The sequence below is a fragment of the Nothobranchius furzeri genome, chromosome 12, assembly GCF_043380555.1.
Source record: "Nothobranchius furzeri strain GRZ-AD chromosome 12, NfurGRZ-RIMD1, whole genome shotgun sequence".
Taxonomy (NCBI): Eukaryota; Metazoa; Chordata; class Actinopteri; order Cyprinodontiformes; family Nothobranchiidae; genus Nothobranchius; species Nothobranchius furzeri.
Window position 1 is genome coordinate 67,006,715 of NC_091752.1, and position 274,654 is coordinate 67,281,368.

General features: G+C 44.2%; 10 protein-coding genes and 2 long non-coding RNA genes across 19 annotated transcripts in view; 4 read left to right on the top strand and 8 right to left on the bottom strand.

The window, feature by feature from the left end:
- fam234b (family with sequence similarity 234 member B) overlaps positions 1-8,805 on the top strand; it is a 17,637-nt gene extending 8,832 nt beyond the window's left edge. Inside the window, exons 3-13 of the mRNA XM_015945287.3 lie at positions 1,253-1,366; positions 2,995-3,162; positions 3,240-3,355; positions 5,222-5,372; positions 5,475-5,616; positions 6,702-6,896; positions 7,389-7,467; positions 7,550-7,717; positions 7,802-7,922; positions 7,999-8,225; positions 8,292-8,805. Of these exons, the coding sequence (XP_015800773.1) occupies positions 1,253-1,366; positions 2,995-3,162; positions 3,240-3,355; positions 5,222-5,372; positions 5,475-5,616; positions 6,702-6,896; positions 7,389-7,467; positions 7,550-7,717; positions 7,802-7,922; positions 7,999-8,225; positions 8,292-8,294 (1,484 nt within the window). The 3' untranslated portion in view covers positions 8,295-8,805. The remainder of the gene's footprint in view (positions 1-1,252; positions 1,367-2,994; positions 3,163-3,239; positions 3,356-5,221; positions 5,373-5,474; positions 5,617-6,701; positions 6,897-7,388; positions 7,468-7,549; positions 7,718-7,801; positions 7,923-7,998; positions 8,226-8,291) is intronic.
- A 4-nt stretch (positions 8,806-8,809) lies between these two features.
- LOC129166990 (essential MCU regulator, mitochondrial) lies at positions 8,810-10,329 on the top strand. The gene is made up of 3 exons (XM_054750852.2): positions 8,810-9,105; positions 9,206-9,356; positions 10,030-10,329. The coding sequence occupies exons 1-2, from the start codon at positions 8,956-8,958 to the stop codon at positions 9,341-9,343; spliced, it is 288 nt and encodes a 95-aa protein (XP_054606827.1). The 5' UTR covers positions 8,810-8,955; the 3' UTR covers positions 9,344-9,356; positions 10,030-10,329.
- A 40-nt stretch (positions 10,330-10,369) lies between these two features.
- Positions 10,370-12,343, bottom strand: ndufa6 (NADH:ubiquinone oxidoreductase subunit A6). Its single transcript, XM_015945291.3, has 3 exons — positions 12,068-12,343; positions 11,183-11,298; positions 10,370-10,595 (listed from the first exon to the last, which is right to left on the bottom strand). Exons 1-3 carry the CDS (start codon positions 12,204-12,206, stop codon positions 10,464-10,466), a joined length of 387 nt encoding a protein of 128 aa, XP_015800777.1. The 5' UTR covers positions 12,207-12,343; the 3' UTR covers positions 10,370-10,463.
- An 846-nt stretch (positions 12,344-13,189) lies between these two features.
- triobpb (TRIO and F-actin binding protein b) lies at positions 13,190-31,202 on the bottom strand. Of its 5 annotated transcripts, XM_054750855.2 has the most exons (14): positions 30,759-31,202; positions 30,467-30,584; positions 28,607-28,678; positions 22,525-22,581; positions 22,251-22,319; positions 22,069-22,158; positions 21,858-21,967; positions 19,474-19,915; positions 18,911-19,148; positions 16,689-16,800; positions 16,031-16,190; positions 15,524-15,619; positions 14,301-14,387; positions 13,190-14,192 (listed from the first exon to the last, which is right to left on the bottom strand). In XM_054750855.2, the coding sequence occupies exons 1-14, from the start codon at positions 30,872-30,874 to the stop codon at positions 14,031-14,033; spliced, it is 1,929 nt and encodes a 642-aa protein (XP_054606830.2). In that variant the 5' UTR covers positions 30,875-31,202; the 3' UTR covers positions 13,190-14,030. The 5 variants fall into 5 exon arrangements, with proteins under 5 accessions (XP_054606830.2, XP_015800772.3, XP_015800770.3 ...); XM_015945286.3 differs by lacking the exons at positions 28,607-28,678; positions 30,467-30,584; positions 30,759-31,202 and adding an exon at positions 28,132-28,256; XM_015945284.3 differs by lacking the exons at positions 28,607-28,678; positions 30,467-30,584; positions 30,759-31,202 and adding an exon at positions 27,546-28,105.
- Positions 31,203-36,890: 5,688 nt separating this feature from the next.
- Positions 36,891-41,574, bottom strand: nol12 (nucleolar protein 12). The gene is made up of 6 exons (XM_015945282.3): positions 41,385-41,574; positions 40,932-41,037; positions 39,758-39,806; positions 39,539-39,684; positions 39,363-39,460; positions 36,891-37,348 (listed from the first exon to the last, which is right to left on the bottom strand). Exons 1-6 carry the CDS (start codon positions 41,492-41,494, stop codon positions 37,159-37,161), a joined length of 699 nt encoding a protein of 232 aa, XP_015800768.3. The 5' UTR covers positions 41,495-41,574; the 3' UTR covers positions 36,891-37,158.
- Positions 41,575-42,867: 1,293 nt separating this feature from the next.
- On the bottom strand, positions 42,868-60,890 carry srebf2 (sterol regulatory element binding transcription factor 2). Its single transcript, XM_015945275.3, has 20 exons — positions 55,724-60,890; positions 50,629-50,936; positions 50,346-50,538; positions 50,089-50,240; positions 49,854-50,006; positions 49,499-49,777; positions 49,311-49,425; positions 49,084-49,235; positions 48,711-48,915; positions 48,467-48,642; positions 47,965-48,214; positions 47,724-47,893; positions 47,468-47,639; positions 47,282-47,393; positions 47,095-47,204; positions 46,741-46,873; positions 45,583-45,754; positions 45,005-45,181; positions 44,758-44,869; positions 42,868-44,607 (listed from the first exon to the last, which is right to left on the bottom strand). Exons 1-20 carry the CDS (start codon positions 55,812-55,814, stop codon positions 44,390-44,392), a joined length of 3,450 nt encoding a protein of 1,149 aa, XP_015800761.1. The 5' UTR covers positions 55,815-60,890; the 3' UTR covers positions 42,868-44,389.
- Positions 60,891-62,191: 1,301 nt separating this feature from the next.
- LOC107376266 (uncharacterized) lies at positions 62,192-66,942 on the bottom strand. The gene is made up of 2 exons (XM_015945277.3): positions 66,804-66,942; positions 62,192-64,110 (listed from the first exon to the last, which is right to left on the bottom strand). Exons 1-2 carry the CDS (start codon positions 66,811-66,813, stop codon positions 62,318-62,320), a joined length of 1,803 nt encoding a protein of 600 aa, XP_015800763.1. The 5' UTR covers positions 66,814-66,942; the 3' UTR covers positions 62,192-62,317.
- A 51-nt stretch (positions 66,943-66,993) lies between these two features.
- Positions 66,994-99,026, bottom strand: ccdc134 (coiled-coil domain containing 134). 3 transcript variants are annotated; one of them, XM_070542862.1, is made up of 9 exons: positions 98,937-99,026; positions 98,533-98,639; positions 90,437-90,568; positions 74,740-74,865; positions 74,195-74,316; positions 73,617-73,701; positions 71,027-71,208; positions 68,069-68,140; positions 66,994-67,970 (listed from the first exon to the last, which is right to left on the bottom strand). In XM_070542862.1, exons 2-9 carry the CDS (start codon positions 98,615-98,617, stop codon positions 67,845-67,847), a joined length of 930 nt encoding a protein of 309 aa, XP_070398963.1. In that variant the 5' UTR covers positions 98,618-98,639; positions 98,937-99,026; the 3' UTR covers positions 66,994-67,844. The 3 variants fall into 3 exon arrangements, with proteins under 3 accessions (XP_070398963.1, XP_015800766.1, XP_015800767.1); XM_015945280.3 differs by lacking the exons at positions 90,437-90,568; positions 98,533-98,639; positions 98,937-99,026 and adding an exon at positions 80,815-81,116; XM_015945281.3 differs by lacking the exons at positions 90,437-90,568; positions 98,533-98,639; positions 98,937-99,026 and adding an exon at positions 74,956-76,099.
- Positions 99,027-101,355: 2,329 nt separating this feature from the next.
- Positions 101,356-102,990, top strand: LOC129166993 (uncharacterized). Its single transcript, XR_008565867.2, has 2 exons — positions 101,356-102,644; positions 102,766-102,990. It is a non-coding gene; the product is annotated as an uncharacterized lncRNA (long non-coding RNA).
- Positions 102,991-108,786: 5,796 nt separating this feature from the next.
- Positions 108,787-243,325, bottom strand: LOC107372781 (meiosis inhibitor protein 1). Its single transcript, XM_070542860.1, is given in 26 exon segments — positions 108,787-108,846; positions 109,723-110,201; positions 119,939-120,049; positions 121,698-121,811; positions 131,417-131,597; positions 135,504-135,887; positions 141,201-141,351; positions 150,292-150,448; positions 178,964-179,058; positions 179,599-179,659; positions 185,853-185,964; positions 187,726-187,873; positions 188,458-188,549; positions 192,733-192,847; positions 194,830-194,964; positions 214,393-214,492; positions 220,061-220,180; positions 220,553-220,667; positions 224,751-224,917; positions 230,384-230,593; positions 238,003-238,108; positions 239,928-240,001; positions 241,683-241,733; positions 242,548-242,671; positions 242,858-243,015; positions 243,258-243,325. Coding segments are annotated over 24 exon segments (3,396 nt in total). The 5' UTR covers positions 242,999-243,015; positions 243,258-243,325; the 3' UTR covers positions 108,787-108,846; positions 109,723-109,869.
- LOC129153225 (uncharacterized) lies at positions 160,727-171,419 on the bottom strand. Its single transcript, XR_011515787.1, has 3 exons — positions 170,326-171,419; positions 167,042-167,185; positions 160,727-165,519 (listed from the first exon to the last, which is right to left on the bottom strand). It is a non-coding gene; the product is annotated as an uncharacterized lncRNA (long non-coding RNA).
- A 4,140-nt stretch (positions 243,326-247,465) lies between the features above and the next one.
- LOC107376263 (ankyrin repeat and fibronectin type-III domain-containing protein 1) overlaps positions 247,466-274,654 on the top strand; it is a 57,098-nt gene continuing 29,909 nt past the window's right edge. The window contains exons 1-7 of one of the 2 annotated variants that reach the window (XM_070542090.1): positions 247,466-247,647; positions 249,184-249,282; positions 249,412-249,533; positions 253,275-253,559; positions 257,080-257,314; positions 257,397-257,597; positions 273,879-273,992. In XM_070542090.1, the coding sequence (XP_070398191.1) occupies positions 253,407-253,559; positions 257,080-257,314; positions 257,397-257,597; positions 273,879-273,992 (703 nt within the window). In that variant the 5' untranslated portion in view covers positions 247,466-247,647; positions 249,184-249,282; positions 249,412-249,533; positions 253,275-253,406. The remainder of the gene's footprint in view (positions 247,648-249,183; positions 249,283-249,411; positions 249,534-253,274; positions 253,560-257,079; positions 257,315-257,396; positions 257,598-273,878; positions 273,993-274,654) is intronic. The other variant, XM_015945274.3, reaches the window with a different exon arrangement.

The window sequence follows — 274,654 nt, forward strand, 5'->3', positions numbered from 1 at the left end:
TTACCCTCTTGCAATTTTACCTTCCCCTCACCCCCGTCCTAATCTTAACCAGTTTGTGCATGCAAAGCTCTGATCGCTGACGCGCTCCAGACATCTGCGTCACCGCCAAATCAGGTGTCACCACCTCAAAAACAAATTAAACACGCGATCGTTCATGTCGGCTCATTTCCTTTAATGTTTTCTGTCTGTTATTTGTGCCTGATGCGTTTCGCTGCTGCGGAGCGAGGCGCATCACCAGTTTTGTTCTGTGGTGACGCACCCCCAAAATTCCACTATCTCCGCTCCGCTCCGGCACGAACTCCGCAGCAAAAACGGTCCCGTTGTAGTCGGCCGGCGAGCAGCGGCACTCCGCTGTTTTTGCGGTCGGTAGATCTTTCAGAACTGCAGTTCAAAGGTAACTCATAAGGTGAATATATATGAACCCAGGTAGCAGTTTTTCTTTAGGATTGAGAGGAGATGCAGGAAGATAATAAACAGAAAGGACAGAAAAATAGTCAAATAAAAACAAGCTAGTTTTTGTACCTGGTGGTTGCAACAAACAGACACCACTGAAGGTAATCAGAAGTGAGGAACAGAAAATGAAATAATTATTTTAATGTTTAGAGCAGCAGGAAAGGCTGCAGGCGCATCAGTGAGTTTGTGGCTGTTGCGCAGGGGGAGGGGGGAGAGGGCTGAAGTAGGATGCAGAAACTACTGTTGTTAAAAGAGATGTGTTAACTTAGAAAATGTGGGCGCAATTTTAATCGTCAAAAACTCCAGCGAAGCTACCCCCCCCCTCCCCCCGGCCGCTTCAGGTGTATGACGTCATCAACGACTAGTCGAAGTCGACTCGATTTTCATTACTTGACTGTCGACTTTTAAAAAAATTAAGTCATGCAACCCCTAGTCCAGGGAGTGGCCTGGGGTAGCTCATGCCACCCTTGGAATCTGATTGGCCACCCCAGGTGTCACCACACTGAATTCCCTTTAAATAGGCTTTTCATTGTCCACAAAATGCTTGAGGTAAGACAAAAAAGCATAACCACTGGTGCCACATATGCACAAAGTAGTGCCTCACATGGGCCACCCCGTTTTAAAAGATCTGGACACGCCACTGGGCGACGGCAGTTCGCCCAATACTCGCTTTTGATTTACTTCATCGTGAAATACCTGCGTTCCTCTGCCTCTGTGTGAAAAAGAAAGGAAAACTAACAAATTACGATAACTCAATAGTGTTGGGTTCATGTTGGATGGGTTCTTCTTTACCGTTCAGATCCGACCCCCCCTGCTTTGGCCCTGTGGGATGTCGATGGGGACGCCATAGAGGACGTGCTGGTGGCTGTTACTGAATGGACCAATGAGACTCACACTGCACAACGGAACAAAAGTACTCCATTTAAAAACTTATCACTGATTTGTTTTTGACCTGTTCTTTCAAAATAAGAGCATTTTAAAACAGGAAGCAAGAGAGGGCACGCCATTTTCCGGTTCTCGTTTTCACACATTTAATAACATTTAAACATTGATGGGATAAAACTAAAATCATAATAATAAAAAGCATGCTTTTGAGGAATGTGATAATCCTGGTAGGATTGCAGGTGTAAGGGCTAATTTCTACTAATAAGTAGTATTTTATGATAATATTTAGCGTTAGATCAGGTTCTGGGCTCAGAATCAGCTGCTTGACTTGTCCCGTCTGCCCTTTTACACAGTCCCAGCCTCACCTTGCAGAGCAGACTAGTTGGCGCAACGGTGCCCTCTAGTGGCTGGTAGATGTAAACATAAACCCAGTGTTGTGCCCGACAAAATTAAAAATTGATTATTTATTTTTTCATATATAGCTTTTAAAGGAAAAACTGTACGTTCATTCTGCACACCTCTAAATGCTCCGTGGTATTATTGCATTAAAATATAGCTTTTTAATAAAATGTTCCATATTCCACCTTTAGCAATGTTCTAACAGCTGTAAATATTTTGTGGGGATAACAAAATATATATATATATATATATATATTAATGAAGTGGTTCTTTCGCATTTGTCTAAAAATCTCCACCAGTAACACGTTTCAAAGCAAAACCAACTATCAGACCATCCGGTTGTTGGTCTCACCAAGACGCCGCACTTCCCCGGGTCACACATTCAGCAACAGAACACCACTGGTGTGAGGGGTTCTCCGCTCAAGTACATCAGAGAAGGAGAAACAGCCAACTGCTACTACTTTAACTTTAGGACAAACTGCCAGATTCCCACAAAGAAACACACCATTTGAAGTCATGGCCAACAAAAGACGTTTGGACCCAGAAAACATTTAGCGCTATCTCGTTTGCTCTGGTAATGTGGGTTTTCGGTTCCGGCAGAAGCATCCCGAGGGGAGGGCGGAGCATCCCATGAGTGTGTTTGCGTTCAAAAGCTAGCTTGTTTGCAGATTTGTTATAACAGCTTTAATGAGAGACAGCTGGTATAGATAAGTAAATCGTTCAGATTGTATTTAGATACACATAATTAGTGTGTTATATTTACTACAATACATTTATATTAAATATATGAACTAGAGCTAGGCAGTTAATAGAAAATGTATCATTATCAAAATTTCTGACTTTTATCGAAATAATTTTTTCCATGTCAGTAAATTTGATAATAAAAAAATGAAAAGATGTGTGTAGGTTGGCAACGTTCATGTCCCTTTAAGAAGCTGTACCACCTTGAGTCACGTAAAAATGTGACTCGACGTAATACCTTGACAGCCCCATCTAGTGGACAAGTTTTGTTTCTGCGCATACCTGTAGTTACCGTCCATTTATCGTTATCGAGTTGAAATCCTCAATAAATCGTGATATTGATTTTAGGCCATATCGCCCAGCCCTAATATGAATATATATTGTAGCTTTATTACTTTTTAGATTTTTTCTCCCTTTATGTCAGGGATGGCGGTACCCTAGTGCCCCCTGTGGACAAGCTGCTACTATTATCATTCTTTTTTTTCCTCAGCTTTGTATTTTAATGTTATATTCCAGATTACAGCATGGTGGCAGTATCTGCTCTCAGTGGTCAGGTGTTGTGGAGGAAAGTCATGCGCGAGTCTGTGACGTACATCCAGTGTGGTTTACGGTACAGCGAGCAGCCCTCGACGGTTTGCCTCCTCATCGCAAAGTCCATCCTCATGGCCATCAACGGCACCACAGGTAACCAACGACCAGAGCGACAATCCACCGGGATTGGATCACAACTCTGAGAGGTTCTCTTTCCCACTCCTTCACAGGAAAGAGACTGTGGATGGTTCAGCTTAAGGACATCGAGTCTCAGGCAGTTTTACTCCCCAACATCGACAGCGACAGAGTCCCAGACCTGCTCATTGCCACTCTGCCTGATGACAAGGTAGAGCGTCGATGTTGAACACACTAATTATAAACGATGCACCGACGTTTCTCAAGTAAAATAAACTGGGCTACATGTTAAGAACTAATCTTTTCATATCTACAGGTCCTTCTAAAAATTTGCATATTGTGATAAAGTTCATTATTGTCTGTAATGTACTGATAAACATTAGACTTTCATATATATTAGATTCATTACACACAACTGACGTAGTTCAAGCCTTTTATTGTTTCTAATATTGATGATTTTGGCGTACAGCTCATGAAAACCCAAAATTCCAATCTCAAAAAATTAGCATATTTCATCTGACCAATAAAAGAAAAGTGTTTTTAATACAAAAAAATCAACCTTCAAATAATTATGTTCAGTTATGCAGTCAATCCTTGGTCGGGAATCCTTTTGCAGAAATGACTGCTTCAATGCGGCGTGGCATGGAGGCAATCAGCCTGTGGCACTGCTGAGGTGTTCTGGAGGCCCAGGATGCTTCGATAGCGGCCTTAAGCTCATCCAGAGTGTTGGGTCTTGCGTCTCTCAACTTTCTCTTCACAATATCCCACAGAGTCTCTCTGGGGTTCAGGTCAGGAGAGTTGGCAGGCTAATTGAGCACAGTAATACCATGGTCAGTAAACCATTTACCAGTGGTTTTGGCACTGTGAGCAGGTGCCAGGTCGTGCTGAAAAATGAAATCTTCATTTCCATAAAGCTTTTCAGCAGATGGAAGCATGAAGTGCTCCAAAATCTCCTGATAGCTAGCTGCGTTGACCCTGCCCTTGATAAAACACAGTGGACCAACACCAGCAGCTGACATGGCACCCCAGACCATCACTGACTGTGGGTACTTGACACTGGACTTCAGGCATTTTGGCATTTCCCTCTGCCCAGTTTTCCTCCAGACTCTGGCACCTTGATTTTCGAATGACATGCAAAATTTGCTTTCATCTGAAAAAAGTACTTTGGACCACTGAGCAACAGTCCAGTGCTGCTTCTCTGTAGCCCAGGTCAGGCGCTTCTGCCGCTGTTTCTGGTTCAAAAGTGGCTTGACCTGGGGAATGCGGCACCTGTAGCCCATTTCCTGCACACGCCTGTACACGGTGGCTCTGGATGTTTCTACTCCAGACTCGGTCCACTGCTTCCGCAGGTCCCCCAAGGTCTGGAATCGGCCCTTCTCCACAATCTTCCTCAGGGCCCGGTCACATCTTCTCGTTGTGCAGCGTTGTCTGCCACACTTTTTCCCACTGAGGTACCTTGATACAGCACTCTGGGAACAGCCTATTGTTCAGAAATTTCTTTCTGGTCTTACCCTCTTGCTTGAGGGTGTCAATGACGGCCTTCTGGACAGCAGTCAGGTCAGCAGTCTTACCCATGATTGCGGTTTTGAGTAATGAACCAGGCTGGGAGTTTTTAAAAGCCTCAGGAATCTTTTGCAGGTGTTTAGAGTTAATTAGTTGATTCAGATGATTAGGTTAATAGCTCGTTTAGAGAACCTTTTCATGATATGCACATTTTTTGAGATAGGAATTTTGGGTTTTCATGAGCTGTACGCCAAAATCATCAATATTAGATACAATAAAAGGCTTGAACTACTTCAGTTGTGTGTAATGAATCTAATATATATGCAAGTCTAACGTTTATCTGTACACTACAGACAATAATGAACTTTATCACAATATGCTAGTTTTTGGAGAAGGACCTGTATATCTGCATTTTCCAGATTAACTCTTGCTTGCTGACCACGTTGCTTTTGCAGCTGCAGGACATACATTTGTTGTTGTTGTTTAACATTTCAGATGCTCTTTACATTTTCTTTCGTTTTCAGGTCTGCGATAAAAGTCGGCAAACCTTTATTTTCCATGTTATGTCCTTTAGTTTATAGATTTGTCGCTGACTTTGATTTCTGGACTGTCTGGCACGGTGCTTGGCCGTCCCGTTCCTTTCAACCTGACAGGACAAGGAAAGCTCATCGGACCTTTGCTGCACGAGACCCAGCAAGGAGCGTTCTACATACTGTTCGGACTAGGTGAAGGCGATCAAATATTACGCCACGCAGAAATCTCAGCTCAAACGTTTGTTTATGAGACGCTACAAAGGTTGAACACGTTATTCGTGTTTTCTCCATCAGGTAACGTCCAGGCCATCTCCCTGCAAGACATCTACTTCCGTGCGTTTGGAGACATGGCCATGACTCAGGCGCTTCGAAGAAAGGACACAATGTGGGAGGGACTCAAGAAAAACAACTTGTCCTCTTTTATACGCATTTACAGGTACGCCTCAGCGAGTCAGGCTCTGGTTTCACAGGACAGAAAGTCTTTATCTGAGAAATACGAAACTAATCCGTCTGTACAAAGGAGATGGAAACCCAGAGGTACGCCAAGGCACGTCTCAGTGGTGATTAAATCTTAAACTAGTTGATTGTCCTATTTGACTCTCTAAAGCTACAATACCTGTTATTTTTGACCAAGGGACTTGAATGCCACTCAAATGAAGAAAAGGAAAAATAATTATGATTTAGGTGTTTTAACAGTTTCATGGTTACCAAAAGTAAAAAAAAAAAAGTGGGGAGTAAAGTTGAAGCAGCAGGAATATATATATATATTTTTGTTTTCCAAAATAAAATCTAAATATTGGGAAAAGAAAGCCTTAACACGGTTTTCTAGGATAAAAGGAAAATCCGGAGAAAAAAAAAGCTGAAATGTAGGAAATAAACAAGGACATGAAAGGAAATGTATGATTCTGCAGGATAACTTTTTTTTTTTTAGAAATTTGTGGGAATTAAACAGAAAAATAGACTTTTTAAGCATTTCTGCTTTAGTCTGAAAATCATATTTCCACTTTATTTGCAAGCATGACTTTAATCTCAAAACTTGAAAATGTTTCCCCATTTTCTTTAAAGAGCAAGTCACCCCCAAATCAACTATTTTTTTCTTATAAACTATATAAATGCGTGTCTAATGGTGCTGCAGACACGTGTAGTCAATAGTTTTGCACTTTAGTGCATTTTAGTTAAAATTTAAATTTTCTGCCTGAAACTGGCAGTGTTGTGCCGTTGTCAGGTAAAAACTCTTCACTGCATTTGAATTTAAATCTGCCACCGCTATTGGCTAAGAGGTATGCTATGATGTAAACTGGTACATTATGATGTCACAATGTCGTGAGTGTGTGTATTTGTTAGTGGCTCCACCCTCTCGGTCTGCTAGGCAACAGCATTTGTTGCATTTTTCAAACATGAAGTGGGAGTGAAGTACGCTTCTTGTAAGGGATGACTTGCTCTTTAACATCAGCAGCTTAATGTGTTGTAGGTATGACTGATGGTCAGAGAGACTGTAGGTAATGCTGCGTTCTCCTTTAGAGGATCTGAGCATGTGGAGTTCTTGCTCCCTCTTGTGGCCAATTGGGGAAACAACCACAACAGCCTGGACACCGTCGCTAACCTGAACTCCACTAGAAGTAACTGGGTGTTGGTTTACGGCGCCAGCACGTTGTCGGTACTCAGACAGAAAGACTTACGGAAGGAATGGACCTTCACCTCGGCCTCCATCCACAGGTACAGCATCAGCTCACTGAGCTAATGAAAGGCTCCAGAGTTACCCCACGTGGCATACTTTATTAAAGGTGCACTATGTAAGAATTTTATAGCGAAACAATCACAAAACTGTCTAATATCTCATGTCAGAAGGAAGGTTATATTGAAATAGATTTGCTTCTCAGCTATCTGGGGTGGTCGTTAATCTTTCTCCTTTCAAAATGGCCAAAGAGGCCCGTGAAATGTATTTATCTACTTACCAACTCACTTTCTATGACTCGTCTTCGCTCGTCATGTAGAACCTTCCGGCGGCAACAGTCTGAAACTCACGGAACGAGAAGGAGAAAGTTTCTCATGTGTTTGAAAAATGGGCTGCAGTACCCAAATTTCACCACAGGATGTCATTATTACATCCCTTTTACATAATGTACCTTTAACAGTTTAAGTAAGAAGTTTAAATAGGTATAAAATAACTTGCATAGTTTTTGTAAATGGAAAATGTTCTTGATGCAGTCAGCCAGCCTTGGGACACTTCAATAAGGACAATGTCCTCGATCTTTTTGTTCAGCATTCAGCAAACGGCATCATGCAGGTATTTCACGCTTCATCAGATTTCTCTTCCTCTGGATTGCTTCTTCATTCGCTGCTACGTAAATGATTGTTTTTTTTCTCAGGCGCAGATAGTCGACGGGTCAAACGGCAGCCTCCTCTGGAGAGCTGATTTTGTTTGTCCCCGTCTGGTTCTGGAAACATCTACGATATTCACCTCAACGGGCCAATCGGCTTTCCTGTTCTGGGCCAGTGAGCCCATTAAAGCCCCGAGGAACGCCACCAAGACGACCGTGAGTTTGCAGTCAAGAGTGTTGGGGCAAAAAAAACGATCTGAGGGGGAAAGTCTCTGACTTTTATGGATGTTGTGTGTTTAGAGGGCGCCCGGCATCGCTGCAGCCAGGCCACTCATCAGAAAGCTCTTCCTGTTGCATCCTGCATTTCCCACGGTTCTCCTGGAGCTCAACAGTACGACAGAGACAGCAGTCACATCTGCAGGTAGTCTGCTCGGTCGAAAACTAATCCGGGTTTAACAAACACAAAATCACACGTAAAAGATGTTTTTTCCTGACAGTGAGTTACCAGGAGCGTCTGAAAGATGCTACCTACATCACCGTGTCATCCCGGCCCACGCCCGACTCTGAGCCTGCCGCCCGGGTGGTCCGGAGCATGAGCCTGAAAGCCGCCGTCAGCCGGGGACAAATCGTCAGGCTGGCGGGGAGCAACAAAGAGGAAGCATCTTCAAAACCCGCAACGTTTGAGCTGAACACCTTCTTCAGACGGCTTTACTTCAAACGCCAGGTATAACAGGTGGAGTCAGCAATTCAAAACCTAACAGTTTGATACTTTTATTATTTTTTTTTTTAGTGAGGAGCACCAACACCACGACCTTCGCACGGGGGGCTGATGGACTAATTGTGAACAAACCTGCACTAAGGAGACACTTCCAGTTCGTTTAAAGCTATTAGAGTCACCGAGCCAGCTTTAATTTCAGTTACATGTGAAAGATTCCTCTTCCTTTCGTTTATTTCTTTGTACTGTGAAATAGCTAATTTAATGACTGAACTGCTGTAGCTAGGATTTATTTCACTGAAGCCGAGTAACTTCTAGTTTGTTTCTGACTGAAAAAGCACAATAATCATGATCAAGTGTATGTGGGTGCTTGCAGTGTTTTATTTCTGCTGGTCACTTGCTGCTAATGGTGTCTCTAATCATCACAAAGATAAATATTGATGGGAGTCTGTATATATTTAATGCTGTACAGTTTTTATGATCTTTCTGTTGAACTTGTTTTTTTAAGCGTACGGTGGATTTTAGTTGTAATATATTCTGAATGTAACGTGGGATTTCACCTAATGCAAGTAAACAGTCCAAAACCGTGCCTAAGTTTTCGGTCTCTGTTTGACCTTTGACACTGGGGGGAGGTGGCGCACTTTTCCCTCGGGACCACCAGATGGCGCTGTTGCTGCTAGCTTAATGCTAACTCTTCACCCCAGTTTTCCGCGTAACTGACGCAGTGGACGCTGCAAGTATGTCTTCGGCCCTCGTCGGTCGTCTGATCCGGCTGTCTGCTGTCAGGAATGGCCCCTCCAGCCCACTGAGCACCTCCGACGTGTCGGGGAGGGCGAACCGGACGGCCGTGACTACGTCCACCGGCGCCATTCTGCCCAGGCCCAAGCAGGTGAGCGCTGAGGCGTTAAATAAGTGATAAAAGAGTGACAAACACGAGAAGTGTGGGTGACGCTGACTGTTGTTTCTGTGGTCGGACGTGTGGGGGGCAGACCCGCTTCGGCCTGGTCCGGATCGCGCTGGTGGTGCTCCCCTTCCTCTATGTGGGGACGCAGATCAGCAAGAATTTCGCTGCGCTGCTGGAGGAACACGACATCTTCGTACCGGAGGACGACGACGACGATGACTGAAGGATCTCGTCAGGTAACTCTGGCACGTCTCCACCCATCTTTCATCTGATTCCCAAAAGCAGCGACACGGGCGGTTACCATGGAGACGGCAGTGGCGTGCCCAGGCTTTTCAAAATGGGGTGGGCCCAGGGTAGCACCTTTTTGGGGGGGAGAAGGAAGGGGTCTCTCCTCACAAAATCATTCTTTTTTTTCCCTTTTAGTAAGATAGCAAACTCTACGTTGTGCTTCTTTACTCACATCCATTGCTGCGTAGGAATTTTAAGGAGAAAAGGCTCAAGTGCTTTTCCTGAAAACATGTATCTTCAAATGAAAGAAAAAACGTGGTCAATGGCCCAATTCCACACACTCGTGTACTACACAATCAAACCCTTACTGCTCACTTCTTCTAAGTGCACTTCACAGTAAACTGTAGGGCACGGTGCAAGTTTTGGAATTGGGCTTTCTTCTAGCTGTTTTGTATAAGGATGTTAGACTAGCTGTTAGCTCATCAGTCATTTAGGACATAAGACTTTTTTTTAACAGATGCTTTCCAGGAAGCTAGTTATTTGTAACCTTTACACATCAAAATGATAAAAAAAAACTGCATAGAGGAGCTGAGCGATGCCATTAGGAGGTATGTTTTTGTGGCTTACAGCTCCTGGTGTAAGATGAAAACACGACCTCTTAATTCTCTATTTTCTCCACAGATGGTCCTGTTTGATCACCACCACCAGCAGGTGTCGATAAACACCTTCCTGGAGGTCCTGCTGCTGCTGCGTTTTGAAATCACGTCTGCTGTTACTGTTTTCGTGGATTCTGTCGTCACTGACAGACGGCGCCGTCACCAGCTCTTCGTGTTGTACTGTAACACAGCTGGTGTGCTTTTGAGTGAGTTGATAGGATTCTCGATGTGACAGTTGTGAAGATTTTTGGCTTTGTTACTAACAGAATACACTAAATGTTTATGTGAGCATCTTTGGAGTTAATAAACAAATATTTGTATGGAACCGGATCTTCAGGCTGAATCTAAAACAAAAGACAACAGTATGAATGTTAAAGTGTGTATTTACATTGTAGAGGAACATCTTTCACACGGGACACAAGCAAAGATGAGTCAGAGGTCAGCTGGCATCTACACAGTTCATGGGTCATGGCCTTTGTAGAATTTGGACAGGAAGTCGTTTGCTCGAGGCTCTTCGGTCTCGTGGAAATAACGCATTAAGTGGGTCCTCTGTTTCCAGACGTGAATGGTTTCCTGAAGATCTATTTTACCCTGCAGTTTGAACAGAAAATGAAATAATGAGTCTAACCCCTTCTTTCCACCGGAGCCGTCGGCAGCACGTTACTGCAGCAGCACGTCTGGCTCGCGTAAGCTGCTGCTTGGCCCTTCCCACGAGACGCGAAGCAGCAGGGGAGCAGCTGTCACCGACAGAGCACGAAGTCACACGAGTTAGTAACTTTTTTTTAAAGTAAAGCAACCGAAGGCAGTACGTTTCTTTATTCTGAAAATCTCGGGAGCTTCGCTCCGATTCCGCATCCGATTTCCTGTCTTTCCTTCCCCCAAAATTTCGAACTTGACCCGTTTCAGAGGCGTCGCGCGTAGAAAATAGAATCGGCGCATAAGGGCCGCGACATGCTGCTCCTGAGACGCGGCCGACTCGCGCTGCTGACGGCTCCAGTGGAAAAGGTTCTGTTGACCACAGCGGTTCCTATCAGCAGCTATGACGTGCTGCTGCAGTAACGTGCTGCTGACGGCTCCGGTGGAAAGAAGGGGTAATGCTGCTGAGAGAGGCTTTAACCACACAAGATCCCTTAAACCCAATCAACCAATCAAACTACAGATCAGTGGCAGGCTCACACCTTAATGACTAGCATGTCAATCACGCGGGGGTCAGTGACGTTCTTGTTTTTGTCGAACATCTCCCGCACCTTGTCTCTGCCCTGGCGTATTGTGATGTCCAGGTGATACATCGTCACTGCAGACACAGAGAGGTACAGAGTCACTGTTTTCAACACTAAAACTCCAAATCTCAACATTTAAGCAAAGAAATAACAGCAACTGTTTAAAGTAGTCAGGTAAACGTTGCGCTGGACGCAGCTGCATATGTAAGTAAGATCAAACCGGTTTTGTCCCTGATCTCTTGTTTGATCTAATGGAAACAAAACTCCACGTGACTGAATAACTGCTTTATCGTTTAATCTAGATTATTGAGGAAAAAGCTTTGCACAAATGTAGTTTAATGAGGTTTATTCAACCAGAGATTGAAATTTTCAGCTCTAAATGGTATTTATACACATTGTTTTTAATAGAGAACAACAAGTCTCTACGTAGCTATTTTAGTCACGGAGTAACTGATCAAATTAAATTAAAATCCTGAGACTAAATATAAACACACTAGCCTGATAGATGCTGGCACGTGCCTTTTATCTGGGGTTGTAAGAACAAACTCTTAACAGTTTGACATGAAATACGTTAAAAGATTTGTTACACAAAACAGCAAAGAGGCGTTCACGCTCCCACCTGAACATCTACCAAATAATTAATGACAAAAGATAACTACTAATACCACGAGCACTTAGTCGTTTCCTGTGCTTATCTTGAATTCTTAAAGGCACCAACACTTGTATTTACACGTCGGTAACTGTTATTGTTGGGGGGGGTTGTTTATTAGCATCGAAGCTAACTTGGACGCGACCTTGACGCTAGTTGCTTCTCGGTCAACCCGCCACGGAGGACCTTAATACCTGTGTTTGGTATCTCCCGGTACCAGGCTCGGTAAAGTTCTCGGACCCTGCGTTTAGCCTCGTCCACATCACGGCTAAAAATCGGTTTGACTATTTTAGCGGCACCAGCTGCCGTACGGGTCGCTGCAGCAGACGCCATCACTGCCTATGCCACTGTTTCCGGTGTTACGTTGAAATGTGACCCCACCCCCGTCAAAAATTGCTTCCCTGCTGGCGCCGCTCCGTTTTTTAATTGAGTGACCTCGTTTAAAAATGTGTACATATTTTAGATTTACATATTACACCCCCTCGTAATTTAAGACTGTAGGGGATTTTTTTCCCGACAGGGGAACATATTTCACCGTAACACTTGTTGATCCATGACTACCGTATTCTGACTCTAGAGGGCGCTCTTGCCATTATGATGGCTTTGGGTTCCCTTAAATGTAATATTTCCCCAAGAATGAATGATAAATGACCATCCTATGGGGAATCAGGCCAGATTTTTCATATAGTCATATATATATATAAATGATTTTGCACTGAAATTTGCTCACTTTTGTGCTTCAATATGGTGACAAACCCTCAAAGGATCATACACAAATTAGCATTGTTCTTGCAGTTTGTTTTCAAATGTGGAATAAATATAATTATGTATGGTAACATCTAAATGACAGATGTGGATGCTAGACTTAAGTGTTTCTGTTGAAGTTGTAACAATTTGTAGGTGGTTACTTTTAATAAAATGTCAATAGAATATTCGATATAATGTAATATTCCATAAAATATGGATTATCAATATTATTGAGCCTTTCATATTCGATTAACTAGGTACTTTGGTACCTAGTCTCTCAGAGCGAGGGAGTGGGTTTCTGATGCATCTGAAGGTCTTAGGCACCCTCAGCATACGCACAACTGGTCAGAAGATACTTCCTAGGTGGCTTCTGGCGGACAGTTTCACGTCTAATGAGTGGGTGGTGGATTAATTCAGAAGGATGGTTCATATGCTGCTAAAATTATTCCACTGGAAAATCTGGCCTGATTCCCCATAGGATGGCCGTTTAATTCAAATCTGAGCTCTGACAGAACCGAGACAAATAGGAAGGACACTGCTGTGAACAAATTAATTAGTAAGCCTTTCACAACATTACAAAGTCATTTTATTGATTGCAAAAACGAGTATCATTTACAAACCGTACAGGCTCTTTAGGACATTAAATATGAAAAAGTAGGTAGTTAAATTATTTTGTCACAATACTTTTTATCAATAAGAAATATATTCATATAAAAATTGGCTCATTGATGCAACACCTGCGTTGTGGTGCTGGCACATGCAGAAGATGCCGACGTGCAGTCAGGAGACGGGAAGTTTGGGGTGAAAACACAAACAGCTGTGATGCGGGTCAACAATCATTAAGCAAATGAAAGATGTCCGAATCCGTTTCTGTACAATCGTAGCTCCGCCCCGCCTTCGCTCTGCTAGGACTTGTGACATCATGCTGTATTTTCATGTTCAAATCCCAACATATTTACCACAAAAGGTTGAACAGAACATAAATACAGGGTTTGAAAAAAGGAAGCAAAAAAAAAAAAAACAAAAACAAAAAAAAAAAAAACCAACAATTACAGTAAATTTTAGGATCCTTTTTCTTAAGTACAAGTCAAAAGAAATTAAACAGAAAAAATAGTTTATCTACAAGAAACTCAACAGACGTTCCAGTTTTAGGACTAAATGTGTTTTTATACAAGCTCGCGCTCCCAAAAGCAAAAGTGCACTCTTAAGATTTGCCCAGTGTAATGACTCCTGGCTTCTGATTGGCAGAACGGTGGAGAGCCAAGTCACTAAGGTTCTGATCCAACTGTACAAGGCTTTCTCTTAGACTCCGTCACCATATCGACTGAAAAACCTAACTTTTTAAAAAATGTTTTATTTTTGCCCGCACAACGCCAGTCGCCGTTCTCCACAGCACCAGCACCGGCACCCTCAGTGGTCCAGGCTGTTCCCTAGTTTTTGTCCCTCCTGTAAAGCAGCCATGGCCAGCCTCAGGTGCTCCTTCAGACTCTGGATCTCTCGCTCAGTTCGGCCCTTCATCCCGTTCAGCTCACCGTGCACCTCGGCATATCGCTCACAAGCCAGCTGCTTTTCCTGCAGAAAAGGTCCAAACCATCAGCAGGGCCTCGGGCTAACGCCTCATCTGCTAGTCAGCATCCAACGTCTGCATCCGAACTTTGAGATTGAAGCAACAGACCGTACCGTGTTTAAAAACTGTAGCTCGCTCCTCAGACAACTGATCTCCTTGTGCAAGTACTCGATCTCATTCTCCTTCACTCGGAGGAGAACCTGGAACAAAGAGAACGGTTTTCCACAAACAAAGATTTTTAGGGAATGAGAAGATCTAAACTGCATTAGAGCCCACAGTGCCGTGGTCTCTAGTATGAATGAATGAATCCCTTATGAGTCCATCTCTGTGGCGCTCCCGTTTCAGGAAGTAGAAGTTGGCTGGAGGAGTGAGGTTTGAAGTCGTACGCCGGGCCGTTTTTGGCTCATTTTGACCCGATTTTCCTCTCATGAGAGAATCTTTGCGGGCGGGACACGTTCTGCGTTGGGGCTAATGAGGTGATTACGTCCTCACAACCAGCTCCCAATCAGCAATCGCACCAACGTCAACCATGTCTGACATTTTGCTCGTCCCTCTGAGGGTATTGCACTGTTGAAGCGGCGCTGCGACCCAAAAGCACGTGCCCAACTCAACGCAGCTCCACGGGTACTTCTATCACACGTCGTTTCCTCCATTTTTACAGTTTTCTTCGCACACAAAGACGAGGATCGGCACAAAAGCGTCTTTTATATAATACAGACCCCCAAACACTGTTTACTTCCTTTGTCTTCCTTCTCCAACACCCACAAACCCCTGCGTGTCCTCCTACAGCAAGCCCGAAGGGCAACAGACACATCAATAACACCACAGCAGCCTCCGGGTCTTCAGACTTGAAGGTCTGACGTGTGAAAACTATGACTTTTAGCACGTTTTTCAGGTTCGAAGCGTCGCTACCACACGTAGTGTGAGAACACGACTCAAGAGCTTTGCTCTGCGATGACGTCGCACCGTTTGAGATGGAGCTGAACGATATGCCGGGCTTTACTCGTGAATATTCATCATATTTGACCATCTCTCCTCTGATTGGCTAACAGCAGCACGACTTCACCGCTGACTGTTTCTCTGCAACGTTGATGTTTTATCTCCACAAATAACACCAGCTCGGAGGAGTTCTGCTATGTGGTGGAGTTGCTAATGCTAATGGTTAGCTTCTACTATCTGAGACGTTCTCTGCCGTTTCCTGGAGGCTAAACCAACAACAGCCTTCCCCGCCGTGAGTCAAGATTAATGTTAAGTGACAGCGTGACGTAGATCTGTCAGGATTTTCTAATCCCACCACGTAATCCCCACGTTCTTTCAGTGTCATAAACATCAGTACCTCCAGTTCACAGGACATCTTGTCTTTGTGGTCCTCCGAGTTCTGATCTGCCGATCGTACTCGAGTCATTTCTTCTGTCAAGCGCATCTTTAAGCCCTGCAGAGGAAAATTCTTTAACCTCATGGACATTTGTTGCTGAGCAGGTGCAGAAGACAGGTGGACAGGCGTTTTTAAATCACGCTGCAGGATACGTCGGGCATCTGAAATGCTCCTGTAGGTAGCTTCTAGAGCGTTTATGTATCACATGACTTATGAGCTAACGGCTAATCCGACCAGTAAACCAGGTGTGGAGTCACCCTAAACAAAAACATTTATAACACAGCAGTTCGAATTTCACCATTTCACCAGAATGCAGCACTTCTGGTACTTTTTTCTGCAACGGTGCGAAATTCCCCTTCAGGCTAGCCGTTAGCTCATCAGTGCCGCAGCAGCTACGCCGTTTATCTGCCCTCCTTTCATCCGTCACATTGCAAACACCATGACTCTAGTTTAGAATGACATCATCACCAGGTTCTCCTTCCTCAGCTGCTCCACGTCCCTCTCCTTCTGGCTGATTTCGCGCTCCCTCTCGGCGTTCCTCTGCTCGGCGCGGTTCAGATCCAGACACTTGTGAGAGTAGCGCTCAGACAGACTGGCCAGCTCTCGCTGCAGCGCCTGAGCTTCTGCCCTGCGGCGACACACACAGGAGAAGAGGCGGTGAACGTGTTGGGCTCACAGAATAAAAACCTCCTCTCTTACTTGACCGTATCTTAGTGCAGGGATAAACTGTAACAGCACCAACATGACGACTCGTGCATTTCCTGCTGTGGTTGTGAAACCTCTTCTGCTCACCAGCAGGGACCGCAGAAATGAGGCAGACCATGCAGAGTAAACGCTGCCGGTCCGCCAGACCGTCCGAGTGTAGGAAATCTAACCCACGACTTAGCTCTTCTACATCTCTTCAGCATTAACAGCAGGAAACTTGGGTGGCGTCACTCACAACATCAGAAAACCCTAAAATGGCCGCCCACGTGAAGCGGCCCACTTTAGGGGTTTTCACCGACGTGGAGGACTTGAGTAAAGACAATAAAAATAAGAAGGTATTTATGAAGCTGTTGAAATGGGTGGCGGAGATGGATCAGTCACATCTGATCAGGTGAGCAGGAGGTCGTGTAAAGTTGCTCACTGTTGGTTGGTTCGTAGAGTCTGGGGGTCGACCCTCCCGCCGCTCAGCCTCGTCACTCTCTCCACCTCTCGTTCCAGCTCCTCCTTGTGTTTCTTCTTCAGAGCGTCCATCACTGGAACACAAACGTCTGGTGTAAACTCCAGCTTTTGTACCTGGGGGGACGTTTTCTGATCTGTGGCTTAAATGTAATACAACACGCCCACAGCCTCAGCCTGCAACAATCGCACCATCTACAGCAGCCGCTCCGCAAGCCTAGACCTGGACAGGAAGTACTAAATGTAGAACGCCATCAGCCCGTCTATTAGGATCCAACCATCTCCTACACCAGTGGTCCGCAAATGGCGGCCCGCGGGCCACGTCCAGCCCGCGAGCCCTCTCTTTGTGGCCCACGAACCCCGCGCGCACCCCCCACCCCCGACGGCCGACCGGGAGGTGTAGGATAGAGCTGAGGAAAATAATCAATGCATGAGATGCGGGCATAAACGATTCTGCATCAAATCAGTTATAGTGGAATGTGGTTTTGTTATTTTAACGGCGGCTCCAGCGTAGCATCCACATCTGTCAGAGCGGAGTTCTCCACATTTACCGGGTAGGAAACTTTGGTCCGCCTTTATGTGATTCTGCAGGGCTGAGCGCTGGAGTTGGAACCTGAGACCGAACCCGAATCGAATCAGCCCGACCGGCTCTGTTGGATTTGGGCCGTAAATTATGTTGATTGAGCGGGTTGTCGCGCGGCGCGCTCCGCTCGCTCGATCAGCGACTGAGACAGAGAGCTAGAGAGAGAGGGAGATTGTCTGCTCACACAAGAGAGAGGATCGGAGGACGCTCCTCCAAACCGATGCTCCAAACGCGCGTTATTATTTTCATAATTTCATTATTGTTTCTCCTGGAAGCGCTCAGTCAGACCGAGTGCTGTGATGTCGGGAGGTCCGGTCTTGGGGAGAGAGCGGGGTCGGTGACGGCGGCTGCAGCGTAATCATCTGTCTCTTTTATTTAGGGACACTGAGACGTTAAAAGGAGAGAGAAATAGAAGATAGAAGTTCTTGTTCCACAATCCAACCCCCCCGGCCCTCTTGCTTCTGGGTCTTTTTTGTGTGTGGCCCTCAGACCATTATAATTGAGGACCCCTGTCCTACACTGATGAAAGTGGTAACATTAGCTCACGTGGTTACAAGGTTGTTATTGACTGTGTAATCCGAATTGTTAGAAATGATTTAGACCTGACTGCCTAAATCAGCCGTATTCACCAGAAAACAAGCGGTTCAGACCGGTGGTTCCAAACCTTTTCTCTTCGAGGACCCCGGTGGAGCTCTGGCGCTCCCGTTTCAGGAAGCAGAATTTAGCCGGAGGAGAGGGGAGCAGGTTTTGGAGTCATACTCATTAGAAATCAGGATATCTAGACATCTGTCCTCTGATTGGCTAACAGCAACACAACTCTAACACTGACTCTGTCTGCTCTGCGACATTGGATGTTTTATCTCCATGAATACCACAAGCCTGGAGGAGTTCTGCTGTGGTGTGGAGTAGCTAATGCTAACGGTTAGCTTCTACTAGCAGAGACGTTCTCTGCGGTTTCCTGGACGCTAAACCAACAACAGCCTTCCCTGTTGCGAGTCAAGATGTGAGTCCATCTGAGCGTTTCCTCGTCTGTTTTCCATCAGCGGCTAATGCAGGAAATAGGGGTAGAAGACTTTTACACGTTCAGCCCGGATGTGAAACTGAGTATTTGATCGTATTTAAAAAAGAAGTGAAAACTTGTTTCTCAGTGAACTTGCTCTTTAACTCATTCACTGCCAGCATTTTTCACCGTTTTCACTGATTTTTTAAGAGTGACAGAACGTTGCGCGCAAAACAACCAAAACAAAGCGGAGACTCGCCTCTTACATCAGGAAGAATCCGCGCGTTTCGCGCGTTATCCGTTCTTTCATAATCCGTTGTTGAATTGTGATCGGCAGAAGCTTTTCCGGCTCGCGCCTCACTTTTTTTACAGCAACGGCCCAAAACGATCTCCTAACACATGGATGTTCTGCTTCCTGATCACGTGACGTGTGCGGATGAAGATCGGCTTCAGAGCTGAGACGTTTGTTCTCACGGCGCGGGGGCTCGTCCGACGCCCACACAGTAAAAAAATGCATTGGCAGTGAACGAGTTAAACTTGTAAAAAGCCTGAATCCGACTGATGACGTGTTCGTTTGCTACTACGAGTCGTCTGATTGGCTGACCTCGTGCCGTGTCCTGGGCTTCCTCCTGCAGCAGCCGGTCCTTCTCCTTCTCCAGTTCCCTCATCTGGCGCTCGTGTTGCTTCTGCAGCACGTCCAGCGCCTGTCTGTGGGCGCGCTCCATGGCTGCCAGGCTGCGGCTGCAGGGAGCTTCAGGCCCACAGACGCCTCGCACACTTCCTCCTCCTCCTCCTCCTCCTCCCTGCTGTAGTTGCTCCAGTTGTGGCCTCAGTGACGCCACCTGAGAAGAAGAAAGAGTAGATAAAGCCCACTGAGCGACACTACGGGGGTGACTCGTTCAGCCTGCAGGTACGGAGGGAGAGCAATCACACCACAGCACACAGAAGCACACGGGCCTTTCTTTCAGAAGCATCTTCCACAAAACCTCAGTACTTCTCAAGTCAGTCGTGTTTCTACTGAGTTTTATTTAGGAAAACACTTGTGAAAAGCAGTTAGAAGTAAAAAGTGTTAAAAGCCAGAAACAGAAATGACTTCATCCAGGAAGATGAAGGGTTAATTTGCATTTTAGATGATTTGCAAATTAGAGAATCATCTCCACGCACTACCTCCCTCTGCAGCGCCTCGTTGGCTGACTGGCTAGAGGACCGCGGTCCCGTCAACGGGAAGGAGCTCATGTCTTTTAACGGCATGCGTTCAAACTCCGCCCACTTCTTCTCGATTTCTTCCTCCACGTGTAGCCTCTGGTTCGAGCCCACGCCGCTGCCCTTCTTGGACAGAATGGCCTCCCACTGCCTGCTGGTGTTCCTCTCCTCCTGCCACTGGCCGTGCTCTCGGCCTTGCCCCTCTCCTGCTTCTCTCTGACCGGCAGGGAGAGAGCCGGAGAAGGCCGGAACAGGAGAGAGCTCAACGTAGTCAAACCTGGTTTTGGTCACAGGAGCCGAGGCGGGAGCATCCGAGAGGGAGTCGCCGTGGCGAGAAGAATGGAGACGGGAAGACGGCAAGAAGCGTGTGTGGGAGTTTTCCTTGTCGCTGTTGTTGTCGGGTAGCCTAAAGGATGGAAGTGACACCGATCAGCTGATGAATGAGTCGCACAATGATGGATTTAGCTTTACACAAGAACACCAAACATGCGTGTAGCACTTTAAATGCAACACGGCCACAGAGCTTCACAACACAGATCTATAAAAGTACAGTAAAAACGTAAAACAGCTGTGGCAGACTGCAATACAAAAGTCGGTTTTCAGTTTGGACTTAAAAACGGCCACCAAGAAGAACGCCTATGTGCAAAACGTACAGGTCGGTCTAGCCACGCCCCTTCGTAGCCTCAGCAGGTCTACCATTGGCTCGGTTGTTTCTACAGCACCTGCAGTTGTGTCTAAAAGGTGAAAATGTCCCCTGCTGGGAGCAAAAGCACTAGATATTACAATGTGTAAAGTATTTGCTTGGTGAGGACACACAATCCGGGGTGCCCCTGGTTAGTGGTAGCAGCGAGCATTGGTGGGGTGGGATGCTGGAGCCAATCAGAACTGCGAAGCGGCGCATCTGGTTGTTTAGTCGTTTTCGTGGTGCTTCTACGGCTGTAATATTATCCGTGTTCTACCTGAGTTTTTGTGAGGAAAATAAATAAAAACACATTCAGGTGATCCAGAGAAGCAATCCGGCAGCCCACCCTGGTAAATGAGAGCAGGGAAACCCTAATAAACACTTTTTAAAACACGCCTCACCTTTAGTTTACCTCCTTTCATTATTAGAGCAACACCTTTTCATGTTTTGATGGTGTGATGTCATTTCCTATCATCTTTACAAACATTACTGCGCGTTAATACAGATTTGTTTACTTAATACTGAGACTTCGACTGTTTCTCAATGCCAAGGAACCTCGCCTTGATGTCTTGGCCCCGCCCTGGTTGCCTAGGAGATACGTCATCGGGAGCCGCCAAGACGTGTTCCAACGTTCACGTTCTACCGAGGCGTGTGTTCTCCGTTTGTTAGCCGTTTAGCTAGCTGAGCGAGGATACACGGGAGGTGTCTTGTAGCCTAGCCTTGGTAAAAAATTACCCACAATACACCGCGGTATTTTCAAAAGGACGGCGGATCAGAAGCCGGCAGCTACTTCAGGGACAAATTTCAAGTTTAAAAGTAAGTCAGCTAATTTAAAATGTTTATTTTAGATCCAAAGAAGTTATCTGTGGTTGGTTAGTTGCTTAGTAGTTGCAGCTTCGGTGGCTAGCGGGTAGTAACTCACTTATATTTTTAATTTAATAAACATATACACAATTTAAAAAGTAAAAGACTCGTTAGATATTTATAGGTATAAAATATAACGTTATCTCCCGTGTCACGTGATGCAAGTATGTTCCATTTAACCGTTTTCTTTGACCAAGGAAGGACAGTGTCCTCGTAAGCAAGGCGCCTGGCCCTCGCAAGACATCGCCTCGCAAGGCTAGGCGCCGTGACACTGAGAAGCACCCATCGTTTCAAACTGTCGGCGTCCATTTTTGGTATTTACCATTCGTTTTGTTATTAAAACCATATGAATAGTTGTAGGAGTGGTTAGCATTCCCTTTACAGACTTTTGAAAATTATTGCATCAGAAGAAAGTTACGGGTACTCTAGTCGACTGAATTAAAACGAATTTAAAACTAACTGGACGACTAAAATAAAAAATAAATCAACATTGCCTTGAAGGAATGCTGTGCTTCTAACTTTAACACGAATCTGACGACAAACTGGAGCCCTGCTGCTCCTCTTTTCTCCTCAAACACGAAGGCTTTAGTCGCGCGCCATTGTTCCACATCTCTTCGTTTTGAATTCAAGCCCTTTCAAGTGTTTTCAATTGGGCTTGCAGGATTTTCCATTAGTGATTCACAGTTACTTCCCTCCTTTAGTTACTTTCACCAGTGAACGCATCAAGTCTAGAGTAAAAAAATAAAGTTAAATGTAGGTATTAGAGTGGCCTTCATCATCCTTTTTCTATGTCGGTACTTACTGTGTGAGGTCTGGAGAGCTGCTGGGCCTGATGCACTTCTTCAGAACCTCTATCCAGTTCCTCCTGATGCCCGCCGTCATGGCCGACAGCGTGAACACAGCCTCCCGCGTCTGAGGTCAATAAGAAACTATTTAACCGAAGCAGGCCGAGACGGAGACCATATGGGCAACCCAAAAGAGTGCCCAGTAGGACTGAAAAGTAAAGCGGTCACCTGTATTTGAAACCCGTAGTTCTTCTCCACATCAAACTCCGACACCTTCACGCAGGACTTCAGGTCGATCTCCCCGTCCGAGTCGTCTTTCTGCACGGAAAACGTGCGACTTTGTTAACACCTGGCCCTGAAAGGTTGCGTTACCGCGGCAGTCGCAACCGATATTTAACAAAAACACACACCTCCTCTGCAGTGGAGTCTCTGTAGTACTTCAGCCCGGCGTCGGTCAGGACAAACCAGTGCTTCTTCCACTAAAGACATCAACACATCAGGTCGCTGAGAGCAAACATGAACTTTATCACCACTGTGATGTCATCAGGCTCAGATGGAGGTGTTGATCTAACAACATGTGGCCTGAGATGCTTGTTTTCTCAGAGAACACACACTTCACTCTTCAAGCATGCTTTCTACAGCAGGGACAGGTGAGGGTAAAGAGCGCCAATTCATCAGGCTTACCTCGCCGCCTTCATCCAGTTTTGACATCCATCCCTTTTTGAAGTTTAAGAGGTCGGGCTGCCGAGCAGAGCAGAGTCATTTTAGTCCCGCTTCACTTGTGCGACTGAGAGAAACAACGCTAACAGGAAGGAGGTGAGTGATGCCTTTGTGCTACGAGGCCGTTTGTGTGTGAAGCCACACCGGGGATCGTAACCCGGTTAGAGCCGACGAAACCAGACAAAAGGTGAAGGACAGAGAGGGAAGAGCCACACCCCCCACAGGTTCACTCCATCACTGTACGAGAAGATGACAGATATTTTACCCCGCGGGAGACGAGCCAGTTTTCACAGCGAGGATATGAGCTTTTGGTCTAGTGGAGCTGGTTAAAGACGACACGTTGTACACACGGACGAGCTTGGTCAGCAGAAACACTTTGAGGTAAACTCAAGAGTTTCCACCACTCGACGCAGCCGGCTCCTTTGCTGCTTTTCACTCAAATACAGGAAGAGAAAACGCGCTGGAGGCGCCTCTAGACGTCACGATCGGAGATCGAGATCAACAAACGAACATTCCTTCTCACTTATCTCTCTGCAACACGTGCTTCATTTCAAATCCGTCTCCATTTTAATATCTTCTTCACTGTAACTCACTCGTGTTGATTTTAGTCCTGCTTTAGTCCCATCCTCCTAAACGGCCTTTTTCCCCTCCATATCAGTCACAGCACCACCACCTCATTCATTCTTTCAGCCAACAAATCTCAGACTAAACAATAGATTATTACAGTCTCAAGATGGATTAGACGAAGGACTTTTATATGGACACGTGATCCGGTGTGTTCGGAGACATTTTACACTTCCCAGTGTCATCTGGCGAACGCAAATCTAGCTGTAACGTTAGCGGCTATAGTTGCAGGGCAGTGAATGCAACAGAAAACCTGATCTTCATGGAAGATGAGAGATAAAATAAATAATATCGGTCTGCTCTTCCAGAGAATTCACCTTCCCGCCTCACCTTACCAGTAAACTACAGGTGCAACTTGTGACGTGTCATCGTAAATGAACGCTGACTTGTTGATGCATGCCCACAAGGCAAGGTCAGGAAGCAGACAGAGGGAGGGAAGTATACCTAAAGAGTCACTGTAACACATTCAGCCGTCACGTGATTTCAGAGCAGCAATGCTGCCTCTGACGGAGAAGAAATGGGTTAAAATGCTAGCTGCAGGAGCGTCAGGCACTCTCCTTAACGCCTGTAAAGCAGCATTGTCCTTTAGGCCTGGTCAGATAGGTTACCTCTCTGCACAATGCACACAGGTGGATACAAAGACACAGCTAATAGGGTTGACAGCTAATATTTCCTCATTACTTTAGAAAACAGGTTCTTAGAGATGTGTTCGATTGTGTACAAACATCAAAGTGATCACTGAGATGCAGCAGAAATGGACAAAACAACCGTCACTTTTCAGAAAATATATTTTAAATGACGAAAGAAAAAGAAAAACGTAAGTGTTAAAAGTCTGCTGTTCACGTCTGCTGAGGAGTGTTTCTGTGAAACGGGTACGAACAGCAAAGGAGATTAGCTCTGACAAGAGCTAACAGCTAATGTTGAGCTAACCGCGGCTGTAAGCTAGGCCAGCACCAAAGTGTTGCTTCCAGGTGAAAACGACTTTAAAGAGCAAGTCAAACCAAATTAACTTCTTTCCCCTGATAAACTAAATAAACGAGTGTCTAATCGTGCTGCAGACACATGTAGTCAGTAATTTGGCACTTCAGTGCATCTTAGTTAAAATTTAAATGTTCTGCCTAAAACTGGCAGTGTTGTGCCGTTGTCAGGTAAAAACTCTGCACTGTATTTGAATTTAAATCTGCCACCGCTATTGGCTAAGAGGTATGCTAAGATGTAAACTGGTACATTATGATGTCACAATGCTGTGGTGAGCCTGTGTGTGTGCGTATTTGTTAGCGGCTCCGCCCTCTCTGTCTGCCAGGCAACAGCATTTGTTGCATTTTTTAAACATGAAGTGGGAGTAGAGTTAGACTCTGGTAGGGGGTGACTTGCTCTTTAAAGAGCAAGTCACCCCCTACCAAATTGGAGGCCTTGGGGTACCTCACAGAATAAATCGTTGGAATTTGGCACGATTTATTTATATAGACACTGAAACTTCTGCCAGACGGGTACGATCTGAACCAGTCAAGACTGTTAACTCAGGTCTCCTCTCCACCAGCATTTCCTGATCGCTAAAGCCCTTCGACCTAAACTGCCAGCGTTTCTCACCGTTTTTACTGTTTTTTTAAGAGTCACAGAACGTTGCGCGCTAGGATGATGTTGATGCCAAAACAACCAAAACAAAGAGGAGACTCACCGCTTACATCAGGAAGAATCCGCGCGTTTCGAGCGTTATCCGTTCTTTCATAATCCGTTGTTGAATTGTGATCGGCAGAAGCTTTTCCGGTTCGCGCCTCACTTTTTTTTACAGCAGCGGCCCAAAACGATCTCCTAACACATGGATGTACTGCTTCCTGATCACGTGACGTGTGACGTACGCGGATGAAGATCGGCTTCAGAGCGGAGATGTTTGTTCTCATGGTGCGGGGGCTCGTTCCGACGCCCACACAGTACAAAAATACAAATGAATTAGTTAAGCAAATACTAATTCCTAAAACTTGGCAACACCATAGATTTCATAAAACTTTGATTACTCGCTGTGAAATTGGGTTAGAGTTATGGGATGGAGATGGAAAAATCCTAGCCAGTTTTTCTGAGCTGGAATTTCTTAATAGTTGTGCCAAAATGCTGAACCAGTGACATTTAAATATTTTGTTCACTTATTTGTTATTTCAACACATTTGGTCTCTATTGTAAATGAATGCCTTGAGTCAATCTCAGTGGGGAAAACGCGCTAGCGCTCCTGTCTGGAAAAGTAGAAGCTAGCCAGGGGAAGAAACCACCAGGATCATTATTAATCATGACATGTCCAGTTGTCCACATCTAATCAATTTCCCTCTGGGATTAATGAAGTATTTTTGAATTGAATTGAATCTAGCCTCTGATTGGCTAACAGAACTGCAACTCTTCCACTGCCTCTCTGCAACATTAAAGAGCAAGTCACCCCCTACCAGAGTCTAACTCCACTTTCATTTCCTGTTTGAAACATGCTCCACAAGGAGACGTTGCCTGGTAGATAGGGAGGGTGGAGCGCTAACAAATACACACACAGGCTTGCAATGGCATTGTGATGTCATAATGTACCAGCTGACATCATAGGGTACCTCTTAGCCAATAGTGATGGCAGATTTAAATTCAAATGTACTGCAGAGTTTTTACTTGAATAGGGCGCAACACTGACAGTTTTCGGCAGAATAATTAAATTTTAACTAAGATGCACTATAGGGCCAAATTATTGACTACTTGTGTCTACAGCATGATTAGACACTCATTTATATAGTTTATCAGCAAAAAAGAAGATTTGGGGGTGACTAGCTCTTTAATGTTTTATCTCCACAAATAACTCTTCTTCGTCTTCGTCTTCCTCCGCTTATCCGGGTCCGGGTCGCGGGGGCAGCATCCCAATTAGGGAGCTCCAGGCCATCCTCTCCCCGGCCTTGTCCACCAGCTCCTCCGGCAGGACCCCAAGGCGTTCCCGGACCAGATTGGAGATGTAACCTCTCCAACGTGTCCTGGGTCGACCCGGGGGCCTTCTGCCGGCAGGACATGCCCGAAACACCTCCCCGGGGAGGCGTCCAGGAGGCATCCTGACCAGATGCCCAAACCACCTCAACTGGCTCCTTTCGATCCGGAGGAGCAGCGGTTCTACTCCGAGTCCCTCCCGAATGTCCGAGCTCCTCACCCTATCTCTAAGGCTGAGCCCGGCCACCCTACGGAGGAAACTCATTTCGGCCGCTTGTATCCGCGATCTCGTTCTTTCGGTCATTACCCAAAGCTCATGACCATAGGTGAGGATTGGGACGTAGATCGACCGGTAAATCGAGAGCCTGGCTTTCTGGCTCAGCTCCCTCTTCCCCCACAAATAACTCAAGCCTGAAATAGTTCTACCATCTTCACTTTATTCAGCGTCTGTTTCTTTTCTAGATTCTTATGCATTTACTCTGCATAGCAAACCTTAAAACCGCCAACAAATAAAATCATGGGAGATAACAAAAATTTAGCTACTCTGTAAATACATAATCAAGAAAAGAGTTCCACTCTATTGTGGAGATGCAAATGCTAGCAGTTAGCTTCTACTAGCAGAGACGTGCTCTGCTCTCTCCTGGCCCCCGAACCAACCAAGATTTCCCCATCATGAGCCAAGATGGGTGAGTCCATCAATGTTTATTTTTAACATGCGGTGGATCTGATTGGCTTTTCTAATCCAACATTCCTTGAGTATTTTCTATAAACAGCTAATGCAGGAGATGGGGTAGAAGACTATTTTGACATTAAGCTTGCATGTGAAACTCAGAGTGACTGTTCGTATTTCAGAAAAAACAAGTAGAAAACGGTTTCTCAGTGAACCTACTAGCAAATACAAAAGACACATAGCCCTATTTTGACCTTGCTGTTTCTCCAAACTGAGGCTCTTCATCAGGTTTAATTTAAAAATTTACTAATTTTTCACCAGGCTCCATTAAAATGTCCCAGTTTGTGCATGTCTGAAGTATTTTCTGCTTTAATGTATCCGAGGAGGTCCTGAAAACACGCTTGTTACTTTTTGGTTGCTGTGTCACAGCTGGCACGAAAACTGTCGCATCGCTGCAGGTAATGACACATCTCACCTCTGTAAACAACTAAACGGGGTAGGAAACTCCCTCACAAAGCAGCAAAACCCTTTAGGACCAAGTTTCATTTGTACGAGAAGTTTTTAAGCTCACCTCGAGCACAACGGTAGCCAGAGACGGCAGCTAGCTACATGCGGCTAACGAAAGTTAGAGGGAATTAAGCTAACTTTAGAGTTCATTTGACACACTTCAGTTCAGGAAGACGTGACAAGAAAAGAAAAACAAAGTGTTTTCAGGACAGAAGCAAAGACTACTGAGCGGGAAGCTTACCGTCATGATAACAGGATCCGGAGAGGTCAAATAAAGACAAAAACACAGTTTAATCCGCGCGCGCGAGCTCTCAAAGAGTTAGCTAAAAAGTGCCTGGAGCAAAAAGCACCTTACTGTCTGCTCACGCACTTCACGCACATTAAGATAACCCCCGCCATTCATACTGGTTTCCAACTTCCGCCAGCGAGACCTTCCTGAGCGGCTTCTGTTTCTACTCTTACACAGAAAAAGGTGCGATTGAACCGCCAAAACGAACTCGAGCGCCGGAGAAGAAACGAGCGTGTAAAGTTTCTGATAAATTGCTCTTCTGCCTCGCTGCTCTTTCTCTGCCCTGTCTGCCACTTCCTGGGCGGATCCGCTCGGATCGTTTTTGAAGAAAACACGCAGATCTCAGCGCTGAAAGGTCCGGAGACCTCCATGAGGAACTGCTGCTCCATTCTAGGTGGAGAAGACCCCCAAACATGCACGCTACTACCGAATTACATCAGATCTGTTCAGGTGGTCCCATTCCTTCACTCTCCATTTCCGTCCCAAAACCCTGTGATCGGTTTCCCCTTTTTATTCAAACATGCAAAAACAAACTTGCCATCTTTTCCTGGCAGAATCAAGTCTTTTGAGCTTGGAAATGAAATGCCACTCCACCCCCTCTCTTCAAAATCCTCCAGCAGCTACTGGTTTCAGTTCAGGAATTTCAACACATGCCTCAGCAGCCCACAACCGACAAAAGCTCAGTCAAGTCTTATGAAATGACTGCAGGCTGTAGGTAAAGTCTAACAGACAGGCAGCAAACAGCTGCTTAAACAGGAATTCAAAACAAGCACAGAGATTTAAATGTAAACAATTTGGGACGTCAGAAAAGAACGGAGAGATCCCTGCAAACAGCTGTTGTTTATCATAATGATAATAATAAAAAGGAAGCAATACACTTCAGGATTACAACATGCATTTCAAATATGAATACTAACAGCAAGCCTAACCCTCCGTTCGGTTCAGAGATTGCTCCACTTAAACAGTAAGGAGGACGCAAATGCTTTCAACATACTGGCTGGGACAGCACCTACCTGCATCTGCTCTGATCTGTGATGATTACTTTTCCAAGAGCCGCCCTCGTCTGCTGTGGGACTGCCAGATCTCTGGATAAGCACAGCGTGAAGATAATCAATATCTGACAAACAGAGAAGACCTCCACACAGTTCCACCTTCATTGATTTTCTTTTTTTTACCAATCAGTGTGTGCAAGATGTGGTTAAGCATTAACACACAAAGCAGGTGGAAAAAACAGGGAGCAATGCATTCCTCTGTAGGGTTTCAACTTTGTTCCTTGCCCCATCTATACTGTAGCCTAATTACAGGATACATTTAATAAAACCATAATAAAACAGCTATCCAAACCAACCTGGACACATGTCAATAACAATCCCCCACTTCATTAGGCCATGAATTAGCTGTGATTAACCACATTATTTGGAATGTTCCACCAGCCACACTCAGACTGAACTAGTGGGCCAGTTTAAGGGCCAAACCACCAGGAAGTAAGTAAAATTTATTTATAGAGCTCCTTTCACAGATAAAGATATCACAAAGCTCTGTACAGCATGAATGAAACATTATACACAAAGAAAAGGCATCCAAATTAAGCTGTAATATAAAAATGGGGCAACAAGGGTCCCTTTATTAACTTTTCCAATATTGTTAAGTGTCTTTAAAGAGCAAGTCACCCGCAAATCAACTTATTTTTTCTGATAAACTATATAAATGCGTGTCTAATCGTGCTGCAGACACGTGAAGTCAATAGTTTTGTACTTTAGTGCATTTTAGTTAAAATTTTAATGTTCTGCATAAAACTGTCAGTGTTGTGCCGTTGTCAGGTAAAAACTCTGCACTGCATTTGAATTTAAATCTGCCATCGTTATTGGCTAAGAGGTACCCTAGAACGTTAGCTGGTACCATATGATGTCATAATGTCGTTGTGAGCCTGTCTGAGTGTATTTGTTAGCGGCTCCGCCCTCTCGGTCTGCTAGGCAACAGCATTTGTTGCATTTTTCAAACAGACGCAGAACAAGGGTGGCCAATTTGTCCAACTGGTGTCGTTTGAAGGACATGCACAGCTGAATATCATCATCATAGAAGTGAAATGTCTGGGGAAAACTGGATAATAGTAGCTAAAGGAAGGATGTAGGAAAATAATGGTCACAGAACTGAGTCTTGTGGGACCCCACAGGTTTTGGGGGTAGTGTCCGAGGAGATGGTTTCTGACTTTCACAGAGAAAGTTCTGTTTGGGGATAATGTTCTAAAGAGTGATCAGACAAAAGAGAAACTGTATGGAAGGTGTGTGTTCCATTCCACCTGGTGTAAAACTAATTCTATATTTCAGAAAAACATAAACACAACAGTCAAGCATGGTGGTGGTAGTGTGATGGTCTGGGGCTGTTTCAGGACCTGGACCACTTGCTGTAATTGATGGAACCATGAATTTTGCTCTCTTGCAGGAAATCCTGAAGGATAATGTCTGACCTAAACTGTAAGCAGGCCGTTCATGCTGGAAAACCCTGCAGTGTGGTTTAATTACAACACTTCCATGGAGTGTGATGTAAAAAAAACTCTTTACTGGTTATCATTATGCTTAACAGAAGTTGTTGCTACCAAGGGTGTTACAACCTATTATTAGGTTTAAGGAGCAATTCATTTTTCACATAGAGCCAGGTTGGTTTGGAAAGCTATATTCCCAAAATTAATAATTATTTTGAATAATAATAAATAAAAAGTTATAATTTCAGAACTGCATTTAGTATTTGCTCAGGTCTCTTTCAGATATTATAATTGAGTTGCTAAAATGAAACCTTTAATGTGGCATAAAAGACATTTGTAGAGAGGACAAATGATTTTTAACAGCACTGAATATTGGTCTCAATCATTCTACCTGTAATGAGGTAGTGGATTGAGCTCGAGACAGGTACCCACTGCCCCCATTGTGCCATTCCTTCTCTGTGTCCCAAGTATCATCCCAGTCCGTTGAGGGATGCCTGCTCAGGGAGTGGCTGAAACGACACAAGTTATCAGAGTATCCAATCAGGCGAAATCTGATGGTGTAGTGAAAGCATAGTTAAATACAGGTTGGTTCAAATACGTAGCAAACAAATAACACAAAAACAACTTGGTGAAGTGCAAGAACCAGCCCACCATTCTTTGTTTTTGTGTTGTGTCAGTCTGACCTGGCAGGTTTAAAGAGTTCCTGCCTCCGCATAGGCTGGTTGGTCAGTGGCCGCCCTGCGTGGCCTGGTTCTTCCACCTGATGGATCATTTTGATCTTCGGCAGGTCGGCCATCATGGCGTACTCCTCCTTGTTTCGTCCTGTTGATCCCACTGAGGTTCGACCCGACTCTGAGGACTCCAAGGAGCTCTGTGAAGAAGTGTGGCTTTGGATTTGAATTTGTGGTGGTGGAGAAGAGCTGCGTGCTCGATGGGAAGGCCTCTTGTCAAACTGAGCCAGTGGAGGACGGTTCTGTGCTTGATGGGAAGGCCTGTTGTCAGATGGAGGCAGAAAAGGGCTCTGTTTCCAGTGGGAAGGCCTCTTATCAAGTTGAGATGAAGGAGAGGGACTTTGTGTACGGTGAGAGGACCTCCTGTCAATCTGAGGTGAAGGAGAGGGACTTTGTGTACGGTGAGGGAACCTCCTGTCAATCTGAGATGAAGGAGAGGGACTTTGTGTACGGTGAGAGGACCTCCTGTCAATCTGAGGCGAAGGAGAAGGGCTTTGTGCACGGACGGAGGGGTTGTTTTTAGGAGCAGGGTGGCAATCCTCTTCTCTGTACATGCCATGTGCAGATCTGATGCTACTAGAATTTCTTGTTGTTTCCAAAGTGACATGAGCAGTTCGGTTGCCAATCGTTGATTGTTTTGAAGTGGACCAAGATAAGGAGGAACAAAGTTGGGAATGAGTAGAGCCTTGACGTGTGTGTGGTGAGCTACTTGAGTTTGATTTGGTTTCAATAGCAGAGTTTTTTCTCTGAAATGAATAACTGGAGTCCCCATTGGTGGCACTTTGGAGCAATGAATACCCTGGTGGGTCATTATTGCCTTTTCGAGAAGGAGAGTAGCTGCTGATGCTTTGGTTCCTGCTGCTTAGGGAGCTACCAGTTTTTATATTAGTAGATGTGCGTTGGTCAGAAGCATCATAGGTTTTCCTTAGACTTGAGGCACTGTAGCTGTCATGGCTTCTGACAGAGCTGTTAACTTTAGACTTGTGAAGCAAAGATTGAGAAGGTGCTTCATAGTTTCTCCTGGAAGGTGAAGAGTTGCGTGTTTTATGCCCATAACCATTTACTGAACCACTACTAAGGTCTCTACTCCTAAGCTGATGCTGTTTGAGGGTCTCATGGCCCCTTCTTCCTGGAGAGGACGAACAGCTGCCCCAATCTCGACTGCTACCAACAGTGTTTGATTCAGTTTTGCGAAGTATGGATGGTCTCTGTCTATCATTGCCTTGTCTAGACAGAGGCATGGTGGGTTCTTCAACTTGTCCATATTCTTGATCATTCAGTCCATTTCTACACAACTGGTTACGCAACTCAGTCTGACCTTCAATACTATATCCTTCTCTAATTGGAGAACCACAGCGTCCATGGTGGCTATGTTCATTTAGAGACATGGCTGATTCAGATTTACGAAGGAGGTTTCTGCTAAAATTCCTACTTGGTAGTGAAGAAAAGTGACTGTCACGCATACGTTCAGAGGTTCTTCTAGATGGAGAGGAAGCCCGACTGCTGCCTCCGTGGCCTTGAGATAAACTAGTGATGCCTTCAGTATTACGAGGAATTTGAAATGAAGAATTATGATCCCTCCTTGGAGGAGATGAGCTTCTAACATCAGAACCCCGTCCACTTGAAGAACTGTTAACTTCGTTTTTCCGCAAAGCACTTCTAAAATCAGAAACTGTGTTGGACTGGGATTTGACTGAACTTGCAAGTGATTTGAAGTTTCTTGGCAGAGTTCCTGACTCAAAACCTTGACCCTGTTTGTTTTGCAAGGGGCTTATTGGCCTTGTCCCCTGAGATCGTCCTGCACCGTCAAAGCTTTGCCCACCGAGAAGGCTACTGGACTCACTCCGTCTCATTAGTAGGTTTCCACGTGATGGGGAAGAGGAGCGAGATGGCAGAGCTGAGCTTTGCCTCGAGGACTCATATCGTCCGGACTGTTGATAAATTTGAGATGATGGATTTCCTCGACTTAAACCCTTACGGCCACCTGAGGCCAGTGACTCTGCTATTTTAAAGGGAGTGGGACTGGGAGATCGTGGTCCAACTTGGGCCTCAACTTCAACTGCAACATCGTAAGGGTCAGGGGGAGGGATTTCTATAAGTAGATCGTCGTTGTAAACCTCTGGTATGAGCCTGTCAGAGGCCACACCAAGATTAGGGTTTCTGAAGGGGATGATGTCTTTAGGCTCAACGTTTCTGTTACTGAAGATGGGATGGCCTCTTTCAAAATGTCGAAAAGGAGAAGGTGGGGTTTTTTCAGTTAGTGAACGAGCACCCGCCGCCCTTCCCAGGGAGTAGTAGCCACTTTCGCGCTTGTCTCTGTCTTCTTTTAACCCTGGAAGAAGAACAATATTTAAAAAGGAAGACCTTTAAGGGATCGTAAAGAAGAAGAAGTAAAGAAGGATGAACACATCAACGTTCAGGTTTCCCGACACAAACAAACTGATATTGTATTACTGATAATTGCTTTTTGACACCTCAGCTGGTGACTTCAAATAGTATTGCCAAGAAAAGGACACCTCTCTCTGTAACTGGATATAGTTTGGTCAAGTGCAGTAAGTCACTGGTTTAACGAGGACCGAGTTAACTCCTGCACAGGATATCTTGTACATTATGTTTGAAAAAGACATCGTCCAGCCACTACTTGTTTTCGAAAGTTTATTTCAAGTCTGTTATATTTTCACGGTTAAGAAATTCCACAGCATATCTCCAAGGTCTGTTTGAATGTACCTGACCGCCCGGTGAAGCTACCGCTGCTCCGAGAATCTTCCATCCAGGTCAGCGAGTTGGGTCGATGAGGTGGAGGGTCGAGCCTTGTCATGCTGGGTTTGGCAGGATGGCGGCGAATTGGCAAATATTCCTCCTCTCCACTAACAGAGGTGTTGAACCCGTCGCTTTGTTCACGACAGCTATGAGGAAGAGGAGACAGAAGAATGACCAGAGTGAAGATGACACAGTGAGAGTAGTAGTGTAGAGAGCCAAAGAGAGAAGAAGTGGCTATGCAACGCTAAAAGCTTTAGCCTTTACCTGTCTGTGCTGTAGTCGTCGTCGCCGTCACAAATGTAGAGCTCACAGTCGGGGCTCAGGATGCAAAAAGAGCTCTCAACGTGACCTCCGTTGACATCACAGTAGCTACTCACCACAGAGAAACCATCAGACTCTTCCTGATTGGGTGACAGTGGGAAGACAGAGGCCAATCACAACGCTGCAGGAAAGCCCATCTCTCTCCAAGTTACCAGGATGTCACTATTGAGAGAAGCTATGCCCCCAAGCAAAGGTCAAACAACCAATGTGATGGAATGGGCAGGCCAGCTTTTCAGCCTTAGTGACCATGGCCGCCTCTGCCCGACTCCATCCTCTAGAGTTGGACGGGTAGCATTCGTCCACTCACATTCTCATTCTGCCGTTCGATTAGGGTTACACCTCTGTAACGCGACCTGCCTTGTGGCTTTCCTTCATTATTATTTCATCACTACATTTTTTGTCTTTCGTCAAACCTTTTTCTCAAACTACGCATTTAAAAAAGATCCCAAACCATTTGCGTTTGTCCGAAGGAGGCATCGGTTGGAATTCTAGCTCTGGAAGACCTCCTGCTCACCTGAATGTTTAGAAACATTAAACACGAGTAATAAAACAGCAGTTATGTTACAAAAGTAGAACGACCAGTAGTCTTTGCTGTATTCATTGTTTTATTTCTTCAAATTGTGTCCTTCTCTAAAGAGACAGGTAATTCCTAGGAAGGCGGTAAGTGATCCAGCTTCATTCATTTATAATAGGAAGCACTACTGCTGCCTTGCTTCGTGCTGTTACCTCACACCTTCTCTTAATTCACCCAAAAGCAGCAAACTCATCAACAATCCCACTACCTGGGCTTTAAACTCGCTTTAATCCTGTCACGTGACGCTCAAGTAAACACTTTGGGGTCACATAAAAGCCATCCTAAATAGATTAGTTAGAAACTCTGAGAACAAATATAAGCAGTCCAACATTATTTCATTTAATCTGGCGTCACCCCTCATCCTGCTGGTTTACTGCTTTCACCTCTGACCGGTACTGGTCTCACCTGCCAGACTTTACTCTAATCCAGCTTATCCCGTCAGTCAGTCCTCGTGGGTTCTCACACGGTCACTCTAATCCTGGTTACCTAAACTCGTCTCGATTTTCTTACCTTGCTGGCACCGGCGTTGCGGTCTTCTGCCTGGGATGGGATTGGCGTTAACAGAACTCCTCTACCTGATCCAAACCCACTTCCAGTCCCTGCGTCAGTCCCAGTTTTAGCTCCGCTTTCTGGCTCAGGTAGAGATTTCTGTGGAGGGACCGTGTCGCTTTCCTCGCCTGAGCTGGTGTGCAGGTGCCTCTGGCGGAGGCAGTCATGGCAGCGGGAGGGGTCAAAGATATTGGGCTGGAACTTGGGACAGACGGGCTCATCGGTGCAGAGGGACATGATGAACCCAGCTCCACTGGGATGTCTGACACCATGGGAGCAAAGCACCAAAACAAAATCGTGAAGATACAAGAAAAATGAAGGATTTGATCAAACTTTCAATGATAAAACATTTCCATGAGTGTGTTCCTAAACAACTTTACACATGCAATGATGTGATGGAGCAAAACTGCAACTTCTAGATGAGTGTGCAGGCGAGAGCTCATGTTTCATGCAGAGATCTACAAAAACACAGCCTGTAAGAGTAAAAAGTGTGGTTTAAAAATAAACAAAGGTAGAAAACACAAGTTACCGGACAAGGGGGGCTCCAGGAGGGATGATGAGCTGCTCTCAGACCCCCATCAGACTCACGCCGCCTCCTCCTCCTGCTCTCTGGCAACAGATGCATTGATCTAATTGGCTGCTGTCAGAGCCACTGAAACTGAAGTGTCTATGACAGCCATGGTGGCTCTTGGTTAACAAAACCCAGAACCAGCATGGAGCCGATTATTGGGCGCTTGTATTAAATATGAGCTTTAGAAAGCGAAGCGAAACGCTCTGGCTGCCGACAGCTGGCACACGCCGGCTCAGGTTGGCGTAAATAAGTAAAGGCGGCTGCTCTGAGGGGAGTTGAAGAAGAAAAGATCTTTTCTATAGCGCCTCTCAAGATAAAAATCACGAGGCTCTTCACAAAAACAAAAAATGTAAAAATATAAAAAAAGAAAGCTGCGCTGTGGCGCAGTGGTTAGAGCTGTTGCCTTGCAGCAAGAAGGTCCTGGGTTCGATTCCCGGCCTGGGATCTTTCTGCATGGAGTTTGCATGTTCTCCCTGTGCATGCGTGGGTTCTCTCTGGGCGCTCCGGCTTCCTCCCACAGTCCAAAAACATGACTGTTAGGTTAACTGGTCTGTCTAAACTGTCCTTAAGTGTGTGTGTGTGATTGTTTGTCCTGTGTGTCTCTGTGTTGCCCTGCCATGGACTGGCTCTCTGTCCAGGGTGTACCCCGCCTGATTGCCCATATAGGCACCAGCCCCCCAGTGACTCTACGTGGACAAGCGGGTTCAGAAAATGGATGAATGGATATAAAAAAGAATTTAGAAAATATTTTAAAATATATTAAAAATGAGCAAAAATAGACAATTGGGATTAAAAAATGTAAAGAAAGCGAGAGAGTGAATAGGAAAGGATCCTGAGGAAGGTGGAACAGGTAGAGAGAGCAGAACAAGGAGAGGGTGATGTTTAAAGGAGACCACTGAGTCCACTGATCTCAGGCTCAGGGGGAGAGAGTTCCAGAGTCTGGGGGCCACAGCAGCAAATGATCTGTCACCTTTGGTCTTTAGCCTGGTGCTGCACAACCAGTAGGCTTTGGTCACTGGACCTCAGGGACCTGCTGGGGGTGTAGGGACTACAAAGATCACCAATGTAAGATGGTGCTTGTCCATGTATGTAAATAAGTAAAGGCGGCTGCTTATAGGGGAGTTTACATGCGTGACAGCCACCGGCTGCACAGGTTGACCCAGCACGCACACACACACACGCGCACACACAGGTAATGCTGAGCTGTAAGGAAACAGAGCTAAAGGGTTTGTTTCCTGATGGGTAGAGGATGTGGACGGCAACAATAGAATGAGAACAAAATTCCAAACAGAAAAACCTCCATCAGAAGTCGTTATTGAACATTTCCTTTTAATCAAAATCTAAATATAAACAGGGATGTTTGTGTAATATTTACAACAAAAACTACTGGAAAACGTCTCCCAAATGTGGTCGTAATAATTGAAACAACTGATTGAAAAACAACAAAAAGGCCCAAAAAAAGATGAAAACATGATTTTACAGACTTGTCAGCATTTAGACTTCCTGCTCAAACACGGGAGCTAAAATGGACACAGAGTCTCTCCGTGAGTCAAACTCGACATCAGATTTGTGCGTTCTCAGTCCTGATGCGGCATCTTCCTCCCCGTCTGCCGGCGTCTCTGACACTTGCCGGTCCTCCCTCTTCGGTGTTTACTCTCTGGTCCCGCTGCCTGCCTGTCTGTCGGACGGCCTCGTTTGCCTTCCTGCTTCCCTTTCCTTTTCCGTTTGCTGGTGAAGGTGCTGAGCGCTGCCGTGAGGGAGCGGATCCTGCAGCAGAGCGGAAATAATACAGCCAGACTGAGAGCGGGCAGGTAGACGGATTGAAAAACAACACTTGAACGTGACCCTGGTGCTGGTTCAGAGCTAGTAAAGGGACCATTTTGAAGCATTCCTATGTGAAGGGTTAAATAATTGCATTCTTTACTTGTTGCAAATAGCTTCCTGAGCAGCCTCTGTTTGGAGAAATGGAGTTTTGTGGATTTGGAGAAGGCTTATGACCGTGTCCCCAGGGGCACCCTGTGGGGGACGCTCCAGGAGTATGGGGTGGGTGGCTTTCTGTTAAGGGCCATTCAGTCCCTTTACCAGAGGAGCGTGAGTTTGGTCCGCATAGCCGTTAGCAAGTCGGACCTGTTCCCAGTGAGGGTTGGACTCCGCCAGGGCTGCCCTTTGTCACCGGTTCTGTTCATTACCTTTATGGACAGAATTTCTAGACGCAGCCGTGGTGTGGAGTGTGTCGAGTTTGGTGGCAGGAGAATCTCGTCTCTGCTTTTTGCGGATGATGTGGTCCTCCTAGCTTCGTCCAGCTCTGACCTTCAGCTCTTGCTGGGTAGGTTCGCGGCCGAGTGTGAAGCGGCTGGGATGAGGATCAGCACCTCCAAATCTGAGACCATGGTTCTCAACCGGAAAAGGGTGGCTTGCCAACTCCGGGTCGGGGGAGAGTTCCTACCTCAAGTGGAGGAGTTTAAGTATCTCGGGGTCTTGTTCACGAGTGAGGGTAGGAGGGATCGGGAGATCGACAGGCGGATCGGTTCTGCGTCTGCAGTGATGCGGACGCTGAGCCGATCTGTCGTGGTGAAGAGGGAGCTGAGCCAGAAAGCCAGGCTCTCGATTTACCGGTCGATCTACGTCCCAATCCTCCCCTATGGTCATGAGCTTTGGGTAATGACCGAAAGAACGAGATCGCGGATACAAGCGGCCAAAATGAGTTTCCTCCGTAGGGTGGCCGGGCTCAGCCTTAGAGATAGGGTGAGGAGCTCGGACGTTCGGGAGGGACTCGGAGTAGAACCGCTGCTCCTCCGGATCGAAAAGAGTCAGTTGAGGTGGTTTGGGCATCTGGTCAGGATGCCTCCTGGACGCCTCCCTGGGGAGGTGTTTCGGGCATGTCCTGCCGGCAGGAGGCCCCCGGGTCGACCCAGGACACGTTGGAGAGGTTACATCTCCAATCTGGTCCGGGAACGCCTTGCGGTCCTGCCGGAGGAGCTGGTGGAGGTGGCCGGGGAGAGGACGGTCTGGAGCTCCCTAGTTGGGATGCTGCCCCCGCGACCCGGACCCGGACAAGCGGAGGAAGACGACGACGATGAGTTTACAGCCTTTAGGACTGATGTGCTAACAGCTAGTCTGAATGTAGCCAATATCAAAGTGTTGCTGCTGTCTTAAAACAGCTCCAGGCTTCAATATCTCAAGAGTTTCATATGATTTTAATCTTTAAACGTCTTAAATGCAGCGAGTATATTTTATCTGTGAGCATCAATATCACCAGAAGGCTAAATGTAGAACTTCTGTTGCATTCAAGGGTCGTCTGGCAGGAATGTATTCATATTTAAGCCAAAATAAAAGTGTAACGCTAAACTGGCGGAAGTGTAAAGGTTTATGAAGCAGTGCTCGGATAAAACATGAAAATTTTAAGATTTCAGCTGTTTTAAGACAGAAAGAACACAATTTGTTCTAACTAGCCTTTAGCTCATCAACCCTAAAGGGTGTAACCTCCATGTCTCCTAAGTGAGGTCAATCAGGAAACTATGAAAGGTAAGATGGAAACAGAAACTCTCCTTAAAGCAGCTGAAATATTAATTTTAGAACCAAAATAGATGAACTCAGATTAGACGTTCCCATTCCGAGCCCCAGACTCCATTTTGTTTGGCTTCCTTTTACAGAATGCCACATATTCTGACGTGTCAAGTGTCCATCGGCGGGGAAAAGGGTTTTCATAGGGCTCCTTGTTATCTATCAAATGTTTTTCCAAAACGAGTAGAAGTAACCGAAGCTCCTGTGTGAAGCTTACTTTTTGTTGACGATGGGATCTCGGGCTTTTTTCGGCATCGTGTGGGTTTGTTCTTCCTCTTCTTCCTCCATGCCGCCATCCTCGCTCTGCTCGTCGGCCTTGAAGTCAGACACAAGTCGCGATAAACCTCAGGGCCGCCATTCACAAACACCTTTTAGGCAGATCCAAATTCTTACACAGTTTGCTACAGGTCCGAGCAGGTGTGTCCCCGAGAGGTCAAGGTCACTTATGGTTGTCACGGTAACAGTGTGGTTTGGGTGATCGTACTGGATAGATTCAGTTTTACTGATTACTGCATTCTCCAGGTCATCTTCAGCTTCCTCTGTGGGATAGAAACTCAGATGTAAAGAAAAATAAAATAAAAAATTAACAGTTTGGTGATTTCCTGAACTCACCAAGAGCTTCTCTCCTCTCCTTCAGCATCTTCACGTACTCTTTATGTCGCTGAAAACACACCAGGAGATTTGGGACTCACTCTGGAGGTCAGCCATGACACATTAAAGGGACTTTACGGAGTTTTGAATTTTTATGCTCGCGATTGCCCCCTCGGGCCAAAAGCGTAACGGCAGCTTCAATAGTAGGCTCGTGCACGAGGCGCGCATGCTGTACGTGCACACTCCTTAACGAAAATAACAGCTGAGACAGTCCCTTGTGTGTGTGTGTGGGGGGGAGGACAGGAGAACGTGCAGCTAATAAATTAAATAATTTGGTTCTGTACCTTTCTCTTCAGCACAGCCGACAAAGGTTTAAGATGGGTCAGTCCTCCTGCATGCTCAGATCATTCCCTTCCCTTGCTTGAAAAATTGTTCCACAATTAAAGTTGAACCCACATCTCTTTTATCTGTGAATTCAATGCCGTTCGGCGAGTCTCAAATAAAAATTTGGGCATTTTACTGTAAAAAAAAATATACCATTAATGTAAAAAATAAACGATGTTCACACCCAGAATCGAACACCCCGGGTCTTCTGCACGAGAGTCCGACATCTTACTAGGTGAGCTATAGCACCAGTGACGTCTTCTGTATCTGTAACATTTATATCCTTGATGACAGCTGAAACAACGTTCAAAGAATTGTTCGGAGCGAAAATGGCTATTTTATTGCTAATTTGCAGGAAATATCTAGAAGAAAGTTCTACAGAAAGTTGCTAAGGGTCCTCAGAAATGTAGCTAGCTTTGTCACTAGGCGTTAGGAACAGCGACAAAGTGGCACTGCCTCTCTCTCTGCTGCTAAGTGTCTGAATTGTGTGCACTGAAACTCAATTTCATTTCTCTGTATGTCCTGCACATGTGGTAGAAATAACAATAAAAACGACTTTGACTAAAGCTACGGATAGCAAATGCTACGGGCGATGCCTGAGCGTGAACGCGCATGAAGCAGCCTGCTCGACCCGAGCATCTCTCTTTTTCTATGATTTTACAGAAAAACAGGCAATCACAGTAAAACTGCCAGGGCTCATTCTACAGGACCAGGGCATTGCAGGAGAATGTATGAAGAGGACATTTATTATTTCTATACATGTTTTGGCTGTCAAACTTCCATAATGCCCCTTTAAAGCCATGACACTCACCTCCTCTCTCACTCTGCTTTGCTCTTCCTTGATTTTTCTTTTGATTTCCTCCACTGCTGCTTTCCTTCTTTCCACCTTCCGCTTATGGAAGCCAGTGAGATATTCCCTGACAGGAGATGGGAGGAGATATTAAACCATCGCTTGTTTATGTCTCTGAGGCATTTAAACAAACACACGTAATAATTATAGACATCTCCCATCAGTATTTATTGTATAGCTTCAGTTTTAATAAACGAAAACTCACATTATCGTTGCTAAAACGATGCTAGCCTTCCAGTATGTACATTTGAGACATTAGCTGTAAATATCTTAAACTTGTTGCCTTACATTAATAACAGTAAACAAATAAATATGTCAACATTTCTCCAAAACAACAATCGTTCCAATATCATGCTAGGCTAATGCTAAATCGCTAACAGCTTCAAAATGGTGAAGACGTTGCGATCGGCTTACTGTCGGTCATCTTCGTTAAAGTTTATGACGCATTTGTTTTCTCTCTTCTTGAATCCCGGCTTAAACTTCTTCCTTTGGGATTCATTTTTGTTATTTTTATCGTTTTTCATGTTGTACACGTGAATCCAGAGTTAACAGCGTCCGTCATTTAATGTTGTCCGACAAGGAATACGTGTCTGAAGAAAGGTTCCGCTCAACCGGGACAGAAACGCCTTATTTAAAGAGCAAGTCACCCCCTAATCAACACCCCCCACCCACCCCCCGATAATCTATATAAACGTGTGTCTAAACGTGTTGTAGACATGTACAGTCAATAATTTGGCACTTTAGTTAAAATTTAAATATTCAGCTTAAAACGATCAGTGTTGTGTAGTTGTCAGGTAAAAACCTGCACTACATTTGAATTTAAATCTGCTATCGCTATTGGCTAAGAGGTACACTATGACGTTAGCTGGGACATTATGATGTCACAATTTCGTTGTGAGCCTGCATGTGTGTGTTTTTGTTAGTGGCTCCATCCTCTCAGTCTGCTAGGCAACAGCATTTACGGCATTTTTCAAACAGGAAGTGGAAGAGGAGTAAGACTCTGATAGGGGGTGACTTGCTCTTTAAGTCATCCCAGAGCAGTTGAAGATGTTGGTAAAAATCTAATGTTGAATTTAATGTGATGCTCGAGCACCAATATGTCTACCTTCACACCTAGATTTTGTTTATTTCTATGCACTCAGCTACTGATTTTTTTTCTCATATAACCCCTAGATTTACCAGTCATACCAATTTGTACAATAACGAAAACTTGATAAAATTTAGAATTACAAATAAACTATGACAAAATCAGTTCATCTTAGTGCTTACTAGCATCAATGTCTTCATGTACGCCATTATTGGATTTAGAGGGGTTGGAGACCAACGGAACTTTAAGACAGAGGAAATTATCTCTGTCTGGCCCCAAAACAAGTTCTTATCTGAATCTGGTGCCCTTGAGCCTGAGGCTGACGTGATTACTCCCCCTCAGAAGAAATGTGGAATGCTGTCATCGCCATGGCAACTCTTGTCTCCCTATCCCAGCCTGGGCGGGACTGCGACTGGTGAAGGCTGTTGAATCGTTTCCAGGAGTCACTGTGCTTTCTAAACCAATTACCTCCCTCCCCTGTCCAAACGGAGGTGACGAGCGCTGCTTATCGTGGCTGCATGCACTGACGTGTGGAGTCCCCAACCCTACCACCCCACCTAGTGGACACTTACGTTGTGTAATGTCTGAAGTCTGCTGCATTTCTTTCTGAGGTGTTTTTGCATGCCTATGTATGTATGTCTGATCTCAGAATTGTGTGTACTGAAACTCTAATTTCCCTCTGGGATTAATAAAGTATCTTTGAATTGAACTGAATATAACGTGTGGCTGAGGTCAAACCACAAAACTTAGGAGTGGCTCTAATATTAAGACTATTGAAACATTTCAACATCCACTTAAACACACAGGGCACACCGTTGTTTTTTTTTTAATAAGAAAACATTAAAAGAAGCACATCATTCCAACAATAAACAAGCTGAGGGGAGACAACAAACAAAAAAAAATGAAAGGTAACATTTACAACTATGCAATGGCTGCTGATGCACGGCTGACTTTTACCAATCAGGGAAACGGAAACTGATAAACGTAATGTTAGTGCAGAAACATTTGAGTTAAAGGCCAAGTCCCGGTTTCCTCTTATCTTGTTTGTGTGCGAGTAAATTTTACATTCCTACACATTTTGACCAAAAACAAAACAAAATGTTTTTTCTACTAATGTCCTGAACCGCGAGTCTCCGGTCTTTTGCTGCTGCTGCTAATAAAAACAAAACTGGCCCCTCAAAAGCATTCAGCTCACATTAAATAAGAGAAAAGACAAAAGTGCTGCGTCGTGACTAATAATGACAAATAAAAAGCAACACCCCCCCCCCCCCATTATTCCAACCTGATAAAAATATTTTCTACCGAACACAAAAGGTTTACGTCTCCTCCAGGAGCTCGCCGCTGAGCCACAAATGTCTGTGGCGCTGCTTCAGATTTTCAAAGGAAGAAAACCATTTTTGCACGTTGCCACGGTAACCGACCACAGCAGCTGTAAAGGCCTCCGTATGAGGAAAACTCAAGGATTCAAACGGTTTGGTGGAGTGGAACTCAGACCTCTGAATCACGTCTCGGCCAACCACTTCCTGTTTACCTGCTTATGCACATTTTATTTACACAGTCACAACATGCACCTGTACCTGTGAGCGACGACGGGGTTTTAAAACTTCATAAACTAAGGCTGCTTCCCTCTGAAGTTTAAGAGATTCTCCTGATTTGATATAAAAAGCTCTGATAATCTGAATTCACTTCCCCGGGCTGAGGCGTGTTTGGGGTTTCCTAGTTGCTTCCCGGTACAACTCTAACATTGTACGGCGTTTGAGGTAGATGAGAGCCACCAGCCAGCGTAGCAGTTAAACCAGCTGATGTGTGCGTCCTACAGCACACACTCAGCACAGTGGAGCCCGTAAATGAACTGAAGGCGTTCCTAATTAATGCAGAGCTCACGCTGCATCAGACAGCTTTGTCTCCTGCAGCGAACGACCGAACTGCTGCAGATAATGGTCCCTTTGGACTTTTATAACCCTGTTAGCATCATTTACGTCTTTGTCTTTAAAAAACTACATTTGTGGTCCTAATACACGTTTTATTTTAATTTTTGGATGAATGAGCTGGATAAGGTACTCGTTAGACAGACGGTAGTACTACCAACGGCCACACGGTGGAGCTGTAGCGAATGAGCTAACATTTTCTAAATGCTTTTTTGTATTTTTACATTTTTTTTGTTTTTGTGAAGCGCCTCGTGATTTTCATCTTGAGAGGCGCTATAGAAATGATATTTTCTTTCTTCTTCTTCGAACACTGGGTTCTGCTGGGTTTGGGATCTTGAAGTCTCGTGGTCAGTCTGAACGGCAGTTGTAACGTTGCGGGTCGCCCGGTTTCTAGAAGTCGTCGCTCAGGAAGCAGCGATGGTGGTGCCGCCGCTGAGGCGCAGCAGGATCTGCTGACAGTCCTGCAGGGAGCGGCGGTCTCCCACCCGCTCCAGGGTCCGTTTGGCCTCGGCCAGCAGGCGGGCTCGGTGACCCGGCGGGGTCAGCAGGGGCATGGGCAGGTGGCGGCAGGCGAGAAGAATGGCGTGGGCCCTCTCCCTCTCACCCACAACACACTCGCCCTCTGATGGTGGCAGGAGGGAGAGAGAAGAAACAGGAAGTTGAGGATTAATAGTCAGCCTCCCTAAAGGCAGCCATGTTGCTCCTCAAACGAAGCAGAGTAGCAGATTGTGACCCAGCGCTGAAGGGGTCTGATTTAAGTGGCTCTACGTACCGGCCGAGTAGGGGCTGTGGGTCCTGCGCCGCAGGTTGTGCTCCAACAGCTGGTGAGTCCTCGTTGGACTGGCTCCGGCCATCAGCCGCACCGTGGTCTCATGGAGGAAAACCTGGGGGGTGGGGGCGTGGTTAGAGGCATTATCCACACCTTTCAGGTCAACGATTTTAACCGAGACGTGGAGGAACGACGGAGTTGGAACTGGAAGTAAAACGGGGCCAAACAGGAAGGAAGTACCAGGATGTACCTTGTGTTGGGCCTGTCTGTAGCACTGTGTGAGCTTCCTGAGCGCGCTCAGGTCCCTCTGGAAGCCAGCCAACTGGGATCCAGGAGCCGGGCCGGGCTCCCCGTTACTGCTGCCTCCTCGCTGCCACAAACTGGTCCTTAACGTCAGCAGCAGGTCGCACACGAGAAGCTCCACCCCCTTGGAAGGTTAAAAAGCAAACAACTGTTTCTATATTACCAAATCATGTTGTGATTTACCAAAGTACTGAAGAAGTCAAATTTGCACTAGCAGGAAGGAGCCCAGCACGCCAGAAGTCCACCCCCCCCACCCCCGCAAGTGAGGTGGCATGGAGCGGGTGCGTGCAGATCACAGAGGCCTCTGTATTGCACTGCAGACACATTGCACTCAGGTTCAGGATCATGCAATGCAACTACAATGCACCACAGCCGCCTCCTTCCACCCACCCCCCCACCAACATGCAGCGACCCGAGACGCGTGCATCAGAAACACGGAGGTGAAGCCCTCAACCCAGACTCAGGTTTTAGGAAGAGCAGATCCGCGTTTGCAGGTTCGGTGAGGACGTTTGTTTGGACCCTGACCTTGTTGAGCAGGTTTCCCGACTGAGAAAGAGGCACAGAGACGCTGGAGCGCAGGTAGCTGCTGGCTCTGTCACAGTGGGACAGGCAGGAGACCACCGCCTCTCCTTTCAGAGGGGACAGGCTCATCTGGACCACCTTAGAGAGGAGAAGCACGGCTTTGGGTAGACGGTGGCTGAAACGGAGAGGGAGGAGATCGTTACGATTATTGTTTATTAAAGATGCTTCAGTGTTTGTGCAGCTCTGACTTAGGGGTTGGAAATAAGTCAGAAATAACCTTTAATCTGCTCATTTAGCTTTAAGGACCAAGTTCACTCATTTTATTCAACACATCTGCAGTGGAAGTGTATGAATGACTCGTGTGCGGATGTCCGTGGAAAAAAAGCTCTTGCGCTCCTGTTTCAGGGAGTAAGAGTTAGTTGTTGGGTATTATTAATGATAATCGGACATCTCACCCGTCCCCCACTCTACTCTCCACTCCTTGTTCACTTCATGACTCATTATGCTGCCTCACGGCCACCGAGGACTGACTGATTGGAGTTTTGTTGTTAGCCTCAAGGGCAACCTGCTGGCTGTAGGTCACTCTGGACAAAAGCATCCTCCAAATACACAAACATAAGTAAAAAAAATGGTTTCTCAGTGAACTTGGTCTTTAAAAATAATTTTGACCAAACTTTAGGTGAAAATGTGCTTTAACTAGATAAATTGCATTTCTTGCAGAAATGCTGTTTGAATGCTGGATAGCTTAAACTGTTAGCTGAATCAGCTTAATAGCTGAACTGAAGCTGAAAGTATGCAAAACTGTCAAAATGAGCTGAATGTGTTGAAAGATGTAGAAGCAAAAATCACTAATGAGCAAATAAAGCACAAAAAGTATGATCGGACAATCGAGGAGGAAAGTGCGGAGGAGAGGCCGCCGCGCGTTTCATAAATCAGCCTTTTGACTGTTCGCGTACACGTTCTAAATTTCAGTCGTAGGAGAGAATAAATTACTGTTTTCACGAACGCTTGATAAACGAGGCCCCTGGTCTCCACAGTAACGTTTACTTTATTGGTGTTTATACGGATTTGTCCCAACAGAATCGATCAAATGTTTAACGCAAATGATAATATCTACATTTGATTACTACATTCCTCCATAGTTTACTTCAGCGCACTTACTCGAGAATGTGCAAAGCTCTCGGCATTCGCTCGGCTTCTGCCAACAGCGTCCTGACTGTGGCGTCGTCCCCCTGCAGCCAGAGAACCGCAGCCTTCAGAACCAGAGCCCACCAGCGACTCACCGGGTCTCGCACTGGACACAAGAACACCAGGAAAACTTTAGGCATCGTTTAGTCCTTAGCCCCGCCCCCGAACGTCACACACTGAGTTTTTCTGCGAGAAAACAAACTGAATCGCATGAAAAAAATAAATAAAACACAAACAGATTTGTGCCGGAAGACTAAAACACGAGAGTTCTGAGAAACAGGAACTCTGTCTTCCTGGGACTGAACAACAAACGGGTGGTGTTCAAACCTGAGACGGTGGTGTGACTGGGAGGAGTCGGGAAGGGGGGAGGAGGGGAAGGAGAGTCCTCTGTGCAGCTATTCAACAGCTCGAGGAACTCCAGGGCGTTGGAAAATTCCCTGGAAAAAGAGCGAGACGGTTATTTGTACGGAGGAGGACGCGAGTGAAGAACCAGAGCACCTGGATGGCGACTCACCCACAGCTGTTCTTGCCGCCATCAGAGTCGCTCTGCGGCTGGATGAGCGTGTGAACGGCTCTCTCCAGGAGCTTCCTGCAGAAACATCGGTGCAGCTGGGCGATGGGGTCAGCTGGGGACAAACACAAAGCGTCGACTTCATTCAAATCACAAAACAAAAACCGAACCAAACAGGAAGAAACAAACCTGCGTCTCTCTGAGAGGTGTACACTTCGTCGCCGCTGTCGGACTTCACCGACCAATCACAGCTCAGGAAGAACTGCCTACCCAGCGGTGTGAAGAGCCAGCGGAGGCAGTCGGGGATCTGCTTGGTCTCGGTCTGGTTGGCCACGCCCTCTGCGCAGCCCAGAAGGTAACCCTGGAGACAAACAGGAAGTGAGTCAAAGCTGCAGAAGCAAATGCGAGGATGCCTTTGGTCTGGAGGCGGGAAGCAGACACGTACAGGTAGACAGGACAGGTGGTGGCCCAGGACGGAGCGCAGGGCCGTCGCTGCAGTCACGTACATCTGAGCCAGCTGAGTCGGCGCCATCTTGCCCTGAGCGCTCTCACTGAGGTTGACGGCGTTCAGAGACAGAGACAGCGCCCACCAGCTGCTGCGCTGAGGCAGCTTCCCTGCAGAAACACGTTTAGGGTGGTGTGAGTACGAGGGAAGCCCTGAGCTGACTGTGCAGACGACCTCTGACCTGTGAGCTGCAGCTGGCTGAGCTGGTGGTAAACCAGTGCTGCGTCCCTGGCGCTGGTCCTCGCCTCCTCCCCCTCGTGCTTCCCTCCGACCTGGTGGACCAGCCAGCCCAGAGGCGTCGGGCGATGCAAGCAGTAGCGAATAAAATTCCAGGAGAGAGAACAAACCAGGTCCAGACCGGTGGAGGGGAGCGCTCTCGTCAGCACGGACAGGCAGGTCTCTAGACTGGCCATCGCCGCCGCGTAATCTCCCTTTGAGAGAGAGGTGAGAGAAATAAGGAGCCAGGACCGAACCGGCAGAAAACTGAGGGGGGGATCACGACTCGGACACGAGGAAGAAAAGTAAAAAATAAAACCGCTCGGGGAAAAGGAGAACTAGAGACATCAGAAGGATCAGATCACAGGCAGGAGAGAGCGAGGAGCTCTTCGGTGTAAAAACGCTGCGTGTGGAGAGAGAGGGAGTCCAGCACACGCAGCGTTCACCCGCACCGCTTCGGTTCTCACCCGCTTCAGATGCAGGTCTGCTTGCTTGCGGTGCCTCCAGAAGGACACGGATTTAGGCGAATGAAGCGGCGTCACCGGCTCCCACAGGTACAGAACCCTGACGCACCCCCACAGAGCTCCCACTCCACTCAGCACCCAGACAATCACCCACGGCAACAGGCACCGCAGCCACGACGCTGGCGAGATAAAACACGAGGTAAGATCTCGGCTCCTCTGTAGGGAAGCACAAACCCTAAAGCCTCACCGAAGTCCTGGGAGTGGGTCGGGAACCAGACCAGAGTCCTGGATGGGATGTGGCCTGCAGACAGACCCGGGTTCCCCGCGGCCTCCGAGCCCAGCAGCGAGGGCAGCGGGTTCAGGGACAGACAGAAGAACGTCAGAGCGCAAAGAAGGAGCCGAGAGCGATCCATCACCCCCACCGTGGAGGGGGAATCCGGCTCGCTCTTCACCTGAAACACAAAGACGGGTTTAAATTAGGATTTCTGCCACTTTGAAGAGTTCCCGCAATATTTAGGACGTAACCTCTTTCTCCAAACTGAGGCCCTTCAGGAGGTCATCTCCGCTGAACGTTTGGACAAAACAAACCTGTAAATCCTGCCGGTGATGAAACAACTCACCGGGTCGTGATCCAGTAGAGGACTTCCCGGCTCAGAGTCAACGCAGTACGGAGAGAACTGGTGAGGAGAACCGGAGCCGGAGTCGGAGGCGGGAGGTGACATCATCACCACTTCTGGTTTGAGCTCCACGTCCTCGGGTAAGGACGCGGCCCCTGGGAGAGACGGGGGCGCGTTCGTTTCAGTGTCAGGCCGCTATGAATGATGCTGGAGTGTTTAGAAACACTCACCGTTCTTCTGGTTGGCCATCTTCAGGGTCAGGTTCTCCTGCCGCAGCTTGTGGTTGACCTGCTGCAGGTATTTTATGTAGTCGATGGCCTTCCTCAGCACTCCGGACTTGTGCATCTGAGTGGGGAAGGTAGAGATAAACAAATGCAGCTTTTCTCCGTTACGCCTCTAACACCTTTCCTGGTTGCACCTTCGCATCGTTGCCCATGACCAGGTCTCTGAGCTCCATGATCTTGTCGTTGATGGACGACCTGTATCTCTTCTCGATGATGTTGTGGGTTGTTCTCCTTTCACCCTCCTTCACCACCACTCCCGGCCCCATGCCTCCTGCCATCACCTGGCTCGGCTCCACGCTCGCCCTGGGCCCGGCGGTGCAGGGGGAGGAGCCTGGAGGCAGCTGTTTGATGGGCAGCTTGTCTCCTCCCATCACCACGGGAACGGTGGTCAGAATGTTGCTGCCCATCAGAGTCTGGGGACGAAAGACAGATGTGAGGGCCCATCAAGACCAGTCACGAGCTGGTCGCGGGTTCGCCCACGCCGCCTACCGGGACTTGTAGCGCGGCGTTCTGGATGGGCGTGGTCAGGGTGGCGATGCCCGCGGGGCTCTGCACGGTGGACAACACCTGCGTCCCGTCGGGTTTCAGCGTCGTGAGGACCAGCGAGTCCGTCTTGAGGATCTGAGGCTGCTGGACCAAAACCTGAAGGGGTGCATAAACCTTTCGTTTTTACTGAAATGAAACTTTAATCAGGTCAGACGACCTCAGCGCTAGTCACCCTTACAGGCACCTGCTGCTGCACAGCGTGGACTGTGGTGGGCGCTGTGGAGAGGGTCTGGATGGTCTGACCCGTCGCGGTCAGCAGGCGCTGATGCTGAATGGTGACTGGCTGCAGCTGTGGCGATGTCATGATGCTCTGCACTTGTGGCTGAATGACTGGAGGAATAAAAACAGAAATCTGATCACGTTTAAAGCGCCGGAGCTCTGCAGCAGAAGCTGACAATCATCAGCAGATCTACTCCTCTCCATCACTGCGGTCACCTTGGAAACTAGGAGCAGCACTATGATGGCAGATGACCGGGCTCTGGATGAAGCGTGACTGTCCACCGTTGGAGGCGATCATCACGGTTTGGGCTGCCTGCGTCTGGATGGGGAGGGGCGTCTGGCTGTGGGTCTGAACCAAAGTCTGGACCGGGAAGTTCTGGGTCTGCAAGGAAACTCCCTGCGCGTGCACCTGCATTTAAACCAAACAGAATCTGCTTTAGAAAGCCGATGGTTAGCTGACACGGAGCCCGACCGCAGACAGAATAAAACACGCCGATACCTGGATGGTGGGCTGGGACGTCTGATGGGGTTGGATGGGCTGAGGCCGCGGCTGGAGCAGCGGAGGGCTGCGGGTCACCTGCTGCACCGTAGGGGTGGCGGCGGTGGCGAGGGAGGGCGTCTGAGCAGGCGTGAGGGGAGGGGTGAGGGGCAGGGTCTGGGGGGAAGCGAGGTAGGCAGTGGCGGTGGGTGTCTGAATGGCCATCTGGGGGGCGGAGCCAACAGCTTGCACAGAGCTTGCCGTGGTCATCTGTTCTTCAAACATGTCTGGGAAGTCCCCCACCTGGTTGCTGACGAACTGCAGCATCTCTGTGGAGAAACCCAGAAACCCGTCACATGTTTAAAAATGTGAAACGTTCACGAGGATCACGTTTAAGCGAAGAGAGGTCCTCACTGGGCCGGCGTTTGTGTCCGCGGTCCTGAAACTGATGGAAAGCAGTAAAGAGACCAGAGTGCAGCTTTTATTAAGATGTCTGAACCTCGCTAACAGATAAGAGCACAAACTGACCTCGACGTGACGCCTTGACCCCCACAGGTGCCGCTACCGTTCTACTGATGAGTTAACTCGAAGCAGCCGCCACACAGAAAACCTTGAGAAAGGAGGGGGTTATCTTCACGGCCCTGAACCACGCCGCTGTTGTGCAACTACTGATAGCTTTCCTTAAGAACTGGGTCACAACCGATCAATAATTAACCAATCACATCTCAGCTACACGAGGAGCCCACCCAGGTCGGTCAGGACGGGTCTTTCTGTGACCTGCCACGACCGTTGGACCAACGAGAGTTCAGATTTCCTGACTGATCGCGGATCGGGCGTCCATCGGTCAGGGCCACCGGCCCGTAGCCTTGAACTTCGTCCCGCTGTCCCGCATCCCGACACTTCCACAGACAAATAGCGCATTTATAGATGCTGTGAGCTTTAAAGAACCCACCAGAGTCCAGGCAGCTGAGTTTATCTGCTCCATGCACCGTCCCATCTCTTCAAAATAACCCAGTTATTCTTTATTTATCTTTATTTTCATAGACTTGATTTTCTGTCTCAGGGTTTATACCGCAAACTGTAATCTGACTCTTGGATTACCGTTAATCTGAGAAACGATAACAGTATAAACAAAACCTCAGGCAAACGTGACCTGAATCCATCTGACTGTAAATATAAACATATTTAATGCAAGTGAGGAAGTTTTAGTGAAGCGTTTGTGATGCGAGTCACAAACCTGATGATGACGGGTGTAATAAAAGCCACTTTTCTTCCTCCGTGTGAAATTTACCAACAGAGTTATAATAAATAAGTGAAAAATTACACGTTTTACATCAACTTAGCTCGTATGAACGACACACGAGTGAGTGTGAAGCACAGGATCCAAGAACAGCAGCAAGTACGATAAATGACCCCACTAAATAAACGGTTATCTGAGCAGGAATTTCTCGCTCATGTTTACATTTGATGAACGTTCTGCTAGCTGGTGGTCCACCAGGCAGAAGAAGCCCACAGGAACCCTGCAGCAGACCTTTTAGAGGATAAGATCTTTCCAGAACTGCGCTGCTCTGGGTGGCTGCATGTCGGAGTAGCTCTGTTGACTATATGCAAGTTTTGCCTTTTCTTGGGACATTTTTTCTTCTAGTTTCTCAAGAAAAACTGTATTTTTTGGACACTTTACTTTTCTGTTTCTGGTGCTGTGAAGCTTGGAGGATTTTTACAGCAATTTTTTTTAGCTTTTTTCACTTTTTGAGCATTTGTTATGATGCGTAACCATGGCAACAAGCTGGTTTACAATCAGGAGCAGCTGATTAACATTGGAAAGGCTGAAATAATACCTCAACTGAAGCCACAAATCCCAAATGAGCTAAAACGCAAGAAGCGTGGGTGCAGAGTGGGAGCAAAACGGAGACAGAGAAAGGGAAAATTCAAACCGTCTCTTCCATCGATTATAATGGGCAATGTGAGATCACTGGCCAACAAGATGGAGGAACTCCAAGCCCTTTCAAGGACTCAGACAGAGTTTCGGCAGTTTCGGAACCGCTTGAGGAGATCATACAAAGAAGGATTCTCCAGAGAATCAAGAAAATGATGGACAACCCTGAGCATTCTCTTCACAAGACTGTCCGACAACGGAAGAGTGTCTTCAGTCAGAGGCTTCTTCAGTTTGGCTGCAACACTGACCGCTACTGGAGATCCTTCCTGCCAACAGCCATTGTAATATACAACAACTCTTTGGTGACTTGATTATTATTATTATTCTGAGCTACTACAGCAATCAATTTCCCTTTGGGATTAATAAAGTATTTTTGAATTTGAATTGAAGAGCACAAGATGAGGTGAAGGAAAAGCAGCTTCCTGTTTGAACGGCAGGAGAGGAGACAGGAACAGGCTGAAGGTGGGGAAACTGATGTATTTTTAGCTGCTGGTCCACATCTGAGAGGCACACCCTGATGTAGGTGTGGAGATGAGCTGTAGGAAGTGGAAGGACAGCAGCACAGACAGTAAAGAGCCGGTTTAGTTCAGAAAAAAATCAAAAACATGAAACAAATAAGGACCAAAGGCGTTAAAAAGAGCTGAACAAGTGCTCCAGCGGCTGAGAGGATCTGGTTTAGCAGCGATTCTTCTCTAGATGCCACCTTGCTAGCTGCGCCCCTGATTCTGTTAGCTCTTTGCCAATATTGACTCTGCCCACATTCACCAGATAACAATGGTCATGATGCAAACACAAGAGTTAAAGTGGAGCGTGAGTGTGGACAAAGGAAGTCAAACAGACACAAGGATCTGAATCTGCCTCATGACATCGCCTCTGTTCTGGGACACGTTTAGATCCCAGCAGAAGGATGTGATTTAATATAAGCTCAAGAACATTTGAGCTCCTCACACGTGATGCACGCTTTAGGGACGGACTGTTACCGAGAAGCAGCGCAAAGCATAAACAGGACACATAAAGGGTTCAGTCTCGTGACGACGATTCAGGTTTTACTGAAGCAAACCGCCACGGCGTTGGTAAAACGTGGCTCTGTCGAACTCTAAAGGTGACCAGATTAGATTTTATCTGTGGCTGGAAGAACATCCTGATGGAAAACGGTCTGCATCCTTTAGGTTTGGACCAGACACAACCAGCATGAAGCCGTACTGCTGGGAATTAACCAGCCATCATCTATTTGACGCAACCGGTACATTTCTCTCTTTTGATACCAGATTAAGTGGGAATACAAAACCGTGGGTGCTTTGCTGTCTGCTCATCCCAGAGGCCAACATTTCACCCGCTAGCTTCCACACGAACAAAGAAGCTAAGAAAACTTTTCTTTTACATTAATTATTCGTTTGGGGAAATAAAAGCTAACATTTAATGTAAGATAATAACATAAAAATATAAAGTTTGTAAACTGTAACTTTTTATTCTTAGCTGAATTTCTAATTTTAAATAGTTTTTCTGGTAAATCTAAATGTGCAAAACTGCTCTATAAAGGTAATCATCTAATATTAAGAGAATACTAATTAGAGGCAATAATGTTTGACTCTTTATTCAAACATCTCCACGTTTTGTAGAATTTTTGCTGTTTTTTTCTGATTACTTCAAGCTTCAATGACATGTAAGGACCAAAATATGTTTCTAAGTGTTTGATCTTCAATCTAAAGATTTAAAAGAGAAATAGCATTAGAAGGAGAAACAGGTGTGGTTACAGAAATCTGTAACATCTTTAAAGAGCAAGTCACCCCCTACCATAGTATTACTCAACTCCCACTTCCTGTTTGAAAAATGCAACAAATGCTGTTTCCTAGCAGGCCGAGAGGGCCAAGCCGCTAACACACACACACACACACACACACACACACACACACACACGGTCCCAGCTAACGTTCTAGGGTACCTCGTAGCCAATAGCGATTTCAGATTTAAATTAAAATGCAGTGCAGAGTTTTTAAATGGTAAAATGGCCTGTATTTGATATAGTGCCTTCTAAAGTCATGGAACCCCTCAAGACCCTTTACAACACAATCAGTCATTCACCCATTCACACACACATTCACACACTGGTGGGGATGAGCTACGATGTAGCCACAGCTGCCCTGGGGCGCACTAACAGAGGCGAGGCTGCCGAGCACTGGCGCCACCGGTCCCTCCGACCACCACCAGCAGGCAACGTGGGTTAGGTGTCTTGCCCAAGGACACAGCGACAGGGGCTCGAACCTGCAACCTTCAGATTACGGGGCGAGCACTTAACTCCTGTACCACCGTCACCCCGTTTTTACCTGACAACACTGACAGTTTTAGGCAGAAAATTTTAATTTTTAACTAAAATGCACTAAAGTGCAAAACTATTGACTACACGTGTCTGCAATTAGACACACATTTATGTAGTTTATCTGAAAAATAAGTTGATTTGGGGGTGACTTGCTCTTTAAGCTTAGCCTGTGAAAGCCCAAATCACCACTGATTTTCTTTCATGATCCAGTATCAAACCACAGACCATCCTCACTGGTGATGTTTTGGTTTCCCAGTCTAAACTGGAAGTTTTACAGCAATGAATGCTGTTTAAATAATCTGCAGAACAGAATAGGTACAGATTAAAATGTCAAAGGGTAAACATAGTCTAAAGAACTACGATCAGATTTCTTAAAATATTTTAACATCAGGTTTCAGATGTCATGTTTGAAGTTATATAAAATAGAATATTGTCTTAATTTAATGTTGGATAAAACAAGAACAGAGAAACTATTCTACGTTTTAATATTTGAAAACAAAAGTCCCACATGAAACATCTGTTGCCTCCGGACACGGGACGCGCTTCTTGCCGTTCGCTTTTGCTTCATAGAAAAAGGGACGAGAGTCTGTAAACATAGTCACCAAGAAGCAATTTCAACCTCACAGATGGCTGATAATAAACATAAATCACCACAAATGAACTCCAATCATCACACAAAGCAACATAGATGCATGCAGCAAAAGGACGAACACATTTAAGCAACACAAACTATTGGGCTAGCATGTTAGCGGCTAAATAAATAAACCTTTAATGTAGACTAGCTTAGACGGGCTCCTACATGGAAACAAGCCAAACTCTCAGGAAAACAACAACAAACCGCGCAGGCAGAGAGGTCAACTCACCATCGATGTCTCCCAAAGTGAATTCGTCCCCTAGCTCTGCTAAAGTCGGGTCCATGGTCTCCATCGGGCTGATGTACTCTCCGGTGTCCATCCTGTTTGTCAGCGACTCGCGTCTCCAACTGTCACAGGAGGGTCGCGAGGACTAAAACACACCACTAGCCTCCACTTCCGCCTTTCCCCGAAGCTAACAACGAACGTATCCGAATTAAAATCCCGACTTTTACCGGAATAACCTTAAAACGACACCAAAGCCTCAAGAGAGGCAGACATTTACGCCGATAAACTCATCTTCACTGATTAATTGCCATGGCGACGCCATCTTGTTTTACGCTAATTACGTCATTCACAATCGAAAGCTGTGGCCCAAGAAGCCGCCTGATTGGTTAAAACTCGGCCGTTCTTGTCATGAGACCAGTCGTCTTCGTCCAATGAGAATGTCGCATTCACTGTGGTCTGATAGTACGTCAAGCATCAGAAGCTGGTGTGTCATTTGAAAACCGCCCCTCCATCATTTTACAAATACCTCACGAGGCTGATCACAAGGATGAGTGTGAAAACAACACGTATTAGCTCCACGTTATTTAATAGAATGTTCATTTAAATTATCTAAGGCAAAGCCCAAGGATATAATAAACAAAAGCAATTTAACGAATGTTTAAACACGCATCAATATTTATCAACATAAAAACATCATCACGTTTCTTGTAAAAGTGGCACAGAAAAAAACTTCATACTTAAAGGTGTTGATTCTTTTAATTTATTGCAGCAAAAACAAAACTACAAATACGTATTATCATTTTTTTAAAATAAAACAAGCGTTTTATCATCGAAACATATAACACTCGATAAAAGCAAACATGGAATTAGATTTTAAAGCTTTACGGCAATTTTAAGAGCAAAAATAACACGCTTGTTCTTGTAAGATGTTAAATGAACACATTTTACAGGATTTGAAACAGTACACTCAAAGCTAGCCATTAGCATTTAAAACACTTTCAATTCTTCAGCCTTTTTGCCCATTTTCTAAATTTTTGCAGCAATAAAGCTCATCATGTTAGCACATCATTCAAGAAAAACAACTCATGTTATTGTGCTGGTTAAAAAGCAAGTCACCCCCAAATCAACATTTTTTTTCTGATAAACGATATAAATGCATGTTTAATCGTGCTGCAGACACGTGTAGTCAATAGTTTAGCACTTTAGTGCATTTTAGTTAAAATTTAAGTTTTCCTCTCCCTGGGCTGCCACCTTACCGTGGTGGAGGGGTTTGAGTGTCTCAATGATCCTAGGAGCCAAGTTGTCTGAGGCTTTCTGCCTGTGGTAGGGTCACCCATGGCAAACAGGTCCTAGGTGAGGGATCAGACAAAGAGCAGCCCAAAGACCTCTTATGATGAATTATATAAATGGAAACCGTGTTCCCTCGCCCGGACGTGGGTCATCGAGGCCCCCCTCTAGAGCCAGGCCTGGAGGTGGGGCACGTTGGCGAGCGCCTGGTGGCCGGGCTTTCACCCATGGAGCCTGGCTGGGCACAGCCCGAAGAGGAAACATAAGTCCCCCTTCCCATGGACTCACCACTCGTGGGAGGGGCCAAAGGGGTCGGGTGCAGTGTGTGACGGGTGGTAGTCGAGGGCGGGGACCTTGGCGGTCTGATCCTCGGCTACAGAAGCTGGCTCTTGGCACATGGAATGACACCTCTCTGGTGGGAAAGGAGCCTGAGGTTGAGAGGTTCTGACTAGATATGGTTGGACTCACTTCAACGCATGGCTCTGGAACCAGTTTCCTTGAGAGGGGTTGGACTTTGTACCACTATGGAGTTGCTCCCACTGAGAGGCGCCGAGCAAGGGTGGGCATACTGGTTGCCCCCCATCTTGGTGCCTGTATGTTGGGGTTTACCCCAGTGAATGAGAGGGTAGCCACCCTCCGCCTACGTGTGGGGGGACGGGTTCTGACTGTGGTCTGTGCTTACGCACCAAACTACAGTTCAGACTACTCACCCTTTTTGGAGACCTTGGAGGGGGTGCTGGAAAGCGCTCCTTCCGGTGACTCCCTCGTTCTGCTGGGGGACTTTAATGCTCACGTAGGCAACGACAGACCTGGAGAGGTGTGGTTGGGAGGAACGGCCCCCCCGATCTGAATTCGAGTGGTGTTTTGTTATTGGACTTCTGTGCCAGTCATGGAGTGTCAATAAGAACACCATGTTCAGACATAAAGGTGTCCATATGTGCTCTTGGCACCAGGATACCTTAGGCCGCAGCTCGATGATCGACTTTGTTGTTGTTTCATCTGACCTGCGGCCGCATGTCTTGGACACTCGGGTGAAGAGGGGGCGGAGTTGTCAACTGACCACTACCTGGTGGTGAGTTGGCTCAGATGGTGGGGGAGGATGCCGGTCAGACCAGGCAGGCCCAAACGTATCTCAAGAGTCTGCTGGGAACGTCTGGCAGAGTCTCCTGTCAGAAGGAGCTTCAATTCCCACCTCTTGACAGAACTTCCAAAATGTTCCGGGGAAGGCGGGGGACATTGAGTCTGAATGGACCCTGTTCCGTGCCTCCATTGTTGAGGCGGCCGACCGGAGCTGTGGTCGCAGGATCGTCGGTGTCTGTCGTTCTGGCAACCCCTGAACCCAGGGATGCTGTCAAGCAAGAAAGAGTCCTATCAGGTCTTTTTGGCCTGTGGGACTCCAGAGGCAGCTGACAGGTACCGGCAGTCCAAGCGGAACGTGGCTCGGGTGGTCGCCAAGGCAAAAACCTGGGCATGGGAGGAGTTCGGTGAGATCATGGAGCAAGACTTCCACATGGCTTCGAGGAGATTTTGGTCCACCATCCAGAGCCTCAGGGGGGGAAAGCAGTGCGCTACCAACACTATCTATAGTGGGGATGGTGTGCTGCTGACCTCTACTCAGGACGTTGTGGATCGGTGAGCAGAGTACTTCGAAGACCTCCTCAATCCCACCAACACGTCTTCCAGTGAGGAAGCAGAGTCTGGGGACTTTGGGTTGGCCTCTCAAGTCTCTGGTGCTGAGGTCACTGAGGTGGTTAAAAAGCTCCTCTGTGGCAAGGCTCCAGGGGTGGATGAGATCTGCCCGGAGTTCCTTAAGGCTCTGGATGTTGTGGGGCTGTGGTGGCTGACGCGGCTCTGCAATATCACGTACACATTGGGGTAGGCACACTGGAATGGCAGACTGGGGTGGTGGTCCCCTTATTTAAAAGGGGGGACCGCAGGGTGTGTTCCATCTACAGGGGGATCACACTCCTGAGCCTTCCTGGTAAGGTCTATTCAGGGTTTCTGGAGAGGAGGGTCCGTCGGATTGTTGAACCTCAGATTCAGGAGGAGCAATGTGGTTTTCGTCCTGGCCGTGGAACACTGGGCCAGCTCTATACCCTTAGGGAGATCCTGGAGGGTGCGTGGGAATTTGCCCAACCAGTCTACATGTGTTTTGTGGATTTGGAGAAGGCATTTGAACGTGTCCCTCGGGGGGCCCTTTGGGGGGTACACCAGCAGTATGGAGTACCGGGTCCTCTGATACGGGCTGTTAGGTCCCTGTATGACCGGTGTCAAGAGCTTGGTCCGCATTGCCGGCAGTAAGTCGGGCTCGTTCCCAGTGGGCAGCAGTAGCTCAACAGGTTGTCCAGTAATCGGAAGGTTGCAGGTTCGATCCCGGCTCCGCACAGAGAATTCTGCTGTTGTGTCCTTGGGCAAGACACTTAACCCACCTTGCCTGCTGGTGGTGGTCGGAGGGACTGGTGGCACTTGTGCTCGGCAGCCTCACCTCTGTCAGTGTGCCCCAGGGCAGCTGTGGCTACATTGTAGCTCATCACTATCAGTGTGTGAATGTATGAATGATACACTGTAGTGTAAAGCACTTTGGAGTCCTTACTCTGAGAGGCACTATAGAAGTGCGGGTCATTTATCATTTAGACTCCGCCAAGGCTTTCGTTTGTCACCGATTCTGTTCATAACCTTTATGGACAGGATTTCTAGGTGCAACCAAGGTATGGAGGGGATCCGTTCTGGTCGCCTGAGGATCAGATGATTTGCAGATGATGTGGTCCTGTTGGCTTCATCAGAACGTGATCTTCAGCTTTCGCTAGAGCGGCTCACAGCAGAGTGTGAAGCAGCTGGGATAAGAACCAGCTCCTCTAAAGCTGAGACCATGGTCTTGATTCGGAAAAGGGTAGAACGCCTTCTCCGGGTCAGGGATGAGGTCCTGCCCCAAGTGGAGGAGTTCATGAATGAGGGAAAACTGGAGCGTGAGATCGATAGGCAGATTGGTGCTGCATCTGGAGTGATGCGGGCGTTTTACCGGTCTGTCGTGGTGGAGAGAGAGCTGAGTCAAGGCAAAGCTTTCGATTTACCGGTCGATCTACGTTCCTACCCTCACCTATCGTCATGAGGTTTGGGTAGTGACCAAAAGAACGAGATCGCGGATACAAGCAGCCGAAATGAGTTTTCTCCACAGAATGGCTGGGCTCTCCCTTAGAGATAGGGTGAAAAGCTCGGCCATCCGGGAAGGGCTTGGAGCAGACCCGCTGCTCCTCCACATCGAGACGAGCCAGTTGAGGTGGCTCAGGCATCTGGTCAGGATGCCTCCTGGACGCCTCCCTGGTGAGGTTTTCTGGGCACGTCCAACCGGGAGGAGACCTAAAGGGAGACCCAGGACACGTTGGAGGGACTATGTCTCTTGCCTGGCCAGGGAACGCCTTGGGATTCCCCCGGAAGAGCTGGCCCAAGTGGATGGGGAGAGGGAAGTCTGGGCCTCTCGACTTAGGCTACCGCCCCTGCGACGTGACTCCGGATAAGCAGATGAAAATGGATGGATGGATGGAGTGGTAAAAATGTGTATTGGGGATAAATCTACTTACTTTTTTTTTCTTTTCAAGCACTTTTTTTTATTTTCTTGATTTTATTTGAATGATTTCTGGCCCTCTCTCTCTCTAACCTTCCTGCATGCTGCATCTTTTCTCCGTCTTCCAGAAAATCAGTTTCCTACTTTCTACCTAATCAGCCAAGGGATCTACCGAATGCAAAAAAAGCTTAAAGAGCAAGTCACCCCCAAAAAAACTTTTTTTTGCTGATAAACTAAATAAATGAGCGTCTAATCGTGCTGCAGACACGTGTAGTCAATAATTTGGCACTTCAGTGCACCTTAGTTAAAATTTAAATGTTCTGCCTAAAACTGGCAGTGTTGTGCCGTTGTCAGGTAAAAACTCTGCACTGTATTTTAATTTAAATCTGCCACAGCTATTGGCTAAGAGGTATGCTATGATGTAAACTGGTACATTATGATGTCACAATGCTGTCGTGAGCCTGTGTCTCAATTCAGGGTCTGCATCCTTCGTCGGCCGTTTACCTCACAGTGCCGCGACCAGGCCTGTCCCAATTCGAAGACTCCTTCAAATGCGGTTGACGAATTCGGCCCTCTTTAAAGAGCAAGTCACCCCCTATCAGAGTATTACCCCACTCCCACTTCCTGTTTGAAAAATGCAACAAATGCTGTTGCCTAGCAGACCGAGAGAGCAGAGTCGCTAACACACACACACACACAGGCTCACAACGACATTGTGACATCATATGGTACCAGCTAACGTTCTAGGGTACCTCTTAGCCAATAGCGATGGCAGATTTAAATTCAAATGCAGTGCAGAGTTTTTACCTGACAACGGCACAACACTGACAGTTTTAGGCAGAAAATTTAAATTTTAACTAAAATGCACTAAAGTGCAAAACTATTGACTACACGTGTCTGCAGCACGATTAGACACACATTTATGTAGTTTATCAGAAAAAAAAGTTGATTTGGGGGTGACTTGCTCTTTAATATGTGCTGCGCTCCAGCAGCAATGAGTTCAAATCACCGGGGCGCAGATTATGAACTCAGCTGAGGCAAAGCACGTCAGAAAAGTACAGAAAGCACCAGAGAATATGGGCTGATATGAACGATCGCAAATTAATTATTTTGTTTTGGTGGAGCCATTTTGTGAATGCAGGAGCCATTACCGCTGCGTCCTCTCTGCTCATAGGATGCCCGCAACTCTGAGTCCATAAATGACGTCATATATGTAGATACTGGATCTTTCCTGGCCTTCCCGCAATTTGAATTTTGAAGAAACCCACAACTTGCTTCTGGATTTAAAAATGCATTGTAATTACTGTGTTTCTGACAATTGTACCGAGTAAATATGACCATTTTCTTTCCCTGTAATGCCTTATTACCACATTACAGCAAAAAGCAATGCGTTACAGTAATTAATTACATTTGCACCGCGTTACTCCCAACACTGTTAACCACATCTTTATTATCATCATTTTACCCTTTTTTTGTTTGAATTGTGACTAAATGCTTCCCTCCAAACCCATGTGACAACCTTTAGCATGAGATTTAATTCAACAGTGAATTTAGAAGACATCTGTGGTTATCTCCTCCCTAAAAACAAAATACTTAAGATTAAATGCCACAGCAGCCATGAACAGCTTCAAACACTTTTAATGTGATGTTTGACCTGGTCGGGTTTACAGCGCATCAGATTATGTGGATGTCTTTATTTGAATATTTCAACAGAAAAGCTGTTAAAGGACACATATGGCCTTTAACTTTTATCTGTTCCAATAAATCTCACAGGACTTCTTTTCCGAGTAGCTGGCTTCCGTCGCACCTGTTCCAGATCTCACTTTCTCCTTCACCACCTTCACTACCAGACCACCCGCCAGAGCAATGCCTGCTGCAGCTTTCCCAATCTCAGCCACAGCGCTCAAGATACGAGTAGTTACTGCCACGGTGCCCCAGTGGTCTGAAACAGCCCCCCGGGTCAACGAGGACACCACAGGCCCTGATGGATCACAAACAGCCCCTGTTGATCCAGCCACCACTGGGGCATGCGTAGCCACCGCCTGAGCTAAAGCTGCAGCACACTGAGGAGGTCCAGCTCCTGCAGCAGCCGAGGCCACGGCGTGCTGCGGTGCTGCTAAAGCTAAAGTCCCCTGAGCTACAGGTTCTGCTGCGAGGAGAGCTGCTGAGCTAAAAGCAGCACCAGCTCCCAGGGCACAGCCCACACATGCTGCCACTCCCACAGCAGACCCACCTATGGCACCAACCTGGCCCAGGGCATCTAAAGCGCCCTCCTGAGGACTAGCAGCCTCAGCACCAGCAACAGCTCCCACAGAACCACCTAAAACTCCACCCGTTGCTGCACCAAGGGCCACGGCTGTTTTTCCAGAAGCTGCAGCCACTACGGCTCCTACCGCTTTCCCGACACCCATGCCTCCTGCTGCCGACATCCCGGCTAACTGCCCTGCTGCAAAGGATACGGAGTTTCCTACTAGGGACGCCCCTGCTGCAGCGGCTAAAGGGGCAGCTGCCCCAAACACGGCGCCGACCGCCATGCCCGTTGCTCCAGCCACCACCAGGATCTTAACTCTGTTCAGCACCTTGGCAGAGAGTGCAGCTTCCCTCCTCAAACGACTCAGGGACAGGCGGAGAGAGTGCCGCCTGCCAACACCCTGACGCCTCCCCCTGAACCGGTCACGCAGGAGGCCGAAGGCGCTCCTCCTACTCTCCTCACTCCACCTCTCGACTCTAAAATCTCCTCCACTGGACTCCAAGTCACACTTTCTTCGTTTTACAACTTTAACCTGGTCTTCCTCCCCCTCGGCTTGGCCTCGCTCCCTCAGCTCCTCTGTGATGGCGGCCTCTGCCTCTAAAAACATTGCATTAGTATAAAACCTCCCGGTATTCTGCTGCACCATTGCATCCACCTTCCTCAACAGCCATTTAACCTGCATGGAGTTATTCGGGTCTTTGTTGTTGAACACGTGGTATCTGCCTCCACACCTGTCGATCAGAGCTTTAAGACCGGCAGGGGCCGTTTCTCTTACATATTCCTCAATCCCAGTTCCCTCAAGGTCGTCCCCCCTGGTAAAAAGGACCACCGTGTGACGACGGACAGCTTCTTCTCCAAATATGCAGGTCAGCTGGCTGACAGCCTGGTTTTGATCTTCTGTGTATCGTCCTATTGGCACCACGAGGAGGAACGCGTGTGGACCAGGGGCAGACACACACACACATTTAGCTATCTCTGCACGAGTCTGCTCCACACTGAGGTGGGTGTCCCCAAAACCTGGCATGTCCACCACCGTTATTCTCCTCTTCCGCGTGACAGCCCGAACATCCTCCTGTGTGTCTTCTATCAGCTCAGCGCTCCCAAGCTCACAGACCTGGGTGACGGAGCTGGCGCTGATCCGCGACAGGAACCGTCTGTGGCCCAGGATGGTGTTTCCAGACGCACTCTTTCCAGATCCGGTCTGCCCCACAAGGACCAGTCGGAGTTCTTCACCCCATGTGCGATCGGGCTGGTCACCTCCACCGTCCATATAAACCCTTTTCTCCTTCTCTGAAGGAAACACGGTGACAGAAATAGTGATTTGATTAGACAGTTCATGTTAACTTATTTACTTTTACTTAGTTCGGGTAAAGCAATAAACCCTAAAATGGCTGTTCTAAAACCTGCGACAGGTAAGATGTAGCGGAGAAATCTAGACAAACCACAGAAGTTACAGTTGTATGGAAGCCCATTTCGGTCACTCGGATAAAAATATTTTATCTCATAATTTATTAAATAATTTAATTTAAAGACCACTTTCCACACTCGACTACTTTCGTCTACAATCTGCTCTTTAACGGTATTATTTCAGGGTATCTGCAGGTTTAAGGGAGCCAAATTTAAGATTTTAAGACCTTTTTTAAGGCCACAAATGATGTGTTTCAACCACGCCTGTCACGTACTTTGAGATTTATCAGCTTGTTAAAGTTCGTAATTAGCGTGACTACAAACTAGAAAAAATCGGCACGTCGCATGTGTGACGTCCCTACATAATCTCCCCCTAGCGTAGCTGCTACTTACCACATGACCAGATTTATGGTGGTTCTTTCCTCCTGTGGGAAGTTTGCTGAACTTCCAGTCCTTTTCTCTGTTTTCTCCGTGTCCGGTTCGATGACATCACTTACGTGAAGCGCATTTGTAGTCCTGGACTTATTTTCACACAAAACCTAAAATACACCCCCCACCCCACCCCAATAAGCGAATTCTTGGTATCAAAATGTGTCTTTAGAATTCACGGACATCATGTGAAATCCATGGCACAAAACAAACGGAATTAGAAAATAGCGTTTTTAGCCCCGTTGGCTTGCATTCTTTTTTTCGTTCTTCCGGGGACCCGTGATGCGGAAGTGACTTAGGCTCCCTATGGATAGTATCTCATAATCGTGAGATAACATTTCATGATTATGAGATAGCATAGTAGTCATAATTGCATAGTAGTCATAATTAGATTGTTTTTTTAAATCAAGAGTGGCAAGAATGGGCTTCCACAGCGTGGCTTGTCCACACGAGGCTGAAGTTGGCTTCCGATTCGGGGAAACGGCTAAAAGGCCAACACACCCAATTTTTCTCTACTCTGACCATCTTTAATCTGCTCTAGCTCAAAAACTACAACAGCCACACCATTCAAACCTGTTCTAGATTATCTTAGGTGTGTTCTTACTGTGCGTTATTTCTAATTCCATGTTGTCGTTTGATTATTCTACTATAATAGCAGATCAAATAAAACACAGTGTGGGATTTGTGAAACCATTCCCTGATTTGTGAAACTTCAACAAAGCCTTTTTTTAAAAATCGGTCTGCGCATGCCCCATAGTAGCACATGTCAGCGAGCACGGATAGTCTGACTATCTTGAAAATATGCCTCCAAAACAATTCCTCCGCTCCTCCATTGTTCTAACGGCGTAGTCTTTTTCTCCCGGGCCAGCTCTCAAGACAGGAACTCCGTCATATAACCGTAATGTATCGTACACCTCTGAAAAGCGCGGAGTGTCACCTTTCTGAAACCAGGGCTGAGGCAGCGGAGAAGAATGAGCATGGTGAGATGGATGAGAGGTAAGACAATCTGAGTCACTGAAAGATATCTGCAAGAAAAAGATTTTTTTATACTTCTTTGGGAATGGAGAAATATATAATACCTGAAAAATTCTCTTTTTTTTCTTGCAGCAAAAAAGCTGAACTTTTCATTAAACTGAAAACAGAAATGGAGAGACGTTCAATTATCTGAAGTTCTCTGGAATGTCGGAGAGTAAAAACGTTCGAGGCTGAATACTTATGCTTGTTTTTAATTAAGACACGCAAACATCAAAGTAATTTTTGCATAGTTGTGGCTGTTGTGAAACTGTGCTACATGTCACCGAAAAAATACAATCTGTGCTGAAGTTTCACAAATCAAGGAAAGGTTTCACAAATCCCACACTGTGTTTTATTTGATCTGCTATTAATGTGGAATAATCTAGAACAGATTTGAACAGTGTGGCCGTTGTAGTTTTTGAGCTGCAGCTGCTCCATCGTTGGCCAGATACTGAAAAAACGCATAAATCATGCTTTGTTGAAATTTCACAAATCAGGGAAAGGTTTCACAAACCCCAAACAAGGTTGTATGCCATCTGCTATTACAGTAGGATCATCTAGAACAGGTTTGAACAGTGTGGTTGTTGTAGTTTTTGAGCTAGAGCAGATTAAAGATGATCAGAGTAGAGAAAAATTGGGTGTATTGGCCCTTTAGCCGTTTCCCGAATCGGAGGCTAACTTCAGCCTCGTCGTGTCCACCCCCAACAAATGAAGCTAACATCTCCGCCACGGTGTGGCGTCTTGTACAGGCTATTTAACAGGACAAGACACAAGTAAAGGACTTTGATGATAAAAGAAAAAAAAAAAAACTATTTTCCATACTTTGTTCTGTTTGTTTTAACACCCATTGAGTCCGCACTTTCTCCCCTCAACACAATGTTAGCGCGTCAAGAAGTTTCTGCACATAATCACATCCAACCAGAGGCTGTAGCTTCATTAGGATGAACTTTAATGCCTTAATCCCAGTTTTAATGTCGTAAAACGATCAAACGTCGCCACAACTGTAGAGATCTATTTTTGAGCGCGCTTCTGACCTTTCATCCTAATCATAAACTATTAGCATGCGCTATCGTTAGCATGTTGCTAACTTTTTTGACGGGGAATCAAGCATGGAGGATAAAAGGTCACCCTACCGTGGTCCATGTTTCAGCGCGTTTCCTGGTGTTTTACGGCGTCTTTCTTCACTCTGCTGAAACTCCAGCAGCCAAGCTAGGTCCACCTCTGCTCTCAGCCTCCAAACACCAACATTTGGCCTCCAGTGGAGAGAAACGGCTCTGTTGTTGCCCTCTGTTGGCTGACCGCAGCAGGACCGCCACAGACCGCTTTTACCGCATCTCGTCACTTTATTTCATTAAACGTGTAAACAAAATGGCTTGTTGTTGGTTCTGCAGCAAGAATATTGTTTCTCTGGATATACATATAATTATATAACAGTCGTTATACTGTTTTAAAGTTACATCAATCTCCATTCCATAGAAATAAATCATTAAATTATTCAATCTGACAAAAGGCGATGAACAGAGACAAGGTGGAGGTCCACACACACACTTCCTGCTCGACAACAACACAAGTTCTTTAAAGTGTGAAGTAAAAAAAGAGAAGAATGGTGGCGATCCCCTAAAATAAAAAATAAAAAATGAATCAACATTCAGGCATAAATCATATTCTGCTTCAGCAAACAAAATCTGGAGCGTCCTCACTCAGGCAGCTACGACAAGACTCTCTTTAGAAAAGCACCAAACGGAAAGTTTTCCCATCAAACAACTAAGCACAACCCAAACAAAAGCAGGCCGCGTCTCAATAAGGTTAAATGTAGGCTCGGAACAGTTTAAGCACGCAGGGTTTTACACATCACGAATCCATGAGGGGTTTGTAACGTTCGTACGTAAAAGTTTAAAACAGATTATATTCCAAAGTTCTGAGATAACTCTCACGTATTCAAATGTGAGTTTCCCTTGTTTTCCAGAAACATACAGTTAGATTCTCTCATTCTAAGCGTCTGCTGGTGGACAGCAGCCCCCGCCTCGGTCTCTGTAGGGTGAGGTTTCGGGTTGTTTTCACCAGAGCGACCTGCCTCAGCCGACGGCGACGTGTTGTCTTCACCGCCATCACAGTTCACAAGTCTCATGGACTTCACACCCTCCTCCTCCACCGTTTCTCTAGTTTGTGAAGCGCTATAGCTCAGAGCGAGAGCGGGAGATGCGAGGGCCTTTCCTGATTTCTTTCCTCTTCTCCTCTTTTCTCCTCCTCTTCTCCTCCTCTCTCAGGATCTTCTGGAAGGCTTCTGCAGTGTGAAGAACCTGAAAGGGATGGCATGTGACGTGGGGTACTCGTGTATATTTCTGGATGGAGGGTGAATCGTCAGGAGGGATGAAGCACAGAGCAGCATGCTACTCACGTCGTCTCTCTCTGTGCGGTACGGGTTCAGAAAGTCTGCAGACTTCTCGGTTATTCCGAGCTCCTGGGACATCTGATGCAGGAGCAGAAAAATCACAGCAGAGGGGAAGGAGATGTGTTACTGTTTTCTTCAAAGTGACTAAATCTGTTGCATCAGAGACGAGTGAACTCATAAATCCAACTACAGCTTGGTCTCTGGTATAATTTAGGTTATAATCCTTACGGCACAAAGCTAAAACCACAGACTAATCCCAGCAGAGGTTCAGATAATTAACCTTGAGACCTGCAGCCACGTTTGATCAGCTTTAAACACCACGTGAACGTTCAACACAGAGAGACGTGTTGTTTAGAGACAGGAGCTGTGAAAACGTACTTCCTCCTTACAAATGTCTCCTGCTTTCAGCAAACTAAACTCCAAATCAGACGAACCGACCCTTAAACGGCATCAAGCATGACCGAGTCTCATCTGTGTGGAGGAGTCATGTCCCACTCATCTTTACAGAACTGTCTATTGCAGACACATTAAAGGGTTTCCCAGCAGGAATGGCCCATATAAGGTCAAAGGTTAGACACTCATGGTTCCATCAGTTGCATCCCAGACCACCACACTACCGCCACCATGACTGCTATGTTGTTTTGGTGTTAGTTTGACTCCAGAAGGACCTAGAAGAAACACCTCCCAGAAAGTTTTGTGTCAGGAGTAGGGATGAGCCGGATACTCGTTTCAGACGAGTATCCGGTACGGATAAAGCATTTTTGACGAATACGAGCATGAAACGAGTAAAACTCGTAAATATCTGTAATCCTGCTGAAGGAAAATCCTCATTGGGTAACTGACTGTCTTCACGCTCTGTGATTGGCCAGTCACATAGAGCGCCCGCCCCTCCCTACACACAAAACTCTGCAGCCGGGAGCTCACAGCTCAGTCGGCGTCCGGTCCATCCACGCACGCACGCACGCACGCACGCACGCACGCACACACACACACACACACACACACACACACACACACACACACACACACACACACACACACATAGTAACGGATCTCTCTGTGCTTGCTTCACTGTTCACGTTTCTTCAGTACTCCCTAGGTTTTCTTCAGTTCGCCTCTTTTTAAAGTTACTTTAAAGTTATTTAAAATTACTTTTTTCGTAATGTACGTGGTGCACTTGACAAGACAGAGCTGAAAACGGCTTGTGCATGCGTCAGTCACTGCCTCCACTCCACTCCGGTCGGGTTTTTTGTTTTTTCCTCTCTCTCCTCTTCCTCAGGATCCACTCCCTCTTTCCTATTCACTCTCTCTCTTTCTTTACATGTATTAATCACAATTGTCTATTTTTTGCTAATTTTAAATATATTTTAATCATTTTCTAAATTATTTTTTCTATCTTACATGTTTTGTTTTTGTGAAGCGCTGTGTGATTTTTATCTTGAGAGGCGCTATAGAAAAGATCTTTTCTTCTCTCTCTCTTAATTCATGCACTTAAATATTAATGTTCTGATTTTATTGAAAAACTTGTTCTGTAATAGTTCCTTTACTGTTGTGATCAAAAACATTTAATCTCAGCTCTGAGGCTGCTCTGTAAATAGTAAACAATACACATAGCAACTTCTGATCAGACTTAAAATAATGTATTGATGTAAACCACACCCACTTCTGGTTAAACCACGCCCACTTCCAGGTTAGGCCACGCCCTCTCCCAGTACAGATACAGAGAGTGGTGTACTTGCTCATCCCTAGTCAGGAGGTTTTGACCTTGATCATCACCTCTGACCTGTAAGCGGCATTCCAGAGTTTTCCCCATTTCAGGAATGATGTGTGCTTTTTTATCTGTAAAAGTGATAATGTTACCTTGTACTGTGATATAATGTAGGCAATATATGTGGGTTTTTTAAGTCCCTGTCCTGTAGAGCTCCATGTAGTTTGAACCGAGTGCCGTTCAGCATTAGCCAATAGCGTTAGACTTATGTACAGATGTCAGTCACAGAGCATGCACAAGTGTTTGAGTACACACCTAGACAGATATAGAGTTGGTGATCTTTCTTATTAACAAGCAACTCTTATAAATAAACATAAACAGCATAACGTGAGGATATCATGTTAAAACGATGCATTTCAGCCAGTGGTGGACCAAGGATATTCCTGACTATGGGGCCATCAAAGGGGCACACTATTTACTGAGGGGCCAAGGATAGGTCCAACATCTTTACACAAATTTTCCAGCTGGAAATTCCCATTTGGACTTGGAAATGCATCCACTTATAATCTGACCATTGTTTTAAGTACAGGTGAGTGCCAGGACAGGGCCAATGTCCCTAAAACCACTAATATGTTTTAGCTCCGTTCCTGGGCTAGAGGTGAACATTCACCAATGAGAGGCATTGCTTGCCGCCGTAACCACAGCAGTAAGCAGAGTGGCTTAGGTGTAGACCTTTTTCAGCCTCTAGATGGCGCAGTTGAAGAAAAAACTCTGGATTTCTGCTTTGACTTGAACCATTGAAGTGATTCTGTATTCTGTAGGTCTGACAGTAAATCAGGTCTGGATGCGGCTGGTGGAACTGAACCCAGATAATCAGGTTAAGCGTTTTCTCCTGATGACATCATCATCATCTACATTCTGGTTACTCGGGTTACTTTTGTCTGATGCTGTCCTTCTTTGCTGATCAGACACCTTTAGCGACAAAACAGAAGATCTGTAACAGGTACTTTTCTCTTCACAACACCGAGGATTGACATTTCTGCACACCAATTTCATCAGTGCTGTTTTACTGCACTGCTTCCGTTATATCACTTTCAGTTCAGCGTGCTCCTTTACACAAGGGTTTGTTTAGCAGCAGCCAGTAGAAAAGGAACATCTGTGCAGCGTTTACTCGTGGCCTGAAATCGAGCTGCTTTCCTTGTGTTGTGAAGGCCCCTTTCACTTAAGAGTGTGACGTTTGGAACGTCTGGTTTTACCAGTGTGAGGACATGTTGGTGGGCTCCTCCTGTGAACACCCCCGTCTGGTTGCAGAAATTCAGCCCCCAGCGCAGCAGGCCGCCCCAGTCGGCGTTACGGTCGTAGTAGTGATGGACGATCCGCGGGAAGCGCAACGCCACATCGCCAAAAAATGCTGTGTTCTCCACTACATGTGAATAAGCTGTGAGGAGACAGAAGCGGGTGATTAGTGAACACAGTCTGAGGTTTAATCTGTGCTGATGGCACAAACAGAGCTGATAAAGAGGAAAAAGGAAAGTTTAGCTAATGGCCGACGCTGCTCAGGGGACACTGGTGACATTTCACTCGTTCACTGCAAATGACGACTTTAGTCGTCATTTGCATGTTTTCACTGTGTGGGCGTCGTACGAGCCCCCGCACCATGAGAACAAACATCTCAGCTCTAAAGCCGATCTTCATCCGCATACATCACACGTCATGTGATCAGGAAGCAGAACATCCATGTGTTAGGAGATCGTTTTGGGACGCTGCTGTAAAAAGTGAGGCTCGAACCGAAAAAGCTTCTGCCGATCACAATTCAACAACGGATTATGAAAGAACAGATAACGCTCAAAACACGCGGACTCTTCCTCCGCTTTTTTTTGGTTGCTTTGGTGTCGACATCATCCTAGCGCAAAACATTCTGTGACTCTTAAAAGACAGTAAAAACAGTGAGAAACGCTGGCAGCGAATGAGTTAAAATACTACGGCAGATCTTAGGTTGGGCGTGTTCAGCAGCAAATGTGGGTGGAGCTTGAAAAACAGCAGTGATAAGGGGAGGTTTTAGTGAGTGAAAAAAAAGGAAAAGAGGTTAGAGGTGGTAGAGACCCGAGTTAACAATCTTGACCGGTTCAGATCGGACCCGTCTGGCAGAAGTTTCAGTGTCTATATAAATAAATCACGCCAGATTCCAACGATTTATTCTGTGGGGTACCCCAAGGCTCTGATTTGGGTCTGCTCTTGTTTCTACTATATACACACCACCTTGGACAGATAGCTGATTCTTCTATCACCTGTATGCAGATGAGACTCAGCTGTACTGCTCCTTTAGAGCAAGATCCTGGTTCTGGTCTATAGGGCCTTAAGCCTGGTTCATGCTTCTCCGTCAGCTCCGCAAGGGACAGACACGCACGGATTGATGGAAGCGTTTTGCTTTCATACTTCTCCGTCTCCTGGAGAGTGTTGCAAAGCAATTGCCCTGCAGGACACCAGAGGGCGTAGCGCTGTTCTGTGGTATCCTGTCATGTATCGGTCCAAGATAGTGTTTATTTTGTGTTTTTTGTGTATATAAGAGACTTTTTAACACGGACATATTTTTCTCTCATTCTCCTCCACTTCATGCGCTCGCCACCTCTAAACACACGTTTCCTGTCATTTCCGTCCACAAATAAAACGCTTGCTGCGCATCTTTTCACTCCTCCAGTCACGGGGGAATTAAACGTTCATGTTTTTAGAGTGTTTTCGTGAGGTATTCTTCAAGCTTCTCCGTGTCTGCCGCTAGTTATCCTCGGCTCTCTTTATGTTTTTGAGGGCGCAATGGCGGAGCTGTAAACAGCGGCGTCCTGACCAATCACAAGCTTGCGTAATTCGTCTCGTTTGACGGATGTTTAAAAAAAGAGGGCTCGACTCCGTACGTACTTGCGTGCCTGCCGGAGCCCTACGCAAGGACGGATAATGGCGATGCGTGTCTCCGCACTGACGCAGACGGAGAAGCATAAATCAGGCTTTACACAGACAAGCACCATCTTACATTGGTGATCTTCTCAGTCCCTACACCTCCAGCAGGTCCCTGAGGTCCAGTGACCAAAGCCTACTGGTTGTGCAGCACCAGGCTAAAGGTCAAAGGTGACAGATCATCTGCTGCTAAGGCCCCCAGACTCTGGACCTCTCTCCCCCTGAGCCTGAGATTAGTGGACTCAGTGGTCTCCTTTAAACTCACCTGTTCAGGCTGGTTCTGGTGTGACCTTCATCACCTTCTCCTTGTTCTGCTCTCCCCACCTATTCCACCTTCCTCAGGATCCACTGCTTTCCCTCTTTCCTATTCACTCTCTCTTTACATTTTTTAATCACAATTGTCTATTTTTCGCTCATTTTAAATATATTTTAATCATTTTCTAAATGCTTTTTTACATTTTTTGTTTTCCTGATTTTTATCTTGAGAGGCATTATAGAAAAGATCTCTTCTTCGTCTTCTTTAAGGCTCTGAGTTCTATAAACTGGCTGGAAGATAACTTCTAGTCCAAGACTGCTGTGCAAACTGGTTTGCTGTAATTTAGCCACAAAGTGCCTTAATTTGTTTGCACAAAGTCTTTATCAAAAAAAAAAGAGCACTAATGAATAGAAAACATCCTTGCACTAATCTGGCTCCCACTGCTGAGTTGAAATAAGGTGGCCTCTTGGGTGGAGGACCCTCTCAGACTCACTCAGAACAAACGCCCCTGTGATGCTTGAGACATTTAGGAAAGTCTTGTGTGAATTTTGTTCAAAATTTGTCACCAACAGTCACAGTTCAGTGAGATACGGCAGAGAAAAACGTCCCGACAGCACATCTGAGGGGTAAAGATGACAAACCTTCCTTGATCTTGTCGTCCATGGGGAAGGGGTCATCGGGCTGCATGTTGGCTGCCACCAGGATCTGTCTGGAGTCCTCCAGGACCTTCAGAGACAAACACAGAACTTCTGACCCCAACGTGGAAGTCTACCATCTCATTAGCAGCCCTGAGGGTCTGGACTCAAATTATGAGGATCATGATGCGTTAAATCCACCGACAGCAGCTGAGATCACAGTCTGTCGGGCATCAGCGGAGCCCAGAAGTGCTGACGGGGTTTTTCTGCCTGTGCTGGATGTCCTTGTTCTGATTCATGGATAACTGCCGAGAACTGGAGGCGTGTGCAGTAAATTAAAGCTCCAAGTGTGGCGTCCTCAAACAGGAGGAACGTAAACGAGCATTCGAATAAAAACAAACATCCTGGCAAGGGTCCTGAATCCAAAACCTTCAGTTCCCCGTCCTTCAAACAGCTGCAAACACTAACAGGAGGTGTGTGTTCTGATCCTCATGGCCTTGTCTGCTCTGAGGGAGCGCACACACACACACACACGCACACGCACGCGCACACGCACACACACACGCGCACACACACACCCTTACCTTGAACAGCCCCTTGAGCATGATGTCTATGATCTTGTACTGCTGGTTGATGTCATTCAGCTCCACGAGGTTCTTGAGCGCATTCAGCTGATCCTTCCTCTTGGTTTCAAACAGACGCTTGTCTGACAAGGAGGTCAGGACCACAGGTGTAAATGGTAAACGGTCTGTATTTGATATGGCATCTTCTAGAGTCCTGGAACCCCCCAAGGCGCTTTGCAACACAACCGGTCATTCACACGCTGGTGGGGAGGAGCTACGATGTAGCCACAGCTGCCCTGGGGCGCGCTGACAGAGGCGCCACCGGTCCCTCCGACCACCACCAGCAGGCAAGGGGATGGGGTAAGTGTCTTGCCCAAGGACACGGCGACAGCGACAAACTGAGTGGGTTCAAACTGCAACCTTCCAATTACAGGGAGTGCACTTAACTCCTGTGTGAAACACATGGATGCAACACACACTCCCATACGAGCACGCACGCACGCACGCACGCACACACACACACACACACACACACACACACACACACACACACACAAGAAGGATACAGATCTCCAGGCTGGAGTCGTGCCTCGGCCTCTGGGAGTCAGAGTCGGCGGAGCTGAAGGCGGCGAGCGCCAGGATCACGGCGCTGACGCTCCACATGGTCACCAGGAGGCAGCAGAGAGGCTCTCCTGTGGATGACATAATAAAACTTGTTCATTTAAATGACTCAGAATAAGACATCTGTCAGAAATAACGACCAGTTCACTGAATACTTAAACAGTTTGACTAATTGTCTCGTCCTGGTTTGTGAAAAGAACATTCACGAGTGCTTTAGGGTGAGACGTTACGAGAGATGCCCGAGGCCTCGGTCTGATGACGGGTTTCTCAGTTTGACCGAGGTGGGTTCCAGTTGTTTTTTTTTTTTGTTTTTTTTCTCTTTAAGAAAGAGTTAGTGACTCCTGCAGAGGGGAATGGGAGGAAAGTGGATTAGGGATTCTCTCTCCCCCGAGGATAACAACATTCACAGTCTTTGTGTAAGAGACGAGAAAAGGAAGCAACTTAAGTTCAGCTGGAAAAACCGGAAAACCGGCAACTCCTCTCGTGTTCAGATCCACATCTCAGAAAGCTGGGTGTGTAGGCGAAACACCTCACAGGTGGGTCAGCCAGTCCAACCACTCCGAAGGTGCCAAAGCCCCAGCAGGAAGAACAGGAACGTTCTCGTTTGCTGTAGTAGTCTGGATTCAACGCGCCGTCATCCCCAGATGTCGGTTGGATCCCCACCTCAAAAACATCTGGCTGGTGCACGAAACAGATGGACTGCTACGGTCGACCAAAAGCCTAAACAACACTTTCCATCCAACCCGGTTCCCGAAGGCCGCCATCCTGCATGTTTTAGACGTTCCTCTCCTCCAACGCCTGCTCTGAATCTCATTAACAGGTGATGAGGATGGACCGGGATTAGGCTCTACTCCCTTTCATCAACATTCCCGTACCAGAGCCGCTGGCACCCGCCCGATACTTGTGGAACATGTAATAAAGACACACGCAGGGGATAAACGGTCAATATGGAACGACAGAGGGACGCTGGCATTGGAAGAGCGGCGCTCCGTATGTTCGTTTCTAGACACAGCTGACGTCTGGCACTCGCTGCGTTCCCAGAGGAAGTTCAACATCCCAGACTCGTCCTCCTTCTTCTTTTTATCTCTGCGCGAAAAAAAGCCGTCCATCACATTTTCATTCACACGCAGCTTCATCTTCCTCTGAGACGTTTCAAACGCTTGAATTAGACGGATGAAAGTGAGCCGATGGAGCCGAGAGCTAAATATAGAAACCAATAATAGGAACATTAGCAGAAGTCCATTTTTAGATACCGATGGGCAGAAAATGGATGTAACCGGAGGGAAGGATGGAACAACGGTGATGGAGGACTACAGGATATAACTCACATAATCCATGCATAATTTAACGACGGCTCCAATGACAGGATGATTGGGAGGAGGGAGCGGGTGATAAGGGGAGGAAGAGGTGGCAGGATGGAGAGGAGAAGGGAGACCCTGTGGGAAAACAACAGCTTCCTGGTGAATATTTCATCTCCCTTCGCAGAAATATGGCAGTAAACCTGGGAGAGACAGAAAGGAGGAGGAGATCCAGGTTCAGGAAGAGGATAAATATGCATGAAAGGGTCTTGATTTGTGCCCGACTGAAATAATCTTCAACAAGCTTGTTGGTGAATTTTGAAGGAAATGTCTCGGGAAGTGAATGTTAATCCGGACCGAGCGTCTCCCCCGAAGAGCCTCACTCAAGTCAGACGAGAAAAATCACACGACATTCACCACCCCTCCTCAGGGCGCCGATAACGCGCAAACGGCAGCCTAAAGCGTCCTCCTGTTCAGCAAGAGACGCAAAACACGTCCCGACATCGGCGAGGCAGCTCCTCCAAGGAGACCTCGAGACTCTAGAAACGTAATTCAACTTTCAGCACCTCTTCCTGCTCATCTGAAACTAAATCCGAGTCGAGTGTTTCTTTGGGCGTCAGCAGAAATAATTGTTCTCGAAGACGGCAGAGTGGAAACAATTGGCTGTTTCGAGACTATTACGTGGACAGCTTAGAATCTTTCTGAGAAATGTTCTACAAAGCATCGGTATCTTTGCGAAACGAGACGGATTTCTTCCGAAGCTCCTGTGAGGATTACGAGCAATCGTCCAGGAAGCTCTGCCAGATGAAATGAGGTCGTTGTCACGGTTTAACGCCATCAACACGACCGCTGCATCCAGCAGCTGTCAGTGTTTGTGTTGGAGGGCGAAGCGCTGAGACTTTAATAAGTCCTGTAAGAAGGGTGTTAACAGCAGATCAATCACTCGTGATGATGTGGAGGCAGCGCTGATATTAAAGTCCACCATTAGCTGTGAGCAGGCAGCTCTAATTACACAGGGTGGTAGCTTCATAACACTGATCAGACAGTCTAATGGAGGCATCCAGGGATGCAACCATCCCCTTTTTCCCAAACCAATACCGATACTTCTACCACACAAAAAAATGCAATGATTTTATTTTCTTCTCTGCTTTCACCAGGAGAGGACTGTGATTTAGATAAAAGGTAAAACATATGAATAAAAATCATCACAAAACTAAAATATTAGGTGAATAGAAATGACAAGTTACAGCGAAGCCATTTTCAAGCAGCTGCATTGGTATCGGTTAACTTTTACAGATCGGTATCAGCACCGACACCGATTCAAGTATCGGTGCATCCCTAGAGGCATCAGATCTATCCAGGCCAAAACTAGAAACTCCGTGGAAACCGTCGTTTCCACTTGAAAAAGATCTCTGACCGAGCTGTCGTTAGACGTGATCCTTCATATTTGCTCTCTTCTGAATCCCGAACTGCGTGATTTTCTGTCTTTCCAGCGATCAGGGTGGGCTAGTTAGGATTTGTCTACCCTGTGGCATCCCAGCTGGTGAGATGCATCGGCCTAGAGGAGGACAAAAGGGAGGGGAGAGCTCACTGAAGTCAAGTAAGCCTACATAAATCTGTTGGCTGTGGATTTTCTTCTCTGCGAGCAACAGTCTCTTGGGGCAGAGAGGATGAAGTTTGGTTCCTTGAGTCGGAGATCCAGGTTCCAGCTTTTGTCGGGGAGAGTAAGCTAGCATGTCTAATGAGCCTGTGAAGAGATGCTGCTGCTATGTGCTTGAACTGCCTGTTGTAAAACACACACACACACACACACACACACACGCACACAGACACACACACACACACATTAAAACACACACACACACACAAAATAACACATTGTAACACACACACACACACACACACACACACACACAAAATAACACATAACACACACACACACACACACACACAAAATAACACATAACACACACACACACACACACACACACAAAATAACACATTATAACACACACACACACACACAAAATAACACATTATAACACACACACACACACACACACAAAATAACACATTATAACACACACACACACACACACACACACACACAAAATAACACATTATAACACACACACACACACACACAAAATAACACATTATAACACACACACACACACACACACACAAAATAACACATTATAACACACACACACACACACACACAAAATAACACATTATAACACACACACACACACAAAATAACACATTATAACACACACACACACACACACAAAATAACACATTATAACACACACACACACACACACACACACACAAAATAACACATTATAACACACACACACACAAAATAACACATAACACACACACACACACACACACAAAATAACACATAACACACACACACACACACACACACACACACAAAATAACACATTATAACACACACACACACACACACACACAAAATAACACATTATAACACACACACACACACACAAAATAACACATTATAACACACACACACACACACACACAAAATAACACATTATAACACACACACACACACACACACAAAATAACACATTATAACACACACACACACACACACAAAATAACACATTATAACACACACACACACACAAAATAACACATAACACACACACACACACACACACAAAATAACACATAACACACACACACACACACACACACACACACACAAAATAACACATTATAACACACACACACACACACACACACACACACACACACACACACACACACACACACACACACACACACACACACACAAAATAACACATTATAACACACACACACACACACACAAAATAACACATTATAACACACACACACACACACACACACACACAAAATAACACATTATAACACACACACACACACACACAAAATAACACATTATAACACACACACACACACACACACAAAATAACACATTATAACACACACACACACACACACAAACAAAATAACACATTATAACACACACACACACACACACACACACACACACACACACACACAAAATAACACATTATAACACACACACACACACACACAAAATAACACATTATAACACACACACACACACACAAAATAACACATTATAACACACACACACACACACACACACACAAAATAACACATTATAACACACACACACACACACACACACACAAAATAACACATTATAACACACACACACAAAATAACACATTATAACACACACACACAAAATAACACATTATAACACACACACACACACACACACAATAACACATTATAACACACACACACACACAATAACACATTATAACACACACACACACACAATAACACATTAACACACACACACAAAATAACACATTATAGCACACACACACACACACACAAAATAACACATTATAACACACGCACACACACACACACACACGCCTCGGTCTCTGGAAGTGTGATGGATCTGTCTGTCTATTAGGGGCGCCCCGATATATCGGGCCGATTTCTAGTCAGGCACATCCCCCGTTAGCCCTGCTGCAGAATTTAATTTAAATGTTTATTTACATTCCTGAACAACATCTTCATACAAATGCTCTAAAATCATTTTCCAACTAAAATTTATTTTTATTTGCCCATTTTGAATATTTAATAGTTGGTCAGTTCATTGGCTTGTTTGATTAACTTTAGCCCCTCATACTGATCCTTGCCTCTGAATTAGGGCTGGGCGATAAATAAAAAATTTATTGTTATCGAAATTTCTGAGTCTTATTGAGATAATTTTCCCCATGTCAATAAATTTGATAATTAAAAATTGAAAATCTGTGTGAAGGGTTGGCAACATTCATGTCCCTGTAGGTAATACACGTGACAGCCCCATCTAGTGGACAACTTTGGTTTCTGCCTGTAGTTATCGTCCATTTATCGTTAACGAGGTGAAATCCTCAATATATCATGATATCGATTTTAGGCCACATCGCCCAGCCCTACTCTGAATATCCAGACTCGTCCTGAGTAGAACAAGTCTGGCAGGTCAGGCTAGAAATATTCAACATCAACTGATGTTTATTATTAATGACCTTTTAGCATGAAAGTACTATGGAAAAAATCAGCAGCACTTATCGGTGATATGCAGTGTGTGTGTGTGTGTGTGTGTGTGTGTGTGTGAGATAGCCCTATGTATTTACATCTTTTAAATAAATAGATAAATATCTATAAACAGAAAGAGCAAAATAAATACTAACATATGATAGATAGATAGATAGATAGATAGATAGACAGATAGATAGATAGATAGATAGATAGACAGGGTCCTGCTGACCCCCCAAGGCTCTGCGCAGTCAGTAAGAGAGATTAGGACTTCATCTTTCTTCCCCCCTCTGTTCACATCCATCATCAATCACGCAAATGCAACTCCACGGACATGCGTGATGGTGATGTCTGAATCAAGACTGTCATGCGGACCATTAATTACAGATCGCAGAACCCCCTGCCTGACCTGGGTCTCTTTCTGCCGCGGCGGATAAATATTTATGACTTTAGAAATTTACACGCTTAATTTAAATATGTACACGTAGTAATACGGATCTACCTTCCATAAGGGCTTTTGCTTTCGAGGTAAGTATTGTGAAGTGGACTGCAGAATAACCGAGATGGAGCTTCACTCACCGTGTTCCAGCGCCGAAGCAGCGTGGGTTAGCGGGAACGGGCAGCGCTGCTCCGGGGAGAGTAGAGCACTTCAGCCGTTACCGGTCAAGGTGTGCTGGAAAGTGGAAACACCGACGAGGCAGCCGGAAAAGGCGGGCTTCCCCTCTCGGTAGTCCAGTTCCAGCAGCGGAGGAGCTTCATTTACATGCAGCTCTCGCTGCTCCACTCCTCCAGCGCCACGATCGCAGCGACTGGTTGGACCTGGACGAATGACAGCGAGCGGAGCGGCCGCTACAGGCGCGGAGGACGTGGTTTCCACACGGACGACTTACGGAGACGCACCAGCGGAGTCAGCTTCCTCCTGCTGTCCTCTAATTATGATGTGTCGGGAATATCATCAACATTAGTTAGATCAGAAGTGACGGGATTAAACAGGTTTACTGCTGTGTGCAGCTAAATCTGAAGTTTACAGAATCAGAAAAGGTTTTTACAACTAACTTTATTATTTAGGTGTACTGTAGGAAGCTGCATGAATGATCTTTTGTCCTACAAGACTGATATGCTAACAACTAGGCCGTGCTGAGCCCTGTCCCTTAAAACTACTACAAAATTTAAAGGGACAATTTGCAAATTTTCATATATTTAAATACTTTTCTTGAGCCAGTATGTGCTACAATGACCCTTTACAGCAGGGGTGGGGAAACCTGGTCCATCAAGGGCCGGTATCCAGCATATTTTAGTTTCAACCCTGCTTCAACACACCTGATTTCAATCAGCAGGTGATCAACAGGCTTCTCCAGAGCCTGATGAGCTGCTGAACTGGTGAACCAACCACTGAATCAGAAGTGTTGGAGCAAAGACATGCAGGATGCAGGCCTTCAAGGACCAGGGTTCCCCACGCCTGCTTTACAGGCGTAACGAAAGGCCACCCAGCGCCTATCGCCTCCTGTGGCTGGAATATCGCACTTGAAACTTCACAGTTGCCGGTCCGGTCTGCTGGGACTTGTTTAATTCGGGCTGCGTGGGGCACAGTTGTTAGCCCTGCTGCCTCGCAGCAAGAAGGTTGCAGGTTCGAAACCCAGATGCGGCCTTTCTGCGTGGAGTTGCATAATCTCCCCCACACATCACAACATGCCCTACAGGTTAACAATTGTTTGTTGCTTTGGATAAAAGCATCTGCCAAATAAATAAACAAAAACATAATTTATTGATGAATAACTCTTCTAGACTCTTAGGAACACTGGGAGACGTTTCGGCTGTTAGATTAAGGTGTTAAAAGACGAACGCGCAGCAAGGAGATAGTTTTGCTTCTACAAACGGACACTAGGGGGTGCTAAAAGCAAGCAGAACTGCTTAGTATCCCTTTAAAGGTGCAGCATGTAGGAATAAAGTAGGATGGCACCCTGTGGTCAAATTTGGTTACTGCAATCACTCTCACTCTGTTGCCAGTTAGAGCAGAAACAGAAGATTCTAGATAACAAGCAAAGACGAGTCATACACAGTAAGCTGATAAGTACATGAGTAGATCGTTGTAACTGGGTTCTAGTACTCTTGGGTATTTTACAAGAAGGAAGCGCTTACTACACTTATTACAGTAATATGCCTCCGACATTACCGTCTTGTGTGTGTAGCATGTGTTGTGTGTGTATTCCACGGTTGAAGGAAAGAAACGATGTATAAAAAACGTACACATTCTGTAACTTACTAGAGTGAAAATAATTGGGAGGTGATTTTTGTTCGCATTTCAGCTGTGAGCCGACGAAACCTTATGTTAGATACTTGGTCTTGTGCCTCCAAGCAAGAAAACGGTGAAAAGTTAGCTTGTTTACCACCTTTTTTCTCCTGGCCATCATGTGTTACACCCCACAACACAGCAACAATTAACCATGATGTAGTATAACAGATCAAATTAATAATAAATTAATTTAAGCCACAACGAGACTGAGCGCGCTGTTTACTGTAGTAACAAGCAACAAGTAAGGACTCGCCTGTGTCAGTGATGACGTCATGATCACAAGCCCTATTCACCGTTATCATTGTTAGATCAACATTAGCCTCTAGCCAATAGAGCTCCGGGAGTTGACGTCACTTCTCCCGGCATGCAACAGTTCAAATCGAACAGCGCCATCTTGGCAGGCAGTAGCCTGCAGCTAGGCTATTTGTTATTGTCAGAAAACTCAAATGGGAAATATGGTAGATTCCTGTTGTGCTCCAGGTTGCAGAACAGATGAGGACAAGATAAGGGAAGAGCCTTCTACAGGATTCCCCAAGATCCGGAGCGCCGCAAACGTTGGATCATTGTAATAAAACGCACTAGTGACCGGGCTAAAATGAAGCTGTGGGACCCCGAGAGTAAAGGCTTTCGCTTATGCAGCGACCGCTTCATATCAGGTACTTAAACCAACGTTTCCTCAACTGTTTATGGTGTTTATTTTGAATGCATTCATTACGATTCTTAGTGGGCTGCCTAAACTTATTTTGGCGTGGCTTTTTCTGTCTTATTACAAACAGCAACAAGTAAACGTCACGTAAAACGTTGCCTCGTGAGTTCTGCGTGCTGCCGTTTACGTGTTTTATGATCACAGCAATTATCCGGCTAAGCTGTATTTCATTTTTAAGCAAAAATATTGGAATAGCTAAGCACTTACCCTCCTGGTGACAACAGTGCTGTCCTTTGCAGGAAGAATCCAGACCTGGATACCGACAACAAACCCTGATTGAGGATCCATCCAGGCTTTTATTTGCTCTTAGCGATGCTCCGGAGTAGGACGAGGGAAAATTGACAAGGACATGATAAATGTCAGTGTATCTCAAATCCGGTAAGAGGTCCACTCCGACAGCGTCTGGCATTTAAAAAAGTATACCAGGGTCACGGTAAGGGTCGGAGATGTTTAGTCTATTTAATTTCTGACTATATAAAACAATTTCTTCGGTTTTAAAGTGTGAAGTAAACTCCGACGAAGTAAAATCCAAGCCGATCCCGTTCATTTTGTTTACATTTGTTGCCTGCCAACATGGCGTCTACTCTCTGAGAGCCACGTGACGTTTGGAGCTCTATTGGTGCGCCCAACTAATTCAAAACCACCGGGCGAGCCATTAGATCATCAATCCTGTAGGATACAAACTATTTTATAACTTAGACACAACACACTTCAGAATGGAAGTTTCCCTTTAGTAAAAGTACTTTATTGTCTTCACCGATCACCCAAAGTACCAGATGTAAACACAAAAAGTATCTGTCTGAGACAAAGGCCACCAAGGATGCTTTAACTCATCACCGACATCCCATAGTCTCTCAGGACCACCGCCAACAGCTGCTTCAGCAAAGACTTTCTCCCCTCAAAGTCAAACACACTTTTCTCCGTCTTCAGCTGAACCCAACAGAGATCTGTGATGCTGTAACACAACATGTAAGAACAGAAACAACTAGAACATGGGAATGAAGGAGCTGTAAGTGAAGAACCATGGAAGAGAACGGTCTGTCTCGTGTTTTCAGAGTGAGGTCAGACCGATGGACACGTCTCCAACACGTCTGAAGACAAGAGTTAAGGAGTGATAAAGCAAAGTGACCAGATTTATAGTGAGGTTTTATGCACAATTGCATAAAGCTATGTTACTTAACTGTAGCTTTAATGGCCAAGTTAACTGAGAAACCATTTTTTTATTTGTTGTTCTAGAAATACGATCTGAGTTTCACATGCAGGGTGAACATGAAAACAATCTTCTACCACTAATTCCTTCTTTAGCTGCTGATAGACGAGGAAATGCTCGGACTAGAAAAGTCTGACATTTGCGTGTCATAAAGTAACAGTAGTATTCATGGACTTGCCCATCTTGGCTCAAAATGGGGAAGGATGTTGTTGGTTTAGCATCCAGGAGAGCTGAGCACGTCCAGGCTAGTAGAAGCTAACTGTTAGCATTAGCAACTCCACCAAAAGGCAGAACTCCACCAGGCTTGTGTTATTTGTGGAGATAAAACATCAACGTTGCAGAACAAACAGAGTTGGTGGTAGAGTCGTGTTGCTGTTAGCCAATCAGAGGAGAGATTTCTGAATAATGAATAAGACTCCACAACCTGAACTCTTCTACTCACCTCTAAACGAGCTCACTTCTACTTCCTGAAACACAAGCGCCAGACCTTTTTTTCCTAGAGGTCAACTCACAAGGCATTAATTTATACTAGAGACCATTGCACATAAAAAAACAAGTGAACTTGGTCTTTAATCACAGCTGATAGTCTTCCACTGATTTGACTTATTTTGCCTTTTAATACAGTCACCACCAACACCAGTGTAAAGGAGAACACACTGTTAAGTCTACTGGAGAGAAGAAAGAATATAACTTTGTATATTAGGAAGAGTTAGTCACCCCTGATGTCTGAGGTCTCGTTTGGCTGCACTTTAAAATGTGTTCAGGTCATGTGTGCTCATGAACAGCACGACAGTAGCGGTTACCTGTAGATACTTGCATGGAGAGAGCTGTGCTTCCTCTGTGTGTCTATTACAGGCATTATTTTATACCGTGTGCTCAGAAATGAGTATGTGTGTTTCACGTCACGTAGTGGATACAAGATGTTGGTGGACCGACTGGTGTTGCAGCTCTCAGCTGACATCTGCGATCCGAGCGCCTCCCTCATTTCTCTCACTCTCAGCTTGTGCTCCTCAGTGGGAAGTGAAACGCTGCCCTGAATCTGAGAGAACAAACATCTTCACTGTCTCAAATAAAAAGGGAAGTAAAACCAGTAAAAACCCAGAACCTGAGAACCTGGGTTTAGAAAAGAAAAGCTCAAATATAATGAATACTGAGATAGAAAGAGAAAAGCTAAAGTCACGGTTATTAAATTTGGTTTGTGCTGTTGTCTATCAGCTGATGTACAGATGAAGCTGGAAAAATTAGAATATTGTCCAAAAGCTCATATATGTCAGCGATCACACCCAAAGGGTTGTAGCGTCCAGAAATGGTCAGTTTTTCATCTATATGTTGGCCTTTTCAGTGACAGGCCATCTTCAAACATTAATCTGCCTCTGTGCGTCTTCTAATCTTCTGAGCTGCAAGAAAGATTCCACAGCGCGTACACTTAAGATTGTCAACATCGTGTTCCTTCCTCAAGGACTCTGCCGAGCTGCAGCTTATCTATTCCTTGCTTCACAGAACAAAAGATGAACTTCTATAATGAAATCAAATAATGAAATGAACAATATGGTTAATGAAATTGGATAATGAATGGACATGGTGTTAAATGAAATGTTTTGATTAATCTGTGCTTAAATTAATAAGGATGAAATGAATGTGTTCTTGCAATGATCCATTTATTTTAATCAGTGTACGTGACTGGACAAGCTCACACACTCACCGTATCTCCATGACACAAGGATAAAGTAATTGTATGCACATAGAGATTTTCTTATCCACAAATCAGAGCATTTTCGTATCTGAAGAAGGTGTGTGTTCTGAGGTTTGTTTGTTAACACCTTAATATGGCACGTCCTGGTTGGCCATGTAATCATAATATGGGAATAATTAAAACAGAAATCACTTCCTGAGTGATTCAGTTTCGAGTAGACCTTGGGAGTGGCCAATCCGGAGGAACTCTTTCAACCATCAAAGCTTTCGACAAGCCGTCAAAGCTGCCTGCAGCGACACAGCAACTTGCTCCTTCAGCTGTTCAGAAACAGCTATTCTAGACGCAAACAATGTCATCTGTCGGTCGTGACTCGGAGGCATCTCAGGACTGATTTGGTCGCATCGAGGTTTTCCTACGAGCCACGTGCATTGGGGTCACCCGACTCCTCGACATCTCGGATCCAAACGGGGGTCTCCAAGAAACGGGTACGTAGGCACAACATAAATGGCGTCTGACGCTGTTTTGATAAAATCAATTCTTTAGCTTATAACACCCACAAATTCTTTTATGCCCAGAATTCAACATTTCTTTCAGATACAAAGGTTCTGGTAAACATCTATTCTACACTATATCCCTTCACACATCACATTTCATCACCAACATACACTCCAGCACACATCATTCTTTCATAGTTGTCATGTCTTATAATTTGTTTAGAAAATAAATTTCTTACTTTTTATAAACTTGACTTTGAATTAATACGAAGTGTACTTACGGCCCCTGAATAAACAAAGAATCCTAATTCTTCAGGTGAAATCTTCGAAGACCAATCAGGTTGGATTTCCATATTTATATAGAAATTTACATCTTATTGGTCGTAAGTAGTATAGTAGATTGAGCTTAAAAAGCACACATATTATCCACTACATGGTGAAAACTAATCTATGAGACAGAGCCATTCCATGCAAATCCAAATATTTCAGCCTTTATTTCTTATAATTGTGATGATTCTGGCTAACAGCTGATCAAAATCTCAGACAATTAGAAATTTGTGAAAAAGTTTAATATTCTAGGCTCAAACTGTCGCACTTTGATCAGATAAGAAGTTGCATCATTTCTGCTGCACAGGAAAAATGGTTCCCCACATTTACCACTGGTGTCTTTAACTAGGAATGACTGAGATGAGACGGACGCATTATAGTCAACCGTGGTCGTTTACAAGATGACTTTGCTGGTCAGCATTTTGTGGACGAGTTGGTTTTATTGTTTGCTGGGACTTGTATTAGTAGAATTTCCCCATAGAAGTATTTGTAAAAGGAAGATTTTAAATCACCTGCTTGTGTTGACATGCCACAATCAAAAAGGGGTTACAGGCTGCAAGACTAACATCGGATATCTACTGGATGTGCAAGCAGAGCGTCATGTAGACGACATTTGCCAGTGAGAGAAAGATGGAAGCCTGTATCCAAAAAGGTCTGTGGTTTAATTTCTGTTCTGTTTACCGCGGCTACGGAGTTTTCACAGGTAATGACATACTTGTTTTTCTAGTTAAAGGTGTGGAACACTGAAAAACCACATTTTAATGATTATTTCTGATTCTAACGGGTCACTCTGAGTTTTTCATTCAGGCTGAACATGAAAATAGTCTCCTACACCTGTCTCCTGCATTAGCTTCTCAGAGTTTCCCCCAGCAAATGAGTAAAGCCTGGCGGCTTCGACCATTGGGGTGGTGGTGGTGGTGTCGCGCGCTCTGTGCCTCAGCGCTCCTCCGTGAGAGCGCCGGGGGGGGTGCACACGTTCTGCTGCTGTTTCTCACCAGTATCAGCTGATGGATGGTTCTAGTTTCGTTGCACCGTTCGTGTCAGCGAACACGGTAGGGTCGGGGAGGGGGCGAGGCATGACGCTTAGGCTGGCAGGTGGGCAAGTAAAGCCTGGAGGCCCGCCAGGCTTATAAAGCGCTGGGGGAGACCCTGGCTTCTGATAGGAAACAGACGGTGAAACTCTAGAATTAGAAAAGCCTGACAGATCTACGTCACACTGTCACTAACATCCATGGACTCACCCATCTTGACTCACGACTGTTGTTGGTTTAGCGTCCAGAAAACAGCAGAGAACGTCTCTGCTAGTAGAAGCTAACTGTTAGCATTAGCAACTCCACCACACAGCAGAACTCCTCCAGGCTTGTGTTATTTGTGGAGATAAAACATCAATGTTGCAGAGCAACCAGAGTCAGTGGTGTTGCTGTTAGCCAGTCAGAGGAGAGATGTCCAAATATCAGGACATAAGACTGCATAACACGCCATCTGAAGCTCAGCTGTAAAGTATGGCACGGTGAGGAGTGAGTACCACCTCACCCCTGCCACATGGACCCAAGGGATAAACCATCAATCCTGCTCAATGGTCAGGTTTCCTGGCGGGGTCACCCATAAAGACAGTGGGAGGGTCAAGGGTCCGGTGGAAAGGCCCCATAGATATGAGGACCACAGATGGCCCATGAGCCACACCTAAGACACCACAGGGTAAGAAAATGTGTGTGTCAATTTAGTCTGTTTACAACATTTCTCATTAAGTACTTAATGCATTTTAATGTTAGGATATAATAACTAATAAATCTGATGCAAAAAGGCTATAATTTAGTCAGTTTGAGACATAATGAGTTACAATTTCCTGTTAGTAGCTAAGCATAATTTACAATTTGTACTTTACGTGCTAAAATACTGCATCTTGCATTACTGAGTAGGACAAATGTTATTTTTTAAAATTTGACCAAAACAGCTTTGGGTTACCTCCCATTGTTAGAACTGGTTTTTGTTGGTCATGATGGGGAAGTCTGAAGTGACAATACTTCCGTTTAGAAGTTTCCACAACACCTTTGCCATTTTACAGCATAACAAATTAACACAACAATGTAAACTTAATATCTTATTATAAGAATAACAGAATTAAAACTTTAAGCAGTTTTTATGTGACAGACCTCAAATGAGTTGAGAAAAACAGAATAAAGTTCTTTAAAGAATTTTAGCAAAGACACAGACATTAAATGTAGAGAACAATCTGGAGCAAAAATGGAGGAAAATAAAGACAAATGAATGAAAAAGAAGTGATGGCGATGTGAGAGACTTCATAAAAGGTCAGCGTAAGAAGTATCAGCTTTGCCCGCGACTATTTTCAACAACACTGGTTTGTATGGAGAGTGACTGGAAGCCAAGTGTGTGAGACTGTAGATGTTAAGACTGAAAACAGCTGAGAGCTGCACATGCAAATGTCACTTGCAGATACAAATAATGTGCATATTCATACTTAGCGTATTTGTACACAAACACTTGAGGAAACGAGAAGCAAAAACACTCACATGACACAACGTGACATCATTGATGTTCACACACAACAGGTGAGGTTTGTTTGTTTGTGTGTGTGTGTGTGTGCATCAGACAGAGGAGCTGATGGTGAAAAAATAATGTTTACACAAGAAAGTCAGATCGATTAAACCCAGCCTCATTTCAACTCTTTGTATTTAGAAACAACACACATGCACGCACGCACGCACACACACACGACACATTTTCCTGCTCTGGGAGCTGCGGTGTGTGCCATCACGCCATCATCCTGTCGCTCCCCTGACTCGGAGCTCTTTACTGAATACTAAATGTAGATCTGGTCCCGTCGACAGTGCCAGATCCAATCTAATCAATCTGATCCGGATGCTGTTCCATCTGTGTTTTCTCACATCTTAAAGCAATCACAGAGACGATGGCAGAGATGTGGTTTGAACGGCATGTTTTAGGGGGAGTAACTGGTGTGATTTTGGTTATGACAATCACCGTGTAGGAAATGTCTGCATCATAATTTACAAGGAAATATTAGTTACCTTTCATTTGTAATGGACTACTTTTCTTTGTGTAGTTATTTTCTCCTAACTGTGTAATTTAGCAGCAGCACTTTTAAGCCTGAAGCTACCACAAGGATTACTGGAATATGATTTATCTTAGCAGGAAGTAACTGCTGCACAAAAATCTTCAAAAGCGGTAAAAATATTCCTGAGAGACAAAGAGACATTTTTCACGACTTAAAGCTTTAGACTGGTATTATTTCAAGATTAAAACAAATAATAAGAAAACAGAACAAGACTTTTAAACAAGTTCACCATCTTTCTGACGACATGATGGTAACTGCTGTAAAAATACAACGCTGAACTGAATGCTTGATTTATTTTCATATGGACTCATTAACCCTGCAGACGTGTGTGACCACTAGACGTCTCATTGGCCGTGACTTTATTCTGTAATGAGACATTTTTACCTGTGTGAGCAGCAGCTCCAGAGCACGTGCTGCCTCGAGGCTGAGCTCCTTCACCCCCCTCATCTCCACTGTCTCCATCACATGGAGCAGGTGTGGCTCCCAGCGCACCACTGTGCTGCTGTGCCTCAGCAGCTGCACACAAACAAACTTATTATTACAAACTATATATTTAGTCGTTACATATGGCTACACGTGCCTTGCAACAGTGTTCACACCCCTTGAACGCCAGTTTTCAGAATTGAATTTGTTTCAAATTTTTGTTTTATCCACTTCACAATTAGTTGATACTTAGTTTTAATCTATCTTAGTAAAAACATGTAAGTTTGTGGTTGTAATGTGTCAAAATGTGTAAAAGTGAAACGAGTATGAGTACTTTTGCAAGCCACTTATAGAAGTGTGCACAAGGTGGTAACGATGATGCCATCAAAAAAGTCACAAGAAGGTTTTTATTCATTCAGATGTCTTCAGACAGCAGGTATTAAATAGCCTGGAGAACTAGACCAAATTCTTGCTTTGCAAAGTTTGGTCTAGGAACGCTCCTTTGGGACCTCCGCAGCCCCTAGCAGCATTCTGGCTGGCCAATCACAGCTCTCTATAGGGGTTTCAATCCTATTGAGCGCTATGATTGGTCCACAATGGTGGGCCAATTAGGGCCCTCTATTCGTCTGATGCGTGGGATGACGCAACAGAGTGGAACAAGATGGTGACAGCCAATGGCGGTTTTAAACGGGGGCCCACAGGGGCCTGGGCCCCTGTAGAACCGGCCCTGGCCCCTGTTATGGCCCCTGTGCTGAAGAGATCGGATTTTTTTTTCGCGCGCTGCCTCGGAGACGGGAACTAATGCGCTGCAGCGTTTCACACGGAGCCTTTAGAGCGCAGCACACTCTGTGGACAGAACTGTTTACCCGGTGGATTTTTGAATAAAAGATTAAAAATAGTTTAAATGGGACCCGAAGAAGTTCTTGAGGACGCCAAACGGAAAAGACGCTAAGAGACGAAGGTAAGCAATACAGTTTATTTTCCTGACATCAATGTTTTGATCGTAGTCGCGCGTTTCTGTCATTTACTTTTAAGTTCCTAACTGAGTCTATCCACAGTTAATACTGATTAGTTTTTCCTTTGTAACATTAACTGTAAAATAAAAATGAAGTTGCTGCATTTTAAGCCTTAGACACGTTGAGATTAGATCACAGTATTCATTTATCTATGACTTTCTCGCAGCACTGACTGGAAGCATCAGCGGGACATTTTGTCCTTTTTTACCGCTGTTAGTAAAGAACAGCGTAGACAGAGAGAGGATGAAAGTCACGAGGGAGCTGAGAAGCAGGATGAAAGAGAGAAGGAGGAGTTGGTTGGAAAGGAAACAGAGAGGTCAGAGGCTGTCCACCCTGAGAGAGGAGGAAGATGTAGGCTGTGAGGGAGAGAGTGAGGAGCAAAAAGAGGGACATCTGCTGTCATGTGCACCGTGTGCACTACCGTCAGGTTTGTGGGTGTAGAACAACCCCTCTGTGTTTGCAGCTCATATTGTGTGTAAAATGCATTTGAGGCATGCTGACTCTGGACCAAAATTTCTGTTGTTTATATTTAATAAATAGATAAAATAAGACTCTGAATTAACTAATTATGACTTTTATCCTCATGCTAACATTTATTTTCTTTCAGATATCAGCAAGTGCAAGGATGACCCACCTACTCAGCATCATTTGAGGACATTTCCAGTGACATTAATAGGAGACAGAAGACGCAGCTTTCAGCCAAGCTGGTATGAAAGTCATCCCTGGGTTGAATATTCTGTTACTATGGACTCTACTTATTGTCATGCATGCAGACATTTAGCCCACCAAGTAGCGCAGGAAGTGTGTTTGACTCTCAGTGTGGATTTAGGAACTGGAAAAAGGCAACAGAGAGGAGGGGGTTTTCAGTACATGCAAAGTCTGAAAGGCATAAGGATTCAATGATAGCGTGGAGGGACTACCAGAGGGCTGTGAAAGCTAATACAACATTGGCTAATATACTCGACAAGGAACACAGTAAAAAGGTTAAAGAAAATCGTGAGTATATCAAAACAATTGGTGAAGTGATTATGCTTACGTGTGTGTGTGTGTGTGTGTGTGTGTTGACTACAAAAAGCAAATTGTATTGTGCACATATTTAATTTGTTTGAATGTTTATTTTTCATATGTACATTTCATATAATCTTCAAATAAAGTCACAAACTATAATAATCAACTAGAATTATTTTTTTATAATTTATTTAAGTCTCGTGTTGCGGTGAAGCATTCAGAATTGTTATCTGAGTACCATAAAAACATGCCAGTTTTACTTTCACAAGTAAACCATTACTGCATTCACTGTAATAGTTTACTTGTTCATTGTCTTTAATTATGAATTTTTTTTTCTTGCGCCCCCATGAAAAAATACTGGCCCCACTGTAGCCCCCCTGGAAAATTTGGTCTAGAACCGCCCCTGGTGACAGCTCATTTGAAATGGCTTTTACATCAATTTTTGACTTTTTGGACTTGGGCTTTATTAGAATCAGGAGCAGAAAGATGCATTTAAGTCCTTTATTTTGAAAAAAGGACGTATTTTCACATTCTTCAATTGCGGACTGCCTCGTTTACCAACATCCATTGCGGTGAGTACGTCACCATGTTCATTGTACAGTAGCATGCAGCGATCTTTTGAAAGACAACAGTAGAACCCGCCCCACCACCAAGAGCCGTCAATGAAGCGTTGCCAGACTAAATAATGTATTTATTTAGTATGGCTTTCCAGGCTAGGTATTAAAACCTTTAACTCTAATTCAGATGGCTACCGGGTGCAAAAAATGCATTTTCTTGTTAAAACCAAAAGTTTTGAAGTATTTTACAGGCTGGTTGTTCCAGACGTATTGGACTGGTTTGGTTTTGAGGTCATCATTGTCACAAGCCACAGAAATAACTGGGACCAATGACCTCCTCCAAGATGTTATTGAGTGACTAAACATGTCTAAAGATTCCTGGTGCCTGGGTATCTAAATCTACATTTACATGTGCCTAATTTCCCCAATCCGATTCAAAATCTCACATCTCTGTTTGCACTAACTGAAATGATCCGATCATGCCGTGAGTATACAAGCAACAAGCATTCAGTCAGATTAAATAGGTTGAGCATGTGCAGAGTTGTCTTTCCCAGAAAAATATTGTAAACAACATTCTCTAGCTTTGTCCGTTAGCTTGCATTTACCCCATTATGAACATTCTTCACATTTTTATCTGTATGCTTTTGTTTTTCCTGATCACTTTAAATAAGCTACAGGCTCAGCGGTGCATAACACTGCTGCTCCTCCGCCACAGGAGAGGAGAGCAGGATAACTTCTGTTTACCTCCCGCCATGTTTTCCACGTCCTGAGTGTCTGCAAAGGCAGAAAGACGTCACTCCAAGGTTGCACACATGCCCAGTGGGCATTATTTTACTCCAACAATCCGAATGGGTGTCAGGGTATCTGCAGGTTTAAGGGAGCCAAATTTAAGACTTTTTAAGACCTTTTTTAAGGCCACTTTGACAAAAATTCAAGCTATTTTTAAAAATTAAATTTAAGCTATAATTTTCAGCTATTGCCTGGAACCGGTGCTAACCACGTCGCAAATGTGGCATTAGCCATCCAGTTACCATTAAACTTGCACTTCCCCATGGCGCAAGCTCCCACTAGCTTAACCAGCTAATGTGCTCATCTAAAAATAGCCCCCTTTCACAACCAACTGAATGTGTACGATTCCGCTTATGCCAACATCGTACACAAAAATGCGGAACACTAGAAATTCATGAAATTTTTTTAGAAATAAAATTGGGTATTGGGTATTTGGTAACTTAAGACCTTTGGAAACTGTACTTAAGGATTATTTGTCATTTTATGGATTTTTAGGGCCTTAAATTTGGAAAAGCAAATTTAACACTTTTTAAGACTTTTTAAGGACCCGCAGATACCCTGGGGTGTGTACATGGACGTCAATTGGAATGATGACCCGACAAACCCACCTCTCTCAATCGGAACAGAATTAAATTCCAATTGGGGTGTATCGGATCAGAATATTCCGATGGGCATGTTTACATGAGGAATTTTAGATCTGATAGGGCATTCATTCCGATTACTTGTGCCCATGTAAACGTAGCTAAAGTTAATTATCTGTCTATCAATGTGAAACTGGTGGCTTTGCTCAAGGTCACCAGAATATCATCCGAGCAGCACAAGCAATTTTAATCTTTCTTTACTTATTCAGGTTCAAAGTTCAGGTATGGTTATGATCTCGGGAGGAAAATGAGATTTACCTCTGGGAGAAAGTAGCTCATTAATTTCATCAGCTGCTGAGCCTGCCTGCAAGTACGTTAATTTACCAAAGATTTATGAAAACTGACTCTCGGCCAGGAACTCCTGTTGAACACTTAATCCTTCTTGTAGGATTTATCATTTTAATAAGAGCCTTGAGTAATAAAGATTTCAGCATTAAAGCAGGTTTGCGGCTGGGGTTTTAGAAACACAGCATTTAGGTTCTGGGGAGTTTGTTTATGAGATGTTGATTAATGCTGTCACATTTTTCTGTCTGTTGTGGGTTATAATGTTTAATGTGGTAATGAGGTAGCTGGAACATTTCAAATCGTGCCTCAGTTATATTTAAGATTTTGGTTTTACCTTTGAGACCATAAAAAAGGCCAGACCATAATCTGAATTAGTGTTGAAGGACAACGTGAGCCTTGGGGGGCTGTGGTTTCATGACACAATATCAGACTCAAATGTTAGAGCGGGTCACTGAAGCTGGACAGAATGGGATCTAATTTAAGAATGTGAATAACTCGGACACGTGTTATGATCCATGAATCTACCCGACATGTCAGCCTAAACTAACCCTTTAATGCTTTAGTTCCATCGGACTACAGCGACACTCGGCTCGTCTTCCTTTGCTCATTTAAACATAAATAAACCAAGCTGACCAAGTCCCACATTCTGTGTTTAAATACCTGAAACTGATGTTAAAACCAGTTTAGTGACAGAAATTCATACTGTTACTGCGCTGCTCCAGATGTTTGATTGACAGATATGTTTTTTGCATTTGCATCCACACACAGTCATTAGTGACATAGCTGCTTATTTTAAGCAAGTCCGCTGCTGATTTGTGAAGTAAAAAAAAAGTACAACAGTTTTACAGTTGATCTCATTGTATATTTTACTTTAACCCTTGATCCTGTGTGAAATGGAAAATAAACGAGAAAATACACTAACCAATCCCAGAATGATTGACCAGCCAACTGATCAGAATAATGTGGATGAAAACGTTTTTCATCCATCCATTATCATCCGCTTATCTGGAGTTGGGTCGCGGGGGCAGAAGCCTAAGCAGGGAGGCCCAGACTTCCTTTTCCCCAGCCACCTGGGCCAGCTCCTCCGGGGGAATCCCAAGCTGTTCCCTGGCCAGGTGAGAGACATAGTCCCTCCAGCGAGTCCTGGGTCTATCTTCCTTCAGGTCTCCTCCCAGTTAGACAAGCATGGAAAACCTCACCAGGGAGGCGTCCAGGAGGCCTCCTCACCAGATGCCCGAGCCACCTCAACTGGCTCCTCTTGAAGTGGAGGAGCAGCAGATCTACTCTGAGTTCCTCCCAGATTACAGAGCTTCTCGCCCTATCTCTAAGGGAGAGCCCATCCACCCTGCGGAGAAAACTCATTTTGGCCGCTTGTATCTGCGATCTCGTTCTTTCAGTCACTACCCAAAGCTCATGACCATAGGTGAGGGTAGGAACGAAGACCGATTGGTAAATCGCGAGCTTCGCCTTCTGACTCAGCTCTCTCTTCACCACGACAGACCGGTACAACGCCTGCATCACCGCAGATGCAGAACCAATCCGCCTATCCATCTCACGCTCCAGTTTTCCCTCACTCGTGAACAAGACCCCGAGATACTTAAACTCCTCCACTTGGGGCAGGACCTTGACATTTTTCATAAGCTGGGTTAAGCCTCAGGAGGTGCATTCTCCCAAAGTCGACATCACAGCGATGTGACGAGGGCGGTCCACATTCAAAGGGTCTTCCAAATGCTGCCAACAAATGTATCCTACTTTTCCCAGACATGAAGGACAGGTCTAGGGTTTTCTTCGTTGTCCACCATATTCCAAAGTTTGACTGCTTGCTGAACGGGAGATTTTAGTTTTTCCGTAACAGTGGCGAACGAAGCGTGACAGGATTACAGATTTAAATATGAGCATAATAAAATCTGGCTGTACAAAACTGATAGCTTAACCCTCCCACTGTCTTTATGGGTGACCCCGCGAGGAAAGTTGACCATTGAGCAGGGTTGATGGTTTATCCCTTGAGGTCCACGTGGCAGGGGTGAGGTGGTACTCACTCCTCACCCCTGCCACATGGACCCAACCCAGGGTTGATAAACCACCAACCCTGCTCAATGGTCAACTTTCCTCGCGGGGTCACCCATAAAGACAGTGGGAGGGTTAAAGCTGTTGTGTTGCTAGGCAACAGGACACACACCATCAGCTAAACATCCATTTAGCACATGAAATTGGACAAACTAGACTAGAAATGAAGTGAACAATCTAATTTTACTACAAAAATCTTCAGGACCGTTGCCGTTGTGCATTATTTATAACTTCTGCTTAAGTGATTATTACAATTATCCTTTTCTGACCTGTTGGATGGAAAACTGCTCCTAATCATTCTGTTGCTAAGTAAGAAGCAGTCATGTGATTTCAACATACAGACGTGTTTCTAGTTTCAACCAGTTTGTGTGTTCTGTTACGAGTAAGCCGACGCCAGTTTGTTTTGACTTTGTTCCTGATGACTCGTCGACGAAAAGCCTAAAACTCCTCAGCAGACTGGAATCTTCCCGTTAGCGTTCTGGCTCTCACTACAGGTAATTGTCCCCGGTCTGTCTCTTCTTCCTAAAATCTGTTTTTGACGCTTCATAAAAATAAAGTCAGACAAGAACAACCGAGTCGGCCGTGCCCTCCCCTTTGCCTGGTTAGGCTTCTCTTTTCTTGGTACCGACTCCCACTTCACTCACCAACTGGCTCTGTGACTACCTCCTTTACCGGAGCAGAGGTGGATCGGGTTCCTTCAGCATCAAACGTGTCACGTGTGTGATTTTGGAGCACGAAGAAAGCATCTTAAGACATGCAGGGCTTCCCCCAGCACTTTATACAGGGCTGCATGGTGGCGCAGTGGTTAGCACTGTTGCCTCGCAGACGAAGGTTGCAGGTTCGAAACTCGGCTGCAGCCTTTCTGCGTGGAGTTGCGTGTTCTCCCCATGCATGTGTGGGTTTCCTCCGGGTACTTCAGTTTCCCCCACAGATCACCCTATAGGTTATAAATTGTAAGTCACTTTGGATAAAAGCGTCTGCTAAATGAATAAGCATAAGCATAAAGCTGGCGGCCCACCAGGCTAAGCGTCATGCCCTGCCCCCCTCCCCGACACGAACGGCGCAACGAAACTAGAGCCCTCCATCATCTGATACTGGTGAGAAGCAGCAGCGGAACGTGTGCAACCCCCCCACCCCCGCTCTCATGGAGAAGCGCCGCGGGATGGAGCGCGTGACCACCCCCTCCACGGCCGAAGCCGCCAGGCTTAAGACATTTTCTGGGGGAAACCCTGGACACATTACATGATTCAACGGTGCAGAATCCTCTGTTTGGTTTTTATAATTCCTATTTTTGGAGCCAGTTCGTGGCTTTTCATCATCATCATCATGAAACTTGTTTTGAATTTTACTGATTTGGTTCCTGCTTCTGCATTAGCCTATAACTTGCGTGTAGTCCTGCATTCCTCTAGAAGGTTTAGACAAAAGGCCTTAAGTCATGTAGGAAATCCCGGACATGGTGGCTCACAGGAACCCAGTTCCCACCCAGCATTCACTGAATGTGGACGTGTTTGGAAGCAGTGCTCCAACAGAAAACACTCTTCTGTAATTGCAATGTGTCGTCTTGTGTTTGTCTTCATTACTCCTCTGATCTAAACGGCTTTAAATGATTATCCTCATTACTGTTCTGTATCAAACATTCATTATAGCTCAAAGGCATTTGAGAGATTATCCTCGATGGGAGTAAAATATCTCACCAGTGTGATGAATCTCAGGAGGGCCGGATGCAGAAAGGAGCTTTCCCCTGAGCTGAGCAGGCTCTGCAGGAGGATTCGAAACCATGGCTGACACGCTGCGTATTTGGCTAACAGAGACAAGTGACAAACACAATTATATTGGCTCTTTGTTCTAAATCTACCTACAGTCTGAAAACTGGTAATACATCCAAACACAGAACACCAGAACAGAAGTCATGAGGAAAACTTAAATACTTTTATTAAAAACCGTGCAAAAATATTCAAGTAAAAGCATTTCTGTTATTATTAAAGTGGAAACAGCACACGTTTATAAACAATAACAGTTTTCCATTCAGAAATCACTAAACTACTAAATGCATGTCACTCCAGCTGCTCATAAGTCTCACTTTCAGCCTGTTTGGTACCTGTAACGGGACTTCTTCTTCTAAGGAAGCTCATAAGGGAGCTCAGACAGCCAACGGAGGTTTGCAACAACAACTCGTGTTTCTAAAAGGGAAGAGAATCAGAAACACAACATGAGCCTTAGAATATTCAGCTCTTAGCGTATAAAAAACATGTTTTCTTTGCGATTTGAAACTTTACAAAAGCAACTTCCAAACACAAATGGTCTCTGAGGGCTGTTGCAAGCTTCAGGAAGCCAATATTCTTAATTTATCCTGCAGAACGTCACGAGTCCTTAAAGCTGCAGGAGTCGCAGGACTTCTTATCTATCCTCTTTGAATAAAGTTTATCTTCCCTGGCTCGTATAATGACTTTAAAACTTCACAAGTTCATATATTGTGGAATGAACAATATGTTTAAATCCAAAGTGTTTTAATAATGTGTCCTATACTTTACATTAATGAATGATGGGTTAAAATGAATATTTTTCCTGTAATGATTCATTTCAGATCTTAAATTACACCAGATTAGTATTTGAGTGAAAGTAAACGGTTTGTTGCTGATTAACACACACATACTAATGAGCTCAAATCAATATGTGGCTTCTAAAGAAGTAATTCAAGGGGAATAGTTATTCTGCATTAATAACCAAAAATATTTTGTTCTGGTTTTATGTAAATGAACACCAAACTCCACATGTTAATAGAGCCTAAACAACAATCAATTAACCACTTGTAAGCAAGAACATGTTCCCCATTCTAAAGTCAGATTTTGTTCGTACCTAATTACTAGTAGTTTTGTATTAATTAACCATTTAAAGGCAAGAATAAGTTCCCCTTGAATTACTTCTTTAAAAGCCACATATTGATCTGAGCTAATTAGTATGTGAGTTAATCAGCAACAAACCATTATGAATGGCTTATTTAGATAAAACTCTTAATTTATGACTTGTTAATATTTGAATTACAGCATTAGTAATAAGCTCTTAATAAGTGCTTAATAATGACTAGTTCAGACTTAGTAGGCCGCTGATATGCACATTAATTGGCAGCTAATTAATGGAAAAATTGTGTTCCCTAAACTTAAATGTAACCATATTTTTTTAAATAATAACTTTTGAAACATTCCTTAAATTATCATCGTCCCAAACTGACGACATTTAAATCTCAATACATGGGCTTGTATAGGTTTCTCTGGTAAAGGAAACCACCCACTTACCTTGTTAACGTTAATACCATCTATAGTATCTAGACATAAACAGAACCCACGCATCAAACACTGATTTGTCCAACCAACATTTTTTATTTCCAAACTTTGTAAAGTTTTAAAACAATTATCAAAAGCAGGTTTAACTGAGTCTCTGAAGCCAAAGCTTGTTAAATTTATACTTCCATTGACATAAAAAGCTAGTTTGATTTTAAACAAGCCGTTTCAGGAGCAGAGTAACTGGAATCCTTCATGGAGAAGCTTGAATTGAGCGCTTTGGGCTTCCTGACAGGGTTGCGGAAGGCGCTTTATAAATAAAGCTTTGATTGATTGATTGATTGAATGTCTGCTGGTAAGTTTAATCTAATACAGCGGCTGTAACATGTTGTAGTTCTGTCCCAGTGAAGTAAAACCCAAAGTACTCAGGCAGAACTACAACTATAAGGAACGAAAAAAATCCCACAAAATGTTTTTTTAAGAAAAAAGCAAATAATGAGTAAACATGCAGAACTGAGATGTGAATAAATGTTATTTTATCACTTTTTATGGGAAATCTGGATTTATTTAAGATTTCCGAGAGCAGAAGTTCAATGAAAAACCATTTTTTCTTTATTCTTTTTTAAATATGATCGGTCACTCTGAGTTTCACATGCATGAAGAACATTAAAATTGCCTTCTAGCTCCATCGCCTGAATTAGCAGTCAGAAAAGTAAGTAGACGAGGAAACGGTCAGGCCCTTCCACGCCACAGAGAAATGGGTTTATGGCCTCAAACACCTTCGCTTGCAACCTCAGAGAGCTGTGTTGATTTAGCAGCCAGGAGAGAGCAGAGCACGTCTAGGCTAGTAGAAGCTAACCATTAGCATTAGCAACTCCACCACACGGCAGAACTTTTTCAGGTTATTTGTGGAGATAAAACATCAATGTTGGCGAGTGAACAGTCAGTGATTGCGTTGCTATTAGCCAATGAGAAGAGACATGTTCACATATCATGAATAATAATGAGTTAGACGCCAAACTCACGGTTTTCTGCTTCCTAAAAGAGGAGCGCCAGAGCTGTTTATCCACAAAAATGAATCACAAGGCTTTGTTGCTACAAGAGACCACTGCAAATATATTGATGTTTATGTATTTAGCAGACGCTTTTGTCCAAAGCGACTTACATGTGATAATCGGCATATTGCCCTTGAGGCTAACAACAACAATAACAACAACTTGACATCAATCATGAAGAGGAGGGAACAAGGAGTAGACGGTAGAGAGGGGGGACGGGTGCAGGGAGGGTGCTAGTTTAGAAGATGCTCTCTGAAGAGCAGGGTCTTCAGGAGTTTCTTGAAAATTGAAAATGAAGCCGCTGTTCTGGTAGTGCTTGGAAGGTCGTTCCACATTTGTGGAACGATGCATGAGAAGAGTCTGGATTGTCCTGAGCGTGGTGTAGGCACTGCTAGCCGACGATCCTGTGATGACCGGAGCGGCCGGGCCGAGACGTAAGCCTTTGCAAGAGGATTCAGGTAGATGGGAGCCGTACCATCTCGGACTTTGTATGCTAGTGTTAGCAATTTGAATTTGATGCGTGCTGCTAGCGGTAGCCAGTGGAGCTCAATGAACAGAGGGGTGATGTGTGCTCTTTTTGGCTGATTGAAGACCAGACGCGCCGCTGCGTTCTGGACCATTTGAAGAGGTCTCACAGTACAGCCTGTAAGACCAGTTAGAAGGGCATTGCAGTAATCGAGGCGGGAGATGACAGTAGATTGCACCACGAGCTGGGCGGCATGTTGTATTAGGTATGGTCTGATCTTTCGTATGTTATACAGCGCAAAGCGGCATGGACGCTGAAATTACAGGTGTGGGCCCACTTTAAAGAACAAGTCACCCACTACCAGAGTATTACTCCACTCCCACTTCCTGTTTGAAAAATGCAACAAATGCTGTTGCCTAGCAGACCGAGAGGGTGGAGCCGCTAACAAATACACACACTCACGACATTGTGGCTGCATCTCAATTCAGGGTCTGCATCCTACGTCGGCCGGATTCGTCGGCCGGTTACGTCACAGCGCCGCGACTAGGCCTGTCCCAATTCGAAGACTCCTTCAAATGTGGTCGACGAATCCGGCCTTCTTTTTGCCTGAATGAAGGATGGGTCCGGTGTATCCATCAATGGGTAGCATTTCCCAAGATGCCTTGCGGGCCGGCCGGTAGAAAAACGGCGGACAGTGAAGCGGGAGCTGTTGGAGAGGATTGCGCATATAAATGTCAGTATAAACTTGAAAACTGTTAGGTTATGGACTTTTGGTGATACATGAACGTTATTTTAGTTAGAAATGTTACAGTAAAAGTGCTTGTATTGCAGTCTCGGCTCGTATGTTCGGCCGCTCGGTGTCGTACTTCTCCCGCTTCGTTTCCCCCCTGATTTTAATAGAAGTTTGTATTTTAGGTACAAGAGAAAACCAGGGAATTTATTAAGCTTAGGGAGGAGATGGACCACATGATCACTGGAGCAAAGTATTCGGCGGCTGTGGCATGGAGGTACAATAACATCTCATATTTTAAAAACTCGTTTGAGTTTATTGTTTTCTGTGAAAACATGAAAGGAATAACCCGTTGTCCTCTTTTCTCTTCCTGTTTCTTTTCTTACATGTTTGTTAAGACTATTCTGGAGAAAATGGGCATCCAGGGGAAGGTGCCAGCGATGACCAGCTTCTGGAGCTGATCAGGGAGGACATGAGGCTGCAGAGGGAGGCAGAGCAGCAGAGGGCACAGGAGAGAACGGAGAATTTTGACAGCTTTTTACTTTGCTAGAAAAAAATGGTTAATAAAGATTAAACATGTACATATAAAAGAAATATCTAAATAAAATCAGTTCTGCATTAAACTCTTGAATTTTATTTTGGTTTACAAATGAGAATTGTTTACTAGAGGGTATCCCGCTGGGTCTGAAAAGTCTTAAAAGGTGATAAATCGGTTTTGGTCAAATGAAGACCCTTAGAAAGTATTAAAAACTATTATCACATCTTTGCTCAGGCTCAGCTTGTCGAAAGTATTTCCTCTGAATTAGCTCTCCAACGGTCAAGGAAATGATTAAAGATCTAAATAAAACTTCGAGCTCCATCGTTTAAAGTTCCTTCTCCCTTCTGCTCAGCGGTTCCACGGTTGCTAGGCGACGGAACGTTCGCCGAGGGAGAGGCGGGAATTCATGAAGGCTAGGCCTGTCCAAATTCACAGCTGTTAACATCCGGTCTACTCGGCCAACGGAGGACCCAGCCCACGTCGGCCGAGTAGGCTGGGTCCTTCGAAGGATGCAGACCCTGAATTGAGACACAGCCTGTGACATCATAATGTACCAGTTTACATCATAGCATACCTCTTAGCCAATAGCGATGGCAGATTTAAATTCAAATGCAGTGCAGAGTTTTTACCTGACAACGGCACAACACTGACAGTTTTAGGCAGAAAATTAAAATTTTAACTAAAATGCACTAAAGTGCAAAACTATCAACTACACGTGTCTGCAGCACGATTAGACACACATTTATATCGTTTATCAGAAAAAAATAGTTGATTTGGGGGTGACTTGCTCTTTAAGGTAAATGTAGAATGCAGGGCTTTTGTGACTTTTAAGGCCCAGCTGAATCTACCGTGCTGCCATGGCGATGCCTCATTTTGACAACAGTGTGAAACCAAAGCGACAATAACAGATGGCAAACTGGGATGACCTGATGTGTCTTGAATGCAACGTTTGCCACTAGATTTTTTGGGAAGCTGTCAGCTGAAGCAGATGAGCGAGTCTCAAGCTTCCATAAAACACAGATTTAACAATGTACCGGCCTATCATGAAAGGAAATGATTCTGCACAGAGGAACGATGTTGCTGTTATGCATTCTGATGTGATGCTGTTTTGCATAAAACTGCCATACTGTTGTAAATCACAGGAACCACAGTAATGTGGCGCGTGCCTGTGTATATATGTCGATGCTGTGTGTACTGGCTTGGCAGAAAGTGACAAAGCAACAGATGTAGAGGGAGCAGCAACGCAGACACACGGGCACATGCTCACCAGCGGACAGAGACACATTCAGGAACAAAAGAGAGAACAAGATGACACTGGGGAGGGTGACCAATGCATGTGTCTCCCACAGCGTCAGAGCTGGCAGTGAGCTGTGTAGTGTCCAAAAATACTCAAGACAGCCCGGGTGGATATATAAAATGACAACAGAGAGTTCTACCCTAATCCATAAGCAGAGAGGAGGAAATTACAACAAAATGAGTGGAAGAGGGGAGGGGGAGGTTAGAGCAGGAGCAGGTGAGAGGGACACAGGAAAAGAGAGTCAAGAAGGGAGATAAGCTGCAGCGCTCCCTTCGACAGCTAAACCGAAGAATCAAAAGGAAACAGAGCCAAATCCAGGAGAAGAGCTCAGGGAGCTGTTCCTGATATCAGCTACAGAACAGCAGACTACACGGCACCGCAGCTCAGCTCAGCTCAAAACGACGCCCTTCTACAGAAATGAGAGCAAAATGAAACCAGAGGCTGGCCTACGGTGGCCACGGGTCACAGAGTAGAGCCAGAACAGGACCAGTTCACCTCTAGGCTCATTTACAATCAAACAGAGAAGTTTTACACCAAATACTAACAGACTGCTGCCACTGGAATAATTTTGATCCTGAGCCTTGTTAAAATGACGACTACTGAACAGGATCCACGATTCCTAACAGATCATTCTGGCATTACGTTCATGGTGACTGTACTGGGGAGTAGGAGTCCAGCTTACATCACTAAACACTTGTTCCCCACAGGTAACGACACACAGTGCTGCTCTACAACAACTCACCCGCTTGTGATGTAAAACCCATACGCCTAAAGCAACAGCAAAAGCTAAAGAGCCTGCTGCACCAGGAGTCACAACCTAACAGGTCAAAGACCACGACTCCACATAATCTATTGACTAAGGACTTCGACTCACATTAGCTTCACAGTGAGCTGCCCTTAACTTGAAGGAAAACCCAGGTCATTTTAAAGTGTGTGTGTGTGAAGGTTCTAGTTATTTTATCCCTGGACCACCTGTTAGAATAGAATACAAAGCTTTATTTGTCATTGCTCAATAGAAGGTCAGGTCATATGTGCAAAACTGCAAGGCTGCTTCAAGGTGCTGATCTATTTATGTGTAAATTAAAAACTCAACTACAAACGAAAGCATAATATTGCGCATAGGTTGTATTTGTTGGGTGGCTGAGTTAAATGAGCCAGATCAAGCCATTTTAAACCTTTGACAGCAAAGGTAGACACGGTCCTTGATCAAATGTTACCAATGGCACCACTGGGATGTCATTTTATCTTAAATAAGAATTACTTTCTTCAGCCTGAATTTGTATCTGGAAGTTAAACGGTCTGTTTCAGTGAGGCTCCGCCCACAAGCCCACTCCGACAAAACGTGCCTTCAACAGCGTCGTAGGTCAAGTCAATTGTATTAATTATGGTAGTCCAGCAGTTGAAGCTTCCACGCAGGCACTCCAACCACTGGGCTACCAAGTCTGTTATGGGCTCGACACACGGGAGGCAACATCACCTCTCCTAAATTCATTTTCAATGAGACATGCGCGACAAAGCGATAATCACGGGTCACCCTCCTACTAAGCGAACCTCGAAAAGCGTGCGTGTGAAATTTTGCGCTCGTGCACGTGTCGTGCACAGGCGACCCATCGACGCGATCCCAGAAAGTTGAAATGTTTTCAACTTTTCATCGCAGTCGCTCTGACGAGGACCAATCACCGGAGGTTTCATTCACTGACCAATGAGCGGATAGGATGCTCCGTACATCTCCGAGCAAACATGGAGGAGAAGTTGATATAATAAAGTATTTTTGAATTGAATTTGAATACTTGCTGTGACGGATTTCCCAGAACCGTACAATATTTCTACCAAAGAATATAGAGATAACTCTAGCAGCACCTTGTGAAACATCATATCTACCGCTTTAAAACTCTGAACCGCTTAAATAACCTTAATTCCCGCCAACCTGACACAGCCAATCAAAACAACGGAAGATTCGATTTCACCATGGAACAGAACGCGTCGACGGCTTTGCCGCTGGCCGTGGGTCGCCTCCCGTATGTCAGGTAATAAAAGCGACAAATTTCGCTGATCGCGGTCGTTTGTCGCCTCCTGTGTATCGAGCCCATTAGGTGACTTGTAATGGGCTCGATACACAGCAGTGGCCAGCGGCAAAGCCGTCGGCGCGTTCTGTTCCATGGCGAAATCCAATCGTTTTGATTGGCTGTGTCAGGTTGGAGGGAATTAAGGTTATTTAAATGGTTCAGAGTTAAAAAAAAGCGGTAATGATGTTTCACAAGGTGCTGCTAGAGTTATGTGAAATCTTACTTCTGATTTTACTATATTAAAAAAAACAGAGAATGGGTTCATCCCATATTACAAACCAGGAGAGGGCTACTCTCTGTCTATCGGGACATGCTTCAACTTATCACACGGTTTGGAGCTCACATTAAGATGAACACAGTCACAGAAGGAGAAAAGGAGTCCACGTTTGCTCGGAGATGTACAGAGCATCCTGCCCGCTCATTGGTCAGTGAATAAAACCTCCGTTAATTGGTCCTCGTCCGAGCGACAGCGATGAAAAGTTGAAAATATTTCAACTTTCTGGGATCGCGTTGCTGGGTTGCCTGTGCACGACACGTGCACGAGCACAAAAATTTCACACGCATGTTTTTGCATTTCACTTAATAGGAGGGAGACCCGCGGTTATCGCTTTGTCGCGCATGTCTCATTGAAAATCAATGGAGAGGCGATGTCGCCTCCCGTGTGTCGAGCCCATAACACACATGCTCTGTGCTCCATTACGTGCGTCCTTGTGGACAGGACTAATGGTTTTTACGGCGGTGTTTTGTCCCCATTACAGACGTCACTCGTCAGAATATCCACTCTGGTACTGGTGGAGGTTTAAAGCAGTCATCTGTGACACGATTCTCAACCGCAGCATGGAAACAACCGCTCTATGCCCGCAACTCGGAGAAAGTGGGCGTTAGTGACCTACTTCCAGAGAAGGTGGGTTACAGATTCGAGACTAGCTTCAGGGGGAGGAGCATAGCATAGTTTATTTATATAGCACATTTAAAATGCAGCATGGAAACAACCGCTCTATGCCCGCAACTCGGAGAAAGTGGGTGTTAGTGACCTACTTCCAGGGAAGGCAGGTTACAGATTCGAGACTAGCTTCAGGGGGAGGAGCAGGGCCTGATGACACACTTGGGCTACCTTTTCCTGCATACAGGCCTGAAATTAAGTTAGAAAAAATTGCATCCGAGGAAGGAAAATGAATGAATACAGGAAAAAAAGCATTTGGGGGTATTTGTCATAAGAAAATTACATTATCACAATGTGGAAAACTCAAAAAGGTTGAATTTTCATCATATGGAACCTTTAAAGGTGGTCATCACCTTAAGGATGAAACCGTTTGAGAGTGTATTTGTTCTTGGCCCACCAGAGCAGCGGTGGCTAAGGGGTTAGGCATTTGCCCTGTATTTGGAGGGTGGGCAGTTTGAACTCTCTGATTCTGTCCATGGAGAAGCAGGATGTCAGTTGAGCGAGCGCTAAGCACTGCCCACCCACACAAACAGACACCATGGTCATCTTTAACTGATACAGAGAATTAAAACTTATTTTCTTTCTGAGCAAAGGCAATGTCAGTTTTATTGTGTTGATTTTTTTCGTTGAAAGTTGATAAAGTTTTAACTGATATAAAGCATAGTTTTGGTTTATTTAATCTCTTTATTTAGTTTTTTATTACTTATTCTTAAGTCAAATATTTAAAATGAGCATTTTGAGAATTTATATTTTAATACCTTTCTTGTTAATTTGACATCAACAAAAGAACGTTAACATTGTTTCTTCGATGATGCTTGAAGATTTTAGTTTATCATAAAATTTCACCTAAAACTAGCAGAGAACATTAAAGAGTGAGAAACAGTGATTTGTTTAAAGAGCAAGTCACCCACTACCAGAGTATTACTCCACTCCCACTTCCTGTTTGAAAAATGCAACAAATGCTGTTGCCTAGCAGACCGAGAGGGTGGAGCCGCTAACAAATACACACACAGGCTCGGAACGACATTGTGACATCATATGGTACCAGCTAACGTTCTAGGGTACCTCTTAGCCAATAGCAATGGCAGAATTAAATTCAAATGCAGTGCAGAGTTTTTACCTGACAACGGCACAACACTGACAGTTTTAGGCAGAAAATTAAAATTTTAACTAAAATGCACTAAAGTGCAAAACTATTGACTACACGTGTCTGCAGCACGATTAGACACACATTTATATAGTTTATCAGAAAAAAGTTGATTTGGGGGTGACTTGCTCTTTAAATAATATTTTATACCATGATTTTGAATGATATGGAAAATGATGTTGGGATAGGACTTCTTCCATATCACCCAGCCCTCCCTATTTTGGTAGAACACATTTCTCCTGACGGAGGTCCCCAGACTCTGACAAAATGAGCAAGAAAATAAAAACCTGGAAGTAACAGAACCTGCAAAAGAAGTCCTTGGAGAGCATTTAAGAGGCACAAAGCCCCTTTGGAGCCAAGAGGGAACAACGCGCCGTCTTCAACCTCCAGGGGCCTGGGTCTGACCAAACCAGGACCAGTGTTCAAACACACCACTGCTGACGTCAGGTCAACATCAAGTAAAGCCTGCAGCAACCTCAGGTAGGACACTAGAGGAGAAAATGAGAAAGAGGTCAGAAAAGCAGAGTGGTAATGACTGACAGTAAGGAAAGTTTGAGGACAGAGGTTTTTTAGGGGGAAAGATCTCTCAAGCTCACAGCAGAAATCAAGACATAGAGCAGTGGCAGATGAAAACACCTGATAGGGATTTCTGGCCTAATATGTGACAGAAAGTTCAGGCAATAAGTTTAACTTATCAGTGCCGAGCTGAAGGAAGATAAGCAGAAGTGAGAGACTAGAGTCGAGATGGAGATGGAGATGTGAGTTCAAAAGGGCTCCTAAAACACTGGATTTAAGTGAGAGGCCAACCATCTGAAACCCACTTATGCCATGTACACTGTGATTAAAGGTCTCTGAGGGGGGAGGCCTAATTAGTGGCAGCAGAGCAGAGAAAAGAGAGACGGAAGAATGAGGGCAGAATGGGAAACATTGGGGAGATAAAAAGTGAGACCAAGAAGAGGCTGAGTGAGCAAAAGGAGAAGTGATGGAGGGGAAGAGAGAGAGAGAGAGCAGAGGGAGCCGATACATCACAGCGGCCCAGACAAGAAACGTATCCGGCTGACAGACAGGGACACAGGAGCAGCAGGGTTGATCTGTCTACCACTGCTGCAGAGGGAAGTGGGGCACATAATATAATGAGATCCCCACCAGAATACTTGATTCACACAAGATTCAAAACAGACACGATAATCACACATCCTAAAGCGTCTAGGTGTTACGTAACCTGTTATGTGTCTATAATTATTTAGGACAGTGTGACAGCGGGAAGCGCTAAACTACAGGGAGAAATAAACAGCAGGAGAAAAGGGAAAACACGGGGGTTTATAGTTTCAGTCGTATAAAAACCAAAGTTCTGGTGTTGTCACCCAGCAAGAGGTTGTCTGTGTTTCTCTTCTGAAGAAGCAGTAGCTGCACAGCTGTGTCTAGACTCCAGCTGATGCTGGTTTGGACCTACAAAATCAGAAACACAAAGCAAACACGCAGCAAAGAAGAATTCAGAAGTACGACGACGTTTAGGCCGAAACAAGAATGTATCGAAGGTTTTCTCTGACATACATCAGACAAACGCAAGAGTTTAGTATTCGCTGTGCTGTAAGTTTGGTGTCTTGTCCTTGGCTGAGTCTAATCCTGGAGCAGTGATAAGAGCTGAGCTGTGGTGTGGTGTGTACCTGAGTGGAGTGAATGCACTGCAAGGTAATGAGGGAGGACAGGAGTAGATGGCTGCAGCACAGCAGAGCTGACGGAGGACGAGCTGATGGAAGAGGGGGTGGATCAGAAGAGGAGGAGGAGATGATGGTCTGTAGCTGCTGCAGCAGCCTGCTGTTGGAGAGCAGCATGGAGACAGCTGGGAAGAAGAGGCAAATAAGGAATGTGCTCTTGTGTGTGAGGCCACAGCGACTGAGACCATCTAGAGTTAACCCCAAGTGCATTGATGTTGAAACACTCTTACATCATGCTTTTGTACCACATCTCAGAAACACGTGTAGAAGAAGCACCAAAACAGGTATCAGGAATCGTGTGCTGACTGTTGGTAGGGCTAGACCCAACAGCATGGATACAATTCAGAGGGTTGTGATGCAATACAATATAAAATTAAAAGACCTACTTTTATGATTTGGCCTCTTTTAGTTAGTGTAACGTGATGAAGGAGCTATTCCTCCAAGGTTATTTATCCTCTATCCACAGTTCCCTCTGACACAGCGCCAGAGTGCATGAAACAGCCTCAAGGTCATGCATTCGCTTCTAAACTGTTTACTTTCCAGCAAGAGAAGACAGAAGATGAAGACTCTTTTCTTTTATTAAATCAAAGAACTCTATTTTTAATAAAGCTAATCAAAACAACTGTTAGTCAATAATACAATGTGACCGATCTGTGAAATCACAATATTATGATTAATATGTTTTGAATAAGTAAATGACTTAATCTAGTTCACTAGACACACTGGCACACGTAATGTAAACACATGACACATTGCTGTTGCTGAGCCAATCAGAACCTTCCTAGTCTGAAGCGTGGCAGAGTCTCTGTGGTGTTTATAAATCTGCCAGCTTTGATTAGTCCAGAATCAAAAACATCCAGATTAATAAAACAGTTCCAACACCATCTTAAGTTCAGTTCTCAAGATCCCATGAAGTTCACCGCATGCTAAGTGAAGTATTGGACCGGCCATTCTGTACTTCTCTTTTTAAGCTGAGAACCGTCAAGCTGGGAAAATCTGTTGTTTTTACCAACCAAGCAATGGTTCCTTTCAGAATAAAAGCTGAACTCGCTGACCCAAGGAGGGTCCCCTTTTGACGCTGTGAACCACCTGTCGCTTTTTACCTGGAGACTATCCAAAGACTGGTTTGTCATGCAGTCAACGCTGTTTCATCGGCTCCAGTACCAGAGGAGGGTCTGTGGACCTGGCATCCGGATCTGTACGGAGGTCTCAATTCTGAGGGTATGTGGATGCGACAAATATGGCGTCTCATGTGGTTATGAAGCTACTCTGATACATCCATCATTAGAGAGTTAGTCTTGTTTAAATTGTTTAAAATTATTTAGTAATAAACCACCTTAAACGTTTGAAGGTCTCTCTCTCTTCTCTTGTCTCTCATTTAATACAAAGTGTCATCTAAATCCCTGCATTAAAAAGAACCAATCTTCTGATTTAAATAACCCAGTGTCCGTAAGATGGATTTAATACTCGATATGAAATTTTAATGTCTTAAGGTACTTAATTAAATGTAAATTACTAATGTTACATTAGTTTTAACTTGCTCTTATCATGTTACTTGTTTCATTGTATTCTTGTGCCTTTCATGCTTGTTTTGATCTGTTGTATTGTCTGTAAAGCACCTTGGTGGCATGCCTCATGTCTGTAAGGAGCTATACAAATAACATTGTGTAGAGTTACCCTGGTTTCACACTACAAGCATCAGCGGACAGGAACAGCAGTGGAGTGGCTCACTCGCGAACTTCTAAGAGGTCCTTTTCACACCAAGAGAGTCTTGGCCGCAGCACGGCTTCCTCGCTGCGGCTCGCTGTACTCGCGAGATTTTAAAATCCCTCTAGACTTCCGACGCCTCCCCCGCGAGGAATCACATCGTTGCACTTCTCGAAAGAAAATGGTGGTAAACACATGCTGACGTAAGTTATATATGACATTGCAACGTTGCATTTTATTTTGAAAATATCCAGGGATTTTACACCGAAACCGTGTGTGGTTTCCTGTCTCGCACTATGTGAACTGCGGAAATTGACGTGAAACCGGGGTTATGGATGCACTTCACCTCCTCTCTATGTCACTGCCTTCACCTGAGATCAGTTTGTCATTGGAAACCCTGGCCAGGCACAAACACATGGCTTCTAGATTTGTTAGGGCACGCACCTCCATCACGGTAAGGTGGCAGTTCAAAAAGTAGAACTCTTTCTCAATAGAGTTCCTGCTTTTTTCTGATGATGTGGTCCTAATAGCTTCTCCAACTTATGACCATCAGCTCTTGCTGAGGAAGTTCACAGCCAGCTGGGATGAGGATCCACACCTCTTGACCATAAACAGGTGGATTGCTAATATTTGTGCAGCAACTCTTTGTTTGAGGCTTACTGTGTAGTCTGTGACCCTGTCTGTCTCTCATGAAGTTTGTTGTCAGGATACTTTGCAACTTTTCATATTTCTAAATCACTTTCTTGAGCCAGTATGTGCTAAAATGATCTTTCACAGGGTTAATGAAATGTCACTCATACCCCCATCGCCCCCTGTGGCCAGAATATTACACCACCTGTTAGACTTGGAAAAAACTGAGCCGACATACCTGGTGCTGCAGTCTGCTTCCAGCACCTTTCCTGCATGTTTAAGATCATGAACACCGCTGATTTGTGAAATCTAATGATGAACCGACCTGCAGACTCTAATGAAGGCTGGGGAAACGATTCAGCTGTTGGATTAAGGTGTTAAAAAACGAAGGCACAGTGAGGAGGTAAGTTTAGCTTTTGGTTCTACTAAACTGACACTAGGATGTGCTAAAAGCAAGCCAAAACATCCAGGTGTGCCTTTAATGAGCCACTGGTTGTTACCATTTTGACAATAAAGAACTACTGCTAGCAGCTTTACCTTTATATTTCTTAAACAGTTGAAAAAGAAAAAAATTCGGCTTTTGTACTTAGCTTGTTGCACCACTGATGCTGGAACGTTTTTCTTAGAACGTTTTCTATCTAACGAGTGATTAATGAGGCCCATCTCTGATCACACTGAAGGAGCTTTAGGTTCTGACTAAGCTCTGGCCTCACCAGTGTTGGGAACGTTACTTTTAAAAAGTAATTATAGTTACTGATTACTTTGTCAAAAAGTAACTCAGTTACTAACTGAGTTACGAGATTATAAAAGTAACTAATTACCAAGTAAAATAACTACTTAGTTACTTTTTTCATTAAAGAATGCAAGAAAAATGGGTTAATTAAACTTACTTAGGTTACTATAAATTACTACAATAGTGAAAAATAAATGACTAATGACTGGAACCTAATAAAATGTATGTCCAAATGGTTTTTGTAAACCTGAATAATTTAAATAAATAAGCATGTAACAGGAAGAACTACTAACAGGAACATTACACTAATCTAGACTATTAAAAGGTCTCTGTGTGATATTTAACAAGACCCCAATCAGCTAAAATTTAAAATTGCAAATAGAAACACCTGTAAAGGTTCCCGAGCCTTTAAATGGTCTCTCAGTCTAGTTAAATTACAGAAATGAATGTAATTTTGTACAGCATTTTAATTTTTCCAGCTTCACATAATTGTGTGTTATTAGTAGCATTTCTGTTGCTGCTAATCTAGTAACGGTTAAATAAATAAATAAAATCCTTTAAAATGACACTAGAAGAGGCACAAGCCTGATGGAGGACTTACATTTACTAACGTGGGTCAGACCCAACCACAGAAGAGCTGAAGCTGGGTGGTAAACACACACAGGTAGTTCTAATAACACCTGAGCTCCATGACGTCTGAGACTGATGCATCAGTGTTACAGCGGGACTAAAGACATGATCAGAAACAGGTTACAGCTGGATGATCTAGGAAGGTAGAAGATCAGGTCGTCTGAGCGGTGAACAGGTGAGCGGACCTTCGGGACGTCCCGCTGTCACGCTGAGAAGGACACGGCTGCAGACCCACACCTGCAGCCGTAGATATTCATCACGTCTTCCTCGTTCTTCACGGCCGTGATGCGCTTGGATGAAAACATCTGCCTCTTTAGCTCCTGATCAGCTGATGACAGCTTCAACACGCCGCGCTGCTTAACGCACACATTTCCTTATCAGTACAGAAACGATGTTTTGATAAAAGAAGACGATAATTCATTAGATTGCTCGTTACTGAAAAAACTTTTTTTTTATTAACGCGGTTATTTTAAACGGCGTTTTTCCCATCACTGCTCTGTTGTGTCTACAGCAGGCAGAGACTGAGACCGTGAGGGTCTCCGCCCACCCGGCCAATCATCATCGTGTTTGTAAGTGCGTTACCGACACCTCTCTCTCCCTGGCTGCAGCTGAAGTGTGGCGGTCAGAAAGCCTCACACTGTTGCTCAACGTTCGACAAGCACATAGTAACACAACCTTCTGTCCCCAGTAACGTAACGGCGTTGCAACGGCAGGAAAAGTAATTAATTAGATTATTCCGTTACCTAAAAAAGAACGCTGTTAGTAACGCCGTTATTTTAAACACTGGGCCTCACACACACACTTTTTCTTTTATAGGCACAGACAACATCAGAGTGTGATGAAATACATCAGCATTTGATTCCTGTTGCTGCTGACCTCAACATTGTACTCGGTGCATCTTGACACCAGAGTGCTGTCAGTGCTCTGTAGAACTATGGTGTCCTTGTTGAGCTGTTGGATTTCCTCCCAGTGAAGGGAGAGCTTACAGGATTCAGACAGTCGTTCTGACTTGATGTCTAACTCCAGTGTGAAGTGTTACCTGACTTCAAAATGCTGAATGAGGTGATGTGTAAGTGTCTCCTGCAGCATCCAAGCAGGGACAGAAGAAAATGAAAGCTAACATCAGAAGTCGCCGCTCTGATACAAACCTAACAATGGCTTTTTGCAGCCATTTCCCATGATAGGTTTGATTACACACAACCCAGCTGCCATTTTAGGTCCATGTGGACTTCAGGTGTTGTTATAGCAAGTCAGTCTGGCTGTAACTGTTTTTATAAGACTCTAGAGTATCAGTGCAAACGGTCACAGTTCATCTTTGCCTTTTTTTTATGAATGTTCAGTTTAGCCCCATTCCCACCTGTACCGGGTCGGCCCGGGCCGGATAGCGTAGGTTGTTTACATACAGTATCTGGGTGGCCTGGAATTTTCCCGGGCCAACCAAGGCTCATTCTCGGCCCTCTTCCCGAGGGGTACTGCTTCAGGCCGACCAGGGCCAACACGCCCACTGCTGACAGCAAATTCACACCTTCCATTAGAGCAAGCCTCTGATTGGTGGGTAGAATCAGCCCATTCACACCTTCCATTAGAGCAAGCCTCTGATTGGTGGGTAGAATCAGCCCACATGGGCTTAAGACAAGGATGTGTGGAATCAACCGGGCCAGCCTGGGGCCGACTGGGGCTACCCGGCCCGGGCCGACCCGGTACAGATGGGAATGGCCCATAAGTTTGTTTGTTTGTTTATTAAGATTCCCATTAGCTGCTGACATACAGCCGCTATTCTTCCTGGGGTCTCATCTCATACAGTCATCACATTATATATATATATATATATATATATATATATATATATATATATATATATATATATATATATATATATACATATTGTGCACATCATTCATACATGACCGTACACACACACACACACACACACACACACACACACACACACACACACACACACACACACACACACACACACACACACACACACACAGTGTAGAAAAATCACAGTTCAATTCTCAAAAACCCAAACATAACTAAATACATTCTTAAAATGTAAAATACGGCCCACTTCAGAAGGTGTTTAGCTTGACATTATCTTTGGGAAAATAAAAATATTTGGAGTTTTTTCTGAAAACATTTTTTATCAATTTCCCTCAACAGAAATCCTGGTAGTGCGTTCCATAGCACCATTGTACGATAGACCACAGTTTTCTGCATTTGATTTGTTCTGCACGTAGGTAACACACATCGTCCATGCATACTTTGTCTTGTGGAACAATCATGTTTATCCGCGAAAAAAGACAAGGTGGAATAAATGACATTTGGAGTTTTTGTTGTAATGGTATTTCTAATAAACATTGTTAATGAAAACTCCAATCTCTCTCTTACTTTTAGCCAGGACAACTTATTGTGTAACAGAGTTACACTGGTTCTCTACGGACTCCCCTATACCATGCGCGCTGCCTTGTTTTGTGCAATTTTTAACTTGTCTAGAAAATTTTCATTGGTGTTGGACCAAACCACAGAGGCATAATCTGAGTGTGAAAGCACCTGTGACTAAACTAGTTTCTTAATTAAGTGAAGTGGAATGAATTTCCTACAACGTCTGATAATAGCCGTACTTCTTCCCATTTTTTTCAACAGGTAGTTAATCTGATTCACCCAGGATAGTTTATTATCAACAATAACACCCAATAACTCAAACTCATCAACCTGTTCAATAATAGTACCATCTAAGGTCAAGCTTAAGAGTGTGAGAAACAAATTTTTACTCATTGTTTTTGAAACATGAACAGTCACTCAGAGTTTCACATGCAGGCTGAACGTGACAATGGTCTTCTACCACTATGTCCTGCGTCAGCAGCCATTAGAAAACAGACGGGGAAACGCTCGGGTCAGGAGAAGCCACTCAGATCTACGTCACTCTAAAAATTAGCATCCATGGACTCACTCATCTTGGCTCGCAACAGGAAAGGCTGTTGTTGATTTAACGTCCAGGAAACAGCAGTGCTTGTCTAGGCTAGTCCAAGCTAACCATTAGCATTAGCAACTCCACTACATAGCAGAACTCCTCCAGGCTTGTGTTATTTGTGGAGATAAAACATCAGTGTTGCAGAGCGAACAGAGTCAGTGGTAGAGTCGTGTTGCTGTTGGCCAACCAGAGGAGAGGTGTCAGAACATCAGAACATAAGACTCCAAATCCTGCTGTTTTCTGCTCCCCTTTCTACTAGCTAACTTCTACTTCCTGAAACAGGAGCACCTGAGATTTTTTTCAACAGTGACCACTGAAAGTTTGTTGAAAAACATGGCGAACTTGGTCTTTAAAGAGCAAGTCACCCCCAAATCAACTTTATTTTTCTGATAAACTATACAAATGTGTGTCTAATCGTGCTGCAGACAAGTGTAGACAATAGTTTTGCACTGTAGTGCATTTTAGTTAAAATTTTCATTTTCTGCCTGAAACTGTCAGTGTTGTGCCGTCGTCAGGGAAAAACTCTGCACTGCATTTGAATTTAAATCTGCCATCGCTAATGGCTAAGAGGTACCTTAGAACGTCAGCTGGTACCATATGATGTCACAATGTCATTGTGAGCCTGTGTGTGTGTGTAATTGTTAGTGACTCCGCCCTCTCGGTCTGCTAGGCAACAGCATTTGTTGCATTTTTCAAACAGGATGTGGGAGTGGAGTAATACTCTGATAGGGGGTGACTTGCTCTTTAAAGAACAGTGTTATGATCTGAGGTAGTTCCAATTGGTCAGGTTGAAGGTTCAGGAATGTTATTTTACAGACAACGCAGATACCTAACTCCCTGCAGAGCCATCTTTTCCCTTCTATACGGGTTTTCTCTCTGATAGCTCACATGATGATAGAATTGTTCCGGGAGAGTGAGACTCACATAAGCCTCTTTTACAAGACACACCATGCCGGCAAATCGGCGTAATATTACCGCAATGGTATGTCTATAAGCGCGCCATGCCGGCATGGCGTTGTGCGTATTTTGCGGCATTCGTCCCGCCTCGCTTGGTAGTAATATTGTGGTAAAGGTCTGTCGTATAAATGAATGATAAATGACCCGCACATGTATAGCGCCTCTCAGAGTAAGGACTCCAAAGCGCTTTACACTACAGTGTATCATTCATCCATTCACACACACATTCACACACTGGTGGTGATGAGCTACGATGTAGCCACAGCTGCCCTGGGGCACACTGACAGAGGCGAGGCTGCCGAGCACAGGCGCCGCCGGTCCCTCCGACCACCACGGGCGGGCGGGGGGGGGGGCGGGTGTCTTACCCAAGGACACAACAGCAGAATTCTCTGTCCGGAGCCGGGATCGAACCTGCAACCTTCCGATTACTGGACAACCCGCTCAACCTGTTGAGCTACTGCTGCCCCCATGCCTCCTGGCGCAACAGAGGCAGATGTCATGATGACGTGGGGAGTTATCGCTGAGCTCCGGCTGGCTAATTTATTGAAAATGAAAGTAAACACAGGCAATAAGGTTTGCTTTTTGAACAAAATCAGCTGAGATGGCAAACTGGAGCGCCGCAGCGCTCCACGAGCCTCTCTGCTAGAGCTGAAGCTCAGATCACCAGAGACTGCACAGGGATCGATGGGGACAGACACCTTTAGGAGCTGCTTGTTAAAAAAAACTTACCGATCACGGCTTCAATCGCAATAAAAAGCAAGTTATGTCCAAGATAAACGGAAGTGTGCAGCAGCACAGAGACCGCCCCATACCCCCATTATGCCGCCATCAGCTAATCCTTTATAAAATTGCCACGATAGCACCACACTACCGCCACGGTCTGGTCTTATAAACGACCTTTATCCTCCCCAGGGAGCCGCGGCAAATCCCGTTTTGCAAACACTCTGGTCCTGTAAAAACAGCTGGAGACGGAGCACCACAGAGGTTAGGCCATCTTAAGAAAAAGCTGAAAGTGGCTATGCAATCATCCAACTTTTCTATCACTGATACAACATTTAGACAGAAACTGAATGCCACTCATGACAGAAATACACGTGACACTATACCTCATCAGAAGTGTAGTGTTTGGCTGTACATGGTCCAACATTTTTTTCATTTGTAACTTTAAACTGGCCCAACAGCTAATATCACACCATTAAGCAGTATCCTGCATTTTGCTACTATTCCTGTGCACTGCACGGTAAGCTCGAACACTGGCTGGTTTGAGGCTGAAATGGCTGCAAACTCTCCACAAGTGATGAAGAAGCAGAGCGTGAATGTGGGGCTGGCTGCAGCAGAAGCACTCGAGTCTTGCAATAGGCATAATAAGCTTCACCTCCCCACAAAACCCCTGCTCTCTGGCTACAAACACCACCTTATTAACCACAAACCAGCTCAGTGCTGACCTCTGCTGAGGTTTTGCTTTTCATGGCGTCTTGAAAGGAAATAATTTAGGTTGTAGTAAAACTAATGACATAAACATCTTCAACGAGAGGCAGCGTTAACACTCCTGAGCTATCCTGTCCAACAGAGTAATCACCTTCTTCACATGAGTTATTCTTAGACAAGGTTTTCTATGAATGCCCTGTCTCATTTACATGTAGTTTGTAGGATTTGAAAGCGATTTTGTCTTTTAAGACTTTTATCCAGCCTCAGTGGACATCCTCTAAAAAACATTCCTTCTTTTAAATATTTAAGATAACGGCATGGTTCCCTCCTGACTGAGTGTGTGTGTGCCTGGAGTGTATCGATTTCAGGAGGTGCTTCTATCCAAACCAGATACACATATTTTTATGTAACACCGTCTTTTTACTTATTTATTTTGCTGTGGACTACTGAACTCTATCAGATAGAAGAACACTGGATGTTTTTCAGCTGGTGGTGAAATCCTGCATCAGTATCTCTGCTCAGAAATCACGAATCAGCAACACAGAAAACTCCCTCCAACTAAAAACAGCACCTCAGTGCCAAACCATCTCTGTCGTTTCTAATGAAAAAAAGGTTGAAGTGCAGTGAAAGTGTTATCTCTTAAGGGATAACTGACAGCATCTCATGGCCTTACAGCAAACACAATTCAAACATAAGTGGTTAAAAAACTAGGAAATGTCTAAATGCTAAAAAGAAGATGTTAAAACAGGGATACAAAAAGTTAGTAAAAAGAAAAACATGCAGAATAAAACGTGCCTTACCTCCGTTAGCGCTGTAAGCAGGTGACAGACTCAGCCAGCACTGCAGGAAGTTGAAGGCATGAAGAAGAGCCTCTGTGTTGGTTGGCTTCAGCATCCCAACAACACTACCCACTAAAACACACATGTTGGGTTTTTAATTACCAACAGTTGACATGGTGGGAGCATAAACTGTGGGCGCCTGTCTGGCTTCTCAGTGTCAGCGGACGACTGCTCATACTGATCCAGGTTCTGCTGGAGGTTTCTTCCTGGTAAAAGGGAGTTTTCCTCTCCTCTGTCGCTACATGCTTGCTTGGTTTGGGGACTGCGCTAAAGTCGCTGACACAAGTCAGTGACTCGATGCAATCTGCTGGCTTCCTAATGTAGGAAACGTTTAACTAACTGGAATAATGAACTAAACTAGGTGCATAAGTAGGTTCAAGTGTAACATTTACTAATGTGCCTTGAGACGACTTGTTGTGAATTCAATTGAATAACTGTTTATGGTTTTATTTATTTATTTTTTCAGAAAGCAGATGTAATAAAATCACTATTGCCATAGCAACAGATTCTGTGAACTAAACCTACTCACTGGCAGATTTTCCATTGAAACCCAACATTTCCACAGATCTCAAGTCACCCCCAAATCAGCTTTTTTCTTGATAAACTATATAAATGTGTGTCTAATCGTGCTGTAGACACGTGTAGTAAATAATTTGGCACTTTTGTCCATTTTAGTAAAAATTTAAATATTCTGCCTAAAACTGAGTGTTGCGCCCTCTTCAGGTAAAAACTCTGCACTGCTTTTGAATTTAGATCCGCCATCGCCATTGGCTAAAAGGTACACTATGACGTTAGCTGGTACATTATGATGTCACAATGTCATTGAGAGCCTGTGTGTGTGTGTGTGTGTGTATTTGTTAGCGGCTCCGCCCTTTCGGTCTGCCATGCAACATCATTTGTTGCATTTTTCAAACACGAAATGGGAGTGGAGTAAGACTCTGGTAGGGGTGACTTGCTCTTTAAGCAGCCGTCTGACACGAATAATCAGCCTGATACTAAAACAGAACCACCTTTTTAAACCTGCGGAGGATTTTTCACCCTGAATTTGGTGTCATCTTACTATCAAACAGCTTTTTTTGGAGGAAGGGCGGCCGGGGGAGCGAAAATATCAGATTAGCTCATTTATCTCAAAGGCGTTCATCAGCAACACAAAGCAGCATCCCCCCACAGACGAGAGAAACCTCAGTGCCTTTTAATGTTGGTTGTCTTACTGTCCTACTGCAGAGCATGCTGATAAGCGATTGTGCCTTTTTGAAACATTTTGTATTTTTAAATGAGTCCAAATCTGCTTTTGACCCGAACACCTGAATGGCGATGTTCTGACTCAATCCACTGAGTGTAAGTGTAAGTAACTGTTGAATGAATGACGTGGAGCATTGAAAATTACACTGACTCATCAACTCTTTTTAAAAAAATTCTACAGTTGCCATGGCGACTCAAGGTATCAGAGCTTCACTGATGATGGCTTTGTGTTGCGCTCATGCATGGACAAGGAAATCTGCCGTCCTGGAGAAGAAAACCTACGAGTTTCTATGCTTGGGGTGAGTTAGCGTAACGTTTACTGGCGAAATCAGAGTTTGTTGGGCCCCTTTTCAGGAATACCTTCCAGGTCTGTTGTCTAAGAAAAAAAAACATCTGTACATTCATGACAGATGAAAATTATGTATGGCACTGGTTAGATGTGAAGAAGGCCATAACCAATGTCACATTTAGTTCTCACCATGGTAGAGCAGCTTGAAGTGTACTCCTTCCATATTAGTGAAAACGGAGGGTGAAGGCGGGTCACTGGCCTGGGTCACACACAGCAGCTTCAGCACCATTGGGAGAGAGTTGACTGCAGGTAGAAAACGTGCATGTGAGGGCAGCATAAGGGAGCTAAAAGATGCCTGCTGCCGACATGAATTAGCATAAAGTCATTACCTAATCCAAGACAGCATGCTCCCTGAGCATCTGTCAAACCACAAACAGCAGACGCGGTTTAAACTAACGGGAGAATATCTTGCTTTCATTTCTGGACTTAATGACATCCTGGTTTGCTGCCAAGGAATACCTGCTCAGTGTAATCAGTAAAGGTAAAATAAAGAAGAAGTAATTGCACTGGTATCAAATGCACACTTTCAGGAAGAATACTGTGGGTCTGAATCTAGAGGAAAAACAGCCAACATAAAAGGAGATGGAAAAGAAGACGTAGAAATACAGAAAAGACTGGAAAAACACCAGGAAGAGCTTTCTTAGAGCCTAACATCAATATCGTTCCTCTTAAGACTCTGCCACATGGGAGCTAATATACAATACATATTAATGCAAATTACAGTGAGCTGCAGTAGGACACATGCAAGGGTAGATATCTGCAGTCCCCTCAGGATTGGAGATGAGCAAAGAGCATGCAGAGGCTGACCACAGCAACAGCTGGTGCTCTGGTGTTCTGCTCCTCAGCTTTTCTCATTAACCTGGTCAAGTATAGAAACACGAGAACACCCTCTGCCCTAAACTGTCAGTGTTGTGCCGTTGTCAGGTAAAACTCTGCACTGCATTTGAATTTAAATCTGCCATTGCTATTGGCTAAGAGGTACCCTAAAACGTTAGCTGGTACCATGTAGGGCTGCAACAACGAATCGATAAATTCGATGAAAATCGATTACTAAAAGCGTTGGCAACGAATTGCGTCATCGATTCGTTGTGTCGCACAACTCTTCCAAAAGCGCCCCCCCCCCCCCCCTTCCCGCCCGCAGACCAGAGCAAGTCAGACCAGAGCGAGGGAGAGCCGGCAGATCAGCGCGAGAGAGAGCCACAGATCAGCGCGAGGCCGGCAGATCAGCGCGAAGGAGAGCCGGCAGATTTGCGCTGCTGCGAACCGGTTCCGCATTGTTGCGCAGCGATCCAGGCAGCTGCTTCCAGCGCACGGTCCATTCTCAAAGTGGCGCAACCAAAAAACTATAATTAGCACACGATCGTTCTTGTCCGCACATGTTCTCTATTTTCTGTCTTATTTGTGCCTGAAGCTCGCTACTGCAGAGCTCATCACCTGTGCTGTGGTGATGTCACCTCACGCAGCATCGAAACGCGCTCTGCGCTTTTCGGTCAGGAGATCCCTTTGATCTGCTCAAAAGTAACTGATGAGGTGAAAAGGTAAGAATCCAGGCAACAGATTTTCTGGACAATTAAGAGGAGATGCAGGAAGATGAGAGACAGACAGGACAGGAAAATAGTTAAATAAAAACAAGAAAACAAAACAAAGTGTTGAAAAGTCAAATGTAGGTAGATTTATCTCCACTACACATTTTTACCAGTAAAAAACAATAAGTTACACACATGTCATATTTATACATCTGATACAATTCAGATCACCTTCAAAACTCAGTCACACACCCAGGGCCGTTTCAAGACATTTTGGGGGCCAAGGCAAAATGCCCCCCCTCCCCCCCCCCATAACTGGGCTCCCCAGAAGCCTCTGTGTAATTCATGCCCTCTCCAGTAGTGTTAGTTATATGGTGTTTATAAAAGCCCCTCAGACATTACTGACATGTTCTAATATTATCAGATGAAAAACTAAATTATCAGACATGGCGTCTCATCTGCTTCTTTTCTAAACTTGCAAAAAGTAACAAAACTATTTGAAAGCCACTATTTGTGGATTCTCTGAAAGTTTCCATGGAGTGTGTGACAACTTATTTTTTCATTGATCCTATCGTCTAATCTCACAGCTGAAACAAGCATCCTTAATCATCTGTGCACAGGAAGCTTACCGATGCTGTAGTAAAACAAAAGGTATAATAATTTATTATTAATAAAACCTTGTTGCAGCACTAAAGCAGAAAAATTAGATTTTGCATTAAATATGCAAAACATTTACATATGAATTGTTTTAGAGCCCTTTAATTGGCAGAATCTGATATTAATTTAGTTCTTACAAAAAATGGGTCCCAACATGGTTTGTGTGGCGTTGCCATAGTGTGACGTCATAGGCACAGATCCCCTGTCCTCTTGTTTGGAAATGGAAATATGGTCACCCTACATTAAACAAACTGTCCACCCGGGCTTTTGCGCTGCACAGAGACGCTTCGCTGCCTATGACTGAACGTCAGTTGAGAGTCAGTCTCATGCAGACTGACCAATGAAGAGAGGGCTTCAAGTTAAGACCCTCTCCTCATTGGTCAGTCCACACGAGGTTACGTGTTGTCAGGCATTCAAGTATTGAGTATATTTACTGCATATTACAGTAATATATTCTGTATGTGACCACATTATGGTGAACCTTGGGTCGTGATGATGGAGCCCTTGAATATTGTTGCCCAGGGTACAACAAAGTGTTAATCTGGCCCTGGTTCCGCCGTCACATTCCCGCAGAAACTGGTTGATCACACCGGGGCCAGACTACTAGCATGTGGCTTTACAACCACAATGTCCTCAGAAGCAAAAACGCTTTTAAAAGGGAGGGAGGAGTCCTAACTGTTGCTGCAGGCGTGTTGTGTGAGAGTGCAGTTATATACTGGTTAATATATTTTTGGGTTCAGTTGCTTTCATGTGGCCTAATGTGAGTCTATTTGGGATCATTGGAATGATCAGCAGCATTTCTTGATGTGACTTTATGGCAGTTGCCCAGGGCATCATCGCAAGGAGGATGGCATTCATTTACTTTAGTTTTATTTGATATTTGTTCAGTCATTTTTGGAAATAGTGATCAATTTTGATTAATTCACAGCCTATGTTTAATTACATTTAAAATAAATGTCAACAGATGAGATCAAACAAAACAGATGAGAATTGCCCTTAAGCTGTTTAACTTGGACCAAGCATTTTAGGTCACAGATAGATGTAGCTTAGGGTCTCTGTCTATACACCTTATAAGACAATTTAGGTGATGGCATGTTGTTTTTCTGCTATTGAACTGTTTTCTAATAATGTTGTGTTAAATAAAGTGAAGGAAGCAGAGAAATAACGTTTCCCTAGCAGTTTTTAAAAATTTCCCCATGTAATCCGATTAATCGATTAATCGTGTCGAGACCCCATCCGATTCATCGATTATCCAAATAATCGTTTGTTGCAGCCCTAGTACCATGTGATGTCACAATGTCGTTGTGAGCCTGTGTGTGTGTGTGTGTATTTGTTAGCGAGTCCACCTTCTCGGTCTGCTAGGCAACAGCACTTGTTGCATTTTTCAAACAGGAAGTGGGAGTGAAGTAATACTCTGATAGGGGGTGACTTGCTCTTTAACCAAACCTGTGCTACTTCACAGGAATCCAGCCATCACCTAGCAACCACAACACCACAAATACCATAAAAAATGCCTTTTTAACCAGAGTTTGTGACTTTTTTACAGACTTATTAAACGTGGACATGTAATCATTCTAACAGGATCTCTGCCCTAATGAAACACTCAACTGCTCACTGGAAATGTCAAGGAGGTGAGCGTAAATCATAATCAACACCTCTTCTACACTCATTTGGTTTCTGGGAACTCGTTTACAGTTTTATGTAAAAGCCCAAAGTACTTAAAATAATGATTCAGAGAAAAGTGAATCTTCTGTCTTCTCAGTAAAATCTGACGATTTTCACCCACTGTGTGCAAAAGAACGTACGAACCACAGACAGGGAGCGTGCCTAACAGAGATATGGATGCGTGTGTGACAAAGCCCAGGTCTAATTCTCTCTCCATATTCTCTGGAGTTCATCTGGGAAGATGACTTTTGCCATAACGTTTACTGAAGCTGTGATTGCTCGGCAGAGCACTTCTAAAAATAATTAGATATGTCTGCATGTGATCATTCAGATTTATAAATAGCTGCATTTTAGATTCAGTGCGGTCAGAAACCCTTAACTAAAGTTTACGTATTTGTTATGGTGACCTAAGAAGGAAGACTTTAAAAAGTTTCATAATTAGTTATTTAGGAGACAGAAAACGTCTTACTAGAACAATAATCAAACTAACTCAGCCAAAGGAGATGACCTAATAAATATAAATCAGTGCAGATATTGTTTTAAAACCATCCTTCTAGATTTGAAAATAATTAAACTAAGTGCTTTTCATTAAGCTGTGTAAAAACGCATGGTGCCAAATCAACCCATTAATCCTTCCACGTTACTTTACAGAAATCAATTGCAGTCTACGCAAGTCCTCGAGCGCTTTTGTCCTTCCCTTCTCTGGCCAACAGTTCCACTCATCATCAAACACAGATGCTATGTTGCTGAGAAAGTGCAGTAAAGAGTTTGAAGAAGCTTTCTGGAGTTTTCTTTTTATTCGAGCTGCCCTGGACCGACCCCCTCTCAATAATAAAACCCTGGTAGAAAGGTAGCAGTGATTTGTGACCTCACAGAGGATGACATCAACTTGTAAGTCCTCTAAAGTCATGGACTGGCCTGGATCCATGTTTGGGTTATGAGATCCTACCTTGTACAGTTTTGGACACGATCAGATTACCGACACTCACAGCTGATTTCGTCTCTACAGTCATTTAAATATGTGGATCACTCGTTTGATCAATACATTTGCAATGGTCTCAAGTTGGAATGAATGCCTTGTAGGTCGTGGGGGAACCTTGCCTTGATGTATTGGCCCCGCCCCGGTTGCCTAGGAGATATGTCGTTCTACCGAGTCGTGTGTTCTCCGTTTGTTAGCCGTTTAGCTAGCTGAGCGAGGATACACGGGAGGTGTCTTGTAGCCTAGCCTTGGTAAAAAATTACCCACAATAAACCGCAGTATTTTCTAAAGAACGGCGGATCAGAAGCCGGCAGCTACTTCGGGACAATTTTCAAGTTGAAAAGTAAGTCAGCAAATTTAAAATGTTTTTTTTTAGATCCAAAGAAGTTATCTATGGTTGGTTAGTTGCTTAGTAGTTGCAGCTTCGGTGGCTAGAGGGTAGTAACTCACTTATATTTTTAATTTAATAAACATATGCACAATTTAAAAAGTAAAATGCTCGTTATATATTTATATTGAAACTAATACATATAAAATGTAACGTTATCTCCTGTGTCTCTCGTCTCGTCTCGTCTTCCTCCGCTTATCCGGGTCCGGGTCGCGGGGGCAGCATCCCAACTAGGGAGCTCCAGGCCGTCCTCTCCCCGGCCTTGTCCACCAGCTCCTCCGGCAGGACCCCAAGGCGTTCCCGGACCAGATTGGAGATGTAACCTCTCCAACGTGTCCTGGGTGCACCCGGGGGCCTTCTACCGGCAGGACATGCCCGAAACACCTCCCCGGGGAGGCGTCCAGGAGGCATCCTGACCAGATGCCCAAACCACCTCAACTGGCTCCTTTCGATCCGGAGGAGCAGCGGTTCTACTCCGAGTCCCTCCCGAATGTCCGAGCTCCTCACCCTATCTCTAAGGCTGAGCCCGGCCACCCTACGGAGGAAACTCATTTCGGCCGCTTGTATCCGCGATCTCGTTCTTTCGGTCATTACCCAAAGCTCATGACCATAGGTGAGGATTGGGACGTAGATCGACCGGTAAATCGAGAGCCTGGCTTTCTGGCTCAGCTCCCTCTTCCCCACGACAGATCGGCTCAGCGTCCGCATCACTGCAGACGCCGAACCAATCCGCCTGTCGATCTCCCGATCCCTCCTACCCTCACTCGTGAACAAGACCCCGAGATACTTAAACTCCTCCACTTGAGGTAGGACCTCTCCCCCGACCCGGAGGTGGCAAGCCACCCTTTTCTGGTCGAGAACCATGGTCTCAGATTTGGAGGTGCTGATCCTCATCCCAGCCGCTTCACATTCGGCCACGAACCTACCCAGCAAGAGCTGAAGGTCAGAGCTGGATGAAGCTAGGAGGACCACATCATCCGCAAAAAGCAGAGACGAGATTCTCCTGCCACCAAACTCGACACACTCCACACCACGGCTGCGTCTAGAAATTCTGTCCATAAAAGTGATGAACAGAACCGGTGACAAAGGGCAGCCCTGGCGGAGTCCAACCCTCACTGGGAACAGGTCCGACTTACTACCGGCTATGCGGACCAAACTCACGCTCCTCTGGTAAAGGGACTGAATGGCCCTTAACAGAAAGCCACCCACCCCATACTCCTGGAGCGTCCCCCACAGGGTGCCCCTGGGGACACGGTCATAAGCCTTCTCCAAATCCACAAAGCACATGTGGATTGGTTGGGCAAACTCCCATGCCCCCTCCATCACCCTTGCAAGGGTATAGAGCTGGTCCACAGTTCCACGGCCAGGACGAAAACCACATTGCTCCTCCTCTATCTGAGATTCAACTATCGATCGGACCCTCCTCTCCAGTACCTTGGAGTAGACCTTTCCAGGGAGGCTGAGGAGTGTGATCCCCCTATAGTTGGAACACACCCTCAGGTCACCCTTCTTAAAGATGGGGACCACCACCCCGGTCTGCCACTCCACAGGAACTGCCCCCGATGACCATGCAATGTTGTAGAGACGTGTCAACCATGACAGCCCTACAACATCCATAGCCTTGAGATACCCAGGACGAACCTCATCCGCCCCCGGGGCTCCGCCGCTGTGTAGTTGTTTGACTACCTCAGCAACTTCTGCCCCCGAGATCGGACAGTCCATCCCCAGGCCTCCCAGCTCTGGTTCCTCCTCAGAATGCGCATTGGTGGGATTGAGGAGCTCCTCAAAGTATTCCTTCCACTGTCCGACTATAGCCTCAGTTGACGTCAGCAGCTCCCCATCCCCACTGTAAACAGTGTGAGCGAGTTGCTGCCTTCCTCTCCTGAGGCGCCGGACAGTTTGCCAGAACCTCTTTGGAGCCGATCGATAGTCTTTCTCCATGGCCTCACCAAACTCCTCCCACGCCCGAGATTTTGCCTCGGCAACTGCCACTGCTGCACCCCGCTTGGCTATCCGGTACCTGTCTGCTGCCTCCGGAGACCCACAGACCAGCCACGCCCTGTAGGCCTCCTTCTTCAGCCTGACGGCTCCCCGAACCTCTGGTGTCCACCAGCGGGTACGGGGGTTGCCACCACGACTGGCACCGGCCACCTTACGACCACAGCTAGCAACAGCCGCCTCGACAATCGCAGAGTGGAACAAGGCCCACTCGGACTCAATGTCCCCCACTGCTCTCGGGACGTGGTCAAAGCTCTGCCGGAGGTGGGAGTTGAAGACCGTCTTGACAGGTTCTTCTGCCAGGCGTTCCCAGCAGACCCTCACTATGCGTTTGGGTCTGCCAGGTCTACGCGGCATGTTCCCTTGCCATCTGATCCAACTCACCACCAGGTGGTGATCAGTTGACAGCTCCGCCCCTCTCTTCACTCGGGTGTCCAAAACATACGGCCGCAGGTCAGATGATACGACTACTACAAAATCTATCATCGACCTGTGACCTAGGCTGCCCTGGTACCAAGTGTACCGGTGGGCATCCTTATGTTCGAACATGGTGTTCGTTATGGCCAAACTGCGGCTTGCACAGAAGTCCAATAACAAAACACCGCTCGAGTTCTGATCAGGTGGGCCGTTCCTCCCAATCACACCCCTCCAGGTCAAGCTGTCATTGCCCACGTGAGCATTGAAGTCCCCCAGCAGGACAATGGAGTCCCCTGATGGAGCACTATCTAGCACTCGTCCCAGGGACTCCAAAAAGGGTGGGTACTCTGAACTGATATTTGGCCCATAAGCACAAACAACAGTCAGGACCCGTTCCCCGACCCGAAGGCGCAAGGAAGCTACCCTCTTGTCCCCCGGGGTAAACCCCAACACACAGGCAGAGAGTCTCGGGGCTAACAAAAAGCCAACCCCAGCCCTCCGCCTCTCACCCGGAGCAACTCCAGCAAAGTAGAGTGTCCAACCCCTCTCCAGGTCTCGGGTTCCAGAGCCAATGCAATGTGTCGAGGTGAGTCCGACTATATCTAGCCGGTACCGCTCAACCTCTGCCACAAGCTCCGGCTCCTTCCCCGCCAGCGAGGTGACGTTCCATGTCCCAAAAACTAGTTTTCTTGTCCGGGGATTGGACCGCCAAGGCTCCCGCCTTGGTCTGCCACCCGATTCACATTGCACCGGACCCTTCATGTTCCTCCGGCGGGTGGTGGGTCCACAGTTGGACGAGCCCATGTATCCGGTTCGGGCTGGGCCCGGCCGGGCCCCATGGGCGAAAGCCCGGCCACCAGGCGCTCGCTCACGGGCCCCAACCCCAGGCCTGGCTCCAGGGTGGGACCCCGGTAACCCTCCGGGCCGGGTACTCCGACTCTTCGTTTTAACCGCCATGAAAGATCCTTCGAACCGTTCTTTGTCTCACCCTTCACCTAAGACCAATTTGTCATGGGAGACCCTTATCTCCTGTGTCACGTGATGCAAGTCTGTTCCATTTAGCCGTTTTCTTTGACCAAGGAAGGACAGTGTCCTCGCAAAACAAGGCGCTTTGACATTGAGAAACACCCCTGATATTTGGAAATCTTGCCTCAGATTGGAAAACAGCAGTGACTCTACCACTGACCATGTGACATAGATCTGTCAGGCTTTTCTAATCCTAGAGTTTCACCGTCTGTTTTCTATCAGAAGCTAATGCAGGAGACAGGTAGGTGTAGGAGACTATTTTCATGTTCAGCCTACATGAAAAACCGTGAGTAACCCATTAGAATCAGACAATCTGTATCATTAAAAAAAGGTTTTCCGGGTACATCCAACCGGGAGGAGACCTAAAGGTAGACCCAGGAAACGTTGGAGGGACTATGTCTCTCAGCTGGCCAGGAAACGCCTTGGGATTCCTCCGGAGGAGCTGGCCCAAGTGGTTGAGGTGAGGGAAGTCTGGGCCTCCCGACTTAGGCTTCTGTCCCCGCAACCTGACTCCGGATAAGCGGATGAAGATGGATGGATGGATGGATGGATAATGTTAAAGTTAAAGTCCTATCAGTTGTCACACACACTGATGTGTGTGCGAAATTTGTTCTCCGCATTAGACCCATCCCCTGGGGGAGCGGTGAGCTGCAGACACAGCCGCGCTCGGGAACCATTTGGTGGTTTAACCCCCCAATCCAACCCCTTAATGCTGAGTGTCAAGCAGGGAGGCATTGGGTCCCATTTTTTCAGTCTTTGTTATGACCCGACCAGGAATCGAACCCTGATCTCCCAGTCTCAGGGCGGACACTCTACCACTAGGACACTGAGCTGGTTGGACAAAGAAAAGACATGTTACGTGTTGTATTACATCTCTCTGTGTAGAAACTGATTGTACCCGAGTGTGTGTATTATATGTGTGTGTGTTTGTCCATTAAAGGGATTTAGACGCTTTACAAAGTTTTATTATGCATAATGTAATAATTAAAAACAATCAGCTGCACGATTACGAAAAATATCTGCACATAAACTGCAGTCTGTGTAAATACAGAATACTTTAATATGTGCATAAGAAATCTGAGTCATCTCATTCAAATCCGTTCCACCAAAGACAAAGATATGAGTCGCTGTCTCCACATTTCTATGTGCATGCATAAATCATTAAAGCGGCAATATTGATTATGCTGCATACCCGGTGGGCTGTGATCACGGCCGAGTCCATTATCCACACTGAGCCTCTGTAATGCCTGGAGCAGGGCTGGTCTGAGGTTGGAACACAAATCTGTCGTGTACTCTCTGTTCCCATGCAGAAGAGCCTCCAGGACACCCAGAGCCCGCTCAGCCAGGGGAGGCTCTCTGCTTATCAGCATGTCCTACAGAAGGACAGCAAGACAACTATTCATTATTAAAGACCTTCTGATATGAACACAAGTCCACAAACATGTAGGATTTCTTTATTATAACTAAAGTCCCATCATGCATTTGACCCACCGCCTTTCAAGCCAGAGTTTTAAACTATGATTAGTTAATGTTGAGAAATTATGGAGTGATGGTTAGTTTGGTCAAAACTCAAAACTCATCTTATGTTACACAACGCTGGTGGTGTGTGTTGTCACCAAGCCCCCATAATCCTGGTATGAAAATGAAGCCAACACAGAAGTGACAAAAATTGCAGTTCCCCCCTCATCCACTGGGGGCTGGTGTCAGAAGCGAGCAAATCCTCATTGACTCCCATGTTAAAAATGCCAATTTCACAGCAGAAATAAACATGTTTACAGCCTGGTACCAAATCATGTTTTTGGTTTAAATGATCTAGTTTACACTCATGACAACTCTGAGGGGGGTGAATGTTTTTCTCACTCTTCTGTTTAAGTGTATTAAAAGCCTAAAATTCTGTATAATTAATGAGCATCAGACCCACGTGACCACAGAGCTAGCTCCGTGGAAAGGCCTCAGTAGAGCCTCGGTCTGGCCTGGAAACTGTTCAAGCATTTTCAGTCTCTCAACTTAGACCATTAGTTGTAGCGTTACTGCGTTCTTTTTTGGATATTATTTGTGCAACTGTTGGACAAAATGACTTGCTGTGGCATTAATTGCACTAATAAAGGGTCCAAGGAGTCTCCACTTCATTTTTTTTGATAAGTAAAATTATATTTATGTATTTTTAGGTCACTGCCGCTCTTGCACTAGCATTGCAGTTTAGTATCTGAAGAACACAGAGTTGGTGCCATTTTTTGTGTTTTCTGCGGCTGAACAGCTAGGGTGGACACCTTGAATTGAATTTGATTGATTAAAGTAAAAAAATGGTTTTGATATAAATAGACTGTCACTGAACCTGAACAAAACAAACTTTATACTGTATAATAACAGAAGAAGCTGTGATGTATCTTTAATGATAGATGGAATGGAAATTCAAAGAGTAAAAGAAACCAACTTTCTTGGAGTCATGTTCGATGAGAGTCTCACGTGGAAATCACATGTAGGCTATATAAAGGGGAAAATCGCCAAAGCCATAGGTGTATTATATAGAGTCAAGTTTCTACTAAATTTGTCGGGTTTATTAACATTGTACCACTCACTGATTAAACCATATTTATTTTATTGTTTAGAAATTTGGGGAGCCACTTGCAAAACTTTTACACAACCGTTGTTCATTTCAGTTCCGTTCAGTTCAGTTCATTTTATTTCAAACATTCATCAACATTTCATAAAATCATTCCATGCAGTTGTTTGAAAAGGAGTAGGGAGAAGTATATACTTATTTAGCCCTACCCCCTCAGGTTTACATCCTCATCATCTAAATTTAAACAACAAAACATTTACAGTGCCTTCATAAAATAAATAAATAAATAAATAAATAAAATTCTCATGTTCAACTAGAACTATCTTTAGATTTGCTAATTTGTAGAAGAGATTAAACATCAGTTTGCATGCTGTCCTGGGTTAATTGCATTATCTTCATTCTTATACTTATGTAACATTTCTTTTTTGAGTTTTATTTTAAACTGGTTTATATCACTACTGTCCTTTATTTCTTCTGTTAACTCGTTCCAGAATCTAACGCCCGCTATTGAAATAGACATCCTTTTCAATGTTGTTCTTACTCTTTGTACTTTTAAATTCCACTTCCCTCTAAAATTATACCTCCCTTCTCTTTCTAAGAACCATTTACTTATTTCAAGAGGGAGCATCCCTTTCCTTGCCTTATATATTATTTGCACAGTTTTAAACTTGACCAGGTCCTGGAATTTTAAAGCTTGCATCTTAATAAAGAGTGTGTTTGTGTGAGCCCTATACCCCTCCTGATTTATTAGTCTAATAGCCCTTTTCTTCATTATGATTATGGTCTGAATATTGCTTTTATATGTGTCTCCCCAAACCTCTACACAATAACTCATGTATGGTAATAGTAAAGCACAATATAACATATATAATGTTTTCCTATCCAGAAGACGTTTTACTTTCCCCATGACAGCAATGCCCCGTGCTAACTTTCCCCTCACATAAGTGATGTGTGATTTCCAACAGGCCTTATGATCAATGACCACACCAAGAAATGTTATGGTATTAACCCTGTCTAGATACACATTATCAACACAAATTTCAATGTTAATGTTTTTCTTATAGTTTCCGAATAACATAAATTTTGTTTTATTTAAATTTAAGGACAATTTGTTTCTATCAAACCACTTCTTTAATATCTTTATTTAGCAAAAAAGAGCATTGAGAATCATTAATAACAGTAACTATAGAGATCACACTAATCAATTATTCATTAGATACAAAATACTGAAATTTCTGGACTTGGTAGAGTGGAAAATATTGCAAATAATTTACAGAGGGAATACGAGTAATCTACCAACTAATATTCAGAAAATGTTTCATAAGAGAGTAAGTGGGTACATGTTAAAAGGAACTGATGTCTTTAAGAAACCTAGACTCAGAACCAAAGTGAAGGAATGTAACATTTCTGTAAATGGTGTAAGATTGTGGAATGCCATTAACAAGGAATTTAAAGAATCAACTTCACTTGCTATATTTAAAAAATGTATAAAATCTAACGTATTTAGTAATTATGAAAAGGTGAATTATAATGTCAAAGATTAGACATGAAAATATTAGAAAGTGACTGAGGTTATAGTGTTTGTTTGACGGATAATTTTATTTCGTAAAAAGGGGCAGAAATTATAAGATTTTTTCTTCTATCTGCTCCTTTTCATTCAAATGTTTTTTTCCAATATGTTAATGTATCCTGTATTTGTTTGTGTTTATTTTATACATTTTGAATGAAATAAAAGATTTAAAAAAATTATTATCATACTGAATTGCCACTATCAACAAAGAAGTCCAAGATCCAAGACGTTTTTTTTTAAACTGCAATTCCCTCAACAGAAGTACTTCAATCTAAAGAAATGTTGAAACCAATATTCGGAAAAACAATCAGGGTTTACCCCCACACTTAATGAAAATTAATGTGCGTGATGTAAAGCGCTCAGCTTCTGTGACGCAGATCATTTATCCTGTAAAAACGCCAAACTTTATCTCAAAACCTTTAAACAGGGTATATGCAGGAATCTTGAAGTTGAATTGAATACCTTTTCAAGATTTTTTGAAGATCTTCTCAATATTTTTTAATACCTCACCGCCATTTCAAGGTGCATCCATTTACAGTGATCAGTGACACTTTTAACATTTCGGTGCATTCGTAATACGCACCGGCAACACCAGAGCGTATATTGTGGTTTTGAACTTTCGCTCCGCCCGCCCTAGTGCTCTGAGAGGAAAATTACTAACGCACCCACAATACCCAGTTCGTTTTTTAAATAAAAATGACTAAATGCACACACTTTTACAATATTTTAGGGATTCAAACTGTTAAGACGGTTAATTCAGAAAAAATAATTTCAAAATTGAAGACTTTAATAAGCCGTGATAAGACTTTTTAATACTTTTTAAGGGTCTTACTTTTAGCAAAATTGATTTACCACCCTTTAATACTTTTCGAGACTCCGCGGTTACCCTGTTAAAACAGACTCACAGCAATGCCACGGTTATTAGCTGTGGCGGCCATCTTGAATAAGGCCTACTCTAAATATTAATCATCTATAGAAATGCATCCCATAACAACAACAGTAATTTGTGTGTTTCACGCAAATCTGTTCAGCTGTTCATGAGACCTTTTTATAACACACACACACACACACACACACACACACACACACACACACACACACACACACACGAACATTTGAATGTGTTTTAACAACAATGTAACTCACAATGAGGATCAGAAGGACATTTGGGTATTTCTCGATTAGAGTCAGTATCTCTGTCGTTTGGGTGTCTGGTTCCTCATTCTGCTCGTCATCTTCACTCTCCTCCTCTTTGGCCTGCAACAAGAGACAAAACCCACTAACGATCATAATTTCTGAAAGGAAATTTTAAACTTTTCAACTGGTTGTGGTGAAGAGTATTCTCACCATGCTCTGCTCCGCATCATCGTGTGATTTCCTAGTCAACCAAAGCTCCAGAACCAGGGGCCCAAATTTTTCTGCTAGCTCTTGATATCGACAAACGAAGTGGAGGAGAGCAGGATGGTGAGAGTAGATGGAGGAGAAGCTTTGGCAGGAGGAGAATGCTTTGCAGATATAATTCAAAGGAACCTTGAAATCGACAGTAAAGGAAGAGACTGATGAAGCCAACGTGCTTCCATTGAGATGTGTGGGCATTATCGAGTTAAATGTTTGCAGCTCAGTCTATACACCACTCCTTTTTAACACCACTGAAGCAGAGCCTTCAGATACAACAGAAGTATCTCTTTTCTGCTCCCCAACATATAACTTAGCCGAACGTTTATGCTGTTAAGGTCTTTCAGAGACGTGATACTGTATGTTCTTTGAAGTGAAGCAGCACATTTTTTGTTCTGCAGACCAGCAGAGACCTTGTGTGTGAAGATGGATAACAGCTGTTTCACTTTGAGTACTCCATGACTTTTACATTAATGGTTTTCATTTTAAACCAGAGTACTTAAGCTCCTGTTCTTAGTTTTGTCTCCCTCTATGAACAAAAACCGTTGGGCGGTTTAATCTCGATAAAATCTTTCAATATTAATGTCTCACAGATTCCCTTTAAACATTTCTCAAATAACAATGTTAGAAGCTTTCATTAGAGCTGAGTCACTGAACAACAATTAAAACGAAAATGGCAGAATTAAAGCAAATGCAGATCATTATCCTCTGATGGAAGGTAAAAAGTGTTTATGATACATAAATGCCTATGTACCTTAAAAGTTCCAAAAGATATAGATCAACAAGATTTTATGTTAAATTTTTAAGGTAAAATTTTATTTTTCAGAGACCTGCGGGCGTTGTACCAGTCTGTCGTGGTGAAGAGAGAGCTGAGTCAGAAGGCGAAGCTCTCGATTTACCGGTCGATCTAAGTTCCTACCCTCACCTATGGTCATGAGCTTTGGGTAGTGACCGAAAGAACGAGATTGCGGATACAAGCGGCCGAAATGAGTTTTCTCCGAAGAGTGGCTGGGCTCTCCCTTAGAGATAGGGTGAGAAGCTCGGTCATTCGGGAGGGGCTCGGAGTAGACCCGCTGCTCCTCCACATCGAGAGGAGCCAGTTGAGGTGGCTCGGGCGTCTGGTCAGGATGCCTCCTGGATGCCTCCCTGGTGAGGTTTTCCGGGCACGTCCAACCGGGAGGAGACCTAAAGGTAGACCCAGGACACGGTGGAGGGACTATGTCTCTCACCTGGCCAGGGAACGCCTTGGGATTCCCCCGGAGGTGCTGGCCCAAGTGGCTGGGGAGAGGGAAGTCTGGGCCTCTCGACTTAGGCTTCTGCCCCCGCGACCCGACTCCGGATAAGCGGATGAAAATGGATGGATGGATGGAATTTTATTTTTAAATATAATAATATGTTTAATATCCTAGCCTGATACCGTAGCTCTCTGTATCATTAAAAACACAATGCTGTCTTTTATTTTGGCCCTTTAAGACAGAAATATCTCTAATTTAGAGGCTATGAAAATTTATATTTTATTTTTTATTTTTTTCTCCTCCTTGAACCGTCACCTTATCGTGGTGGAGGAGTTTGAGTGCCCTAATGATCCTAGGAGCTATGTTGTCTGGGGCACTTAGTGCCCCTGGTAGGGTCTCCCATGACAAATTGGTCTTAGGTGAAGGGTGAGACAAAGAACGGTTCGAAGGATCTTTCATGGCGGTTAAAACGAAGAGTCGGAGTACCCGGCCCGGAGGGTTACCGGGGTCCCACCCTGGAGCCAGGCCTGGGGTTGGGGCCCGTGAGCGAGCGCCTGGTGGCCGGGCTTTCGCCCATGGGGCCCGGCCGGGCCCAGCCCGAACCGGATACATGGGCTCGTCCAACTGTGGACCCACCACCCGCAGGAGGAACATGAAGGGTCCGGTGCAATGCGATTCGGGTGGCAGACCAAGGCGGGAGCCTTGGCGGTCCAATCCCCGGACAAGAAAACTAGTTTTTGGGACATGGAACGTCACCTCGCTGGCGGGGAAGGAGCCGGAGCTTGTGGCAGAGGTTGAGCGGTACCGGCTAGATATAGTCGGACTCACCTCGACACATTGCATTGGCTCTGGAACCCGAGACCTGGAGAGGGGTTGGACACTCTACTTTGCTGGAGTTGCTCCGGGTGAGAGGCGGAGGGCTGGGGTTGGCTTTTTGTTAGCCCCGAGACTCTCTGCCTGTGTGTTGGGGTTTACACCGGGGGACAAGAGGGTAGCTTCCTTGCGCCTTCGGGTCGGGGAACGGGTCCTGACTGTTGTTTGTGCCTATGGGCCAAATATCAGTTCAGAGTACCCACCCTTTTTGGAGTCCCTGGGACGAGTGCTAGATAGTGCTCCATCAGGGGACTCCATTGTCCTGCTGGGGGACTTCAATGCTCACGTGGGCAATGACAGCTTGACCTGGAGGGGTGTGATTGGGAGGAACGGCCCACCTAATCTGAACTCGAGCGGTGTTTTGTTATTGGACTTCTGTGCAAGCCGCAGTTTGGCCATAACGAACACCATGTTCGAACATAAGGATGCCCACCGGTACACTTGGTACCAGGGCAGCCTAGGTCACAGGTCGATGATAGATTTTGTAGTCGTATCATCTGACCTGCGGCCGTATGTTTTGGACACCCGAGTGAAGAGAGGGGCGGAGCTGTCAACTGATCACCACCTGGTGGTGAGTTGGATCAGATGGCAAGGGAACATGCCACGTAGACCTGGCAGACCCAAACGCATAGTGAGGGTCTGCTGGGAACGCCTGGCAGAAGAACCTGTCAAGACGGTCTTCAACTCCCACCTCCGGCAGAGCTTTGACCACGTCCCGAGAGCAGTGGGGGACATTGAGTCCGAGTGGGCCTTGTTCCACTCTGCGATTGTCGAGGCGGCTGTTGCTAGCTGTGGTCGTAAGGTGGCCGGTGCCAGTCGTGGTGGCAACCCCCGTACCCGCTGGTGGACACCAGAGGTTCGGGGAGCCGTCAGGCTGAAGAAGGAGGCCTACAGGGCGTGGCTGGTCTGTGGGTCTCCGGAGGCAGCAGACAGGTACCGGATAGCCAAGCGGGGTGCAGCAGTGGCAGTTGCCGAGGCAAAATCTCGGGCGTGGGAGGAGTTTGGTGAGGCCATGGAGAAAGACTATCGATCGGCTCCAAAGAGGTTCTGGCAAACTGTCCGGCGCCTCAGGAGAGGAAGGCAGCAACTCGCTCACACTGTTTACAGTGGGCATGGGGAGCTGCTGACGTCAACTGAGGCTATAGTCGGACGGTGGAAGGAATACTTTGAGGAGCTCCTCAATCCCACCAATGCGCATTCCGAGGAGGAACCAGAGCTGGGAGGCCTGGGGATGGACTGTCCGATCTCGGGGGCAGAAGTTGCTGAGGTAGTCAAACAACTACACAGCGGCGGAGCCCCGGGGGCGGATGAGGTTCGTCCTGGGTATCTCAAGGCTATGGATGTTGTAGGGCTGTCATGGTTGACACGTCTCTACAACATTGCGTGGTCATCGGGGGCAGTTCCTAGGGAGTGGCAGACTGGGGTGGTGGTCCCCATCTTTAAGAAGGGTGACCTTAGGGTGTGTTCCAACTATAGGGGGATCACACTCCTCAGCCTCCCTGGAAAGGTCTACGCCAAGGTACTGGAGAGGAGGGTCCGATCGATAGTTGAATCTCAGATAGAGGAGGAGCAATGTGGTTTTCGTCCTGGCCGTGGAACTGTGGACCAGCTCTATACCCTTGCAAGGGTGATGGAGGGGGCATGGGACTTTGCCCAACCAATCCACATGTGCTTTGTGGATTTGGAGAAGGCTTATGACCGTGTCCCCAGGGGCACCCTGTGGGGGACGCTCCAGGAGTATGGGGTGGGTGGCTTTCTGTTAAGGGCCATTCAGTCCCTTTACCAGAGGAGCGTGAGTTTGGTCCGCATAGCCGGTAGTAAGTCGGACCTGTTCCCAGTGAGGGTTGGACTCCGCCAGGGCTGCCCTTTGTCACCGGTTCTGTTCATCACTTTTATGGACAGAATTTCTAGACGCAGCCGTGGTGTGGAGTGTGTCGAGTTTGGTGGCAGGAGAATCTCGTCTCTGCTTTTTGCGGATGATGTGGTCCTCCTAGCTTCATCCAGCTCTGACCTTCAGCTCTTGCTGGGTAGGTTCGCGGCCGAATGTGAAGCGGCTGGGATGAGGATCAGCACCTCCAAATCTGAGACCATGGTTCTCGACCGGAAAAGGGTGGCTTGCCACCTCCGGGTCGGGGGAGAGGTCCTTCCTCAAGTGGAGGAGTTTAAGTATCTCGGGGTCTTGTTCACGAGTGAGGGTAGGAGGGATCGGGAGATCGACAGGCGGATTGGTTCGGCGTCTGCAGTGATGCGGACGCTGAGCCGATCTGTCATGGGGAAGAGGGAGCTGAGCCAGAAAGCCAGGCTCTCGATTTACCGGTCGATCTACGTCCCAATCCTCACCTATGGTCATGAGCTTTGGGTAATGACCGAAAGAACGAGATCGCGGATACAAGCGGCCGAAATGAGTTTCCTCCGTAGGGTGGCCGGGCTCAGCCTTAGAGATAGGGTGAGGAGCTCGGACATTCGGGAGGGACTTGGAGTAGAACCGCTGCTCCTCCGGATCGAAAGGAGCCAGTTGAGGTGGTTTGGGCATCTGGTCAGGATGCCTCCTGGACGCCTCCCCGGGGAGGTGTTTCGGGCATGTCCTGCCGGCAGAAGGCCCCCGGGTCGACCCAGGACACGTTGGAGAGGTTACATCTCCAATCTGGTCCGGGAACGCCTTGGGGTCCTGCCGGAGGAGCTGGTGGACAAGGCCGGGGAGAGGATGGCCTGGAGCTCCCTAATTGGGATGCTGCCCCCGCGACCCGGACCCGGATAAGCGGAGGAAGACGAAGACGAAGACGAAGAAAATTATTTTCTGGTCCGCTTTGCCTTATGCTCTGAATCACACATATGTTGACCCCCAATCGAAATGAAGAGTAATTAAGTGTATTTCAACTATATCTGTCACGTAATTAGAGATTTAGCTTGTAAAAATGCAAATAAAAAGACTACAAATTAGACGCTGCATATATCAAGAAAATGACTGACAACCCTGAGCATTCTCTTCACAAGACTGTCCGACAACAGAAGAGTGTCTTCAGTCTGAGGCTTCTTCAGTTTCGCTGCAACACTGACCGCTACTGGAGATCCTTCCTGCCAACAGCCATTGTAATATACAACTGTTTGACATTATTATTCTGAGCTACTACAGCAATCAATTTCCCTCTGGGATTAATAAAGTATTTTTGAATTTAATTGAATTGAATATGACATCACAGCAAAATTAGCAGAGAAAACGTGAGTAAGTTCTAAAAGTTAAACTACTTTAATGGTGATTGCAATAAATCCAGCTGATACAAAACCTTTCACAGCAACAGAATGTCTTGTTTTTTGTTCTGCACACAGATCAGATTTTTACCACATCGAGACGGGGGCTCTTGTCTTGGGTCACAGCCAGCAGGTAAAGGGCTGAGCGGAGGACACAGCAAGGCACATAGGAGTCCCCTTGCTCCTGAATTGACTGCAGCAACACCACCACACTGGAGAACACGGACTGGTCTGGGAGCAGCCTGGATTACATAAACATACAGTGATGATTTTTAAACTTCATCATATGAGCTAAAATTCTAACTTGAACCAAGAAAAATTAGCACATTCATCGCTAATTGTTCAATATAAAAGGTACACATAAGACAAAACACTACTGGTACAGAAGTAGAAGGGCTGCTGTACACACAGGCATATCTAATAAAATAAAGGCTCATTTCAGAAAGTGAAACTCACATATGATATAGATTTCTTACACAAACAGTGAAATATTTTCAAGCCTTTATTATTTGTAATTATAATGATTATTGCTACAGAATATGGACCCAAAATTCAGTCTAAAAGAAATTAACAGAACTATCGACAAAGGGCAGCCTTAGTTGAGTCCAACTCTCACTGAGAACGAACCCTACGTTCTGCCGACAATCTGGACCAAGCCCTGGCACCGATCGTACGGGGACCTGGAGAGCCCGACTTGAATTCCACATACTCCACTTCCTCACTGGAAGATGTGCCGATGGGATTGAGGACGTCTTCAAAGTACTCTGCTTACCAACCCACGATGTACCAACTACCATACCATACTATACCCTACCAACTTTATTTCTATAGCACAATTTAAGACACAGCGTGAGAGCTGACCAAAGTGCCGAACAGGCAGGTTCAATTAAAACAAAAAAGAAAAAACAATGAGAAGATAAAACACAACAATAAAAACTATAAAATCATAATACCATAACACGAATCACAGTCTTAAAGCCAAGTGATAAAAGTTGGTTTTTAAACAAGATTTAAAAACAGGCAGAGAGGATGCCAGCCAACTGTAATGGGCAGTGAGTTCCAGAGCATGTAACTGATAAAAACAAGACCTCACCACTGAGTTGATCTGAGGAGTCATTGAGAGGTTGGCATCCACTTTCACCCCGAGGCTTATTACACACTGCTTGGGGTTTAAACCATCAAAAGTGGAATGAGAGCCAGAAGGATTGCGGGTATCAAAGACAATGGACTCAGTCTTTAAATCATTCAACCTGAGCAAATTGGCCACTAGCAAGCCCTTTACGTCTGCCAGGCATGCCGCAAGATGAGAGCCCACATTTCCATTTTTTAGTGCAACATATATTTGACAATCGTCAGCATAGATGTGATAATTAAGACTGTGCCGATTAGGATTTTGCTCAGTGGTAGGAGATATATAGAGAAAAGAAGAGGCCCCAGAACAGGCCCCAAGTTTAGGCCAGCAGCACACTGTCCTCACCATCAACAGTATTGTAAGTGCAGTCTCCCCCTCCTCAGATGCTGGATGGTGGCCTAGAACAGCCTCAAACCCATACTTAAGTAATTTCCATGGCCTCACCACATTTCTCACATGCCCAGGTTTTTCCTCAGCGACCAACTGAGATGCATTCCACTTGGACAGCCTGTACTTATCGGCCGCATCTAGAGTCCTACAGGCCAAAAAGACCCAAAAAGGCTCCTTCTTTAGCTTGACAGCATCCCTAACCGCCGGTGTCTACCAGCGAGTTTGGAGGTTTTGAGGCTTGAGCCAGTGCTTACTGACTCGGCTGCAGCTGGTCCGGAATGCTGTTGCCGGATTTCTTTATGGAGCACGGAAATGGGAGCATGTCACTCCACTCCTGACTGCTTTGGACTGGTTACCAGTGAAACACTATCTTATTCAAGATCCTGGTCTTTGTTTTTAACTATTTCTCTGGAACTGCCCCACCATATTTGGCATCACTGCTGACCCGTTATGTCCCTGCAAGATCATTGTGTTCGGGTCAGAGTGACTTGGTGGTTCCGCTGTCACAGCAGTAGTCCAGGGGTGATCATGCCTTTTCAGTTCTGGGTCCTCCGCTTTGGAAACAACTCCCACTAGAAAAAAAACAGTCAACATCACTGCCCATTTTTAAAGCTATGCTGAAGGTTCATCTTAGGTCTAGTTCTTAACTTTTGTACTCATGTTTTCAATGTTCTGATCATTTTTGTTTTATGACTTTTTAAATCTTCTACTGCCTTTTAAATGTTGTATTTCCGCATTTTATTATACAACTGTTTCATTGTGTTTGAGTTGTTCTTAACACTTTGTTCAGCAACTTGGCCCCCCCACGTAAAACATGTATTTTGTGGATTTGAAGGAGTTTAACTGCGTCCCTTGAGAGGTCCTGTGGGGGGTACATCGGTAGTATTAAGGTACCAGGCCTTCTGATACGGGCTGTTAGGTCCCGATATGACCGGTATCAGAGCTTGGTCCACATTGCTGGCAGTAAGTCAGGCTCGTTTCCGGCGAGAGTTTGCCCAGGCTGCCCTTTATCACCAATTCAGTTCATACCTTTTATGGACAGGATTTCGAGCGCAGCCAAGGTGTTGAGGGGATCTGTTTTGGTGGCCTAAGGTTTGAGTCTCTGCTTTTTGCAGATGAAATGATCCCGTTGGCTTTATCAGAACATGATCTTCAGCTTGAGCTGGAGCAGTTTACAGCCGAGTGAGAAGCAGCTGGGATGAGAATTAGCCCCTCTAAATCTGAGACCATGGTCTTACATCCATCCATCCATCCATCCATTTTCATCTGCTTATCCGGAGTCGGGACACGGGGGCAGTAGCCTAAGGTGAGAGGCCCAGACTTCCCTCTCCCCAGCGACTTGGGCCAGCTCCTCTGGGGGAATCCCAAGGTGTTCCCTGGCCAGGAGAGAGACATAGTCCCTCCACCGTGTCCTGGGTCTACCTTTAGGTCTCTTCCCGGTTGGATGTGCCCGGAAAACCTCACTCGGGAGGTGTCCAGGAGGCATCCTGACCAGGTACCCGAGCCACCTCAACTGGCTCCTCTCGATGTGGAGGAGCAGCAGATCTACTCTGAGCCCCTCCCGAATGACTGAGTTTCTCACCCTATCTCTAAGGGAGAGCCCAGCCACTCTTTGGAGAAAACTCATTTCGGCCGCTTGTATACGCGATCTTGTTCTTTCGGTCACTACCCTAAGTTCATGACCATAGGTGAGGGTAGGAACTTAGATCGACCAGTAAATCGAGAGCTTCACCTTCTGACTCAGCTCTCTCTTCACCACAACAGACTGGTACAACGCCCTCATCACTGCAGATGCAGCACCAATCCGCCTATCGATCTCATGCTCCAGTTTTCCCTCACTCGTAAACAAGACCCCAAGATACTTAAACTCCTCCACTTGGGGCAGGACCTCATCCCTGACCTGGAGAAGGCATTCTACCCTTTTCCGAATCAAGACCATGGTCTCAGATTTAGAGGAGCTGATTCTCATCTCAGCTGCTTCACACTCGGCTGCAAACCGCTCCAGCGAAAGCTGAAGATCACGTTCTGATGAAGCCAACAGGACCACATAATCTGCAAAAAGCAGAGACCTGGTCCTCTGGCCACCAAAATGGATGCCCTCCACACCTTGGCTGCTCCTAGAAATCCTGTCCATAAAGGTTATGAGCAGAATAGGTGATAAAGGGCAGCCTTGGCGGAGTCCAACTCTCACTGGGAACGAGCCCGACTTACTGCCAACAATACGGACCAAGCTTTGACACCAGTCATACAGGGACCTAACAGCCCGTATCAGAGGGCCTGGTACCCCATACTCCCGGAGTACCCCCCACAGGGTCCCCCGAGGGACGTGGTCAAACGCCTTCTCCAAATCCACAAATCACATGTAGACTGGTTGGGCAAATTCCCACGCACCCTCCAGGAACCCCTAAGGGTAAAGAACTGGTCCAGTGTTCCACAGCCAGGACGAAAACCACATTGCTCCTCCTGAATCTGAGGTTCAATAATCCGACGAACCCTCCTCTCCAGAATCCCTGAATAGACCTTACTAGGAAGGCTCAGGAAAGTGATCCTCCTGTAGTTGGAACACACCCTGCGGCCCCCCTTTTTAAATAAGGGGACCACCACCCCGGTCTGCCAGTCCAGTGGGACTGCCCCCGATGTCCATGCGATATTGCAGAGATGCGTCAGCCAACACAGCCCCACAACATCCAGAGCCTTAAGGAACTCCGGGTGGATCTCATCTACCCCCGGAGCCTTGCTACAGAGGAGCTTTTTAACCACCTCAGTGACCTCAGCACCAGAGATTTCAAAGGCCAACCCAAAGTCTCCAGACTCTGCTTCCTCACTGGAAAACGTGTAGGTGGGATTGAGGAGGTCTTCGAAGAATTCTGCCCACTGATCCACAATGTCCTGAGTAGAGGTCAGCAGTACACCGTCCCCACTATAGATAGTGTTGGTAGTGCACTGCCCCCCCCCCCCCCCCCCCCCCCCCCAGGCACCGGATGGTGGACCAGAATCTCATCGAAGCCGTATGGACGTCTTGCTCCAAGGTCTCACAGAACCTCCCATGCCCGGGTTTTTGCCTAGGCGACCACCCGAGCCGCGTTCCACTTGGACTGCCGGTACCCGTCAGCTGCCTCTGGAGTCCTACAGGCCAAAAAGACCTGAAAAGACTCTTTCTTCAGTTTGACAGCAGGTTCGGGGGATGCCACCACGACAGGCACCGATGATCCTGCGACCACAGCTCCGGTCGGCCGCCTCAACAATGGAGGCACGGCACAGGGTCCATTCAGACTCAATGTCCCCAGCCTCCCCGGCAACATTTTGGAAGTTCTGTCGGAGGTGGGAATTGAAGCTCCTTCTGACAGGAGACTTTGCCAGATGTTCCCAGCAGATCCTCGCGATAAGTTTGGGCCTGCCTGGTCTGACCGGCATCCTCCCCACCATCTGAGCCAACTCACCACTATGTAGTGGTCAGTTGACAGCTCTGGCCCCTCTTCACCCGAGTGTCCAAGACATGCGGCCGCCGGTCAGATGAAACAACAACAAAGTTGATCATCGAGCTGCGGCCTAAAGCCTGGTTTATGCTTCTCCGTCAGCTCCGCAAGGGACAGACACGCACGGATTGACGGAAGCGTTTTGCTCTTTGACTTCTCCGTCTCCTGGAGAGTGTTGCAAAGCAATTGCCCGGCAGGACAACAGAGGGCATAGCGCTGTTCTGTGGTATCATGTCATGTATTGGTCCAAGATCGTGTGTTTATATTGTGTTTTTTGTGTATATAAGAGACTTTTAACACGGACATATTTTTCTCTCATTCTCCCACTGCTTCATGCGCTCCCTACCTCTAAACCCACGTTTCCTGTCATTTCCGTCCACAAATAAAACGCTTGCTGCGCATCTTTTCACTCCTCCAGTCACAGGAGAATGAAACGTTCATATTTTTAGAGTTTTTTTGTGAGGCATTCTTCAAGCTTTTCCGTGTCTGCCGCTAGTTATCCTCAGCTCTCTTTGCAATGGCGGCGCTGTAAACAACAGCGGCGTTCTGACCAATCACAAGCTTGCGTAATCCGTCTCGTTCGACGGATGTTTAAAAAAGTGGGCTCGACTCAGTACGAACTTGCGTGCCTGCCGGAGCCCTACGCAAGGACGGATAATGGCGTTGCGTGTCTCCGCACTGACGCAGACAAGTGGCCGAAATTAGTTTTTCCGCAGGGTGGCTGGGCTCTCCCTTAGAGTAGGGTGAGAAGCTCAGTCATCCGGGAGGGGCTTGGAGACTAGACTTGGATGTCTTCCACATCGAGAGGAGCCAGTTGAGGTGGCTCAGGCATCTAGTTAGGACGCCTCCTGGACGCCTCCTGGACGCCTCCCTGGTGCGGTTTTCCGGGCACGTCCAACCAGGAGAAGACCTAAAGGAAGACCCAGGACATGCTGGAGGGACTACAGGCAGTTTCCCTTCAGGGCCAGATAGGACCGGGCTGGGTGGCGTTGGTCAGCGCTTAGAGATTTTTAAATGTAAAGCACAGTACAAATGAAATGTATTATTATTATTATTATTATTATTAATGGCAGCATCTATTTGAGCCTGCCAAACAGTTGGCAGTGGGTGTGTTGCCCCGGACAAACCCTGAGCGGACCACTAGAGGATAAGGGCCGAAAACCCGTCCGATAGGATAGGGAAAGTACCAGGCCACCCAGGTATGAAAACAATATAAGCAATGCGGCCGGGCTGAACGGTATCAGACATGATTCCCTATATGTCGTTCAGCTGGCCAGGGAATGCCTTTCCCTGGAGGAGGTGGCCATAGTGGCTGGGGAGCAGTGTTGTTTCTGCTAACGATGATGAATTGATTTAGTTTACGCCCCTTTTTTATGACGAAAACGAGATGCTGGCAAGCTAAAAATTGCTTTTTTTTTTAACTAAAAGATGATGAGACGTGCGGGAGTTTTCCTAACAAGCTGAGACTAAACAAAAACTAGGCCACTTTTACTAGGAAACTCTGCTGTTATGCATTTTAAAATGAAACATCCACAATAAGCATTTCAAGTAGTATTTTTTGGACAGCATTTTATATGAATTAGAAACAAAAGTTTAATCTGCAATTTGCTCTTTAACTCATTCACTGCCAATGACGATTAAAGACGTCATTTGCATTTTTTTACTGTGTGGACGTCGGAATGAGCTCCCGCACCGTGAGAACAAACATCTCAGCTCTAAAGCCGATCGTCAACCGCATACATCACACGTCACGTGACCAGGAAGCAGAAAATCCATGTGCTAAGAGATCATTTTGGGCCACTGCTGCAGAAAAAGTGAGGCGCGAACCGAAAATGCTTCTGCCGATCACAATTCAACAACGGGATTATGAAAGAACGAATGACGCTTGAAACTCGCTGATTCTTCCTGATGTAAGAGGTGAGTCTCCGCTTTGTTTTGGTTGTTTTGGCATTGACATCATCCTAGCGCGCAACGTTCTGTAACTCTTAAAGAAAAACAGTAAAAAGGGTGAGAAACGCCGGCAGCAAAGGGCTTTACCGATCAGGAAACGGCTGGTAGCGAATGAGTTAAGTGTCTTGCCCAAGGACACAACAGAAGAGTTCTCTGTCCGGAGCTGGGATCGAGCCTGCAACCTTTCAATTACTGGACAACCCCTTTAACCTGTTGAGCTACTGCTGCCCCAACAATCATATAGTATAATAATAATAATAATAACAATAATAATAATAATAATAGCAATGAACATTGTTATAAGTCGTGTTCAAAGTAAATCTATATTATTTTTTGCATTTAAGCATGTAGGTTTAGTGGAACCAGTTGACATAACATTTCATTTCTTAGAGTGGAAGGCCTCTTTATCTTTCTCTGAGTGTCACACAGAGTCGGGATCAACAAAAGGACAGAAAGGACTTCTCAGGGACACCAGGAGATTAAAAATGTATTCGAAAACACCTTCAATGGTGAAACCTTTTAGTGATGTTCCAGCACTCCATCCAAAAGTATTACATTAGAAATGATGTTTATACATTTTAAAACATATTTCTTAACTTTAAATTTGTAGAATAAGTTAATCAAAAGTGAGATAGATCCCATTGAACAGCCCGTGTGAAGGTGTAATAGCTTGCCAGCGTTTCTCTGAAACTTTTATTGGCAATAAAAGTGAAGCTGTTTAAAGGTGTAATACAGTTTAGACGCAGAGCAGCACTGCTGCTCACTGGAGACCAGAGCCGAGCAAAGTTTGGTGACATTGTGCTTTTTCTATTGATTCTCCTAATACAGTGCAACCTAGAGAGACGCAGCAGCCACCAAGCTGATAAACGACTTCACTGATCAAAGACTTTTGTCGCAGTGTTAGGGGAACAGTCAACGCTTCTGGATGAAGCAATTCTTGATTCTCTTGCTAAATCATCGTATGTGTAATGGAATGCAATTTGACTGTTTTTTTCCCCATCTTTGCTCAAGACTAGTCTGCATGAGATGGTCTCAAGGTCTCATGCATTCCTTCTAACCTGCTTATTTTCAGCTCAACAGAAGAATGAAGAATGAACTCTTTTCTTTTGATTAATCAAAGAACTCTATTTTAAAAAAAAGCTAATCCATCAAAGTGTTAGTCAATAAATAAGATGTGACCGACCTGTGAAATCAAAATATTAATTACTTTATTATGATCCTATAGAATATAATAAGTAATATGACTTTAAGTGTTCCAACAGGACTCATTTTACATAGCGTTAAAAGACATGACACATTACTTTCACTGATCCAATCAGAATCTTACAGATCTGACGGAGGCGTGGTTTTGATGGTGTTTGGTAATTTTTCATTTGACAATAAACCAAAACATCTGAAGTATAAAACTATGCCACGTCAACTCTAACGCCAGTTCAAAGCGTTCCAGAGAAAGTGACGGAGTGGCCAATCCTGAACTATCCTCTTCAACCAAAAAGAACAACGACAAGCTGGAAAATTTGTTGCTATTCCAATAGCAACAACAGTTCCTTTCAGAATAAAAGCTGAACCATCCAGACCCAGGCTTGGATCTCACCAGACGCCAACAACCTGTCGTGTACCCGGAAGTAACTCAAAGACTGGACTGGTCGGAACCGCTGCTTTTCCTACCGGCTCGGTTCCAGAGAGGGTCAAGCTAAGACCTTGACATTCCGGATCTAAAGGGGACTTCCACGAAGGGTAGGTAGACTGACATGATGGTGTCTCATGTGTTTCTGAACCTCCTAACCAAAACAACACCTTCAGTTCCCGTCAGAACCAATCGCTTCTTCGGATTTGCCGGTTCTGATTTAACATCACACGTCATCCATTCACCGTCTCATCCACTTTAGTTACACCATACATTTAGTTTTAAAGTCAGTCTAGTTTAATTTGTTAGTAATAAAATTCTTAACTTTTAAACTTGACTCTCTCTCTTCTGTTGTCTCTGAGTGAATACGGAGCGGTTTTCTAATCCCTGCAATAAAAAGATCCAATTTTCTGGTTTAAATAACCACACAGATCCGTAAGGTGGATTCCATATTTCCTATGGAATCCCACGCCTTATAGCTCATTAAATAACTGTAATCTAATTCATTACATATGTGTAAAAGTGATTCTCAGCCAAACAGCTTGCCAAGATGTTTATTCATGTAGAAAATGTGATTAAAGCAGGTAACGTCTCTGTGAGCTGTTACCTGTCTCCGTGCTTCAGAGCCAGATAGAGCATTATCACCAGACAGTACTGAGTGGACCTCGGCTCCTGATAATCGCATAACAAAGAGCCCCAGTCTGACAGATGATAACACATGGAGGGAAGGTTGCAGTGCAGAAGATTCTCCACCTCCTCACAATCTGGGGATGAGCAAGCAAAAACATAAAAATTAAATAAAAGGCAGAGAGAAGTCTGAGTAGTAACACTTGTGACAAAGTACTACAATATTTATGAATACAAGGAAGCAAGAAGATTGGAATTAAAGAGCATATTTGTTCACTAATTTTATTTTACGATCAAAGCAAAAAATGCAAAAGAGACAGAAAAATACATTGTGGGAGAAAGGGGGAAGGAGAAAAAAGCATGAAAACGAAGTTAAAAATGCATCACAAAATAGAAGAGAAATAAAAATGAGGAAAAAACTGGCATTGCAGTTCTTTCACCCCTGCGATTTATATTGTTATGCAGTAATTTATAACAGATGACTTGAATAACACTCTAGATTACACTTCATGCTTGAATGCTGAATACAGGGTATCTGCTGGTTTATGGGAGCCAAATGTAAGACTTTTTAACACTTTTTAAGGCCACTTTGACCAAATTCAAGCAACTTTTAAAAATAGCTTTTAATAAGCTATAATATCCTAGCCTGGCAAGCCAGACTAAATAAATGTATTATTTAGTCTGGCCACGCTCCATTGACGGCTGTCGGTTGTGGGGCGGTTGATCTCCGCATTCCACTGGACAATGAATGTGACATACTCTTGTTTCACTCTGTTGCATCATCCCACCCACCAGGCATATAGAGTGCCCTGATTGGCCCACAAAGCGGATAAAGCTCTGTGATTTGTTCACTAAGCAGATAGAGCACTATGATTATGGACCAATCACAGCTCTATGTGTTTGAAACCCCTCTAGAGAGCTGTGATTGGCTAGCCAGAGTCCTGGTAGGAGCTGCTGAGGTTCCAATGGAGCATGCCTAGACCATTCTTTGCAAAGCAAGAATTTGGTCTAGTTCACTAGGCTAATAATTTCCAGTTATTGCCTGGAACCGGTGCTAACCACGTCGCGAACGTGGGATTAACCACCAAGTTACCATTAAACTTGCACTTCCCCATGGCGCAAGCTCCCACAAGCTTAACCAGCTACTGTGCTCATCTAAAAACAGCCCCCTTTCACAACCAACTGAATGTGTACGGTTCTGCTTACGCCAATATCTTACACAAAAAATGCTGAACACCAACTAGAAATTCACGAAATTTTTATAGAAATAAAAGAATCCTGTTTATTAAGACCTTTGTAAACTGTATTTAAAGGGACTTTACGGAGTTTTGAATTTTTATGCTCACGATTGCCCCCTCAGGCCACAAGCGTAACGGCAGCTTCAATAGTAGGCTCGTGCACGAGGCACGCATGCTGTACGTGCACACTCCTTAACGAAAATAACAGCTGAGACAGTCCCTTGTGTGTGTGTGGCCCGGAGGACAGGAGAACGTGCAGCTAATTAATTAAATAATTTGGTTCTGTACCTTTCTCTTCAGCACAGCCGACAAAGGTTTATGATGGGTCAGTCCTCCTGCATGCTCAGATCATTCCCTTCCCTTGCTTGAAAAATTGTTCCAAAATGAAAGTTGAACCCACATCTTTTTTATCTGTGAATTCAATGCCGTTCGGCAAGTCTCAAATAAAAATTTGGGCATCTTACAGTAAAAAAATATACCATTAATGTAAAAAATAAACTCTAAATAAACTATGTCCACATCCAGAATCGAACCCAGGTCTTCTGCATGAGAGTCCGACGGTTTACTAGACGAGCTAAAGCACCAGTGACGTCCTTTGTATCTGTAACGTTTATATGCTTCATGACAGCTGAAACAACGTTCAAAGAACGGTTTGGAGGGCTATGCCTGAGCGTGAACGCGCATGAAGCAGCCTGCTCGACCCGAGCATCTCTCTTTTTCCGTGATTTTACAGAAAAACAGGCAATCACAGTAAAAATGCCAGGGCTCATTCTACAGGACCAGGGCATTGCAGGAGAATGTATGAAGAAGACATTTATTATTTCTATACATGTTTTGGCCGTCAAACTTCCATAATGTCCCTTTAAGGATTATTTGTCATTTTTAAGGATTTTTAAGGCCTTAAATTTGGAAAAGCTAATTTAAGACTTTTTAAGGACCCACGGATACCCTGTGAATGCTAGTCAAGCTCAAGAAGACTATTTCAATTTTTACAGGTCATTTTCTTCTAAAAATACAAACACTTTTTAACTCATTTGACATTTTGACAGATGCCTGGCTTGTTTCTTATCTACTTCCTGATTTAATGAAAATCACTTAAAAATCTAGCTCTGCCAGAGTCCTGACTCATTCTGGGCTTAACCTTATTCAGTTTTCATTTCATTACATTCAGGACTTGTTTCATTCAATTCAATTAAATTAATTCAGTTCAATTCAATTCAAAAATACTTTATTAATCCCAGAGGGAAATTGATTGTGTTGTCCATTCTTGTTGCCAGTATAGCAGCAGAATGAGATTTACTAGAATATAGATAGTATAGATCTCCAGCAGACAGACAGAACTTCAGGACGATGGGCAACAATCACAGCCAACAGTGTTTTTATAAAATCTCAGGAAACAAACACAAAGCTGTTTGCTGAGCGTTAAAGTCTGAAAGAAATTTACACAAATACAATGACTGGGGACTTGTTGAAATGACACGAGAACAATACATGTATCGTTGGCTGTGTCACCCACAAACTGAACAATAAAGTAATAAAACTCATTCCACTTGTGTGGAAGAACAGGCCAGAATCACTCCTGATCAATGCAGACGACATCTCTTCATACAGGAGGCATCTAGAAGCTGTAATCACCCCTATAAGCTTTTCTACAAACTATTAAAGTGGCTCAATGTTTATTAACTGTGTCATTTCACTTTATTTACTATGACTCAACTTGTTTACTTTAACCCTTTAGGCCCTAGGCCTTTTTCTTTCGGCCCTGGCGCCTCCCAATTGGGAGCCTTTGGAGTTTCATGTCCCAAGTGTCAGTGATGGTTTGCATTCCCCGAGCACAGCTACAGCTACAATCACAACAGTTTAGGTTGTAAACAAAGCAATTTTTGGTTTTTGATACATTAAGATAAAATAATAGTTGAACTTTATTTTAGAAGAGCTGCCCTGTGTGAAAGTGCTGACAGGATGGAGGTTGTGAGTTCAAATTCCATTTAGGAAATTTAGTCAACTGTTTTATTTATTCCAGGGGTCCTCAACTACATTTGTTCAAGGTTTTTTTTTCAATGGACACCAGAGAAGGTCAGCTGCTCTTCTAAAATAAAGTTCAAACATCATTGTATCTTAACTTATCATAATTTCAAATGGCCTTGTTTCCCATCTGGGCTGTTTGATTGTGGTTTTAGTTGTGTTTGGAGAACGTGGACAGTTGTAGATGTAGAGGCCCCCAATTGGGGGGCGTTAGGGTTAAACGGGCTAATGTCCTGATTCTTTTGCATGAATTCAATGTTTGGCTTGATAGCAACATCTGGTTGAAACTTTGTGTCAGTGGCCCACTTCCAAATGCCCTTATATATATTGGTATAACTTTCTTACAGTAAAAAACAAAACACAACTCTCTCGCATTGTTAAATTAGGCAGCAAAATTACAGGTTCACCTCAGATCCCACTTTCTGTTCTTCACAAGCGAGCAGTGCACAGGAAGGCTAACCTGATCAGTGCAGACTCATCCCATCCATTGAACCCACATTTTCTGTTACTTCCATCCGGAAGGAGGTACAGAGTTCCATTGGCCAAGAAAGGTGTCTATAAGAAATCATTTGTTCCCACCGCAATTACAATTTTGACTTCTTAAAGTTTTATTTTTTTTACGATGATAACATTTTAATACCTTTCAATTGTCTTTTATATAGTTGTGTGAATGGGATATGGATTGTATTGTAAGGTGAGCCATGTCAAAGGCAAATTTCTGCCTCAATTCGAGGTGGACAATAAAGTTTATCTATCCATCTTGATAAAAATGCTGATGTGTCAAAGACTTATTCTGCCTGCTGCAACTACTTTGGCACAACTGATTACAGATCCATGTAAAAGGTTTCCTAAACTGAGGCAAAAGCTTATTTCCCCACCTGAGTCCTGGTGGACTCCCTCATCTTCTCTTGTGCATTTCTTATTTTCCATGTTGTTACCAGCAACCCACTCCATGTGTGGGGGTGTGGTCTGCGTCAGCTAACAGATTAAAAACTATTGTGATTGGTGAACCATGGCGTGCAGCGTGTGTCAGGTACCCCTAACATTAGATGAGGACACTTTGAGAGCATTTGCCTCCTACACTGCAGCAGAACAATGTTCCTGTTTCCCAGATACATCCCGATGTTGACGCTCAATTTATCGCCCAGATCTAATAAACGTGCCAAAGCCTGACTTTTATCAATCGAACAAAGACTGGAGATGAAAAAGCAAAAATGAGAAGAATTCTGCTGTTGAAACATAAGACACCTCTATGGTCACTTTAAAAGAAAACTAGTTATGAGTAGGAACTAAATCTATACTGAAAAACGATTAAAAAAATTATAACATTAAACATGTCATCACAAAAAGAATGTCAGCAAAAACAGGAGACTGAAAATAAAACAAATCTGTGTTATAAGCAAAGATGATTGTGACAGCTGGAAGAAGCAAACAGAAGTCTAGGTTCACTACATTTAACACACACACACACACACACACACACACACACACACACACACACACACACACACACACACACACACACACACACACACACACATACTTGTTTCTTGTGGAAAATGAGGACTTCTGTCCAGGACATTCATGGTGGGGACACAACTTTGACAGTGAAAAAGAAGCATAATGCTTTATTAGAATTAAAAAAAATAATTTTTCCAACTTTTTCCATAACTAATCCAATGTTATGCAATAAAAATTTTGAAAAAATGGCAACTTAATGTTTTTCTGGTTTTCACTCTGATGGGGACCCAAGCCACTTGCAGTATTTCCTTTCACCAGCAGGTGGCACAGTTTTACACATTAACATGTATTTCCTACAACAGAACAGGTGGATGGATTCAGGGCATATGTAGGGATCCAATAATCAATTGCAATACCTTTTCAAGGCTTTAAAACAAAATAAAGACTGTTGCAATGCAATAATACATGAATAAACTATTGATATGAAGCTATTTTATTAAGTTCTTTTGCAATGGCAGAATCAAGAAACAACCTGGAAAGTAGGCTTTTTCTTGAGTAACGCTAGATATTTTTTGATACTACTTTAACAATATCTGGTTTTCAGTAATGGTACTTCAACAATTAAAAAAAATAAAATTTAAGCTTAATTTTAAGGTAGTACTTTTTTTTTAATAAACAAAGCAAAACTCAGAAAACCCACAGAAAGCTTGTGTGGCTGTTTTCAGTCAAAGGCTGCAGCCACGGTTTAAAATCTTCAACTTGTGGCCAAGAATCAGTAAATGTATCGATTCCCATTTACAGTAGTACTGCATCGCTTCAATGTATTTCTTCATGAAAGAGCTGGATATGTTGTGATGAGGAAGGCACGCCTATAGTGATAGTGCTTAAAGTCACATGGAACAGCAACTCGAACAAACAGCTAGCATAAAAGAACTGAAAATGATTAGTTCATGTGCATCTACTTGACAAGCTTATAATAAAAACATGTTACTAACCAAATTTAAGACTTTATAAATTGAATTTAAGACCTTAATGCTCTTAATTTTCCTCAAATCAATTGATCAACTTTTAATACTTTTCAAGACCCTGCGGATACCCTGGGATTAATGGATGAATGAAAGTGAGGGAGATTGGATGGATGGATGGATGGATGGATGCTTTGACAAACTGATGGATGGGTGGACTGAAGGTTGGTTAGACAGGTGGACAGACAGTTGGACAAACAGCGGAACAGACTGCTTATAATACCGGAGATTTTTAATGCTGTCAAATAAAATCCGATAGAGCTTTTTTTAGGCAGATATCGGAGAAATATCCGATGTCAATATTGGATCGGGACATCCCTAAATATAACAGTTTCGGATGATGGCCGCTGATCACAGTAACAGAATTCAGCATGATGTACATTATGTGCAGAATTGAGGCAAGACACGTAAAAAACTAATAGTAAACAATTTGGAATAGTATTTTAAAACAGAGACCTGGGCTTTTACTTCTAGATAAACTGCTCCCAATATCATATAAGCAGAATGCTGTGACTGAATGCAGGATTCTTGCAGTTTTAAGCAAGTTAGATTTAGGACCTTTTAAAGACCATTTTAGACTGCTGTGAACAAAATTTAATATCAACATGACATTAATAGAAAGTTAAATGATTCCAATGTTTGATGCTGCTGATGTCACAACTACTGTTATATGAGATGTTTTGTAATCATATGGAAATTCCAAAGCACCTCTGATTTTGATAGGTTACTGGATAAAAATGTAGCCAAATGGAGCTCACTACATGCTGCGGTTATGCACTGGAGACCAGAGGGACCGGATACCGAGGAAGACAAAGAAGTGTGGGGTGGTGACCAAAACTGGATGATAGCTTGAACCCGCTAAATGCTTTTTGTGGCCAACTGTGTTTCTCTACCATATAGCCCTTTCCCACTAAGCTCAGCTCGGCCCCAAATTGTGCAGATCCAGCCCTGTACAGAGCTTTTAAACTATCCTTCTGCCGAGCAGAGCAGACCGTATTTTCAGATCGAGGGAAACGTGGAGTCATTTGGACCAAGGTGGTCCACCATGTCACCTATGGACTGACACCAACGCTAACAGAAGTAGGAAACCAGTTAACCCAAAACCGCATTAATCCATAACACCAGTGATTGTCCAAACCAACTGTGAAACCAATGTGGTTCAAAACACACTTCCCGGTGTTTTAACAACGAGCCACCTACTGGACTCAGCACTTTCTAATTTGCTGGCTGTACACAAACTACAAATGCCACATACTGACAATTCAAATCCTGCACTTGTGAATAGCCTGTAAATATTGCAACATCAGCCCAAACACTACGGCAGCCCTACGTTGATAACACGTAGGGCTGCTAGATCATGGCAAAAATGTTAATCATGATTATTTTGATTGAAACTGAGATCTTGACTATTTAACACAATTTTAATTAATGCTGATGATGACCTAAATTTATTGAACATTAATAGTGGCCTTTAAACTCCATTTAATGATTTTTGCCTTTATAAAAGAGAATCTTCTCTCTTATGAGTTAAATAAAGTTGTGCTTTGTCTTGGAAAAAATAAAGGGCAAATATTGATAAATAGTGATACTGATAAACAGCAACAGAAAGATAAAAGTACATCCATTTGCAATGAGATAGCATATACTACTGTTTGACCCAAAGGGTTGTTCATTATGTTTAAGTATGGGGAGCCTAAGCCCCACCCTTCTACTTCCAGTCATTTGTTCCCATGGACAAAAAAATAATGGATGAGAGTCAATGGAACAATACGTTATTTTCTGATTCTGTTGGAAATGTCCCCTGGATGTAATATTTGATGTTCATGGAATTTAAAGACAAGTTTTGACACATTTGAGAGAATATGTATATATCTTTCCACCTAAGCACGGGTAGCATCAGTCAGACAGAGGCAACTTCAAGCTGCAAGATCCATTTTCAGTTTAACTTTATGACAACAGCTACCTACTGCAGCAGCAGGGCTGGAGCAGACGGCAGCCTCGCTGCTCCATGGAAAGAGCCGACTGACCATACAGAACGAATGAAGCTAACCGCTGTAAATCTGTGCTTCACAGCGATCTCTGAGTCTCAGATAATCACTAACACAGGTGGCTAGAGTTGTCGCTAGGTACTTGAAACATGTTAACAAAAAAAAAAAAAAGAAAAATCGCTAATTTTGCTTCTAATAATTGTTCCCAACCCATATGGTAATCTCAATTTAAAATCAATTAATCACCCACCCCTACCTCGAAGGAAGACAGAAAGCGTTTCAGTGTGTTTTCTACGGCCAACGCTTCCCGGCTACCTGGATGTTTTTAAGGCCTTAAATCTAGAGAAATTTATTTTAAACTTAAGACCCCACAGGAAATCTGTGAATGGATGCCCAAATAAAAAGAGTTAAGTATGTAAAGAGTAGGGCTGGGCGATATGACGATTTTAGACCGTTTTACGATCTACACATCTGACGGTCTGTCATTTTTGAGAGACCGTTTTTATCACGATTCACAGCTCTGCTGTTGAATTTCTGCCTCAGAATGAAAAGGAACTTACCTCAGGCGAATGACACGCCTTTGTTTGACCCTTAACCAATTAGAGTGAGTCATAGTAATATATTAGTGCCCCGCTTGTTTTCATTTGTGTGTGAACAAACATGGCTTCGCCACGGCTGAGCGACACGTTCCGAAGAGGAACGCAGGGTTTCCTTAGCGCGCGGCTCTAACAACTTAGTGACGTGACATGTCTCGGAGAAAGCGTAAAAACACGTTGGACGCTTCTTCTGAAGCAGGAAAATAACACTTCTTAAGCAGAGCACGACGTCGCCTCGGCTCGTTCACCTTCTGCCGAGCCGGTGTCGGTACCGGACTGAGCTCGGTCACTGGGTCGCTGGAGCTGCCCCGTGACTGCCTGATGGAAAACCAGCGGGTTTCATCAGACTCGTAGTTTCTTGTTTTTGTTGGGGACCCCCTGTAATTTACCGCTCCCTCCTGCAGTCTTCCCCTATTACAATTTAAAATGATTCTGTAAATTCCGTGTATCAATAGAAACAATCTCTGCCTCTGCCAGCTGCAGTAAATGTAGTTTCCAAATAATAAGAGGTGCATTCATCTGTGTATCTCCTTTGATCCGCATTAGTGATATTTTCAGCACCAGAACAGTGAAGCAAAGAAAGATTCCTGAGTTTGTTAGTAATTTTATTTATTAGGTGCATCTAACCTGTTCTATTTTTCTCTGAAATGAGATCAAATCAGTGCTTCTATGGGTTGTCTCCAATCTGCACTGGAAAATTTTACTTTATTTAGAGACTTGTTGCAGAAAATATTCAGAATGCACAGTTTTTTGCTACCACAAGCAATCTCTGGTCCAGCCGCACATCAGAGCCGTATTTGAGCTTAACTATCCACTACATGAGCAACTGGGAGCTACATAGTATTTTTAACAAGTTAATGTTTGCACAATACGTTTGCAATTGACATGTTTGCACTTTAAATATGTTTACGATTTTAATTTATGTTAAGTTACTTGAAAAACGAGAAAAACTGATTTTTGTAATTGTTTCTCTCAGGGCTTTTATCATCTCTGGTGTGAGTTTAAAATATAAGCGTGTTAGCACTGTGCTGATTATCCCTAATATGAATAAATGTTTATTTATTCAATGTTTCTCTTCTTTAATACGCAATTGAAGTTATGCTATTCATGGATAAAAAATCGTGATAAAATCGAAATCGTGATAAAATATTGGAAAAATCGTGATATTCTATTGTTGCCATATCGCCCAGCCCTAGTAAAGAGTGATGGATGGGGTGATGATTACAGGAAAAAACTTGTTTAATGTGTTCCTGAGTCACAGCAAGTGAAGATCTCATACAATTCAGTAAAAGTTTGACATAGGCCTGGACAATGAAACAATAATGATATGTATAGCAATATAACCTATTTTCAATAGTAAAATGAGACTATCGCAATATAGTTCTTCCCTCCTTTTTTCATAGCCAACTGAATTAAACTATTTAAAAAAACTATACAAGGACAGATTGGGATAATTTGCTTTTAGTTCTTATCTTATTCATTTGATATTGACGAAAGGTTTGTCAATTTTATGTCTATTCTCCTGTAAAACTTACTGTACACTGAGATTTATTTTTAGAATTGATATTTTGTTTCTAAGTGGAGTTGACCAAGCAGTTAAGTCATTTTTGTGTTCTCTTTGTAAACTAGAACGCTTTAGTCCTGACTTTAGTTTTTAATATGAACCTTTTTTATTTTAGTCATCTGAAACAGATCTGTTATGTTCCCTCAGTACGACTGTTTTGCTGAACCTTTGACAGGAAACTAAATATTTAAATCAAAACAAATTTCTGATGATTTCACATATTACTTAAAAGCAACGGCACATTTAAATTTTACATATAGAGTAGTTTGACTTATATCGTGATATATATATATATATATATATATATATATATATATATATCACCTGAAAGGAAAAAAGATGTATCGTGATATGACAAGTCTTATATCTCCCAGCTCTAGTTTGACAAAAGACAAATCTTGAGTTAAAAGGATAGGGGCTGGACTTTTCAGTTCTTAAGAAGTCTCTTGGAAGAAAGACGAAACATTTTCAAGACAAGAAGTCCAGTTACTTTCTTTTCAATTCATAATTATGTCCTTACTGATTGAGAATAGGGTTGTCACAGTAACCGGTGTAGCGGTAAACCCTGGTAAAAAAGTTGACAATAATAATGATTGTCTTGTTTTTAAAAAAATGTATTATCTCGGTGGATTACCATGGCTGCGGTGTAGGCGCGGTGACCCTTACCAGCCACCGTATCGTCTGCTGAAGTTGCCGGTGGCACATGCGCACTTTGTTATTTACAACCAAAACTTTCTTGAAGCTAAAGCTGAAATAATGGCCAAAGGAGGAGACGGCAGCGCTCAGGACATTTATTATCCCTCAAATAAGACAAAGTGGGAAGTATGGGCATTTTTTGGATATTTGAAGAATGCCGAGGGACAGTTGATAGAAGACGGCTATCCTGTTTGCAGCACGTGCAGGAAAAAGTGTCTGTGAAAGACAGCAACGCTTCAAATCTCATGACACATCTGCGTGACCATCACCCACCACTCTACAATCAATGCAAGGCAAGTTAACGTTGTAGCTAAAATGTGTGATCCGAGGATTTGGGTTGAGGGAGAATGCAACGAGTCACCATATAAAGCAGCCGCAGTGCACGCTATCTACATTTAAACCATGTCGCGGACACCCCCATATTGAAATTACACTATGCCTTACGGGGTTCCCAGGGGCAGATAAGAGTTGGTCTCTTTCCAAGAATAATTATGAATTTAACAATTCAAGAGACTCATTCCCCCTAGCTCTCCAGCTTGTCACTCGGTGGTTTTGCTACAGGCTCTGATCCTGCTACCACACCATGCTCTGCTCCAGCTACAGGCTCTGCTCCTGCTACCAGAACAGGCTCTGCTCCTGCTACCACACCAGGCTCTGCTCCAGCAACAGGCTCTGCTCCTGCTACCAGTTCAGGCCCGGCTACAGGCTCTGCTCCTGCTACCAGAACAGGCTCTGCTCCTGCTACTACACCAGACTCTGCTCCAGCAACAGGCTCTACTCCTGCTACCAGACCAGGCTCTGCTCCTGCTACCAGACCAGGCCCGGCTACAAGCTCAGCTCCTGCTACCAGACTAGGCCCTGCTCCAACCACCAGGCCAGGCCCGGCCTCCGGGCTGTGCACCGATCTCTGGGAGTCTACCGCTGGTGCATCTTGGTAAAGCATCAGGATAATAACGAAAGGGTGTGCTCCATAAAGAATTTAATAGCTCTTAAGCCTAACCCTAACCCTCATCTCATGTCTCATTCACACTAAGATTCATCCATTCACTTAGAATTTAGAGTTAATCTTGTTTAAAATTGTTTAGAAATAAATCTTAAATTTTAAAGGTGACTCGCTCTTCTGTTGTCTCTCAGTTAATACGAATGTGTTACATAGTCCCTGCAATAAAAAGTTCCAATCTTCTGGTTAAAAGTACCCAAAGATCCATAAGATTGATTTCATATTTACTATGGAATCTTACGTCTTATTAGGGCTGGGCGATATGACGATTTTAGACCGTTTTACGATCTACACATATGACGGTCTGTCATTTTTGAGAGACCTTTTTATCACGATTCACAGCTCTGCTGTTGAATTTCTGCCTCTGAATGAAAATGGAACTTACCTCAGGCGAATGACACGCCTTTGTTTGACCCTTAACCAATTAGACTGAGTCATAGTAATATATTAGTGCCCCGCTTGTTTTCACCTGTGTGTGAACAAACATGGCTTCGGCCGCGGCTGAGCGACAACGAGGTTTTCGTTCCGAAGAGGAACGCAGGGTTTCCTTAGCGCACGGCGCTAACAACTTAGCGATGTGACATGTCTCGGAGAAAGCGTAAAAACATGTTGGACGCTTCTTCTGAAGTAGGAAAATAACACTTCTTCTTAAGCAGAGCACGACATCGCCTCGGCTCGTTCACCCTCTGCCGAGCCGGACTGAGATCGCCTTGGCCACTGGGTCGTTGGAGCTGCCCCGTGACTGCCTGATGGAAAACCAGCGGGTTTTATCAGACTCGTAGTTTCTTGTTTTTGCTGGGGACACACCGTATTTTACCGCTCCCTCCTTCAGTCTTCCCCTATTACAATTTAAAATGATTCTGTAAATTCCGTGTATCAATAGAAACAATCTCTGCCTCTGCCAGCTGCAGTAAATGTAGTTTCCAAATAATAAGAGGTGCATTCATCTGTATATCTACTTTGATCCGCATTAGTGATATTTTCAGCACCAGAACAGTGAAGCAAAGAAACATTCTTGAGTTTGTTAGTAATTTTATTTATTAGGTGCATCTAACCTGTTCTATTTTTCTCTGAAATGAGATCAAATCAGTGCTTCTATGGGTTGTCTCCAATCTGCACTGGAAAATTTTACTTTACTTAGACTTGTTGCAGAAAATATTCAGAATGCGCAGTTTTTTGCTACCACAAGCGATCTCTGGTCCAGCCGCACATCAGAGCCGTATTTGAGCTTAACTATCCACTACATGAGCAACTGGGAGCTACATAGTATTTTTAACAAGTTAATGTTTGCACAATACGTTTGCAATTGACATGTTTGCACTTTAAATATGTTTACGATTTTAATTTATGTTAAGTTACTTGAAAAACGAGAAAAACTGATTTTTGTAATTGTTTCTCTCAGGGCTTTTATCATCTCTGGTGTGAGTTTAAAATATAAGCGTGTTAGCACTGTGCTGATTATCCCTAATATGAATAAATGTTTATTTATTCAATGTTTCTCTTCTTTAATATGCAATTGAAGTTATACTATCCATGGATAAAAAATCGTGATAAAATCGAAATCGTGATAAAATATTGGAAAAATCGTGATATTCTATTTTTGCCATATCGCCCAGCCCTACGTCTTATGGTTCATTAAATAAATGTAAATTAACCCTTTACAATATACTAGTTAGCTGTATATACAGAGCCCTAGGATCGGATATGGATTAGTTTAAAACCTGTATAGAGAAAAAGTACACAAAAATTGGCCAAAAGGATATTTTCATCTGTGGGGACTTTAACATTGATCTCACGAAGTCAAAACTGCATAAACATACTGAAGATTTCTTAGACATGATGTATAGCTTATCCCTGTTCCAGAAGATCACACGACCAACAAGAATTACGGCACAATGTGCAACCTTGATTGACAATATTTTTACAATTTGTGTTGAAAAAAATATTGCAGGTGGCATACTAATAAATTATATTAGTGACCACTGACCTATATATGTATATTTTGACATCAGCAATGGAATTAAAGAAAGTAGGTGTCAAAGAAAATCAGGGAAATAGATATATAAGAGATTACGAACAGACGATTTAATTGCTGCATTTAAAGGGGAATTGATGTCCCAAGACTGGGATGTAGTCTATAGGGAAGATGACGTTGATATGGCATATAGTAAATTTATTGACATATTTAAGACACTTTACAATAAGAATTGTCCAGTCAAGGTCATTAATGGAAGTCATAAGTATAAAAATCTCCCATGGCTAACTAAAGGATTCCAAAATGCTTGTAAAAAGAAAAACAAGTCTTTATAGGAATTTTATTAAACTTTGAACTAAGGAAGCTGAAATCAGATATAAAGTTTACAAAAGTAAATTAACTGAAATAATAAGAACCAGTATAAAAATATACTACAGAAAACTCCTAAATGAAAATAAGAATAACTTAAAAGGTGTTTGAGATATACCGTACTAAACAAATTAAGTAATGTTGGGAAAAAGAAAATGGTATACCCTGAATACTTTACTGATAATCAAAGTGATATTTATGATAAAATAAAAGTAGTTAATAGAATGAATGAATATTTTGTGAATGTAGGCCCAGAGCTAGCAGCAAATATACCAAGCCAAAAAAGACAGACAATAAGTGAACCACTGATAAAAAAAATTAAAAAAAAACCTACCCTGACTCAATCTTCCTCTCAGCAGTGGATGAGTTGGAAGTTAAATCAGTTGTTGATAAATGTAACAACAAAGTCTCCACTGATTGTGACGGTATTGATATGGTGTTGTTTAAAAGAGTTATTGATGTTATTCTAAAACATTAACTTTTATATTTAACTTATCCTTCCAAACTGGTTTATTTCCTCAGAAAATGAAAGAAGCTAAAGTAATACCAATTTTTAAGCATGGGAATAAACATCTATTTAACAACTACAGGCCAGTATCACTTCTTCCTCAATTTTCAAAAATCCTGGAAAAACTATTTAATATCAGACTAGAAAACGTTTTAAATAAACACGAAATACTAGACCATAGTCAGTACGGATTCAGAGAAAAGAGGACAACAGCACTTGCAATAATGGAAGCAACCGATGGAATAATTAATACATTAGATAAAGGTAAATATGCTATTGGAGAATCTGATTAGAAGGCTACTTGAGTACTGAGTATCATCTGATCTAATATTTTTAAAATGATGACATCCAACAGACAAAAAATAAAAAGTTATGGGCAACTATTGGTATTTTAAAGACTAAAGGGGAAAAATGTAAACAAATAAACAACATAATTACAAAATAACAAATTTTAGGCAACATATAGACACAAACTGAGGACAATATTTTCCTGATATACAGGGTTTATTTAGTTGTCTGAAAATGTAACATGTTTAAAAAAAATACTGCGATAATACCGAAAACCGTGATAATTTTGGTCACAATAACCGTGAGGTTCAATTTTCACACCGTGACAACCCTAATTGAGATTATACATTAACATTTGAAGACAAACTTACAATTACACTTTGGGTTCTTGTGAGCATAGGAACGCTGTCATCTTGGATCACATCAGGTGGAGTTTCATTAAAGGTGATGGTATCTTCACTTTCAGATGATGACCCTAATTTTGTGAAGAAAAAAGAAGAATGATGTGAAGTGGTTAGCAATAACTTTTGGAATGTCTATTCCAGTGGAACTCTGTAAATCAAAACAAACCAAACATTTTTGACTAACAAAATATAGTAGGCATCCCATTCAAGGCTAACTTACTACAGTTACATTTATTAAAAATGCATGTAATAACTGAGTTGGGATGGAAACAAATATTAAACCTCAGTACGACAGTAGCAGCAAGGCAAGTATGGTTTGGCGCAGTGCTTAATTTGAGCCGGATCTTGCCAGAACAAGATCCGGGAACTGTCTTATTTTGAAAGGACCGTTTGAGCAACGGTCTGCTAGGATCCGGCAACTCACACGACCAACTTGTGCTATACACAGGGTTCGAATTACTGGTGAGCTAAAGGGATCTCAGCTCACCCCAAAGGATGGCTCCCCTGGCAGCCCTCTGCTTTCACACCCTGTACGGAAGCCCAAAACGATCCTGGTTCTACTTATATTACATTATTCATGTGGACTCTCCGGGGATTATTTAGAGCTGAGAGGCGCAGAGCTCGTACGCGCTCCAGACAGATGTGTCCTGAGCACGGTCACAGTAACATTCTCAAAGTTTCGCCACCCCAAAAACAAAGTTAACATGTGATCGTTCATGTCGGCTCATATCCTTTAATTATTTCTGTCTTTTATTTGTGTCTGATGCGTTTCGCTGCTGCGGAGCGGAGTGCATCACCAGTTTTCTCCTCCGCTGACGCACCTTACCGGTGCGGCCGGTGCGCACTCTGCTATTTTTGCGGTCCGTAGATCTTTTTAAACTACAGTTAATTTATGAGGTGAAAAACATGAAGACATGTAGCAGTTTTTCATTAGGATTGAGAGGAGATGCAGGAAGATAACAGAGACAGGACAGAAAAATAGTCAAATAAAAACAAGTTCATTTTTGTACCTGGTGGTTGCAACAAACAGACACAATTGCAAATAATCAGAAGTGAGGAACAGAAAATGAAATTATTCTTTCAATGTTTAGAGCAGCAGGAACTCTGAGGCTGCAGGAACACCAGAGAGATTGCGGCTGCTGCGCAAGAAGAGGAGGGCTGAAGCAGGGGAACAGTAATGATTCAAAAACTACTGTTGTTGAAAGAAATGTGTTTTAACTTGAAAATGTGGGCGCAATTTTTAATTGTCAAAAACTCCAGTGAATCAACCGGAACAACCCCCCACCCCCACCCTGTGCGTGCTACCACATCTATTTTGCCTTTAGTGAAGTTTGGTGTGACGTCACTTTTTACGTTCCGGGAACGTTTCATTTCCGAATTAAGCACTGGTTTGGTGCCAGGTCAACTTGCAAAAAATCTTATCTATTTTACCACCCTCCAGTCCAACTAAAGAGCTACACCAAAACCTTCACTTAGATATTTTTTGTTACAGGCAGAAACAACATTCGAAACCCATCTTAAAACTCTACTCTGCTGGATTGTTATTTTAAATTGTTTTATTGCGACGTTATCTAGCCGTCAAATAGCACCAACCTTCATGTTCAGTTGATGATGCAACATTAATGTTCTGTCCTGCTCCTCCTTTGTCTGCATTGCATAAGCCTTCTCAAAACTGCGCTCACATTTGCCATGATGAGCTGTCAGTTTCTTCAAACGCTGAATGTGATGACTGTCTTCCTGGAAAAGAAAAGACAAAGACCTAACTGTTTCACCTTTTAAAAAACAAGCGTTTAAACATTTTACTAAGAGCTTATATTAGAACTTGGTTCCAGGTTCAGTCAACTTAATTCAGTTTATTTCTCCAGTGCTTATTCACAGCAAACGCCATCTCAAGGCACTTTACAGGACAGACATTTCTATTTATTTGCTCAGTTCTAAAGTTTTCTATCCCAGACAACTGTTTAATTGCCCAGCAGTTGTGACCCTGACATGCGGATTCAGCCCAAGCAATCCCTCTCACTAAAAAGCATGAAGCAACAGTGGAGAGGGAAAAACTCCCTTTTAACAGGAAGAAACCTCCACCAGAACCATGCTCCGTACCAGCAGTCATCTGCCGAGACCGTCTGATGGTTGGAGGAGACAGAGCAGAGACACAGAAAGAATAACAGAACTGATGCAGGAGCAAAAGTTCACAAGTTGACAGGGAGAACATTCAACCACTGGAGCACCAGCCCAGTGAAGGCCCTCGTTCATTGAGGCATCCCGCTGAGCAGAGCACCAGATCAGGTTAGCAGTTGTAATAACAGCAAATAATGCAATTAAGGAATTGTAAAAGGGAATAAAACGAGTCAGTGTCTTCCAGTAGCATAGCCTAAAGCAGAAGCTATTAACAGTAATCTGTCTACCTGTAAGCTTTGTCAAAGAAGAAGATTTTCAGCCTACTTTTCAAGACAGACATGTTGTCTGCTTCACGAACCAGTCCTGGGAGCTGGTTCCATAGGAGAGGAGCCTGGTAGCTGAAAGATCTGCCACCCATTCTACTTTTAGAAATCCTAGGAACTACCAGTAAACCTGCAGTCTGAGAGCTAAGGGCACTGTTAAATTGAAAATGGCAGAAAGTCATACCATCTCAGCACACTTGAATCACAATTAGGACAGAAGTATAACCCCATATAACCTAGTTGCCTGCTGAGGAGGCAATTTAGCATATAATTCAGGTGTGTTGAAACTGGAACACAAACTTTGCAGAACACCGACCCTCGTGGATTGGAGTTTGACACCCCTGTCCTATCTGAACCATGTTAATAGCAATCCATGTTTAGGCTTAATCCCATGTGACATCCTTACCCCTTTGTGTAAGCCCTTAATACTTAAACTTATGATTGGCAGAAGTGTAATTTCAATCTCATCAGAACCAGCTTGAGGAAGAAAAAAAGACAGATGAGAATAAACACCAGTAGGAGTTTCAGTTAATTGCTAATGTTTATACTGTATGCAAAACACTTATTCTAATTATTTATTTAGGAATGGAGTCATAAAGAATTGATAGCAAATATTATGTAAAACTGAGAAAGCTTTGAGGTCCTCAAGGAGTAGTTAAAGGGCTATACAAATGCTGGCCATCTACCATTTTCAAATAAATTTCGAGAGACAGCAGGCTCAAATCGTGTCAGTGGCAGCCAGTCACGGACAGCCACGAGATTTCTGGAAGCCAGCCGCGGACAGCCACGAGCTTCCCAACCACCAGTTGCTGCAGCCACGAGATTTCAGCAGTCAGCCACGAGATTTCCGGCAGCCAGTCGCGGCAGCCACGAGATTTCCAGCAGCCAGCCGCGGCAGCCACGAGGTTTCCAATTCCAACGAGACCTAAAGCCTAATTCAAGCTTCCCCCTCTGCATCAGTGCGGAGACACGCAACACCATTATCCGTCCTTGCGTAGGGCCCCTGGCAGGCACGCAAGTACGTACGGAGTTGACCCCACTATTATAAACATCCATCCGTCAAGACGGAGAGCGCAAGCTTGTGATTGGTCAGGGCACTGCTGTCGCTCACTACTACATAAATAAAAATGGAGTATTTGTCTCTGCTGCTGAATTATTTCAAAGAATCTAATGTGATTACTTATTTTGTTACTATTCCTTATGGCAATGTAAAAAAATCAGAAATATTGGAAAACTTTCAATTCTCAAATTTCATTTTATCTTAATAGCAGATGTGGGTTTTTATTTTTTATTTTGGTTTATATTTTTTTTCTTATGTATTTCAGTTTTAATTTGTTAATTTCACTCCAATTATTTTATTAGTTTTTGAATGTTCTTTATAGATTATGACTTTTTTGAATTTGCTTGTACAACTTTTGTTTGTTCAATAAAGTTATTTTAAAAAATCATGGCAATGTTATTATATCATGATACAGACAAATTATAATCATGCCAACTGTAAAGTTATTTTACTGCAAAGCTTTTCACCTGCAGTGAAAACCCAGAAATCATATGTAAAACACTGAAACCTAGAGGTTACAACAACAGCTCAGAATTATATTATTTTCACTGGCACTGCACTGATTGATTTTTTTGTCTCTCTTATGTGGTTATGTTGCCTAAACGTCTGACTTTAAATTCAATATCAGTCTTTCGGATTTAATTACGTTAAAAAAAACGAGGCTGCCACGGGACTTAAAGTAGAAACTCTGGGAAAAATATATAAATCAACCCATTGCAAGTGGCAATTGTTGCTAAAAAAATTCTCGCTTCGTTGCAATTCTCGTGGCTCTCCATGGCTGGCTGCTGGAAATCTTGTGGCTGTTGCTGGAAATCCCGTGGCTGCCGCGACTGGCTGCTGAAAACCCCGTGGCTGTTGCTGGAAAACTTGTGGCTGTATGTGGCTGTTACCGGAAATATCATGGCTGCCGTGGCTGACAGCCAAAAATTTAGTGGCTATTGCTGGAAAACTCGTGGCCGTCCGTGGCTGTTACCGGAAATATCATGGCTGCTGCGACTGGCTGCCGGAAATCCCGTGCCTGTTGCTGGAAAACCCGTGGCTGGCCATGGCCATTGCTGTTGCTGAAAATCCCGTGGCTGTCTGCTGGAAATCTCGTGGCTGCTGTGACTGTCCGTGACAGGCTGCCACCACCATGATTTGAGCTCAGCCCTGCTGTAATTTTCTCAAAAATTCAAGGCATTTGTAGGGAAAGTCAGCATAAACCTGCTTATAGCTTAAGTAACCTACACAACACAGTACTTTATTTTTACTGACCTGTTACTTAAATATTCAAGCAAAATTCATTGCCCCACAAATTTGGATAAATTGCTTTGATTGGTTATCTTGACTAATTTGTGGGTCAGCAAACATTTATTTAAATTGGATGTTGCACTTACAAGTGAGGAGTAGGTTGGGAGGCCATCCGGGGTTCAATATTTTGCTTGGAGAAACTTCAGTATCTGACCTGGGAGACACAGACTCATCCAAGTAGGCACGCTGCACTTCATGAGCCACAGCTCTCCCTGTTATACATTTAGTGTTAGTGTTAAGACAATTCTAACTTAATTTCCATTTGGATGCATGCTTTTCCTTTCATACCTTCACATTTAGATTCGTCATCAGATCCGGAACTCTGCTCACTCTCCTGTCAGTTACACAAAATATCAATCAGTAATCTGTTATAATGTAAAAAAGAATTCAAATAATTGTTTTTATGGCTTCATTTCCAGTGTTGCAGTTCTAAATACAGTTTTGAAAAAAATTTTTTTTACTCAAACGCAGATCAAAATTTAATCATAGCCTACTCCTGAGTTGAGCTTGGAGCACACAAGATATGTACATATGTAGATGTTTCACAAGTGATTAACACCAATGTATTGAAATTTAAATTAACACATAACATATTATGAAATAAACCAAAAAAATTGTGTGACAATAGAATTGTGAAAAACTTAAATAATGTAAAAAATAATTCCAATTAGTTTGAAATGTTTTACATTAAACTTTTATCTATTTCATGTTTTAGTTATTCAAAATTGAACACTTCAGTGTTCCACACAAAAGAAGTTCAGTTTGCTGCATATTATGTTGCATTACCACTGCATGCTTCATCTGGGGCAAAGCACCGCAGAGACGCAGCTGCACTTTAACCTCACAGACTTTACATAGAATCTGGTTGCTCCTGCCACTTTGGGCAGTGTGAATGCAGCATTTAGGAAATTAAGCAAAAACAGTATTTTTTAAACATGGAATAATTTTTATGAAGTTCAACATTTTAGATAATAAACAACATCAGATATACTAAGTAATTAAATTAAAAACTTTAGTAAGACAACACAGCCAGTTACCCACACAAATAACACAGCCAGTTACCCACAATACAAATATTCTTACTACGAGTTGTTTTAAGGCAACATATGATTAACTAGCAGCTTAATATAAGTAAAACTTACCATTTTACTTGGTTCTCCACCGCATGTCTACTCTTCGTGAGGCACAGTGTGGGTCTGCCACTGCTACCGCTCTGCAGTTGTTCATGTTGAAAGGGAGCGCTCGATCTAAACTCGAGCGCACACCAGCGTGGCAGTCTCACTTAAATTCTTTTTCACATACCTTTTTGATTGTGCAGGAAGAAACCTAATCATTATTGTAGGTGAAACTAATTAGGGAGACTCCTGTTGACAGACAGATGCTCCTGTAATGGTTTTATAGCTTTATGTGTTCATGGAAGCCTGGCCAATACTGAAGGGGTGGATAAATTCAACGCCTCCTTTTCATTAGCCAGCAGTTAGCTAACAGCATGCTTTCACATGTGCAAGCAGAGTGGGGGATGGGCATGGTTATAGTGGGGACCTAAAATGTCCGGATCTGTGTTAAATGTATGAGCTTTGCAACCCAAAGCACCTCCAAATTTAATATTTCATAGCCATGACATTTGTTTAAATAGTTGTTTTTACTAAAAATGTTTTTTGAAATTATTACCTTAAATGAAATTAGAAATTAGAAAACTAAAAACATAAATATTTTGTAGATGCATTTATTATGACATTTATGATTCAAAGTATGAATTGAAATTCTTACATTGTCCCACAACACCCCAACATGCCTTAAATAAAAAGAAACTAATATACAAAAAAATAATAAAATAAAGAATTTTTTTCCTCCCTTTCTCTTAGTTTTGTCTGATCATTAAATGTATTTACAATGTGTGTGGTTTCGCTGTGTATTATATAAACCTTAACCAGTATAGCAGTCTATTGTAAAAATGCAGCAACTCATTGCGTACTGTGCAAAATTATAATGACCAATAATAATTTCAGAGTAAATCATGTATTAGTCAAATCACTACCAGCATGATACTATAAAAATCCACAATACTATATTAAAAGTTATAATGAAGGCCTACTTTTAGGAAATGACAGCAACCTGCTATTGTAAAATTTCACTGTATCATAATGTGGATGTTCAGAGTATTACCTGTAATGTAGGCCTACTAGAACTGTGCAGTGATATAACTGACATATACATATCATGTTTGGTGTATTTTCAGTATTAGAACTACAGGGAAAGTTGACTGGATTTTTTGGCTTTTGGGTAAAGATGGATGGGGCCCCCATAACGTTACAGATAGCTGAAGAGCTTAGATGAAGCATAAAGGGTGGTTTCCACCGCCGCCATCTTAGCTACTAAAGATGGTGGAGGTGAGAGTGAGAATGTTGAGTGGGTGAGCGGACAGTTGACAACCATAGCAGTGAGCCGGTGGAACTAAACTGAGCTAACCCGGTGCTAACCTTGACCTAACAAGATTTGGCAGGCAATTTTAAGCAGAGAACCACAACTCTGCATCCTAAGCATAAACAAAAGAATATTAAATCAGCTTAATCATATTCATTATCTAGAGCATCTTTCCTTCGCAGGGTGGCAGTGTCAGCTGCTGGTTATCTCCAGCCAAGAAACGACCACAGTATTACTGTGACTGCGAGGTTTGGGCCTTGTGGAGCAGCAGGCGAGCCTCAGCCATCTACGGGGTAGCTGTTAGCCACGATAGCAACCAGCACTAGTGCTGACGTCTAAGCCACAACCCTAATTATTCATAATATCAAGATTAAATTACATCTAAATGGATGAGTTATAAAACAAATCACCTGACTCAGATTGGTCATGAAGGTAAACTGAATATGATTTTTTAACAAGGCAGTAAAGATCTTAGCATGATTAACAATGGGAGTTTGTTCCTTTCTGCAGCCAGCCACCAGCCAATATGGGGAACTGCAATTGTTGTCACTTCAACGGTAGGAACAGTCTTCAGAATCAGAGGTTGGGGCTTGGTACAGACCTGAATTCAGGGACTCGGATGGTCCCCGAAATGGCCCCAAAAACGATCTGGTTGGCTACAGTGGAGATACGCGAGTATGGGACGTTCTGGTCGAATTACCGAGAATTCCGATTGTGGAAACACACCTATTGTGTACATGACAGCAAGGGTCAGTAACGGCTCCTTTGTTAGCCCAACATTAAAGGAGGCATTGTTAAATATGTTTTTCTAAATAACGCTTAAACACTTGGAGCTAATAACTCAAGGTTTGAGTATGTTGTCAGGGAGGTTAGAGCCATCCCCTGTGCTAAGTTTAACCTAAGTGGAGTCAAAGGTTGCTGTATAGAGGCCAACATTTCACTTTTTTGTTCCAAATTACAAAATGGAGGGAAAATGATTAACTCTCAAACGTTTTGACCTAGGAATCTCAAAATAAATTCTGATCATCATGGGGGTTGAGCCATTCACTGTGCAAAATGTCAGAGTCGCAGCACCTTAGGAAGTGTCAAAGGTCATAGGGGTCAACCAACAGAGGAAATGTGGCCTTTAGGCTTGCCTATTTCCAACACACACAGGCATTTTTTTGTATAGTACACCTTCAGCAACATGGCAATTCAAGGTGCTTTACACGATTCTTCATTTATACATTTGACATTGGGAGCTAACACGCAATAAACAAAACAACAGCAACAATGTTACAACACAACAAGAGGGTTTTAATAATTGTGATATAGTGGAAATGGAGGAATTACAATATCTTGGATTGTTGATTTATGAAGCTTTGATACATGTGATTGATACAAAACTTGTTTTATATATAGGGCTGGGGTTAATGATCATTTTTAAAAATGATAATTCTGACGATTATTTTATCCCGAATTTATACCAAAGTGCACACGAGCATCTCCACAGAAACACCCGTGACCGTGCCGTGGCGCGTGCCCTTCATGCGCACCTATTTAAAAGCCTCAATTTACATCAGAGCATGAAGTGAGTGATGAGCGGGTTCCCTGCCATGGAATTCTACATTGCTGCTCTTCTGTGGTTTTACAATAAGTATTAAAGAACTCAATGGATTGATTTATTGAAATAAAACGATCGTGATGTGGACCATTCCACTGAATGGGTGCCATTTCCATCCATTTCTGTCCCCATGAAATTATATGTATAAATGTGCAGGAAAATAACTGGTAAATACATTTTGTTATTGTGCCAAAGGTCTTGCATAATGATCTGCGTGCAAATTTAATAAATATGATGGGCAGGATTAATAAAAACTACATTGGAAACACTGAACACACTTAGGCTCCTCATGAGGTTCTAACCCCCAAATTCCACTACCTCCGCTCCGCTCCGACACGAACGCCGGAGCAAAATCGGTCCCGTTGTAGTCAATCAGAGCAATTCCACTACTGCGGCCGTGCTCCGGCAGTGCGGCGCCGTGCGCTGCCCTCTATTCCGGCAAAAATAGAATCGATCCTATTTTCGCCGGACGCCGGAGCACCTCCGCAGTAAATGGACAGAAATCACAACGGCCCAACAGGAAAAGGAGCGAGCACAATTTCCGTTTTTCACAATAAATCGATAAACAAAAGGTGTTTTTTGTTTCATATGCACAGGTTTAACAACTTTTAACAACTATCAATGGCGGCTGAAGTTTAAATGCACAAAAGTAAGCCATAAATACAGTTTCTACTATCAAAGTAGTCACACTTTGTTGATCCAAACACTGCTGATCTGTCAACACAAATGATGGGCAGATTAAACAGCTCATGCCGATGTTTCTCCCACACAACAGGTGTTTGGATCTAACTTCCGCGTTTACTGCTCGGACTGTATCGCAAGATCTCGAAAATCCCGCGCATGCTTGTTTGCCCACCTCAGGTATCCGCACCGGAACGGAGCCGTTGTAGAGCGGGTACCAGTAAAAATTTAGTTCGGAAGCGAGCGGCTGCGGAAGGCGGTGGCGGACCGGAGCGGAGGTAGTGGAATTTGGGGGTAAGGTGAACCCTATTTTCGTTTAATCTCGTTCCGACTGCTTGCATCTACATACTATTTGCTCATAAAAAATAAAAAAAATTGTACTGAGTTCAAAAGTTAAACTTTTTTCAGAATTTAGAAAAGAAAACATGGCTGTAATAGAGGGGAGTCACACTCAGTGGTTCACTGGGATGAAACCTTGACTGCCATATATACGGATGTCATTGCAGTTTCCTTACAATGTTCATTATGTCCTCTTTTTAAATGTTAAATGAGGTTCTTTTTGTCCCAAGCAAAAAGAACCTCATTTAAAAAATTGAGATGTCATTGCAGGTTAAAATCCCCATCTTGGTTTTATACTTCTTGCCATACGGATGGTCAGTGGTCAGTGTTCTAAGTTGGCAGTAGTTAGTTTTGACTGTATTAGAAGGCATAAAGCATTTGTTTGTTTTAGTGAATGAGAAAAAATACTCAGAGCAACACAGCAGCTTGCTGTGTTATAGTAGGGAGGACGTAGTGATTTGTTGCTGTAGGTTTTAACTGAGCTGTTCTCCAGAAAGTGATTTTTGAGTCCAAACAACTTCCTCTCTGTCCATTTTATGAACGGTGCCCCCTTTCATAAAATGTCTGTGTATAGATTCAATTAATTTCCCATTCTCAAGAAATTAGACTGGCTCAGCCCTTTTAAAGACTTTTTCTAAATGTTTACCTTAATTAGATGACTGAAATTCAATGATGCAACACTGGGTCATTATATGACGATTCGGTAACAGTTCAATGTAAAAAAATAAGGCTATATAAGTTAATAAGGCTGTCTGGACTTTAGTTCCTATTATCTTTTTAAAAGGGGCAAAATGTATCAAATATATCAAACAACAAAAAAGCTCTTTTTATTTATAATGTTTTAAGAACTCGCCAAGACCCACTGAAAAAGTTTCATGCGTTTTTGAGGTTTATTGACCATATATAAAAAGTTTAGGTTCACTGCTTATATTGAATTTTAAAATATTGATTTTATAATTATAAAATAGGATTTGTTTTATTCAAGTATATTTTACTTCAGTACTTAGCTTTTATCTTGCAGTAAAATTTGTTTTGATGTCTATCATGAAAAATGGAAACCTAATCAAAAATGTATTGCTGTACTGCCATTCTCCTTCTGACCAGTAAATGGCGCAATAGAGCAAATAAATATTAGCTGGCATTCCAATTCTGACCAGTAGATGGCACCACCGAGTGAAGAAACACATACACACTTCAAGAACACCAAAGCCGATGGGGACTGCAATATTGTGTGTTACCACTAGGGGCGCATGGCTACACACACACACTGATTTTGGTTTGAAAATGCTCACATGGGGACTTTAGAGAAATTTGCATATTACGTTTCTATGCACTGTTTTTAAGCTTCCTATGGGGTTGTGCCTGTGGGGACCTCAAAAAAGTCCCCATGGGGAAATGGGTCCCCATGAGCATGCAGACAGTCAGGCCAAGTTCCCCACGGGGTAGGTAAAACAAGTACACACACACACACACACACACACACACACACACACACTTGCTACAAATCTCACTACTTCAAATATTTCACCCAGTACTCCAACACATCTCCTGGGAGTCTCCACTGAGATGTTTTGTGTTTTATTTCAGGATTTGTGATGCCAATGTAGAAAAAGCAGCAACAGAAATGCTGCTCATCTTTAGCATTTCTGAGTCCTATAATTTGCTTCAGCACAGCAAAACAAACATAACAGGCCTTCAACTGGATTTACTTCCTGTGCTGTCTCAAAGTACAATGGCAGTGAAGCGTTTCTGCTTCAAATATAAGTTCAGTGGCATTTTTGTCCATCCAAAAGACAAAACACCCAAGCAGAAGCTCAGTGGCGTCGTTTATGCAGTCCAGTGTAGTGAGGACTGTGCTGGGGTCTCATTCATCAAACATTGCGTAGAATCCTTACTAAAACCGTACTTAAGCTCAGCAACAAAAAAAAAAAAAAAAAGTACTTACGCCAAGCAGGTTTGTGATCTATCAAACATGGAGTACGCACAGCTGCACGCAATCTCTGCTTCATAAATCGAAGACTAACAGGAATGTTTCTCAGCTGCGTTTTAGTCACATCCCGCCCTCACCATGCCCACTTACTGCCATAAATGGTCAATGCAAAGTGCCTTGTGGACCTCATGCATGTACATAAGCCGGCTGTTGCAGCGCTCCGCCAAGGACATGGCGACCGTAGATCAAGGCAGATCAAGGAAGCGCAATTTCACAGAAGCAGAAACTGAGGTACCTGTGGGTGAGGTGGAGAAATGAAAGGAAGTGCTTTTGCAAAACAAATAAGAGAAAATCCACAGAGTGGCACAGCGTTGCTGAAGCCGTCAATGTTGTAAGTTCTTCAGAGAGATCTGTGGTGGATATAAAAAAAATGGTCCAATCGGGATTCGATACCCAGACTCCTGGGTGAAAGTCACGCGCGCTAACCAAATGGAGATCTCCCCTGTACAAGTAGGCAGGGCGCATGATCAATCTGGTCACAGTGACAGGACACACACTGTCACAGAAGCATGATGTTCTGTCTCAATCTGTCCCCCTGTTGATATTCTGCATTCCGTATTCTGCGCTTTAGGCTGTGTGTGTGTGAGTGCGCGCGCATGTGTGTGTGTGCATGTGGGGGGTCTTGTTCTGTGTGAAAACGAAGCGGTACAAGTGATAATGCTGCAGGATTTCATAATTGTATCCTTCTCAGCAGCAGCACTGCAGGTGCTCTCCATGTCCAACATGTGCGTAAGCCAGGTCCTTAGTCAACTTAAAGTTGCGCACATTTTTCCGCTAAGTTTTCTTTCATAAATCCCAAAGTTTGCGTGGAAAATTGCTTACGCAGTTTTCCGACCCCGTTTTGTGCGTAAGCAAGCTTGATAAATGAGGCCCCAGATTTTTACATCGGGGAAACTAAACAATTACACAACATAGTAGAGCCAACTATCCAGGTCAAGACTCTGCAGTCCACCTACACCTGAAGGACAGGGGACATGCTTTTGGAGATGACAAAGTCCACATTCTGGACAGAGAAGATAGATGGTTTGAGAGAGGAGGAAAAGAAGCTATCTATGTCAAACGTGGAAAACCCACTTTAAATAGGGGAGGGGCTTAGATTTCACCTTTCCAGTACCCATAAAGCAGTTTCAGTCTAGGTCACACCTTTCTGCATCTAATCAGCACAGCTCCCTCACAATCTAGGCTAACGACTCATCAGGGGATGGAGAGGCGGGGTATCCAGAGTAGTTTTGGCTCGGTAAATAACAACAGACAGCTCCAGCTTATAAGCTTGACTCTCCCATGTTCTACTTAGAACTGACAAAGCTCCTCAGATGAGAAGCAAAAGTTCTTCAAGAAACCAAAGAAGCCCAGTTGTCTTCATTTGAACCCTTTGAATTACCATGACATGGAGGACTGAGAACATTCACCAGCAGTGGCATTTTATGAATTAGACATGTTTGGAACACAGAACTGTGAGTCATTTCCTCTCACCACCTACAGGAGCTCTTCTTAGGGGCCTTGCAAACGCATCATCAGCAGGGAATTTGTGACAATTCCATTTATTTATTTAAATTTAGAAAACTATGCTGATTTGGTTTGGTTACACCACACCAATAAAATGTGTCTTCTGTAGTTTAATCTGACACAAAGTCGACAGGAGCAACAATGGTGTCTGCATTTAGCTGTGGGTAAAGGAACAGCATACCGTTGTATGGGTCCGAAGGGAGGTCTGATTCAGAGAGCAGACACACACTCAGTTTCTGCAGAAAACCACAGAAAGATGCATTCAGAATTGGGTTCCTGAAAAAATGAGAAGAGGGAGAAATGTTCACAAGAGGCCTCCGCAAATAGCAACAAATACGTGTAGATAACAGATGAAAGAGTGGAAAAATTCGACAGAAAGTGAAAAGAGATGAAAGTTAAGAGAAAACATGCTGAGCGGTCGATACAGAGAGAGGAGTGAACTGTGAGACAGGACAGGATGTGCTTTGAGTCACTTCTTTCATATATGAAACTCAGACACAGGAAAGTTCAGTTACATTACAGCTCAGAGCGGGGGGTCGAAAATGTACGTCAACCACCCCACACACACACACACACATCAAATTTAGCACGCTTGCATACACAAAACTTCAGACTGTGGATCTGCAGATCATCACACAGACTGACACCTAGCTGCTTACAAAAACAGAGTAACTGGTAAATATCAGACACACTGGACGTGTTAATCTGTCTTATTGGTTAAATGTCCTTGCTGACAAAGACACACGCAGACACTTGTTCTGACTGCTGCAACAGTTAGTTTATGGTCTCTCTGTGTTTGTGTCTCTTGTTACGTACCTGTTTCCTGCACAAAGGAGGGCTTTATGATTCACAGTCAGCTTAAAGAAACCAGAGGACGCTAAAGAGGCCAGAAAAAGAGCATTTAGGAAACAACTACCATACCTAAACCTTTGTCCAACAACTACTGATATTACTTGTCATGTTAAGTTTCTAAATAAAAACATTGCCCCTTTCCCCATCTTTATATTTTTCTTTCAAAAAGAGAAATTCTTACTTTTACCTGTAGTTGTCCTGAACAGACATTTACCAGGTAAACAGAAATACTTTAAAGATGTTCTTTGATTATTGACTGTTTTTCACTCAGAACCACCCTTTTCAGATGATTAGTGAGTGAATGCTGAGTCTAACAGCCAGACGCACATATCCCACCACTGCAACTGTTGGTAACAAGGTGAACTCATGAAATAGTCAAAAATTTGTCATTTTTTCTTTTTGAATCACACTCAAGGTAAGTTTAGCCAGTGTGAAAACTGTAAACCCATGTTTTACATGTGATGTAACATTTTAGAGGAACAAATCTATTGTTTCAGTCATTTGAAAAAACGAGAGTGAAACCACAGTAGAGATAACTGGGCAATAGTCCCACGTGGAAGTAAAAACTATAAATCCAGGGTATCTGCAGGTTTAAGGGAGTCCATTTTAAGACTTTTTAACACATTTTAAGGCCACTTTGACAAAAATTTAAGCTATTTTTAAAATTAAATTTAAACTATAATTTCCAGCTATTGCCTGGAACCGGTGCTAACCACGTCGCGATCGAGGGATTAGCCATCCAGTTACCATTAAACTTGCACTTCCCCATGGCGCAAGCTCCCACTAGCTTAACTAGCTAATGTGCTCATCTAAAAATAGCCCCCTTTCACAACCAACTGAATGTGTATGGTTCCGCTTTTGCCAACATCATTCACAAAAATTTTATTGAAATAAAATAATCTTGTTTATTGGGTCTTTGGTAATTTAAGACCTTTAGAAACTGTATTTAATGGATTATTTGTCATTTTTAAGGAGTTTTAGGGTCTTACATTTGGATAAGCTAATTTAAGACTTTTTAAGGACCCGCGGATACCATGTAACCCTCTCAGGCTCAAAATAAGTTTTGACAATAGGACATTTACTTTGTGCTTGATTTAATAATTTAGATGTTGTTTTCTTTAAAGATGGGTCTGTTGGTGAGAAACTAAGAAATGAAACCAACACTGTTGGGGGACATGAAAACCTTGAGTTACTGGAAGCTTGTTGCCTTGGGCAACTGACCATTAAGGTAAATAAGTCATGCTTCATATTTAGGCTGCAGGCAGTCGACAGAACACTAGTTTCTGCAGCGATACTGGGGGTCTACAGAAGGTTTGGATTGACCCTCAGGAGGCAGGAGTTGCAGATGTGCAACCTACCTGGTTACTCCACATACGTATTTCATGAGCATTTTTAACTCAGAAGTATTTTGAGCCTGAGAGGGTTAAACAGACTGTAGTGAATCCCCTTTTTAAAGAAGCCAAGCCTTGACGTAACTTGACTATCTAATTATTGATCTATTTCCAAACTCAGTTTTTAATCAAAAGTTCTAGAGAAAGTGGTTCAATTACAGCTACAGGATTATCTGACTATGCATCACATTTCAGACAAATCTCAGTCAGGTTTTAAAGCATGGCATAGCACTGAAAGTGCACTTTTACGGGTGGTTAAAGATTTATTAATGATCAGTTATTCTGGCAACTCAGCTGTTTTAATGCTGCTAGACTTATCTGCTGCTTTTGACACCATTGATCATGATACTCTGTTGTCTCGACTGGAGTCTTGTGTGGTATAAGGGGCGCAGTGCATGATCCTTCTCTGTGAACTTAAAATTTTACATCACCACCGGCACCTATGACTTGTGGTGTTCCACAAGGTTCCACAATAGGGCCAACTCTTTTTTCACTGTATATTTTACCATTGTCTTCTATCTTTGCCAGACACATTACTTTTCATTGCTGTGCTGATGACCTACAGATATATGGTAAATGGCCTGTATTTGATATAGCGCCTTCTAGAGTCCTGGAACCCCCCAAGGTGCTTAAAAACACCACCAGTCATTCACCCATTCACACACTGGTGGGGATGAGCTACGATGTAACCACAGCTGCCCTGGGGCGCACTGACAGAGGCGAGGCTGCCGAGCACAGGCGCCACCGGTCCCTCCGACCACCACCAGCAGGCAACGTGGGTTAAGTGTCTTGCCCAAGGACACAATAACAGCGACAGACTGAGCGGGGCTCGAACCTGCAACCTTCCGATTACGGGGCGAGCACTTAACTCCTGTGCCACTCACCCCAAATTCAGCTGTTTCCTTAGCAGATGTGAAGCAATGGATGTCAATTCATTTTATGAAATTGACTGACCTGAAGACAGAGATTGTAGTTTTTGGCAGTGGAGACCTGCTAAGGGGTGCTATGAGCACACTTGGTTCCTTTTCAGACTTTGTAAAGCCTCATGTAAAAAACTATTTTGTTTTTATTTATGGAAGGTACGTTTAAATTGGACAGACAGATAAGTGCAGTGGTCCAGTCTGGCTTTTATCAATTGAGGCAACTTGCAAAGGTTAAGCATTATCTGCCGGTAATGGTCTTTCAACACGTTTGTCATCTATTTGTCTCCTGGACTACTGCAACTCCCTTTATTATGGCTTAGAGCATTCCTCCCTAAACCGCTTGCAACTGGTTCAAAATGCAGCAGCCCACATTTTAACAGGAACAAGGAAGCGCGATCATTTCACTCCAGTGCTTGCTTCCCTTCACTGACTACAGGATTCAGTTGAAATTGTTGTTTTTTGTTTATAAATCCCTTCATGGTCTGGCCCCACCGTATATAGATGACTTATTGTCAACCTACACTCCTGCCAGGAAGATGAGGTCCATCTCACAGTCCTAACATGACTCGCCCCGTCTCACAGGAGACGGGGCATTTTCTGTGGCTGGCCCTATGCTCTGGAACAGCCTTCCTCTGCAGATTAGGACCTCTCAGTTTGGATGCTTTTAAGTCATTGCTTAAAACTCATTTCTTCAACCTGGCTTTAATGTAGAATGATTTTCTGTTTTATTCTCTTATTTTATCGACTTTTATGAATTGTGTGATGTAATGCTGTTCTTTATTTGAACTTGCTGCTTATTGATGGTTTAATGTTTTTAGTTATTTTATTGTCTTGCTATGTTCATCTTGTGTGTTTTATGTACTGTCACGAACAGAACTCAGAAGACCCGTGAAGACGCCAAACACAATAAAAGTATATCAAAAAACGTTTTTATTTTGATGCAGAGTTACCAAAGTTAGGCGAGGCTGGAGACAGAGTCGGAGACAGGCGCAGGTCGAAATGGCAGGCAGAATACAAGGCAGCGGTCAGGCGAAGAACGAGGTCCGGAGGCAGAGATCAGGCAGGGTGGATGGCTGGAGAATTTACTGGCAAATGTTTTCAATAATCTGGCAGAGACTGGGTAGCTGAATGGATCTTTTATAGCAGGGGAAGCAGGTGTGTGAGATGAGCTGAGGAGTCAGAAGCAGGAGAAGTGGATGAAGCTGATTGTGGTAGTCAGGGAAACAGAGCTTGGCTGGGGCTTGATGATGAGACCAGGTGTGCTGCATGAAGGCAGAGGAGGGTGAAGGATTGGGAGTCATGACAGACCCCCCCCCCGCCCCCACCCCCACCCCCCCAAGGGCAGATACCAGACGCCCACAGGAAACCAGAGCAGGGTGGGAGGAGGGGGACCAGGAGGGAGGGCCAGAGCAGGGTGGGAGGAGGGGGACCAGGAAGAAGGGCCAGAGGAGTCTGGGGGGCTGGCGACGGGGGACCAGGAGCCGGGACTGCGGGAGTCTGGGGGGCAGGCGAAGGGGAACCAGGAGCCAGGACTGCGGGAGTCTGGGGGGCCGGCGACGGGGAACCAGGAGCCGGGACTGCAGGAGTCTGGGGACGGGGAACCAGGAGCCTGGACTGTGGAAGTCGGGGGATAGAGGACACTGGAGGACGAGGACTAAGAGGGGACTCCGGGCTAAGACACTGAGGGGACACTAGAGGACGAGGACTAAGAGGGGACTCTGGGCTAAGACACTGAGGGGACACTAGAGGACGAGGACTAAGAGGGGACACTAGAGGACGAGGACTAAGAGGGGACACTAGAGGAGGAGAACCAGGAGCCAGGACTGTGGGAGTCTGGGGGGCCGGCGACGGGGAACCAGGAGCCCGGACTGCGGGAGTCTGGGGGGCCGGCGACGGGGAACCAGGAGCCGGGACTGCGGAAGTCGGGGGATAGAGGACACTGGAGGACGAGGACTAAGAGGGGACTCTGGGCTAAGACACTGAGGGGACACTAGAGGACGAGGACTAAGAGGGGACACTAGAGGAGGACGACTAAGAGGGGACACTAGAGGAGGACGACTAAGAGGAGACACTAGAGGAGGACGACTAAGAGGAGACACTAGAGGAGGACGACTAAGAGGGGACACTAGAGGAGGACGACTAAGAGGGGACACTAGAGGAGGATGACTAAGAGGGGACACTAGAGGAGGACGACTAAGAGGGGACTCTAGAGACTGAGGGGACAGAGGGAACTCTGGGACTGGTGGGGACGTAGACTCTGGGACTGGTGGGGACGTAGTCTCTGGGACTGGTGGGGACGGGAACTCTGGAGACAGGATCTCTGGAGACAGGGACGTAGACTCGGGGGAACTCTGGGGACGTAGACACTTGTGGGGACTCTTGAGACAGGAACACTGGGGACGTAGACACTTGTGGGGACTCTTGAGACAGGAACACTTGAGACTGGAACACTGGGGACATAGACAGTTGTGGGGACTCTTGAGACTGGAACACTGGGGACGTAGACCCTTGACTGGAGGGGGAGACATCGACTTCAGAGCCGGAGACTGAGGCGTCGACTTCAGAGCTGGAGACTGATGCGTCGACTTCAAGACAGGAGATGTCGACTTCGAGACAGGAGACGTCAATTTCTGTCGACTTCGAGACAGGAGGCATCGATCCTTGGACTGGAGGCGTCGACCCTTGGACTGGAGGCGTCAACCCTTGGACTGGAGGCGTCGACCCTTGGACTGGAGGCACTGGACTGGGCTGAGCCTCTTGGATGGGCGGAACCGGAGCCTCTTGGACAGGCTGGACCGGATGCGGTGCGTCCTCCGGGACCACCGCCGAAGCAGAATGCGATGCGTCCTCCGGGACCACCGCCGAGGTAGGATGCGATGCGTCCTCCGGGACCACCGCCGAGGCAAGATGCGATGCGTCCTCCGGGACCACCGCCGAGGCAGGATGCGATGCGTCCTCCGGGACCACCACCGAAGCAGGATGCGATGTGTCCTCCGGGACCACCGCCAGGACAGGATGTGATGCGTCCTCCGGGACCACCGCCAGAGCAGGATGAGATGCGACCTCCAGGACCACCGCCGAAGCAGGATGCGATGCGTCCTCCAGCACCACTGCCGAAGCAGGATGCGATGCGTCCTCCGGCACCACCGCCGAAGCAGGATGCGATGCGTCCTCCAGCACCACCGCCGAAGCAGGATGCGATGCGTCCTCCGGGACCACCGCCGAAGCAGGATGCGATGCATCCTCCGGGACCACCGCTGAAGCAGCATGTGATGCGTTGGAGGGTTCTGGGGAAGGTGACCACCTCTCACAGCAGGTCAGACCCTCTGCGGTGACATCCTTAAGTGCGGACCCATATACACTCCGAACATAAAGGTAGTAATTACCAAGGGCTGGAACTGCTATCAATTCTGGATGGGTGGAGAAGATGGCATTCAACCTTTCAGCCGCCAACAGACGTAAGTGGGGGCAGGTTGGCTTGGCAAAGACCTCCCACATAGCTTCCTCGACCATCTGCATCATCTTCTGAACAATCTCCTCCGTTGAGACCGGTCCAGAAGCAGAACATGAAGTGTTGTCCGACGAACCCGCCGATACCAGCACGGGAGAAGGATCAACCTTCTTATCAGCTCCAGAAAACCTCCGGGACCGCCGCCGTCGTGACCTGACAGGAGGGGTTTGAGGCTGGAGCGGCGTAATGATAGGAGGGGTCCGGCACTGTTGCGTGGTCATGAACCCACTGCACAAGACGGTTGCAGCAGTGTACCTATGATTTAAATTACTGACCTCTGTCATCATTTTAAGTGGGAGAACTTGCACAATCGGTGGCTGACTAAATACTTTTTTGCCCCACTGTATAAATGATAATCTCACTGTCGCTCCTTGGATAATTTTTTTAACTCACCAAGTTTTTTGGCGAAATCAGGCATGAGAGATGGAAGAAGCGTGAACTGGAAGCAAAGAGTGGAGTAGAAGTACTGCAGTACCTGGGCACTGGGTACACCCTCACACGCCCTCTGGAAACAACACATATGTTTTATTAATCAAACACAGCAAACCTTCTTCTGCATAACTGATTTTTTTCTCCTAAAGAAGAACCAACAGATGTATAACGTTAAATAATTACTAGCCTGACAACAAAAAGACACTGACTGATTACCAGGCATGTTCATGTGTCTGAAAGACAAATGGAGACAGATGCTGTGTGTCTCTGTTTATTAATACAGTCATTAAGAGGAACCACCAGACACTGAAACACAATTACTTTGACCTTATTTCTAAGAAACAAGACACCAGCAGCTAATTATTTCCTCATGTGTTTGGGTATACAATCATGGTAAAATTATGCATCATCTATCTTCAGTTCTATGCATGAGGATATTAATAACTGAACTCCGTTAATTCATAAAGTGCAAGTTCAAGACATAAGTCATCTCAAAGACAACAAATCAGATTGTATCAGGTGCAGATTCATGCTAACTGGTTGCAGTAAACCCAGTTAAGTTGTAATAAAATGAGCCAAATTTTCCCTAAATAACGGACCCAGCAGCACTTCAATACAATCCCCCATTCTGAGCTCTATGGTCCTGTCTGGGGGCTCTAAAGACAAATGTGTTATTTTTTAATGAAACACCTTTTAGAACATTTATTTATAATTACAAAATGCTAACTGTCATCCGATGTTGAACATCTGTGTTTAGGACAAGCTGGTTGGGTAAGATCTGACAGGTTTTAAGCCTGGGTCATGCTTCTCCGTCTGCGTCAGTGCGGAGACACGCAACGCCATTATCCATCCTTGCGGAGGGCCCCGGCAGGCACGCAAGTACGTACGGAGTCGAGCCCACTTTTTTAAACATCCGTCTGTCGAGACGGAGAACGCAAGCTTGTGATTGGTCAGGGCACCGCTGTCGTCTACACCGCCACCATTGCGCCCTCAAAAACATAAAGAGAGCCGAGGATAACTAGCAGCAGACACAGAGAAGCTTGAAGAATACCTCGCGAAAAAACTCTGAAATATGAACGTTTAATTTCCCCGTGACTGGAGGAGTGAAAAGATGCACACCAAGCGTTTTATTTGTGGACGGAAATGACAGGAAACGTGGGTTTAGAGGTGGGGAGCGCATGAAGAGGTGAAGGAGGATGAGAGACAAATTTGTCTGTGTTAAAAAGTCTCTTATATACAAAAAACACAATATAAACACACCATATTGGACTGGATACATGACAGGATACCACAAAACAGCACTACGCCATCAGCTGTCCTGGCGGGGAATTGCTTTGCAACACCCCCAGAGATGGAGAAGTATGAGAGCAAAACGCTTCCGTCAATCCGTGTCTGTCTGTCCCTTGCGGAGCTGACGGAGAAGCATGAATCAGGGTTTAGCCCTAGCCTAGCCTTTATTGGGCCAATAAAGAAATGTTAATCCTGTGTTTTATAAAGCAGAACTTGCTTTGGTTTAGCATCAGTAATTACACAGAGCGCCTCACATTCAACTCTAGATTACTACTGGGACATGTGCCCTGGTGCCCAGGTCATGTGGCTGCAGAACAAGCTCACATCATCAGCCCTCCACCACCGTGCTGACAGCTGGTAAAAGGTGATTTTCATCATTTCCTGTCACAGCCTTGTGTTTTACGACATTTGAACTTTTATCTCATCTATTAAAAAGACATTTTTCTGGAAGTCCTATAGTTTGGTCCTGACATGTAAACAAAGAGTCAGAACGGAAACATAAATGGGTTCCACATCTGACTGGAAATGTATGTGCAACCCTCACAAGGACAGTAGGGATCCAGACGGAGTCACAGCAGCGTAGCAGACATCCACACAGAGACTCCAGTGAGTCTTCATCATCGCTGGGTTTATGTGGAGCAGTGAACGGGTTCTTCATCAGAACTGGATCTGACCCACATTCCTCAGCAAGCCTTGGGCACAAAAAGACATCATCAACAGAGATTCATACAAACAAAACAGGCATCTCATTAGCATCTTCGTTTCTGTTAACCAAGTGGAATAAAACGATTAAATCCAGTGACAATAACAAGTAGCATTTGGTTCAGTTACATTCCTCACTGAATAACATTTTTTTAAACTTCTTTTGTAATTGCTATAAAAAGCTAGTCTTAGTGAAGTTTCGTCTAGGAACGTTCCAATAGAACCCCTAGCAGCATTCTGGCGGGCCAATCACAGCTCTCTATAGGGGTTTCAAACCAATAGAGCTGTACCCGGTCCACAATGAGGGGCCAATCACAGCGCTCTATCTGCTTTGTGGGCCAGTCAGGGCCCTCTATTCATCTGGAGTGGAACAAGATGGCGACAGCTCGTTTGAAACGGCTTTTTCATCAATTTTGGACTAAATAATATATTTATTCAGTCTGGCTTGCCATGCTAATAAAATGTTACTTCATGAAGAATAAAATTAGAAATTGTTCAGAGAATAAAGTCACAATCTTGAGTGACTCTCAGACAATGTGGGTGCTTTTATTTAACTTATTGAACATTTTCTGACCTGCAGGCTGCCTGAAAACAAACCAGAGCCTGTAGGAGATAACATTTGGACCTAAAGCTCTTGCTGTTGGAATCCATTCCTTTCAGATGACTCTGAAACATAAAACACAAACAGAACCACTATATTTTATATATATAGATATAACCTACCCAGATCTCACTGCTAATGCATTGAATCAAGATTGTTATTCTCCCATGAGTTCTGCTCTTTCTTTACATGTGAAAGAGGGTCATTTATGCTACTGGAACCCGCTGCAATCACCTGTCAGGTATGAGTCGCTTGCTCCTTCAATTGTTAAGAAAAGGTTTCTTTTTTTCCAACTGGGGTGACAAAAGACTAAGGTTAATCAATGATTCTCTTTCTTAACATTCGTTTCGATGTCTCAATATGGGATACGCCCCTCCGCGGATTCCTCAGAAGCATTTATCTCAATACGCCAATCCTGATTGGCCAGTGACCGTGACGTACGTGTCACCTGCTACTATAAGTAGCAAGCATCCCAACGCACGCACCATTCAATCACCTCTTCTCGCTTCAGTGGTTGCTTATCTCTCAGGTAAGTTAGCTCAACTGTTCACAGACGGAGCCAGCTAATATTCTCTCTCTGTCGCCGAATGTTAACTTACTGTCCATCTGTCCTGACCTTCACCATTGGCTCGGGGCACAGCGAGCAGTTTCACACTCCAGTGCACCTGTTCGTTCTCTGGCTAACACACCAGTTAGTCCACATGGAAGCCGCTCCTCCCACCAGAGGAGTTGATGGCGCAGGAGCTCGCCTCTGTACCTGTGGGAACAAAATCTCAATCAAAGACCCGCACAAGATCTGCTCGGGCTGGAACACGCCCAGCTAGCATTGGAAGTCCCCAGGTTATGTGAGAGCTGTGCTTGCTTCACCCTGAAGAGCCTTCGCTGGCGACTAGCGCGCCAAGCTAGCCTGTCAGGGAAGGACCCATGCCTGCCGGCCCCTGGGCCACCTCCGAACATGCCCTCCCGGAGCCGGAACCGTGTGCCGAACACAGCTGGGGCTCAGCTCGAACTGGCCGTTCCGAGCCACCCCGTCGAGGAAATGTTGGAGTTGGATTACGGAGACGACGAGGACACCTCGGAACTCATCATTTCAGAGGAGGACGAGGATGACAACGTTTTTCTCCCCCTCGCTCAGGCCTCCATGCCTAGTTTTCCGTCCACTCCCAGGGACTGGAGCCTGCATCCAGCAATGTTGGAACAGATTTGGATCCGGTTCGGCACAGCCGTAGTGGATCATTTTGCCTCCAAGGAGAATGCTCAGTGTCCACTGTTTTTCTCCCTGCGCGACCGAGACGCTCCACTCGGCGTGGACGCGCTGGTGCACGACGGGAACTGCTTTACGCTTCCCCCCCAGTGGCTCTGACACCACCCACCTTTCTGAGGGTACGAACTCGGCGCCACACTCTCATTCTGGTGGCCCCATATAGGGCTGTCGCGGTTGAAGAATTCCCCCTGCGGTGATTCAGGGTGGCTTAATAATGCGGTGTGTGATATTATTGCAGCACTTTTTTTTTATTGCAGTACTATCTAAACATAATGTTTACAGATTTAAAAAAGGTTAAAAATTGCCGTGCCTTCTTTTATAACACTTTACTGAATGCAGATCAAAGGGCAGTAACAACACAGATCGCAGTAACGTTTGTTTCTCCGACAGTCGGAGTCCGACTGAACTTAAAAACAACAAAAATCAGGAGAAGGTTAAACTTTTAAATGCAAATTTGGCTGCAGCATCTAACAAATAAGAAACAAGTCCCCATTTTGTTTAGTTGTTTAAAATCAAGCATAAAAAAATTACATGTACCGGGCGCGGAGCACTATCATTTCACTTTCACTTTCACACACACGAATGACGGTGATTTATAGCTCGGTCACGTCCGTTACCTACAAGGAAAACCAGCATGTTAACCATATACGGTTTGAGAGAGGATCTGAGAGGAGTGGCAACATTTCCAGCAACACTGAAAACCCTCTCGGATGGTGCGCTCGTTGCACTAACGCACACGTACTTGCGTGCGACTGGCGAGCAAAGGGAATCTCTCCCGGTTGTTGCTCCACCATGTCAGGGGGGTTTCTTTAGGGTGGATGCATTCCTCCTGCAGGTAGCGAGTGAGCTCCAGCTCGGCTCAAACTCTCTTCGGGACGGTTGAAGAAGCAGTGCTTGTCCGGGACTTCAGCAGGTCTCCGAGCGTTTATTTATTTTTTTTGCCGCTGGTGGCAGCTCTGTCTCGGCCAAGGACTCTGGCTGCGCAGCAGCTGGCGTACTGAAAACCAAAGTGCTCCCAAAGGAGCGAAGTAACGTTTCGTTTTGATAACAGTGCAGCCATCCTTCTCAACATGCATCATTGAGTTGAATCAAGTTCAGTAATCGCGGTGGCTCATGATGCAGCGCGGTGGGTTTCTTCATATTGCGATATTTCATTTTTGTGGTTACCGTGACAGCCCTAGCCCCATACTAGCCAGCCATGCATTAGGTGGTGGACATTTTCCAGCTCCTGGGGGGCCAACCTTGGAAATTGCCGCTTCGCAGGGACCTAGTGTCCCAAGCTGGAGGCTCAATCTTCCATCCTCATCCAGAATGACTGGCCCTGTGGGCCTGGCCCCTGAGGGGTGCGGGTTAGGGTCATCAGAGCTGCCCCAGGCAGTCATTCGAACCATTCAGAATGCCAGGGCCCCCACCACTAGGTCCCTATATGACTGTAAATGGAGGGTGTTTGAAGCCTGGTGTCAGGGCAGAGATGTCTCACCCTCACACTGCCCTGTGAATGTCATTCTGTCTTTCCTGCAAGACTTGCTGGATAGGAAGAAGGCTTTCTCCACCAATTAAAGTGTACCTAGCAGTCATTTCCACCCGACACTTAGGTTAAGGGAAGAAATTGGCAGGTCAACACCCCCTGGAGTGTAGCTAAAGGAGGGGTGCGTGCAGGCTTCTCTCTGTGTCTCGACCCCTGGTGCCCTCATGGGATCTGTCCTTGGTGCTGTAGGCCCTCTCCGGGCCTCCATTTGAGCCTATGGATGGCCTGGACCTTAAGATCCTGACTCTTAAGGTGGTGTTACTCCTGGCTTTGGTATCTGCAAAGTGAGTTAGTGACTTACAGGCTCTCTCTGTGCACCCATCCTGCACCCAGTTCGCACCGGGTGACATGAATGTATCCCTGAAGCCCAACCCTGCCTTTGTGCCTAAGGTAGTGGGCTCCTTTTCTCCTATTCTCCTCACAGCTTTCTACCCACCGCCCTTCTCCTCTCCTGAGGAGGAGCGGTTGCACAAGCTGTGTCCGATTCGCGCACTCAAGGAGTATGTTAATCGGACAGGGAACCTTCGCGGGGGGACCAGCTTTTTGTGTCATGGGGTGGACCTTGTAAGGGGAAACCCGTCACAAAGCAGCAGCTTTCCCACTGGATTGTGGAGGCTATGTCTCTGGCTTACTCCTGTCAGGGCATTCAGGCACCTGTAGGGCTCAGGGCCCATTCTACTAGGGGCCTGTCTGCTTCTTGGGCCCTTTTTCGGGGGCTGTCTGTCCAGGAGATTTGTGCTGCAGCAAGTTGGGCTTCTCCACTTGCATTTGCACGCTTCTATAAGCTTGATGTTTCAGTCCCTACATTGACCCACACGATTCTGGGTGTGGGGTCCTCAGCGGGCCAAGACGTACCCCTAGGTTGGTGATCGCTGGATAAGCTGTCTGGCAATACGGGAGTCTCCATATCCCATAGTGAGACATCGAAACGAATGTTAAGAAAGAGAACTTTAGGTTACTATCGTAACCCCAGTTCTCTGAGTAACATGAGTGAGATGTCTCACCAGACAACCCTTCTTGCTGGGCGAAGCGAGAAGAGGTGTTTATCTTGAATGGTGCATGCGTTGGGATGCTTGCTACTTATAGTAGCAGGTGACGTGTACGTCAAGGTCACTGGCCAATCAGGATTGGCGTATTGAGATGAGTGCTTCTGAGGAATCCGCGGAGGGGCGTATCCCAGAATCATTAGATAGTTAACTAATAACATCATCTAGTTTAACCTCGACTGTAAAGGTTAATCAAGGTAAATTTACAAATCATACAATGACCTAGTTAACCTAGTTTTATACAAGAGCTCAGCTCTTTGGTTTGTTTTCTAGGATTGTATTTGAAACTTTAAACCTGAAAGTAAGAATTAAATTATAATTCCCACTCACTACAGTTCCCCCTATTAGTCACATCAGTCAAGGAGGCACAGATTAGTATTTGTGGATAAAACATTCATCTGTAAACTCACAGAGTTTCGCTGGTGAGCAGAGGAGGGCAGAAGTAGCTCAGATAATCTACTGGTGATGGCTTCTATCAGTCTCTCTATCTCCTTGTACTGGACTGGTCTGGACTGATGATTGAGGCTGGAGAATTAGGAGTAGCAGTCATTTAAAGTGAAATAATACTTATAGTTGCAAAGTTTAAGAAAGAGGAAAAAATGTAGAGCTGATGCAAGTTTCTGTTGTGACTTAAATGCTGCTGAGGGTATAGACGTACTGCACAAGCTGCGGCAGATTCCACAACAGCACATTACACCTTTAGACAAGATGAACAGATGTGCTGAGTGAACACTCTGCAACATTTGGTGCACTGCTTCCAATGCCCACACATTTAACCCAGAATTCACTGAACATTAAGGAAAGTGACTAGCCTAGTGAACTAGACCAAATTCTTGCTTTGCAAAGTTTGGTCTAGGCATGCTCCATAGAGCTCCGGACCCCACGTGACTCTCAGTTAGTGGACGCCATTTTGGCATGCAAAAAAGGTAAACAAACACGGATGTAACAATGAACATGAACGGGATCCGCTTGGATTTTACTTCGTCGGAGTTTACTTCACACTTTAAAACAGAAGAAATCGTTTTATATAGTCAGAAATTAAATAGACTAAACATCTCCGACCCTTACCGTGCCCCTGGGATACTTTTTAAAAATGCCAGAAGCTGTCGGAGCAGACTTCTTACCGGCACAACACCGGACCTGGGGAATCCCAAGGGGTTCCCCCGGCCGGAGGAGCTGGGGAGAAGGTCTGGGACTCTCGACTCTACTGCCCGCTCCGACGCCAGAAGCTGTCGGAGCAGACTTCTTACCGGCACAACACCGGACCTGACCGGGGAACACCTTGGGATTTACCCGGAGGAGCTGGCTCCGGCGGCTGGGGAGAGGGAAGTCACGCTACTGCCCCCGCAACCCGACTCCGGATACGCGGATGAAAATGGATGGATGGACGGACAAATAACAGATTTACACGTAAGTAGTCTCGGTGAGACAGATAATAGCAATCCAAAGTGCTTTTTATGTGTGATCTGACAATTGATCAACCATTGCTTAAAAATTAAATACAGCTTAGCCGGTTAATTGCTGTCATCATAAAACACGTAAACGGCAGCACGCAGAACTCACGAGGCAACGTTTTACGTGATGTTTACTTGTTGCTATGAGTAATAAGACAGAAAAAGCCACGCCAAAATAAGTTTAGGAAGCCCACTAAGAATCATAATAAAAGCATTTAAAATAAATACCATACACAGTTGAGGAAACGTTGGTTTAAATACCTGATATGAAGCGGTCGCTGCATAAGCGAAAACCTTTACTCTCGGGATCCCACAGCTTCATTTTCACGCGTTTTATTACAATGATCCAACATTTGCGGCGCTCCGGATCTTGGGGAATCCTGTAGAAGGCTCATTCCTTATGTCGTCCGCGTCTGTTCTGCATCCTGGGGCACAACAGGAATCTACCATATTTCTCGTTTGATTGAGTTTTCTGACAATAACAAATAGTCCAGTTGCCGGCTTCTGCATGCCAATATGGCGCCGTTTCGATTTGAACTGTTGCATGCCGGGAGAAATGACGTCAACTCCCGGAGCTCTATAGGAACCTCAGCAGCTCCTACCAGGACTCTGGCTAGCCAATCACAGCTCTCTAGAGGGGTTTCAAACACATAAAGAGCTGTGATTGGTCCATAATGGTGGGCCAATCATAGTGCTCTATCTGTTTAGTGAACAAATCACAGAGCTTTATCCGCTTTGTGGGCCAATCAGGACACTCTATATGCCTGGTGGGTGGGATGATGCAAAAGAGTGAAACAAGAGTATGTCACATTCATTGTCCAGTGGAATGTGGAGATCATTTGAAAGACAACGGTAGAACCCGCCCCACAACCGAGAGCCGTCAATGGAGCATGGCCAGACTAAATAATACATTTATTTAGTCTGGCTTGCCAGGCTAGAAAGTGACTACATTTGTATTAATATTGTCTGAAATATTATGATGGAAACCTGCTTAACGTACTTAAAAAATATTGATAAAATTAACAACACATGTTGCATCCTTCCCGTGTTTACCTGAACAAAGAGGTGGTGGCTCTGATGACCTGTGTGGCTACAGACAGGCAGGAACAGGAGCTTCCAGCTAACAAGACCTCTGAAACCGCCACAAACGCTGAACCACTGGGGAACAGATGCACACCTGGAGGCTGTCTGTTCACATAACATGACAGCAAACATGAAATAAAATCCCACCAAAATCATGTTAGCATTGTTACAGTGGTGATAAATCAGAACATAAATTAGAAAAGTAAAAGATAAAAGATTGTCTGCACTTCTGAAATAATTACAAAACAAGCAACTTGAAAGGAAAAACTTGAGGCTCATCTGCATTATCGGTATTCTTCTGTCCCACTCAGAAACACCAAAGAAACATATTTCGCTTAACGGTAGGCAGAGAGCACAAAACAAATGGTTGTAACCTTTTTGGATTGCAAAGACCACCATTTTATCTCTGATGAAGCGCCATAACAGCTGGGGACTGACTCAGTGTTGCCACAAGAGCTGCAGCAAAGATCATCTTAAAGATGTTGAACACTCATTTAATCAATACATTTGCAGTGGTCTCTAGTAGGAATGAATGCCTTGTAAGTCATACTCTGGGGGGAAAAACACCAGTACACATTTTCAGTAACTAGAAGTGAGCCACATCACAGCTGAGCTTCAGATGGCAGGGTTTGGAGTTTTATTTCCTGATATTTGGACATCTCCTGGGTTTCCTCTAGGATTTTTTAAACGGTGGTGCTGGGTAGGTCTACCTATATTTCCCAAATGAATTGATGGGGGGGGGGGGGGGGGGGGGGGGTTACAGATGAAGATCTTATTCCCTGATCTGAATACACATCTTTGCTTAAATGTACCTGTCATTTCCTCTTTTTGTTTGCCATCAAGCATAGTTTCATCACTTCAGGCATACCCTGCCTTGCCTTCTTGTGTTTACCCAAAATCCATGAAACTCCGAGAAAGCATCCTGTTGCTATGTGTTGTTTCTTCAGTCACAGATGCAGGGTATTAGCCAGAAACTGGGAAAGTGGCTGTCCCACTGGAAAAAGTGTCCATTCCTGCTCATAGGAGTTCAGTTTTCTTTACTAGTGAATAACTGCAGGTAAAATGTTGCTTTGCTGTGTTTTATTAACATTAAAATAGGTTGAAGGTTTATTTTTTTCTCTGCCTTTTGATCAGCTGATCCGCGGGTCCGACGTGACGAAGGGGGGTGTCAGATTTGTATTTCATTACTCTATTGTGGTTTAATATTATTAAAATGGGACAATCAGCTAAAACTGTTGAGGGAAATTTGCTGAAACTACATAAATGGAGATGTCCAGGGAGTTTGTTCATGAACATCACGTGTTCATAAACAAACTCTCGGGTCATTTGCATCAAGGAGCAATTAACGGAGAAACGGTGATCCGTGCTTGGTGATCTGCAATGAATTTGCGCATTTCCACTAGTACAGACTTGAACATGTCTGCCGAATGATTTGTGCAGAGTTTTATTTTATTTCCACAATAAGAAAATTGTAGTTTAGATATTACAGAAACCGGGAATGGCTTGCCATCTAATTGGAAAGCAGTGCCTTGGCAGGACAGCTCGCTGGCTGACATTATGCACAGATGCAACTAAAATCCTTCTTGCAGCTTTGTAGGATGACTTCATTGCATTTATTTTTGCTGTTCTTACCTCAGATTTTTGAGGAAATTTATCTTAGAATCATTGTGCCTCGTCTCATTACGCCATTTCAAATTGGGAAACTTTATCACTGAAACGGTCTCTTGTCAAATTAAGCACATGGGTCTGATGCTGGATGGAGGAAGAATAAATGCAAATTGTTGCGTCCATTCATTTTTAAACTGTTTGTATTCATTGTTCACTTTACTTTTAGCGGAGAATTTAGAACACGCCATTATTTCCCATCCGAAAAACTGCAGTGGAATAACAAACGAACGAGCGGCTCCAAAAGTGAAAGCAAAGCAAGAGGAAGCAGATGAGCAGTGGTGATGTGTGAAAGAAAGACAGTTTTTAACAGGGAGAAGGCTGAAGCATTGCTCTGTTGTGGAGCTGATACAGGGCAGTGGTCGTCCTGTTTTTATTTAAATAGTCAAGTCAACTTTATTTATAAAGCACTTTACAACACCATAAAAGCTGACCAAAGTGCTTAACAAGCCAAAACAAACAGAAGTTTCCTAAAATGCTAAAAGTAAGATAAAAGTTCATCAAAAAGTAAAAACATGACAAAAGCAATCAAACTGACATAATAGCTACTAAAAACAGATGCATTCTCAAACTGAATAAAAAGCAACTGAGAACAGATGAGTCTTTAAAAAGTGATTTAAAACCCAACAGTGAAGAAACCATCCGAATCTGGATTGGGAGTGCATTCCACAACCTTGGAGCTGCTACTGAGAAAGCTCCATCACCCCTGAGCTTTCTCTTTGTTCTCGGCACCTCCAGGAGAAACTGGTCGGCTGACCTCAGTGACCGAGACGGAGAGTGAGAGACTAAAAGTTCACACAGATACTGCGGAGCAAGGCCATGTACAGCTTTAAAAGCCAATAAAAGACCTTGTACTGGACCCTAAAATCGACAGGCAGCCAGTGCAGCGAAGCTAAAATTGGAGTGATGTGCTCCCTCTTTCTTGAACCCGTCAATAGGCGTGCTGCTGCATTTTGCACCATTTGAAGACAGGAGAGGTGAGACTGAGGGAGACCAAGGTACTGTGAGTTGCAACAGTCAAGGCGTGATGTAATAAACGCGTGAATCACCGTCTCAAAGTCATGGATTGAGAGCAGATGCTTAAATAGAGTGTGCACAGTACCGCGCTATGTCAGTAAATGTGAAAGGATCACGGCTTGGGGTGCCGGAAAGTGGCGGTTCGTGGGCCGGGTCCGTACGGGTTAGGCCACCTATTGAGGGACACTGGTCTATTTTCTATCAGAAGCTAATTTAGGAGATAGGTGTAGGAGACCTTTTTCATGTTCAGCCTGCATGAAAAACTACAAGTGACTGATTATAATCAGAAATAACAATTAAACATTTTTTCCAGTGAACTACACCTTTAAATAACTCACACGTGCACACAAAGACACACAAATGCAAAAACCCAAACAAGAAACATTATTAGATTAAGGAGATAAACTTCTGTTGGACACACCCACACATAAGTGTATTTTAGCTTGTTCAGCACTTTTGAGTCTGGGTGACGCTTTTAAAGGACATATTTTCCTGTTAGACAATCATTCTCTTATCCCCTGTGTCATTACCAAGTGATGGCTGGCTTTCTATTAAAATTATGCCAAGCTAGCAGAAACAGGACCATGTTTTAGTGGCCTGTGATACATTTTCATCCCTGAGACAGCAGACAGTTCATTTAAATTCAATTAAACTCCCCAGTGTGCCACATTTAACATGTTTTACAACAGTTCACTTCACTGTGCCGCCCGCCACAGCGGAAGAAGTACATGAGGTTCACTGACTGAGCATGTGGTTTGGATGTAATTCAAATATATTTGATGATGTGAATCCAATAAAATCATAATAAATGAACAACACTATAACACCAACTCACAGCATTAATCACAATATTTCATCAGCAGGTTCACCTAAACAAGAGTTCCTTTATTATTTCTTATAGCGGAACATTTGCCTCTACAGCTACATTCTTAAACTCTCCTCTCTCTTCTGCTGATGTGTTTTCATGTTTGGGAGCTCGCTAAAGGTGAAGCTAATGCTAGTCGACGTCCTCTTGATTATGATTATGTTTATTAATGGTTCAGGTCATTGCTCACATTCTTTCAGTTGTTGACAAAATATACAAATTGTATATACTGTTCTATGAAACGTGGTAATTAGACCCACGGTGCAGGTGAAGGCAATGGCAGGCAGGTAAACCCAAAAACCTGAGGCTACGACAACAGAGGGAACAGCAGCATCTGAGACAACTTAACACTTAAATTATATCTGTAGGCACCAGCAGTCTGTTTCAGAGATGAAATGTGTATGTATTTGTTTACTTGCATGTTCAAATGTAGATGGAGGTACGTCTCACGGAAACAAAGCACATATTTTCAGACCTGACACTCCTTTAATTCCAATTTGTCTCCTCAGACCTTTTAAGGACTAACTGCTTATTATACCTAAATATTGTTTTATGTTTATTAAAACTGAGGGAAGAAACCATCAGTCATAAAAGAGAACTTTAGAAACGCTGGGAAGGTTTTCCTCAGGACCATTTTAAAGGACTGAAAGTTACAATTTTTGGTTGTTTTAAACACAAATAAGGTTTTTCTTTACCTTGCTGACGTTTCGTTTGAGGCTGCAAGCATCCTCAGAGCTGACGCTGATGGTGGCGTCACTTCCTACTCCGTTTATCCGCGGGCAGCAGAGGACGTTGTTGCCCTCTGCTGCCCGCTCTCCCCTCTCCAATGATGCAGTCCCATGCGTGATCCAATGTGTAGACCCCAACGTCTCTGTTCATAGTCCCGCATCCACGTCTCCTTATGTCTATAGCGTCCTTTAAAGGGACTTTACGGAGTTTTGAATTTTTATGCTCACGATTGCCCCCTCAGGCCCCAAGCGTAACGGCAGCTTCAATAGTAAGCTCGTGCACGAGGCGCGCATGCTGTACGTGCACACTCCTTAACGAAAATAACAGCTGAGACAGTCCCGTGTGTGTGTGTGGCCCGGAGGACAGAGGACAGGAGAACGTGCAGCTAAGTAATTAAATAATTTGGTTCTGTACCTTTCTCTTCAGCACAGCCGACAAAGGTTTATGATGGGTCAGTCCTCCTGCATGCTGAGATCATTCCCTTCCCTTGCTTGAAAAATTGTTCCAAAATGAAAGTTGAACCCACACCTTTTTTATCTGTGAATTCAATGCCGTTCGGCGAGTCTCAAATAAAAATGTGGGCATCTTACTGTAAAAAAAAATACCATTAATGTAAAAAATAAACTCTAAATAAACTATGTTCACATCCAGAATCAAACTCGGGTCTTCTGCACGAGAGTCTGACGTCTTTCTAGGTGAGCTAAAGCACCAGTAATATCTTTTGTATCTGTGATGTTTATATCCTTGATAACAGCTGAAACAACGTTCAAAGAACGGTTTGGAGCGAAAATGGCTATTTTGTTGCTAATTTGCAGGAAATATCTAGAAGAAAGTAGCTAAGGGTCCTCAGAAATGTAGCTAGGTTCATCACTAGGCGTTAGGAACAGCGACAACGTCGCTGAGTTGGCACTACCTCACTCTCTGCTGCTAAAGCTACTGATAGCAAATGCTACGGGCCATGCCTGAGCGTGAACGCGCATGAAGCAGCCTGCTTGACCCGAGCAGCTCTCTTTTTCTGTGATTTTACAGAAAAACAGGCAATCACAGTAAAAATGCCATACAGGACCAGGGCATTGCAGGAGAATGTATGAAGAAGACATTTATTATTTATATACATGTTTTGGCTGTCAAACTTCCATAATGCCCCTTTAACCATCTTTTGTATTTATGTTGTTCGGTGTTTATAATCCTTGTGTTGTCCCAGTCCATTATATGGTTTTCTCTTGTGCAGTGGTCTGTTACGGCCGATTTCTTCATTGTACTTTCTGCTTCTTCTTTTGCTGCTCTTGTGTGTCTTTGGCTTGTTTCTTTCTCGCACTCCTTTCTATGTTGTTTTGTTTGTGTGTTGAGTTGGTGTCCTGTTTCTCATATGTATGTTTTATTGCACAGTTTGCATGGGATTTCGTAAATGACTCCACATTTATGTCCAGCTGGTATCTTGTCTGTTGGGTGTACTAGTCTGTTTCTATCTGTAGCGTATGGTTTTATTGGTGTGTTTATGTTGTGTTTTTTCATTGTTGCTCTTACTTTTTCTGTTATGCCTTTCATGTATGGTAGGGTTATCACTGGTTTTGGTTCTTGTCTTTCTGGTTTTCTAGTTCTTTGCTTAGGTTGTTCTTTTCTTTCTGTTGTTGTTTGTTGTTTTCCTTTGATTATTGCCCATGCCGGGTATCCGGAGGTCTTTAAAGGGTGTTGTATGTGTATACCGTAAATCCTCTAATACAGGCCCGGGCCTGTATTTGACTCAAGCTCATCAAGCTCCAGACCTTTATTGGAAGGAGGGCCAGCATTAGAGGCCGGCCTCTATTTCTATTTGAGCAAAATGAACTAATGGTTCGCTGGAGTTTTTGACAATTAAAATTGTGCCCACATTTTCAAAGTTGAACGCATTTCTTTTAACAACGGTAGTTTCTGCTTCAGCCATCTCCCCCCTCCCCCTGCGCAGCGGCCGCAAACTCACTGATGAGCCTGCAGCCTCTCGGAGTTCCTGCTGCTCTAAACATTAAAATAATTATTTCATTTTCCGTTCCTCACTTCTGATTACCTTCAATGGTGTATGTTTGTTGCAACCACCAGGTCCAAAAACTAACTTGTTATTATTTGTCTATTTTTCTGTCCTGTCTGTTTATTATCTTCCTGCATCTCCTCTCAATCCTAAAGAAAAACTGCTACCTGGGTTCATATATATTCACCTTATGAGTTACCTTTGAGCTGCAGTTCCAAAAGATCTACCGACCGCAAAAACAGCGGAGTGCTCGCTGCTCGCCGGCCGCATCAGTGATCGGTGCATCACCGGAGGACAAGGTGATGCGCCCCGCTCCACAGCAGCGAAACGCATCAGGCGCAAATAAAAGACAGAAAACATTAAAGGAAATGAGCCGACATGAACTATCGCGTGTTAAATTAGTTTTTGAGGTGGCGACACCTAATTTGATAATGTTAAGGTGGCCGTGCTCAGGACGTAGATCTACCGACCGCAAAAACAGCAGAGTGCTCCCTGCTTGGCGGCCGCATCAGTGATCGGTGTGTCACCGGAGGACAAGGTGATGCGCCCTGCACCACAGCAGCGAATCGCATCAGGCGCAAATAAAAGACAGAAAACATTAAAGGAAATGAGACGACATGAACGATCGCATGTCAGCACCGACACTCTGGCACAGCGCATTGCCCCCCCGACGCGCAGGAGCTTGTCACCTGCTGACAGCAGGCTGCTGTCTTTTCCAAGGGCTGCATCTTGCCGGTCATTATCACGTGACAGCGACTAGTCGATGACAAGCATAAAAAGTCACTATAGTGAAGTTGACTAGTTCATACAACCCCTATTGCTCCCCAGAGTGTTCTGCAGCATAATCAGCACGTTCTCTTTGAACTTGATATCAAATTTTCGCCTCCTCTTCGTCTCCGCACGGTTTAAGTTACCCTCGCGGTCTATCACTGGCAAATCAAAAGTGTGACGGATGACACAACCACCCCCCGTATTTGCTTGTTACCACATTCCACCCGGCCACAACAAAATACCGGCCATTATTCACCTCCGCCGACTCTGACACCGGCCAAAATATGATACCCGGCCGTTAATTGAATACAGAGCAATATTAGAGGATTTACAGTATGTGAACTTTATGTTGCCTGTGTTGTCAATGTTATTCAAGTGTTGTGTTAGTGTTTCTGTTTGTCCTTTTGGTATGATTTCCAGTATGTCATCTACATAGCGTTTCCATAGTTTTAATTAGCAGTTTGGGGGAGCAGTGGCCATGGCTTTTTGTTCTAGGTCTTCCATGAAAAACTCGCACAGGGTGGCTGATAACAGGTTACCCATGGCAAAGCCTTCCAGTTGTTTGTATATTGTGTCACCGTATGTGAAGTAAATGGAGTTAGCTACCAGTCCTATCAGTTGTGCTATGTCATCTGCTGTGAGGTTTGTTCTTTTGTGTAAAGTTTTGTCCTGTCTGATTCTGTTAACTACTATGTCTATGGTTTTTTGGGTTGGTGTTTTTGTGAACAGGGATGTGACGTCATGTGAGATGAGTATATCGTTATCTTCTATTGTAATCTTTTTTAGTTCTTTTGCCAGGTCTATGCTGTTTTTGCAGTGTTGATCTGTGTTATCTAATAACGGGCTGATGATTTTGCTGATTTCTTTTGCCATGTTGTATGTTTGTGTACCTATGCTGTCTACTAAGTGGGGTGTTTTGTTTGTGTATTTTTGGAGTTCCGTATATTCTTGGTATTATTTTTGCTGTAGGGATCCAGTGTTTGTACATTTTTTCTGTTATGTTGCCTTTTGCTTGTAGTGGCTTCAGTAATTTTTTCATGTTTTTCTGAATGTTTTCTGTTGGATCTTTTTTAAAGGGACTTTAGGGAGTTTTGAATTTTTATGCTCGCGATTGCCCCCTCTGGCCAAAAGTGTAACTGCAGCTTCAATAGGAGGCTCGTGTACGAGGCGCGCATGCTGTACGTGCACACTCCTTAACAAAATAAGAGCTGAGACAAAGCTCTGTGAAGCTGATGGGGGTCAGCTTCACAGAGCTCTAAGAGCTGACAGTCCCTTGTGTGTGTGTGTGTGTGTGTGTGTGTGTGTGTGTGTGTGTGTGTGTGTGTGTGTGTGTGTGTGTGTGTGTGTGTGTGTGTGTGTGTGTGTGTGTCCCAGAGGACAGGAGAACGCGCAGCTAATTAATTAAATAGTTTGGTTCTGTACTTTTCTCTTCAGCAAAGGTTTATCAATCAATCAATCAAAAAACTTTAATCATCCCCGAGGGGCAATTGTTTCAGTACAGAAGAATTGGTACTGTGGTCATTCGCAACAAGAGTCGCGCTACCGTTAGATAATAGGTGAATAGGGGATTACATGAGGAGAATTGGGGGAGGGAAAAAAAGGCCGAGCAGAGTTACTGTCAAGTGTTTCTTCTTTCTGTGAGGCGTCTACACTTGAAAAGACCAGACTTTGGCTTCACTCAGATATGTCTTTATTTGATCAGTATCAGTATCAGCATCAGGTGAAAACCGATAGCCTGTCAAGATCAAAGTCCTCCTCACAGCTGAATTGTTTGCTTGCCATCTCAGTTTTGTCACACCCTGGTTGAATGACTGCTGCATGCATGAAGAAGCCACTAGTGGTGAGCTCTTGATTTCCTGATTTGGCTCACCTGGAGGAGCACACACCAGAGTTCACAAGCCCCCTCTGGCCAGTGTGAAGATTGCATGCACAGCTCATGTGCAGACACTGTGCAGCAGAGTCAGCATGAGGAGGAGACAGTTGACCTCTGCCAGGTCAGCATGACACCTCCCACTCGATCTTTGTGTGGCCATGCCCAGAAAGATCGTTTTCAGGTGAGCTCTTCGACTTGATCTTCTACTGGTAATAGGACCACAAGCCGTCGGACATCCCGATGCAGAATGGTGCTTGACTCAGGATCTCTGGTAACAGATTTTGGACTCTTCACTGAAATGTTGGAATTTGGAGAGACCTTCACGTGCACGTCTCGAACAACACCTCTGGAATCAGGATTCACGCTGGTGACCTTTCCAAGTCTGAACTGCCCTCTTAGTGCATTTTGGTCACAAATCCAAACAATGTCTCCAATGGCAACGTTTCTTTCAGCAGTATGCCACTTACTTCGAATGAACAGATTTGGACCAGCAAGTTGGCTCCAAGATTTCCAGAAGTTGGTGACTGTTGTTTGCACTTCAGTGAGCCGTTTGAAAGGGTAGGTGGTGTAGTCAACAGTTTTAAAGTCCCCATTTTGTGTGGCTCGACCAAGCAACAGGTTGTTCGGCGTGATATACTGGATGCGTTCTTCTCTGCTCTGAATTCTGACATCGATGGGTCTCTCATTTGCAAGGTTGGCAGCTAGCTGGAGCACTGTCAGGAACTCACTGAATGTAAGGCCTTCTACATTTCCAAGACTTTGAAGGGCTCTCTAGGTAACTCTAACAGCAGCTTCAGCAGTTCCATTTCGGTGAGGTGAGTCGGCGGGAAGGATCTTCCACATCCAGGTGGTCTCATTCTTGGCAGCATATTCTTCAAGGGATTCTTGATTTTGTTGTCTGAGGTAAGCATACATCTCTTTCAATACAGGTTTTGTGCCGACAAAGTTTGTGCCAGGATCTGACCAGATTCTTTGGGGATGCCCTTGGACAGCGGTGAACCTCATATAGGCAAACAGGAAGCTCTCTGTTGATAGTGTGTTTGCTAGTTCAACATGGATGGCTCGGCTAGCCATACAACAAAACACAACTCCCCATACTTTCATGTTTACCCTCTTTTTGACATCATCCTTCACATGATAAGGTCCAAACAGGTCAATGGATGTGAACTTGAATGGTGCAGCAGGATTAGACTTCTCTTCAGGTAAGTTTCCCATTATTTGCTTGCAGGTTCTTGCCTTTGTTTTCTTACACACAATGCACTTGTCAACAACTTTCTGAGCAATAATCCTTCCTTTAATGACCCACGCTTTCTTTCTCATCTGCAGTAAAGTCCCTGCTACTCCATCATGTCCCTCACTGTGTGCTTCTCTGGCAAGGAGGGTGGATAACCAGGCATGAAATGGTAAAAGGGGAACAGCTTTGCGGTCTTCTCTGAAGGTCTGGATTCTACCCCCACAAACTAGAAGTCCACTTGTTTGATCTCTGTAGACACCTAACCTGTCTGTTGTAGTGCTTGGGAAGTTAACGCCCTCTTGTGCTGCTTGGCAAAGGTCTCTCGTTGACTGTAAGGACACCCGAGGATGGCACTACCTCCCACCTGTCTTGACCTGCGGTATTGACATTTAGGAACTTTTTGGCAGCTCTCCAGATCCATGCCACAGTCCCAACCAGCCTTCTCAGGTTGCTGAAACGCCTTTCGTTGACTAGTTTTCGGGTTTCTACTCCTGCTGGTGGTCTTCTGGAACATACATAGGCTGGATCTTGAGCTGGTTTCAGCTGACTTCTTGTAAGTATTGCTACAAATGACTTTTTACAGATACTTGTTACTTTATCTCGAGCATGGGCAGCGATGTCTCTGGCAGATTTCTTTGGCCACTCATCATCAGGAAGTTGGAGAAACTTCGGACCAGACTGCCATTCGGAGTCGTCAGTTAAGGCATTTGGACTGGCCCCTCTGGTGGTGATGTCCGCTATGTTTGCTGGTCCTGGGATCCACCACCAATCTTGGATGTCAGTACTACTCTGGATCTCGCCAACACGATTTGCAAAGAATGTCTGGAAGCCATAACTTTCACGTTGTATTGCGCCCAGGACCGTCTGGCTGTCGATGAGATGGTACCATTTCTTGACCTGAATACGACAGTGCTTCTGGAAGTAGGTCTTCAGGCGGGCTGCGAAGACGGCACCACACATCTCCGCTTTTACAGGATCGCCTTTGTGGTCGAGAGGAGTCAGCTTGGCTTTGGATTCAACTAGTCTCACAACAGCACCACGACTGCAGCTCCAACGAAGGTACATCACTGCGCCATATGCATGTTCACTGCCATCAGAGAATGTGATTGCACTAGGCTCTGCGCAGGGATCTGGTGGAGTCAGAGCTCTAGCAAAGCGAAGTTTGTTCAGATCGGCATACTCTTCCAGAACCTTTATGGTGTCTTCTCGGAGACCTACAGACAAGGCAGTATCCCATGAGTCTTCTAAGCAGTACTTTGTTTTGGCTTCTTGGAAAGCTCTTCTAACCAAGATGGCACCTTTCTGCTTGACAGGAGTCACAAGGCCAAGTGGGTCATACAGGCTGGAGACTTGGTTCAGCAGTTCTCGTCTGGTCAGTGGATCAGGGGTTTGAGTTCTGACTTCTTCTCTTAGCAGATTTTGACCAAGGCGCATCTTTTTCTTTTTCTTAGAGAAGTTGACTGCAACCATGACATGGAGATCATCGTCTTCGATGGTGTAGCCAAGGCCAAGGGCTTTGTTGTCTTCTTCCGTCCGCTGGTTTGGCAGAATTATAGTCTTTGACTCAGTCATATTCATCTCACTTGTGGATTCTTTCCTCCCACTTTGATTGGAGTAGACACAGGGCTTCATGTAGAATCCTCCAGCTCTCAGGATATACTCGATGTTGGCGGTAAGGCATTTCAGATGATCTTGGTCATTGTGTGAAGTCAAGATATCATCGACATAAGCATCTTCTTCCAGCACACGTTTCTCTTCTTTGAGGTGACTGAATGAAGGCAAGTTTGCAGTCTCTCGCATGGCAATTTGGGCTATGCAACCAGCAGGTTTGTCTCCCATGTTAACTCTTGTTATGGCGTACTCTTCTATTTCTGACTCTTCTGTGTCATGCCACAAAAACCTGTGCAGGTGGACCTCTCGAGCTTCCAGCCAGACAGAGTTGTACATCTTGCGGATATCACCAAGGGCAGCAAAGACACCAGTCCGAAACCTTAGCAAGACAGCTCTGATCGGGTTCAGGACATCAGGACCTTTGATGAGGATGTCCTTCAGGCTGAGGCCTTTGTACTTCTGGCTGCTGTTCTACACTAGTCTCACTGGGGTGGATACGGAGTGTGGATTTGGCGCAATGAGATGGCTGATATACCACACTGGCCCAGTCCAACTCTGCAGGACTTCTTTGGACAGCTTCACTGCAGCTCTGCAGTTCACCATCTCATGGACTTGTGCACTGTAAGCTGCCTTCCACTCAGGTTCTTTGGACAGCTGCTTCTCCGTTCTGAGGAATGTTGCTTCTAATGCTTTCTTGTTATTTGGCAATGTTGCTGGATCTTCTAGCCATGGATACGTGGCGTGCCAATGTGGTTCTGGGCTGTGGTCATCCCCGCTTGAGTAAGTCAGACCATTTCTCACGATCTCCATCTCCCTCTCCTCTGCGAGTGTAATTTCTTTACCCCCTGGCTGACAGTTCCTGCAACGACACCCTCCACATCTTGGCTGACAGGCGGCTCCAATGCTTTCCCACCTCCACCACTTCAGAAAGTCTCCATTGCTGGTGGTTGTGCTGCACTGAGTCTCAATATGGTCTGGATGCTGGCAGGAAGCTGGGTTTTTGGTGAGCTCTTGGTACTTGACTGCTGCAGTCCTCATTGATCTTGCAAAGCGAGTCTTGGAGGTGTGTGCCGTCAGGGTGACTTCCTCAAAGAGGTCTGGATGTGTGCCCCCCACTGTCTTGCCAAGTGGACCGTCCCAGAGTACTAGGTCCCCGATGGAGCGAACCTTTTGAGGCACTAGCTGTCCTTCTTTGTGACTTATTAGCAGTTGAATTTCTCTGGGTCTGATGAGGTCTTGAAGAGTGACATCGGGGAAGATCTTCTTTAACTTGTGAGGTGGAACATGTTTGTGCACTTCAGCAATTGTATCAAGACCATAACAGATTAGCTGGTGAGGCTTTAAGGTTCCTCTTGAAGTGCTGAAACGAACCTTGAGAAGGTAACGCTTGGTTACTACTGATACCTTCATCCCTCCAACACCATGGACAACCAGTGTGACGTCTTCACCACGAAGGTTGAGCTTGCTTGCAGCTTTATGGGTTATGTAGTTCGTGTCAGATGCCAGATCAATTAATGTGCCAATTCTTTGTCCATCGTTGGCGGTGACGTCAAGTAACATCAGGATCACAGGGTACTCTTTTAGACCAGACTCCTCCAGAAGGCCTTTCCCTGACGCCATAGAGCTGAAGGCTCGTGAGGTGACGTTGCTGAAAGCCTCACGACACTGCTGGGCTAGCTCTGGTGATAATTTGGAGGAACTCTTCCTGGACCTCTGTGTACCTCTTCCCCTCAGCTCCCCCTGGAACAGGTTTGGGTCCTTGTGATGAGGGTCTTGGCAAAGGGCAGAGAAGGTAATGATGCTGGTCTTTGCACTCTGGATTTCTACACAGGTACGTTATATTTCTGCATGGTTCGTTGTGGATCTCAAGGCACTTCTTGCAGGCTCTGAGCTGCTGCACTGCATTCTTTTTCTCCTGTAGCTTTGTGGTAGTTCTAAACCTTCTGCAGATGTACAGTTTTTTCTTGTGCTTTGGGTCGCCACAGATGATGCACCCTGCTGGATCACTAAGGGATTTAACAGTCTTTGTGCGGGCATACTTTGTTGGGAACTTTATTTTTTCCTTGGCAGGGTCTATGTCTCTCAGCTGATCCAACTGCTCATAGATGAATTCTTGAGATTGGAGGTATTCAAGTAGCTTGTCAAACCGGTTCTTATGAGTAACAGCATGCCTTGGGTCAGCAGCATGGGTAAGCCAGTCTTTCTTCAGAGTCTCTGGTAATTTGCCTTCAATAGACTTTATTACCAATAGGTTTTTTATTGCATCTGCTTTACTTAGCTCACTCAGATCATAGAGGGCCTTTTCAACTGCTTGGATTAGCTCGATGATTCTTCTTGGTTGGTTACTACGAACAGCAGGGATAGCCTGTAGCTCTTCGATGATCTCGACTGCAATGGTGGCTTGATTCCCGTAACGGTTCTCGAGGACTCTGAAGATCTCATCTGTTGATGGGTATGTAGATAGACGCAGATCTCTGGCAATTCTCTCATCGAGGCTATCAAGCAGTTGGAACTTCTTCACCTCCACAGACCCGGTCGGTTCGCCTTGTCTTTGAAGAGCCTCCCATTCCTTTCTCCAGCGGTAGAACTCACGCTGGTTACCAGTGAACTTTGGTAGAGCTGTGGCTTTCAGTTTTATGGCTGCAACAGGGGCTGTGCTGTGGAGAGTGACAGATGCTTGGATGGAGTCCCTTTTCATTCTTTCTTCTCTGATCAGGGCAGCTTTCTTTGACACCAGCTTTGGAAGGAATGTCTCGAGCTCAGTTAATCGACGATCAAAGTCTCGCCTCTCAGCAGTAAGAGCCCAACGGTTCCATGACTGGTGTGCTTCTTTTGCTTTGCGCACCAAGTCTTCTAGATGAAGAAGCATAAAATCATATGCCTCCACTGGTGTGTCAGGCTGAATGGAGGAGACATTCTCAATCTCTACTTCTGCAGTTTTTAGGGCGAGTGTTAGTTCTCTCTCACCAAACAAGATCCATAATGTCTCTCTGATCAGGTGCTTTGTCTCCTTTAACTTGAGCTCACATTCTTTCTCAGTCTTCTCGAGGTCAGCTCTTTGCTGGTCGCTTAACTCATGTGTGCCTTCATCTTCACACTCTGCGATATAAGCAGCCTCAAGCTCCTCATTCATAGCCATCACTTTGGAGCCCTCTACTGTGAGCTTCTTGAAGGCATCCTGTAGCTCCTCTACAGACATTTCCATGTGTGTCCTTGTTATTTGGTTGGTGAGTCTGGAGAAATGTCTTTTTGCTGTGGTTCGTTCTACTTTCAGTTCCTCAAGCAACTTTGACTCAGCCATGTTGCTTTGTTTGTTGTTGGGTTGACAGATGGCAGGTAAACGGTTCCCTCCAGGCCCCCAGATGGAGTCTTCTCCCTCTTTGTGGTGGGCTTTGGTGGAGTCTTCACTGGTCAGGGCCAATTTCCCACTGGCCAAGGCGGTTTTCACTGTCAAGTGTTTCTTCTTTCTGTGAGGCGTCTACACTTGAAAAGACCAGACTTTGGCTTCACTCAGATATGTCTTTATTTGATCAGTATCAGTATCAGCATCAGGTGAAAACCGATAGCCTGTCAAGATCAAAGTCCTCCTCACAGCTGAATTGTTTGCTTGCCATCTCAGTTTTGTCACACCCTGGTTGAATGACTGCTGCATGCATGAAGAAGCCACTAGTGGTGAGCTCTTGATTTCCTGATTTGGCTCACCTGGAGGAGCACACACCAGAGTTCACAAGCCCCCTCTGGCCAGTGTGAAGATTGCATGCAAAGCTCATGTGCAGACACTGTGCAGCAGAGTCAGCATGAGGAGGAGACAGTTGACCTCTGCCAGGTCAGCATGACAGTTACACCCAGCAGGGAGTAGCTCTACTATGCAAAAAAACACCTCAACATGTAAGCACGAACGTCACAGTTCACAACATGAGACCCGGTGGGGGTGGGGGGGTGGGGGGGCTGGGATCCTGGTGTCCTCAGCGGGAGCAGCCCGTGTGGCGCTCAGCCAACTGAATCCACAGGTGGGTGGGAGGTCATGGGAAAGCACAGAGCACATTGAACGCCTCCATTTTGATGACCTCGCTGCAGAGACCACAATCTGAAGGCGGGGGGCTGGGGGGTGGGTAGGGTTTTCACAGCATCTGTCTGCATTCCTTCCATCGTGGGGGTTGTTGCACACAACTCCAAGGCTGCTTATGGCGTCAGATTGGATAAAAGGACTTTGTTTGGGTCAGGCAGAGATAATTTTCCTCTCTGCCTTAAAGTCTGTATTGATCATTCAAGTCCTCCAGTGAAGCCAATTCGGTGATTAAACATCTCCACACCGTCCGTTGACACTCTCCGAGATGACATCCATTTTGCGCACTAACACCGGTAACGCAGCTAAGACGTTGTCCAGCTTGCTTGAGTAACCTCCCAGTCTGTGAGGTCTCCGCCCTGACGGTGCCGTCCATGGGTGCGGGTCGCCCTCCAATCGCTCCCGTCATCCCAATTTTTCGGAAAACCAGATATCCTCCCACTCCAATCAGAAGAAATCCAGTGATCATCAGGCCAAATATCCACACATCTTCGACGTCCTCAATGGACAGCTGAGAGAGACAGATGACATTCCGCTTCTTCCTGGAATCAAGCATATATCCCGCTGCGTGTGTCCCGTGAGGGCAAGCGCGAGCCCCCTCCTCCATTCTCATCGTAGAAAAAAATCTTATCAATCACGTTGAATGACCAATTAATTAAATCTATTTCTGAAAAATAGTGATTTCCAGAGGAAATGCAGAGAAGCACTCTGTAGGCAGACAGGACAAAGAGCCTTGGGAAAAAAAGATAAGGGAGCAGAAAGGGAAGCGTCTGTGCTCTGTGAGCGCCAGAAGGAAATGATGGGTCAGTTCCCCTGCATGCTCAGATAATTCCATTCCCTTACTTGAAAAATTGTTCTAAAATGAAAGTTGAACCCACATCCGTTTTATCTGTGAATTCAATGCCGTTCGGCGAGTCTCAAATAAAAATTTGGGCATCTTACTGTAAAAAAATATATAATTATTGTAAAAACGAAATTCTGAAACAACCATGTTCACGTCGAGAATCGAACCCGGGTCTTCTGCACGAAAGCCCAAAACTTTACTAGGCAAGCTAAATCGCCAGTGGCATCTTCTGCATCTGTAACATTTATATCCTTGGCAGCTGAAACAACGTTCAAAGAACAGTTCGGAGGGCTATGCCTGAGTGTGAACGCGCATGAAGCAGCCTGCTCGACCCGAGCAGCTCTCTTTTTCTACGATTTTACAGAAAAATAGGCAATCACAATAAAAATGCCAGGGCTCATTCTACAGGACCAGGGCGTTGCAGGAGAATGTATTAAGAAGAAATGTATTATTTCTATACATGTTTTGGCTGTCAAACTTCCATAATGCCCCTTTAAGTATTTTGTATGTATTTTTGTCCTCTAGCATCTGTTGTTTGTATTTTTCTTTGTCCATTATCAATGTGGTTCTTCCTTTGTCTGCCGGTAGAATAATTATCTGTTCATTTTTGGATACCATACCATACCATACCATTTTATTTATAAAGCGCATTCAACATGGCATTACAACCAGACAAGGCGCTGTACATTAAAAGATTACAGTTAAATTAACACGTTCAGAATGACATTTAAAGCATAGTTTATAAGAAAAAATGAAAACAAGAAAATACTCGAACTAACAGTCGTAAAACACTAAAAACGCAAAGGAATGTGAAACAACAGATAAAAACATATGAAAGAACCACAGTAATACAGATGTTAATTATTGTGCATTCTATTGTAGAAAGAATGCAGATGTCGAAAGTGGTCCATGATTATGTATTATATGCAAGGTTGAAGTAGTGAGTTTTCATGCGAGATTTAAAAATGCTAATTGTTGGTGCTTGCCTCACTAGTAGTGGTAATGCATTCCACAGCTTGGGAGCACAGACAGAGAAAGCCCTTTCTCCACGGCTTTTCAGACGTGCGTTTGGAAGAGCTAGGAGGAGCTTATCCTCAGACCTGAGAGCACGAGGCGGATTGTAGTAATGGACGAGTTGACACAGATATGGAGGAGCTTGACTGTTCAGGGATTTATAAGTGAGCAGCATGATTTTGAAATTGATCCTGAGATGAACGGGCAACCAGTGGAGAGATTTTAGAATTGGTGTAATGTGCTGTCTTCTGTCAACTCCAGTCAGGAACCTAGCTGCTGAATTCTGGACTAGCTGAAGTCTAGATTGAGCTGCTTTACTGATGCCGTATAAGCAGGAGTTGGAGTAATCCAGCCGTGAAGTGATGAAAGTGTGGACTACTGATTTGAGAAGACGGACACTCAGGATGTGCTTAAGTTTAGAGATACGCCTGAGGTGGTAAAAACATGATTTAACTGTGTTATTGACCTGAGCATCCATCTTCAGAGCCTGGTCTATTTTAACTCCAAGGTTGGAAATTACAGTGGAGACATTAGGTGAGAGATAGTTGAGGTCAGGTTGATGAGTAGCCGGGATGCTGTGCCATCATGGCTGATTGTTCTTCTTTTGTAATATTGCTATGTTGACTTTTGCTGTTCTTTAATATCCCAACTACATTATTTCTGAGTTCTGCTTTCTTTCCCTCGTCTGTGATCTGTTGACATGATAGTTCTGTTGCTACAATAAATTCATCATATGGTATTTTCTTTGGTGTTACTGCAAAGTTTAAAACTTTTTTTAATATGCTTTCTTCTGCTTCTGTTAGTTTGTATTGTGAACGTACCCATGAGCTTTGTGTGGTGTTATCTTGTATTTCTTTTCTCTTTTTTATGTTGATGAGTTTGTTTAACTTCTTTATGTGTCTTTCTTTTACTTTTGCGAAGTCTTTTTTCCTGTTTTTCCCATCGTGTGTCCTTTAATTTGTTCCTCTGTTGTTTCATCAAGTTTGTAATTCCTTTTTAAGTCCAGGTGTCTTCTTTCCAGTTCGTTTTCCACTAGCTTCTGTTTGGTTGCGACGTTTCTTATCCTTTCTTTGAGTAGTGCTTTCTGTGTTCTATACATTATGTTCTGTGCTGTCTTGATCCGGATCGGTGTTATCAGCTGTAGGCTTGTTGGTGTGATGTTTTCGTCCCGGCATCTTAAATTGAAACGAAGGTGGTTCCTTAGACATGCGCGTTGTTGATGTAAACGTTCCAAACAGCGGAAGTCCTTTGTTCCTTGTTGTCTGTATTGTTCTTTAAACATCTTTTGTACGTTCTTTCTGTGTTTGTCTTCAAATTCCATTTTTGGTTCTTTTTTAAACACAAATAAGGTTTTTCTTTACCTGCCCGCTCACCCCTCTCATTGGAGAGGGGTGAGCGGGCATCACAGGGTGACAACGTCCTCTGCTGCCCGCGAATAAACGAAGTAGGAAGTGACTCCACCATCAGCGTCAGCTCTGAGGAAGTTTGCAGCTGCAAACGAAATGTCAGCGAGGTAAAGAAAAACTGTATTTGTGTTTAAAAAGAACCACAAATGGAATTTGAAGACAAACACAGAAAGAACGTACAAAAGAGGACTGCAAGTTAGTCATGATCCTCAAAGGCAAAATTTAAACAAGTAGGAGTGGATCAGGATATTTTACAGCACTTAACGCTGTAGCTGTAAGTAATGGATTGTTCAATGCTAGAGGTGCAGAAGTGTGGTGACATTGTTTTCAGTGACAGAACAATGATTCCAACTGCAGTGGAGTTGTTTCAGCACTAGAACAGCTTAGGGTCAACAGGACATGACATTTACTGAATAATAGATAAAAGTCTCACCTTTCCAGTATTTCAGTGAGGAGTAGGAAACCTTGTTTTGGTACCTCCAGATTGGTGAGCTGCAAAGCCTCCTTCAGACTGCGCAGCAGGGACTCTATACCTACCACACACCACAAACACACACACCACACGAACGTCTCAATGAAATGCTTAAATAATGGTAAACATTACACATGAACACACAGTTCTGCCACACACACACTCGTCTAATCCTGCTCACGTGTTCTGAAATCAAATGTATTTCAACACTACAGCGACCTCCGCATTAAAATGAATGACAAGCCTTTTAATGTACCACACACACACATTCTTATGCATTTTGTAAAATGGCAAATGACGCGTGTTTCCAATTTACTGCTACGTGGAAGCCACTGAAATGAGTTTATGTTCAGACCGATCTAGGACCAAAACTTAAATGCAACTAGACGTGTGGTGCCACATTCAGTCTGTTAAGCTAACGTTTTTAAGCAGTTTGTGTGTGTGAGGGTGTTTAGGGGCATATGGGACAGCAAGTTCTCTAATAATACACTCCTCCTAATATTACTCTCTGCTCTTTGAGCATTTACTCTACGTACACTTATGACTGCTCTCCAGTCAATTCATCCATTATCTTCAATATATCGAGGACAATTTAATTTATGTGGGCAACAGTAGCTCAACAGGTAGAGCGGGTTGTCCAGTAATCGGAAGGTTGCAGGTTCGATCCCGGCTCCGGACAGAGAATTCTGCTGTTGTGTCCTTGGGCAAGACACTTAACCCCCTTGCCCGCTGGTGGTGGTCGGAGGGACCGGTGGCGCCTGTGCTCGGCAGCCTCACCTCTGTCAGTGCGCCCCAGGGCAGCTGTGGCTACATCGTAGCTCATCACCATCAGTGTGTGAATGTGTGTGTGAATGGATGAATGATACACTGTAGTGTAGAGCGCTTTGGAGTCCTTTCTCTGGGAGGCGCTATAAAAGTGTGGGTCATTTATCATTAATTTGGGGACCACGATCTTGGCAGTGAGTACAGGAAAAGTGAATAATACAAGGCTGAACACCACAGGCCAAGAACAATTCATGCATCATTAAAGCATTCTTGGAAAATAGGAAGACTTTCAAGAAATGTGTGTCAACTTCAGGAAGAACAAAGTGAAGAGGAAGCAGCTGATGATGGAGAACAGGGAGTGTCGAGTTAAAACTGAACAACTGGAGGTGAAAGTGCTCAACCGCCACTGAGAACTACATCCCCCAGAAAGCACCAGCAAAATGGCCACCGATTGGTGATGAAAAACAGCTGGACAAAGATAGTGGGGGTTCTGTTCTCAGTCAAACAAGGAACAACAAGCAAGCTCTACTCATGGGGTGAAGGAGTGTGCTGTTATCTGCTCTGACTCAGCTGCTGCGTTGGAGGCTCTGTCAGTGTCAGGCTCTGGCTCTAGGCTAGACCTGGTGATTTCTGCCAGGGTGATGCTGCATGATATGCAGGCTTGTGGCTGTAAAGTTTGTTTTGCTTTGGTTCCTGCCCATGTGGGGGTGGTGGGCAATGAGAGGGTGGACTCTGTGGCCAAGGCGGCGCTGAAGAGTACTGTTGTGGACCTGGAGGTTGCCATGGGCTCTCCTGAGTATTGTTCAGCGATAGGCAGGGAGGCCATGAGATTGTGGCAGGCATCGTGGGATGGTGGGGTTTTGGGTAGGGGCTTTTATTGGTTACATCGTTTGGTGGGTGGCTGTGGGTTGGTCCTTGATCTTCGGAGGAGAGGCTCGGTGGTCCTCTCTTGTTTGAGGTTGGGGCACTGTGGTCTTCGAAGCGGGCTGTTTTTGGTGGGGAAACATATGGACGCGAGGTGTGATTGTGGGAAGCCTGAGTCTGTGTGCCATGTTCTTCTGCACTGTGGACGGCATGGTCGTGAGAGGGAGGCCTATTTTCGGAGGTTGAGGGCTACGGGTCTGTCAGTGTTTTCTCTGCGGACCTTGTTGGGTGTGGAGGACCGGCATAGGGTGTGGGCCCTGATGTGGTTTCTGCATGTGACAGGGGGTTTATGAGAGGCTGTGACGCTCTTTGGCGGTGTGTTTGGGTGGCTGTGGCAGCAAAACGCCTCATGGGCGTCTAGCCTGCCTCACTCGGTGAAGAAGAAGAAGCTCTACTCATGAGTTGACGCTAAAGACGCCAATGGTTGGTGAATATGACTTTTTTATGGTGTGAAGTTATTTAGGTTGACCATTAGTCATGCTGCTTATGAGTTAGATTAAATACAAGTGTTTTCAAGCACGTAGGCATTTGATTTGTCATTGTTACACTTGATGCTTTAACTTCCCTTTTTTAAAATGAATTAAAACCTTGATTCATTGATTGAATTTTAGTGATTCAGTCATGTTTTAATTTATTCATTTACACTTTTAGTGTAGGAAGATTTAGTCTGGAAAGTTCTTGGTTTATTGTATTTTATGTAAAATTATGTGATGTTTAACATCTTGTCTCTGTACTTTGAAGGTTATCAACCTGATGACTAAACTACATTAATCACTAAACTGGAATAATAAAGATTGATGGAGAGTGAAAATAAGGAGTTGTCCCTAAGTGTCCCTTTGGAGTGTAAACAAGAGTGGAACTTAACAGGGAGAACATTTTTAAATGCCACACTGCGTACGATTGCACACAAAAACTCTGCACAGATTCATCATTTCTGCAGAACAGATCTTTTGCTGTCCCCACGAGAAGACATTACCACATCAAACCTTTTCAGAAGAAGAAAAGATTTAAAAACAAACTCATTAAAGACTCTTCTCACCATTTTTCCAGCTGTTGCCTTGAGGCAGTCACACCACAGCTGCCACAATACGAACCACCAGACTAACAGTTTCTTCCACCAAAATATCAGCAAATAAAGTAAACACCAATAAAAAATGAATAAGGATGACTAACTCAAAATATGCTAAACATATTTACAAATAATAAAAAGTTGCTAGTAATTTATCTTTGAGGTAGTTTTGAGGGGATATTTTTGTGGAAATAAGAAGCGACGAGCAGAGACTCTGCTCAGTTGGAAGGCTATTAGTCATGGTATGGTCTGTTTACCATCTCTGTTAAGTAAATCTAACTGTTTATGTCACCATAAACTCTTTGGCTGTAACGCTTTATGACAATTATTACATATATAAATACTTCATTGAGTCTCTTCACAACTTAAAAGCTGTTTTGTATTAAAAGCTGTGATACTCAGTGAGATCATCTTTGTGCTGCATCACAGCCTGATGTTTACATGAACAGCGTATTCTGGAGTAACTAAAAATAGATCGTGTCAAAACGTCACAATGCATCGTGGGATGTAGCTTTAGACAAGCAAGCGTATATTTTGCATAGTTGCCTATGGTTATGAGTCACTCCACTCATCTGAAAGTTGTAGTTTTGTCTCCTAAATATGGTCACATGGGAAGGCAGGCACTAAAGTCGGCTGTTGGGGGAGGTGTTAATCGGACTCTAGATACCCAGATCGGACGTCAGAGGGGACATTTTTTATCCTCTTTCCAATGCTGGGTAAGGTCAATGACGAGATGAAACAGCTGGTAAGGTAAACGGGCCAATCTGAAGCGAGACAAAGCAAAGCGCTCGCAGTTTTAAAGTGGATTTTCAGTGTGGAGCAGGTCAAGGGGTGTGTATATATTTGTTACAAAGATTTTGCCAGTGGGAAAGGTCCTAAGTTGGAGAATGATGAGCAGATACTAGCAACACTCTCAGATCTGGAGTTATCCAGGAGGCAGCGCCGTAGGGGTGGACTGGGAACAAAATTCGGCCCTGGCATTTTTACGGATCGTCTGCCCTCAGTCGGCCCTCCCCATTGGGAGCGCAGTGGGGGTGGGGGGTGTTGCCGCCCGCGGGCTCATCTCTAGGCCGAATGTGAGATCTAATATGGACTGGGACTGTTAAATTACAAACAGGGCCAGACCGCTGCGACCGGGAGCCCTGGCCTTCCAGGTCAGCTCATTCATTTGGGGCAGCAGTAGCTCAGGTGGTAGAGCAGATTGCCTCATGATCATGGGTTCGATTCCAGCTCCCGCCAGGGGTATCCTGCTGTTGTGTCCTTGGGCAAGACACTTCACCCAACTTGCCTGTGTTAGTGGTGGTCAGAGGGGCCGACGGCGCCAAATGGCAGCCTCGCCTCTGTCAGACCTCCCCAGGGCGGCTGTGGCTACAAGTAGCTTACCATCACTAGCAGTGTGTGAATGTGTGTGTGTGGAAAGCGTCTTTGGGTGTCTAGAAAAGCGCTATATAAGTTCAATGCATTATTATTATTCTCCACAGGCGGGGATCAGCGGGACATTAGCTACATGCTAACGCGGTAAAACAACTCCTACGTCATCGCTCTACCGCGTTTTTCTTGCTAAAAACGCCTGGAAAAACTGTTCGCTTCGGGTTACCATGTAGCTAACGTTCTGCAGATCACCAACTGTGGAGTAGTGTCGGCCCAAGCTGGGCAAGCAGCCCACTTGGCTAAGCGGCCCACCGGGACAGTGCCAGAACGCCAGATAGGCCAGTCCACCCCTGGGCAGCGGTGTAAATGAGGGGGTCCAGCTGAACGTCTCAAACAAACAGCATCCAAACGTGGACGAAAAAGGCTTTTTACCAGAGGTGGGTGGTATGTAAAAAGAAGTGTCACAAATAGATAGGAGTAAATAAATAACTTAGAATGTTACTTGAGCACTACAAGAAATGAGTAACTGCTTGAGCATAAACGTTTGAATTTTGTTTCTGTTGACTTGTGTGTATCGATGTCCAAGAGCTCTGTCCGTGTTTACTCAAAACGGTAAATGTGGTTTGTTTGTTTTGCCAGCCACCCACCAGCAGCACCTGCAGGGTAATGTCAGTAGAATACGCTATTACAGCCAAGAAGTAAATGAAGAAAACACACATATGCCAGTTTAAACTAAGATAATGTCACAAACGTGCGTGCCTGGTGAGTGGAGCGGTGATCAGATGAGGATCCAAACGCGGGGAGGAACAAGGCGAACAGGTGAGTCCGTTTAACAAAGGTTTATTTGAACACACACGCTGGACACTGAAACAATGACACGACATGGAACACAGAACAGAAGGGGTTTAAATACACGAGGAGCGGGAGCTATGGTGATTGGGAAACAAGAGGCAGGTGGGAGCAATTAACGGAGACACCGACTAAAACCTAAGAGAAGACAGGACAGGGCGTGACAGATAACCCTATCTACAGAAACAATGGGGGGTGGGTGTGTGTGTGTGTGTGTGGGGGGGGGGGGGGGGGGGTTGGTCGTTTTGGTAAAATCTTGGATTAACATTATCTTACATGATACAGAAATGTTGTTCTATCTGCCACCCTCAGTTTGTGTTGAGGAAATTTCTCAGCTACTAGCACATAGCATTTTAGCTCAATACCTGTAAAATATCTTTAGTTGTAACCTTTCTGTGTTTGTTAATGTTGACTAACATCTAGAATGGGGCTAACTCTAAAAGCTAATCAGTTTTAGATATTTTCAACAGTTTCTTTCTGAGACTTTGTTTTTTCTTCAATAAGATTTTATTTAGAGCACTCTCTGTGGGTAGAACTACTGAGAGTATATTTGAGAAAAACACAAGAAGCTTCTGTTACGGTTCATAACGGCAGTGGGAGTGGGAGTACGCAAAGACCTGGTAAACTTTTCTAAATCAACTTTAGTCTCACCATAGACAGAGTGGCACTGAGAGAAGAAGAGCGGATTTTCAGTTAGTAGCACCAGACAGCTGTAGATTGACCACAGAAACATCTCAGTGTTGCAACCGGCCAGACGGTCAAACAGAAATCCTTCGAGAAAAAGAAACACACGCAAAAAACAAGTTCAGGAAACTGTACCTACATCAGGACTGCAGCGGAGGCGGTGCATCGGAGACCATCTTGCTATGACCATTAGCATTAGGTGGGGGCCTTTGTTAAATATTTTTTCGTGATTGAACGGCATCATGACGATAGAGCTATGTATTGCCCTATACAACTCCTCCGCATCTTTGTTACTACTTTCAAAACAAGTCAATGTGTCCATGAATTGTTAAAGTACAGAAAATGTAAGACAGACAACCTATAACTACACAAAACAAATAAATAAATAAAGATGTCAGAAAAAGTTATTTTCATAAGACAAATCCGACTTGATGGCTGTTGATTCTGAGTGTGTTTTACCAGGTAAATCAGCCCTGATGAAGAAAGTACTGTACTGACTGGGAGAATGAACCATAATGGCAGCAATGCACTTTGCACTGGTGACCTGCAATGTCTCGTCCCCACTCAGCAGCAACTGAAAGACACATTTTATCAGAAAGTTACACATTGAAAACATTGAACGTTTTAAGGTTTTACCACTGCCAAAGTTACTGGATAGAGAGTTAAAACTACTGTCTAGGTTCCAAGAGTTTATTTTAAATAAGATTCAGGCAGCCAACTGTGAGTGATGTTAACACAGCACATGCAGCAATTTGGTACCTGTTAGTTAAGGGGACATATTATAGCTCTTTAAACAGGTTTAAGTAGTTCTATGGTCAAAAGAAAACATGTTCATGAAACTTTTTGCATTAAAACAATCTCACACAAAGCCATCTCGCCCTCTATTCTTGGCATTTTCGTGCCTTCCAGAATGAGCCGTTTCAGGGCTTTGTCACTTTAAGGAAAACAAGCTGTTGCTGGTTACACCCACTGATCCCTTGATTGGCTGTCATGAGGTGAGGGGCTCAGAGTAGAGCTGCTGCTCCTCCACATCCGGAGTGGAGGCCTATGGTTTTACTCATGTTTGGAATGATTACAGAGGCTGTAGAAACCCACATGGCAACACAAAAAGATGCAAAAAGCAAGATTTGCATAATATGTCCCCTTTAAAGTTTAAAACCACATTTATGTTGTAATGGCCACAGAGTAACAGTTCATTCTGAGAAAAGCTATTTTAACATCTTATCGTATATATACACCCCCTAACATTAGCATGTCCCAAACCACTTCAATGTCAGGTATATATAAACATTGGGGGTGGTAACGCCAACCACATAATTCAATTCAATTCAATTCAAAAATACTTTATTAATCCCAGAGGGAAATTGATTGCTGTAGTAGCTCAGAATAATATTAATAAAGTCATCAAAGAGTTGTTGTATATTACAATGGCTGCTGGCAGGAAGGATCTCCAGTAGCGGTCAGTGTTGCAGCCAAACTGAAGAAGCCTCTGACTGAAGACACTCTTCCGTTGTCGGACAGTCTTGTGAAGAGAATGCTCAGGGTTGTCCATCATTTTCTTGATTCTCTGGAGAATCCTTCCTTGCATTTTCTCCTCCACTGGTTCCACAGTCGTCCCCAGAACAGAACCAGCCTTTGTTATTAGGCTGTTGAGCCTTTTCAGGTCCCTGCTTCTGATGCTGCTACCCCAACAGACGATGGCTGAAGAGATTACACTCTCAACAACAGACTTGTAGAAGATCTGCAGCATCTTGCTACAGACACTGAAGGACCTAAGCGTCCTCAAGAAGTGCAGTCTGCTGTGTCCCTTCTTGTAAACGGCTTCGCTGTTCTTTCTCCAGTCCAGTCTGTAGTCCAGGTGAACTCCAAGGTATTTGTATTCCTCAACCACCTCCACTTCTTCTCCCATGATGGAAACAGTGTTTGACTCCACCCTGTTTCTTCTGAAGTCTAAAATCATCTCCTTTGTTTTGTTCACGTTCAAGGTCAGATGATTGTTTCCACACCATGCCACAAAGCGCTCCACCAGCTCTCTGTAATCAGCTTCCTGTCCATCTCTGATACACCCGACAACTGCAGAGTCATCTGAGTATTTCTGTAGATGACAGGTCTCTGATTTGTACTGGAAGTCTGAGGTGTACAGGGTGAAAAGGAGTGGTGAGAGTACAGTCCCCTGTGGTGCTCCAATGTTACTGATTGCCTGGTTTGATGTGCAGTTCTTCAGCCTCACAAACTGCTGTCTGTTTGTCAGGTAGTCTTTAATCCAGGCGATAGTTGAGGCCCCCACCTGTGTCTTCTGGAGTTTCTGGCAAAGTACATCAGGCTGGATTGTGTTAAATGCACTGGAGAAATGACCCTGAGAGTGCTGCCTGCTTTGTCCAGATGACAGTGGGTTGGTTGAAGCAGCTGGATGATGGCATCTTCAACTCCAACTCCATGGCGATAAGCAAACTGCAGTGGGTCCTGATATGTTCTAGTTTGCTATCAACGCTAGTGTGAGGTACAGCTAACGTCCTTACTGAAGGACAGGAAAAGTTGGTTCTGGCAGATGTATTTATACTGTTGTTACACCCCCTCCTGTCTAGGAGGTCCAGGGGCGGGGAACACAGAATATTAAGGTAAAATAAAATACAGATCAAAACTCATTTTAACCCTTTTAAGCTGTTTTATTCCAAACAAAGGGAAGCCTTTAAACTGAATAGTGGTGGTTATTTACCTGTGGAAAACTAAAAGCGCCTCTCTATTAACAGCAGGAGGGAAACCAACAAACTTTTAAAGGATGACAGAACAAAACAAAAAGCTACTGGGGCAAAACTTTAGCCGTATACTACAAATCTAACCATAAATAAGCCATAAGTCCTCTGGGCAAAGAACAGTTTCAAGTAGCCTTAGACCAGGGGTGGGAAACCCTGGTCCATCAAGCATCCAGCATATTTTAGTTTCAACCCTGCTTCAACACACCAGATTTCAATCAGGAAGGAGGTGATTAACAGGCTTCTGCAGAGCCTGATGAGCTGCTGAACAGGTGAATCAACCACTGAATCAGACGTGTTGGAGCAAAGACGTGCAGGATGCCGGCCCTCGAGGACCAGGGTTCCCCACGCCTGCCTTAGACCATACAAGCTGAAATGGACTAAACGCAACAACTGACCCCAGACCAGTACTTCTAGTTAGATTATGAGTTACAGGAACAAAGTAGTGCCTGGAAGAACATCAGACTATCTCTGAGTCCCCTCTTTTGTGAGGAGAACTGTTCCTTCAAAAAGGCTCTGGGTCTGCAGCTGGTGCAGCAGGCAAGGTGCTGCTCCTCTCAGTTGTGTAGAACGGACTGACTGGAGTGGAGAGGGAGCCAATCAGCAAACCAGGGCCCAAGTCCATGGGGCTGAGAGAGACGACTGGAGGTCAAATGCAGGAGGAAAGCCATGGGACATGACAACTGTTGGTGGTGTTGGGGACTTCTTAAAACTACTCTTGAATACTTCCCCTCGTGGTCAGCACTGAAACTAGTTCAACTGTAAAAGCCCCCCCCCCCCAAAATAATCGGATCTGCATGAATCACGTAGGTGACCCATTATGGATTCAAAACAGCAAATTTTGCCAAAAGGTGAGGGATTTTCATTTAGTTACTCGGATACACACCTGTACACCAAGATTCTAGCTTCTGGCAGCGTCACAGAGCCATCGAGGTAAACGGCCAATCAGCAAACAGCTAATTTAATATTTATTGTTTGTATGAGTGTTTGCTCATTTATCAGGGCTCCTGGGTCACTGAGAGCCCCAACAAAGGTCTACATGCTCTAAAGAGGCTCAAAGAAAAGTTTACAATTGTAAAAAAAAAGTTTTTTTCTAGGACACCTTTAAATACTCTCAGCTACAAACAAGCCACATTTAAGGTTTCACTATATGTGAAACGGAGTAACAGCTGTTACCAGGAGATGGGCATACTCCAAAGGTGACTCAGTAGTAGATGTGCATGCAGTGATTAGTTTGGCAGAAATTCATTAAAATCTATTAAGTGGTTCATGACATATTTTTATAAAAACAACTCACAGATTTAACTTTTGTTACTTCAACCAGTTGCTTTTTGTTAGGTCATTATGGTCTTAATGGATACGTTTGCACAACAGTAGTGTTTCTACCCAAAAAGTGTAATCTGTGAAAGTTTTCTGAAGACTTTGCTTTAAACCAAATAATCTTTCAACTTTTCGGAAAATCCTTCTTTCCCTTCTTGTCCAAATTTGATCAATTCTGGTTTGACAAAGGCCGACAGGGCAACGGCCAACTGCTGAACTCAAGTTTACACACCAGTAGGTAACATCATGAAGGGTTTATCTAAGACCATCTATGCTGCTGGAATGGACTCATGTAAGGGTTTATTTGGCTGAATTAAGTGTGTTTTGGCAGAGTAGTTAGCTCATTATTCAGTTTAACTTCCTAGCAACAAACTGGTGAACTAAAACCCATTAACGTCATCACTGAGAGAATCCAGCCAAATCTGATCTGCACATTGATTTCCCAGACATGAAGCACAAATATTTGTCTAGGGTAAAACCCACACTAAATCCCCATTAATCCCGGACTAAAGCATTTTGTTATGATTTCCGTCCATGTGAGGGTTCAGGTCTTAGGAGTGGGAGCAGGATGTTTAGACAGAGACCTTTTTCAGAAGGAGGGGTAGGAGGCAATGGTCAGCAGGCGGTTGCTCTTGGTTTTGGCTGTTGTTGACGAGCATGTTCTCATTCCCATCACACAGGATCTGACTGCCTGGGTGGTTCATCAGAACTGACACAGCCTCATCCAGCTTCACCAGCTGCCAGAGCAAACCTAACGGAGTTAAAAAACAACAACAAAGAAAATGTTTTAAATGTACGCAAAAGATTTACTATGAGACCAACAACAATTCTCCTGGATTCTGTCTTGCAAATAAACGTTTTTAACCTGAAAAATATAAGACGGATTTGCAGTTTCACAGCTTTTTAACTAAGTCAAAATTAAACCCAGAAAAATCTAAATGAATTGGTGGTATTAAGTCAAACCGATATTCTAATTAAATAAAGTGTCTAAAGTGTTGAAATATTAGTAATAAAATATTCATATAAGCTGAAATGAGGTCTAGTCTAGTTGCATCATACAAATGAGTCAATTAAGATTCTCTGTGATGCCATTTTAAAAGGGATTTATTCATAAAGCCAGTACAGACATGCTTTTAGAAAGAAATAGGAGCATCGATTTCCAAATCATCAAATAACACAACATATTAAATGTTAACATATACAATATTTACAGTAGAGGCCAAAATTTTGGACACATCTTCTCATTTAATGTGTTTTCTTTACTTTCATGACCATGATAAAGGGGCCAACAAGAGCTAAACACCTCTGGGAACTCCTCCAAGACTGTTGGAAAACCATTTCAGGTGACTACCTCTTGAAGCTCACTGAGAATGCCAAGAGTGTGCAAAGCAGTAATCAGAGCCAAGGGTGACTATTTTGAAGAAAATCAAACATAAAACAGGATTTCAGTTATTTCACCTTTTCTGGTTAAGTACATAACTCCACATGTGTTCATTCATAGTTTTGATGCCTTCAGTGAGAATGTCCCAATGTAAATGGTCTTGAAAATAAAGGAAACACATCGAATGAGAAGGTGTGTCCTAGCTTTTGGCCTGTATTGTACTTAATAATTATGTATATATTTATGAATGAATGTATGAGTACAGATGGACTCTGTTCCAGAGTGATGGTGGGTAAGAAGAGAGGCAGATGAAGGGATGCACCCATCATGCCTAGAGTCTACTGTACAGGCCTGTGGGGGCAGTATTATGATCTGGGCTTGCTGCGGTTGGTCAGGTCTAGGCTCAGCAAATGGAAGTGCTCCAAGAATGAAGTCAGCTGACTTTTCTGAATATACTGAATGACCAGGTTATTCCATCTTCCCTGATGTTATAACATCCAAGATGACAGTGCCAGGATTCATCTGGCTCAAATAGAGAAAGAGTGGTTCAGGGAGCATGAGACATTGTTTTCACACATGGATGGGCCACCACAGAGTCCAGACCTTAACCCCATTGAGAATCTTTGGGATGTGCTGGAGAAGGGTTTGAGCAGCAGTCAGACTCCACCATCATCAATGCAGGATGTTGGTGAGACATTTATGCAACACTGGATGGAGATAAATCTGGGGACATTGCAGAAGCTCATCGAAACAAAGCCACAGCAAATGTGTATCAATCAAAGATAAAGGCGGTCCAACAAAATATTAGAGTGGGTGATCTTTTATTTGGTAGAAACTTTTTTTGCAATGCAGAATATTTATCTTCAGTCAGTGTATGCCTTCTGTGTGCATCACACTCCTCTTCAAAAGTGACAGTGATAAAAAAATGTTTTGTAACAAGATTCCTCAATTTTCCCCAGTACCAGTACCTGATATAAGACCTCCAGTCTGGTAAAACTCCAATCATCGCTATATACACATGAACATTTGTCATAGAGCCTATTTAACACCGATAATTAGATACAAAACGGTGCTGCATCAGTTTGTTGATGTTGCATGGGAACGTCCTGGAGTTCAGGACCTTTGGGTTAAAATATTTGGTTGGATTACTGATTTGAGTGGTGCCCCTCTCTCATTGGATCCTGTTGTTCACTTATTAAATTATGACTCATGACTAGGGCTGCAACAAACGATTATTTGGATAATCGATTAATCGGATGGGGTCTCGACACGATTAATCGATTAATCGGATTACATGGGGAAATTTTTAAAAACTGCTAGGGAAACGTTATTTCTCTCCTTCCTTCACTTTATTTATCACAACATTATTAGAAAACAGTTCAATAGCAGAAAAACAACATGCCATCACCTAAATTGTCTTATAAGGTGTATAGACAGAGACCCTAAGCTACATCTATCTGTGACCTAAAATGCTTGGTCCAAGTTAAACAGCTTAAGGGCAATTCTCATCTGTTTTGTTTGATCTCATCTGTTGACATTTATTTTAAATGTAATTAAACATAGGCTGTGAATTAATCAAAATTGATCACTATTTCCAAAACTGACTGAAAAAATACCAAATAAAACAAAAGTAAATGAATGCCATTCTCCTTGCGATGATGCCCTGGGCAACTGCCATAAAGTCACATCAAGAAATGCTGCTGATCATTCCAATGATCCCAAATAGACTCACATTAGGCCACATGAAAGCAACTGAACCCAAAAATATATTAACCAGTATATAACTGCACTCTCACACAACACGCCTGCAGCAACAGTTAGGACTCCTCCCTCCCTTTTAAAAGCGTTTTTGCTTCTGAGGACATTGTGGTTGTAAAACCACATGCTAGTAGTCTGGCCCCGGTGTGATCAACCAGTTTCTGCGGGAATGTGACGGCGGAACCAGGGCCAGATTAACACTTTGTTGTACCCTGGGCAACAATATTCAAGGGCTCCATCATCACGACCCGAGGATCACCATAATGTGGTCACATACAGAATATTTTACTGTAATATGCAGTAAATATACTCAATACTTGAATGCCTGACAACACGTAACCCGCCCAGAGTAACCTTTGACCCACCTCGTGTGGACTGACCAATGAGGAGAGGGTCTTAACTTGAGGCCCTCTCTTCATTGGTCAGTCTGCATGAGACTGACTCTCAACTGACATTCGAAGTCATAGGCAGCAAAGCGTCTCTGTGCAGTGCAAAAGCCCGGGTGGACAGTTTGTTTAATGTAGGGTGACCATATTTCCATTTCCAAACAAGAGGACAGGGGATCTGTGCCTATGATGTCACACTATGGCAACACCACACAAACCATGTTGGGACCCATTTTTTGTAAGAACTAAATTAATATCAGATTCTGCCAATAAAAGGGCTCTAAAACAATTCATATGTAAATATTTTGCATATTTAATGCAAAATCTCATTTTTATGCTTTAGTGCTGCAACAAGGTTTTATTAATAATAAATTATTATACCTTTTGTTTTACTACAGCATCGGTAAGCTTCCTGTGCACAGATTATTAAGGATGCTTGTTTCAGCTGTGAGATTAGAAGATAGGATCAATGATAAAATAAGTTGTCACACACTCCATGGAAACTTTCAGATAATCCACAAATAGTGGCTTTCAAATGGTTTTGTTACTTTTTGCAAGTTTAGAAAAGAAGCAGATGAGACAGCATGTCTGATAATTTAGTTTTTCATCTGATATATTAGAACATGTCAGTAATGTCTGAGGGGCTTTTATAAACACTGTATAACTAACACTACTGGAGAGGGCATGAATTACACAGAGGCTTCTGGGGAGCCCAGTTAGGGGGGGGGGGGGGGGTGGAGACATTTTGCCTTGGCCCCCAAAATGTCTTGAAACGGCCCTGGGTGTGTGACTGAGTTTTGAAGGTGATCTGAATTGTATCAGATGTATAACTATGACATGTGTCTAACTTATTGTTTTTTACTGGTAAAAACGTGTAGTGGAGATAAATCTACCTACATTTGACTTTGTTTTCTTGTTTTTATTTAACTATTTTCCTGTCCTGTCTGTCTCTCATCTTCCTGCATCTCCTCATAATTCTCCAGAAAATCTGTTGCCTGGATTCTTACATTTTCACCTCATCAGTTACTTTTGATCAGATCAAAGGGATCTCCTGACCGCAAAGCGGAGAGCGCGTTTTCGATGCTGCGTGAGGTGAAATCACCACAGCACAGGTGATGAGCTCCGCAGCAGAGCGCTTCAGGCACAAATAAGACAGAAAATAGAGAACATGTGCAGACAAGAACGATCGTGTGCTAATTATAGTTTTTTGGTTGCGCCACTTTGAGAATGGACCGTGCGCTGGAAGCAGCTGCCTGGATCGCTGTGCAACAATGTGGAACCGGTTCGCAGCAGCGCAAGTCTGCAGGCTCTCCCTCGCGCTGATCTGCCGGTACCGGCTCTCCCTCGCGCTGATCTGCGGCTCTCCCTCGCGCTGATCTGACTTGCTCTGGTCTGCGCGCAACGGAAGAGTTGTGCGACACAACGAATCGATGACGCAATTCGTTGCCAACGCTTTTAGTAATCGATTTTCATCGAATTCATCGATTCGTTGTTGCAGCCCTGCTCATGACTATCACATAGAGAAAACCAGTAGCATCTGGCTGGCAGGACTGACTGCAATGAAGAAAATCACAGCTCAAAGATGGAAACGGCCTAACAACGTGTCTTTTGTGCACTGGCTTAGAGTGTATTTGGACATTATTTATATGGAACTATCATCAGCAAGGATCAATAATCCAACTTCCAATTCCCTGGCTTGGATGGACTTAAAGCGACTTGGCGACCTGAGTGGACTGGTGGACATGGGGGTTGTGAGTTGGTAAAATGTTATAAACAAGATGGTTGTTGTTGGTTGTCTAATGTGTTGTTGATGTTCTTACGAATTCCTAATGAAAAATGTATAAGAAACAGGAACAGTTGAATATCTTTGTTTAAAAGCTTGGGATGAAAGGAGCTGGAAAATCCTGTGAGGGATGCTAGACTTTTAAATGTTCATTGAATAAATCAAGGTGTTACTAAGTTCATCACTGGTTTGTTTGTTAGCAACTTTTTAAACTATTTACTCTAAATGTGCAAAAATGTCAATCACATTCCTCCAAAAGTTTTACTTCTGATGAAAACAGTTTGAGACAAATGAATTAACATTTTTGATCTGATAAAGACTAATAAAATAACTTTTACCTATAAAATATTTCCATTAAACTAATTTCATTTCACAGTGAAAACCCTACAAGTCCAACTCTACACACACTTGCTTTAGAAGAGGTGGTAAATCACTGAAAACAGTATTAAAAGGATACTATGCAGTTTTAGCTTGCTTTTAGCACCCTCAAACGTATCTCTTTGCTGTGTGTTCATCTTTTTAACACCTTAATCTAACCGCTGAAATGCCCCCTTAGCCTTCATTAGTGTCTACAGGAGCGATTCATCTATAAATCAAACAAATCAGCTGTGTTCGTGATCCAAAGCATGCAGGAAATATGCTGGAAGCAGGCTTCAGGGCCGGGCATGTCAGCTCCACTTTACTAAGTCCAACAGGAACTGGACCGGCACTCAGAAGTTACAAGTGCGGTATTCTGGCCTGTAAAGGGTCATTTTAGCACATAATGGCTCAAGAAAATGAGTTAAAAGTATGAAAAAGTTGCACAGTACACCTTTAAAAAGCACCTCATTAATGATTTTACTTAGCTAGATACAAACGTGTCCCCAAAAAGTGAAAATAAAAGGAGGGGAAAAGGGATGTATTTCTCACCAGCACAGTTTTTAATGAGCTGTCCCAAGCCAGCATTGGCAAAGGTCTGCAGCAGCAGTATGCACAGTCTGTCCCTTGTGGCAACAGGCAGGGACTGGACCGCTGCGTCTCCAGATGTCTCCAGCAGCTGAAGCCACAGATACACGACTGAAGTCTTCAGCGCTTCATCTGGATAAAGCAGGGCTGAGCACAGGTGGTCTAACATAGGCACTGGTGAATGATAGAAATAAGTCAAAACGAGCCTCTTTACATAAAAAACAGCATTAATCATTCAAATGATCAAAACAGACCAACTGTTTCTGTGTGATAAATGTAAAAGACCGTAACATCATGATATCTTGCTCTCTGGCTTCAGCTGTATCAGACTTGATGTTCGCAGTAGAGGTCGAGCGATATGGTTTTTTTAATTGATCAAAACCGACGCTGGTACATAGTGGTCATGGTCAGCCAATAGCCGATATGTGCTGCCAATGGTTTGGGCCGATATTCATGACCGATATCTGGACGTTTTCCGCCTTATTGTCATGCTAAAATGTCACTAATTGCATCAGTTGATGCACAACGTTTCTGAAGGTAAAACAGTTCATTTCATTTCATTTATTTATAAAGCCCCTTCTGCGACCAATGCAGAACACAACACAAAAACATAAAACCATCAGAAAAAAATATAACAATCGTAAAACCAACATAAAATCAATGAAAAGGAGAGTAAAAGCAAAAAATAAAATCCTGAAAAAGATTAAGAGGCCGGGGCATCGAAACCGGGTAAAATTTGTTAATCCTGGAATACCTCGACAAAAAAATGGGTCTTAAGGCAAGTCTAAAAAACCCCCCAGTGAGGGTGACTGACGCACCATCAAAGGCAACTGGTTCCAAAGTGCAGGTGTCAACACCGAGAACGCACGGTCCCCCATGACCTGCACTTAGTGCGTGGAACGATCAACAGCTCCCTGCCGGCTGAGCGAAGGCCCCGCGAGGGGGCATGCCTATGCAAAAGGTTGTCAAGATATGCTGGAGCAGTTCCGTGTAAAGCCTTGTATGCCAGTACCAAGACCTTGAATTTTGCCCTGTATTGTACAGGCAGCCAATGAAGGGATGCCAACACAGGGGTGATGTTTCCTGTGCATAGTGCCTGTCACGAACCTAGCGGCTGAGTTTTGTACTAACTGCAAGCGTGCTACTGCACCCTGACTAAGGCTGGCATACAGTGCATTGCAGTAGTCGAGCCTTGAAAGAACAAAAGCATGTGTGACAGTCTCTAGATGTACTCTGGACAGCAGGGGCTTAATTCTGGCTAGTCAACGTAAGTCAAAAAAACACGATCGCACAACCTGGTTGATTTGCGCATCGAATTTAAGGGCTGAGTCCAGTTGCACTCCCAAATTTCGGATGGTGGTCTTCTTGTTGGATGCTAAAGGGCCCAGATTCACAGCATCGCATGGGCGTGTAGACATGCCAGGGTTAAGAACAATTACTTCAGTCTTAGCATCATTCAGATGTAAAAAGTTTGTAGCCATCCAGGAGCGCACATCCTCTATGGCACATATGTCAGAGTCAAGGCCCGCGGGCCAGATGCGGCCCGCGGAGCATTTTTATGTGTCGTTATTATGATGAAGATGAACAAAACAACAGGAGTCTCCTCCTCAGCTCAGATCAACCCCATGATGCAGGTATCTGGCTGGAACAGGTGAGCATCACAGTAAACCAGTGGAGCAAACTGAGCTTTAAATATGTTGGTTTTATGCTCTTTTTCTGCTCCAAAACATGAAAGTTAACAGGTGAGATGTTGCATTTTCATTTAAGATAAAATGATATTTTTATTTTGTTGTTGGCCCGTGAGAAAAGATTTAACCTACAGTAAACAGGAAGTGGAAAGGCTGCAGATAGATGAATAGAATAGAAAATCCCTTTATTGTTCCTCAGTGGGGAAAGCTAGACGTCACAGCAGCGATGACACGTATTACAGGAGAAAAAAGGAGAATAAAAAATAAGAAAAATGAATAAACAAGAAAACATAAATCCTGAATAGATTTTAAAAATGCTGATTATACCACAAGTAGTGAATACCACTGATGTGTTTTATTTAAAACTGACTTGCTCGTGTGTAATTTGGTTATTCCACATTCAGTGTTAATGCAGAAATATGTTTGTTTCCAAATTTAAAGGTTCAAAATTGCATACATGTTGATAAAGAAAACGTGCAAATTTGCCGTCACTTTTTAAAAAAATATTAAGTTTGGCCCTCGACTCCGTCCCAGAGTTTCATTTCGGCCCCGTGTGAGTTTGACACCCCTGATCTAAGGCATCTACAAGCTTTGATATTGACCCATCGACCCCCCACTGAGGGGGGAGGTAGATCTGACAGTCGTCAGCATAAAAATGAAAACGCATGCCAAACCGCAGAAGAAGATTCCCCAACGGTAGTAAGTAGATGGCATAAAGAAGCTTAATATAGTGGCTTTATGTGAGCTGATGATGATTTAGTGACCTCTGACTGTTTAGTATGGTTATTAACTGATGTGTAGGCAGAAGGTTAATATTCTGATGTGTATTAGTTATTTAATAAGGTGAAGTTATACATACGTCATATTTGTCATTCTGCAGAAAAACCACACCCATGAGCAATCATGTCTATCAGCTGCTTTCCTGCTTCACTTGTGCTAACCCACGGGTTATAATAAAGAAGCCAGGAGCACAACTGCAATTACGACTCGTCTTCTTCATATTCAGAGGAGCTTTAAATGATGCTCTGGCCAGCTCCCTGCAACCCTACTGACGAATAAACAGTTCAAATAATGAGTGAGTGTTTCTGCCATCCAGTTTTATCAGATTTTGTTTTTCACACTAAAAATAATAACCGAGGTCAGTCCTTGGTAGTCATGGTATCGAAGAGTGTCACTCCTGTCTGGAGGAGCAGCAGTGGAAATACAGCAGGGTTAAACTTCAGCCTTGAAAGAAAATACAGAGAGAGCCAATGTCGAAAATGAAATCTGTGTCATAGATTAAAGGAGTTCAGAATGGCTGTAAGAGAGAATGTATTAAAAGCACACACCCTTTAAAAAAGAATAGAAAAACAGGAGTCATCTTAGATAAAAGATAAAAGAGCAGATCACCTGAGTTTCCAGGTATGCCGTCAACCAGAAGGACGATTCAGAATTAGAAGATAAACAAAAGTTGGACTACAAAGAAAAGCCTCACACAGACAGTGATGATGCAAAATAAAGTGTGACACTGGTAGGTGTGGGAAGGTTGAAGATAAAAAGCCAGAGGGTGACAGGGAATAGAAAAAGACTAGGGGGAAAGAAAAACAGATAAAGAACACAAAGCAAGAGTACGAGAGGAAAAATTAAAGTATCAAAAAAGTCAAGGTCATGTCAGAGTGTGTAAGTTTCCATAACTAAAGGTCCTGCTCCACAGGGGGAAGAATACTTTCTTTTCAAAATATATGAGAAAAGAACTTAATTTTTTTTATGAATTAAAGCTGTTATGGCAAACCTGCAAACAAGCTAGTGTTTATATGCAAACACAGTCCCTGAACACTCACGCCTCCCCTTTGGGTATCTCCCCCGAGACGCTTCTGCCGGACTGGAAACCCGCGATGACAGACGCACTCTGAACTTCAGATCTTCAGCGCGCTGTTAATAGCCTGACACGTTTAGAATGCTGTCCCACAGTCAGTGTGCTAATATAATAATATAATAATGCTAAAATGCTCAGATGGGAATCATTTCTTGATTTATTTAGTTACATCCACAATGTTGTGTGTGTGAGGTTTACAATATCAGAACACCTGCATGAGACAGGGTGTTAATTACAATCTGCCAGAATGAGTCGCCACCTTCAGATTTCTCCAACATCGTTAAAAATGATCAAATACGGAACATATCTTGCCGTTGACAGCGTGCGCAGGCCAGAGCGCTGAAGCTCGGAGCGCATTATTATTATGAAGCTAGGGCACATGCGGAGGACACACACACACACACACACACACACACACACACACACAAAATATACTTGTTTTCAATTACATTTATTGTGTCCACTTACTTTTTCTTAGGCCCACCCACAAATGAGTTTCTGGCTACGCTAATGGTGACATATGACAGACTTCTCTGAGCTCCGCAGCCATTACACTTTTCACCTCGCGCACCCCCTAGCGGCAGCTCCACACTTAGGGAATCCCTGTTCTACGTCACAGGGAAACGTAGAAATCAAGGTCAATAGCTGGTTTTACAGGACCATAGCATTTGCAAAACGGGATTTGCCACGGCTCCCTGGGGATCAGGCACCTCTCAAACCAAGATGGAATAAAGGGAGGTCGCTGGGCGCCCCCCCCCCCCCCACGCATGTGACGTACAGGGTCGCACATTCAGCGTCAGACGGAAGACACGTCAGACTGATGAAATTTCTTCTTCAGGACCTTTAGCGTTGATGTGACCTGCTTTTTGTTCCGCTTGACGCCCCGCTCAGCCGGTGTTTTCACCACTCGGTCGAACAGCTGGCTGTCTCTCACCGTCCCCGTAAAAAGACGACTAATCTGTTCGTCCGCTCGCACGGCCAAACGCTCCGTGGTCTCTGCGTGCGTCCAGTTTGCCATGTTGTAGGGGGTTTAAAGATACGAGTGAGAGGCCTTGTTTATCTGCGTTTATATCGCTTCCGGCCGGCACTCGGCGCGCAGCACACGTCACTAACGCACCACCCTCTTTTGCGGGGGGGGCCTCCCACAGTCGCTCCAAAGGGATTAGCAGGGCTGGCACGCGTTTAGCCGTCAGAGGCGAGGGGCTGATGAGACAATATTACTACGAGGCTAAATGCATCAGAATCCAGTTTTATCACAGTTCCCCTTTGCTCCTTGCCGTGTTTACGAGACCCACAAATTCGTATTTATCACTCTGTAATGACGCGATGGTCTGTCTTATAAAGGAGGCTACTCTGTTGTTGATTTAGCATACAGGAGAGAGCAGAGCACATCTCAGCTAGTAGCAGCAAACTGTTAGCATTAGCAACATCACAACAGGGCGGAATAGGTTCAGTATTGTGTTAGTTGAGGAGATTAAACATCAGTGTTGCATTTTTCAGCCAAACGGTGAAGAGTGAACACAGGAAGCTGAAGAGTCACATTGCTGTTGGTCAATCAGAGACCATATCATGAGTATGACTCGTAATCCTGTCATTTTCAGCCCCCATTTCTCCAGCAAACGTTAACCACCTGAAACAGGAGTGCCAGAGCTGCTTTCCATTGAGTCAAGGCATTCATTCATACAAGAGACCACAGCAACTTTCTCTAAATAAAGAGTTAATGAGACCTTTAAACACACATATGGGGGTCTAACTGCACTGGAAGCAAATCGATGACCAAATAAAGGCAAAGTGATGCAGCTGAGAACTACTGACTGTGTATCCTAAAAATAGATGTGGCTAAAGAAATGAAAGATGGAGTAGTGACATTCAAATATAAACAGCACAGAAGTACACAGAGCTGCTGGAGAAGAAGACAGAAGAAAACAGGAAGAGATGGCAGTGTATGAGAGCCGAGCTGAAGCCCAGCTGCTCCGTCAGGCAGATCAAAACCCATCTGAAGCAGGAGAGGCTGCCAGACATGTTTGAGTAAACCAAAATATGAGGCGGTCAGGAAGAAAGCCGGGATTTCAGAGGGAAGGAGAGAGTGAAGGAAAGAAAAAACGGGAGTAAGAGGGTAAAGGCCCCCACACAGAGAGGTTAAAGTGTTGTTTAGCAGCACATTTCACATCACACCAAAGACTCCCTTTTCCTTTTGGAAACAAGGATGGGAAACGTTTACCTTAGTGTCTCGCTGCCCACTGTGATGCTGTGAGCGCTCTAATACCACCCCATTAATCAGGTGGTACCACTCTACGCTACGGAGCCTTTCTCTGTGCTCTACAGTACGTCCATGAGACTGCCGGATTCATAAAACGCCAGTATATTACCCTCAATTGAAAATAATGTTTTCAACTCTTAATACCAGTGTCTGTACAGATGTTCTCCATTTAAAATAAATGCCCTAAAAGCCAAAATGACTGAAGTTGTGATCTCTAATGAAATTCAACTGTGAGGAATAATTTAAACGAGCCATTTCCTTCTAGTTCTACTTCCTTCTCTGCTCCTTATCGTTCCTGTGTCCACTTTTTATTCAGGTACCGTGGGAGTGGCACGCCTTCAAGTCTCTGAATTTTAGCGGATGAAGAGGAAACAACAGGCTGAGAAAAGAGACGAAGGGGTTAATCATATGGATAGGCAGGCAGACAGTGAATCGGACGAGAACGAGTTCTGTTGGGAGCTCTGGGCTAGTGTTGTCACAGCCTCACAGCTGTCGACAGTCCAAAAGGCCCGCAGGTACTTGGTGAGTGACAGGCCACAGGCAGACACACAGTCAATAATGGCAGCCCACATCTTACATCAGCATCTCCTGAGTTTGGAAAACTCCAAATCTGGCGAGAATTCATCTTGCAGCACAAGGTTAGACCTGTCCCCAGCCAGTCTTGTAACTGGTGGACAAAGGCAAACTCCGAGAGGCGGTTGGTGATGAAATTGCTAAGAGGGGCTTATGTGCTAATAAATTTCCTTTCCTACGGTAGTATAAGCCTTCAAATTAAGAATCAGAAAATAATAATTATACAACAAATAAAAGCATGGCTGTTGAAGTTCCAACTGGTATTTTGTGCAAATGGGTCTGTTCAAGGCAAAAAGACAAATAAATTAGGAATGTCCAGATCCGATCACGTGATCGGGAATTGGTCTCGATTACGTGGTTTCAGACTCGATCGAGATCGGGCGTTACTTCCCGATCCAAACTTGGATACAAGGTTCAAATTATAGGAGAGCTAAGAGGAACCCGGTTTTCCATAGAGGATGACGGGCTTCCGGGAAGCTCTCAACTTACACATGCAGAGGGAGCCCGAAAAAAGATCCAGTTTCTACCTATATTACATTATTTATATGGACTCTCAGGGGATTATTTTGAGTGGAGAGGAAGAGAGCAGCAGAGCACTGATTATTCATGCGCTCCAGGCAGCTGCGCCCTGCACTCGGCCACAGTAACATTCTCAAAGTGGCGCCACCCAAAAAAGGATAAAATTAACACGCAATCGTTCATGTCCGCTCATATTCTCTCAGGTAATTTCTGTCTTTTGTTCGTGTCTGCCGCGCTCCACTGCAGCAAAGCTCATCAGCGGTTAATTAAATAAAAAACATGGAACATTCTGGGTCTGTTTCTTCGCTTTACTTATTCTTTTTATGTATCCAAAGCATCGGATCGGAACTCTGTATCGGATGATTCTCAAAATAAAATTACTCGAACTCAAGGGCAAGAAAACCCTGATCGGGACATCTCTAAAACAAACCATTTCTATAAGGCCCAGCACTACAAAGGTTAGCTTAGCATGCTAACTACAAGCTGAAAAGTCCCACAACACGACTTGTAACGAAAGTTAAGAACACTTAAATGATTTGAGGTCTTTTGGTAACCCCCACACAAATTTTCTTCGTAATTTCTTTGCCGAGTCACAGCCCAGTGAGATAAACGCCAATAAAAACCATAAAGTTCCCATCTGTGGACCTGTGCCTGCTTCAGTTTACAGAGTGACTGAGTCGTGTCTTACCATACTGAGTCAGAAGGCTGTGAGCCACGTTGGGGACTGTTTTCAGAAGGCTTCCCAGGAAGTTGAATGTAGGCAGGAAGCGTTTCACATTAAACTGGTCACTCAGCTAAACAAAACAAAACAACAACAAAGTAATATAGAAATACAATATACTATAGTTACCGATGGAGATAGCCACCAGCCCCGCGACCCTACGTGGACAAGTGGGTTCAGATAATGGATGGATGGATGGAATGTACTATAGTTAAATAGAAATTTTGTCAGAGATGAGAAGTAGGGCTGAACGATCTATCGTTTTTGAACTGAAACTGCGATTTCAAACAGCACCATCACGTGAATGTCAAAGCTGCGGTTTTGGCGGTTTCGACTGATCCAGGATCAGTTGTGTAACTTTTTTTTTACATCCAGGGTTTTCCCCCTGTGTTATGGCAGCGGCAAAAGCCAGCGCCAAGGAGGGGGGTGGGGTGTACCGTCCAGAGCCGAGCCCAACTCCACAGCTGCCAGAGCTGCATGTTCAGGTTATTTCCCTGTTTCATGTTCCCACACAGAGCGCTGCTAGAGCCGATAATAATGCACCGTAGGTGGGCCCCGGACAGAGAGAGAGAGAGAACGTAGTTGAGTAAGGGAGAGAGAGACTCCTCCCACATCAGCAGGTTCAGGCTGATTTCTAAAGCTTGGATTATGCTTCATCAGCGCGAGCGCGGAGTCGCGCACTTTAGTTGACTTCAAAGCTGAACTTCTCTTTTAAAAATGGTTTGAATGTTTCTGACGGCACACGTTAGCTCAGACAAGCTAAGGCGTCAGAATGCGTGCGTCTCTCTCACGGAGCCGACGTTAGTGAGGACTAACTATCAGACGGCTTCAGCCTGCCGCGGTAACGCAGGGAAACTGTGTTTAATACATGTAAAAGCTGTTTCTACCTACAGATCTCCTCCGTGCATTTCTGGAGTAGAACGTGTTTTTATAAAGCTCCTCTCTAGATAAAAATCACAAGCTGCTTCACAAACACATAAAAAAAGATAATAATGGGAGAAAATATTAATAGCTTTAACTGTTTTTATTGTATGATTAAATAGTAAATATTAATGTGAATGATTAGTTGTACTAGATTAGAGTCTAGACCATCTTTTTAATCTACAGGACGGCTCGGCGGGCTAGTGTCGGACCTTTGTTTGCAGAAAATTGTGAACTGAACCAAAATCGCAGTTTCTGCTGGAAAAATTGCAATTCTATCTTTTTCTAAAATCGTTCAGCCCTAACGAGTAGTGTCTGAATGAGCAGACCAGACACAAATCAGAACATGCACACAGGTCCTCTGTATATGAAGAACAGATCACTTTATGAATATTTAGATTTTAAAACCTTTATTTTTACCTCAATTTAATCTCAAATGGGTTTTTCTAATTAATTCATTTGCATTTTCATCAAATAGAAAAAACACAGCTTTTGACAATGTAAGTTAAATTTAGTAAAAGCTCAACAAACGTATCAACTTTCAGCTTCATGAATCATAAAACTCCAGCAAATAAAAAGAAAACTAACTAGTTTCTTATTTATAAATTAAGGAGGAAAGTTTAATTCGTTTTATAAGTGTTTTGTTTTTATTTAGCAATATTTACCAATCTGTGTTTAAGTGTTCTAATCTACATCTACTCCAGTGAGATAAATGAGGCCTGTGTGCTCAGCCTTTTCTCATTATTGGTATAATTATATTTGACTGGCTGCAGAAGGATGCTCCTCCACCATCGTCTCCCTGAGGTGACACAAAGCAGCAAGAAGACAAGCGTCTGCTGTGTTTACAACAAAGCCCCCCAAGGATGATGTTGTTAAATGTTTTGAAACGCTGGGGCCTTTGCCTGTGCCAGCATATGCAAATGTGTTAGGACATGTTTTGTTCTGCTGTAAACATGTTCTGTTTGCCTCACCTGTTTGTGTATCGCATCCAAAACGATGTGAAAGGGCAGCTCATCCTGCAGCTCTAAAAGCAGCTGAACCAGAACTGATAACGGATAAACAGACACAAATGTGTGCATTTAGAGACAATAGACCACGCCAAGAGATGCGTTTGTTAAATAAATCATGCAATCATCTGAAAATATGTTCAACTGTCAACAAAAGAGTATACAGCTGTTTAATGTGTTTCATTAACATTGCATGTGATCAGAGTAACTGTGTCATCAACTGAGCACAGAGGAAAAAACCCATTAAACATTTAATACTCCACTAACTTTTACAACAACATGGTCTCTAAAGCATTCTTGGACACCAAACAGAAAATGACTCATTCATTAGCTCTTAGCAAACATCTTTGTACTGTGAGCCTTCAGAGAGCCCGGGCTGTCTGAGAACCAGAAAACGGGGCTCAGCTGCCACGACGGAGGCTTCATCACTGAACTAAAAACAAAAATCTGTGTTTCTTTGGACTAAACAAAAATCAGATCTAAATGAGGATCTATCCACAGATGCAGGCAGAAGTTCAAAATACTCACCTCAGACATGAAAGTCATATTAATTTGTGGTATTTTAATAATTGATTTAATCTTTTGGAAGGATTAAAAATCAAACAACTTCAAAGACATTTGATATTTTTAGCCTGTGTGTGTAATTTAGACCCTATGAGAGAGAAAAATCATTCCAGGGTAAAGTCAAGCTAATGAATTTAATGCTTGCTTTAAAAACCATTAAAGTTGTACGTTGTGTAATCACTCCACTCTGAACAAAGAACAGCTCAAATTAATCATTAAAACTCCCAAATGAATATGAGGTTCATGCTGATGATGAATGCATGAACTTCTGACTGCAACTGTACTTGTGTAATGCGACGGCATCATTCAGTTTCACCCCGGGTTTCCACGGGAGCCGTCAGCAGCACGTTACTGCAGCAGCACGTCTTGCTCGTGTAAGCTGCTGCTTGGCCCTTCCCACGAGACGCGAAGCAGCAGGGGAGCAGCTGTCACCGACAGAGCACGAAGTCACACGAGTGACTTCGTCAGTAAACACAACAACAAGCAGGAGAAAACTACAACATGGCTCCAAAAGGTTTGTGTTTAATGTTCTGTCCATTTTATAATCGCCAATACGGACCTGAAAAACAAAGGAGACCGCTAGCTAGGTGATAACTTTTCACGGGGCCGCACAGTTAGTAACTTTTTTTTTTAAGTAAAGCAACCGGAAGGCAGTACGTTCTTTATTCTGAAAATCTCGGGAGCTTCTCTCCATTTCTGCGTCCGATTTCCTGTCTTTCCTTCCCCAAAAATGTCAAACTTGACCCGTTTCAGAGACGTCGCGCGTAGAAAATAGAACCGGCGCGTAAAGGCCGCGACATGCTGCTCCTGAGACGCGGCCGACTCGCGCTGCCGACGGCTCCAGTGGAAAAGGTTCTGTTGACCACAGCGGTTCCTATCAGCAGCTATGACGTGCTGCTGCAGTAACGTGCTGCTGACGGCTCCGCGGGAAAGCCGGGGTTAGAGTGAAGGATCGCCTCGGTTACTGGCAGTAACTTTACTAAGACGCTTAGAGACCGTGTTTAGGTGTGTTAACAAGACAACTGTATAGAAGTGTGAGTTTGTGTGGTGTGATGTGATATGGGTAGAACGTGTAGGTGTACTTGTGGTGTGAATGTGTCTAATTGTGCATGGAAGGGGGGACGCAAATCAAAGCACAACGGGGCATCTATTCACCTTGGTCTGCCTTCTCCATAGTGACTGGGTCCTCCAAGGTCTGAAGCAAACCTGCAGAAGGAAAAGGCACAGAAACTATTTAAATACGACAGATTACACACATTTACTGAAATAAAAGAAATAATCCCCTCGTTAAAACATAACGAAGAGTACTTTATCAAATCACACCACATTGGCAGCATCTGCTCTCGTCACTCTACCCAGATATTTGACTTGGTTTGTTAAGCCTCAAACCCTACAGCTGTACAAATGGGCCACAGTATTCTAGTACTCATCTGCTCTCTGTGACCATGACAGTGATCTAGCCCAATGCAAACACTCTCTCACACAGGCACACACACACTTGTTCACTCCCACCAGGGCACAGGAAAGTATGTAAACATGCATCTACCACCTGAAAAGCACTCCCGAGTAATGATGATAGAAATGTGTCAGGCTGAGAACGGGCCAGGAGAAATTACTAATTACTAATCCATTTTCTTTTTTCTTAGTTGTTATTCTTCATTTCGTGGTTAGGGTTGTGTTCTCTAAGATTTAGCTGTTATGACTGAACACACATTGTTTTGATTCCTAAGTAATTTGGGATAAAAGTATCAGCTAAAAACACAAACACACACGTGTGATAAGCTGATAATGTCCAAAACGCAAATGGTATGCACTAGGAATACTGCATCATAGCGTGCTAATAAAAACAGGCATCTTGAGCTTGTGTTACACAGCTAAGAACCTGGCCAGGAGCTCAGACGCACTATTTCTGCCTCCAGAGAAATGACAAATGACAGATAAAGGTTAAGTGCTTTTCTGATCTGATCGCACCTGCCAGACCCACCTGTACCTTTCATTGTACCGATGCATACTTTCTCACCTAATAGTGTGGTGATAAAGTGCTGAGTGACTCTGCGGTCCTGTCGGAGCAGCTCTTTCAAAGCACCCGCAGAGCTTTTCAACATCCCGCTAAGGGCAGATAAGACAAACGACTTCCTCGCTGACTGGGAAACAAACAGAATGTAAAAGAAAGCTGTGGAAGGATTTGAAAAGGTTTGTGGATTTTAAAACATTCCAAGGACATAAAATTATGAGTAAAAACACAAAATCAACCTCGAAAAAGTGTTACTGGTTATTTTTTTTTTCTATAAATGGAGAGCTGAAAGGATTGTTTAGTTTTTTTCTCTCACCGGGATCTCTTGCGTCTCGATCATTTCAATAACACAGGCCATACAGAGCAGCATTCCCCCATCTGCAGGCCGTAGGTGGACGCTCCACTTCCGGTCATGTCTGAAGTGTGTCTTCTCATAAACAACATCCGTGTTGTTCATTGTTTCTGACGTTTTACCTATTAAAAACAATCCATAGCTTACACTAAAAGCCGCACTGGTCGATAAAAGGTAGCTTCTGTTGCATTTTTTACTGTTAGCTTGTATAAGCTAACAGTTCGTACAACTTGCATACAAGTATCAAACATCGACATTAATATTATCAAAAAGAAAAAAAGTTGTTTCTCGTTTGCTTTTTAACGTTTATTTTCACCAACCAACTCCAAGCCGTACAATTTGTTAAACCGAAACAGTGACTCACCTGGTTAACTAGGTAATGATGCAGTTGAAAAGGGGTTAAATGTTAAGCTAGCTATTGCAGTTATGGCGCGATTTTCAAAACCCAAAACTTTATTGACAAAACAATACAAAATTGACTTTCCATGTGTAGCACAGGTAAAGAGTATTCGCTGTGCCGATTATGTTATTGTAATATTGTACAAATTTTAAACAAAAATCTTTTTTATTTTTCTAATTAAAATCCAAACTAAATGAATGCAAGGAACTGCTTCATATTAAATATTTTATGAGAGAAAGTGGACATACATGTCAAAGTAAAATTTAGGTTAGATGTTATATTGAATATAACAAAGCATTTTTCTATCAGAATCTTATTTTTTCCTTAGGCGTAATCAATTAATCATAATTCCCTGTCGAAAAATACCAGCCATTGATGAGATGAAAGATGAGTTTTATCTACTATGCACTCTGCTGCTGAAGTTACTATGAAAACAAAAAATGTTTGGCAGATGAATACATCTGTTATTGACACTTGAACATTTCTGTATGAAATTCTTGTTCTAATTTTCCTGTTGCTCATCGATGGAGGGGAATAATTTCTACAAGAGCATTTTTCAAAGTCAACAGAAAATGTATTTTGCAGCCAAAATCATACTTTTTTTGGTTACCAGTTTCTTTGCTTTGAGAATAACATAAGAAACTAATACGCTATTATTTTCAAATAATGAAGTGCGTGAGTTTAATTTAGCAGCATTAGCTGTGAAGGGAGCAATTTGGCTATCACCATGACAACAACCCACCAGCAACTGAGTGGTGATGTGATGATAGATGTGAGGGGGCGAGTAAGAGCTACATGTCAGTGTATCCGTCATGAACAGACTGTGTTAGTGTGGTGCGTTTGCCAGTTAGCTTTTGTTCTCTAAGTGTTTCAGTGCAACAAAGAAAAAAGCTCTTGTTCCTGCAGTGCACCGATCAGCCTCTCAGCAGGAAATATGTGTTAATTTTAGCAAATGTGTTGTGCTCCAGCAAGAAAATTTGTCATTTCTAAAGTCTCCAACTATATTCATCAGCCAACGTTGTGTTCACTTATCAGAGAGATAATGGAAAGAGCCAGACAAGCCCAGGAAGAAGAAAAAGGCCGTCTGTACAAAAGAAAACCATACGCACTACATTCCTTGACATTTGCCTTTCCAACGCTTGTCTCAAACCACATCCTCTGTAACCCAAACACCCACGCAAAGATCAGTTTGCAGTTTAGAAGATTTATGCATTGGCTGATTATGATTTATTTTTTGGCTTTTTTCTTCCACCACCCATGCGCCTCCCATAAATGGAAAGTGTTGAGAAAAATCTTAAAATAGACCTACAGTTTTTTCAGTGGCCTCAACTCATTGTTTATTGCATAGATAGCATTTAAAGGGGCATCATTCTCTGATAATTGACAAGACAATTTCCTTTTTTTAATCATCACCCACCATTAAAATCAGACAGAGTGATAGTGGGCCTGTCCGTATCTCACATGCTGGGTTGTATGAACCTCGCAGTACAAAAATTATTGGATGTACATTTACAATAGATTCTCGAGTCAACACCTTTTAGGATGGCCACTAAAGCTGATCCACCATAGAACTAGTTCACACAGCAGGATAATTATGCTGATTTTTCACCTGATTCTCCCCTTCCAATAAATGGTAAACGGCCTGTATTTGATACAGCGCCTTCTAGAGTCCTGGAACCCCTCAAGGCGCTTTACAACACAATCAGTCATTCACCCATTCACACACACATTTACATACTGGTGGGGATGAGCTACGATGTAGCCACAGCTGCCCTGGGGTGCACTGACAGAGGCGAGGCTGCCGAGCACTGGCGCCACCGGTCCCTCCGACCACCACCAGCAATAATTCTGAGGACTCCTTGTTATTTTTTTCTGTGTTTCTTATCTAGTTCCATTGGTTTTCTGTTCTTATCTAACACATATGTTGGCAAAGTTTTTACCTTATTTTGCTAGCAGTGTCGGCTAAAATAAACTGTTAGCAAAATAAGGTAAAAAACTTTGCTACTCTATGTGTTAGATACGAACAGAAAACCATTGGAATTCTAAGGATGCTTGTGATTGCCCAAAGATGATCTTATCAGATATTCCTTCCATGTGTGGTGGGTTAAAATTGTCCTGGTATTGGAAGGATTCTGATAACGCTCTGGATATATTTCAGTCATATTCAACTTGTTGGACTGTCTTGCCCCAGTATGGCAGCTTGTGTGGTGTGTCATAAGGACAAACAATCGTGCTTCCTGTTGAATGTGTAACCAATTAGAAAGCAAGGTGGTTGAAGCAGACTGCATAAAGAGAGGGGATTCCACCTCTTTTTCCGCCATGTTTGTTTTCTCCGATGTCACATTTGATCTTGAGAGGTTTTGTGAGATTACCCATCTAATGGTCAGACGCCTCATACTAGAGGACTAGAACTGTCACATCTGTGATTTTTTTATTGGTCAGTTATGCAATAAAAGTGCTGAGCTCAATATGTTGTGCTAGTAGCTGAGAGTTATTCACAACATATAAGACTGCTAACAGACCAAGAGAGGTCTTAACTTAAACTTTTGACAGTGCTGAGTGTTTTCCAATGCACATGCTGAGTTCCAATAGATCTTTGTTTCAAACTTTGCCAATTGGTAACTATAAAACTCAGCCTCATAAATACTTTGAAGAATTATCCCATAAACCACTACATAAATAAATAAAAACTCTTATGAGGTAAACACAAGTTGTACAGCTAATTAACCGTTTGAGTCAATGCATTTCAAGATGGCCGCCACAGCCAACCATTGTTCAGGAACACAAGAATGGCAACAACTCAGTCAACAAAAATGTCACGAGATGACAGTGGCAGAGGAGCCCGTCTCGTAACTGGAGGGTAGTGGGAAGAGTCTCGCTCAGTCTGTCGTAGTTTGTGTTGCAGGGCAAGAGACTTAAGCCGCCGTGCCTGCTGGTAGTGTTTGGAAGGACCGATTTGCACCTTGCTTGTGTCAGCGTGGCATGGCAGCTGTGGCTACGCTGTAGCTAATCAAAGTGTGTGTGCGTGGTTGAATAACTGTGTTGTGGGGGAGGGTTGTAGAATCCTATACAACGCAATACATGTATTTACCATTTACCATGTTTGAAAAGCATGGACGACAATGCTCTAAGGCAAGGGTGTCAAACTCATTATAGCTCAGGGGCCACATCGAGGGAAATCTAGTCCCAAGTGGGCCGGACCGGTAAGTTAAAAACAACTTCAGATTGTTTTCTTTGTTTTAATACAATCAATATAAAACAAGGCTGGAGCCTGAGGACAGTGTATCCAAAATAGTACAAGTACAACACCTGAAGTGTACTTGAAAATTTGAAAAAAAAATAAATAAATAAATACAAAAACATTCCTTAGTGATTCAAAGAGCTTACAGATCATGTGGGTAGATCAGTTTCATGCAGCACTTAAAGTATATTTGACTCATTTTACTTTACATATTTTAGCTTTCACCGGCACATCAACATCAGAAGTCACATCCTGAGTGGCAGCCAACTTCAGGATGTGATTCAAGTTCTTGTGTGAGCCTTGAGCGCAGCTTTGTTTATTTATACTCATTACAGAGAAAACTTGCTCACAAAGATACGTTTATTTTCACTCTACATTGTAAAGTATGAAAATAAAGTTTACGCAACCATCTCGTGGGCTGGATTTAACCCGTTTGCGGGCCGGATCCGGCCCACGGGCCATATGTTTGACACCCCTGCTCTAAGATGAACAAAAAGGTCTATTTTGTGAGACTGGGTTATTTTAAGTTCTCAAAAGATCAAGATATTAGTCCAGTAATGGATTCCTTATGTTATACCTTAAATCAAAATAACATACCAATGTAAATTTCCTTTGAGATTTTATTGTTTTGTGTCATTAAGCTATGTTTATTGATCTATTAACACATGTCTAGCATAATAGTGAAACAGTTTACAGCCCGCAAAACAAGAAAACCCACAAAGTAAATTATTATTATACTGATCTTATCATTAAACCACGAGATTATTACATCTAGCTTAGAGTTCTTCTTATATTTTCCTATCCTTAACACTTAGACATTATCTAGCAAACTCTTTCAGTTAGATTATGTTTTTAAAAGAGGGGAAAGTTGGTTGTGAGAGACAAACGAGGAAGTGGGCGGAACAAGGCAAGCGCGTGAGTGTGAGTGGGTGTAGTAGAGTGTTTGGTGTCCCACTCGAGTTCAGGTGCGCCTCAGCTTCATCCTCAGCGCAGAAAAGTTTAGCAAACGCGATGGATTGGATCTTTTCTGCCCGTTTAAAGACAACATGAAACGACACAGAAACGTGGGTGCGGAGATGGACGAGAGGCCGACTAAAGTGTGATAAACCTTCGGTGAGAGAATAAAAATTTTCACTCCTACACGGAAAAAAACGTTCACGTGGAGTGGAACTCCCGAAGCGCGAGCATCTCATGGCTTTTTATAACCTTCATGCTGTCTTCATAAACAAAAAGCTGTGATGAAAAACATTTTTTGCATTTATAGCCTGCGAGGGTACTTGAAATAACAAATAAGACTGAATAAATCATAGTTTTACGTTTTTGTGCCTTTTCATATTAAATTATGTAGTTTAATACTACATGGGCTATCTGTGAATTTTAAAATAAAGTCGACGTTTAGAGTCAGGAGTTAAAGTCTGAAGGTGAAACTAAAGTCAGTAGTGTGTTAAAAGATGTGACGCTTCTGTTTCAAATTTAAATAACAATGGATTGTTATAGAATTTGTGACAAAAATTTCTGATTTGAAAGTGGACATTTTAAGATTATTTATATAATTTAAGGTCTAAAAAGATCACTCTAATACATGTGTGGGTCAAAAGGTGAAAATTTGTAAAACTAGGTGAAGTCTTGGCAATTAAAAGGATTTGTGTTTATTTTTCCACCATCAGGAGGAAAATGAATGTGATTATAATCAAAGATGCTTGGACAAACCACTAGACTGTTTAGTGACCAAATAAGACCAGAAAGGTTCTTAAATGCCAAGTCTTATGTTTGGATAGAGAAGAACACAGCATCTGTTGAAACATGGGGGTGGTATTATCATGTTTTGATGCACCTGAACCGCGACAGGTTGACTGGTATTTATGGAGCAACAAATTCTTAGTAACATATGGTGAACATTGAAAAATACTCTAAAGTGAACTGAATCTTTTCAAAGCACAGAGTTTACAGGAACAAAACCAAAAATAAGCTAAAGACCGACAAACAAACTGCTTTTCAAGATGAAATGTACAACAAAAATTTACATCTAAAATTTCACGTGTCAAGTCAACCTTCACAGAATTGGATACCAAAGTAAAAATAGCAAAGTAATAAAATGCACTTGATGGTAAATGATGCTGTAGCTGTTTTACGTGAACAAAATTTACTCTAGTAAAATATACATATATAGCTCTAATGATTTCAAACATTTCTAAATCTTTTTTGTTAAGTTTCTTTTTCCTGTTTTTAATAACAATGATATAATTGTTTGTCCAGCTGTTACTAAAGGTATTTTTTACATACATAAAACAAACATAATTCCTTTAAAATGTAGTCTATACGTTTAAAAAAACATACATTTTCATTAGGAATTAGCCATAACCTTGTTACTTAAAACAGTTGTTATTATGCTGCCAGTAGTGTCGTATGGGTGGTCTGCAAAATATTTAGGTGACTGGTTATCGTTGTAGGTCAGGATGCAGGTTGTGTCAGCACAGCGTTGTTTGTTTGGTATGTAGAAAATCAATGTTATTCCCATTTTAATAACCTGTAGCACACGCCCATAACATCATGGATCTATCTTTTGTTAAAGAAAAAACACATATTTGGTCACTAACAAGAAATACTACTTCAAAGTGTTCAACACTCAACTAATCAATACATTTGCAGTGGTCTCTGGTGGGAATGAATGCCTTGCAAGTCGTACTCAGGGGGATGAAAAGCCCAGATGCGCTTGGATCAGCAGGGACAATTCTGCTGCAGTAGACGGTAGGATTTGGAGTCTTATTTCCTGATATTCGGACATCTCATCTCTTATTGGATTACAGCAACTCAGCTCTACCATTGACTCTCGTTTCCTCTGCAACGTTGATGTTTTATCTCCACAAATAACACAAGCCTGGAGGACTTTCTGCTGTGTGGTTGAGTTGCTAATGGTTAGCTTCAGCTAGCTGAGACGTTCAATGCTGTTCCTTGGACGCTAAAACAACAACAGCCTTCCCCGTCGCGAGCCAAGATGGGTGAGTCCATGCAACCACTTAACTGTCAGGCTTTTCTAATCCTAGAGTTTCACTGTCTGTTTTCTATCAGGAGTTAATGCAGGAGGCAGGTGTAGGAGGCTATTTTCATGTTCAGCCTTCATGAAAAACTCAGGGTGACCCATTATAATCTGAAATAATCATTAAAAAAATTTTTTCAGTGTTCCACACCTTTCAAAAGTTTCTAAAAAGAAATCAGACAATGCCTTTGAAGTGTTTTAATGAAAGCAAAAAGAGGATACCCCTGGAAACGACTAAAACCAACTAGACCACAGGGAGGTGTTACACTAAGGCCCTGTCCACACGTAGCCGGGGATCTGCCAAAACGTAGATATTTTTCTAAGTTTTGGCCTGTTATCCACATGAAAACTGAATTTTTTCACACAAAAACGGATCTTTTTAAAAACTCCGGCCAAAGTTAAGATCTGCGTTTTCTCCGTTTTGGGTGTCTGCGTGTGGACAGACAAAACCGGAGTTTTAAGGTCCGCAACGTCACTCTCCGTGACAAAAAAATGCTGACATCACGTGTGCAACCTGTGTTTACACTAGCCGACAGCATGGATGCCCTCAGAGCTGCGCTCGCTTTATCAATTGTCCAAGCGCTTTTTGCTTGTTTGTTTTTGCAAGCGGAATTATTGCTCCTTGCGGAAGACCACATACGAAGGACGAGGTTAAGAACGGGGGAAGTACTGCCGCCTACAGGTCTGGCATGTCCTTAACAACGTATTTATCCGGGTACGTGTGGACAGAGTTTTTTTTAAGACGAGGTGGTGTGGATGCTAGTTTTTGGAGGGGCGGATATTCGTTTAAAAAAAACCCGGCTACGTATGGACTAGGCCTAAGGTGTGCCCTTGAATAAGCTCCACAGCTGTCTTTAATCCTGTAATCAGTCAGTCTGCCTGTTTAAAGGCTGTAAAGTAGTCACAGTGTTGTTTGGTATCAGGGTGTGCACCACAATGAACATGGACCTCAGAAAGCTGAGAACACTGTTGTCTCAGGGCATTATAAACACTATCGTGGGCCAGAATGTTAAACGTAGACGCTAGAAGATCATCTCCAAGCAACTAGAAGACCATTTCCATGAAGTCAGATGTTCCTGATGAGTAGGACCAAGTCAGATTAGTCAGAAGTTTATGGTCCTACTGTGGACCAACTTTCTGAATGTGGACACACGATACAAATGGCATCCAAAAAAAGGAATCCAGAACAACTTCCAAAGGGGGAGGTAAAGGTCCGATCCATTATCGTTGGAGGCAAAGAGAACTTAGTGGAATACAATTAAGAAGAACTTTATCTAAAGCAAATAATAAAGTACTAACTATAATTTGCCTACGTTCCTGATAACGAGCCACAAATCTTCTGGTAGAACATCCTTTGCACAGAAGATACGAAATTGGAGCTTTTGGCCAAATCCCATCAGCTCATGGTCACAGACACAATTACGAAGTGAAGAGAAGAACTCTGTAGCTGCAGTGTAACATGGAGGATGCTTGGTTCTTCTCTGGTTCTGCTTTACTACACCTGAACCTGGAGGTCGTGAATCTGTTCAGGGTCCAGTGAAATCTCACAACTCTGAAAACCTTCTGGAGCTAAATGTGCTGCTGAAATTCAGAAAGCTTGTTCTGACTCTCAGGTCACAGGTCCTCTGACCAGATCAAGATTTAAAACCGATAAGAACACAAGAGAATGGATCAGAACCAAACAGTCTGAAGCTGGCTTCTATGAACTTTGATCAAATTCCTTTGAACATCTGTGGAAGGAGTTGAAACATCTGGAGAAGGAACCTTCAGACCTGAAACAGCTGTTTGACCTGAACACCTGTTGACAGGTGAAGGAGTCTGAGAGTCGTGTGTCAGTCATTAGTTTATTTATTTTCAAAAACAGCGTCTGATTTTCATTAAATTTGTATTTATTATTCCTTTAGCCAGTTTCAGGTCGGTGACCTTTGCTTTTTTCCTCAGCAGAAGAGTCCAACAGTTTTATTCGTGCAGAAGTACAGAAATAACCCTTTACTCAACCCTTTCAAGATGAAAGCAAGGGCGCCCCCAAGGGGTGGCCAGGGGTGGCCATGGCCACCCCTAGAAAATTGCTGCCCCCCCCCCAGGAAAAGCTAGTGTTAACAAATCATGTTAATGTTCAGTCAAGCCATATACTGATCTTGTTTATTCAAGACATAATTGTAAATCAAAATAAAAATATTACAATGAATGAGTAAAGACATAATCACAATAAAAAATACGTATGTTTCTGCTGCTCACCATTTTATTATCTCCACAGGTTTTTGGTGTGAAAAAACAGGTGAATTAAACCAAAAAAACATTTTTAAATTAAATTTGGGATAATTTTTAAATAACTGAAATTTATTTTTCAAAGACGTCTGTTTGTAAAATTTAAGCTAAATGTTTTGGATACATACTGTTATTTTAATAAAAACGATTAAAGGCGCCATGCAGCACATCGCCACAGACTAAATTCGACCAGAGTTACCACAAGGACCAATTTGGTGTTCCACCCCAAAAATTTCTTTGGCCCCATCTGGCCACCCCTATGAAAATTTTCTGTAGGCGCCCCTGGATGAAAGGCGATGTTGTGGCTCATTCTCACAAATGGCCGTGCTGCGCAGCTTCCTGTGGAGTTACAGCAACATATATCATCTGGTGTTTGCACACACTGCTGAACTGGAGAGCATCCAACAGACTGACACAGCGGAAGACGTGTGCATACAGCTCTCTCACCTCTCGACACGTCAACCAGTGCAGTCGGTGGTTAGAAGCAAAACGTCCCCTCAGTCTGAGATGCTGACAAAACCGCAATGACTCAAACTGTGTTTATTTCCTTTCACCGGTCAGCCTTTTACCCAGAGCTGCTTTAGTATCGCTACTTCATTACAACACTAACTCTAGCTTATCTCCACTCATGAATGCCCTATCAGCATGGTAAAAAAAACAAAAAAAACAATAAACTTTCAAAACTGGACCAGGAACAAAGGAGGTGTCCGAATCCTCCTTACAGGTTGCTGTGGGAGCTCCCGGGTCACGATGATGAAGTGGTTTCATCATCACATTCAGAGCCCTCGTGTTCTGTCTGCAGCCAGCTCGCACCAGGGTTCGCTTTCCCTCTAGGACAGCGCACCACTTAACGGACAAGGACACAGCTCAGACGGGAGATGGAATTAAAGGCAATCAGACGTTTGAGTTTTTTTCTTTAGACGAGAAACGAGTGACAAAATAGGGATGATAGTTTCCTCCTTTTACAAAGATACTCTTCTTATCTGCGTGACGTCAATCCAAGTCGCGTGAAACACAAACCGTGTCTCATGAAAGAAAGTTGCTGACCGATGAGGAAGAAGAAGGGTAGCAACTGAAATATTGTGTGTTGCATTTTCAGTCTGAGGACATGCAGCTGCTGGTGGATTTATGACAGATTCAGATGTATTCTGTGCAAGTTTGTGATTCTTTGTAAAAGTAGACCGATGGGTTCGTTGCTTTGTGCGTTGGAAGAGCCAAAAACAGTCACAATAATGAAAGGATAAAATAAAACGGAGAAAATCGAAGGCTCTCCTTTGAAAGGGTCCATTTATCCACACAGATCAGAGCTCTTCAAGTCAGGAGAAACGTGTCTTCACTGTAAGAAAATCTCTTGGCGTGACTCATGTCAGTTTCTTTTGTATTTTTCCTGCTCTTCTCCTCCATTTTCCTGACTTTCATCATTCTCTACTCCAAGGCTGAGAGGCCTAATCTCTCTGACCACTTCCTAATAGCTCACACTTGTTTCTTCACTTTCCTCAGCTACGCTATACTCCCCCTCTCCTTTTCTACCTTTCCATCTCCAGACCTCTCCCCTCCTCCCTCTGTCATGTCCATGAGGAACCCACCTCAGCGCCGGCGCTCTCTGGGTCCCGTCTCACCCAAACGCATCTACCGGAACCTGTCGGTCAGACTGAAGGGAGGAGAGGCTGTCGCTGCCGAGGTGGATGCACCCAAACGCGCCTGTAAGCCAGCCGAAGCGGTAAGATGTTCCACCTTTCCCCTGCTGCTAATGTATGTTTTTTTTTTTTTTTTTTTTTTTGCAAAAGCTTGAAATTTTGATTTGTTATAACAAGATGTAACTGGGGGAGCAGGTGGGTCTGGGTTGTCCGGTCCTGGGCTGCCGACATCATGAAATAGGCTAAAAGATCTCAAAAAGCAACACATTCAAAAGAAAAAGAAAATGAACAACAAAAGAACCCAGAGTGGCATCTAGAGCAGGGCTATTCCATTCTGGGCCTCAAGGGTCAGTATCCAGCACATTTTAGTGGTTTCTCTGCTCCAACACACTTGATTTGGTGGTTGAATCACCTGTGCAGCAGCTCATCAGGCTCTGCAGAAGCCTGTTAATCATCTACTAATTGAAATCAGGTGAAAGCAGGTTTAAAAAAAAGTTCTGGAAACTGGCCCTTGAGGCCTGCAATTGAATAGTCCTGATCTAGAACTCTGCAGGACTCTCCTGGTCATGGCTAAGGTTAAAGGTCATGATCCAACAACGAGAAACAACCTTAAAAAACACAAAGGCCCTTCTCACATTTGCCAGACGGCATCTTGATGATCTTTTGGGACAATATTCTGTGGACCAATGAGACAAAAGCAGAACTTTGTAGAAGGAGTGTCAAGGCGCCTGGCGAGGTGATGTCTTGCGAGGCCAGGTGCCTTGCTTACAAGGACACAGTCCTTCCTTGGTCAAAGAAAACCGTTAAATGGAACAGACTTGCATCACGTGGCCACGACAATCACGGGAGATATTACATGTATTAGTTTCAATATGAAAATAAAACAAGACTTTTACTTTTTAAATTGTGTATATGTTTATTAAATTAAAAATATAAACGAGTTACTACCCGCTAGCCACCGAAGCTGCAACTACTAAGCAACTAACCAACCATAGATAACTTCTTTGGATGTAAAAAAACATTTTAAATTAGCTGACTTACTTTTAAACTTGAAAATTGCCCCCAAAGTAGCTGCCGGCTTCTGATCCGCCGTCCTTTTGAAAATACCGCGGTGTATTGTGGGTACTTTTTGACCAAGGCTAGGCTACAAGACACCTCCCGCGTATCCTCGCTCAGCTAGCTAAACAGCTAACAAACGGAGAACACACGCCTCGGTAGAACATGAACATTGGAACACGTCTTGGTGGGTTCTGATGACGTATCTCCTAGGCAACCAGGGTGGGGCCAAGACATCAAGGCAAGGTTCCTTGGCATTGAGAAACACCCTAAAACATTGCCATAGCAACAGTCAGACATAGTGGATGCAGTATGATGGTCTGGGGCTGCTCTGCTGCTTCAGGACCTCCTGCTGTACCTGATGGAACCATGAATACTGCTCTGTAGCAGAACATCCTGGAGGAGAATGTTCGACCTTTGACCTTATACAAGCTGTTCCTACAGGAAAACCCTCCAATGTGGCTGAAATAAAACAATTCTGTAAAGAAGAGTGGGGCAAAATTTCATGCTGATAAGAGAGACTTGTTACTAATTATCATAAAGCTTGACAGTAGCTGTTTATTAAGGGGTACGTACTTTTTATACATAGTACGAGGTTGGTTTGAAGGAGTCCAGACCTGAACCCCATTTGGGATGTGCTGGAGAAGGCTTTGTGCAGCGGTCACACTCTACCATCATCAATGCAAGATCTTGGTGAAACATGAATGCATCACTGGATGGAAATAAATCTGGTGGCATCGAAACAACGCCACAGCAAATGTGTATAGTAATCAGAGCTACGGGAGGTTCAATTAAATATTAGACAGCAGTAGCTCAGGAGGTAGAGCAGGTTGTCTAGTAATCGAGAGGTTGCAGGTTCAATCCCGGCTCCGACCAGAGAATGCTGCTGTTGTGTCCTTGGCCCAGACACTTAACCCTGCCGCTGGTGCCAGTGTTCAGCAGGCCTCGCCATTGTCCGTGCACCCCAGGGCAGCTGTGGCTACATCGCAGCTCATCCCCACCAGGGTGTGAATGACTGATTGTGTTGTGAAGCGCCTTGGGGGGTTGTAGAACCTTAAGAAAGCTACACAAAAACAGACCATTTACCGTTAGAGTGTGACCTTTTTGTTTGATGGCGACTTGTTTTCTTGGCTGGGCAATAAATCGAAAATTTATCGTTGTCAAAATTTCTTTCATCCAGATAATTTTTTCCCATGACAATAAATTTGATACTAAAAAATGAAAAGATGAGTGTGGGTTGGCAACGTTCATGTCCCTTTAAGACGCTGTACCACCTTGAGTCACGTAAAAATGTGACTAAATGTAAGACATGTGACAGCCCCATCTAGTGGACAACTTTTGTTTTAGCGCATACCTGTAGTTATCGTCCATTTATCATATACCGAGGTGAAATCCTCAATATTTTGTGATATTGATTTTAGGCCGTGTCTCCCAGCCCTACGGGCAGTGTATAAATGATCCTCCTTTGTAGGATGGTCCCTCGTAGGCGCAGAGCTCTGTGGTTAAAGCTGCTTTCTGGAGTTTTCCCCTTTCAGAAATGATGTATGATTTTTCAGAAATCCGTAAAAGGGATTGTCTCATCATGTACTGTGATAAAATGTAAGCGATACATCCTTTTTTTTTTTTTGCTAACCACGCCCGGCAGAGCTCCGTGCAATAGGAAACTGAGCGCCGACCAGAACTAACCAATAGTCTGAGACTACCGCTTAGATGCTTCAAATTTAAGGAATACCTCGGCTGATGCAGAGTTGATTAACTTTTCACGGACAAGTAAGTCTCTAAAATATAAATATATGAAAACACAACATGAGATGAGAGAAATACTCATAAAACAACGTGTTTTAGCTCTGTTTGTCGGCTACAGAAGCACAATTATAAACAGAAACGGGAAGTCGCCATCTTAAACAAACAGAGCAACAGACTTTTTGTGTGATATGCTTGTCAGCCACTAGATGGTGCCATCGGATGAAAGAAATACTCCGGAAAGAAGCTTTAAGCCGGAGTAGAGTACAGATGCCACTCCTCCTTGTCAAAAGGAGTCCACTGAGGTGGCTCGGGCCTCTGATTAGGACGCTTCCTGGTTTTCTCCCTCTGGGGGACTTCTGGACATGTCCCACTGGGAGGACATCATTAGGTAGAACTTATTGGAGGAATCCTATCCCACTTCCTTGGATGGCTTTGGGGTCCCTTGGGATGGTCCTTTACCTTAGCAACACACTGTTGGTTACGTAAAAGAAAAGGGGATGGCGTTAAAGTTAATAATTAGTTTTGAACAAATTACAACCCTCAGTCACTCTTTAATCTGTTACACCAGTTTTATTCACACTATTGAAACTCTAACTTGCTTGGTGCCGTGAGGCTCCATTATGAGTTGGTCCTCCTGGGCTCCTTTGATTTATGTGCCCTGCGTTTCCCATCTCACCCACTGCCTCTTACTTCCCAGCACTCTTCCCTCTACCATCCTTAATAAATCTCTTTCCTGGAATAAACCCCCTCCCCTCTATCTTACTTACTCTCTGACTGTGCGCCCTTTCTTTTTCTCCTCAGTACAAGAATCTGTGGGAGGCAGTGGAAAATGAGGACACTTTGTCGGTACAGAGTCTTTTGTCCAAAGACCATGCCAGCTGTGGAGGTGGAGGAGGCTTGTGGGAGAGAGATAAAGAGAGGGGGGTGAACTGGGTGAGTGAACAGGGTCTAGTTCCATTGGATGTGGCTGCCCTCACCCATAACGCCCCTCTGCTTCATGTGCTGATCAGAGCAGGAGCTAGACACAACCCCGTTTGTGAGTTAGAAGTAAAATGAAATAACACCGATAAGTTTTCGTCAGGGTGATTAAAAGAGTGCTCTCTGTCTTGACCTCTCAGTGTGCCGGCCTGCCGAGTGGGCGCTCAAGCTGGACGCCCTGGTGGCGCTGGCTAGCAGACGAGTAGAAGAGTGGAAGGTGGAGTTGGCCAGGAAAGCAGGAGCTGGACCCCAATCACAGGCTGATGTCCAGAGACAGATCCACCTCTGGAGACTCCGGCTGCAGCTGTACTGCCGGATGAGAGAGAATTTCCAGAACACAGGTCCGTTACCAGCTTTTCCATCGAAGCGGTTCCATAAACACCAGCTGGTGATGTTAAAAGCCACAATGATGTTCATCAGTTATTTTCTGACTGGTTATGAGAAACTTACACAAGTACACTGCTAATGTGATGCTTAATTAACACTAAAGCAGAAGATTAGAGGTTTTGAGATTTTAAACATTTTCATTGGTTGATTGCCACCTTGACCCCGCCTCCAGCAACAAGTTTCTGCTATAACAAACTCATCATTATAACCGACTGAATTTTCTGTAAAACAAATTATTATATTTGAAAATAACTTTAATTTAATAGAATTTTATTTTATTACATTTTATTAAATTAAATGTAATTAAATTTATTTTTATTTTATTATATTTTATTATATTTCTTGAATTAAATGAAATTTAAAATACATTTTGATTTAAATTTTATTTTTTAATGTAATTTAATTTAATTAAATGTTATTTTATTTATTTTATTTCATTTCATTTCATTTTTACACTGTCTTGTCCTTCTTTGTTGCCTAAAGCACCCCCACCCACCACCAGCCCATAAACACACCAGCTAACCAGTTTTCCTACCCACTATTCCGCCTTTCCCAGGATCCACTGATTTCTCTCTTTCCTATTTGTTTTCTCTCTCCCTTTCCTTGCGTTTTTAAATCACAATTTGTATTTTTTGTTATTTTAAACATATTTTTAAGAATTTTTAAAAATCTTTTTTACACTTTCATTTCTTGTTTTTGTATTTGTGAAGCGCCTTGTGATTTTTATCTTGAGAGGCGCTATATAAAATATTGTTTTCTTTCTTTTTTATTTTATTTCATTTCAAACTTTATTTTCACTTATTCACATAAAAAGAAAAAAACTATATACAAAAGTAAATTACTAAAACCTGGGCTGCATGGTGGTGCAGTTGTTAGCACTGTTGCCTCGCAGCACGGAGGTTGCAGGTTCGAAACTCGGCTGCGGCCTTTCTGCGTGGAGTTGCGTGTTCTCCCCATGCATGCGTGGGTTTCCTCCGGGTACTCCGGTTTCCCCCACAGATCACAACATGCCCTATAGGTTATCAATTGTAAGTTGCTTTGGATAAAAGCGTCTGCTAAATAAATAAACATAAAACCAAAATGAAAAAGGGACAGAAAGAAGAAAAACATAGATTGTCTGCCCCTTTTAACTCTAATAATGCTAAGACAAATGAAATAACAGTATAATTGGAAATGAACGTTAAACATAGTGATTGCTGGACTGATTGGTTGACAAAATTTCAATAAAAAAAACCTAATTAACACAAAAGAAGAACATTTACATACCTACATACACATAAATACATAAACATATATTTAGACACATGCATACATACACTTTTTTTCCCCATTTCTTTCCCTTCCACCCTCCCCTCCCCTCTTCCCCCACTTGTTTATATAACAGATCTATATGAGTTTAATTAATTAATTTTTAATCAGATTTTTAAAAGTAAATATTGTTTTTGCATCCTTGATTTCTGTACTCAATTTATTCCATATTTTTACTCCACATATTGAGATTGGGGCAGCAGTAGCTCAACAGGTAGATCGGGTTGTCCAGTAATCGGAAGATTGTAGGTTTGATCCCAGCTCTGGACAGAGAATTCTGCTGTTGTGTCCTTGGGCAAGACACTTAACCCACCTTGTCTGCTGGTGGTGGTCAGAGGGACTGGTGGCACCTGTGCTCGGCAGCCTCGCCTCTGTCAGTGCGCCCCAGGGCAGCTGTAGGATATTCTTTCATTGATGATGACTTCCTTTACTCTTTTAATTTTTATACAATCTATATTTAGTAAAGTTTTTTCATTTAAATTTGTATGACCATATAGCATAAAACTTGATTTATCAGTATTTAATGAAAGTTACTTTCCATCAAACCACAATTAATTTTTTTGCAACTTTGTTTGTACCACTTCTATCATTTGTTCAAAATTATCTCCAGAATAATAAAAAGCTGTGTCATCTGTAAATAAAATGCATTTTAATATATTAGATATAAAAACAATATAATTTATGAAAATAATAAATAGTTTAGGGTCTAGTAGCGACCCTTGTGGTACACCACAAGTAATATTACATAAATTAGATTTATTGTTGTTTATTTGCACAAATTGTTATCTATCATTTAAATAATTAGTTATCCATTTTAGGGCCATTCCTTTGATGCTGTATTTACTACGTTTTTTAAGAAGAATTTCATGATCCACTGTATCAAATCCATTTTTTAGGTCAATAAAAATACTTATGAAATGGTTGTTTTTAGCAATGGCTTCTGATATTTCTCCCGTTAATTCCATTAGTGCCATGGAAGTAAAATAATTAGTTCTAAAACCATATTGACTGTTATTTAATATATTTTCTTTGAGCAGGAATTTGTCCAACCTAGTACTAAACTGTTTTTCTAATATTTTGAAAATTGTGATAGTAAAGATATTGGTCTGTAGTTGGAAAAGATGCGTTTGTCTCCACTTATGTTAACTGGTATGACTTTTGCAACTCTCACCCTGTTGAGAAATGTCCCTGTTGCAAAAGATAAATTACATGTATTTTTTTTATTAATCTTATGCCTAGATTGTCACTGTCAGTATAGTTATTTTATTGATGCATTTACTTACAGCATTCCTTATTTCATCGCTTGTTACTGGACTTAAAGATGTACTTTCTTTACCGCACAGGAAGACTGTTCAGCTTTGTCTTTTGTCAATAGTCGACGTCTGTGGTGAAGCTCACTGAAAATATAAGACAGTTCTGAAGGTAAAAGGGGCTCAACCAGGCACTATGCGTACCTGATGAAGTTACTGGTGAGCGTATGTCTGGCTACACAATCAAACAGCATTTAAAATAAAAAATCCACCTGAATACTTCAACACGATCAATAAGTTGACATTTAGCTGTCTGTGGGGCTCAGCGTGACGTGTTCCCTCCAGTTCTAATCTGCAAAGCCACCATCAGTGCTGATAAGGCAACAGAGATCCACAAGTCCGATTTAAATCTTTGATTCTTCTGGTCAGGCCTTTTGTTAAGTCTGAACTGAACCTTTCCATGTGGCTAACCCCTTTCACCTCACTTGAAATTCACCCTCATGTCATCAGCCTGTCCAAATTCTCTTGTGGCCTTCTGTTCCTCTTTTGGAAACCTGTGTCAGATAGATGGTAGGAAACCCACATAAAGGAATAATTTCAAAGATGGGGTGCTTTTTTATTTTTCGTATACCATCCTGCTCACGTCTTCCTTGTGTTCACTGGTTCAAATGATTGAGTTCTAAAAAAATCTCTTTTTCTAATGTATTTACACAGAACTCATTTATTTTCCAACGCTTAAAAAATCTCCCCGACTGCATTATTAGCTCAGTGTTAATGTGGCGAGCGGGGCCACTTATCAATTTAGAAACAACGCCACCTGATTATCAGGAACCAAAACGACTGAAACTAAGGCACATTAGTTCATTTTTACAAATCAAGCTTGAGACGGAGTTCCATTCCACACAAACAGTTTTTATTCAAAGAATAAAATGAGTTTAAAATAATCTAAAAACACCATGCACCTGCAGATCAACACTGCTTAAAACCAAATCAACTTAGGCTGAGGCTGACTAATGGGGCTGCCTAAGAGAGCCCAGAACTAAATACCAACCACAAGTAATTTCACCCCAATCACACGTGCATGCATTCGGGGGGTGAAGTGACTCTGGAGCACACGCACACCATCAAAAGGACCACCACCAGGGCTCGACCACCACTGTCAGCTCACAGCCTAAATGAAAAGAAAACAGAAAACAGTAAAAATCCAAATCCACACACACACACACACACACAACTGAGCAGGCAGGCCGTCAGGGAATGAGCGAGCATACAGCTCGCCTGCACACAAGTCTATTAGCCTGCGCCTCAGCCGTCCCTATGAGCTCCCGGGCAGACGACAACTGCCGGTAGGGCCCGCAGCCCCTCGTTAGAATACCCAACCCCACAGCGGGTGTACGCCCTCCGCTGGTATTCAGTACAGAGGAGTGAGTGACAAAGCCGCTCCCGATGGTCTCCGCTGATCCCGTCAACCAGTCCGAGCAGCGGGGTGGAGAGGTCTTGGAGCCGGATGATGGTCCAGCACCGGGTCAACAACCGGTAACAGAGATCTCACGAAACTGTGCAGAAAAGCAGCAGAACAGCAGAACAGCAGAGTCTCCTGTGGAGACACACCCCTTCCTGGATCTGGAAGACACATTAATTAGTCTTATCCTAAAGCCACAGCTAAGTGGAGAGGAGCGCAGATGTACATACCACTTCTTTGAAGCACACAGGATAAAAGAATCCTTCCGTTACTCTGGGAGGACCACATACAACAATTCCTGTGGCAGGAGCAACCAATAAACACCAGACTCCATGCAACTACTGCAGCGTTTTTAAATAGTACTCACAGTCCGACACGCCGGAGTCCCGTACACAACAGCTCTTCACACATGAAGCGGAAGTTAAGCCAAAGTAAAAGATCGCTGTAGCGCCACCTCAGGCCCTATTTATATGAGCGCCTTCCCTCAATGATAGGTCGTCCAATTACTCGGTGGCAGGTGACTCATCCCACTACAATCCACCCCCACCAAATAGATCGTCGCCCCGACGATCACTCACCAAAGCCTGGGATTCATTCCCATGGTCTAAAAACTATCCACCTCATCAGGGGCGGCGTTAGGCCCGGCTACTTGGGCTGAAGCCCCGGATCTTTCATGATAAGCCCCGGATCTAAATCGCGGAAGTAACATGCAGTACCAAAGTCACACAGAGAGGGCGCAGCTGGCAGTAGTTTGTAAAGTCCCATTTAGTCGTCACACACACAGGTGTGTGGTGAAATTTATTCTCCGATTTTGACCCATCCCCTGAGTTGCAGACACGCCGCGCTCGGGAACTATTTGGTGGTTTAACCCCCCAATCCAACCCCAATCCAATGCTGAGTGTCAAGCAGGGAGGCATTGGGTCCCATTTTTCTCAAAATCTTTGGTATGACCCAACCAGGAGTCGAACCCCTGATCTCCCGATCTCAGGGCAGACACTCTACCACTAGGCTACTTAGTCAGTATACAGTTTACCTGAGACTGAAGAGAAGCCCTTCAGCAGCTGGCTTCTGCAGTCTCTGAAACGCATGAGTGAAGATGGATATAAGGACGTTTTTTTAGACCAAAAGTACAACGACAGAACCCCAGCTCTGATGAGACTGGTGTTGACTCAGGTTTGTGAGTCTTATTTGAAAATATTTGTTGTGCTGCTGGTTTGCCTAAAGTTAGCTTACTATCAGGTAAAGTTGTTGGAGAAAGAAAGGGAATATTCACTATCATCTCACACTAAACACTAACAGGAACAATACTCTGCCCTGAATATGCTGAATATGTAGCTTCAGATTAAACATTATGTGGTACAAGACAAATATATATGATGTTGACTAGTGCGTGTCACGTGTGTGCGCGCATGCGTGTGTGTGCGCGTGCGCGCGTGTGTGTGCGCGCGCGTGTGTGTTAAGCCCCGGATCTTCTTCAGTCCTAAATCCGCCCCTGCACCTCATACCTGATATGTCCGCAGTCAGGGGCTCAGCTTGTTGCTCTGACCCTCCTACTGGTCTAGGGAGATGATGGGGGTTGGAGTGCCATCCAGCAGTGCGCCTCTGAGTTCGCCGGACATTAGTTTCCGTTACTGCAGGGCAATGGGCAACTGACGTAGGTTGCGAAACAAGTGGGACGGCTTGGGTCACCATTAACTCAGACTCTGTGGGGCCTGTGGGACTCACCACTGTGGGAGCTGGTTGTGCTACTGCCCTCGGTGCCCCCGGTGTAACCTGATCCACTGTAGTGGTCGGTGTCGGGACTGTCGCATAATCCTGAAATTCCAAAACAAAAAGGTCACTCTCATCAAGGTCACTATCCATTGAGAGCTCCCCTTCATCCTCCCGTTGGATAGACAACTGTGGAGGGGGAGCAGTGTTCTCCAGTGGAGTGGTTCCTACCAGTGGCTTCAACATGCTACGATGAACATGTCTGACCTTGGTCTGATCCTCCACTGGTGCCACTCCATACACTGGGCTTCCCTCCTTTGGTGCTTTCACCACCACATGTATCACTGGGCTCCACAGATCATGGATCTTATGCCGACCCTTTATGCCATGTTGCCGCAGTAGCACCTGCTGGCCCTCAGCCAGAGGGGAGCTTTTGACCCGCTGATCGTGGTAGGTTTTCCTACGCTGAGCCGCTGCTGCCATTCTCTCTCTTGCCCCCTGAAAGGCAAACTGCAGCCGGCTCTGATGTTCCTGAACCCAGTTCTGGACATGGCCTCCCACTGGGTCCTGGACACGACCAAGCAGGAAGTCCACCGGTAGCCTTGGCTCCTGTCCAAACAGAAGAAAAAAAGGAGATTCCCCTGTGGCCTGGTGGGGAGTGGTGTTATATGAGAACAGCAGCTGTGGCAAGTAGGAACTCCAGTCTCGTTTATGAGAGATGGGTAAAGTGCGAAGCAAGTTATGGAGTGTTCTATTAAACCGCTCGCACTGTCCATTACCTGATGGATGGTATGGAGTGGTTCGGGACTTCTTAATCCCATACAAAGCACACAGCTGCTGAATGAGAGTGCTCTCGAAGTTTCGGCCTTGGTCTGAATGTATCCGTGCGGGAACGCCGAACTTCAAGAACCACTCAGTCACCAAGGTCTGTGCCACAGTAGAAGCCCGCTGGTCTTTAGTAGGGACAGCCAGTGTATATTTGCTGAAGACATCTGTCATCACCAGGACATTCTCACACCCATCACCAGAGGGCTCCAGCACAGTGTAATCTAGGGCCAAAACCTCGTTTGGCCGAGAGGCCAACAAATGTCCCATGTAGGCCTGAGGCCCCCGCTGGGTATCCTTGGCAACCTGACATCTCTCACACTTACTGCACCACTGCTCCACATCACCAGTCATGTTAGGCCAGTAGCATCGGTGTCTGAGCAGCTGCAGCGTCCTCTCAACCCCTTGGTGGCCATGCTTCTGATGAAGTTCAGTAAGCACTTCCTCCCTCAGGGCGGCGGGCAACAATACCTGCAACACCCCCTCAGCCTCCCGGGGGAGCCAGATCTGCCGGTACAGGACCCCATCCTTCTCCACCAACCGGTCCCACTGTTTGAGGAGGACCAACGCAGCCGGAGACAACTGGAGTCTTTCCTCACGGGTGGGATGTCTCTTTTCTATCCAGAATGCCCTGATTTCACTAAGGACTGGATCAGCTTGCTGTAAAACACAAAGGTCAGCCTGATTAAAATGAGGCAATGCAAAGACAGCAGCCTGAGCCACCTCAGACTGGTCAGCCTGTAAAACCTGCTGCAGTGGCGTTGGGAGGGGTGTTCCTGGGAGCATTGCTGCTAGCTCTTGTCTGCCGAGTGCATTTTGCCTAGACAACGCATCTGCATTTCTGTTGCTCCTCCCCGGACGGTACTTTATTTCAAAGTCAAAGGAAGCCAACTGGGCAGCCCAACGCTGCTCAGTGGCCCCCAACTTGGCAGATGACAGGTGGCTTAGCGGGTTATTATCTGTGTAGACAATACACCGATGGCCCAGCAAATACTCCCTAAACTTTTCAGTCATTGCCCACTTGAGCGCCAAGAACTCTAACTTCATGGAGCTATAGTTGGCCATGTTGCGCTCAGGGGGCCGCAACCCTCTGCTAGCGTAGGCTACAGGCCTCACCTGCCCTTGCTTCTCCTGCGATAGTACTGCGCCTAAACCCCCATAACTAGCGTCCACCTCCAAAATAAAAGGGAGGGAGAAGTCAGCATAGGCTAGCACCGGTGCAGTGACCAATCGACCCTTTAAAGCATCAAAGCTGTCGTTACACAACCTGGTCCAGCACTCGCCAATCTTCTGCCCTTGCCGCCGGCCAGACTTTGCACTCCCCAGCTCCGCAACCAACCTGTGAAGGGGGGAAGCCAACTTGGCGAACCCCTCCACGAACCGCCGGTAATAGCTGGCAAATCCCAGGAATGACCGCAGATCTGACACCGTCACAGGGATAGGCCAGTTTGCCACCACTTCAACCTTAGAGGGATCTGTAGCAACACCCTTGTCCGAAATCACATGCCCTAAGTACTGTACCTCCTGTCGAAAGAAAGAGCACTTCGGCAGCTTCGCCTTTAGCCCCTCTCTTTGCAGCCGCTCCAGCACCATCTCCAGCCTGTCCAGATGTTGCTTGATGGTGGAAGAGTAAACAACAATGTCATCCAAATATAACAATAAGGACTGGCACTGTTGGTCCCCAAAGAGTCTTTGCATTAGCCGTTGGAAGGTGCTGGGGGCGTTACAAAGACCAAAAGGCATGCGGTTCCATTCGAACAACCCAAAAGGGGTACAAAAAGCTGTTTTGGGCTTATCTGTTTCAGTAACAGGTACCTGGTTGTAGCCACTGGCTAGGTCTAGAGTGGAAAACCAGCGAGCACCACTCAACGCATCGAGCGACTCCTCGATACGTGGGAGGGGGAAGGCATCCTTTCTGGTTTTGCTGTTTAGGTGCCTGTAGTCCACACACATGCGCAGGCTCCCATCCTTCTTCCGTACCAGCACTATGGGGGAAGCATATGGACTGCTGCTCTCCCGGATTACCTGGGCCTCCAGCAGGTTGTAAATATGCTCCCTGACCACCTCATAGTCTGACGGTGGAATGCGCCTAAAGCGCTGCCGGACAGGGGCCTCATCCATGAGCGGAATGTCATGGGAGATCAGCTTTGTGCACCCCAGGTCTCCATCATGTTCTGAAAAAACAGAAGCATATTTTAACAGCAGAGACCTCACACTGTTCCCATCCTCTGCTGTCAAAGCAGGTAACTCCAGAGCCTGCAGCTGAGTCACTACTGACTCTGAGACCGCCTGAGATGAGACAACGGCTGACCCAGATGGTATCGCCATTAAGCCAGCTGGCGGACTAGTCACCAAAACCCTCGTCAGGGTTCCAACCTTAGTGCGCGGGTACAGCCAAACATCCATGTTGCCAACATTAATGATCGGAACATAAGCTGTACCTTTCTGTGCTTGCACCAAAGATGGAGAGGTGAGCAACCCGGCAGGGAGGCCAGACACTAGGGGCTCAAACAACACAGGTAAACCGGTGAACTGTTCCGAGCATGAGGTGGCCACAAATTTCAGCGTGCCTCCTGGGATACGACATGCCCGTCGGCCCAGCACCTTAACTAATCCTGAGGTTTGTTGAGGAACGTCTCCCTTACCCTGGTGACACCTCTGCAATGCCTGGACAACAGGCTCAGGGGCCCCTGACACAGGGGGTTGCTCAAACAAAGCCAGCCCATGCTGGCCAAAACATTCGCTGTAACACTTGCGGATGATATTCATCCCCACAATGCCAGGAAAACCAGAGGTACCACTCGGGGGGTCTTTGACCACCAACACACCACAATTTGTTAGTGATCTACCACATAACTCTACAGTAAGCTCCAGGTAGCCAATATAAGGGATAGCCAACCCATTGGCTGCCTTGAGCTGCAGCCAGTTACAAGACTGCAGTTGGTCCATCCCCCAAGGCTCAAAATGCTGCCGGAAAAAGCCCTCGGTGACCGTAGATACCATAGAACCGGTATCAAACAAACATGGTACATTTACGCCTCCCATTAGTACCTCCACATGGGGGCAATCTGACACCAACTTCGAGGCTTCTCCCTGACTAGCAGCAACCACTTGTGAGCCACTAACTATACCCCCCGAACTGTGGCTCGGCTGTTCGGCGGGCTCTAGTTTTCCGATTGCCTTGCAGTAGGACGTGGCGGCTGGGTGGGCTGGGGACGTGAGACTCTAACCCCATCGCAGTCACTGGCATAATGCCCTGCTTGCTGACACCGGCGACGTATTATGGGGCTGTGATTAGTGGGGCGAGGTTTTTTTCGTGTACCCTGCAGAGAAGAAACATTTTGAGCAAGTTTATTTATTTGATCTTGTTGGAGTTTTAGCATCTCCTTTATCTCACTCAACTCCGTAGCTGGGGAGAAACCAGGGCCACCTGCAGCAGGGGGACACTGCACACCATACTGGAGACCTAACACTGAGGGCATGGAGTGGACACGGCCTCGAGGCCCTCCCGATATCCCTTCCCACTCCCACCGAATGGCCACTGCTCGGACGTCTAATAGTGTAGCCGACGGTCTCCCACGCACAAACTGTTTCAATGCACGGCGCAAGGACCCATCTACCACATATTCTACGAACTGGTCTCGTAGCAACACCTCAGCATTTACCATTTCGCTGGGGGCCTGCTGCTTCACTGCAGCCATGAGGGCCATTAAAGCTAGGGAAAATTCCTGTAATGTCTCCTCTTCCTGTTGGCGGCGTGAAAAGAAAGCCTCCTGCAAAGCCACATAGGAGTCTGAGCACCCATAAAGTTCCTGCAGCACAGCAATCACTCTAGCCGGATCCTCCCTTTCAGCCTTAGGTCGGAATTTTATTTCATTGCGGGCTTCCCCTCCCAGGTGATCGAACAAAAAAAATGCTTCATCAGTACCAGAAACATGACGTACTCTCATACAAGCCTGCACCTCCTCAAGCCACTCAGCTAGACTAATGCCCCCTTTTCCACTAAAGACGGGGCATTTACGCTCCCGGGGAATATACACCAACTTCTCTACTGCAGAAGAAGTGCTTGGGGGATCAAGGGGCGAAACCGCAGGAGGGGTAAGGGAAGAGCTGGGACCAGGGGCAGCCACATCCCGCTCTTGCCTCAACCTCTCATTTTCTAACTTAAGTTGTTGGACTAAGTCCCGCAACTCCTGAAAATCTACATCCATTGTAGACACTGAAATTAGGGGAGGGAAAAAAACTCAGGGCACTCACCAGTAAGGAATAGTTATTTCCTCACTTACACAAGAGACTCTGCCGTTCTGCTTACTCCAACCTGCTACCCATGAACCAAATTCTAAGAAAAAATAAAAAAAAATAACACTAAAATAAAAACACTTAAAAGCAATGGAACCCATGTCTCAGCTTTAGAGCAAAAATCCTGCCAACAACGCCAAGTGTGGCGAGCGGGGCCACTTATCAATTTAGAAACAACGCCACCTGATTATCAGGAACCAAAACGACTGAAACTAAGGCACATTAGTTCATTTTTACAAATCAAGCTTGAGACGGAGTTCCATTCCACACAAACAGTTTTTATTCAAAGAATAAAATGAGTTTAAAATAATCTAAAAACACCATGCACCTTCAGATCAACACTGCTTAAAACCAAATCAACTTAGGCTGAGGCTGACTAATGGGGCTGCCTAAGAGAGCCCAGAACTAAATACCAACCACAAGTAATTTCACCCCAATCACACGTGCATGCATTCGGGGGGTGAAGTGACTCTGGAGCACACGCACACCATCAAAAGGACCACCACCAGGGCTCGACCACCACTGTCAGCTCACAGCCTAAATGAAAAGAAAACAGAAAACAGTAAAAATCCAAATCCACACACACACACACACACACACACACAACTGAGCAGGCAGGCCGTCAGGGAATGAGCGAGCATACAGCTCGCCTGCACACAAGTCTATTAGCCTGCGCCTCAGCCGTCCTTATGAGATCCCGGGCAGACGACAACTGCCGGTAGGGCCCGCAGCCCCTCGTTAGAATACCCAACCCCACAGCGGGTGTACGCCCTCCGCTGGTATTCAGTACAGAGGAGTGAGTGACAAAGCCGCTCCCGATGGTCTCCGCTGATCCCGTCAACCAGTCCGAGCAGCGGGGTGGAGAGGTCTTGGAGCCGGATGATGGTCCAGCACCGGGTCAACAACCGGTAACAGAGATCTCACGAAACTGTGCAGAAAAGCAGCAGAACAGCAGAACAGCAGAGTCTCCTGTGGAGACACACCCCTTCCTGGATCTGGAAGACACATTAATTAGTCTTATCCTAAAGCCACAGCTAAGTGGAGAGGAGCGCAGATGTACATACCACTTCTTTGAAGCACATAGGATAAAAGAAGCCTTCCGTTACTCTGGGAGGACCACATACAACAATTCCTGTGGCAGGAGCAACCAATAAACACCAGACTCCATGCAACTACTGCAGCGTTTTTAAATAGTACTCACAGTCCGACACGCCGGAGTCCCGTACACAACAGCTCTTCACACATGAAGCGGAAGTTAAGCCAAAGTAAAAGATCGCTGTAGCGCCACCTCAGGCCCTATTTATATGAGCGCCTTCCCTCAATGATAGGTCGTCCAATTACTCGGTGGCAGGTGACTCATCCCACTACATTAAGGAGAATCAGGCTCCAGGTCTTCTTTTTTGTGCAGTGAAATGAAACATACTTATACTGCAAACCTCTTGGGGGAAAGGGTGTGGGGAAACTGCCTAAAATCAGAAATATAAATGATTTTTTTTTCACCTTAGGTGTCATTTATTGTAAGTTATTCAATTCCAGGTCACAGCAGAACGTGAGCTAACACTAAGTACTTTTGTCTAGACTCAGTGGACACAACGCGGTTGTGGCTGATCACAAAACAGAAACTCTGGGCTGGTGCTGTGTTTGCAGTAACGATGAACACCACCCACTGGGTGTTTCTCAATGTCAAGGCGCCTGGCCTTGCGAGGTGATGTCTTGCGAGGTCAGGCGCCTTGCTTACGAGGACACGGTCCTTCCTTGGTCAAAGAAAATGGTAAAATGGAACAGACTTGCATCACGAGACCGCAGCTTCCACGACGGTCACGTAACGTCACATGACACGAGAGATAACATTATATTTTATACGTATTAGTTTCAATATAAATATATAACGAGCCTTTTACTTTTTAAATTGTGTATATGTTTATTAAATTAAATATTTAAGTGAGCTAGCCAACGAAGCTGCAACTACTAAGCAACTAACCAACAATAGATAACTTCTTTGGATCTAAAAAAAATACATTTTTAATTAGTTGACTTAATTTTAAACTCCAAAATTGTCTCCGAAGTAGCTGCCGGCTTCTGATCCGCCGTCCTTTTTAAAATACCGCGACGTATTGTGGGTAATTTTTGACCAAAGCTAAGCTACAACTTGTAGCTAAGATCATATTTATTATCTTGTCTTATAGCATGACAAAAAATGTGTAAGAGAGATATTAAACAATTGAGCATGGGGGCCCACTTGTACCTAGGGCCCAGAATTTGGTGCTACGCCCCTGGCTACAAGACACCTCCCGTGCATCCTCGCCCAGCTAGCTAAACGGCTAACAAATGGAGAACACACACCTCGGTAGAACATGAACATTGGAACTGACTGGAACACGCCTTGGCGACTCCTGATGATGTATCTCCTAGGCAACCGGGGCAGGGCCAAGACATCAAGGCAAGGTTCCTTGACATTGAGAAACACCCGCTGTGTTTTAAAACAAAATGCTTCATAGGAAGACACTCATTATTGGTTGATTTGGGGGACTGTAATCTTAGCAGCACCAATGCAAAAAAGCCAAACACCTTAAATGGGTCATAAACAAGTCCACAAGTCATTGCTTTATTTTGAAAGAATGGCTTAAACCATTATAGCTAAATGTAGTGGCTAGATGTGCTAAGATGCTTAAGCTAGCTTGTAAACAGGAATAAAAGAAGATATTCATTGTGCCATTTTTATTTCTACCTTCTTTTTTAAAGCCGCAGCTAACAATGTTTTTCTGTTCTCAAATGGTGAATTCACACTGAATTGAAATGAACCACAAATACATCCAGCAAACATGGCTGTTTGGGCCCACCTTGGGCGGTGTCTCGGGTGTTATAAAGCAGGGGAATCCCACACTTACCCCAGAGTTAGCACGTGAGGATCTTGTGTATGAGTAGGGCCAGTATGTATTTTCCCATGCGGGCCCCTTTGGGCTTTAGCTAAGGGCAACACACACATACATCTGCCCAAATCCATCCCATGCTGAGCCCTTGTGGGGGGCCCTGTGCCAGCCCAATGGATGTTTGCAGTTATGCGTTAACAGTGTTTATTACTGTAACGTGAGGAAATATGAGTTTTCTGTCACAATGGTGGTGTTGGACTCAGCTGGGTCATAGCTGGGTCGCTGAGAACTTTCACCCACAGATTAAGACCTGAACGCCAGCGAGTCTGGGAGGAAACCATAACATCTGCCACCTGATGTCTACCAGAAGATGTGTTTACATGAGTTGTACCCAGACCAAGTCAAAACATAAAGTTTAAACTTCTTTTTCTTGATTTTAATGTTAAAATAACCATTATCATTTTGCTCATTATAAATGTGTTTAATCAAATGAATGACTATTATGCTTTGGGGTAATTATAATGGATTAATGAATCCACACTTAAGTAGATAATGTTGAATGTTTGGTACTGACCTTCACACTCAAGCACACAAACATTCACACACACCCACACACACCTTCCCACAGTAAAATCCAGACACATTTGATGACGCACATGTTTTTGCTTTGAGAAGAGAAAGGTTTTTGGTAAGTTTTCAGTCTTTTGATCAGTTCGTGTTGGACAACGAGAGAGAACAGACCTGAAAACCGAAAGGGGGGGCAGAGCCTGTTGGCTCGTTCTTCCCCCCTTTCACGCTGTTTCTGCCAAGCCAGGCAGAATAGCTGAATCGCGACTTCTAACGAAGACTCATTACCGAGTCTTGTGATTTCTGAGTGAATTAACTTAAGAAAGCGCATCGATAAAACGCTCTACCATCCACGTGTACCGAGGGCAACTCTGGACCGGTTCCGTTCGACACCTATGTCTCCTGTCAGCCGCCGGTGTCATCTGGATGAACCACAACATCCTCCACGGCCCGGATCCGAAAGAGGGTCCACAAGAGTTCGGTGAGACAGAGCACGGTTTTAGCGTTTGATGCAGTTCTCTGATAAGACCTAAGTTTATCCAAACCATCACTTCACTCAGACACCTGTTTCTTCTTGAAGCAAAATCAGACTCACACACGCATTCATGTCACAACATTCTCAATCTTCATAAATTCACCAGAAGGTCTATTTGAGCAAGAACAGCATATAAACTGTTAAAAGATTGTCCCACAAAGTTGCCAATGTGATTGTTATTTCCTGTTTGTCAATTTTCAAAATCATTAGTTTAATTTGAAGAATTAAAACTTTTAATCCTTCAAACTTGTTTCCTCATTGAACTGAAACACAGACACTCAGATATTATCGGCAGTTTATGGATGAAAACAACCTTTGAGTCTTCTGAACAATATAAAATTTGGTTATTGATTTATTAAAATTAATATTCCGAATTAATACGTAGCCTGGTTTCTCTTTCATAAAAGAGCATAAATCCATAACGCTACATTACTGTGGGGTGCCCACAGTAATAAACACCGGCCCCACCAATATGAGAAACCCAGCAGTCTGCCAAGTTTAAACCGTCATGGGGATTTCTGTGGGCACCCCACAATGTTATGTGCCCCAAAACTACCCACAGTGTCCTTGTTGGTGCCAGTCCATGTGGGAAATCCAGCACTCTGCCCAGTTTAAACCCTCAGTGTGGTTTCTGGGCATTCCACAGTAGCATCTGCCCAGTAACTTCCCACAGTGGCCTTGTCGGTGTGAGCCAGTATGTGGAATCCAGCAGTCTGCCACGTTTTCTGCCTCATGGGGGTTTCTGTGGGCACTCGGTGTTATGTGCCCCATAACTACCCACAGTGGCCCCGTGGGTGTCAGCCCAAATGGGGGACTGCCCAGTATAACACTAACACTGTGGGTAGTTTTTAGGGCACATAAAAATTACTGTCAGAGAATATTCTGGGAAGACTGTTGGGTTCTTGATATGGGCTGACACTGAAGGGGCCGCTGTGGGTAGCTTTTGGGCAGATGCCCCTGTGGGGTGCCCACGGAAATCACACCAAGGGATTGAACTGTGCAGACTTCTGGATTCCCCACATGGGATGGCACTCATGGGGCCATTGTGGGTAGTTTTTGGGCAGAGTCCACTGTTGGGTGCCAACAGAAATAATTAAAGTTATTGCACAAGTGCAAACATCCATTGGGCAGGTTTAGGGCACCCCACAAGGACTCAGCATGGGATGGATTTGGGCAGATTGGGGTTGACCTTAACTAAATCTAAATGGGGCCAATATGGGAAAACGTATATAAGCCCCATTCATGCAACCACACACAGGATGCTTGTTAGTGAACTCTGGTGCATATGTGGGTTTGCCCTGCCCACACTAGCTCAGACACAGCTCACAAAGCTCATGGTGGGCCCAAATGGGCATGTTTGCTGGGTTGGTCTTTATTCACCTAACATTATCTGTGATTGTCTCCCTCAGAGCTCCCAGGGACTCCCAGTCATGTGTCCTTACTGGTAACCAGCACATCATCCCTATGGGTAATGATCAAAGAGCCAGAGGAAAATGGCACAGGGCTCATCACCCGCTACAGAGGTAAAGGGCCATTGAGATAAGGAGGTAATGTTGGATGAACTATAGAGGGTTTTGATGAAAGCTGCTATCAAAAGTCTTTTTACTGGATCAATAAAATAAGTCTCAGAGCACCAAAGCTGGGCTGAATTAAAGCCTTTTACTTGTAGTTCAATGTTACTGCTCTGTTTCTGGCACATAAGGTATAAAAAATTGTTAAAAATGGAACATTTAAATACTTTTACTAGTAATAATGCACTTCAAACACAGCATTCATTTCACATGTGCAAAACTCCAACTGAGGACGGCATCCAGGAGCTTCTCCCTGAGACCAATCATTGCTATATATTGCTATATATATATATATATATATATATATATATATATATATATATATATATATATATATATATATATTTATATATGTGTGTGTGTATATGTACAAATGGTCAGTTTTTAGGTACAGTTTGACCATTCAACATTTGGTCAAAAAGGAGACACGAGACTGGTCATGGAGTTGTCTCCAGGTCAACAGACGGATGGACCCACGTGTCTCGGACTCTTGAGGAGTCTAAACAAAATCAGCTTGTTCTGCAGGAACTGTTGCGGTATCAGCTTTGCAGGTGCAAAAAGGTTTTGACGACGTGTCAAAAGCTTTGAAGGTTAAAGAGGGTTTTGCTTCAGAT

Coding starts and splice junctions, on each gene's coding strand:
- LOC129166990 (XM_054750852.2), top strand. CDS start 8,956: ATGTCTTCGGCCCTCGTCGGTCGTCTGATCCGGCTGTCTGCTGTCAGG. Junction 9,106..9,205: donor TTCTGCCCAGGCCCAAGCAG/GTGAGCGCTGAG, acceptor TGTGGGGGGCAG/ACCCGCTTCGGCCTGGTCCG.
- ndufa6 (XM_015945291.3), bottom strand. CDS start 12,206: ATGGCGTCTGCTGCAGCGACCCGTACGGCAGCTGGTGCCGCTAAAATA. Junction 11,299..12,067: donor CCGGGAGATACCAAACACAG/GTATTAAGGTCC, acceptor CTGTGTCTGCAG/TGACGATGTATCACCTGGAC. Junction 10,596..11,182: donor TTGACATGCTAGTCATTAAG/GTGTGAGCCTGC, acceptor TTCAAACTGCAG/GGTAAAATAGATCTTCAGGA.
- triobpb (XM_054750855.2), bottom strand. CDS start 30,874: ATGATGGCCGACCTGCCGAAGATCAAAATGATCCATCAGGTGGAAGAA. Junction 30,585..30,758: donor GAACTCTTTAAACCTGCCAG/GTCAGACTGACA, acceptor GTGTCGTTTCAG/CCACTCCCTGAGCAGGCATC. Junction 16,801..18,910: donor AGCCCAGGACACGGCACGAG/GTCAGCCAATCA, acceptor TTTGTGTTCCAG/TGATGGACGCTCTGAAGAAG.
- nol12 (XM_015945282.3), bottom strand. CDS start 41,494: ATGAAAAACGATAAAAATAACAAAAATGAATCCCAAAGGAAGAAGTTT. Junction 41,038..41,384: donor TTTAACGAAGATGACCGACA/GTAAGCCGATCG, acceptor ATCTCCTGTCAG/GGAATATCTCACTGGCTTCC. Junction 39,685..39,757: donor GGAGAGGAGAGAAGCTCTTG/GTGAGTTCAGGA, acceptor TCTATCCCACAG/AGGAAGCTGAAGATGACCTG.
- srebf2 (XM_015945275.3), bottom strand. CDS start 55,814: ATGGACACCGGAGAGTACATCAGCCCGATGGAGACCATGGACCCGACT. Junction 49,236..49,310: donor GATGGCCAACCAGAAGAACG/GTGAGTGTTTCT, acceptor CGTCTCTCCCAG/GGGCCGCGTCCTTACCCGAG. Junction 48,215..48,466: donor CAGACCTGCATCTGAAGCGG/GTGAGAACCGAA, acceptor TCTCTCTCAAAG/GGAGATTACGCGGCGGCGAT.
- ccdc134 (XM_070542862.1), bottom strand. CDS start 98,617: ATGGTTTCGAATCCTCCTGCAGAGCCTGCTCAGCTCAGGGGAAAGCTC. Junction 71,209..73,616: donor GGACGACAAGATCAAGGAAG/GTTTGTCATCTT, acceptor GTCTCCTCACAG/CTTATTCACATGTAGTGGAG. Junction 67,971..68,068: donor ACCGCACAGAGAGAGACGAC/GTGAGTAGCATG, acceptor CATCCCTTTCAG/GTTCTTCACACTGCAGAAGC.